Source organism: Dreissena polymorpha, chromosome 4, assembly GCF_020536995.1.
Source record: "Dreissena polymorpha isolate Duluth1 chromosome 4, UMN_Dpol_1.0, whole genome shotgun sequence".
Classification (NCBI taxonomy): domain Eukaryota; kingdom Metazoa; phylum Mollusca; class Bivalvia; order Myida; family Dreissenidae; genus Dreissena; species Dreissena polymorpha.
In genome coordinates this window covers 14,466,990-14,755,347 of record NC_068358.1, presented here as the reverse complement: position 1 = coordinate 14,755,347, position 288,358 = coordinate 14,466,990, and the positions used below count along the sequence as shown (strand labels likewise).

At 35.7% G+C, this 288,358-nt stretch overlaps 4 protein-coding genes across 19 annotated transcripts in view; 2 read left to right on the top strand and 2 right to left on the bottom strand.

Moving 5' to 3' along the window:
• The window catches only part of LOC127877695 (uncharacterized), a 10,915-nt gene extending 9,604 nt beyond the window's left edge, over positions 1–1,311 (top strand). For both annotated transcript variants that reach the window (XM_052423813.1, XM_052423814.1), the window contains exons 9-10: positions 542–613; positions 783–1,311. In XM_052423813.1, the coding sequence (XP_052279773.1) occupies positions 542–613; positions 783–1,124 (414 nt within the window). In that variant the 3' untranslated portion in view covers positions 1,125–1,311. The remainder of the gene's footprint in view (positions 1–541; positions 614–782) is intronic.
• Positions 1,312–6,291: 4,980 nt separating this feature from the next.
• Positions 6,292–11,490, top strand: LOC127879096 (uncharacterized). 11 transcript variants are annotated; one of them, XR_008048908.1, is made up of 8 exons: positions 6,315–6,503; positions 7,707–7,752; positions 7,905–8,035; positions 8,194–8,380; positions 8,593–8,785; positions 10,022–10,114; positions 10,234–10,305; positions 10,417–11,490. XR_008048908.1 is itself a non-coding variant. In XM_052425709.1 (8 exons), exons 2-8 carry the CDS (start codon positions 7,717–7,719, stop codon positions 10,771–10,773), a joined length of 1,062 nt encoding a protein of 353 aa, XP_052281669.1. In that variant the 5' UTR covers positions 6,321–6,503; positions 7,707–7,716; the 3' UTR covers positions 10,774–11,490. The 11 variants fall into 11 exon arrangements, 8 of the variants coding, with proteins under 8 accessions (XP_052281668.1, XP_052281669.1, XP_052281671.1 ...); XM_052425709.1 differs by having other exon boundaries at positions 6,321–6,503; positions 8,194–8,373; XM_052425710.1 differs by lacking the exon at positions 6,315–6,503 and adding an exon at positions 6,588–6,770 and having other exon boundaries at positions 8,194–8,373.
• Positions 11,491–52,918: 41,428 nt separating this feature from the next.
• Positions 52,919–63,226, bottom strand: LOC127879498 (uncharacterized). 2 transcript variants are annotated; one of them, XM_052426353.1, is made up of 2 exons: positions 62,156–63,226; positions 52,919–54,461 (listed from the first exon to the last, which is right to left on the bottom strand). In XM_052426353.1, exons 1-2 carry the CDS (start codon positions 63,220–63,222, stop codon positions 53,339–53,341), a joined length of 2,190 nt encoding a protein of 729 aa, XP_052282313.1. In that variant the 5' UTR covers positions 63,223–63,226; the 3' UTR covers positions 52,919–53,338. The 2 variants fall into 2 exon arrangements, with proteins under 2 accessions (XP_052282313.1, XP_052282312.1); XM_052426352.1 differs by lacking the exon at positions 52,919–54,461 and adding an exon at positions 56,794–58,308.
• Positions 63,227–77,259: 14,033 nt separating this feature from the next.
• On the bottom strand, positions 77,260–250,676 carry LOC127877845 (protocadherin Fat 1-like). 4 transcript variants are annotated; one of them, XM_052424130.1, is made up of 38 exons: positions 250,560–250,676; positions 240,401–243,735; positions 216,057–216,368; positions 185,709–185,770; positions 146,975–147,292; positions 146,383–146,599; positions 137,262–137,401; positions 130,568–130,778; positions 129,476–129,751; positions 125,184–126,529; positions 124,697–124,849; positions 123,166–123,349; positions 120,849–121,070; positions 117,810–117,830; positions 111,556–111,674; positions 109,037–109,856; positions 108,405–108,613; positions 107,123–107,267; positions 105,182–106,230; positions 103,893–104,040; positions 103,171–103,404; positions 102,580–102,728; positions 101,018–101,255; positions 99,910–100,124; positions 98,558–98,698; positions 96,823–96,957; positions 95,724–95,738; positions 93,501–94,545; positions 92,707–92,880; positions 92,031–92,188; positions 89,527–89,932; positions 89,045–89,191; positions 88,767–88,943; positions 88,069–88,266; positions 86,639–87,157; positions 85,603–85,743; positions 83,300–83,314; positions 77,260–81,421 (listed from the first exon to the last, which is right to left on the bottom strand). In XM_052424130.1, the coding sequence occupies exons 2-38, from the start codon at positions 243,714–243,716 to the stop codon at positions 80,661–80,663; spliced, it is 14,136 nt and encodes a 4,711-aa protein (XP_052280090.1). In that variant the 5' UTR covers positions 243,717–243,735; positions 250,560–250,676; the 3' UTR covers positions 77,260–80,660. The 4 variants fall into 4 exon arrangements, with proteins under 4 accessions (XP_052280090.1, XP_052280091.1, XP_052280092.1 ...); XM_052424131.1 differs by lacking the exon at positions 83,300–83,314; XM_052424132.1 differs by lacking the exon at positions 95,724–95,738.
• Between the last annotated feature and the right edge of the window lie 37,682 nt (positions 250,677–288,358).

Genomic DNA, 288,358 nt, shown 5'->3' with positions numbered 1-288,358 from the left:
TACCTAAAACATAACTTGATAAGGTCAATTAAATATGGTCGTCATTAATTTTACCGCTTTGTATTAGTGGGCCTTCTCACACTCAAACTCTCCCAGTCAAAGGTCAAATGTCAAAAGTGGCCATTATGAATCATTTCAGATTAAAAATGTCGCTTGAACGTACTCTCCTGATTTATAATCGCTCGCGACATATCACATGCAACACGTGTGTACGTATATAAGTCAAAAGTTATAATTGACAATTGTTTAGTTTGAACTTTATTATTAAAGAAATATATTTTAAAGTGTCGAAACATGTGACATAAGTGCATTTATCGTCTTTTATATACATAGTCAGACGTGTTACTATGGCACTGTTTATTAGAGGTCGTCGCAATATTTCTGTCAATCTTGAACAACAACAGCATGGTTTAGATATGCAAAACATCAATGTAAGACCGTTTTAGCTTATTTGATTGTATTGTGTTCTGGGTGGAATTGTATTCAATCAGCTCCATTTGTGTTACATACATGTTAATTTACAAGCATATTGCACTTGCAGGTGCGCCACAATCTACGAGTTCTTCGAAAGCCACTAGGCCAGAAGCAGAGTACACGTGACTGCGTAGTTAAGGTGACATGTGATTTAAAATATGAACAGTTGAATAGTGTTTTTAATTCTATTTATATCAGCATTACTTTTTATATTATTTGAAGTGAACATGTCTTTGTGTTTCAAAATGGTCGTACACCAAGTATTTAATGTTTTCTCTGATAATCAATAACATTGGTGTGTATTACAGGTTATAGTCGATAGAGTCAAACAAGATGACAGGGTGAAAGATATATTAACCGAGCACACTTTTCCTGACGTCATGATCAAAACAATTGTCGCATTTATAAATGATTTGGCGGACGTTTGCTGGCTGTTGTGTATTGCTAACCCACCTTTAAAACTGAACTTTGATATAAAAGGAGTGGATTTCAAATCTGTCAGCAATCGTTTTGTTGAATTCGCTTCCGCTGGAGACATCACATATTCTGATTGCAAACCTGGTGCAGTCTATCTTGTAGTCTGGCCGTCTGTGGAACATGAGGGCAGCAGTGGGTTTTTAAAGAAAGGCGAAGTCATTGTGTGTAAATAAAAGTGAAACGATGTGACACGATGAACACTAATTTGTTTTAGCTAACATGAGACCATGTTATATCAATTTAACTTTACAACCCGACATTATAAATGCTACTGTTCATATAGTGTACATGCTTTGTAGTCGAAAAGTAGCATGAGTGTTCGTTTTACTTGAATAAAAAATAAATACATTATACAAACTTCATCTCGTTTGTTAGCGATAATGACACTGACATTAGAATGTAATCTTTTATTTAGTTAATTACAGCTTACAAAACGTGTAGTCAGTACATTAAAACTAATTAACTTTTGAAACATGTGATTCACTATCTACTGGTAATATCGAAGCCAAAGGGTAAAAAGCCATTGCGCCCTTATCTGCTTGAGACAGTCCGCTCTGCGTTTGCACTTAAAATTTGTTTCAGCTATTGCTTTTATTTAGTTTACGAATGCCTTTCAACGGTCAATGCAAAGCACATTTTGAGAGCCCCCCAAGTAGCGACAACCTTATACTGTTCCCAGAGTTTATCAATTGCAGGCAAGCATGTCATTTTAGTATTGCAATTAAATTAGACAGCCACATCGGGGACTGTCAAATAAGCGAATTACAACATTTGTATATTAATTAATATTTCCCAGAAACAATACATGTTTAAGGAGAAAAATACATGACTTACATATGTCGCGCCTGACAACAAATAGTAAAAGCAGCACGAGGGGCTAAACATGTACGACCACATTAACCAGCATGTTACTTTGATAACGCTCATAGTATGTTTCGAATCTGTGTGTCACAATCGGAGTCTTGAACAGTATTTATACAAAAACGTTCATGTTTGAACTTGTGTCTCCCGAGACTCTTTTTGCTCCAATAAGTAAAATTGTGTCCAAATGTACAAAATTAACAAAATATGGTATATATGTACATGAATATTACTTATTATCGGCGTGCAATGCCACTTATTTTTGCATGACCATTTCAAGTAGCCATACATTAAATTCAGGTCCAACAAAAAAGTTAATATATAATATGTAAATATATCTATACTGTTTTAACAGCGAATCACATCCCGCAATCTGTTTAATAGTTCAACTTTTTCACAATCACTTTGCGAAATGACAATTATTTTGCTAACTTAATAATTTTTTAGTTTAAAACACAAACTTTCTCGATGTTTGCTGAAAACCCTTAGCTCTTTGCGAATAGATCCATTGGTTCTCTTTCGTGCTCAGTGTTTATCAACGATACACGCGAGAATTACCTACTAGTTGGGTAGGAAACACTTGAAGTATGGCCAGGAATTAAACCAGGGACCTCTAGAATGGTAGACCAGTGTGTTACTACTAGACCACCGCACCACCTATGTTGGGTGATATTTAACGTTATATCGTTTACGACCAATCATTTAAATAATAAAGGTTAAACTCACTCAAGATTGTTATATACGAGTTACAGGTAACCTTTGTAATTAGCTGATGAAAGTATCATACATGAATTTAGAATGTTTTTATAAGATAATCAATGCAATGTATTGTAAAGGGACAGTGTAAGACAAGTGCATGATATTTCCTTACACAAGTCACAGTTAAAAATTTAATCGTTTAAAACTTCAAAATAAAATGTCGTTTATTCCAAGATAAAGCTTAAAAAAGCATTGCGAAAATTTAAGATGTCACTACCCGCGCCAGTTTAGTGACATCGGATGCATATTGCTATATGTACGATAGAAGTGGGTAAATGACTGAAATGCCACTTGTGATATGGCTATCGAGTGTTAGCGGGCAGATTGGTTCAATAATGTTTGTTTATTTATATAAATATAACGATTAGATTGTAAGAACATAAGCACATGCACAATTGAGCTAGCCAGCCCGATGAAATGCTTGAAACTTAAACAATTTAAGTAAACATGAAATGAAATTGCCTATTAACTTCAAATGTGTGTCGAATATTCTTTATCAATGCGTTCATTATGATAGATAGAGAATAATAGGTTGGTGACGTGGATGGAGAATGGTTATCTGGCAAGTCGGAGGAATTTACAACATTCGTTGAAATGTTTCTAACATATCTAGTTTTCGAGTATTTTGTATTTAAATATTTAATATGGGGAAAACCACGCGCGAACAAAAACATTGTGACGTCACGTCATGCAAAGCGCTTAGGTTAGCCTCCATCTTGTTAACCAACACAGAAATCGAGTTAATCGTTATGAATTCAATAAACAAATACGAAATTATGCTGTTTAAATAAACATGTTTAAACAAACAGTACTTAACATGTATTTGGTATTTTTGTTATAGAAAAAAAATATATTTTATTAATAGAAAATAGTAAAGGCATGCGCATGCGCGGAGAGCAACTGACGGATATATGAGGTAACGTGGTCAACTAGCCTAATATCTTTTGGGATATTAGGTTACCTGGTTATCGGGCTGATTTAAAGGCATGTGACAGGATAAAAGGCCGTTCGGTGGTTTTGATTGAATTCGAAACAAACGTGAATAAGAATATGCTATGCGCCCTTTTTAAATTTTCTTAACTAGAAAAAAAGTTTAATCATTTTTACACAAAACAAAAAAGAAGAAACAACTACAAAAAAAGAAACCTGATTAGTTAAACTTCATTTTCGTGTGTAATTTATTATTATTTCTGCCTCATATATAAGTTTCGGCAAGCATTTTCGCAAGTTTAAGCCACGAATATCTTTGCTCATTTACCTTTCGATGGCGGTGACACCTAACTTCATCACTTTAGTGCATTTGTGTCTAAGCTGAGAGTGTATATGAGTACTCTTCCTGTACAGCTATAAATGCAGGGCTAAGTGTAAGTCATGACATGCTACTTGTTTAATAAAGCAATACTTGCTACAAACTGTTCCAAGGCGGAAAATGTTGTTTGTTCTGTTATGAAGTGTGCAGTCATTCTGTCACTAGCCTTTTAAAAAAAAATGGCGGATAAAAACAAGAATTTCTCTCGTGATGATGTTCTGGACTTCGAGAAGACCTTTTTTGTTTTTAAAGACATTTACTCTGATCAATCTGTCAAACTACAAAATATCTATTAATCATGTACAATTAACACCGCATTAATAACTTTATCCTCTGCGGACTGTTTAACTATTCGAACGAGTTGCTCATGATTTATTGTAATTGGTGTCTGTTTGGTGTCGTTCGTTTTGTTTCTTGTAGCACCAACAGCTTGCTGCAAACGACATCTCCTAAACTACAAATTTTCATGAAACTACGCAGGAATTATCATTCGCTGATCCTCCTTCAAAGCTCACATCTCCATGGAATATGTAGATACACAGGTCTAAAATTAAATTATATAAGGGCAAACACATCAATGAAACTTTGAAACCGTATGGCTCATTTATTTCATATTTTGTATTTGTTAATGTAAAGTGCTCAATTAAAAAGTTTGTACCAATCATGTTTAATTGTAATTTTAATCGCGACGATTTATGAAGTTGATTTATCACTATTCACAAGATTTTTTTATCTCTTATAATTGGCGCCGTAGCGGCTTAAAATTAGCTGTTTATATCACTTAATCGGGTACCTAATCTTTGCTTCCATATTGTAGTGAAGGTATGGGCTCAGCCAAATCTTTTGTCCTAACACCGGTTTAACACAAATAGGCGAATATACGTAATGTTATATATGCACAATTTATGCCATTTAGATGCAAGGTCTTCTGGGTTGGGCATTATTATGTCGTTGTTTATGTGATTTAAGCTTAAATGTCTACGTGTATATGTTTGCTCGATATATGGTATATGATTTTGGTGGCACACAACTGCAATGTGATAACCATATTAAGTTCGCAGAAATATAACGTGTTCAATACACATATATCGTGTTATTAAGCTATTCTGGCCCAGAACAATGTAAGAGGAGTTTATCCTTGAATCAGGGTGTCAATTGGTCATTCGTGCGGCTTTTCTAGGACATAACTCGAACACTTCAGAGGTATCGACTTCAAACTCTTAAAGGAAATATATTTTATTAAAGGAAGAAGCAGTAAACATATAGAACGATGTACACGAACAACATCTCTTGTTTCCATAAGTGCATATCTATTTCCCCTTGTTAATTGTTAATACTTTAATGTTGTCTACGGTTGAACAGAATCTGGCCACGCGCACCTCGGTTAAGCGTTCGCCTGAGTTAGCCGACCCTTATCTTGATAACATGTTTTTCTATGTAAAGTATATGTCAACGAAACATTTGGATAAAAGTACTCATAACTGATAAAAATTTTAGTATCATTAAAGGGACTGTCAACCACGAATGACGAAAAAAGAAAAGTTCTAAAATACCGTATTGTTTAACAATTATTAGTTTATATTGATAAAAATTTCACGACTGGTATATTACATTACTTGAAAAAAGTTCATATTTTCAGTATATTCGGTAATATTTAAATTTGGCGATGTGAAATCGAAAGTACATCGCAAAAATAGATGACATAACGATATACACACTATAAATAACGCAAGTAGATTGATCATTTTATATATAAAATATAAACAATTCACTACGCATGCACAATTTGCATTCATGTGTTTTCCACGTGGCGGTGATGATCAATCTACTGGCGTTAATTATAGTTAACTGGTAGTTACCTGGAAGACATACCCAGTAAAAAAAAATACCGAATATACTGAAAACTTAACAACTTTTTTCAAGTAATGTAATATACTAGTCGTGATATTTTAATCAAAATAAACTATTGTAAAAATACGATATTTTTTACAACTTTTCTTTTCTTCGTCGTCGTGGTTGACAGTCCCTTTAACAATTTAAGTAAGTTACATACATCGAAAGACCTTACACCCAAATAATTAAACAATATTATTGACGAGTAATGGTTAACGATAGCAGATAATTAACACAAACACTCGTGTTTCGGGTGTTACGGAAGTAATTGAATACTTTTCAATGATATGAACATAAGTTAGATAGTTGATATCCTAGCGTTCCTAATAAATATCAAGTGTGTTATCTACTTATCGTAGGGTATTTCTGTGCGATCACGTCTGATATTTCTTTAGGTTGAAGTTCAAGAACTAGAACATAGTATAAGCGTTCTTTATTTGTAAAATAAATTAATTTTATTTCAATGAAGGCAAAACGATCTCGTTATACATTAAACATGTGTTTTGATATGCATTTAATCATTTGTCCGCAATGTTTTAAACTTCCTATATGCATTCAACAATGAAGTGTTTGAGAGCAGACTGTTTATCGTACTTTGCTTACTAACTGATTGTCGTTCGATAGTTAATGATTAGATGGTTATATTTCGAAATCGAAACTAGCCTTTATATCTAATATGAAATGCGCATTTGGAAAGGCCGACATCCTGACTACGGTGTCAAACACTTTGGTAATGTACATTTCGATTCTTTATTTGAACTTTTAACTACACAATATATATACTTTACGCAATAGTTTATTCAGCATTTCATTATAAAAAATACACGATTAATATATACACAAGCATTAAATTCTACACGCTTTCGGTTCAATAAATACTATCGTGTCAGCAGTATTGTTAAATGGTTATATTTAGAAATCGAAACTAGCCTTTATATCTAATATGAAATGCGCATTTGGAAAGGCCGACATCCTGACTACGGTGTCAAACACTTTGGTAATGTACATTTCGATTCTTTATTTGAACTTTTAACTACACAATATATATACTTTACGCAATAGTTTATTCAGCATTTCATTATAAAAAATACACGATTAATATATATACAAGCATTAAATTCTACACGCTTTCGGTTCAATAAATACTATCGTAGGGAGACATTTGATAATTCGTAAATATTAGTTTTATTTGAGATATACATATGTGTTTTATAAAATTTTCATTGTGATATGCATTTGTGTTTATGAAATTATTATCAAGTTCGTTTACTCTTAATGTTAGACTAAGCGTTGTATTATCAGTTATTATCAATATAAATCAATATAAATAAAAATACAATGCCTCCTCATCATTTCTAAACTGCATCCGAAATTATGCGATGTAGTTTAATAGTTAAATAGTTCTCTAAATGCATTCACATATTAAAAACCCATTAACCACAAAATCAACGAAAATTTCATACAATATTTCGAAAATGTAGTTAACACATACAAAATCAATATTCCTTATAGCAATGGCCAAATTGCCAACGCTAGATGTTGTCTGGTAACATTGTTTTAATAAGATACAAAATACTCTGTGTTTTGCGGATCAATATATTCAACACATGTTCATGTACCAAGTTAGTCTTCATGTGTCGTGTGAAAAAATATCGTTGCGGGAAATTAAAACGGAATATATTGTGCCACAAACCAATAAAAACGAGCATTTTGTATTTCGTTAAATCTATGTAACCATACCACATCAAACGTTGAAGTTTTGGCTATTGCTATAAAAACACTGTTTTGTATGGGTTAACTTTCTTTTACGACATATTTTGCGAAATGTTCGTTGATGTTGAGTATTAATGTTTTTAAATCAGAAATGTCATATTATGCGTTTATGCTAACATCATAATTATAATTTACATTGCAATATGACTTTATATTTCAGAACCAGAATTATGGGGGACTCGTGTCAGCAATGCACACATTTAAGGGTAATTAATCTTAAACGTTATAGTTAAATGTACAATGTTTTTGCACCTTCAAAACATCATGAACGTGTAAAAGGATTTGCATATTTAACTGTTATAGATACATATATAGTCTGCATGGTGTGACATGGTAATGGGAAAGAATACTTTTTCAGACACAACTAAAAGACAGTGAAAGTATTATTGCGCAGGTACTTTCCGAAGTTACCACAAAGACAAATATTATAGATAAACTCGTTTTGGAGAACGAACAGCTAAAACACAATGTACAAGAACTTAACCTAAGGTAATTGCTTTTTGTTTTATACATTTTTCACCAGATTCAAGTTAACGTTTCGCTTTCGTTCTTGAAATGTTCAAATTAATGCTTCTCGCGCTTATATATCCTGCGCATGCAATTCAACCGATTTTGATTTATCTTTCACATATAACATTACTCTACAGATTGAAATCTGTCATAGATGACAAAATGAAAATAAGTGTGTCTTTGGACAACAAAAAAGATGAGCAAGCGAATATCCTTGCGCAGGTATTGGTCGACGTGACCGCAAAGACATGTAAACTAGAAAAGCTCGTTTCAGAGAACGAGCAGATACAACAAACGGTTCAGGAACTAAACCTGAGGTTGTTGGTAATCTTTTAATTTTCACTAGGAACATGTATACTTTTTGCTTTCCTATTTGAAATGATAAAAGCTGGTAACGCTCATCTCTCTTGGGAATGCCATTAGACATGATTGCATGTTATATGATTTTGTTGTAATATAGTATGTACCAACGTCTTAGTTTTATAAACACCTTTTTTGCTTTGAAATTAACTTACACATGTAACTTATCTCTACAGATTGAATTCTGTCATGGCGGATACAATGAATAAAAGTGGGACTTTTGAAAACACAAACGATGAGTACTCAAATACTAAATTAGCTCAAAGGTTTGACTCACACGTTAAACAAATCTGGATTGAAGTTAACGACGAAATTGAAGAAGAATTTAACGAAGTGGACCGTTTGTCAATTCTATCCGAAATGTGCCAGGTGAGATAAACTGCGTTTGACATTGTGATATACAGTAATGTCGTCACACATGGCTGATGGAATCTAAATTCAGTGCCGGTTTTTTTCGGCGTCAGCTGAATACGCCAGCTTTTCACCTGAGCCTGACCTTTGTTAGCGTCCAATAGAACTCAAATAAAACTTCCCGCGGCCAAGTACAGATGAATACACTTCATTGACTGCATTGGCTGATTTGATAATACCACTAGAACATTGGAAACATGTCCGCGTCTTTGTAACACTGTTTTACTGCGTGTTCAGCATGAAACAGTTTTATCTCTAATAAAAAGGCTTTATAGATAGAACAGTTTTACACTCAATCTCGACATCAATACAGTTTGTGCGTACATCTTTTATTTTCAGACGATTTTCAGCGCGAGAACGTTGTGTACTTAAAGGCCATGTTCTCATATTTAGTACTGACTTCCATATTCCTGTCAACATGTTATATGTAAAAGTATAAAGAGCAGTGGAAGCGATGCCTCACTTTAATGTGTTGCATTTCAACCCGCGAGGTATAAGGGGTCAGTTCGCGGTTAGTGTGTTTGAATGTCAGAGTTTATATACAGATCAGACCTTCTGTGCTGTTCGGAGTTCGCGGTCAGTTATATAATAGTTATATAATAAAGACGCTATAGCGTGAACTAGGTGAACCGGAATTTTGTTTACCACCAGAAAGATGTGAAATGAAGATATCCAGCGATATTATTTTATGGCATGTCAATAATAGATTCTTAATGTGTTTTCAACAATACCATGATAAATATTATTTTTAATTAATTAACAAGAATTATTCCATCATATTTACTAATGTATTATTGCAGCATATTGACTAATGTATTAAGTATGAGCGCGATGATTCTCGATACTGTTAATAATCGAATCAAATACACGTAGCAATTCCCGATAAACCACTCAAACAGGTTTGTTCGAAGAACGCGCGTATACATATTTAAAATATGTACGGAGACTTCGCGTGTGGCCGGTTGACTTTGGTTTTCTTTTTTGTATCTATAGGTTTATGACCAGCAATATGTAATAATGTAAAATAAGCCGCGAAAACTCCGCGTAACATCCCGTACTGCGTTTGATGCAGCTAAAAACTGCACAGAAAAAGATATTAGCTATCCTTGATCTCATTCATTTAAATCTTTACCTTCCATAAACTCCAACCACAATCAACGCCGTATATCTTTTTTAAAGATATTTCTTGTTCAGAATGTGTTTACAGCATTTCATACGGAAGTTGACTTTGCTAATCAACGAATCCTCGACAGCATATTCAGCGATGAAAAAACTTTCGATGACAGTGTAAGTATTCATCGTTTGCATATATCCAGACATATTGATATTACGTCAAATATGTGGTGCCACGTGTTGAAAACATGGCCGTGTTAGTAACATAACTTGATTATTTTGATGTTTTACAGCTTTTAAAAGAAGTAAGAAGTGCGAGAAAGTTATATAGCGGTAAAAGTACAACACGAGAAAAGCAAATAGAGGTATATGCACACTTTTTTACCTCAATATATATCTCATGTTATTTTTACAATTTTAGAATTATGATAAAATTAATATGTTTTATAGTAAATGTAACCTTCTTTGTTCATTAGAAAATATTGCAATCCATTCAATGGTCAAAAGAAATCAATAGAATAATATCGGAACGCCCAGAGACCCTAATAAAAACGTTTCTGGCAGAGCTTGCCGATGTGTCATGGCTGATGGTGACGTCGAATCCACCATTGATCCTGAATTTTGACGTCAAAGGGAAAGAATATACTGCTCGCATCAAGGAAAGATTTGTAGAATGTGGGACATCTGAAGCCATTTCGCACTGCAAATGCGAACCTGGGCATGTTTTGTTGGTTGCCTGGCCTAGTGTTGAGTTAGAGAACAACAAAGGTTATCTAACAAAGGGCGAAGTTGTTGTCATGCCAAATGAAATAAACAATAAAATGACGATCTAAAACTTTAAAAATAAACACTCAGTGCCCTGTCTTCCTTCGTATTTAAGATATCATATATTATGTAAAACACGGATTTCGAAAAATTTAAACTAAGTGCAATGTGTTGTGAACTGTAAAATTGAATTCCACGAATTGTAAAATTAAAATGTGAGAATGAATAGCAGAAGGCTTTAAAAAATAAAAACAACACCAGGAATAACTTGGAACCTGGAATAAATAAGCTGTATATCTGCTTTTGTCAAGCACTTTTGTTTAAGAAAATGAGCATAACACTGGCGATGAAAAAGCATAAGTATATTATACATGTATGCAAAGGTATTGTTATCACGTTATCTATACTTGTATATTATAAGATCAACTTATAAAATATAAACTGCTACATGGATACGAAAAGGTTTATAACAATGTACGCTCCACGAAACTGTCATCAGTATTTCACTTAAGAACATATGCAATTTTAAACGCTCCGATTTCGTTGGCTTGGACTCTTTTGAAATTGTGTCTGTTATTGGCATATGTGTTATAGTTATGGGCAATTAGAAATTATTGTTACATTATTGACTTCGAACATGTGTCTGTTTTTTATGAATCTCGTATGTTTGTTTCTGCATATATAAAATTGCACATGTTTTCCTTTTCGGTCACTGTACTTACTTGTTTTTACGAGTGCTTCACTTTTAAATTGCTGAATTATAGTCAATAAAATTTTGTGTCGAATTTAACGTTGTTATATTTCAAAATTACGATGCAACCAATATAGCTTTTTAAGGACGTATGCGGTAAATTAGTTTCAGGCAATCGTATTTGTCTGTACCGGTTATGAAATAAATGTTAGCCTTTTTGGATATTTAAATGATAAACGGGATTTTTATCAAATAAGGAAATAATATAAATCACAAAGTATCAAGAAGCCGAAAGATTAAACCTGTTGTTTTTACTAAACTGAGTCATAAGAATCGACCATCATAACTAAAACCTACCAAATCTTTTTTAATCGCGTGCTGGTAACTACAAGCAAATGACGGGAAAATAGTTTATACATTCCTTTTATTGAAGATGTGCAAGTTTTGTGCACCGGATAGCTTTCCTATGCGCTGAACGACGTTGTATTTAAACACCTGATGATTAAAGCATAACGTCAATATATGCTCGATTATATATAAATTAAAATGAAATAGCGATATACATTTAATGTCATGCCAACCGCAAACTCGCAACACTTATATAATTTTGATTTCTCAAACAACGGCTAAAGATATCAACTACAATGTGGCGTTGTTGTTATATAATACACTACATACAATAAACGGTTATTTAAAATCATTAATCGACTACGCTCTGATACTTCTGCACTATCAATAGATATTTACGAGTGTTATAATTAATTATTAATTTACAATTGATTAAAACATCAATACCCAATAAGACATTTGCAGTCTGATTGATCGATTTTGCAACGTATTTGAACAAATGTTGGTACCCGAACATATGCTCGTGCCCGACTTGGAGCACATTTGTCATACACACATACACTCTGAGAAAACGAGCGTGTTCTCTGCTATCTAAATAATTATGCATTAATATTGTTAAATATGTTCTTTTTATTTTTTGAAAAGTTAAATTACCAAAATATGCAGCAACGTGTATCATACGGGAACTAGATAACGCCCCGATTCGGGAATAGGGATACACCCGCCTTTATAATTCTAGTATATTATCCGTTCTCTATACATTGTATTCTTTTATCTTTAGTTGCACTGCAATTGTGAAGATATAGTTCTGGTGATCTAGTGTTTTCTTCATGTTTTCTTATTTTTATAACCTGCAATTCCTTCTTTGGGTAATTTTTGACGATGCTGTCATACCATGAAAAGATTCTTCACAATGGCGACCTATGTAAAAGACCGAGCCAGTCCGATTGAGAAAGCTCGATTTTTCTAATCAGCATACCTAGCTAATTATCGTTGATAACATTCTCCTAGCAGAGTTGTCGTTCATGCCTCAACATACAACAATGGTCACGCCCATGAAAGAATGTTGACAATCGTGTCAAAACTTTCTTAAAGCAATAATCGGCTTGTTTGGCTATTTAGAAACTGTCATTTAGGATATTTGAGTTTTTTATTCACTAAATCTCCGCTTATGACAACAATGGATGGAATTCGAAGGATATATTCGATGTGAATGAAGGACTTTCTGGATCTTGACAGATTGACACAGCAAAACTGGTATACTGGTATTTTTAGTTATCAATTTAAGCAAAATTTTGCATTATACATTGTATTCGAGCATTTTGCGACTAATTGAATGACTATGATACCCGATATCAACATATCATAGGGGATTTGCAGATCACCAAGCTGGCCTGAAATTCAACATTGATTACACACCCTTTACTTGTTTGTACTCTTTCTTCTTTCTATTTTAGTACTTTATATCATTTTAAAGTTAAATGAACTGTGTCACAGTAAAGAGACATCAAGGCGATTGTGGCCAGTTTGGTTCCAGATCAGCCTGCGATCGCTTTAAAGCTGTTTGCTTAAAAGCGGTTTTCTGAAAATAATGTGGTGTCTCTGTCGGTTAGCTCTTCAGTGGGTTTCGTCTACAATTATCACAACCGCTAGCAAAGATACTACACTAGACTATTCACATGGTCGTCGACCGGAGACCTTGTCAGGATGGCACAAATCCTCCTCGGCAGTACGCACTTCGAGGGAAACACTCGTCCGCTATCGTCGGCTACACGCCACTGATCCTCCTGGGAATACCTACCTCACGCACAGGCTTATCCTCCTGGGCAACACACACAGTCACAGGCTAATACTTACACGTAAGGCTCACATACACAGGCTCATATACACAGGCTAATACATAACGGCTCACACTTATGCACCTGGAAATACTCACCTCAGGAAACACGTCTGTTCACATCCGCGTACCGGGTAGCAAGCGAGCGTGGTCATCTAGAACGCTCCCAGCAGACATCCGCTTCCATCCGATTGGCCGCACGTCTCCACATCATGAAGCATGACCCGACAGCATGCAGCCGGGTGCTAACTCTGCATGGGGGCGTGTCACCAGATGTCACCGGCACAACAATAACAAATACTAGTAGATTTGGATACTGATTGGATTGCGCTTTTCTTGTGACCTGGCTAAAATAATAGAATTGTCATTAATCACATGATTTATTTCGAATATTAATCTTTTTTTTTCTTGTCCCTCGGGATCAATGACTCAAGCACTTTCCTGTTGAGAATTGAATACTGCGTAAGGCGATGCTAGGGGGGCGTGAGAGATGTTGCACCTTCCATTATCGCTCGATTGTTCATTGTCCGCTCGGGTACTACTTACATGTACCCCGGGTACTCTTGAGTATACTTACATGTACCCCGGGTACGGTAAATATACTAAAATGTACCCGGGAAATTTTTCGCTAAATCGGTCGTTGTCGGCTATTTTTTTTATTAATTATATATTCACACTTATGTCAATTTTCTGTAAAATGGCCTCTATATTATCGGAACACATACTCAAAAAGCATGTTGATGCAGTTTTTTTTAAGAGAAATTTGTTTAAGATTATCGGTTGCGCGTTTTACGACATCGGACTTTGGGCGGGAATACAACTCGGGTACAGTCTAATATCGACCGAGTACGATTACGCATATTTACCGTACCCGGGGCACATGAAAGTATACTTAAGAGTACCCGGGGTACATGTAAGTAGTACCCGAGCCGACAATGATCAATCGAGCTCCATTATCTCTCATGAACCGACCCTGATAGACTAAGATAATGTGAATTTTCTCTCACATGATGGTCATCAGTTATATTATATAAAAACTCACAGCAGTAGTAAACAATTGGACAATAATTAATGAACGCATCTTTCATTTGTCTTTTACACATTGATTTTGACATGACCTCGATTTAAATATTTGACTTGACTTTTCCAGCACTCTTGTAACTGAGCTTAAGGTAGCGCACCTCTTATGGGCACATATCCAAATATAATTTAATTATTTTCCTAATCAGCATCATTTCACTGAAATACATGCAAATTTGTAGGTAGGCTTTCCATGCTTTTTGAAAAAATATACCGATTTTTTCAAAACCACCCCCACGCTCGGCTTTTGTCCAGTTTATTTTCACCCCTAGGGTATATAAAAGTTCCATAATTCATTCAAATTTCCAAATATGGGCATGCAGTTGGTGTGTACAGTTGCAGTAAAGGTGTTTAAAGTTTAAACAAGATGAAATAAGTATTCTTTTACAGACATTTATTTTTTACAAATTTTAATCTATGGAATAGCGCCATGAAATGTAAGTGATTTCAGCCAAATAAAAATTGGGTCGGTTAAAAACAAAGTGTCATAAAATTCAAAATAGTATCATTTAAGTTATATTCTAAACTTAGTTTTTATAGAAACACCATATACAGCAAAAATACCAAAAAACTAGACAGATTTACCGTTTACTTTTGAAATAAAAATAAAAATGCAACATGCATCAATCGTATTTTCAGCAGTAAATTAATCAATTTAGCCAAAACCTTTTTTTAATTTTAAAATTGAAGGATGTGCATACAATTCTCAACATATTTAACAATAAACATAGCTTATGTGCTATATTAAATCAAATTACGTTAGAAAACAAATAAAACGCGTCGCAAAAAGTATGCGATGTCGGCAGGATTCGAACCTGCGCGGGAAGATCCCAAAAGTTTTCTAGTCCATCGCCTTAACCCCTCGGCGACGACAACTTCACGTTAGTGCAACCTTACATTAGATATTCATAAGTAAACAGGTAAAAAGGCTCGCTCGATCTTTGAAGAAATCGCGAAATCGTATTTTTCAGATGATAATTGGATCAAAGTCAATATTTATAGTGAAAATAATGTATTTTAAATGAATAAGTTAAACATATATCAAAATTCGAAGTTTGAAAAAAATAAAATGCATCTCTCGGAAATAAGCGATCATTAAAGATCGGCAATGATCGTAAAATAAATCGCGGGCAATCATTAGAGGTTCGCTACCTTAAGTTTAAATGTACCATTGAAGATCACTTAAATCCAGATTTGCTATTATAGAAGTGTGGAAAGTTTTAAGGGTGTGACAAGTAAGCAAAATGGATTATTACCGATCAGCCACAACGGATCTATGACTGTTTTAAAACAAGGAAATTCAGTGCCGGATTTAGATTTCCTTACATAGTTCAATGAAAACTAATTTCAGCCTGGTAACAGTTAACGTTAATGTTACCAATGTGTCAGACCAGGGCCTTGATGTTGAAATTGTAGGTCATGCATGGTCAAGTCTTCATGAAATCAGGACATTTTTTTTATTTTAAGTCCTTAATTGACCTGGCTATAGTTCTCTGATTATTATAAGCTCAATCAGTATATTTATATCATTATTTATGCTTTGTGTATTGTAAACATATACACAATCATGCAGTTACATGATAGCAATAAATAATAACAAAGCCACCCATACTATAAATGTCATTGACAAAGCCTATGGTAAAATTTTGAACAAATTGAGTGTAATCGCCCTCTCGTGCCAGCAAAAACAACACGTTGACAGTTTGTCATTTTTGATAGTTCTACTTTCACTTTCATTTTGTGATATCAAACTATAAACAATTATGTGGCCGAGAAAAATATCGCCATTGCTTATTTAATATATTTTCTGTACATTTAAAAAAAACTTACATCAATACACGATTTTCTTCGTTAATTCAAACATTCCTGACAGGCTACCGCTTTGTTTACATATTTCGCTTACATTTTGAAGCGCGTAGGTAGGACCGCATTACCGCTTCCGAAATGTGTATTCATACCATGGCCTTCGAGGTACTTATCCGATGTTTGACGGAAAGGGACGAAAATGTGCGATTGTGGGTCAAGTTCCCCACCACTCTGGACCCAGCCGGCTTTTTATTACATAAAGTAGCCTCTGGTATAACGTAGGCGCCATTTTGTTTTCGGACTTCTTTCTTGCAAAAGAGCCGCACCCATGGACAATTGTCAATTGAAGGAAAACAAAGTGCAAATCAAATGCTTAGGATAGCGACACTTAAAGTATGCGGTGCAGTTAGGCTATAGATTGTCTCGATTTTAGACCAAAATTATGAACTCTCGTGGTCGTGGAAATTGGAGAGGAACAAGGAAAATTCGGATATCTAAGTTCTGTAGTAGCGGCACCCTGTTGTAGCTATAAAGTTTTAACTTCTTCCCATGCTTCGAGTTGTCGTCAGCAGTATTTCTATGAAGCTAACAATACATATTTGTGTTTCATATCTATAGTGCTTAAGACATAAAACATAATCATCTCCGAAGTAAAGTTTCTTGGAGCAAGTTTGTGGTAAGCATTTATCCAACATTTTAAATACTTTTTGTCTACACAGATGCACAATAACTTTTCATTGTCAGTTTTCAAGACTTGCCATTCAACCATCTCAAGTATTATAATTGTCTGGTCAAAAGTACAAGTCTGTGGTCATCATATGTTGTAAAACTAACATATATCATGTGTTTCAACATTATTTTGTTTTTGTTTTAAAAATTCATTAAAATTTCATTTATCAAAAATACCAAACACTCACATTTGAAAATTGTGCAGGCAATTATTTTTTGTTATTTTTTCTCAGCTTCTAAAACAACCCTATGGTCAAGCTTGACGACACAAGAATTGAAATTTAATGTCCCTATCCAACCAGATTGGTTTAACCTGGAAGTAAATTAGTTTAGGTACTGTGATTCAATACATCTCTTAGTCTTATTCATGAAAAAAAGCAAAGAATTTAGGATATTTTTACAGAACTTATTCTTTGGAACCAAATAATGCCCATTCAAAAATCAATATTATGGAAGAAAACAGCTTGTTTTTAGTATAAATATGTAATATTCTCTTAAGTCTAAGAGTAAATTTACAAAAGGTATTTAATTTTATGTTAATTTTGTTATGACATTTGGGTTTTCTTATAACACATTGATCAGCCTCTGTCCACTATTGTTTATTGGAAAATCCAGACAGAATGTATTAGAACCCCAGAATGAAACTCAAAGCATGTAATCAACAGTTCCATGCACCATGACGAGACTTCATTAGTATTGTTAAACTAGGTTGTGAGAGTATTACATCAAAAATATTAAAGAATAATAAAAATAAATAAACCAATAAATATTTGTAATAAAAAAAACAACAACAACTGCATTTCAAATACACAGTCCGTTCTTAGTTCTTTACAAAATTAATATCGCCCTCTTGTAAATTTAAATTGATTGCAATTTTAAGTCACTGTAACTTAAGTGATATACATTTTTAATTAAAAATGTGACTTACATGTAGGTGTTTCCCTGTATCAATAATTTCTTACTGTGACTCATGGTAAAAAAACTAAAGTAATAAAAGCCTTTCAATCTAGGTAAGTGACACGGTAACACAATCATGTTTGACAGATATTATTTACTTGAGTTACTACCACACTTTTTCTTTAAATATTTAATTACGTTGGTTGGTAAAGCAGATTCTTGATTGTCCAGCACTGAGCAGGATTTCTTAATTAATATAGGTCTCACAAGACTAGTACAAAAACAATGTGTTGATGCTGAATCTGTACACATGCAAGAAAACAACAAAAGATACAAGTACTATGTTTATTACTTTAAATAAGAATAATAAGAAATAAGAGTATGCTCCATAGAAAAGTTCGTACATTAAACTCAAATTTAAAATATAACAAACATAATTTATTTGAATTATAATGCTTATCAAGCCTTAACACACTGTGTATGTACATGTATGGACAATGTAGCCATTTCTCATTTGAGTAAACAAACATCATATGTAAAATGAATTGCATAAGAAAAGTATATATGAAATTCATTATTGTATTTACATGTATACAGTACAATAAGCTGATGTTAAGAGGCAAACCATATTTTACATTTTATTGTAATAAAATAAATAAAAAACATGTATTGGGATCTTTGATGAATAGATTAAGTGTTTGCAAATAGTTTTACATTTCTTTTATTGTTGGTGAAGTATATTTTATTCACAAGACTACAGCAACTAGAATTGCTCAAAACACCAGATGTTGGCCAAGGCCATTCCAAATTGATTTGTTGGTCTACGGATTTTTTTTTAAGTTGAAGTGGCGAGCGAAAAAAACGTATTTTTTTGAAAACAGGAAAATTCTCGAGCGAGCGAAGAGCGAATAAAAAAAAACACATTTCGATTGAAATATATTGCATTAACAAGAGGTACAGGTTTTAACAGCTATAGTTTACATTCAAATCAATTCTTTTACAAAGAAAAGAATCTATGTACAAACAAGCAATAATATATCTATGAGTAACATACTTTTCAAATAAAAATGCACTCAAATTACGTTTCAGCACTTAAACTTAAAAATGTAGAACACAAGTCTAAAGCTAGTGTTTTCATATATGGAATAGCATTACTTGTAAGTTTTAATTAAACATCTTTTAATGCAATTAGTAAAATAAAGTTTATATTTTTATATTGAATAACCCTTCCATGAAGATTTTGCGCTGTTATATGAATTTGCAGCCGTTTAAGCTTCCGATATGATTTAATGTCGGAACGATGCTACATCAAATTGACGTTAAACGATATGAGGTCGATGTATGTCGACCTCATATTTATAGGAGTAAGTTGCATATGATATTTGACCACGAAATATACCCATATCAGTGAATTTAGGGACGCATGTCTACCTACTGCTGCTTATATTTGTTTGAAGTTTTAAATAGTGAAAGCTGTGTTGATATAGCACTTGAAGAGGGACAATCATCAAAATGATAATGACAAAAAGTCGGACAAAGGCAATGCATATAATCCAATGTCGCTACCTTATTTTAAAAGGTGCATATCGATGGCCAGTACGGTATTGTATTTTTCTGAAATTAATTTATACATAACAACCAACTTTTTATGTTTCTGAAATACACGGACCTAGCTGTAAAACATGTTCCGTCAACCATGTATTTTAATACTTATAAAACAGTGTCCCTGTTACACTTTTAGAACCAGCCTTTAATGATTTTATGTTTATTTTTTGTTCGCTAAAAATTGTGCTATAGGAAAAATTTGCCAACATATAGGGAAATACCGTCCGTATGCCCATTTAATGAAGAAAATGCATAACAAATCTTACGTCATGTTTCCCGATGTTGTTTCAAATTGAACATGCTTCAGTGGTATCTGCTGATAGTTGCATGTTCGAACGTGAACAAACACATTCAAATAAGTCAAGGAACGAAGCAGATGTGTTTATATCCAGAAGGGTTGGCTGCAGCAACTTTTCACTGCAATTTGTTAAAACGGTCACGACAGCGAAACATGTGCTGCTCACTCAGGAAGCAATTTTTTGTTGTCGTCTCGATCGAATTTTTGAGCGTCTGCAGTTATCGATTAAAAAGGTTACGAAACACTATATTTGGCATTCGTATTCAGCGTCAAAATCGTTTCTACGAGATTGTTTTTTTCACAAATTAATAAAAAAAAACACATGCGCTATGGTTACAGAAGGACACAAAATGAGTGCGAGCGGTAATTTTTTTTTCCTATTTAAAAAATTGGTGCCGCAAATCCGACGACCAACAAATCAATTTGGATTGGCCCTAGATAAAAGAAAAATAATTTGTTATTGTCAATGAAGGGTTATAAATTCTAAACTATTTCTACTACTACCATAATTACTACCATTGTTATTTAGTTTATTTTTATTTTAAAAAATTATAATATATTCAAACAAGTAGATGTACATGTAATCTAACTTAAGGAATTGTTATTTTTATTTAAAGACTGGAATTAACCACTGATAAAGACTGATAAGATATCATTTATTTATATAATACTATCATATCTCATAATAATAATAATAATAATAATAATAATAAAAATAATAATAATAATAATAATAATAATAATAATAATAATAATAATAATAATAATAATAATAATAATAATGATAATAATCATTGAATCATTGAATCGATGTTACATCGTGAATATTACAGCACTGAACATAAAATCTTGTTTCACTTTCAGTATCGCCTATTTGTAAAAACAGCATAGTAATTTTTCATTTCTAAAATTATTTCTAACATTTGTTGCTTTCAAAGACAGATATGTTTTATGATAGTTCAATATATTTATTCAAATAAAATGTTTTACCATAGTTTTTCCATTATTTCGGATGAAGTATTGAGCTACTTCAGTCTGCGTCGTGAATAGCATTATAACGCAGGCGGATCACGCGTTGGGTGTATGAAAGACAAGATGGCGGGCTATTAGGTACGAGTCCACTCTTTACGGAGACTCCGGAGATGGACGAAGTGTTACGATTGGTTTCTCACAGGAACTACTTCCCCGTACCCCCATTTTTTTTCCTTACCAAAAAGTTTTCGTACCCAAGTTTTGTTTTGTACCCAATTTTTTTTTTCATACCCAATTTGTGTTCGTACCCAAATTTTTTTCGTTTCCAAATTTTTGTTCGTACCGAATTTTTTGTGTACCCAAATTTTTTTCGTACCGTAATTTTTTTTCGTACCCCAATTTTTTTGCATATTTTTTCGTACCCAAAATGTGTGTACCCAATTTTTTTTTCGTACTAACATACACAATTGTGGTGATGTAGATAAACTTAAATTGATGCTTTTATATCCATCCTCTTCTAAAGCATCGTCACACCAGTACTGTCAGTACTTTGATTGATATAATATATTTAAGCAAAGGAAACTTGTAAGAAAATAATATGTTATAGGATTGCTGGGAGGTTTTTATTTTTGAAATTAAGAAACTATTTAAGAATTTAGTTACATCAAAACGTATCACTTGTTGATATGCATTTGGTGCTTTATGAAATAACATCAAATGTTAATAATTGTGAATCATACCTATACATGTAGGGTTTATAGGGAAATACGGTATTTTCAACAAAATTTCTCACTGTACTCTTTTGTGCTCAAATGAGTCGTCTATGCTATAAAGTTAGCCCACACGCTGAAATGGTCGCATGTCCATGAGTATATGAGAGCTCCGCTGTACAGGTGCTTACAAACAAAATACTAATTGAGAAATAATTTATTTCATGCTAATAGATAAATTATTGATCATTCTCAGAGAAATAATTCCTGATAATTGTCTCACTATCCTAACAAGGGACTACGTTTTAAAATTCAAATGTTATGAAAAATTATAAAAATAAGTAAATATAAATAAGAGTAAATTTTAAAATACCAACAGTTATCAAGTATGTATAAACACCAAATACTTAATTAGAACATATCAAAATCATATATTGTAATACCTATAAAATAAAATCGCTTTCTGACTTCCTCAGTCGTCGTGATCCAAGGTAATAACCAGAAAATGACTGTAAGGTATTGATAGGTAGTTCATTAAGAATTGTTTAGGTAGGCCAAATAATGATGAAATGGGGCTTCCTATTTTTTTCTTACAAGTTTCCTATCTTGTTACATAAGGAAAACTTCTAGAATAATTATTGGTTGGTAATAAACATGGAGGTCAATATAAATCAAAGTACTGACAGAACTGGTGTGACGATGCTTTTGAAGAGGATGGATATAAAACATCAATTTAAGTCTATCTATATTACCATAATTGTGTATGTTGATACGAACATTTGGGTACGCTAAAAAATTTGGGTACGAAAATTTTGGGTACGAAAAAAAATTTGGTACGAAAAAAATTTGCGTACGAAACATTTTTGGTACGAAAAAAAGTTTAGGGGTACGGGGAAGTAGTACCCGTGGGTAACTTGACCCATTGAGCGAAACTGGGAGGCGGGTCACATTCTTGTTCATTAAGTATTGCAATACCTTCATGATGATTCTCGAAAGTAGGTATGAGCACATAGCCGGACCATGTGAGCTCAATAGTATGAGCACTTGACTATCCGAGTTCGCCCACGAACATATGGATAAGTTAACTAATAGCGAAATGACCTTATACATGTATATGCTGAAATCTAACAATCGAACGAAATATCAAACATGGTATGTACACTTAGGTGGTTGTGTAATTTCTGTTAGAATATCGTATTCAATATGTAAATTTTAAATGATTGTGCCCGCACTTGAGTTTGTTGCCTTGTTTGAGTCTATACGCGCCCAAGCTGCACCCAGTCTGTGTATTTGTGTTTTTCCAAGGTAATGAGTTACCTCCGCGCTGAGGCTGTATAATGTTGGGACCCGAAGTGTGTCCAGCACTCCTACCTAATAAGATTAGATTGACGACAGTTGGGACGAATTTTGAATGATAGCTGCAATTTCCAGCAATTTGTTTTGTACTGAAATACTTTTTAATTTTTTATATGGTCAAATGCTGCGGGGGGGGGGGATGAGATTATCCGGAAAAAAACACCTGTCCGGAATGGTGACCACAAAACAGACAAAATATAACATTGCGCCGGGAGCGGGAATCGAACCGGTGTCGTATAGGTGAAAAAGCGAACGTCCTTACCACTGCGCTAGCGGGACGGACAATTACGCAAAGAAATGTTGTTATATCTATACATATCATAGCAGTGCAGCGTTTACAATTTGCAGGTTCGAAATTGTTCGCATTCTTTAGTTTTGTGATCACGTAAAAAATTAATATTACATGTTTTTATTCGCAATTTATTTACTAAATCGAGAACAAATATCAAACAAAATAGAGAAAATATATAGTTGTTTCATTGGTCCATAAAAATAAAATGGATGTAAAATTACTAATTTTAAATTAACGTTCTGATACACTTATTGAATCTGTTTCCCCAGGATATGCTGTTCTATTAATATTTACCTTTATCAACACGAACGACAACTCTGCTAGGAGAATGTTATCAATGAAAATCAACGAGCAATCTCCTACGCAGTGGCGAATGCCAAGGGAAGTAACTGAAAAATCGAGTTATCTCAATCGGATTGGCTCGGTCTTTTACATAGGACCCCATTGTGAAGATTTTTTTACTGGTTATCAAACCTTAGACGACGCTATTCCAGCATCGTCAAAAAGCAAATAGATATTTTGAGTTTGCCGGCATTTTAAGACATCAAGGTTTTATGCTTTTTACAAACATACTTGTCTGAAACAAGGATATTTAAATCCAAGAAGATGCATGTTATTTGACAGAAATCAAAAGACGGCGATATGATTTTTGTTAACGTGACTAATGGTAAATTCTAAAATTATCGCAAACATAGTTAAAATTTAATTTCCAAAATAACATACGCCGAAATGACTGATCTTTCATAAAACACACAAGTACTTATCTGCTGCAAATATTAAGCGAAATGTGAATCTGTTAAAAGATTTGATGTTATTTACATCCAATCGGGAAAGGGCTATGTCAAATAGAACATGCGTTAATATCTTAGATAATCGGCGCGCAACCAGCCATGTTATTATGTTATATTAATTATCGATCCAAAATGAATTACAGTCAAACCTGAGAACAGCGGTCAGTCAAGGGAAATGGCCAAAGTGACCGTTTTCCACAGGTGATTGCTGTTCTCGGATCACAATTTTAAGATGGTTGGTCAGTTAGTATTTCGTTACCCCATCCAGTCGTTTGCATACAGTTGAAAACACTTTAAAAACACTTTATCAGCGATAAAGATCAATTAACTTTGTCATGCGCTCATACGTTATTCATGCATACGATAATTGCTATTAATGAACATTGTTATTGTTAATTTCACCTGTTTCATGCAATCAAAATTCAAAATCAATAATAATGGTGAGACGATTTCACTTACCAGTCATGGATGCACAAACGCCGATCGTGATCCTTTGTTTCGACCGTTTCTCAACACCCTATTATTTGTTTACTCGCAGCGGGCCGCTTTTATAATATCAAAGGCAATTACCGCTTACCCGCAAAATTGACGGACAAATGATGTGCTGTGTTTTTAATTTTCGCGACTCGAGACGACTGATGCGTGACCGTTGTTTTCAATTTAAACATGAATTTCAGAGTGGAATATAGTGGCCGTTGGCCGTTATGTACAGGTGACCATTATTCTCAAGCGTAATAGAGAGTGATTTTCGTCGGGGGGGGGGGGAATCCAGACTGACCGTTGTCTGCAGGTGGCCGTTATGATCGGGTGGCAGTTAGGTCAGTTTCGACTGTATATTGCATATAACATGTTTTCTTATATCGGATGAAAGTGAAAGTTAATCTTATAACTTTAATAGGCTTATCCGGATCTCCACAACTTTGTGAAAACGCAACTTATATGTACATACGAAGACTAGTGTATTCAAAAGAAAGTGTTTCATATGAGCATTGATGGTACATACGTACTATTGGGGTTACCCAAAGGCTAGCCTGTTCCTGACTTTGTCAATTACTTAATTTGTTAAGCTCATTAATGTAAGGATGGCACCTTCTTATTTAATGTATTGGTGGGTAATAGAAACGACTGTCAGGTTTGTTTATCGGATTCCACCTAACAATAACAATATATTGTAACTGAAAGTCACGAAATCGAATGGATGTTCCAAAGTTATTGGTAATGACTATAAGAATTTTAGGCGTTACAAAACCGTGTTCAAGCGATCAAAAAACCGTTGCCCGCCTTTAATAGAACACAATTAATTAATTACATTGTACACTCCCATCTCAATACACTCGTCGTTTAAAGATCCAACGTAGTTTAAAACCGATTTTTTTTCTATAACAGAATACTATGCAGTTTTGTATTTACAAGGGCTTAGATCGATGCCCCGACTTTATTTACGAAATCAATTATACATTTACATATTGTGTTACCGCGACCCTTTGGTGTCCTATAAAACGCTTTATAGACACGCAAAGACGAACACAGACACGCACGACGACTCGAAAGAAGACGGTCCGATACAGTCTGTATGTATATTAGTAAGACCAGTTGTAGCCCCAATAAATTGCGTTTTAAATGCAGGTAAGATATTCATTAAAATCCGATATGGCGCTGGAATGTTGATTTCTGAAGCGTAACTATACATCAAGATGCTGGATTTTTTTCAAGCAAAGGGTACCTGACGACATACGCTGGTCAACCAGGTAATTGCAATTCATATGTGGAGGAAGTGAAAGAACCACGAGGTACCAGTACTTAAACTGAACGCATCTTAAGTATGCTAAGAGAGAAGCATTGAAGTCTGTTTGATATTTTCATGGAATACAAACATTTGGACCAAGTTCTTGTTTTCGTGAAAAGCAATTTTAAACGTTACTATATATTAATTTCAGCAGTATGCAATTTAGTATTGTAATTGAATTGTTTAATACATTGCTTGTTTGGTTGATTACATGTTCTCAAGTGGCAGAAATATAAACATACTGTTTTCGGACTGCGATATAACTCGTCATTATTTTAATTATCAGAACTAGTTTTGGTGGATTTAACAAAAAAGTCAGGTTTATAATTTAAATTGCTTGCTGTGTAAAAAATGAATAGTAAAATGGTTCCTTAACTTTGTTCAATCTTGTTTCATCGATAAATGCACAGTCTTACAGTTACCTCAAAACTCGTTGGGCATGTCATATTCGTATGATATTTAAAACATCTGGTGTTTTTGGCATTAGATAGATAGATAGATTTATTTCGGCATAGGAAGCATATACACAGTTCACAACATAACATAGAATAAAATAATAAGCAATTATTAAAAACTATATCATGTACAATAAACTGTGACATGCTCACCAAACCAAGGATAACACAAAAAAGAGCAAGCCCTTATTTCCATTGTGGTCCTTATTATTGGTGGCATGACAAAAAGAGGCAGACCTTAAACATAACTATGTTGACCTTAAACATAACTATGTTCATAGTAAAATAATTATTTAATGAAATAAAAAATATATATCACCGTTCAAAATAGATCAAACTAATTATCACAGTAGTGCTCAGAAAATATCACAGGAGCTTGAAACTAAGATCAATTGATAATGTTATCAGTTATTGCAACACATAGATATTTTGACAGTTGTAATTTGATGAAATGAGGTATCATGAATTATCTAAATTAAATATATTGCTAAAATGTATGTTATGAAGTATGAACTAATAATTATTAAAAATAAAAACCTAAGCCGAAGTTAATATTTGCTTATTAAAAAGTGAAAAGATACACATATATAAAAGTTTAAAAATTATTCATTAAATGACTTTTAATGGCAACCTTAAAGCCTTTTAACCTGTTGACCTCTGTGAGTGACTCAGGAAAAGAGTTGCAGAGTTTAATGCTATTAAAAGAAAAAGATTTGGAACCATGACATTTGACCTTGGGTAAACAATACCCACCCTTTTTACTAAGCCTAGTGCTGTAATTATGCATAGAATCTTGGGAAACAAAGTGTTCACTCATGTAATCTGGAGAAAGGCCATTTCTTATTTTGAAGACATGACATAACATTATTTGATTCACTCATGTGAACTGGTAACCAGTTAAGGGACTTAAAGTGAGATTGGTCAATATGAGCTCTTAAATCAAGGTCAAGAACAAACCTAATTAACTTATTTTGACAGGTTTGTAACTTATTTCTTAAAGTCTAAGTTATACTATTATACCAAACAGAACAAGCATAATCATAATGACACTGAATCAGTGACATTACAAGAAGTTTCTTCGTATGCAAAGTAAAGAAATCTTTCTTGCGATAAAGGAATTTTAACCTAGAATGGCCTTTTTCAAAAGAGACTCAGCCATTGAGCAGAAAGAAAGGTTTTGGTCAAGGGTAATTCCAAGATACTTAACGGATGATGTAGAAGCAATGGGTGTACCATTACAAGATATATCAATGCTAGATTGTGACCTAAGTTTTTGCTTGGACCCAAACACAATTGACTCAGTTTTACCTCAGTGCAATGACAACTTATTGTCGATCAACCATTGGCTAACCAAGTTCATATCATCTGTTAGTGCCTTTTCAACATCAAGTACACTTTTACCAGAAACAAGGATTCCAGAATCATCAGCATATAATAACAATTTATTTTTAACCACAGCTAACATGTCATTCACGTAAATTAGAAAAAGAAGGGTGTCCAAGGATTGAGCCTTGGGGTACACCACAGGTTATACTGGCCTTAAAAGAAAAAGTAACGGAAACATCAACAAGCTGGTTTCTATCAGACAAGTATGATTTGAACCAGTTTAAAACGCCATCACTAAGACCGGATGCTCGAAGTTTCATGAGAAGTATTGAATGGTCGACTGTATCAAACGCCTTCTGTAAATCTAACATAACCATGCCAACAATATTACCTTAACATTTTCATACCTGATAAAATCTGTTAGGTGAATTAAACAAGTATCAGTGGGGAAGCCACTTCTAAAACCTGACTGAAATGTATACAATAATATATTATCTTTAAAATAAGATTCAACCTGATCATAAACTACCTTTTCAAGGATTTTTGAAATAACATTTAAAATGGACACAGGCCGGTAATTACCTACAGACAATTTGTCATCCTTTTTATAGAGGGGAACAACTCTTGCCGTCTTAAGATCATCGGGGACTTGACCTTGTATGAGGGACAAATTAATGATGTGAGTTAAAGGACTAACAATAACAGAGGACCCGTCTTTGACAAACCGCGAAGGTATGCCATCTAAGCCAGTAGCTTTCTTTGTACCAAGTGAAGTTAAATATTTAAGAACCCTACTCTCAGTTACAATGGAAAAAGAATATCTATTAGCATAAACACCCTTATTTGTATTGCACACATTCGTATTTAAATAACATTAAAATGAGAATTTACTCGATTAATTTTGCCTCATCTGAAATTGTGTAAATTGTAAAAAAACTTAACATACAGTTAAGTATGTTTTAATTACGAAACAGGCTGTCAAGAAACCCCGTAAAATATTGAGGCTTTATACATTTATTTCCCTTCCTTAAAGATGTTGCAATCACTTTGCGAATTGATAACGTAGCTGTATAAGTCCGATTTAAAGTTCCCTTTATTTTGTCTATGCCTCAACTCCGCAACAACCATGTATTATCTGTTTCGGTTTTTGCACACGTGTGTCGGTCTGTACGTACTAAAATTTGTCCTTATTGTTACTTCCCATTCCGCTGCAGGCTTTCGGCATACCTTATCACGAAAACAGAACGTGTCTGCTCCATGACATGAGCAGGCAAAGTAAAGTAAGAACCAAATGTGAAACGGCGGTGGTCGCGATAAAGTACTACAATGCTACTTTAAGGTCAAGTTTAAGATAAACAACTGTGTTTTGTTTTTATGCTGCCCTTAAGGATTGGAAAAATGACATTGTTTATATATAAACCGATTTTAGACGGCCTCTTGAACTAAGGAACACATCGCTACAATCAATGTCATACTTTGGATCAATTGAAATGAACACCCTCAATTTAATACTTATAGGTCACTTCACTTCACTTGTAAAGAGGATTGTGTGGATATTTCCCTCACAATTAACAAGCTCACGGTTTTGGCTACATTACTTTACATGTAATAAACATCTTAAAGCACAAAATGTTTTGTTTTGAAACAAAGTAGATACACGTATACTTTAACATGGAAATAATGTTTTTAATATTGTTTGCAAATTGAATAATGCATTGATGTTATCATTTATGTGTTATGATACTGTGGCACATTTATAATTATTAGGCGAACAATTTACAATTATTAAGCGAACTCAATTTATTCAATCAGAAGAAAAATTGAGGTATCAGACTTACGGATATAGATTCATTCCTGAATGCAATCAAATGCAGTTGGGTTAAAAGATATTTGGATAATACCAATACGAGTAAATGGAAATTGTTCTACCAGAAAATTCTCAAAACATATGGTGACTCCTTACTTTTTTAATGTAATATCGACAATAATATCCTAGATGAAATTGCAACCAAAAACATATTTCTTTCGAATGTTCTATCAGCATGGTGTGAATTTACTCATAATTTTGAAACCAAAATAAACAGTAAAATCATTCTATGGAACAATAAAGACATAACTACTAACAATAAAACGTTTTTCTATAAACATTGGTTCGAACGAAACATAAAATATGTAGATCAATTGAATGACTACAGAATAAACGACTTCTATACTTTTGATAACGTATGCTACATATTCGGAATACCAACAAGTAATTTCCTGATGTACTACACATTGATCAAAAGTATACCCATGCATATTAAAGCTGTTACCAATATAAATAACACACCATGTATTCAACAAACATTCGCAGAAAAAATTATTGCAAAAAAAAATAAAACGTACAAAATATTTTACACACTTCAAATTAAAAACCCTGCCGAAATCTCAAAGCTCAAACTAAATGGCAAAACCTTCTTGGAGAAACAGAATGTATTTGGAAACAAATATATGTCATGCCATATAAATCAACTACTGATAACACACTGAGAAATTTTCAATATAAATACATCCAGAGAATCATAGCTACAAATAAATATCTTTTTTAGTGCAACCTATCCAACACAAATCTATGTGATATGTGTAGTGAACATTGAACATTGAAACAATAGAGCACTTTTTCTGGGAGTGTAAACATATTCAATCTCTATGGAATCAGTTGACAACCTTTCTAGAGAAACAACAATTAAATGTTAAACTATCTCTCTTCGGCATCAGTTTAGGGGTAAATACCTTCAAAATACAAGAGGTTAATAACGATGTGAACTACATAATTATATTAATGAAATATTTTATATTAAGCATGAAATATAGAAAACAATTACCTACAATGAACTGTTTTATCAATTATTTAAAACTGAAGATCCAAATTGAAAAAGAAATAGCCCTAAACAATGATACACTTCATATATTTGAACAAAAATGGAAACACATTAACTTTCATAAACAAGTCCAGTATGCTCTCTACCCTCTTTAGGCAACTCATCCTTATTCACAACTATTCTGTTGTTTTTTTTCCTTTCTTTTTTTCTTTTTTATAAACCCTTCTTTTTTATCTAAAGGAAATCACAAAGTCAAAAAATTATATATATTAGCATATCTTGTATAACATGTCTGAAAATTATTGCTGCTACAAAGTATCACTTTGTTTTATGATCATATACATGTATCCTTCCTTAGTCCTCTTCGCGCCTATTGGCGCATAAGGCCTCCACCAAAGCTCGCCAATGTACCCGGTCCTTTTCCCATGTCCGCACCTGGCCCCAGCTCCAATTTTCCTTTTCAACTGGCCGGCGCCATGTCTCTTTTGGTCGACCTCTGTTTCTACGTCCAATTGGTTTCCATCGCATTGCAGCCTTAGGAATGGCTGTTTCCTTCATCCTTCGAACATGACCAATCCAGCGCCATCTTTTGCGCTTGATCTGTGATGAAATTGGGGTTGTACCTGATTTGCGGTGGAGTTCTGTATTGGATATAGTGTTTGGCCAGAAGATTTGGAGAATCCGCCTGAGACACCTTCTTTGAAAGACATCAAGCTTGAGGCAAATAAGCTTTGTGACTTTTCAGGTTTCTGAACCATACAGCAAGACCGAAAGTACGTTAGTCTTGAAAATCCTGATCTTGGTGGTACAATTTAGCTTGGAGGACTTTCAGATGTTCTGTAATGCCGCATAAGCACCTCTGGCTTTGGATAATCTGTAATTGACATCTTCTTCTGAATTTCCGTCACTTCTGATTTTACTCCCAATATACAAAAACTCATCTACTTCTTCAATAGCGCTATTGTTGATGGTAACTGGTTGCTCTGTTTTGGCGTTTATTCTCATCACTTTTGTTTTGTTTACGTTGATATTGAGGCCGATCTGCTTCCCAAGAGAATCTAGCTTGTCCGTCTTTGTTTGAATGTCTTGGTAGCGTTGGGCGAGAAGCACGATGTCGTCAGCGAAATCAAGGTCTTCCAGTGTTTCTGTGAACGTCCAATGGAATCCCTTGACTGCATCCTTAGTGGTTTCCTTCATCAGCCAGTCGATGCACAACGAAAATAGTAGAGGGGACATTACAAACCCCTGCTTCACGCCTGTCCTTATCTCAAGGTTCTCTGTGAGAGTTGTTTCGCAGATTACTTTAGCACTGAATTCTGAATAAAGCATTTTGATGACAGAGATTATCTTGCCTGGGATTCCATAATGGGCTAAAATCCTCCATAATGCTGGCCTGTTCACGCTGTCGAATGCTTTCTGGAAGTCAATAAAATTCGCATAGACGGTTGCGTCCCATTCGTGAATTTGCTCTATGATTTGTCTAAGTGTGAAAATCTGATCTGAATATGACTAACCCTTCCTGAAACCGGCTTGGTTTTTCCGCAGCAGTTTATCTACACTAGCTGAAATTCTGTCAAGCACAATTCTGCTAAAAAAGATCTTACTGGTCATTGACAGCAGCATTATACCTCTCCAATTGTTGAAGTCTGTAAGGTCACCCTTTTTCGGCAATTTAACTATTAGTCCCACCTTTCAATCCTCATGTGCTGTTTCTGAGATCCATACTTTCCGTAGTATACTAGCAAGTACTGTAGGAGTTATCTGTTCCTCCGCTTTAAGCATCTCTGCTTGTACCCTGTCTATACCTGGGGCTTTTCCACTCTTTAACTTCTTGATGGCCTGTCTGATCACTTGTATAGTTGGTGGCTCTGTATTGATGTCAAGTGGGATTTCTGCAGGAGCAATAACTGCTTCAGTGGATGGATCCGCACTGTTGAGTACTCTCTCAAAGTGTTCTTTCCAACAACTCAGTTTTTCTACGTCAGTGGAAACAATTTCCCCTTGCAAATTCTTCACTGGAACTTCTGTAGAAGTTAATCATCTTGTCAGTATCTGTGTGATCCTATACAGAGTGCCCATATCTTGCCGTGCAGCTGCATTTTTGGCTTCAGTTGCCAGATTGTCAATGAATTTCCTCTTGTCTGCTTTAGCATGTCTTTTAACGTCTCTGTCCAAGGTTGCATACTTGTCTTTCAACTGCTGTTTTATCCGCTCCGACTTTGTCTGCAACAACTTCTTCTTCACCTCCTTCCGTTCGTCAATCTTACTCCATGTCTGCTGGGATATCCATTGTTCTTTCTTCCTTCGTACTGAGCCAAGAATCTTCAGTCCAGCTTCAAGAATCTCCTGGTTGAATGAACTAACATCCATTTCCTGCTGGTCATTAAACAGCCTAAACCTGTTCTTCAGCTCAATCTGGAAATTTCTCTTGACCATTGGATCTTTGAGTTTTCCTACATCAAGGCGTGGATTCCTTTGCTTTCCTTTTCTTTAGACTCTTCTCAACTTTAACTTCAACTTGGCTATGACGAGTGTATGGTCACTGCCAACATCTGCTCCCGTCATCGCTCTTACATCTTGCAAACTGCCCCTCCATCTCCTGTCGATGATGATATGGTCAATCTGGTTATCGGTTTGTCCATCTGGTGATTTCCATGTTACCTTATGGATGTTCTTGTGTGGAAAAATTGTGCCCCCAATGACCATGTTATTTTCTTCGCATAGCTCTATCAATCTCTCACCATTGTCATTCCTTATTCCGCGTCCCTGTGTGCCCATTGTGGATTTCACACCTGTATTGTCCTGTTCGACTTTTGCATTCAAATCTCCTAAGACAAGAAGGCAATCATGTTTTGGTGTTGATTCAATGACTTCATGTAATTGGTCGTAGAAGGCGTCTTTTCTGTATCTTCCGCAACCTCTGTCGGTGCATAGCAAACTACAATTGTGAGTTTAGCGTATGCAGAGTTGAATCTTGCTGACATGAGTCTTTCGTTGATAGGCTTCCACTCTATCAGGCTTTTGTGTAATTCTTTGTCCATAATCAGTGCTACTCCTTGATCATGCTGGTCATCTGATCTTCCGGAGAAGGCTATGGTTTGTCCTGATGCATGCTGTCCCTTTCCAGTGCCTGTTCATCTCGCCTCACTTACTCCTAACAAGCTGATTCCATAACTCTCCATCTCCTTCACCACTTGGGCTAGCTTTCCGGTCTGGTAGAGTGTCCTTACATTCCAGCAGCCCACCCGCCATGATGACTTTGGTCCAAGGATATCTGATATCTGGTGATCAGCCGTCCTAGGTTCAGTTTCCTGGCGTGTTTGCATCCTTGGTCCGGTATTGTTGTTTTCTTTGGTGTTGGTTTCTGTAGCGTGTTGGTTTTTAATGTGGCTGGGGTGCTGGCCCTGCGCACAACCCTCCTCTTTTCTCATCCGGGCTTGGAACCGGCCGTGGCGGAGTTATAAACATGTATACATTGTATGTATTATATTGAATAAAAAAGAAAAAAAATACTTAAAAAATCTGCTTGTTTTGGGCGCAAGAAAAACAAACGCGTTTTTGGTAACAATCATCTAAAGAAAGCACTACCCAATCCTTTATATGACAATGTCATGACATTGACATTGTACAGGGCTTTCTACAGCAGCTGGAGTGATGGTAAATGTAACAAGAGTTCTTATAACAGCATATATCCATGTTGGACATCTTCAAATTATTTTCCTTCAACTGAAAATAACCTTGCCCTAAAAGTGCAGTCAAGTGCAATATACAATTATTTGTGTTTTTATTGATGTATTTTGTTGGGAATATAAACTATTATGAGCTTCCATAATGTGGTGATTTCATTCGTTCTAATGCGCTTTGTGTTATCATCATCGCATTAAAAAACAATCCATACCTTTAGACGACAAGTCGGTTATGGATTTGCTTGCCACAACTTCGCTATCAAAGCGAAATTGTAAATGCCGCATGTAATAAATTTGATACAGACAGGTCAATTCTTATAATGTAACAGTGTAGAAACCTTGCTAACGAGCTGATAGGACTATGTTGGTATTGAATTTCGGTAAATATTTATCGTTTTGTATTGTGCTGTATAGACTTTCATTTTTGTTTTCATCAGCATGAGTCATCATTTAGTCATAATGAAACTGGTTATGTTTGTTCAGACATACCACATTGATCTTAACGTTTGTGCATTCCAACCTTATGATTATTAATACGATACGCACGGAAAAGCTTACGTTTTGGAACAAATCACAAGGAGCATATATGCTAATGAATTTAACCGTTTAATGAGTCACATGACATGAAAATATGAACATGTTAGCTGTTGGAAGATCCGTGCGAAATTTCAAAGTGGACCCTCGAATTATAGTTGCTACTTTCACATAAAACAGAACTGAACACATTTTGCTGGTAGTAACACAATTTGATCTATTGCATCCACAATGATGGGTATAGATCAATGCATTACCATAACATCAAGTCATTTTCAACATTTTCAAGATTTGATATAATTTTGAGTATTCCGCGAGAATATAGAGAGAATATGACACAAGAATAGCCATGCTCGTAACAAACTCAAACCGATAGCGTTTAACTTTGTTTTTCTTCTTTTATTTAAAAGTTTGTTAGCTTAACGGCCTTTCCTAGTGTTATTGCTCACACTCTCTGCGGACATTTATTTAAACCCAGGTCCGGATTATCCATGTGGGTCTTGTGGCATAAATATTTTAGACAATAACCCTACCATATTATGTGACACCTGTGATACCTGGTTCCACATACACTGTGAATCCATCAGCTTTAATACTTAAACAATTAACTGTCAATCAGTCGTAAACAAGAAAATAGATCTCCAAACTCTCATTCACTCAGAAAACCCAGACATAGTATTTGGCACCATTTTTTGCCTGTTTTACCTTCAAACATACCGATAGTGAAATATTTCCCACTAATCTAGGTTACACCCCTTTTAGACAAGACAGGTAAACCGGGTGGAGGCGTCTTCATCCTGGTAAAAAATTTCGTTGCTGTCTCGGAAATGAAAACACTAAATTCTAACTGTGAAATAATTTGGTTATAAATCGAAATATTTGGTACCCAGCCTCTTTATATTGCGTCATACTACAGGCCACACGAACATGATCAAGACAGTTTAAATGAACTACGGAAATAATTGAAATGGCCAACAAACTAAAAGGTAAAATCTGGTTAACTGGTTATTTTAATTTCCCAAAACTATCCTGGGATACTGAAGACACTCTATCCATTAAACCTGGATGTCCTCACCCTAAATTATATGATGAATTTTTATCCATTATAAATGACTTCTCCCTCCAACAAATGGTTAGCTTACCAACTAGGTTAAACAATACACTGAATCTTTTTTTCACTTCAAACCCCACCTTGGTTAATAATGTTAATACAATAGCTGGTATATCCGATCACGACTAAATCAAATTACCGTAAAGCGTCAAACCCAGACTAAACATTCAAAACCCCGTTTAGTCTGCATCTACAAAAAAAATCAGATTGGGTCCAATTCCAACAATTCATTGACTCAAGGTCCCCCTCTCTCCTCAAAGGTTACGGAACTAATTCAGTGGAGGACTTATGGTCAGAATTTAAGAACTAATCCATGAAGGAATGAACCTCTTCATCCCAACTAAAAGAATTGGTTTAAAGCCCACCTTACCCTGGATCACCCAAAGCATTAAACGTCAAATCAGAAAAAGAGATAGCTTATTTCAAAACCTTAAAAAGAAGACCACTCCCAAACTAAGAAAACAGTTTAAAGAACTCAGGAGCCAGGTCAAAACAAATATCAAAAAGGCATGTGATGACTACATAGAATATGTCCTTGAATCCGAAACTGGTCAATCCGATTCTGGTTGTCATCATTAAGGTAAAAAATTTGCCCGCAAGAAACTCTTCTCTTCAACAAAAAATGCCAAACAGGATTCACAAGGCTTTTCCCCTTTATTAGAAAACAACAGACTGCAAGGACAAAGCTAACACATTAAATCGTCAATTCCAATCGGTCTTCATCCCAATGTCTCCAATAAGGTTATGTCAACTGTGCAAAATGAAAGTCCAATCCCTAATATATACCCCCAGGAACTTAAATGCACAAATCAATCCATGCCCAAGGTTACCGTCTCAGTAAAGGGTGTCCAGAAGTTACTAATTTCTCTTAAAATTGATAAAGCCTGTGGCCTCGATAATATTAAACCTATTGTCCTGAAAAACCTCTCTGTCCAGATTGCCCCTCTGATCTCTAAAATATTCCAAAAATCCCTTGATACAGGTACCATCCATTAGACTAGTCAAAAGCTAATGTTACCACATTCTTTAAAAAAGAGAGATAAGAGCAAACCTGCCAATTATAGACCTATCTTCCTTACCTGCGTCCTTGTAAATTACTTGAGCATATAGATATAGTAGCATCCAACATCACAAAACATTTCCAGGTCAATAACATTCTACATGTATATGATTTACAGCACGGGTTTAGGGCATGTGAAACTCAGCTACTTGCACTTATAGAAGATCTATCAAGAAACCTCATCCAAGGCCACCAAACTGACTTAGTCCTCTGAGATTTCCCCAAAGCCTTTGACAAGGTTAACCATCTAAAAATCCTATATAAACTACATCAGCATGGGGCACAAGGCAATACACTGCAATGGGTTAAATCCTTCTTGATAGGTCGTAGCCAGTCCGTCCTAGTAGATGGGGAAACATCAGATGAGGTCCCCGTAACATCGGGAGTTTCACATGGCTCAGTCCTAGGTACCCTCTTGTTTGTATTATACATAAATGACCTGCCTGAAAATATTGTTTCACAGGTGAGGTTATTCGCCGATGACACTGCTGTTTACATCACCGTCAACAATACCTCCCAAGAAAGGATCTTGCAGCAAGACCTTGACAGGTTACAACTATGGGAAGCCCAACGGGACATGGAGTTTAATCCCTCTAGGTGTACAGTATTAAATATCACAAAGTCTAAACGCCCCGTTAGGTCCACATATTAACTCCATGGCCAAGTCCTAGAAATTGTAAGTGATGCAACGTACCTAGGCGTCACTATTTCCTCAGACCTTAACTGGAACAAACATGTCAACCAAGGCTAGCCGGACCCTTAACTTCCTTAAACGTAACATCCCCTCAAAAAAATTAAAGCGTAAGGGAATTCGCTTATAAAACCCTGGTCAGACCTAAGCTTGAATATGCAAATTCTGTATGGTGTCCCTTAACCCAACAGAACATCCAAAAAGTGGAAATGGTCCAGCGCAGTGCTGCACGATGGGCACAATAGACTTTTCTTCATACAGCAGTGTCTTCAAAATGTTAGGTAATTTAGGTTGGCGCTCCCTTGAGAATAGGAGGTCTGACTCCTAATGTTTTACAATGTTGTGCACGGGCTGGTTGCATTTCCCTTACCCCACTACATTCAACATTCACTCAAATCTTCCAGACACTCACACCCACTCTCATACAGACAGATCCAAACCCTTTGTAATTACTTTAAATTATCCTTTTTTCAGCTACCATTATTCTTTGGAACTCACTGCCATTTGAGCTTGTGCAGGTCCCTACCCTGGGTCAATTCAAACAGGGGATGACCACCTTATCCCACCATGTTTAAACTGAACATATTGTTTTTATCTCTTTTAACTGTATATTCAATTTCTTTAATTAACACTATCAACTTTTATTTCATGTCTCACAAATACTGTACAGTATTACATTTAGTCTCCTATACATTTCTTCCTGTAATTTCTTGCACTGACAGTGACAGCGCACCTGCACATAATACTCGAGAGAGGGTGTTGCAGTATAAATAGATAGATAGATCTGAAAAAGCAAGTCTTACAGACAAGATGCAAGAAGATGAGAAGTGATCGAGTTAGCGACGAAGTTAAAGAACGTGTATAAAAATGGTGGACTGGACCAAATAGCTCTAGACCAACAGGTAACAAAGCTAAATAGATAGCGTATGGATGCTGCAAGATGAGAAGATATCAGAACCGGAAAAAGAGATATTATAGTAATGAAAAAAAATGAATAATCATCATAATGTAAATAATAATAATGGTAAATAAATGTTATAATGATAAAAATAACGAAGTCCTTTCAAGCTAAGTTATAAATCGTCGTATGGCATTTATGTACCTTTGAAATTCGTTAATAATGAATGTGTTGATTTCATTATTTAATGAGGGCTTACCAAAAAATAGCAGTTCACAATTAAGGGGATGATATGATTGAAGCGCAATAAAAAAGCTATTCGCTGCAAACGGTAAGCAGGAGAACAAAAATAAGTAGTGTTAAACATGTTCAATCTCATTATCCGCATGTTCATAAAGGAGTGTTTGCTGAATTATCATTAAATAGGTCTGAGTTTAAGTTGCTGCAATTATTTCTTAAACGGGCATGTCAATTGATGCGTTTCTATCTTCCGTATAAAAGTACGGAGATTGTCGTCGCATAAATTAAATAATTGTTTCAGTGAAATTTAAATTTTGAAATGGTGTCAATGTTTCGGATATCAATGTGTGAGGAAATCCATAGATTTATAGAAGATGGCAAAAATGATCGTATTAACTAAAGTTATTCTTGATACAATAATATAGTCTAAATTAGAGTATTCAAGAATTTCTTTAATTTTGAGTCAAACGTGGTTTTAACAACCTCTATCTACAGCATTATTCTTATAGAACATTTTGTGAATTGCATAATCACCAGTGTAAGCTTGCAAACATTCAAACACTGAACGCATTTTGCTTGGTTCTAAGTATATTCTTTATTCGTTAGTCTAAGAATGGGTTGGTGATTACGGGCCACTATCTAGTTTCTCTCAGGATTTTAGGGACAACACTTTTGACATGGTGGTTTTGACCGTATTATTTAAAATATTTTAAAGCATCGAACGAATCATAAACGTATTTCGGATTGTGTGTTTTTGATTCATAATTGTTAACTTCGATAGGAATAAAATAATTTGCTACGGCAGAATTACGATTTCGTCAATCGAATTTTGGGTCAGAGTGGTAGACATTCGATACAAACGCTTTCAAAAAATAGTGTGGTTTAAAATACATTTCTATAATGGGGATGGAAAAACAGAAAATGGATTTCGATAAATAGATGGAAGAACAGAAAATGGATGTGTATATTGTTTATTGTTAAAAGCAAAGGATTAAAGTTGTCATTAAGGTAAATAAAATTCAGTTTTTGTTTTGCTGCTGCTGTATTTTATTTTATTGTTTTTTACTAAGAAAAATATCACATTCTTGAGTCTTTTTTTATTTCTTCTCATATTTTCAATAGGAAAGTATTAAAAGAAACAGTTAAAAGTGGAACTATTTTTTACGTGACACAATCGCTAGTTATTCGGTCGTCTGTAATGTTGTGTACATGACGGAGGCTCGACAAGAATAATTTTATTGTTATGTCAATTTACCATTTGTCTTTTATAAAATGTGTCAACGGCATGAAGCAGGATAAATTGAATTTATCGCTAAAGCTCGTCCTATTTTCTTTTTCTAAGCCTCACCGGATGAACTTTCTCCATCTCGGCACTAACCATGTATGCTCTATATATTTAATTGAGATATGTTCTTGAAAGTTTGTAATTAACTCTACGCATATCTCCGAGGATTTTCGACGCGGTTGACAGAATATTATGTATGTGTAAGTTCCATTTGCCATCACTGTTTAAAGTCAGGCCAAAGTGTTTGTGATTATCAACAAAAGATACGGATACATTACCAAACATTTATTGAGGAAAGGCAATTTTCTCTTGTATTGTAAAAACAATTGCTTCAGCTTTCTGGGGATTAAAATAGACCATCCGTTCCTTGGTCCAACTAGCAAAGGTCGTGGTTCAAAATACCCTCGAGATCAACTAATGTAGAAGAAGTACATGATAATGAAATATCATCAGCAAACAGATGTGTAATACTAACAAGATTTTCAACAATATCATTAACATAGTTCAATTAAACCAACGATCCTAATACTGAGCACTGAGTGACATCGGCATTTACATCTAATGACTGAGACTTTGCTGAACCGGCAGATACGTTTTGTGTACGGCAATACAAGTAACTTTCGATCAATTGTAGTATATTTCCTTTTACGACATTTAGTGTTACTTTGAATAAAAGATAGTGATACCAAACTCGATCGAAGGCCTTTGATATATAACAAACTATAATACAATAAAGTTTCTTGCCGTCAATGGAAAGATCTATTTACTCAAAAAGATCAAATAGTTGATATACTGTTTAATGCCCTCTTAAGAATCCGGATTGTTTGCAATAACTGAAGTTATTTGCTATAAAATGATTATATAAATGTGTATATACTATACGTTCAATGAGTTTTCCTAAACAGCTTAAAAGAGAGATTGGGGGATAGCTTTAAGGTATGTTTTGGTCACCCTTTTTTAATAAGGGCATCACAATTGCATTTCAAAATAGTGAATGAAAAGTGCATTCGTGAAACGACTTATTAAGCAATAAACATATTTGTCTTGAAATAGACTCGCATGTACGCTTCACAACAAGATGACTGATTAAGTCTTCACCAAAAGCTTTGCTGGTTATTAAAATTTGGATTATGTTCATCATTTATGTTTCAATAATAGACACATTTTGTAAACTGACAGATGCAAAGTGAGAAGGAACAGGTAGCAATCCCGAGGATGTGTCAAAAGTTGAACTAGAGACAAAATAATTGTTTAAGCACATTGCTTGCTTTTTCTTCATCAGGCGTATGAAAAGTTACCTTTCCAATTTCAAAAGGAGTCTGCTGTCCAAGGCCAATGGACATGTAAAGTGTGAAGTCAATCGGTCATTCGTTGAAGAGTTATTGATCGGAAAAGAATTTCACACTTATTGTGACTGTGACCTTGACCTTTGAACTAGTGAACCCAATTTCAATAGAGTCATCTACTGTCCAAGGCCATTGCACATGGGAAATATCAAGCCAATCGGTCATTTCGTTGACAAATTATTGATCGGAAACGATTTTCACACTTATTTTGACAGTGACCTTGACCTATGACTAAGTGATCCCGATTTCAATAGTGATAATCTAATGTCCAAGGCCAATGCACATGTGAAGTATCAAGCAAATCGGTCAATTCGTTGACGAGTTATTGATTTGAAACGATTTTCACTATTATTGTGACATTTACCTTTGATTTGAAACCCTAATTTCAGTAGGGGGTCATCTACTGTCCATGGCCAATGCACATGTGAATTATCAAGCTTATCAGTTAAAATCGTTGACGAGTTATTGATCGGACACGAACTGGTCAACTGACAGACCGAACGACCGACCGACCGACCGACATCCAGCAAAACAATATACCTCCTCTTCTGTGAAGAGGGCATCAAAGTACTTGTTCGGATTAAATGTGTGTCAAAACGTACGTGACTCAAATATACTCATAGCTTTGTCAATTTAAGTAGTCAACTTACAAACATAAGTCCTGGAAACATTATGCGTATAAACCGTTTGATAAAATACGTCACTTCAAAAAAGTGAAATATGCATTGGCGACACCTCTTGCCCTTAGCGGTATCTCATTGGCTTTGGCTCCATTTGCCATCTCTTTTGGAGGCATGTAAAAATATATATTAGATCGGCAAGGAACCTGTGAATGCAATAACTTTTCCATGTTTAAAGCTATCGTTTGATGTAGTTAGATATGTAATTGCATCCGAATCTGCTCTTCACAAACGCCGAAGACAACGTGTTTTTTGTAACTCCGCCATGCCACATCTTATAAAGTTCCTCACGTTTAAATGTGATTTATGTTTCTATATATTTGTGGATAAATAAATCTTCGCTGCATCGCATTACATCGTTCAATTATTAAAATAATGCGATATATATATATATATATAAAACGCATATAAAACCTACTCACCATGTAGAATTGTCCACGAATTGTGATAACATTCGGTCATTAGCGCCACAACGGGAGTAAGTAGCCAATGCTCATTTGTTAATGCAGCTCAAAAAAGATGTGGCACCCGTTATTAACGGCCGTGTTCCTTTGATGATGAAACCTCAGAGCCATTTGCAACCAAATGTGTTCGACAACGCTGATGTGTTATTGTCGCAATCTTGTTTTGCAGAAGTATTTCAATATTGCCGACGTTTACCACGTCTGCATAAACAGTTGACCTTCAACGTCGAGACTGAAATCCTTTCATTACGATTATAACGATGCTGTTTAATGATGAAATAGCACTGGGGTCATAATAAAATAAAGAAGACATGCAAAAACTGTTAGGTGAGGTTTCTTATTTTTCGGAACCATATTCAATGACACTGCTAAATTTATTATTTCGTGGAAAATTAAGTAGGAAATAATTTCATAGCGTAACAGGTGATATTTGCAAACACGGATGTGTTTTGGGATAACATAGATCTGTGTTGAAAATGTATCCCCAGTTCCGATCCTATTTGTAGCCGTCCGTGACTTTGTTAAAGAGTAAATGCAAGACAGCCGCATTATCAATCATAAAAGAATATATTTAATACACAGCGTCTCCCAAATATGAAATTGAAAGAGAACACAATAAAACACGCTTGCCATGGTTGTACACAAAAAGAACGGGGTTCCGAAAAGCTACGTGAATCCAACCTGTCAAATCTAAAACGTGAAACAAGTGTTTCTTGGTGACAACTTTTTATCTTTTTGACCCATTTTTTATCCGGTTACGGTATTGAATAATGTCCTACTTAATTTTCCACGAAACAATTCATTACGCAGTGTCATTGAATATGGTTCCGAAACTTAACAAATGACACAGTCTAATGTAAACCACAGAAAGTCATTCTCTTGAAAAAAAAATGAACATAACGTCAAACACGCTCCATTTTGTTTTATCCCATTTTTATACCGACATTGACGGAATAACACCATATGGAATAAACTAGCCTGTCTCCCATTTTGTTGAATATACCTGTCGCGTGCACGGACTACTTTTTATTCAACCACTGAATGATTTTTCATAGGAAATCTCAGAGACGTAGATAACATCTACGTCTCTGGAAATCTATAGAGTTGAGAAAACGTTGGCTTTAAAATTATAAATACGACCTACAACCTTTAGATCTAGTCAAGGGACTTAATTTTTCGTCATCCGTAAAATGAATCAGCTGATTCAAGGCTCGCGCTCCCGGCGTTCTAAGCCTCGCAACATCAACTTCTCTGTATTCAACGCTAACCTAATATTCTCTATGTATAATAAGGCTACCCTTTGTATGCATTCATAACACAGTTGGGCATTGCCAATTGCCATTTTAACATAATAGATATTATGCAATACCATTTGTGTTTTTATAATACAATCATATATCTGATCATATGTTTGTTACGCATTTACACAAGGATGCTTAACAATATGGCCATCTCTCAACAGAAGACGCGAAGTTGCGTTTCAGATTGGAGTGCTATTTGAGTACCACAAATTATGTCTAGGTTTGATCAGACCACTTAATTGCCAGGTTTAATTCATAACCTTGAAGTACCATTGCTTGCAGCATCTTCGCGTCGCCCTTTTGTATACCGTCTAGTAATGTGTGGTATCGTACCATATTGACTAAATAAATATGTACATCTTTTCAATCCATTATAAACGGCACTTATATACACAGTACAACAATAAAAAGCTATTAGTTATGCTCGATTGGTCATTGTCGGCTCGGGTACTACTTACATGTACCCCGGGTACTCTTAAGTATACTTACATGTACCCCGGGTACGGTAAATATACTAAAACGTACCCGGGAAATTTAACGCTAAATTGGTCTTTATCGGTTATTTTTTTTAATTAATTATATTTTCGTTTAAATCAATTTTCTGTAAAATGGCCTCTATTTTACCGAAACTCATACTCAAAAAGCATGTTGATGCATTTTTTTTATTAGAAGTTTGTTTTAGATAATCATTCATATATATAGTGAGAAATTTAGTGCTTTTCGGTCTTCACATGAAGTGCATTCGGTCGGTATATTGCCGATATTTATCCAATTTTGGGCATTAATACCTCATAATAAACACAGGGTAGTATAAATATGCATGAAATATAACCATTTATAACTAATTTAAACCGTTTACACACAATAGGAACGCAAATATTCATATATATAGCGAGAAATTGAGTGCTTTTCGGTCTTCACATGAAGTGCTTTTCGGTCGGTATATTGCCGATATTTATCCAATTTTGGGCATTAATAGCTCATAATAAACACAAGGTAGTATAAATATGCATGAAATATAACCATTTATAACTAATTTAAACCGTTTACACACAATAGAAACGCAAATATTCATATATATAGCGAGAAATTGAGTGCTTTTCGGTCTTCACATTTAGTGCTTTTCGGTCGGTATATTGCCGATATTTATCCAATTTTGGGCATTAATACCTCATAATAAACACAAGGTTGTATAAATATGCATAAAATATAACAATTTATAACTAATTTAAACCGTTTACACACAATAGGAACGCAAATATTATATATATAGCGAGAAATTGAGTGCTTTTCGGTCTTCACATAAAGTCGGTATATTGCCGATATTTATCCAATTTTGGGCATAAATACCTCATAATAAACACAAGGTAGTATAAATATGCTTGAAATATAACCATTTATAACTAATTTAAACCGTTTACACACAATAGGAACGCAAATATTCATATATATATAGCGAGAAATTGAGTGCTTTTCGGTCTTCACATTTAGTGCTTTTCGGTCGGTATATTGCCGATATTTACCATTTTGGGCACAATGTAGTATAGACATACACTCATTTAACCATTTATAACTAATTAAACCCGTTAACACACACTAGAAACGATATATTGCACATATAAAGAGAGAAATTGAGTGCTTTTCGGTGCTATTCGGTGATTGTATGGACCGTACCATGCGATGTTCTTGTTGCTTGTATAATTAATGGATGTTGATTGTGGATCCCGTATATGAATCGTTTTCAAGGTCGTAGTCGTCAATACTGACTAACTGTTTAGCAAGGGTATTCAGGTTCTCTTATTGTGACCCACACTCCTTGCAAGCATAAGAAAACTCACAGTTTCTGTCTGCATATATCTTCTTCAGTATAATGTGACGCCCGTGATGCGTCATTATTAACTAGAGCTTTGTCTCAGACGTGACGTATACCCCCATGTGCCACATTGACACAGACTATTTTGCATGCTGTCTTCTCAAAACAAGAGAATCTAATTTATGGCGATTATTAAGAATTATTATGCCATTATTAATATTGACCATTTTGACCTTTGAACTCATGAATTCTTTCGCATGACACGCTGTCCAATGACTGTGAACAAAATAAATGTACAGAGTCATTTTAAAATCTGACAATGAATGACATAGTTATGGCCCGGACAAGCTCTTTTATGGCCATTTTTTACTTTTGAGCTCCAAGTGTGACCTTGACCTTGAAGATATCGATGTAATTCTTTCGCATGACACATTGTCCAATGATTGTGAACAAATGTACCAAGTAATTTTAAAATCTCACAATGAATTACATAGTTGTGGCTCGGACAAGATCATTTATGGCCATTTTGACCTTTGAACTCACAGTGTGACCTTACCTTGGAGATATCAACGTAATTCTTTTGCGCGACACACCGTCCAATGATGGTGAACAAATGTGCCAAATGATATTAAAATCTCACAATGAATGACATAGTTATGGCCCAGACAAGCTCATTTATGGCCATTTTCGACCTTTGAACTCGAAGTGTGACCTTGGAGATATCGACGTAATTCTTTCGCACGACACGCCAGCCAATGATGGTGAATAAATGTGCCAAATGATTTTAAAATCTCACACTGAACAACATAGTTATGGCCCGGGCAAGCTCATTTATGGTCATTTTTGACATTTGAACTTAAAGTGTGACCTTAAACTTGGAGATATCAACGTAATTCTTTCGCGCGACACACCGTATAATGATGGTGAACAAATGCGCCAAATGATTTTAAAATCTCACAATGAATGACATAGTTATTGCCCGGACAAGCTCATTTATGGCCATTTTTGATCTTTGAACTCAAAGTGTGACCTTGACCTTGGAGATATTGGCGTAATTCTTTTGCGCGATACACCGTCCAATGATGGTAAACAAATTTGCCAAATGATTTTAAAATCTCACAATAAATGATAGATAAAGTTATGGCCCGGACAAGCATTTGACCTTTCAACTCCAAGTGTAACCTTGACCTTGTAGATATAGACGTTCTTTTTTCCCACGACACACCTTCCCATGATGGTAAACAAATGTAACTACCAAGTTATTTTAAAATCTAACAATAAATGACATAGTTATAATCTAGACAAACTTTCGGTTTAAAAACACTAAGTGACCCCGTGACCCAGTTTTTGACCCGGCATGACCCATATTCAAACTTGACCTATACATCATTTGAAGGGCATTACCAACTCTTTGGTACTTAAATTATTTTATTTTTTTTAAATTGCTATATTAAGTATTATAGTATATAAGGTACACCTGTACTTGACTGTTTGTTTGTTTACCTTAACTTCTATTAAAATTGTTTCTTTGCTTATATAGCAAATGAGGTACTTTTGTACTATTTTTCTCTGCTTCATTCCCTATATATTTAGTATTATAGGTAAGATTAAGGCATCTTGCGTTGTTTTTTTTCCTGCATCTTAGTATGACTTGGTATTTCTTTAACCAATTCCATTTTACTGGATTATTTCAGTTTAAAAACATCATATTGTCTTAAATTTTTATGCATCATTTTCCATTTGTAATTTCCATTTACCGTGCACTCCCTCTGGTCTAGGGGACACAACCATCAAAAACTCACCTCCACAATTACCTCCCTTGTACCCTTCCCAGTAGTACTACCCCTGCTGGCTCGCCCCACCCACACCAGCCTACACTACCAAACTCTCCCTCTTTAACCCCCCCAGGGTGGCATCATGTATTTTACCTATTAATAAATGCTTGCAGATTTGTACATAATGTACATAATTTACTTTTATATAGAAACATCTTTGTCTTGTTTAATTTTTAACTGTAAATTACATTGATTTACCTTATAATTCTTACGTGGCCCTATAAAGGTAACCGTTTTTTGGCGACAAGTAAGTAATTAACTGTAATATACTAATATTACTATTGACTTTCTTTTAAATATTGTCTTAACGCCACTCTGGGGGGACGTTTCTTCTTCATAGCCCAATACTCCTTAAGTTCCATACAGACAGGCTCTTATGTTAGAGCATTACGGCTATATTCCCTGTCTGCAAGTGTTCAACATTGTGCCACATTGACGAATACACGCCAACTACAATACAGAATATAATTTGGAACCAAATTACAATTAACAAATTCAATTTTTTGTTATATTTCTATATAATTGCATGTTTACATGCAAATCCCCCTTTTCCTATTAGAGCTATTAAATCAGGCTTTTCTTTCCCTATTAATTAATGTTTGTTAATCTTTATATCTTCCCATCGCTAAGAGTTCTTTGTACAACATATAACTCTAACAACAAATTCCAACTATTCAAAGATTTAATACATAGTGGCAATGTTAAACCACTTTGTGATCTGTAAAATCCTAAAATATTAATAATTTTTGCTTATTTCCAACACATTACACTTCCGTGTATTTCTTTTCTTTCATAGAAACAAAAAATTAAAGTAATCCTATATTGATTTTAAACATTTAAAAACACAGATAACACAGTCTAAGGACTCCAACAAACCCATTGCAATATATACTGAACAGTGGGTCTAGTAATGATGATGCCACATACAACAGTATGTGTTTTTCATCATCTTTACTTATAACAAGAAATATCTTTAAAAAAGATATACGGCGTTGATTGTGATCGATGTTTATGAACGATCAGAAGTTATCTCTATGAGATAAAAAGTAGCGGATGCCTTTTTTCTGCACAGTTCTTAGCTACATCACAAGCAAATCAATTACGGGGTGTTGCGCCAGATTTCTTGGCTTATTTTGCATATGTGATATTATTACTCAGATATCTATATTTACAGAATAGAAAAACACAAGAAACATGAAAATAAACGAGTGCATATAGGTCAGCCGGGAATACTCGAATCTTATTTAATTGCATAATTATAGTATAGTGAATTATTGTGCTCATGCTTAATAAACTGGTCTATATGGATAAATATTTCTAATTAATTTTATCAAAATTGGTCCTTATCATGCTAATGTTGAAAACATATTAAAAATCGATGATTGACATACCACAATAATATCGCCGAATATCTTTATTTAGTATCTTTCTGATCAAAACAGACTTCAAGTGCACTAAGTTTACGAGACGGCGTTTATATAAAGATTTCTGCAACTGACCGCAAACTGACCTTGATACCTTGCGGATTGGAATGCAATGCATTAAAGTTAGGTAACTATTCTGCTGCTGAAACGACGGCTTGTTTACGCCAACTGTACACGACAAAGGCAACAGCTGTGCCTAAAATATTGATATATCGATGATTTACTCCATCAGACAAAAATAGCATAGATTCCAATTTTTTCCTTCAATGAAAAGATCGCAACCCCTTCTGCGATCTCCGGTGATGAACTGTATATAAACTCTGACTTTCACACACTGGCCGCGAATTGACCCGAAACCTCGCGGGTTGAAATGCAATGCAAGTAAGTACTAAATATGAGAATATAGCCTTTAGTATAAACGCTTTTGCGCTGGTAATTCTCTGAAAATAAAAGGTGAACGCACAAACTGTATTTATGTCGAAAATTGATTGTAAAACTTTCTATCTATTGAGCCTTTTCATTAGAGATAAAATTGTTTCATGCAGTAAAACAGTGTTACAAAGACGCGGATATGTTTCCAATGTTCTGGTGTTATACTCAAATCAGCCAATGGAATAAATGAAGTGTATTCATTCGTACCTAGCCGCGGGAAATTTTATTTGAATATTATTGGACACTTACAAAGGTCAGGTCAGGGTGAAAAGCTGGCGTAATACAGCTTACGCCGAAAAATTGGGCTATTCTCCTCCTCTCTCTTTTCAACACAAACAACATACATATAATAATAATAATAATAATAATAATAGCAATGATATTAATATAACATCTTCATAGTAGTTTAATAACAGATACCAATCATATTAGATTCAAATAGATTCAAGAAGTAATTGATGTAATTATTCCTTATTGTGTCATACATTTCCTAATGAAATTCTGCTTTGTCTGACTATTGGGGTTATTTACCCTCGGGACTTCGGTTAAAAACCATTGCCCGAGCACACTGCTTAACATAGAACTCTGCATAAAAAGCCGAAAACGGCCATAAAATGGACAGCCCGATTTAACTGGGCTGTACCATTGGTATAAATATAAAACTTTGCAGTGTTGGTGCGGTGCCTTAATAAAAATCTATTGGTTTAAAAATATATAACCTTTATATGAAGCGTTAAAAAGACGCAGTGCTATACAGTGAATAGGCCTATCGCGGTTAAAAAGCGGCGTTTTAATTGGTTGATGCGTTTATATAACGATGGCGCTGATTGGCCGAAATTTCTTATTAAGGATTGCCAGTAGGTCAATCCGTTTTAAAATAGATTTTCCAACGGCTGACTTTGTACTTTTAATAAAAAGTAAACAATGATGGTTGATATGCAAAAATATAAATGAAAGAACAAGAATGAGTTAATACAAAAAAGATTACTATGTTTTTGTTACATTACTGTACTTATTATTAATTTATATCATTCATATGATGTTGTTATTGTATGTTATTCTTTGTATTGTTTTTTAAGGAGGAGAGAGAGAAAGAATAGCCCAATTTTTTTAAGTAAAGATGGTGAAAACACACATACTGTTGTATGTGGCAGCATCATTACCAGACCCACTGTTCAGTATATACTGCAATGGGTTTGTTGGAGTCTTTAGACTTTGTGATCTGTGGTTTAAAAATTTGAATCCAAATAGGACTATTTAATATATTAATTATAAAAAAAGGAATACACAGATGTGTATTATGTTTGTGTAACAATATAATAATATTTGAGGGTTTTCCAGATCACAAAGTGGTTGAACATTGCCACAATAAACTGACTATTGGGGTTATTTACCCTCGGGACTTCGGTTAAAAACCATTGCCCGAGCACACTGCTTAACATAGAACTCTGCATAAAAAGCCGAAAACGGCCATAAAATGGACAGCCCGATTTTACTGGGCTGTACCATTGGTATAAATATAAAACTTTGCAGTGTTGGTGCGGTGCCTTAATAAAAATCTATTGGTTTAAAAATATATAACCTTTATATAAAGCGTTAAAAAGACGCAGTGCTATACAGTGAATAGGCCTAACGCGGTTAAAAAAGCGGCGTTTTAATTGGTTGATGCGTTTATACAACGATGGCGCTGATTGGCCGAAATTTCTTATTAAGGATTGCCAGTAGGTCAATCCGTTTTTAAAATAGATTTTCCCACGGCTGACTTTGTACTTTTAAAAAAGTAAACAATAATGGTTTATATGCAAAAATATAAATGAAAGAAAAAGATTGAGTTAATCCAAAAGAACATGAAGTTGTTTTTTAGTATACTGTACTTATTATTAATTTATATCATTCATATGATGTTGTTATTGTATGTTATTCTTTGTATTGTTTTTTAAGGAGGAGAGAGAGAAAGAATAGCCCAATTTTTATAAGTAAAGATGGTGAAAACACACATACTGTTGTATGTGGCAGCATCATTACCAGACCCACTGTTCAGTATATACTGCAATGGGTTTGTTGGAGTCTTTAGACTTTGTGATCTGTGGTTTAAAAATTGAATCCAAATAGGACTATTTTAATATATTAATTATAGAAAAAGGAATACACAGATGTGTAATATGTTTGTGTAACAAAATAATAATATTTGAGGGTTTTCCAGATCACAAAGTGGTTGAACATTGCCACAATATGTTTACATGCATAGTCAAGTACCATTTTTATGTGTATGTTTAAAGTTTAAGCTAAACGCCAAACAACAAGATCTAATCATAAGAGAGATATGTTTATATCTAAGAACATTTATTAATAGAGATGACAGAGCCTGATTTAACAGCTCTCAAATGTAGAGTGAAGTTGCATGTGCAAATGCAATTATATGAGAAGGAAAGGAAAAAAAAGAAAAAAAGACAATATATGATATCACATAGAGTGTGTAACTCTCAATTATATATTAATATTGCAATTGAGTATTGAGTTGATAAAAAATTAATGAGTACAAGTTTATGTATGTGGCTCAATGTTGAACACTTGCAGACAGGGAATATAGCCGTAATGCTCCAACATAAGACCCTGTCTGTATGGAACTTAAAGAGGATTGGGCTATGGGAAAGAGAGATCCCCCCAGAGTGGCATTAAAACAATATTTAAAAGTGGGTTTAGTAATAAACCCTTATATGTTAAGGGCAATAACTTACGTGTCTCCAAACGGTCACCTTCATAGGGCCACATAAAAATTAAGGGTAAGACAATGTACTTTACAGTTAAAAATAAGACAGACAGCTAAATTTGTACAAGATGTACATTATTTACAATATGTACAGGACTATATGCATATATATATTTAAAATACATGTTGCCACCCTGGAGGGTTGAAAGAAGGAGAGATTTTATGGAAGTGTAGGCCGATGTGGGTGGGGGAAAAGAAGAGCCAGCAGGGGTGGTGTCACTCAGTTGTACTAAGGTAATTGTGATGATGAAGTCTACAATGGTTGTTTCCCCTGGACCAGAGGGAGTGCACGGTAAATGAAAAATAGTTTGTATACTATTGAAGGAAAATTGATAATGGTAAGATGTAAAATGGTAAAAAGACCAAATATTACCTAGATACGTTAAGATAAACCCTAAAAGCTCTAATCTATCCAATATTATTAGTATACTGATGATAACATTGGAGGAAATAATACTAAAGTACCTTATATGGTATCCAAAATGACAATTAGACAGTAAAACCGAGGCAATTTGCTATATAAAATAGCAATTTAATATAAAAATTAGGATATTTGCTATTAAAGTAGCAATTTTAACATGAGTTAATGCAATAATAATAAAATTAAGGCAATTTGCTATATAAAATAACAGTTTTCACAAAAATAAGGAAATTGCTACACAAGATAGCAGTTATAATAATCCTTAATGTACTCCAAGGTACAAGATTAGTACTTTCAACAAGGTCGACAATACTTTGTCCTAGATAGGGCTAAATAGGTGTTTATAATGGTATAAGGCCCTGCACTGTGCACTCCAGTCCGACATGGTTCTTCGAGTTTGAAGGGGAAAGGGTGGGGTGTCAAAGAGGAAGGGAGGGGGTGCAATGCAGCCAACAATCCCAGGTTACTGGACAGCCTCGTCCTTTCTTGTAGTAAGAAATGCCATAAAATATGATTATATTAAAAGACTGAAAAATGTAAATGGAGGACTAACGTCATGCTCTCATAAAAAATGAATTAAAATAAAGAAGACCAGGTCAATGCCATTGGCCTGATTTAGAAAGGGCGGGGTAGAACAATAAACCCATTAAAAACTAAAATAAAGGTTGTGTAAAAGCGACACAAATCCAACACAATTATTTGATTACATCAGGTTTGTGCAGAGATTACACATTTTTAAAAGAAAACAGTCACAAGACTGTATAATTAGGTGGGTGTTGGCTGCTCTCCCTCCCCCAATGACCTAGATTTTGTCAGTTATCTGACAATCTAGTAAGTATTTGGCGAGGGCAGAGAAGACCGGGCCCCTAGCTGCTCCCTTGGGGTCTAGCACGTTGGTAAGGTTAAAAACTAGTCCATGGGAGTGCAATGCAGCTTCGAGGTGGTCCCTCTGCGCCTTATGGTTAGGACAGTGTAGCAGCATGTGGGGCGCAGTGAGAGGTTCCTGACACCTAGGACATGCAGGGTCTATACCGAGGACATACTTTCCTGCGCCACCGGGTAATAGGGTGGTTCCCATCCTCAGGCGCGTGATGGCTCTGTCAAGCACAATGCTTGCTGAGTATCTGTCAGGCGGCCTGAGGGTTTTCGCAGGTCTAGTAAAAGTATGTCGACGGGAAGACAAATTGTCGGTCCGGAGATTCCACTCGCCCAAAACAAATTTCTTTGTCAGGGAGTAGATCTCAGAAGGTGCCAGGGGTTCCCCAACATCTACGGCCCCCCTCAAGAGGCCCTCTTTGGCCCCCCTGTCGGCCTGTTCATTCCCACTGATGTTGACATGTGCTGGACACCATACTAATGTGACCTTTAAAGATTTATCTAGGCACTGTTGATGAAGTTCCAAAATGCTAGCTAAAATATCAGGCCTAGATCTGCTATTTCTGTTTTTTATGGACTCAAGAGATGACATTGAGTCTGATAAAATAGCAGTTTTAGTAGGTTTATTGACCAATATCCAGCACAGAGAGAATTTAATTGCCAAAAGTTCTGCTGTAAAAATAGAGAGATTGTTGCTGAGCCTGTGCGTTTTACTAATGTTTTTTGAAGGGATTACAAAAGAGTTGGCTACCAAACCAGAGTTAGGGCATTTGGAGCCGTCAGTGTAGATTTTTAGATGCTCAGCATACATATTATCTATAAGAAAGAGAGCTTCTGACTTGATGAGTTGTGGCAAGTCAGTTTTCGTTATTTTATTAGAGAGTGATAGGTCAACATCAATGGGTCCAAGCGTCCAGGGGGGGGCCTTGGAGGGCCTCAGGTCTGCTACATGTACCTTGTCGAGACCGGCATCCTCAACCAGGGTCCTAATACTCGCACCAAAAGGTAGGGCGACATGCTTACGCTTAAGTATTTTCCCCTTGACGAAGGTGCCAGTCCCGACAAGTTTGTTTACGGGGTTTGAACCATGCCGAGAATTAACCCTGGCCCAGAAATTGAGGGACTGTTGTTTTCTACGCAAGCTACAACCTGACTGACTATTGGGGTTATTTACCCTCGGGACTTCGGTTAAAAACCATTGCCCGAGCACACTGCTTAACATAGAACTCTGCATAAAAAGCCGAAAACGGCCATAAAATGGACAGCCCGATTTTACTGGGCTGTACCATTGGTATAAATATAAAACTTTGCAGTGTTGGTGCGGTGCCTTAATAAAAATCTATTGGTTTAAAAATATATAACCTTTATATAAAGCGTTAAAAAGACGCAGTGCTATACAGTGAATAGGCCTAACGCGGTTTAAAAAGCGGCGTTTTAATTGGTTGATGCGTTTATACAACGATGGCGCTGATTGGCCGAAATTTCTTATTAAGGATTGCCAGTAGGTCAATCCGTTTTTAAAATAGATTTTCCCACGGCTGACTTTGTACTTTTAAAAAAGTAAACAATAATGGTTTATATGCAAAAATATAAATGAAAGAAAAAGATTGAGTTAATCCAAAAGAACATGAAGTTGTTTTTTAGTATACTGTACTTATTATTAATTTATATCATTCATATGATGTTGTTATTGTATGTTATTCTTTGTATTGTTTTTTAAGGAGGAGAGAGAGAAAGAATAGCCCAATTTTTATAAGTAAAGATGGTGAAAACACACATACTGTTGTATGTGGCAGCATCATTACCAGACCCACTGTTCAGTATATACTGCAATGGGTTTGTTGGAGTCTTTAGACTTTGTGATCTGTGGTTTAAAAATTGAATCCAAATAGGACTATTTTAATATATTAATTATAGAAAAAGGAATACACAGATGTGTAATATGTTTGTGTAACAAAATAATAATATTTGAGGGTTTTCCAGATCACAAAGTGGTTGAACATTGCCACAATATGTTTACATGCATAGTCAAGTACCATTTTTATGTGTATGTTTAAAGTTTAAGCTAAACGCCAAACAACAAGATCTAATCATAAGAGAGATATGTTTATATCTAAGAACATTTATTAATAGAGATGACAGAGCCTGATTTAACAGCTCTCAAATGTAGAGTGAAGTTGCATGTGCAAATGCAATTATATGAGAAGGAAAGGAAAAAAAAGAAAAAAAGACAATATATGATATCACATAGAGTGTGTAACTCTCAATTATATATTAATATTGCAATTGAGTATTGAGTTGATAAAAAATTAATGAGTACAAGTTTATGTATGTGGCTCAATGTTGAACACTTGCAGACAGGGAATATAGCCGTAATGCTCCAACATAAGACCCTGTCTGTATGGAACTTAAAGAGGATTGGGCTATGGGAAAGAGAGATCCCCCCAGAGTGGCATTAAAACAATATTTAAAAGTGGGTTTAGTAATAAACCCTTATATGTTAAGGGCAATAACTTACGTGTCTCCAAACGGTCACCTTCATAGGGCCACATAAAAATTAAGGGTAAGACAATGTACTTTACAGTTAAAAATAAGACAGACAGCTAAATTTGTACAAGATGTACATTATTTACAATATGTACAGGACTATATGCATATATATATTTAAAATACATGTTGCCACCCTGGAGGGTTGAAAGAAGGAGAGATTTTATGGAAGTGTAGGCCGATGTGGGTGGGGGAAAAGAAGAGCCAGCAGGGGTGGTGTCACTCAGTTGTACTAAGGTAATTGTGATGATGAAGTCTACAATGGTTGTTTCCCCTGGACCAGAGGGAGTGCACGGTAAATGAAAAATAGTTTGTATACTATTGAAGGAAAATTGATAATGGTAAGATGTAAAATGGTAAAAAGACCAAATATTACCTAGATACGTTAAGATAAACCCTAAAAGCTCTAATCTATCCAATATTATTAGTATACTGATGATAACATTGGAGGAAATAATACTAAAGTACCTTATATGGTATCCAAAATGACAATTAGACAGTAAAACCGAGGCAATTTGCTATATAAAATAGCAATTTAATATAAAAATTAGGATATTTGCTATTAAAGTAGCAATTTTAACATGAGTTAATGCAATAATAATAAAATTAAGGCAATTTGCTATATAAAATAACAGTTTTCACAAAAATAAGGAAATTGCTACACAAGATAGCAGTTATAATAATCCTTAATGTACTCCAAGGTACAAGATTAGTACTTTCAACAAGGTCGACAATACTTTGTCCTAGATAGGGCTAAATAGGTGTTTATAATGGTATAAGGCCCTGCACTGTGCACTCCAGTCCGACATGGTTCTTCGAGTTTGAAGGGGAAAGGGTGGGGTGTCAAAGAGGAAGGGAGGGGGTGCAATGCAGCCAACAATCCCAGGTTACTGGACAGCCTCGTCCTTTCTTGTAGTAAGAAATGCCATAAAATATGATTATATTAAAAGACTGAAAAATGTAAATGGAGGACTAACGTCATGCTCTCATAAAAAATGAATTAAAATAAAGAAGACCAGGTCAATGCCATTGGCCTGATTTAGAAAGGGCGGGGTAGAACAATAAACCCATTAAAAACTAAAATAAAGGTTGTGTAAAAGCGACACAAATCCAACACAATTATTTGATTACATCAGGTTTGTGCAGAGATTACACATTTTTAAAAGAAAACAGTCACAAGACTGTATAATTAGGTGGGTGTTGGCTGCTCTCCCTCCCCCAATGACCTAGATTTTGTCAGTTATCTGACAATCTAGTAAGTATTTGGCGAGGGCAGAGAAGACCGGGCCCCTAGCTGCTCCCTTGGGGTCTAGCACGTTGGTAAGGTTAAAAACTAGTCCATGGGAGTGCAATGCAGCTTCGAGGTGGTCCCTCTGCGCCTTATGGTTAGGACAGTGTAGCAGCATGTGGGGCGCAGTGAGAGGTTCCTGACACCTAGGACATGCAGGGTCTATACCGAGGACATACTTTCCTGCGCCACCGGGTAATAGGGTGGTTCCCATCCTCAGGCGCGTGATGGCTCTGTCAAGCACAATGCTTGCTGAGTATCTGTCAGGCGGCCTGAGGGTTTTCGCAGGTCTAGTAAAAGTATGTCGACGGGAAGACAAATTGTCGGTCCGGAGATTCCACTCGCCCAAAACAAATTTCTTTGTCAGGGAGTAGATCTCAGAAGGTGCCAGGGGTTCCCCAACATCTACGGCCCCCCTCAAGAGGCCCTCTTTGGCCCCCCTGTCGGCCTGTTCATTCCCACTGATGTTGACATGTGCTGGACACCATACTAATGTGACCTTTAAAGATTTATCTAGGCACTGTTGATGAAGTTCCAAAATGCTAGCTAAAATATCAGGCCTAGATCTGCTATTTCTGTTTTTTATGGACTCAAGAGATGACATTGAGTCTGATAAAATAGCAGTTTTAGTAGGTTTATTGACCAATATCCAGCACAGAGAGAATTTAATTGCCAAAAGTTCTGCTGTAAAAATAGAGAGATTGTTGCTGAGCCTGTGCGTTTTACTAATGTTTTTTGAAGGGATTACAAAAGAGTTGGCTACCAAACCAGAGTTAGGGCATTTGGAGCCGTCAGTGTAGATTTTTAGATGCTCAGCATACATATTATCTATAAGAAAGAGAGCTTCTGACTTGATGAGTTGTGGCAAGTCAGTTTTCGTTATTTTATTAGAGAGTGATAGGTCAACATCAATGGGTCCAAGCGTCCAGGGGGGGGCCTTGGAGGGCCTCAGGTCTGCTACATGTACCTTGTCGAGACCGGCATCCTCAACCAGGGTCCTAATACTCGCACCAAAAGGTAGGGCGACATGCTTACGCTTAAGTATTTTCCCCTTGACGAAGGTGCCAGTCCCGACAAGTTTGTTTACGGGGTTTGAACCATGCCGAGAATTAACCCTGGCCCAGAAATTGAGGGACTGTTGTTTTCTACGCAAGCTACAACCTGACTGACTATTGGGGTTATTTACCCTCGGGACTTCGGTTAAAAACCATTGCCCGAGCACACTGCTTAACATAGAACTCTGCATAAAAAGCCGAAAACGGCCATAAAATGGACAGCCCGATTTTACTGGGCTGTACCATTGGTATAAATATAAAACTTTGCAGTGTTGGTGCGGTGCCTTAATAAAAATCTATTGGTTTAAAAATATATAACCTTTATATAAAGCGTTAAAAAGACGCAGTGCTATACAGTGAATAGGCCTAACGCGGTTTAAAAAGCGGCGTTTTAATTGGTTGATGCGTTTATACAACGATGGCGCTGATTGGCCGAAATTTCTTATTAAGGATTGCCAGTAGGTCAATCCGTTTTTAAAATAGATTTTCCCACGGCTGACTTTGTACTTTTAAAAAAGTAAACAATAATGGTTTATATGCAAAAATATAAATGAAAGAAAAAGATTGAGTTAATCCAAAAGAACATGAAGTTGTTTTTTAGTATACTGTACTTATTATTAATTTATATCATTCATATGATGTTGTTATTGTATGTTATTCTTTGTATTGTTTTTTAAGGAGGAGAGAGAGAAAGAATAGCCCAATTTTTATAAGTAAAGATGGTGAAAACACACATACTGTTGTATGTGGCAGCATCATTACCAGACCCACTGTTCAGTATATACTGCAATGGGTTTGTTGGAGTCTTTAGACTTTGTGATCTGTGGTTTAAAAATTGAATCCAAATAGGACTATTTTAATATATTAATTATAGAAAAAGGAATACACAGATGTGTAATATGTTTGTGTAACAAAATAATAATATTTGAGGGTTTTCCAGATCACAAAGTGGTTGAACATTGCCACAATATGTTTACATGCATAGTCAAGTACCATTTTTATGTGTATGTTTAAAGTTTAAGCTAAACGCCAAACAACAAGATCTAATCATAAGAGAGATATGTTTATATCTAAGAACATTTATTAATAGAGATGACAGAGCCTGATTTAACAGCTCTCAAATGTAGAGTGAAGTTGCATGTGCAAATGCAATTATATGAGAAGGAAAGGAAAAAAAAGAAAAAAAGACAATATATGATATCACATAGAGTGTGTAACTCTCAATTATATATTAATATTGCAATTGAGTATTGAGTTGATAAAAAATTAATGAGTACAAGTTTATGTATGTGGCTCAATGTTGAACACTTGCAGACAGGGAATATAGCCGTAATGCTCCAACATAAGACCCTGTCTGTATGGAACTTAAAGAGGATTGGGCTATGGGAAAGAGAGATCCCCCCAGAGTGGCATTAAAACAATATTTAAAAGTGGGTTTAGTAATAAACCCTTATATGTTAAGGGCAATAACTTACGTGTCTCCAAACGGTCACCTTCATAGGGCCACATAAAAATTAAGGGTAAGACAATGTACTTTACAGTTAAAAATAAGACAGACAGCTAAATTTGTACAAGATGTACATTATTTACAATATGTACAGGACTATATGCATATATATATTTAAAATACATGTTGCCACCCTGGAGGGTTGAAAGAAGGAGAGATTTTATGGAAGTGTAGGCCGATGTGGGTGGGGGAAAAGAAGAGCCAGCAGGGGTGGTGTCACTCAGTTGTACTAAGGTAATTGTGATGATGAAGTCTACAATGGTTGTTTCCCCTGGACCAGAGGGAGTGCACGGTAAATGAAAAATAGTTTGTATACTATTGAAGGAAAATTGATAATGGTAAGATGTAAAATGGTAAAAAGACCAAATATTACCTAGATACGTTAAGATAAACCCTAAAAGCTCTAATCTATCCAATATTATTAGTATACTGATGATAACATTGGAGGAAATAATACTAAAGTACCTTATATGGTATCCAAAATGACAATTAGACAGTAAAACCGAGGCAATTTGCTATATAAAATAGCAATTTAATATAAAAATTAGGATATTTGCTATTAAAGTAGCAATTTTAACATGAGTTAATGCAATAATAATAAAATTAAGGCAATTTGCTATATAAAATAACAGTTTTCACAAAAATAAGGAAATTGCTACACAAGATAGCAGTTATAATAATCCTTAATGTACTCCAAGGTACAAGATTAGTACTTTCAACAAGGTCGACAATACTTTGTCCTAGATAGGGCTAAATAGGTGTTTATAATGGTATAAGGCCCTGCACCGTGCACTCCAGTCCGACATGGTTCTTCGAGTTTGAAGGGGAAAGGGTGGGGTGTCAAAGAGGAAGGGAGGGGGTGCAATGCAGCCAACAATCCCAGGTTACTGGACAGCCTCGTCCTTTCTTGTAGTAAGAAATGCCATAAAATATGATTATATTAAAAGACTGAAAAATGTAAATGGAGGACTAACGTCATGCTCTAATAAAAAATGAATTAAAATAAAGAAGACCAGGTCAATGCCATTGGCCTGATTTAGAAAGGGCGGGGTAGAACAATAAACCCATTAAAAACTAAAATAAAGGTTGTGTAAAAGCGACACAAATCCAACACAATTATTTGATTACATCAGGTTTGTACAGAGATTACACATTTTTAAAAGAAAACAGTCACAAGACTGTATAATTAGGTGGGTGTTGGCTGCTCTCCCTCCCCCAATGACCTAGATTTTGTCAGTTATCTGACAATCTAGTAAGTATTTGGCGAGGGCAGAGAAGACCGGGCCCCTAGCTGCTCCCTTGGGGTCTAGCACGTTGGTAAGGTTAAAAACTAGTCCATGGGAGTGCAATGCAGCTTCGAGGTGGTCCCTCTGCGCCTTATGGTTAGGACAGTGTAGCAGCATGTGGGGCGCAGTGAGAGGTTCCTGACACCTAGGACATGCAGGGTCTATACCGAGGACATACTTTCCTGCGCCACCGGGTAATAGGGTGGTTCCCATCCTCAGGCGCGTGATGGCTCTGTCAAGCACAATGCTTGCTGAGTATCTGTCAGGCGGCCTGAGGGTTTTCGCAGGTCTAGTAAAAGTATGTCGACGGGAAGACAAATTGTCGGTCCGGAGATTCCACTCGCCCAAAACAAATTTCTTTGTCAGGGAGTAGATCTCAGAAGGTGCCAGGGGTTCCCCAACATCTACGGCCCCCCTCAAGAGGCCCTCTTTGGCCCCCCTGTCGGCCTGTTCATTCCCACTGATGTTGACATGTGCTGGACACCATACTAATGTGACCTTTAAAGATTTATCTAGGCACTGTTGATGAAGTTCCAAAATGCTAGCTAAAATATCAGGCCTAGATCTGCTATTTCTGTTTTTTATGGACTCAAGAGATGACATTGAGTCTGATAAAATAGCAGTTTTAGTAGGTTTATTGACCAATATCCAGCACAGAAAGAATTTAATTGCCAAAAGTTCTGCTGTAAAAATAGAGAGATTGTTGCTGAGCCTGTGCGTTTTACTAATGTTTTTTGAAGGGATTACAAAAGAGTTGGCTACCAAACCAGAGTTAGGGCATTTGGAGCCGTCAGTGTAGATTTTTAGATGCTCAGCATACATATTATCTATAAGAAAGAGAGCTTCTGACTTGATGAGTTGTGGCAAGTCAGTTTTCGTTATTTTATTAGAGAGTGATAGGTCAACATCAATGGGTCCAAGCGTCCAGGGGGGGGCCTTGGAGGGCCTCAGGTCTGCTACATGTACCTTGTCGAGACCGGCATCCTCAACCAGGGTCCTAATACTCGCACAAAAAGGTAGGGCGACATGCTTACGCTTAAGTATTTTCCCCTTGACGAAGGTGCCAGTCCCGACAAGTTTGTTTACGGGGTTTGAACCATGCCGAGACTTAACCCTGGCCCAGAAATTGAGGGACTGTTGTTTTCTACGCAAGTCAAGAGGTAACACACCGGCCTCCTCCTCTAGCAGTGCACCCGGTGTACAGTTTAGGGCTCTCAGAGCTATCCTTAGGGCCTTGTGTTGAATGGCATCAACCATTTTTAGGGCGTTTGGCTTAGCACATGCATAGATTTGGGCTCCATAATCTAGCTTTGGACGTATAAGGGACTTGTAGAGTGTTAAGAGGCTATTTTTATCTGATCCGAAACCTGTGCCTCTTAACATTCTCATTAAATTTAGGTCCCTTTCGCACCTTTCTGCCAAATATTTAAAGTGGTGAGTAAAAGTTAACTGTTTATCTAGGTACATACCTAGAAATTTCACCACTTTTTCAAAGATAATTTTGGTGCCGCCTAAATTTAAGTCCAAAGAGTGCTGAAATTGTTCGCCAAATAGTACTCCTACTGTTTTGGTTGGAGAAATTTTGAATCCCCATTTAATTGCCCATTTCCATATGGAGTCTAAGCCTGCTTGAGCCCTCTTTTGCAGGCGTAACATGTTAGACCCCTTTAACCAAGTGCCTGAGTCATCGGCAAACTGGGAGATAACCATTCCTGAGTCTTTTACGGCATCAGGTAGACCGTTTACGATGAGGGAGAACAGAGTTGGGGATATTACGGACCCCTGAGGGGTTCCGCGATCAGTTATGGCTACCTCTGATAACTCCCCATCGACCCTGACCTGGATTTTACGGCCCTCTAGGAATGCTCTGAGGTAGTGGAAACAGTATCCAGTGATTCCATAGTCAGCTAGCTTTTTTAGTATGCCGAAGGTCCATGTTAAATCAAAGGCAGCCTGAAGGTCCAAAAAAATTGCTAATACTGATTGCCCTTGATTTTTTGCAGAAAGAATATCATGTTGTAATCTAGCTAGCTGATCAAGAGTAGATCGCCCCTTCCTAAAGCCAGACTGGAAGGGGTTTAGTATGTTATTTGATTCCAATAAGTGTTCTAATCTATTTTTGACCATTATTTCTAGTAGTTTACCTGCATGTGATGTTAGACTTATTGGTCGATATGAGTTTGGATCATTTTTGTCTTTACCAGGTTTAGGAATTGGAATCACTGTGGCCTGCTTCCACTCGGGTGGTATCCTGCCTGTCCTATACACCTGATTGAATAGGTTAAGCCAGATTTTTAGAGTTATGGCTGGCATATTTTTAAACATTAAATATGCTATTTTGTCAGGCCCCGTGGCGGTGTTGCTCCTGCTGTTAATGGCACTTAATAATTCTGTAATAGTGAAAGGTAAATTGAGAGGCGTGCTATTATCCCCAGGCTCATTTAAAATATTTCGGTGCTCAGTCTCAAACCGCTTTTGATAATTCAGAGTTTCAACGGGAAGGTTTGAGTCACTGGAGACAGATTGGAAATGTCGTACCAAAAATTGAGCCTTGTCCCTTGGGGTTGTGGCAATTTCGCCTTTGTATTTAAGTAGTGGTACAGGAGTGAATGAATTTCCTTTAATTCTGTGAATTTTTTGCCAAAAATCCCTAGTATTTTTCTTATTAATGATAGCTGAATCACAGAATTCTTTCCAATTTTGAGTTTTTGCGTCCAAAATAACCCGCTTTGCCTGATTTTCGAGGGACCTATAATTAAGAAGATTATGCTCAGCGGGGTTCTTTTTAAGGATTTTTAAAGCATTTTTACGATCCTGTACCGCATTGGAGCACGCCTCATTCCACCACGGGACCCTATTTCTGGCTTTGACCTTGCCGGAGGAGACCGGTATGCTACATTCCGCTATGGACAGTATCCTGCTGGTTAAGTTAATACAAAACAGATTTGGATCCTGGGAGTGAACATCTGCAAGGGAGAGATCTGAGCAGAGGTCCCTAAACTGAGCCCAATTAGCTTTATCCAATAAAAACTTTTGCTCCCCTGAGCATTGGGCCTCAGTTCCCTGTGCAATATAGTTGAGCAGGGTAACCTGTTGTGGGAGGTGATCAGATCCCATGGTATCTTTAACAGTTGCCCATGCAGACGCACTTGCGATCCTGGCATTAACAGCAGTAAGGTCAATGTGGGAGTTTAAACCAGTGGGGTTAAGCCTGGTTGGAGAACCGTCATTGAGCAGTATAAGATCTTGCTCGTCCAACCATTCTATTACCGCCCGACCTTCTGCATCTGAATTTATGGAACCCCAAGCAGGGTGATGTGCATTAAAGTCGCCTGTGAATATTACATCAAAGGGTCCTTTAATGGTCCTTAATTCCTTAAAGAGGCCGTTCAGAGTTTCAAGATCACATCCTCTTGAATATAAGTTGACCAGGATAAGAGGCCGGTTCTTGTCAATAACCAATTTAATTGCTAATGCCTCAATAGCAGTGCTACCATCAGATTTAAATTGGTTGTTCACTCCCAGGTGTTCATAATAAATTGTATTTTTAACATATATGGCAAGACCACCAGCAATATTTTGGTTTGAAGTAACATAATTCTTAAATTCGCAATTATACCCTGGTATTTGCTTTACAGAAATATTTGAAAATTTAGTTTCCTGTAAACATATAATATGGGTATTAGGGTTGCAGTCAATAAAATATTTTAATTCAGTAAATTTGTTGGCGGAAAGACCACCAACATTGAATGATATTATTTGCAGGTTACTGTCCATAGTGGTGCGAAATTAACTTGCGTTTAATCTGATTAATTGAGTGGTGAGGAGATTTAACTCCTAGTTTGTGGCCTGCACAGGCCCCTTTGAGTTTCGCGGGGGTCCTGGCAAGCCGAACGTGTTTCTTATTTGCAGGGCGGGTACCGCTGGCCGGGGGGGGGCATCCTGGATCTGCTACTACTATTGGAGGATCCCCAGTTCCAGAATGGATTTTATAAGTTAAAATTTTATCAGGGGGGATAACCTTTGTTATTGATTCTCTGCAATTTTTGAATCGAGAATCAATTTTATTATAGATGTAAGATATAACTCGACTCCCAGTGGGCCTTTTCTGGTCCTTTATTATCTCAGCAACCAGATCCGCCAGCTCGCTGAGATATATTTTCCTATAGGTGGGACCTGTTGCTGGCGGACCCTTGATTTTAATAAATGAGTCCCCAGCAAACGAGTTGCGTCTGCTGGTGTTGTCGGAAGGGGAGCTCATTGGGGATGTCTGGGAGTCGACCATTCTGGGACGGTTAGGGGGGACACTAACTCGGGGTTCCTCCTCTATTTCACAGATACCAGAGATAGAAAGGTTCTCCAATATACTGGAGTGCACTGACACCAGAGAGTCTCTCCCCGTGATATCAAACATAGAGTCGTCCGACAGTGTAGGACCACTACAGGTGGTGTCGCTAGCACCGTCGGTCAACGTGGTGGACGGGGAGGACCCCCTGGTAGCCACAGGAGGGCGTCTCTGAGTGGGTGGATCCCCCTGGATAGGCGATACAGGGGGGGTGGTGCATAAATCTGGTGTGTGTTTGGTTACCGGTTCCACAATAGTAACCTTAAGGGGGGATTTCCTATTTAAAGGTTGAGGAGGGGTACTCTTACCCACTAGCCCCTCAACTAAAGGACATGACCTCTCGGTTTGGGGCGTGATAATACCGGCAGAGGCATGTTTGGTTGATGACTTGGAACCGGTTGTGTTGATTGTGTTACGGGCGCCCACGCTGTGGCTCGCAGTGTCAGGCATAAATAGCCTGCTCTCCGCCTCGGACCAGGTGACCCCATAAAAATGAGCGAAGGTGGCTAAGGAGACAGCCTTCTTATAGGAGGGGCACCCCTGGTAGGAAGCAGAGTGCGGGCCGCCACAGTTGGCGCACCAACGTGTTTTGTTGGTGCACCTTCTCTGGCAAGTAGTTCCGGCGCAGCGGCAACAGGTAGTGATGCTGGAGCATTTACCCCTGCTGGCTATGTGTCCAAAACCCTGGCAGTTAAAACACCGGGCAGGTTGGACCGGGCAGGGACGAATGTCAAGGGCAATATTCGTGCCCTTCACAAGTATTTTATTAGGGACTGGGATAGATGTAAGAAAAGTTATTTTGACCAGTCTCGGAAAGCCAGGGGGCGCAGGGCGATAGGGGTTAACCCTTTCCAAGTTAGTTATAGAGAGTTCGGAAAGGGGAATCGCAGGGCTAAATATAAGATTTCCTTGAAGTTCCATGAGTTCCTGACTTTCCGGGATCCCTGCTATGAAACCTGAAACTGACCTCATGTTTGAAGGTGATAAGGCCCGGACTGCGACGCTGCCAAGGTGGAAAGTCCCCCTAGAGAGTAGGGTGGCAAGCGCCTGAGCGGACTTGAGTTGCAGTAAAATGCAACCGGACGCAAGAGGCACAGTCCGCTCAACGAGTCCAGGGAGCTCCTTAGCCAAACACGAGGCCAGTTGAAATATAGTGAGAAAAGACATAATGGGGCCTACGCTTCCAACTGACTGAAGGAGGCACTTAAAGGGCATGATGTTGTGAGTAAGATGATGGGAATCTAACCCTGAAAGTGCCTCCCCTAGTAAAGGGGCCAGGTTCTTGCTCTGCCCCTTGGATGTTTTGTTGTGAGTGGACATTGTAGGAATTGAATGAGAAAAAGAAATCGACAAGGTATAATGAAAGAATAATCACTACAAACGCAATCCTGTGACAATCAACCAATATATATAAATATATATAAATTTAATCTAATTGCCGTTAATAACCTGACAGTATAACATAAATAACACGCACCGCACCGGTAAATAACCCAAAAAGTTTATATAAATCAATAATAATGCTATGTTAAGTCATTTGGTAGTTGCTGTATACTGTAATATAAAAACCAAGAAAAAAGTTTCCGAAAACCAAATGACGTCCGAAATAGTGCTATTAAAGAATTTACGAAAAAGAAAAAAAATTAGTCATGGACGGGCAAGGAATCAATAGCGGTAGTAGTGTGGATCTGGAATTCTCTGTTCTTGCAGGGCCTCTCTGTTTTCCTGTAACTTTGGCGGTTAATTTCAGAAGCTTTTATAAATTCTTTATTGACAAACAGCCAACATGGCGGCCGGAAACACGAATGAACACAATAAACTATTGGGGTTATTTACCCTCGGGACTTCGGTTAAAAACCATTGCCCGAGCACACTGCTTAACATAGAACTCTGCATAAAAAGCCGAAAACGGCCATAAAATGGACAGCCCGATTTTACTGGGCTGTACCATTGGTATAAATATAAAACTTTGCAGTGTTGGTGCGGTGCCTTAATAAAAATCTATTGGTTTAAAAATATATAACCTTTATATAAAGCGTTAAAAAGACGCAGTGCTATACAGTGAATAGGCCTAACGCGGTTAAAAAAGCGGCGTTTTAATTGGTTGATGCGTTTATACAACGATGGCGCTGATTGGCCGAAATTTCTTATTAAGGATTGCCAGTAGGTCAATCCGTTTTTAAAATAGATTTTCCCACGGCTAACTTTGTACTTTTAAAAAAGTAAACAATAATGGTTTATATGCAAAAATATAAGTGAAAGAAAAAGATTGAGTTAATCCAAAAGAACATGAAGTTGTTTTTTAGTATACTGTACTTATTATTAATTTATATCATTCATATGATGTTGTTATTGTATGTTATTCTTTGTATTGTTTTTTAAGGAGGAGAGAGAGAAAGAATAGCCCAATTTTTATAAGTAAAGATGGTGAAAACACACATACTGTTGTATGTGGCAGCATCATTACCAGACCCACTGTTCAGTATATACTGCAATGGGTTTGTTGGAGTCTTTAGACTTTGTGATCTGTGGTTTAAAAATTGAATCCAAATAGGACTATTTTAATATATTAATTATAGAAAAAGGAATACACAGATGTGTAATATGTTTGTGTAACAAAATAATAATATTTGAGGGTTTTCCAGATCACAAAGTGGTTGAACATTGCCACAATATGTTTACATGCATAGCCAAGTACCATTTTTATGTGTATGTTTAAAGTTTAAGCTAAGCGCCAAACAACAAGATCTAATCATAAGAGAGATATGTTTATATCTAAGAACATTTATTAATAGAGATGACAGAGCCTGATTTAACAGCTCTCAAATGTAGAGTGAAGTTGCATGTGCAAATGCAATTATATGAGAAGGAAAGGAAAAAAAAAAAAAAAAAAGAAAAAAAAGACAATATATGATATCACATAGAGTGTGTAACTCTCAATTATATATTAATATTGCAATTTAGTATTGAGTTGATAAAAAATTAATGAGTACAAGTTTATGTATGTGGCTCAATGTTGAACACTTGCAGACAGGGAATATAGCCGTAATGCTCCAACATAAGACCCTGTCTGTATGGAACTTAAAGAGGATTGGGCTATGGGAAAGAGAGATCCCCCCAGAGTGGCATTAAAACAATATTTAAAAGTGGGTTTAGTAATAAACCCTTATATGTTAAGGGCAATAACTTACGTGTCTCCAAACGGTCACCTTCATAGGGCCACATAAAAATTAAGGGTAAGACAATGTACTTTACAGTTAAAAATAAGACAGACAGCTAAATTTGTACAAGATGTACATTATTTACAATATGTACAGGACTATATGCATATATATATTTAAAATACATGTTGCCACCCTGGAGGGTTGAAAGAAGGAGAGATTTTATGGAAGTGTAGGCCGATGTGGGTGGGGGAAAAGAAGAGCCAGCAGGGGTGGTGTCACTCAGTTGTACTAAGGTAATTGTGATGATGAAGTCTACAATGGTTGTTTCCCCTGGACCAGGGGGAGTGCACGGTAAATGAAAAATAGTTTGTATACTATTGAAGGAAAATTGATAATGGTAAGATGTAAAATGGTAAAAAGACCAAATATTACCTAGATACGTTAAGATAAACCCTAAAAGCTCTAATCTATCCAATATTATTAGTATACTGATGATAACATTGGAGGAAATAATACTAAAGTACCTTATATGGTATCCAAAATGACAATTAGACAGTAAAACCGAGGCAATTTGCTATATAAAATAGCAATTTAATATAAAAATTAGGATATTTGCTATTAAAGTAGCAATTTTAACATGAGTTAATGCAATAATAATAAAATTAAGGCAATTTGCTATATAAAATAGCAGTTTTCACAAAAATAAGGAAATTGCTACACAAGATAGCAGACACAATAAACTTCTGCTTTGTTTACATTTTAGAGTGCAAAAGAGCAGACGCCATACAATATGATTGGTTGTCTCTTTCACGTCCGTGCAAAGAGCAGAGGCCATGTCAAGGTCATTCTTTGTGTGAATTTTACACCTCAAAACGGATTGACCTACTTGCGTTTGCGCGGACTTGAAAGAGATGACCAATCAGAGCCAGACTTTTAAATACTGTAAACCAATGAAAACGCCGCTTTCTAACAGCTTTAGGCAAGACATTGTACATTAAGTTTATCGAGTACTGCGTTTTTAACGCTTATTGAATAGAAAAGTACAGATATTTTTTAACCAATAGATTTTTATTGAAGCACGGCATCAACACTGCAATGTATTGTTGTATTATAAATGGTACAGCCCAGAAAAATCGGGCTGACCATATTTTAGCCGTTTTCGGCTTTTTTAACGAGTTTTAAGTTAAGCAGTGTGCTCTGGCAATGGTTTCTAACCGAAGTCCCGAGAGTAAACAACCCATAAGTCAGTCAGTCTATACATCATCTAGATACAACTTGTGACCAAGTTTGGTGAAAATCAGATGAAATTTCGGGACAGACAGACCGACCGACAAAGTTACTCTTATACATGTATAGCCCCCATTACCAATGGTAAAGGGGGGGGTCCATACAATAACCAAAAAGCACCGAAAAGCACCGAAAAGCACCGAAAAGCACTCAATTTCTCTCTATATATATATGCAATATATCGTTTTTAGTGTATGTTAACGAGTTTAATTAGTAAGAAATGGTTATATGATTGTATGTTTATACTACATTGTGCCCAAAATGGTAAATATCGGCAATTACCGACCGAAAAGCACTTCATGTGGAAACCGAAAAGCACTCAATTTCTCGCTATATATATGAATATTTGCGTTTCTATTGTTATTCTATGTTAACTATAAGGGCCGATTTTAATGGATTGAAAAGATGTACATATTTATTTAGTCAATAATGACTTCATTAAATAAAAAGTTTAAATATTAAGCTCATTACTATTTTTGGTGGCCACCGAAAAGCACTCCCGCGACAGCACAGAATCACCGAAAAGCACTCAATTTCTCTATATATAAACGAAACTAAGCTATAAGTGCCGTTTATAATGGATTGAAAAGATGTACATATTTATTTAGTCAATAATGACTTCGTTAAATTTTGATTTAAGTTTAAAGATAAAGCACAAGCACTCAATTTCTCTCTATATTTAATATAATCAATGATGACTTCGTTAAATATTGATTTAAGTTTGAAAATAAAGCACTATATATATTTGAGGCGCGGTCTGAGAAAAGTGGGCTTAATGCATGTGCTTAAAGTGTCGTCACTGATTAGCCTGTGCAGTCCGCACTGCTAATCAGGGACGACACTTTTCGCCCAAACGTGATTTTCGGTGAGGAGTGACTTCCTTGAAACTAAAAATACCATAAAAGCGGAAAGTGTCGTCCCTGATTAGCCTGTGCGGACTGCGTAGGCTAATCTGGGATGACATTTTACGAACATGCATTAAGCTCCTTTTTCTTCCCAGAACACGACTCATATATACACGAGGTAGTTTGCCAACATAATGAATATGTTGCCCAGCTCTTGCCACGTGGAGGCCACCTCTTGTAAGAGCCAAATATCGAGCGTTACTAACAGTAAAATACCCAACAGCGGTATAATGTTATAGATTTATTTTTGCATTAACATTAATTCAAAACATTTTTAGTTCAAAATGTTATTCACGTTAAATAAATACATCAGTTCTTCTGTTCATTTGCATCAAATTAAAGGTTAAAGTCCGATTGTTTTTAAAAAACTGCTATTTTATGAATATATCAAGCATGTACACTTAACAATAATGATGTTTTAAAATTTTGTGACGTGCGCGGCCCATTGAACGTTGAGATAAGCAATGTTGCGAATTAAATTACACATAATTAAATACTTATTTATTGTAGGATACCGATTACACGGAGCTTGATTACGCTGCGAACTAGAACTCTGCCGCAATGTATCTCCAATGAAAGATGTAACATTAATTCAAGCACGTATACTTAACAAAAAAAAGATATTTCTTTATTTCCGTTATCAGTTTAAAAATGATGGTATTAAGGTGTTACTAAACAGTAAAATACCCAACAGCGATCGGGATTAATGCACTTGGCCGCTATACGAAAAATTTTATACAACTATTCTGGGCAAATTTCACTTTCACTATATACATCAGTTATTTTTATCAACCAAATTCCTGTTGTGTGCTACTGTTTCTTATCAGAATTATATATATTACAATACACCATCAGATCCGAATGAATACACCATTTATCCCAAGCAGGTAAATAACAATTACTATAATAAAACAGTGGAAGTCTACACGGTGTATTAGCCACCTGCTGTGGTGATCTTATCAGTTCAATACACAGGAACATGGCTACTGTACTGGAATTGGATTTACAGCCAAAATAACTGTTTTCATTTCAGTCTACACTGTGTATTAGCAACCTGCTGTGGTGATCTTATCATCTCAATACACAGGAACATGGCTACTGTATTGGAAATATCGGATTTACAGCCAAAATAACTTTCATTTATTGCTGAAGTGGTGTGCACTAACAATTGATCCACCTCACCGTTGCACTTTTTTAAATACATTAATTAATTTACTGAGTCGGCGCTGCGCTAATAAAGTGTGATGGTGGAAATTAAGAAATAAGATATATTTTCGCATGAAAACTGAAAACTGGTACACATGATACATGGATAAAATATATATAAGACACATTTGAATCTTTCATTTCTCCAAAAATTAGCACGTAGTCACATATATATAAGATAGATTAAATACCATAAAACAACATGTGAATTTAAAGAAATACATTTATTACTGGCACTAGCTATTCTAAAAGTCGGCCGTCAACATAAGTTCAAAGAAGGAACCACAATTAAATACGATCCATTTTCGAATGATACTGATTGTATAGCAAGTAGTCACATATTAATTCTAGCTTGCATTAGTTAAAATAATTTTGTTAATTAAGTTCAAATTAATCTGTTATTTAGAGATTAAAAGGGTTTAAAGACGGCGCTAATAAAGTGTGATTGTGCCCGTGCCTTTGAACGTTGAGTTAAGCGCGAGGTGCGAATGCAATTACACATAATTAACGAGAGCGCCGATGGCGTTAAAAGCATAGGTGCAAGATACAGGGAAGAATGGCGTCACGTGGTATAATGTAGTTCGATATCGCCATCCGCAAAATTTCTCAAATCAATAATTTCAAACAATTACCGACTATTTAAATAGATAATCTTTTCATTTACATCAGTGTTTGAAACGCTTATGAAAAATAATTACCCAAGCCTTTCAAAATTTAAGCACGGACAGATCTGTATCGATTCTTTTCTCTGTTCTTTTCACAAATGAAAATAGACGCTACCCTATTCGTCTGCGTCAAGAATTTGTCGTAAAACTTGTGGTAAGCGTTAGATGCAGACGTGCACAACAGATTGAGTTCTGAATACAGATTTCTGAATGCAGATTTTTATAGAAACTCCTCACAGCAGTTACTTCCCTTGCTTCGCCCGGTCAGTAACTTCTAGTATAAGGGAGGCCACTGCGTAGGAGATTGAGATTTATAGTGCAGATAGAATTGTTTTACGAACGAAATTTGTTTTAGGTTATAAGAAGATTTTTTGACATAAAACGGTCTTAGAAAAATTCACTAAAAACGGTGTCAGCAATATTCTTGGAAGAAAACGTAAGAAAAACGTTTCCAAAAAAAATTTGTAAGAATGACCATATACTAAATTAAATAGATATTTCGTCTGATTTTTGATCAGGTAAGGCTTCATAAAGGGCAACCGATGGATGTGGATTTTCGAAATGTGGTATATACCATAAGCATAGGTGCGTAAACGCACCTATGCTAAAAACAGATACTATTGTTCCAGCACGTTGAGTGAATACTTTATAAGCGAGAGGTGTGAATTAAATCTTACAAACTGATATTATTATGTCAGCTTGAATTGTGCTGACATCTTTAACTCAACAGTATCAACTAATATAAATAAGAACAACACAATCTAACTGGCAGAATATTTTTCTACAATGGCTAAAGTAGTATTGTTCGGCGATAGTTACATCAAACGTCTATGTTGCTTTTGCGACGAGAGAAAAGGGCTACACGTGCTTTATAATGTAAAATGGTACGGCCAAGGCGGTTTGAGAACAGACAGAATGAACACAGATCTGTACGGCAAGATGTTAAAGGAAAAAGGGGACATCGTCATCGTTGCTGTCGGCGGTAATGACATTACCTCTACATCACAACCGAAAGAGATAGTGAGAAGAATCACCGAAATCGTGAATGACATATCACGAAATGGATGTGAGCACGTGTACATCACAGAAATACTGACACGTGGAAATTTCTCAAAATGTCCGGGCTTGCAGAAATTAGTCTTCGACAGACAGAGAATCAAAATAAACAAGTGCTTAGCCAAAATATTTAAGAACAATTTACTAAAATTTCCTGATATTAAATTCCCTGCCGACTATGCCAAAGATCTGGTTCATTTGGAGAGCCGTACCCCGGGAAACAACGGCACACTTGGTTCTTCCTGCATTTCTGCGAGAAAAGGGGGTCATAACCCGGCAACCATGTGCGTTTTTGGGGTCCCATATTGACACGTTGTTTTTATTGCATTAATTGGGGGAGGATTGTCATACGAGAAGCATTGCTGACACGTTTTTTTGCAATATTAATTCAGGTAGGTAAGGGAGGGGAAATATACGTGACACGTTGACACGTTGTTTTTTCTGCACTCATTTGGGGAGCTATTGAATTTCAAGTGTACATGTTGATTTTTTTGTATCTTCAATAATCCATTGTTATTGATTTAACGCACACGCCCCTTTTTAAATTTGTGTTTGAGCTGTTAATTAATAGTCATAATAAAATGCGAGTTAAGTTACCAGCGTACACTAGATACTCGCGCAATGAATGGTTTTAATGGAACGATTAAAATCGCTATTATTAATACAAAGCACATTAACTAAAAGTCATGCTGCAATTTCTATTCAAGAGTTTCACGTCAATTAGAAATACTTAAAACATATACTTCAATTTACGTATAAGATGATAAACACCATGAAATGCTTTTCGGTTGGTACATTGCCGATATATTTATAACTTGCTTCCTGTTTTTTATAAAAAATATATATTATATTCGATTTTTAACATCAATGTCTCAGTCCTCTAAACCGAAAAGATCCGTAACATAAAATAGTGTCTTTGTGTCGTATGAACGAATCTGCACTAAAACTAAGATTAGATTCACATCGTACATCGAATAAATAATTGAGCACATGTAAATCAACAAAACTGTACATTAATTCACACGAGCCGCACTGTTCGGACATGAATGAAAGGCGCCGATCATAACACAACTTCTCATCATTATCTGGAATATAATTAATTGAAGGTGCGAAAATCTATTTCCAAACTGCTTTGTGCTGATTAAAGAAGCGTACCGGCCGTTCGTTCACAATTTGTTAATGATGATTTCAGACATTAAAATTAAGTTTTAATATGAACAGACTTTGACTAAATAAATATGTACATCTTTTCAATCCATTAAAATCGGCCCTTATAGTTAACTTGCATGTATATATAGAGAACTTGAGTGCTTTTCGGTGATTCTCTGCTGTCGCGGGAGTGCTTTTCGGTCGGTATATTGCCGATATTTAACCAATTTTGGGCATTAATACCTCATAATAAACACAAGGTAGTATAAATATGCATGCAATATACCATTAATAACTAATTTAAACCGTTTACACATAATGGGAACGCAAATATTATATATATATAGCGAGAAATTGAGTGCTTTTCGGTCTTCACATGAAGTGCTTTTCGATCGGTATATTGCCGATATTTATCCAATTTCGGGCATTAATACCTCGTTATAAACACAAGGTAGTATAAATATGCATGAAATATAACCATTTATAACTAATTCAATCCGTTTACACCCAATAGAAACGCAAATATTCACATATATAGCGAGAAATTGAGTGCTTTTCGGTCTTCACATGAAGTGCTTTTCGGTCGGTATATTGCCGATATTTATCCAATTTCGGGCATTAATACCTCGTTATAAACACAATGTAGTATAAATATGCATGCAATATACCATTTATAACTAATTTAAACCGTTTACACATAATAGGAACGCAAATATTATATATATATAGCGAGAAATTGAGTGCTTTTCGGTCTTCACATGAAGTGCTTTTCGGTCAGTATATTGCCGATATTTATCCAATTTCGGGCATTAATACCTCGTTATAAACCCAAGGTAGTATAAATGTGCATGAAATATAACCATTTATAACTAATTCAATCCGTTTACACCCAATAGAAACGCAAATATTCATATATATAGCGAGAAATTGAGTGCTTTTCGGTCTTCACATGAAGTGCTTTTCGGTCGGTATATTGCCGATATTTATCCAATTTTGGGGCTTAATACCTCATAATAAACCCAAGGTAGTATAAATATGCATGAAATATAACCATTTATAACTAATTCAATCCGTTTACACACAATAGAAACGCAAATATTCACATATATAGCGAGAAATTGAGTGCTTTTCGGTCTTCACATGAAGTGCTTTTCGGTCGGTATATTGCCGATATTTATCCAATTTTGGGGCTTAAATACCTCATAATAAACCCAAGGTAGTATAAATATGCATGAAATATAACCATTTATAACTAATTTAATCCGTTTACACACAATAGAAACGCAAATATTCATATATATAGCGAGAAATTGAGTGCTTTTCGGTTTCCACATGAAGTGCTTTTCGGTCGGTAATTGCCGATATTTACCATTTTGGGCACAATGTAGTATAAACATACAATCATATCACCATTTCTTACTAATTAAACTCGTTAACATACACTAAAAACGATATATTGCATATATATATAGAGAAATTGAGTGCTTTTCGGTGCTTTTCGGTTATTGTATGGACCGGTAAAGGGGGTATAAAAAGCATCGATATAATGGTACTGAACTGATTTTTGTCTAGATTTTCTGGTGGTTCAATTGTGTAGGCGGACTTTGTCTGCAGAATTGCATCAGTTAAATATCAGCAATATTGAAATACTTATTTCCAACAAGTTTGGGGCAAGAACACATCAGTGTTGTCGGACACATTTGGTCACTTCTTGTCATAGCGAAAGGAGGCTGTGATGTTGAAAGCCTATGATATAATTCCTGGGTGATGTAGATGAAAACAAAGGTTGGCGCTACTTTCCGCTGCATTGTCTTTAGGTCTATTTTACACGAAACAGCGCTGTACCTGTTTTAGCTATACTAACCTCATTGTGACTCTGGATACATGCGGTTGCTTCAGGACCTCTCAAGCAAATACTTGATACATTGTCTAAAAAATTGACAGCGGCCACCTTTGTTCTTTTAATGTTTGTTTTGTCTATGTATTGCGAATATTCTACCCTTACAATTTAATAAGGGATGCATATGATACACTCTTGTATTTTGCTCTCCTATGATCCGTCTGTTGCAATATAGAACCATACGCCCCGTCTGTTGCAATATAGAACCAAATGCCTTTGCTATAAGTATTGTCGTTTTATATCAAAAATTGGAAGGGGCCTGGTGAAAAAGCACTCAACATTAAACTTATCAGCTGCGACCAATGAATACGTGTTGTAAATATTTCAACACATCTCAACGCCCCCTTTTGGTTAAGCTCTGATGTAAAATTTACTCAAATAAAGGATAAAAAAAGGATAGGAATGTTCTAAATAGCGGGGTTAAACTGTGTGTACGTTACAGGGTTTGCCAATAGAATGGATTTAAGCGAAGAACAAACACATAATGTATCTTTTTTTAAATTTTGTTTTGCATCAAAACATTTTAAGTTTTATATTTTTAAACGATATTCTCAACAACATAATTATGTTTTCCCCATTGCAACTGCACTTAGAGGACAAGTAAAAATATAATTCACGCATGTTTATTTCAAACTAAACATTAACAAATGAAGCGAAAACACTCCTTACACTTGCTTTACTATTAATGACAATATTGAAATATTTTTTTATTTTATGAGAACTATTATAGTTATAGTAATAGAGATAAATGCTATGATTGCAATATGGAAAACACAATTGGTGAATAATTAACAAAACAACATGTCAGAACATGTACAAACTATAATTAAAACTACAAATGCAAAATTGTAACAATAACTTATTCATTATATCAGATCTTCAAAACTATTACTGAATGAAACTACCCAATTTACAAATTGAATAATTATTGTGAACTCAAGTGTTTTACATGGACACCTCATAAAATAATTCTTATAATCCACATGTGTTTAGCTATAACTTAAAAACCTTGCTTTCTGATGAGTTATAAATCAAATGGTGCAACAACACAATTATGAACAGAAAGTTTAAAATATCAACATCTAAAATTCTTTAAGTCGCAAATAAAAATACTAGTATAATTGTTTTACAATTCTTTATAATGAATTGTATTTACATTTATAAAATATATACAATAATTTATTAAATGTATCTATTGTCACATAGAGAAGGAAAATGTATTGCTCAATAAGCACAGACTATCACAACCAATTGAAAGTCTTTGTTTTGGGTCTGAATACATTAGATCTGATCTGATACATAAGATAGATACATGTACAAATATTTGAAAAAAAAAGGATAATAGTGCAGACAAAATTGCAGGAACAACAATTTTCAATGAAGAAAATTTCATTTTTCAAATGAAATTTGGAATTCAACAGAATGGAAAATAAACAGAATTATTAGGGTAATATTTAATCATAATGATTCCTTCCATCAATAACCAATTGGTAATATGCTGCATTTGTAAAAACGTCCTGCAAGGTATATTTCAAACTAAACAATAAAAACATACATCTGAAAAATGCCAACAGATATGTCCGTACAGCCATACACATAATGTCAACATCAATAAGACAATGTATTGGAAGCACTTTTGTTTCACAACATCACAAATGTGTAATCTGAGGTCAGAGCGTTTGTGAAAATCAAGAACAGAAACTTTAATCTAGAGGTTACAGTTTACTGCCAATATTAATCATCACACTAACATCTATCTTACAAGAAGAGGCATTCACATTGAGCTGTATTGAAAGACTTCTGTTTTCTGTCAGACAAGTTCTCATCAATCCTCAACCCATGTGATCCGAATCTAAAATTCATTTAAACTTGTCATGAAGTGTATTTCAAAAGCTTCATTATGGCATGTGAAAGAGGAACAGGCTATAAGTTACCAATATGCAAGTCAGGTTAACATTATTATAAATTACAAAATACACCAACACCTCAAGGTCTGCAATAGCCAGATTCATTGTTTTGTTAGGCCCAGGGATAAAAACTTAACAGACATATAAGCAGTAGTTGATCAGATGTTTTTGGAAAGTGAGCAATACGTTGTTAATTCAAAATGTCAAAAACTATTTTCCCCTATTAAACTGGTATTAATGCATTGGTCCAATATCGTGATCATTCTAGATGATGACTTCATGTGCATGTCATGAAGCAAGTAAAAAGGTTATCAAATATATTTTACTGTAAATCAGAAGGGCCAGTGTCTGAGTCGTACAATTACATGTAGGGGAGGGCAAAATATGATGGTGATGCAATATGACCTAGTTTATTCAGGTCTGCTTGCCTTTTTTATTATCCATATGGCATACTGGTAAAAATGGACTGAACATGTGAACATGTAATGTAGTCAGGACCCATACTCAGGGCTCGACACTAATGGTGGTCCGTTGACCCAGGGTCAGTAAAAAATAGGGAGGACCAGTGAAACTAGAAATTTGATTGATCCGTCGGACCAGTTAAAAATCCTGGCCAGCTTATTGTGAAATACTGGTGGAAAGCCGTTTTCATCAATAAAACAACTTTATATGTTCATAATAAACCGATAATTTCATCATTATATTATGGGCCGACTCGAGACCGGGAAAAAAAAAGGGACATATTTGAAATTCCAATTTTTCTAGATGCCCGGATGACAAAAACCCGTTGTCGGATCAAAAAATCGATTTGCGTTTCGCAAATGTTTCCGGACTTTGCTGCGATTGATACACAACTTCACATAACATTCGAAACGTTCGGATCGAGAAATGAACAAAATGGTATTGATTATTTTGAAAAAGCAGCAATAATCAGCATTTTATCGATCTTAGTACCATCAGAATATACTTTATTTACCGTGCGAATTCACACTGGAGAGCGCCGAATAATGTTTTGATATTGCCGGAGAGTAACATGCGTATTTTCAAGATTACAAGTTTTCGCGATGAGGAATATCATTCCGGGGTTGGTTGAACCTCCGCCTGAAAAACCTAAAACTAATGAAGAGAAGCTTGAAATTTAGGTACAATAACATAGATATTGTCTGACCACTTGAAATCTTGGAGGACCAGTAATTTCTGAAAGCTGGTGGTCCTTTGGGTCAGTAGGTAAAAAAAGTTAATGTCAAGCCCTGATACTGGTAGAAATGGACTTAATATGTGAACATGTAAGGTAGTCAGGACACAGGATAGTTCTGACTGTCAAAGGAAATCACAACATGACTGTATTAGGCACAACTTCATACAGGATCATGTTGATCCATGGTTGATTGACTGTAACCAGGTTATAACAACACTTAACATCAACAAAAATGACAAAAAAGGCAACAATACAAAAATACATATAAAACATGCTAAAACAAGTCATATATTACAAAAAGTACTATTTTAAAATTTTCAATGAATAAATGAAAGTGATTTTGTAGATGAATATATGATAAAATATGGCTATACTGGTCACAATAAAAAGCACCACATGACGAAAACTGCAATGAACATCACATTTGAAAAAGCTAAGCCCTAATACTTATAAGTATAATTCAAGCCCTTACATTCATGTCAACACTTCCATTTTGTATTGAGTTGGTCAAAGTATTCAGATAAACTTATTAAAATAAAGGTGTACATAATTTATAAAGTTACTAATACAGTTTAGCAATCACTCTATATTCTACATTACTATGCAAGCTATGAACCAGGAAATCGCTGCAATGATATGCATAGCAGATGAAAAGTTTGTCAAAAAGCGAGCATTGTTATAATTTGTTCCCAAGAATTAATATTCATCGTGACTATCACCCAAAATCTATGAAAATATAATTGATTATCCTGTCATATAAAAAAGAAGTCCAACATCATTGTTCTAAACTTCTGTTATCTGCTTGTCAGTCTGAAGGGGCGTGTTTTCATCATCGCTGATGTTTGCCTCACTGTCTTCTAGCTCACATAGACCAGAGATTTCAGACATATCATCCACAACCTCACCATGGTTGTAATCACCATCATTTAAGTCACTGTCCGTCGTGAAAGCAGCTGACAGCCGACAATGATCAAACTCGCTGTCGGTCGTGATCATGGACAAGCGGTTGATATTGTTCTGGTTTACAGGGAAGCCGTAGTGTAACACAGAATCGTTGTCATCTTCTGAGCTGGTAGTGTGGCTGGAGTCACTTGCAGTGCCGTCAAGACCATTCACAGCGTAGGCTGGCGGGGGAGGCCAGATTTCCTGGCGCGGACCTTCCTCTGCGCTGTGAGTGCTCGTGAAACTCGAGTTCAGGGGCAGGTAATAGTTTGGGTGGATGTGAACGTTAATATTCCTACTCTCATACCCCTCCAATAGTCGACTCTGCTCAGCTAAAAGTTCCTCATAGTTTGGTAGATCAATATCAGGGATATTTTCTGTATCAGTCTCTGCGAATTCTGAATCACCGACATATTCTGACTCAATGAATTCTCCATCAGTCATGTAGTGGCCGCTGTTCCTCGCAACATAAACGTTGGTGTTGGATTCGTTGCTATGTGGGCTTCCTGACCCAGGAGAATCCGGGCACTCGCCTGCAGGCAGCTCGCTGATGTTGGGGAGAGACTTCTCCGGGGCCCAGTCGGAAGTGTCCCAGTGATAGCCTGGAAATACCCAGAAATAAGGAGGTAAGTATGCATTGTGTAGCTTATAATTATCATTGACAGTGGGTTACTTAATCAAACTTACTACCTGGACAATGAGACATTGATAGTTTTTAAATTTACTTAAATTGACATAAAGCTAGCTTTCAAATATATTTATGTGATCATAAAGCCTTTTTGAATGTGCACAAACAAAACAGGGTAATAAGAATATACATGTAGATAATACTTCAAGTGAGTAATGTTTGCCAATATTAAGTTTAACAATGTACGGTCAATAAGCGCATGTTATACCATTACTAATTCATATCAAGTAGAGAGACAGGAACTACCAATTTTAATCTCAAATATATTGTTGTTTATTCATACACAGTATTTTTGAAAATTATAAAGTACTAAACATTATTTTACTGACAGAATTATTTCCACGGATTTATTAAAAAAGCTTCTTGTTGAATTCATTGTAATGTATAAGATGCTTGATAATATTCACGACAATACAAATCTGAATTAACAAATGAATTTCGTGCCATATCTTTTCATACTAACACATTATGATGATGATGCATATCAAACAGATTTCATAAGAATTGTATGTATTGTGTAATAATCAATACAAAATAAGCCTCAATATCATCCCCGCAGGTGTTTATACAGTCATGTAATTTAAATTATCATGAAACTAAATAAATGTGTCAAATATCACGCAACAAAGATAAAGATAATAATTTTTCAGATATGCAATAAAGTAATATTAACATGTACAAAGAATACTATAGTGCAGTATTTTACTACAGTAATTTTATAAGAATATTAGGAATAATGAAACTCTAAAAAATGTATCAGGAGATAAATTGTTTTAATCATCTGCTTGTCTTGTAATTAATAACAAGAGAAAATTGAGGAATTGCGAAATCTTAAAAATACATGATTCCTGTACACTCATACAATGATTTAAAACTACCATTATTATATGAATTAATGATATGTCATATACAAGATATATCAGTTTGTAATATAAATTATATAATGTACAATCTTGATTACATATACAATCTATATAGTTTTATAGTTAAGCAAATATCAATATATCAGTGCTCATACAAAAAAAGCTTAGTTTTTTAAAATCCATCTTTTAAGTTTGCTGTATATTTCTAAAACATGGGATATAAACTGGGTACTTGTACTTTAAAAAAGTATCTATCTAAAAGACCTTAACTAATAACATCAAGGATGTATACATAAAATGGAAAGGGCAGCATGCATAATCCAATTAGTTTCATTTTGGGAAAACTGGGCTAAATGCATGTGCATAAAGTGTGCACTAGCTAATCAATGACAACACTTAGCGCTTTTATGGAACTTTTAGTTTTCAGGATGTACCTTCTGAACAAAACTCCAGTTTAGGCAGGAAGTGTATTCCCCTAAAAGCCTGTGAGTAGTACACAGGCTTATCTGGGACAACATTTAATGGCCATGCATTAAGCTCAGTATTCCCACAACAAGGCTCCAATGTTTCTATAAAGGCACAAACCTTGCCTCATTTGGGGTAAACTGGACCATATGCATGTGACGTAAGTGTCGCTAGTTCCCAAAGTGTAATCTGGGATGGCACTCATATATGACCAGTTTTCCCACAACAAGGCTCCAATGTGCCTCTAAAGACAAAGATCTTGCTATAAGAAGCATACCAACATAATAACAACTAAATACCACATCATAAGAGCGCATCAAAACTTTGAAACCAACTACCAGGCCAAAGAATCATGAACATAAACAAAATTAGTCTAGGGGAGATAACAAGCAACTGCAACTAAAAATAACTGAATCATCAAAACACAACCCAAACAGTCCTCTGCAATAACTATCCATTCCTACCATTTTTTGCGGACTCTAGAAATAAAACAAACATAGGAAAGTAAGGCAAAGCATGTAAATCATAATTCAACTAAACTTAAAACATGGTTTGTATTTTCTTCTCTGACCGAATGGTTTAAATTTCTTGGAAATATCATTTTAATGGTTGATCACATTGTCCTTATTATAAGGAAACTGTACTTAAATACTGTTCTACACATTTTAATGTACTCAGCAGCATGTAATTTATAGTTGATTGCCTCTGTTAATTTGCTTGAGATCAGTCTTAAAAATGCAGCTTAAGTGTTTAATATGCGTTAAATCAAGGTTTTCTGTCAATCGTGTTTTGAAACGAGCTCTACAAGTATCACAGGAGTAGAAACAAACCAGATTTTAACTTCTCACATGTAACAGCCTATAACTGGTCAAGCTTGCCATACAACTTGTGAACATATAGGCCACACAGCATGGCAACACCATATAAGATGTACAATTATAATGATAAGCATTATGTTGTTATTTCAGTGGTAATGTCAGTGCATGTAAACTTACAGAACCCCTGAGAGCAAGGGGACTACTCCACTATTATTTTAAATGAACAGGCCTCGCTATAGGAAAATGAGGCTTAATGCATTTGTGTAAAGTATTGTCCCAGATAACAAATCATGGATGATACTTTTAGCCTTTCTGAATGTTCACTACTAAGAGACTTTCTTTAAACAAAAAATAAAAGCGGAAATTGTTGATTAGCCTGTATAAACATTTAATACACATGCATTAAGCCCTGTTTTCCTTGAGCACGGCTCATGTTTGTGCTTGTTACAGAATGATAAGTTGAACACGCAATATGCCAGTCTGGCATGCAATTTGTGTCAAGGTCAGAGCAGATATTGAAAAAGTACCAGGACTATGTTTAGATACATTTAGAGCTCTTTGGTTACAGAGTATGACAGTTAATGTATTGTGTTAACATGATTGAACATGCTGCTGATTTCTTCACCTTTATTCCGTTTCTTTCTACAGGCTGCATTAAAAATCAGTACAAGGTATTTAATATTCTGTTAAAACTAAAAACAGATGCTGATTACATTAAACAATTCATTTTACATTAAGCTAACTCAAAGATAAACTTGTAAAACACTATGTTAAAAATATACTTTCAATTTTATTTTTTTAAATTTGTAAGTCCCATTATGGAATTACATGCTATTCATTCTAGAACATTCAATTTGAAGTTGGCCTGAATATAGGACATGTAAAGCAGACAGCTTTATCACAAGTACTGAATGAAAACTGCTATATCTGCAATACATTTCCATTTACGTTATTGTTATTGGCCGGAACATTCCGATTTAAAGCAACTGTCTAAGACTGCAGAAATTCTGGATAACTTATGGTGAGTTAATTTTGGTCACTGTACTATCACAAAAGCAGACGGTCATGCAAATTGCATGGCAGCCAAGGGTCACTCTGTAAACTCACCAACTACGCGAATATCTCAGTTTTGTGTGTCCGAGCACATACTTTCTGTTAGAAATATTTCTGTGGGGCCAAAAGATACCACTCTACCTCTAGCATGTCCTAATTATAAGCCAAAGAAAAATCTGTATTTTCTTCTACAAAGCACTCATAGCACAGGTTGAAGTTGCAAAAAAATTAAACGAACTGTTCAGCTCAAATTGTTAAGACAATTTATTTCAAAACCTGGAAGTAATATTTAAATTGTATGATCGATTAAATTAAGATATTAACTTAACTGTTTCGAAATTAACACTTTTAATAAAAATAGATAAATCCACAAAGAGTTATTTGAACTGCTTAAGTTCAATGTATAAATATTTTAGCAACTGAAACCTCTAAGCTTAAATGTTGGAAATTCCTTCTTTTGTGCTTTTCCCCCAACAATACACATTTCATTGGTGTGCATACGTAATTAAGTCTACATTGATCAAGTTATAAAATAATAGCACTTATAAATTGTATTATAATGGATTCTTGGCAAATTAAGGTAAAATATAGGAATTTCATTTACTAAAAACGTTTAAAATGTGCAAAATTTGAGTTGATACATTTGATGTATAAGAATTACTATTTTGATTGTGACCACAGCAAGGAACTGAGATAATCATTTTGTTTCCTGGGTAGAACCAGAACTTGCTTTATGAGAGAAGTCCCCTGGTAGGAATTATATTCTTCCTATAAAAAGCGTGGACCAATTCACTCACAGGTCCCTAAGCAAAGCTTGATGAAAATTACCCATATTTATTCCCCTTTATTCTTTGAGATCTTTAAAGCGTCTTAAGAAGTTAACCACATATCAGTACCTTGTTGGTCGTCCTCGGACTCTGATATCGGCAGACTGCTCACCGAAGTGTTGTCATGCACGTGACCTTGAAGATGGTTCATTGGCTGAACTGTCCCCACTGGCATCTTCTTCAGCATCTTGTCTGAATTCTTCTCTGCAACTAACAGGATTACAAGACTTGTTGAGTACTATTTCGTTAGCTATTTACATTTTCAGATTGCATTAAACAAACTAGGCAAATATAAAAATCAGTCTCTTAGCCAACATGGGAATTATCTACTTGAGGTTTGCAGCATAAGGTGCCTTTCTTTGTGATTTCGTTATGTTGTTTGTTATATGTTAATTAACTGCCATGCACTGTAGTTAACATTTTTTGCCTATTATATAGCTTATACTTAGAGCTTAGTATATGGCTTATACTGGGATCAAAGTAAAGATCAAAGTAAAATGAACAAAATTAAATATAACAGAGTATTTTTAACAAGAAAATAAATTTGATAAAACAGACTTAAATTATAACAAGAAAATTCGTTGAATTGATATCCCCCGCCATTATACTTCTGGACACAAAAGTTTTCTGGACGGATGGACAACGCCATTGTGCATCATCCTCTTATCTATATATATATAATCATACCAAATTTCAATGAAATCTGTCAAAGCACTTCCAAGACATGGCTCCCGACACCCAAAAAAGAGTTTTATCAAGATACAAAGGGCCATAACTCAGTTATTATCCGATGGTGTACAATGTCATTTGGTGTGCATCATCCTCTTATCCATGTATATACTCATACCAAGTTTCAATGAAATCAGACAAAGCACTTCCAAGATATGGCTCCGGACACAAAAGTGCCGGACGGACGGACGGAAAGACGGACAACGCCAAAACAATATCCCTCCGCCTATGGCGGGGGATAAAAATATGTTGCTATGTATAATTGTCACCAAGTTTAGTTTTAACTAAACTGTTTTATTAACATTTCTTTATACATCTTCTTTTGAGTGTACAAGTTCTGCACTTTATTTCCCTGTGTTTTTTCTAGATTGCATACCTGACATATAATTCTGCAGGATGTTCTGACACGCCCTCTCCCAGGGTTCCTTCTGCACTGAGTCCGAGTCACTTGCCGACAAAGGGGCAGGCAATGTGGGCTGAACACTTGCCACGCTACGTACTGGACCAAACGTCTGAAAGTCCACATTGTAGGGCGGGATATTCCGAGGATTCTCAAGGTCGTCTGCTGCACTGCCATAGTTACAGTTCCTCAACTGGTCAAAGTTGTTCAGTGTGTGGATGGAGTCACGAGCGCTCGGTGTATAGGAAGCAGGTCTGTTAGGAACAGGTGGTGGCATCGGTGATGGAGGAGTTTTTCGCCGATTGTTAACATTTTCAACAAGGTTCTCGGCTTTGTATTTGTGCTTGTCATCTTTCAATAGATTCAGGTAGACGTCTGGAGTGTCATGCGCTACACCTCCCGTGCTGTTTTGGCGGTGTCGTCGCTTTCTTCGCTGCCACATCACACGTGCAAACACTAATATGAGGACTATGATTATTAGCCCACAGATGACACCTGCAATGACAATCAATGATTGTGATGGGAAAATATTAATATAATTCATCAAATAGTTAATATCCAATATGTATTCTATTATGCAAAATTGTACATTTGGCTGTAAAGAAAAGCACACAATTCAATTTGATTTTACCATATATTTGTACACAATAATACGAAATAATGTGCTGTTGAGAACATCATAGTGACCCATATTTACATGCATGATTGTTTAATTAACTGACTGGAACAAGTTCTGACAAGCTATTTTATAGTCGATTTTGACCTTTGAGCCTGTAAATGTAACCTTGACCTTTGAAGCAGAAAAACAAGAATTTCACAGGACACACCCTTTCCAAATGGTAGTCAAGTTATTTGCAAATTGCCAGCTGCATGACAAAGTTAAAGTCAGTACAATCTGTTTAAAATAACAGAGGAAAACATGGATTAATACGGTACAGGAACAGTAAATTCCTTTTCATATGGTTTTGATTTGTGTAACCCTTTAAGGAGAAATTCCATTACCCCTTTTCTTGGTTCAAGTGATAAATAACTCGAGTGAAGTTCACAATAGTAAGTTTGTAAAGTAAATTTGCATCTCAAAATGAGACAATCAGCTGCAAAGGAGAAATTACACTTCAGTGACTACAAGACCAACTATTCGGTGCACATTACATACCAACTATAATGTAGATTTCAACTATTCTGTGCCCATTACATTTCAACTATAATGCAGATTACATACAAATTATAATGTAGATTATATACAAACTGTAATGTAGATTACATACCAACTATAATGTAGATTACATACCAACTATAATGTAGATTACATACCAACTATAATGTAGATTACATACCAACTATAATGTAGATTACATACCAACTGTAATGTAGATTACATACCAACTATAATGTAGATTACATACCAACTATAATGTAGATCTCATCGGACATGATTCCCGCAGCGTTGGACGTGACCACGGGCAGGACTACATCCTGGCACTTGTCACCCTGGTATGAGAGCGTGCAGTTACAAGTGTACAAAGTTCCCTCCTGCAGGCATATCCCATCATTCTCACACGGGTTAGACAAACACACGTCCTGTAAGGTCTCACAGCGTGGGCCTGTAACACAAGCATAGTAAAACAGAGACTTTGAATGGGGCATAATCACAATGTGCCCAATCAGAATAACATAAAAATACTCAATCAATTATTTATCCAATAAAATGCATGCTCAAAATTCTTCAAAATGATAACATTAAAATATCATTTTAATAAGTTTAACACAAGTTTATGTTCAGTTGCTTCAAATGGTATGACAATACAAGCAATCGTGGTCAAAATAAAACTTGGTCCCAAACGTGAATAATTTGTTTTGTCAGCAATGTTGAAAGGCAAATAGCTAAAAACATGAGTGGATTACTGGGAATGTATAAAAGTGTCTTATGCACAAATACATAGTGATGACAAATTTTAAGTTTCAATTTAGTCACTTAAGAAGAAAAGAAGAAATTCATTCCAAAACCTTTTTGAGAGAACATGACATCTTGACCGAAAGAGTGAGTCCTTTCTCAACCTTCCCTTCAGAATTATAACAACATGTCACAACTCTGGCTACCCACCACTATATCCAGGCAGGCAGCGGCAGGTGTAGGAAGTAGGTCCCTCGATGCAGGTGCCCCCATGCAGACACGGCAGGGAACGACAGTACTTGCCATACTCACACCGTCTCCCCAGGTAACCAGGCTGACATGTGCAGATGAAGTCATTGGGGACACCCTTCAAATTCTGGCAAACACCTGGAATTATCAGAACAATTTGATAAAACTCAATTCTGGAAACAAATCTTTCAAACTTTACCAGCAATATAAAACAAATCATCATTTCAATTCCTGTGTACCGTTGTTGAGACAGGGCATCTTGAGGCAAGGTTCCTTGTCAATCTCACAGCGCTGGCCTGAGAAGCGGTCTCCACACCGACAGATGTACGAGGTACCCGCTGACTCACACTTGCCACCGTTCATACACGGAAAACTGCTGCAGACATCTGCAGGAAAGACACAAATAGGGAACATGTGCATATATATATTTTTTATTTCATGATTACTGGGTAAATAAGAATGATTCCTATATTGTTGTGGTTATTATATATGAAAAATTACAAATCTCTGTATATGGTTATTTTACAAGAATAATTTAATAATTTGAAACTCTTCCTAGATAAAAGCTTTATTTTGTCACACAAAAATATGTTGCACTAAACACTTATTTGATTAAAGTCCAATGCCTTAAAATGACTTTTTTACTCTTTAAACTCTTTAATATCTGTAATTCATACAATACTTAACGCAGCCTCATATTATACAATTCCATGCCACTTACTGTCCCCAAGCAGAGCAAACTCAGAATCCCTACAGGAGAACTCCACTTGTTCAAATTGCTGAGAAAGCGCAACGGCGTTGCTACCGGAAACAGGCAGACGAACGTTATGAATCCGAATATCTTCGATGCAGCCCCGGAAACCTTTGCGTACATCAATATACCCATTGGAGTAGGTCTCGACCTCCGCACCAAAGTACACATCGCTATTGTCCAGATTCAAGACATCATTCTTGCCAGGGGCGGTTGTAATGGCTGAGTACTGTCCATCGAGGAACACTTCCGCTGAGTTGCCATAGCGCTCCACCATGATGGTGTGCCACTTGCCGTCACTGATGTGGTTCGGCAGAAGTACGAGCCCCTCACCGCTGCCACAGTCAAACCGGTACTGGACCATGCCATTCTTCAGCTGGGAACATACAACAAAATCAGGTAACAAGAGGGCCATGATGGCCCTGTATTGCTCCACTGTATTTTTATGCGAAAAAAGCGTGCAATGCCCATGGGTTGAAATGTACTACGGTGTTAACTAAACAGACTAAAAAGCCCGGGAATTGTCGCACAGGTCCTTTGCTTATAAGGTAGGTACATTTATCTCTCCAAAAGATTTTGTCGTTCTTTCTATTTCTATTTCACATATTTTTAGATGCTGAAGATCAAATCTACGCATGTTCTACAAGATTAATGAAAGTTCCTTCATTCAATCATGAATCTTTTTCCAAAATTCCAAAAAGTGTTTGTAGGTTTCAAAGTTTCTGTTATTAATATAGTTCATGACATATGCAAAATACCCTGTGGCCATGTTTTGTGACGAATCAAAGTTTCTTGAACATCTTTTTAATGGGAGCCTTCAAGGGATAAATTTGGCCCCAGGGGCATAATTTGAACAAACTTGGTAGAGAACTATAAGATGTCACTACATACCAAATTTGGTAACCCTAGGCCCAATGGTTATGGACAGGAATATTTTTGAAGTTTGCACAAAAGAGGCTTTATATAAGCATATGTTCAGTTTTGTGACCCCCGGGGCAGGGTAAAATTTGTGCCCAGGAGAATAATTTGAACAAATTTGGTAGAGGACTATTAGATGTCACTTCATACCAAATTTAGTAGCCCTAGGCTCTATAATTATGAACAAGAAGATTTTAAAAGTTTGCACAAAATAGGCCTTATTTAAGCATATGTTCATTTTTGTGACCCCCAGGGGCAGGGTCAAATTTGACCCCAGGGGCATAATTTGAAAAAACTTGGTAGAGAACTTTAAGATTTTAATACATACAAAATTTGGTAGAAATAGGCCCAATGGTTATGGACAAGTTGATTTTTAAAGTTAGCCCAAAATAGGCCCAATATAAGCATATGTTCAATTTTGTGACCCCTGGGGAACAGTCACATTTGATCCCAGGGGCTTAATTTGAACAAACTTGGTAGAGGACTATAAGATGTCACTACATACCAAATTTGGTAGCCCTATGCCATACGGTTATGGACAAAAAGATTTTTAAAGTTTGCACAAAATAGGCCTTATTTTAGCATATGTTCATTTTTGTGACCCCCGGGGCAGGGTCAAATTTTACCCCAAGGGCATAATTTGAACAAACTAAGTAGAGAACTATTAGATGTCACCACATACCGAATTTGGTAGCCCTAGGCCCTACGGTTATGGACAAGAAGATTTTAAAGTTTGCACAAAATAGGATTTATATAAGCATATGTTCATTTTTGTGACCCCCGGGGCAGGGTCAAATGTGACCCCAGGGGCATAATTTGAACAAACAAAGTAGAGAACTATTAAATGTCACTACATATCAAATTTGGTAGCACTAGGCCCAATGGTTATGGACAGAAAGATTTTTAAAGTTTGCACAAAATAGGCTTTATATAAGCATATGTTCAATTTATTGAGTTTATTTATTTGACCCCAGGGGCATAATTTGAACAAATTTGAAAGAGGTTCACCCCAGGAACATTTGTGAGAAGTTTTATCAGAATTGGACTTGTAGTTTAGGAGAAGAAGATGTTTAAAGAAAAAGTTAATGCACGCACGCACGACGGACACAGGACCATGACATAAGCCCCGCTGGCCTCTGGACAGTGGAGCTAAAAATTGAGCCTTATTTTGCGAAAACTAGGCTCAATGCTTGTGCATTAAGTGTAGTCCCAAATTAGCCTGTTCAGTGTGGCTAATCAAGGCCACCACTTTTGGTTTTTATATTAAATTTTTGTTAAAGACAGTCTCTTGCCTGGAAAGTGGCATCCCTGATTATCCTGTGCGGACTTCACAGGCAAATCTGGGACGAGAGTTTAAGCACATGCATTAAGCCCAGTTTTTTTTGGAGAGATGCTCAAATCATGCACATTATAATCTAAAATTCGCAACACTTTTAAAGAAGTCTTCAAGTTGTCATTCACGATTGCACTTTGGTAATAAAGGAAGTTAATTTATTGAATCTTTAGTCAGATTTCTCACACATCCATGGATTATAATAAGCTAATTGCACATGTACCTCGAGAATGCTGTAGTCAACACGTCCCTTGGCAAACATGAGGCAGGAGGTCTCTTTGATTGTCTTGATTCTCAAAGAGAGGCTGAGTCGCTCCTCAATCTTGTTGTGCAGCGTCCACTTGGCGTAGCTAGAACCCGTGAAGGTGATAGGAGAGTCTCCTGAAACAGAAACACAACATTATACAAGGGATATGGTCAAAACACGGACACAACATAATACAAGGAAGATAGTCAGTGTCAAGTTTTTACTTATGCAGAACTTAAGCCTTTATTTTCTTGTGGCTTACAGAACCCAACATTGGTCCAAAATGTTAAAAAGGCAAATAACTCAAGAATGTGTGGATCACGTATTACTTGAAGTAAAAAAAAAACGTGTTGTGCTCATCTAAACCTTGTGGTGATGAAATATTTTAAGTTTTGATTGAATCGCTTGAAAATTTGGAGGTAGTTTTCTCCCCAAAAATATGCTGAAATAATTTGCTGAAAATAAAAACATACTCAAATATACCTGTCTGTTTTTTAATAATGCTTTTTCCTCCCATGCACTTTTCACACAAAATACAATTACTTGGCTATATAAGATGCACCCTTGTAACAGCTGGTATTGTAAAACTCACCTTTTTTACACTTGATGTTATTACATTCACAGTTGTTAAAGTTAATTGTATCACACTAACCTTTGTTACAGTTGATGTTATCACACTTGTTATCGAGGTCCTTTTCACAATGTCGCCCGGTCTGACCCGGCGGGCACATACACTGGTACCCTCGCTCCACATCCGGGACACACACCTTGTACTCGGGACATGGCGCCTCTGAGCAGCTACGTGGGTTGGGCAGGCAGTTGTCACCTGGAATGGACAATAGAGGTTTATGAATGTGATTGCCTTTGTTTCTTATTTGGTGATCTGAGATGAATAATCTTGTTGATCGGTGAATGGGGCCAAAGTCATTTGAAATATGAAATTAAGAGCCTAAGTACAAAAAAAAATTTAATTACATTTTAGTCTTAAAAATCTGAAATGTTTGTATGAAGGTTGAATTACCCAAGTTGTTAATTGAATTTGAAAACATGATAAATATATGTATTTCAAACAAAAGATAAGTAAAGTGTGCAGTGAATTGTTTAAATCATATCTGAAAGTTTTTGATGCCTTCTTTCAACCAATCATTAACCCTTTTCGGCTCAGAAGCAAAGTGAAAATGTACCCAGCATAAACCAGAAAAGTCCGCGAGTAACTAAAAGTCTGTTCTGGTTTTATGCTGTTTGCTGCTCATCTGTAACTTAAACTTGAAAATGAAGGCTTTAAATATTGAATCTAGCAAGAAAAGTCTTCTATTTTTTGTGATTTTCCAAAGGAATACAATTGCGTCAAACTGCTTATCTGCGTGGTAAAGCGCTAAAATACTCATTGCAATTGGTAACGTTAGTCAACCAATGACTAGATGCTTATTGCACTTGTTAACCTACCTACGTTGCCGTTGGGGCACTGACACTCGTATGTGTACTTGTGCTTGGCAGATACAAAGCTCCCCCCATCCAGGAACACCGGCACCAGACTGTCCTTGTCAAACTCCACAAGTCCCACACATTCCCCGTCCTTACACAGATCCTTGCTGCAAGTATCAGAAAATACACTCACAACCTTCACGCCCAAAGTAGTCTCGATTTCGTCTTCCATTTTCATGACCTTCCGTTTCAGTCTGTCTCTCGGTAGATACTCACTTCCCTTGTAAACAGCAAACAACACATCTAGGTTCTTATCGCCAGTGTTACGACGTTTTCTTGCTGACTTGTTGATGGAGCTCTGGGAGTTCTGAATACTGATTATCATGACGTCAGTTATTCTTACATTCAGGTCATCCTTCACCACTCGGATAAAGTCGGCCTTGTGGATTTTCACAAACTCTCGAGGTTCCATATTATCAAACTGTATGGTGACAGCATTCTCTATCATTTGCTCGGTGATTGTGGTAACATCTACGTTAACAATACCAAATGTGGTGTACTTCCCATCTGTGACACTAACATTGACGCTGTATCTACCAGAGTCCAAACCAGCAAACGCAATCACGCGCCCATCTTTCTTGTCGATATCAAACATGTTACGATGCACAGAAGATACCGTATAAGAGAGAGTATCAAACTTGTCCCCATCCACAGCTTTCAGTGTACCAATCACACCTCCTGGGAATTCATCTAGATATGAGCTAATGGACACATCCAGATTAGAAACCACAGGGGCTTGGGTGCTTTCTTCAATAACCTCCACATCGACGTTCACGTCAGAAAACATGGCAGGGGTGCCGCGGTCAAATACCCGCACCTTAAGGTGATATATGGCAGTGATCTTGCGGTTCAACTCGCCAGCAATACACAGATTTCCCTCCGCATCGACCTTGAATTTCTCATCCTTGTGACCTATGAGGTCAAAGGTGAAGGGCGCACCGTTGGGGTCGAGGTCATCATCTGTGACCTCAAATTTCAGGATGCATGTGGTAAGCTTCCTGTCCTCCTAGAAAATTAAAATACATTCAAGAATATCTTCAAAGATCTGATTGCATGTTATCACTTCAGATCATTTCAGAATTGATCATACAAAATTGTGAAAATTCAGTTAAACTAAAGGATATCACAATTTTAAAAAGCAATACTTGGATAATTCAACACTTGTGGAAAATATGAACATTATTATTACAATGTCATTGTTTAGGTGTGTGGTTTTTGTACCTTTATTAACTAACAAATTTAATAAGCTAATGCAGCGAGAGTAAAAATGAAACATGCAAAAAAACTATCATAATAAACCATGTTCTATTTTACAGTAACATACACATCAAAAGCAATATTAATGCTTCAGCCAAACAACAGATAGACACTTTAGAAAACACAAAACGCATGACAGTTCAGCTTCAAAAATTCAAGCTTGAACACAAAGAATATACTGATTTCAAATAAAACTGCTTGTTGTGTAACAGTTTTATATAAATGATCCTTTATTAAATTAGGTTTCATGCAATAAATACAAGACAAGTGGTTGGCTTTTTAAATGATCCATTCAAAAAATATCTAATTTCATATAAATTTAAAGAAATACAAACACCCTTTATTATGCACTTTTGTAAAATCAGCTTTATACAAAAAAATAGTGAGAACAAAACTTGTCAAATATTTTTATTAAATTAAACTGTCATTATAAATTATTATTATTTTTAATTTCATTATGTTTAGTCAACATTTCTAGTGATAATTAGGCCAGTTACAAGCATTTAAGAGTTATTTTTTCTTTGATATGTTTTTAAGCTGCAATATCATTCCATAAATTAATTTCGAACTAAACTCATCAAAAACTTCCACTCTTTTTCACTTTACTCAATTATTTTCAACATAATTTTTGAATGAACAAAAAGCTTATGTGTACAAAAAGTTATACATGTTATATCAGGTCAAGATGTGTACAGCATCTAAAGAAGAAAAGTTGATAACCCATATAATTTTGCACTGATAAAATTAGATCTAATTTAAAGGTGCAAATGTAAAAAAAATATATCATACAATTCCATGCTAAGTCAAAAGCAAAATAATTGTAAATCATACTTGGTTTTATTAAAGTATTTGCATACAACATCATGCTTGTCAAGATTGTTATAAATTTAAAATATAAAATGAAGTTCATTCCATTCAGTTACTTACAGGAACATCGTTCATCTAGGATGACAAAAAAAGTAGTTTTTAATCAATAACTTAAAACAAACTAATATCATCTTAAAAAATTGCTGTTTAAACAAAGATTTATAATATGTATAAAAAATTTATAACACAAAAAGTTTGAACAACAATTTGTTACTAAAAAAGACATAAAACAGGTTTACCTATAACTTTATTTATAATTTCTTTTCTTCTTACTTGCAATTTAATTTGTAACATTATCATTCATTGCTAAACAAAAGACTAACTCTTTTTCATTTTTAGCATAGGTGCGTTTACGCACCTATGCTTATGGTATATACCACATTTCAAAAATCCACATCGCTCGGTTACCCACTATGAAGCCTTACCTGATCAAAAATCAGACGAAAATATCTATTAAATTTAGTATATGGTCATTCTTACAAAACAAATTTGGAAACGTTTTTCTAACGTTTTCTTCCAAGAATATTGCTGACACCGTTTTTAGTGAATTTTTCTAAGACCGTTTTATGTCAAAAAATCTTCTTATAACCTAAAACAAATTTCGTTCGTAAAACAATTCTATCTGCACTATAAATCTCAATCTCCTACGCAGTGGCCTCCCTTATACTAGAAGTTACTGACCGGGCGAAGCAAGGGAAGTAACTGCTTTGAGGAGTTTCTATAAAAATCTGCATTCAGAAATCTGTATTCAGAACTCAATCTGTTGTGCACGTCTGCATCTAACGCTTACCACAAGTTTTACGACAAATTCTTGACGCAGACGAATAGGGTAGCGTCTATTTTCATTTGTGAAAAGATACAGATCTGTCCGTGCTTAAATTTTGAAAGGCTTGGGTAATTATTTTTCATAAGCGTTTCAAACACTGATGTAAATGGAAAGATTATCTATTTAAATAGTCGGTAATTGTTTGAAATTATTGATTTGAGAAATTCGCGGATGGCGATATCGAACTACATTATACCACGTGACGCCATTCTTCCCTGTATCTTGCACCTATGCTTTTAACGCCATCGGCGCTCTCGTTCTTTTATAGTGGTGTTGTTTGCAAATCTCTACACTTCTCAAGAATAGAAGGCCTGCCCAATATAGACTGCTTACCTGCACAAGCAAGGTATAATTCTCTTGGGAGAAAGTCGGTGCACAGTCATTGGCATCTAGAATCACCATGGTGACCAATGTGTCCGTGCTCATGTGGTAGTTGGTTGCACGAACTTGCAGCGTGTACATGTCAACCTGGCAAGGATAGACATTATTTTACAAATATTTGAGCTGTGCTATGTGTGTTAAGAGTCATCGCAGGTTAATCAGTGCAGTACATTCATTGCAGGACATTTTTGTGTTTAAAGGAAGTCTCTTCTAAACAAAAATCCTGTTTAGGCCGAAAGTGTCGTCCCTGATAAGCCTGCGCTGACTGTACAGCCTACTCTGAGAGGCAATCTTTAGCACCTACATAAAGCCCCATATTTCAAAAGCGCGGCTCATATTAATTTTATTTAACATTCCATCAGAAATAAAGAATCAAACAAGGGCTGTTTGTAAAACATGCATGCCCCATATGGGCTGTCAGTTGTAGTGGCAGCCATTGTGTGAATACGTTTTTTGTCACTGTAACCTTGACTTTTGACCTAGTGACCTGAAAATCAATAGGGGTCATCTGCCAGTCATGATCAATGTACTGTACCTATTTAGTGTCATGATCTTTGGCCTAAATATTCTTGAGTTATCATCAGGAAACCATTTAACTGTTGTGAGTCACTGTGACCTTGACCTTTGACTTAGTGACCTGAAAATTAATAGGGGTCATCTGACACTCATGATCAATGTACCTATGAAGTTTCATGATCCTAGGCCTTAGCATTCTTGAATTATTATCCGGAAACCATTTTACTATTTTGAGTCACTGTGACATTGACCTTTGACATAGTGACCTGAAAATCAATAGGGGTCATCTGCCAGTCATTATCAATGTACCTATGAAGTTATGTGATCCTAGGCGTAAGCATTCTTGCGTTATCATCAGGAAACCATTTTACTATTTCTAGTCACTGTGACCTTGACCTTTGACCTAGTGACCTGAAAATTAATAGGGGTCATCTGACAGTTATGATCAATGTACCTATGAAGTTTCATGATCCTAGACGTAAGCATTCTTGAATTTTTATCCGGAAACGATTCTACTATTTCGAGTCACTGTGACCTTTACCTTTGACCTAGTGACCTGAAAATCAATAGGGGTAACCTGCCAGTCATTAAAAATGTACCTATGAAGTTTCATGATCCTAGACGTAAGCATTCCTGAGTTATCATCTGGAAACCATTTTACTATTTCAAGTCACTGTGACCTTGACCTTTGACCTAGTGACCTGAAAATCAATAGGGGTCATCTGCCAGTCATGATCAATGTACCTATGAAGTTTCATGATCCTAGGCCTTAGCATTCTGGAGTTATCAGGAAACCATTTTACTATTTAGAGCCACTGTGACCTTGACCTTTGACCTAGTGACCTGAAAATCAATAGGGGTCATCTGCCAGTCATGATCAATGTGCCTATGAAGTTTCATGATCCTAGGCCTAAGCGTTTTTGAGTTATCATCTGGAAACCATCTGGTTGACGGACGGACCGACGGACGGACCGACCGACGGACCTACCGACGGACCGACCGACATATGCAAAACAATATACCCCCTCTTCTTCGAAGGGGGGCATAATAAAGGTACCAGGAAAGTAAAAACCCTTACAAAATTGAGAAGCAGAAGTCAGGCTTAAAAGGAATAAGAGTATTTTTTTCCTTTTATAGTTTCACATAAAATCCAGGTGAACAAGATACATACATCTTCCCTGTCAAGGCGGTTCCTCACAATGAGGTATCCCTCAGTCCGGTGCACATCAAACATGTGCAGGCTGTCCCCAGCAATGATGCTGTAGTTGACAACCTTGTTGGCTGGGTCACTGTCAAGGTCAGCTGTGGATAGCTGTGGAAAACATAAATTGTGTAGTGTATGTAATTGTGTGTAGGTTGTTCAATGATTAAGTCCAAAACAACTTTGGTTCTCTTTGAAGTAATAATAATTTTCTTTGTGAAAAAATAGTGATGCTTGCAAATTTTCAGTTTGAATTTCAAAAATTAAATCCTCTGGTATGCAAATTGTAATGTACACTTGTTAATTAAAACTAGCTCTAGATCACAAACACATGTTCAATATGATTTCCACAATCTAGCCCCACACACCTGTAAAAGTCTAGCCCCGCCCACCTGTAGAAATCTAGCCCATCCCACCCATAGAAGTCTAGTCCCTCCAACTTTAAGAAGTCAAGCCCCTCCCACCTGTAGAAGTCTAGCCCCTACCACCTTTAAAGTCTAGCCCCTCATACCTGTAAAAGTCTAGCCCCTCCGACCTGTAGAAATCTTGCCCCCACACCTGTAGAAGTCTATCCCCTACCACCTGTAGAAGTCTAGCCCTCACACCTCTAGAAGTCTAGCACCTCCCACCTGTATAAATATAGCCTCTTGCACATGTAGAAGTCTAGCCCCTCCCATCTGTAGAAGTCAAGCCACTCCTACCTGTAGAAGGCTAGCCTCTCCCACATGTAGAAGTCTTGCCCCCTGCACCTGTAGAAGTCAAGCCCCTCCCACCTGTATAAGTCTAGCCTCTCCCACCTGTTGAAGTTTTGCCCCTCGCACCTGTAGAAGTCTAGCACCTCCCACCTGTATAAGTCTAGCCATCCCATCTGCAGAAATCTAGCACCCACACCTGAAGAAGTCAAGCCCCTACCACCTGTAGAAGACTAGCCCCTCACATCTCTAGAAGTCAAGCCCCTCCCACCTGTATAAGTCAAGCCCCTACCACCTGTAGAAGACTAGCCCCTCACATCTCTAGAAGTCAAGCCCCTCCCACCTGTATAAGTCTAGCCCCTTCCACATGTAGAAGTCCAGCCCCTCCCTTCTGGAGAATTCAAGCCCCTCCCACCTGTAGAAGTCAAGCCCCTCCCACCTGTAGAAGTCTAGCCTCTCCCACCTGTAGAAATCTTGCCCCCTGCACCTGTAGAAGTCTAGCCACTTCCACCTGTAGAAGTCTAGCCCATCCCACCTGTAGAAGTCTAGCCCCTCCCACCTGTAGAAGTCTAGCCCCTCCCACCTGAAGAAGTCTAACCCTCCCATCTGTAGAAGTCTAGCCCCTCTCACCTGTAAAACGCGAGTCCCGATAGCTGCATCCTCCCGGACCTGCCCTGTGTAGTGTTTCTGCATGAACACAGGGGCATTGTCATTAACATCGGTCACGTTGATCTGCACGTAGGCCGTGTTGCTGAGTGGAATGTCGCCATGGTCCTGGGCCCGAATTGTGAGCACATAGCCAGGGACGGACTCATGGTCCAGGTATCCAGCGGTACGGATCACGCCTGTAAAGTTTTAGAAAAATATAGTTGTTTTAATGCTTCCTCATCAAATATTGAAAGATAATCTGGAATTAACTACTTACACAATGTCTTGGATTCCCGTTGTTAAATATGAAACCTGAATAGAATAAAATAAATTGAAAAAATGTTTTCAGTGTGGTAACATAATCATCCATGGAAATGGTGAATATTGAGAGTATTTGTTTTTTGCTCTTTTACATTACAATCTGTTTGTTTGTGGATATGGTTGCCATCTGGTTATCAGTTTCTGGGTTTGATCCACATTCTAAAAAGTTTCCAACAACTCATAAGACCCCAAGTACTGGTTCTTAACGGAAACTGACTCGAGAATGTCTCAAATAGCTTATGTTTAATCACAATCCAGCTAAACAAATGAATAGGTTCTAACAAATGACTGGAAAACAGATAAGCCTAGCCCTGGGAAAAAGGGGTTAACCCTTTCAGTGCGGGAACCGAATTTAAAAGGCCTTTGCAAACAGTTTAGATCCAGATGAGACGCCACAGAACGTGGCGTCTCATCAGGATCCAAACTGTTTGCTATTCTGATAGTATTCTTTGAAAAAAAATCGAAGAAAATGCTAATTTTAGAAATTCAGCAGAAGACATTTTAGCAGACGACAAATTTCCCAGCATGCAAAGGGTTAAATGAATATGCATAATGTGACCTCCCAGATTAGCCTGAGCAGACTTATTAGGGAAGATACTTTCCGCCTTCGTGGTATGTTTTGTTTAAAGGAAGTCATAAGCAAACATCCAGTATAAGCGTAAAGTTTTGTTCATGATAAGCCTGAGTGGACTGCACAGGCTAATCTGGGAGGACACTTAATGCACATGCATTAAGCCCTGATTTTCTAAAGTGAGGCTCAGAAACCAACCTGTGTCAGGCTCCACTGTGAACTTATCCTTGTCGTTTCCTGCCTGTATGAAGTAGGCAATCTTGGCATTGAGACCAATGTCTCTACTCGTGGCTCGTACCGTGGTCACGTACTGACCGATGACCGCGTCCTCAGGCACAGATGACCAGTACGTGGTCTGCTCAAACTCAGGTGGATTATCGTTGATGTCGGTCACTGTGATGTCTATGTCCATCTCACTTGTAAGTTGAGGGGTGCCCTACAAATACAGAAACAGGGTCTCACAACACTACTTTGCTGTGTATAGAAAACCAGGCTAGTCTATAACTTCATAGATTGTGATCATTATTGATAATTAGTTATGGTATAACTATTAAAAAGCTATAAATTGCATAAGAAAATTGCATGAGAAAATACTTAATTATGAGCATCTTAAATTAAACTGAATTAAACGCATTTCTGATTTTTTTTTCTTCTTTACAATGTATTAGAAAAACACCACTATAAATAAATACCAATCTGCAACCTAAATCAGTGATGACTTGTCAGTGGCCCTGACCTGTAAGGTGTAGGCGGGCATTCTCTCTTACTGGACATACCTTATCAGTGGCCCTGACCCTTAAGGGGTATGCAGGCATTCTGTCTCACTGGAATACCTTGTCATTGGCCCTGACCCGTAAGGTGTATGCAGGCATTCTCCCTCACTGGACATACCTTGTCACAGCAGCTCTGACCCATAAGGTGTATGCAGGCATTCTCTCTCACTGGACATACCTTGTCAGCGGCTCTGACCCATAAGGTGTATGCAGGCATTCTCTCTCACTGGACATACCTTGTCAGTGGCCCTGACCCATAAGGTGTATGCAGGCATTCTCTCTCACTGGACATACCTTGTCAGCGGCTCTGACCCATAAGGTGTATGCAGGCATTCTCTCTCACTGGAATACCTTGTCAGTGGCCCTGACCTGTAAGGTGAATGCAGGCAATCTCTCTAGCTGAACTTACCTTTTCAGAAGCCTTGACCCGTAAGGTGAAAGCAGGCATTCTCTCTCATTGGGCATACCTTGTCAGTGGCCCTGACAGCTAAGGTGTATGCAAGCATTCTCACTCAGTGGGCATACCTTGTCAGTGGCCCTGACTTGTAAGGTGTATGCGGGCATTCTCTCGTACTGGACATACCTTGTCAGTGGCCCTGACCTGTAAGGTGTATGCAGGCATTCTCTCTCACTGGACATACCTTGTCAGTGGCCCTGACCTGTAAGGTGTATGCGGGCATACTCTCACTGGACATACCTTGTCAGCGGCCCTGACCCGTAAGATGTATGCGGGCATTTTCTCTCACTGGACGTACATTGACATTGGCCCTGACCCGTAAGGTGTATGCGTGCATTCTCTCTTACTGGACATACCTTGTCAGTGGCCCTGACCCTTAAGGTGTATGCGGGCATTCTCTCTCAGTGGACATACCTTGTCAGTGGCCCTGACCCGTAAGTTGTATGCGAGCATTCTCTCTCCTTTGACTAGCATTGTCCGCGGCCCTGACCAGTAAGGTGTATGCAGTCATTCTCTCTCACTGGACATACCTTGTCAGTTGCCCTGACCCGTAAGGTGTATCCGGGCATTCTCTCTCGGTCAAGAGGCTTGGACAGCTGGATCAGTCCACTCTTGGAGTCCATCTTGAAAGTCTCGCCAGGGTTGGATATCAATGAGTACACTATCTGGCGGTAGTTACCTAAACATACATAATAACAATAACACAATCCATTACACTGGCATTAATTTATGATTTGATAAATATATATTTTAAGTTCAACTTAAAAGAAAAATGTTGAATGTTCATCACAACACATTTTAATTCATCTTTACAACCTTACAACTTTCTTTAAAACCATTGAGAAACTGTATTTAAAAGTTTTTAACTTTACTATTTGACAGTAACTTTTAATAAAAAAAAAATCCCATTTGCAAGCTTGATATATACAAAGTGTAATCAAGTTAGATAAAGCTTGATATATACAAAGTGTAATCAAGTTAGATAAGTCAATGCAAAACAAAGTTATTGACCCCAAGCCACCTATTTAATGTCCCCCAGCATTCATACCCTTATCTAATAAACAGGATTTCAAATTAGTTAAAACCTGGTTAAACAACAATGTTTAGCTATGAGGTCCTACCAAGATCAGCATCCGAAGCTGATACACGATACACAAGGGTGTTGACTGGTGCTCCCTCACTGATACTGACTGGCTGTTCTAGGGTCTCAAACACTGGGCTGTTGTCGTTGACATCGCGTATCATCAGGTGTACCTCCATGACACAGAACTTGCCCCCGATGTCCACCGCCCTCACCTCCATGTAATAGCGGTCCACTCGCTCTCGGTCTAAAGACACGGCTGCTGTCAGGATACCTGTAAGGGAGATCACTATGATCGTGTGCAAGGGAGACAATTCTAATGTATTAGCTGTGTTCTGGAAAAACTGGGCTTAATGCATGTAAGTAAAGTGTCGTCCCAGATGGACATTATCTGATTCACAGTATTTTTCGTTTAAGTCCCTTCTTAGCTTAAATATCTTTAAGGCTGAAAGTGTCGCTCATGATTACCTTGTGCGGACTGCACAGGCTTATCTGTGACGACACTTAAGGCAAGTGCATTAAGCCCAGTTTTCTATAATGCACCTCACATTAATTCTTCACCAGAAGTGTTTTAATATAATTAACAACAAACTGTTGAATTCTTATTTGAAACTTCAATTATCATCTGCAATACTTTCATATTGTTAGAATGTTTTCTCTTTGATTTGTTGCATTATTTGAAAATACTGTAAACAAAAAAATCTTCAACTTCATTACTTTATAATTCTTTAATATATCAGAGAAACACTTTGAATTTCCTACCAGAGTTAGGTTCCATGTAGAAATCCTTGGCGCCGTCTCCTGTAAGTTCGTATCTCAAGGAACCGTATTCATCTGCGTCCGTGGCCTTGAGGCTTGCAATGACCCAGCTTGGGGTCACATCTTCACTGACCACAGCTGTGTACACGGGCTGAATTGGGCAACAAAGTGGGGCATAAGAGTGGGCAACAAAGTGGGACGTATTAGAGTGGGCAACAAAGTGGGAATTATTAGAGTGGGAAACAATGTGGGGGACATATTAGAGTGGGCAACATTTCGGACATATTAGATTGGGCAACAAAGTGGGGCGTATAAGAGTGGGCAACAAAGTGGGACATATGAGAGTGGGCAACAAAGTGGGCCATATTAGAGCAGGCAACAATATGGGGGGGACTACTAGAGTGGGCAACAAAATCGGCCATATTAGAAAGGGCAACAAATTGGGCCATATAAGAGTGGACTTCATAGTGGGACGTATTATAGTGGGCAACAAAGTGGGAGGTAATAACACTTTCCTGCCAAAAAGCAAAGTGGAAATGGCTTTATGCAACCAGCATATAACCAGAACAGCCTGTGAGTAATTCGCAATCTATTCAGGTTTAATGCTGTTTTCTGCTCATCAGTACCTTAGGGTTAGAAATGAATCTTTTACAATTTGAATCCAGTAAGAAAGGTTTTTAATTAAATTTGATTTTCTAAGGGACTACAAATGCCCCAAAGTGTGTATCTTGGCAGTAAAGAGATAATCTGTTTCAAGTACTCAACTAAACAGTAGGTAAAAATAACGGCCACATATCACAATGATGTACATTATTTGCATGTTGACAAGTTTTACTGGCACTTATTTTTCAATGACTAAATATTACATGGATGATTGTCCTTTATATTTGTACCATATAAATTAGAGGAGTCACCAGTTTTTCACTGCAGTCAGAATAACAATGATTAAATTTGGAATACAATAAGATTTCACTCTAAACTCAATTACAAAAATATAAATATTGGTTTGAGAAAAAAGAAGCAATTCTCAAGGTTTTTACAAGTGGTAAAGTACCTTTTTTTTACATTTAATATGCAATTTTTATTCATATAACTTGCAAATACATAATGATAGTCTAAATACTGTTTGAATAAAATGTTACTACATGTAGACACTCTTTGGCTTATGATATTTATCAATACAAAGACAGACATGTGTTTGTTAGCAAACTTTATGCCTAAACCATTTTGTTATGAATACTTACCTTAGAAATTTCAGCTACAACTTGAAACTAAAATATTTCAGAACTGACCTTGCTGCATACTGGGGCGTTGTCATTAGCGTCAAGAATGTCAATGGTTAGTGTTGCTGTGGTAACAAAGGCACCATCAGTGACAGCAACAGTCAGCTTGTACCTGGGCGCCTGCTCTCTGTCAAGCACACGATTCACGTAAACATCTCCATTCTTATGAATCTTGAATTTCCCTTCTGGGTCACCCTCTGTGATGTAATACTGAGGGTCAGAGGTCAAATCCTTGTCAACCGTTGTCAAGGTCATAAGAATGGTCCCTTCAAATGCGTCCTCATTCACTGCAGCCTGGTAGAGGGTGCGCGTGAACTCAGGAGGGTTGTCGTTATGATCCATGACCTTTACCTGTACGACCGTGAAGTTCTGAAGGGCGCGGGGACCTTCATTATCCTTCACCCAGACGGTTAGGTTATACAGGTCCTGTGCCTCACGGTCCAAGGGGGATAACAGACTTATCATCCCTGTGCTGGAATCGATGCTGAATTTCTGGGAATATTTTCTTACATCGTCTCCGAAAGAGTAGACAAATTTTGAAGACCTGTCTAAATCACGTGCCACAACCTGCATCAGTTCTGTTCCAGCGTCCGTGTTTTCTGGTAAAGTGACCGTGTAGGGGAACGACTCGAAGTATGGGTAGTTGTCATTAATGTCCATCAAGCGAATGTAGACAATGGCTTGTGTCACCAGAGGGGGGTTGCTGAGTGTCTGAGCCTGCACGGTCAGAGTGTACACACTTATGGTCTCCATGTCTACAGAAGACGTCACGTGAATCCTTCCCTGACTGTCGATGCTGAATCTCGCTGGAGAGTTACTGCCCTTTGTGTATCCCGGCACTATTATGTACTCTAAGGGTGAGGAGCTCAGGGCTCTAACTGTGGCGACGACTGCAGAGACTGGTTCATTTTCCAGCATGAAGAAGGAGTAGGCAGGCTGGGAGAATACCGGCTGAGCGCTGTCGTTGTTTGTGACCCAGATATTGACCGGGACATCATTCTTCATAGGGGTCAGCCCCTTGTCACTGGCTTGAATGAAGAACTGGAAATACTCATTCACTGAAATGAAACCAAATGTAATTGTAACTAGTAATTGTTATTGTAACATGTTATTTAGTGCATTTTGCAGAACAAAAATCTTGTACACATTTATTATGAACGTATCAGTACTTTCTACAGAAAATAATAACAAGAAACCATCAGAGACGGGTGATGCTCCCCAAGTGTTTTTTTGTCACAATATTGCACTATATATTCAGATAAAAGGAAACGTCTTGAGGGCACAGTAGTTGGGGGGACAAGAATTTTTTTATAGAAAATTTCAAAGGGCCATTACTCTGTGTAAAATCATCCGACCAGAACAGGCTGATAATATGCACATCTCCTCTTGGTAGTGAAGCCTCCAATAAAGTTTCATTGGATTCGGGTCATTAATTGCTGAGAAATAGCCGGACAAGAATTGCACTATTTGTACAGTTAATGGAAAATTTCAAAGGGCCATAACTCTGCGAAAAATCATCCGACCAGAACCGGCTGATAATATGCACATCTCCTCTTGATAGTGAAGCTTCCCATAAAGTTTAATTGAATTCCGGTCATTAGTTGCTGAGAAATAGCCCGGACAAAAATTGTGCACGGACGGACACACGGACGGACTGACAAAGCGGCGACTATATGCTCCCCCCAAAAAAATTTGGGGTAGCATTAAAAGTGAATGTATAATATCAGTATCGAAAAAAATGAAAACAAAACATATTTTGGGATTCGAGAGCGAAATCATTCCCTCAATGCTGAAAAATTATATAAAGTATGAAAATAGTAATCGAAAATACACAAACATTTTATGTCTTCAATATATTTATTGCATCTTAAAAATATATAACAAGTCATTACAATACCAATATTGAAGATTAAATAGTTAATTCATTTTTCTATAAATAAATGAACATACCAGAGTCCTTGAGACTGGCTGCAAGAGTTATCGTCCCTGAGTTTGGATCAAGACGGAATGTCTGGGTCACACGCTTGGAAGTTCCTGGGGAGAAGCTGTACTCAATCGCTCCGTTCCTGTCTATATCTGGATCCTCAGCAAGAATCTGATTGGTTGAAATAAAACATTCATGTCTGGACCTACTTTTCAACAAAACATTGCATATTTATCTTGACTGTGTATTATGAAGAGTATTTTGAGTCCATTTCCTAGGTAAAAAATGCTCAATTGTATAGAAGACAAGGGTTAACTGAGAAAATTGTGAGGTCATTTCATTGTAATAGCTAGAAAAATAGCTCTTGAAAGACTGAGCATTACTGAGACATTATGGATTCTATTCCCTTTGAAGGAAACCTCCATTGCGTTAAAAAACAGAGGATTATATTACTGGGACAACAGTTTGAGTTGATTTCATAGGTTGAACTGGCATTATTTGGTAAAGATCATTAAAGAAGGGATTATTATCAACATCCAGGTGCAAATGTAACATTTTCTTCATCTCAAGTTATTTTGAAATACAACAGATGTGTTTGTCAGAAACACTTTGCTCCCTACTGCGCCGCTTTGATTTATTTTTATTTTTTTATCATTTGGCAGGTACAGATCACTTTTACAAGGGAAGTAATATTTGTAAAGGGATATAATAAAAAAAGATTACTTCCCTTGTAAAAATGATCTGTACCCGCCAAATGATAAATTAAATTATCTCCCTTTAAAGCTTGTTACTTCCATCGGATTTTTTTTTACCTTTGACCTTGAAGGATGACATTGACCTTTCATCACTCAAAATGTGCAGCTCCATGAGATACACATGGATGCCAAATATCAAGTTGCTATCTTCAATAATGTACAAGTTATGGCCAAGTATGGATGGAAGGACTGACTGACAGACAGATGGACTGACGGATAGTTCAACTGCTATATGCCATCCTACCGGGGGCATAAAAAAGGATTGCTTGAAGGAACTGCTCATTTAAATAACTGATTTTATTATTAAAGAGCAAAAATGGGTTTAATAAAATATGCAGCCAGCGCAGCTCCAGACCAGCCTGCGCAGCCTTTCAGTCTGGTCAGGATCTACCCAGTCATGCAAGATTGTGTGGTCTCATAACTGGAAACAAATCTGATATGACTCCACAAATGCGCAGGCTGGTCTGGAGCTTTGCTTGACCCATATGCCATTAGACCCATTTTCCATTGAAACAACTCAATGATTATTGGAATGTGAACCGATGGAACTTGCCTGTAGAACAGTGTAGTTCAGAGGCAGCCCCTCCAGAGTGGTGACCTTGTATTCCTGGGCAAGGAACAACGGCACATTGTCATTCTGGTCGGACACAGAGATGTGCACGGTCGTAAATGTCATACGGCCCCCATTGTCTGTGACGGCTACTGGGACAGAGTACACCGACCTTTGTTCACGATCGAGCACTTGCATCGAGTACATCTCACCTGAAACAACATTGTCAGCCTTCACAGATTGGTTGTGAGCTAGTAACTTTTTTTTTAATATTTCTAAATGAATCCTTTAGATAACCCTATTTTGTTGAATTATTTCATACTTGTAATTTTTTTCTAGATGGACAAAAAAACATAATAAAATGTTTTTCCAATATAATTGGTCTTTCAAAAATAAATAAATAAATAAATGAGTGTATGTTTGTTGTTTTAGAATTTTGACATCTTACCGCCATCAGTCAAGTTGGGTATTCACTTTCTTAGTTGTCAAACTAAGTATTAAGAACACGGTTAGTATTTGGTACATAACATCCCTCTCTACATTAATATTACATGATATTTCAAAAGAATGCATGAATTTAAATATTGCCAATAAAAAAACATAAGAATAAAATGCAATTCAACATGTGCCCTTACCAGTATCAGCGTCCATACGGAAGTACTGCTGCATTTCCTCGCTGGGTATGGAGTAAGTTATCATCCCATATGTCCCATCATCTTCATCTGTGGCCTTGACCTGAGTGACTAACATCCCCTCCCCGTAGTTCTCGGGAAACTCTGCTACATACATCTGGCGGTCAAACCTTGGGGCATGCTTGTTGCTATTCTGTACCTTGATATTCACGCGGGCAAAAGTCGAGAACACACCATCGGAAACAGAAATATTCAGATTGTATGCAAGGTGAAGTTTTGGAACCCTGTGCAGAGAAAGAAGTATGATCCCTTTTACTTCATCCATTTCAAATGTCTGATCATCATTTCCTGCTATTATAGCATAACGTAGTGCCCCTATGCTGCAGGAGTCCGGATCAGTTGCCGAAACCTTGGTGACCAGCTGACCTCTGGTGACCTGGTCAGTGATCATGCAGTGGTAGAATGGCTGGTCAAACACTGGTGGGTTGTCATTGAGGTCATCAATCTTCACAACAACCGCAGTCGTCCCTGACAATGCTGGAACCCCACTATCAGCAGCCTCGACTAAAAGCTGATATTCTGACTGTTGCTCTCGGTCCAAGAACCGCTTGGAAAATATCCTCCCAGTTTCTGGGTCAATTGAGAAATAGTCCAGCGCGTTACCCGAGCCCTGAGGGAGTAATGTGTAGTGGATAAGGCCGTTGTTTTTTGGTTCTGGATCAAAGGCTGTCACTGTGGTGACCAAGGCGCCAATTCTGGCAGATTCAGATACGCCGACTTTGTATAGATGCTCCGAAAAACTTGGGGAAATGTTGTTTACATCCTGCAATAGTGAAATAAGAGATGATAATATCGGCAAAATGTTTAATTTATACTGAGGATGTTAAAACAATATGACACTTTTGATACATGTGCCAACAGATCTATAGGAACACCACTTCACTTGATCTTATTACATTTATTATACAAACCTAATTTTAATGTAGGTATGTCTGTTAATTTAAAAGTATCTTACATGTACTTACACATCAAAAAGGAACCAATTTCCAATTTAAACAGATTGTGTAGGACGATCTGGCACTTTATCTTAGTGGGAAAAGTCATCAACAACAATTGTACAACAACTTTCCAACAAAAAAAAGCAAAATATCTAATTGGAGTATTTCAAAAAATTATTCCTCCCCACACAATATAGCATACCTGTACAGTGACCATAAGCATGATCATAGCATACTTGAACAGTGACCATAAGTACAGTCAATATTGTATTAAGAGACCACTCAAGGGAGTAATCAAAAGTGGTCTCTAAATTAAATGGTCTTTATATAAAAAAGGCCATTCTGGAAGAATGCTTAAACTCAAGTTTAATCTATATGAAGGATAATCTCTTTTGTCAACAATGATTTTAACTTTTATAATAAAATGAATATTAACACAATACATAAACAATATTTTACGTATAATGTGTTTTATTTTTTCACTTATTTAAAATTATCATTTATTATAAATGAATTGTGTGTATATATTTATTTGCAAAAACAACATAGACAAGGAAATATTTTTCGCGTTTTTTTTCACCTGACACATAATTTTCCACGTTCAAAGCACCTCGGCTTTACACTTAAGAATGTTCTAAATTTGAGTATTACCGACTCCAAACTCATCTGCGTTTTTACGTGCACTTTTACTCTTTGACAATTCCAAAACCCGAATTTTCTCGTTCAACGTTAACACTTTTCGTTTTGACATTTTAATTTCTGCATGTACGCTTAAGGAAATCTGACTCGATTATGATACATAATGAGCTGAAAAATTAAAACACGACAATTGAAAACAAACAAACAGACCTGATTTATTAAGTAAATAACAATGTGATTGGCTAACAAATATCTACTAATTAGCATAATTACAAATTGTACAGATTTCGACAGATGTTGCCGATTAATTGTTTATTTTCCGCACTTCTCAGGAAATGTTTGTCGCGAACAGTGCATGGTTTCTGCACCTGTTATCTAGACTCGAGAAAAATCGGCGTTGTCTCTTAACGTTCTACATAGTAAACTATTTAAGCTGTAGACTGTGCGTTTACGTTCCTCTATTATTCAACTCAAAAAATTGATACGCAGTCTACAACAATACTGGTCAGAACCGGTCAACGAGACAAAGCATAATCATAATGGTTTGTGTGAAAACAAAGCAGAGGTGTAACATTACATCTTATCGGCTTAGATAAACAATTAACACGGATTTGTCCTTGAAAGATCAATGGATTAACCACTTTTACCTCCTAGTGGTCGCTTAATTCAAGATTCGGACATCAAAATACACAAAAATCAGCGGTCGCTGGTCGCGTAAGACAAAAGTCGCTTTATACAATATCATTATATAGTGAAAAAGCTCCGTGGGATTTCAAAATGGTCGCATAAGACAAAGGTCGCTTAATACAAGTGGTCGCATCCACAAGATTGACTGTATAGTCATAGCATACCTGAACAGTGACCGTAAGTATGGTCATAGCATACCTGAACAGTGACCATAAGCATGGCTGTAGCGGTCAGTCCAGACATGACCTCTATGGCCTGGACAGTCAGATTGTAGCTGGACGTTGACATGGTTACCTCCCCCTGAACCTTTACCACACCTGCAAAAAAGCAAACGGTCTCAAAGTGACCATGTCATGAGAATGAGTGGGAACACCTGGGCATGCTATTTTAGCTCTTGATCTGAGATAAATTCTATGTAAATACAAATATCAGGAGATGATGATGCATTTCAGTGGTACTTTAAAAGATTAGTGTGAAAGTTTCTGTCTGATATAAAAGTATTTCCCTAGGTGTAAACTCTCAGCCTTCAAAATACTGAAGAATAATGCATCGCTTAGTTACTTATAAATACATGGTAGCCACTGTAATAATATATAAAATTGTGATTAAATTTGTCCAGCCCCTACATTATATCTTGCCAATATTTATTCTTATTTGACACTAACTTACTGAATAAGCAGTATCAACCCTCAATTTCATTTTTCAAAGAATGTTTTCAGCAATTTCAAAACATTATTAGTGAGATTACTTATTGAGCTTTAGGGTTATTAGTAACTATATTGTACATTTCAAATGAAGTATAATCTATCTACTGAAAACTATATAGCAAGTTAGAAACCACTATAATACATTGAATAATTATTTAATTTCTACATCATAGTAAACTCATTATTTTGAAGATTAAAGTTCATACCTTTCTATTAGTAAATGGATCATTCAAATTAAGTTGATTTAGCTAAATGGTTATCAAATCCACTCATAAATCATCAATTACGCTTTTTTGAGCTATTATATACCAGTACATGTATTCCCTAAAGATTCTTGTCTATTCTATAATAATGATATTTACAGTGTTATATGTATATATTCTACTTGGGTATATATTTGCTAAAGTCATAGAAATATTGATCAGAAGCAAACCACATAGTTGATCTAGCTGCATTTTAAAAACTAGAGAAGAAGAATAAATTACTAAATCTTATTAGTTTTATATTTACCAGTCCTACATAGTAAATAGTAGAATTATAGTGAGCTGTCAATTTAATAATATGAGCTGCGTCATGCAAAAATAAAATGGATCTTAAGCCATTTACGCATAGCTTCTCAAATGTGTGCAAAAGGTTTCAAGATCTCATTATGGGCAGGGCACTTCTGACCAGACCGAGCTAAAGTGCATGCTGGTCTAGAAATATGCTGGCGGCTGATGTTAAAACAACCATTTTCAAATGACCCAGCTCATATAAGGAAGAGTGAAGGCATTTACAAGGTATCCCCCGCAACATATGCTTTGTTTGAGGATGGGTGCAAATTGGACGGATGAACATAATGATAGATGGACGGAAAGAGGACAATAACACAAAACTAAATGAAATCCGCCAAAGCACTTCCAAGATATGGCTCCGGACACAAAAGTGCCGGACGGACAGACGGACGGACGGACAACACCAAAACAATATCCCCCCGCCTCTGGCGCGGGAATATATTCATACCAAGTTTCAAAGAAATCCGCCAAAGCGCTTCCAAGATATGGCTCCGGACACAAAAATGCCTATAGTAAAAAGCATTTGTTCAAGATACAAAGGGCCATAAGTCTGTTTTTAACAGATGGTGTACAATGATATTTTGCGTGCATCATCCTCTTATGCATATATATACTCATACCAAGTTTAAATGAAATCCGCCAAAGCACTTCCAAGATATGGCTCCGGACACAAAAGTGCCTATAGTAAAAAGCATTTTTTCAAGATACAAAGGGCCATAAGTCTGTTTTTAACAGATTGGTGTACAATGCCATTTGGCGTGCATCATCCTCTTATGCATATATATACTCATACCAAGTTTCAATGAAATCCGCCAAAGAACTTCCAAGATATGGCTCCGGACACTAAAAAGCATTTTTTCAAGATACAAAGGGCCATAAGTCTGTTTTTAACAGATGGTGTACAATGCCATTTGGCGTGCATCATCCTCTTATGCATATACATACTCATACCAAGTTTAAATGAAATCCACCAAAGAACTTCCAAGATATGGCTCTGGACACAAAAGTGCCGGACGGACAGCCGGACGGACGGACAACGCCAAAACAATATCCCTCCGCCTCTGGCGGGGGATAATAAAGGATCCTTGTTCAATGTGGGTGGCACACAGTGTGATATATTCAACATACTGGGTAGTTCACTATTAGAGATGTTACAGAACAAACTATTTAAGTTAATGAAGACATTAATTAAATAAACATTAATTGTCTGGAACACAAGAATGCTTGTATCAAATGTTATTTGCACTTAGCAGATTTTTTTCAAACTATAACTATCATATCTGAAACAAGAGATGTGTTTGTCAGAAACACAATGCCCCTACTGCTCCGCTTTGATGTAAAAAAATAAATTATATCCCTTAAAAAAATATTACTTTCCTTGTGAATATGATCTGTACCTGCCAAATGATAAATAGAAATGTTCTCCCTTTAAAGCTTGTTGCTTCCCTTGGATATTTTTTTTTACCTTTGACCTTGAAGGATGACCCTGATATTTCACCACTCAAAATGTGCAGCTCTATGAGATACACATGCATGCCAAATATCTTCAATATTGCAAAAGTTATGGCCAATGTTAAAGTTGTCGGACGAACGCACAGACGGACTGACGGACAGTTCAACTGCTATATGCCAGCCTGCCGGGGGCATAAAAAAGTAAACAAGACAGAAATACCATCATATGAAAAAAAGTGGAAACAGTAGTCCTGTAAGTAAAGATCAAAGAAAGGGAAATGGAACCCAAGATACCAGAGAAAAGATCAAAACAAGATGTTAGTAAAAGTAAAATAGCTGTGAAACCCAAATAAAACTCAATAAATAACATCTTTGAAACATGAAAAGAAACTTGTTTTAATGCAGGCCAGATACAAAAGTGAAATTAAAATAACATCACAATAAGTAAACATGGAACTTCATGCTATTTGTAGACAAGTGTCCAGCACCGTGCCTATGGAAGGCATGACTCGTGCCCTTACCCATGGATGGCACTTACCCATGACCATTACCCATGGCCCTTACCCCTTACCCATGGCCCTTACCCATATTCCTTTAACATGCTTGTTGAGTCATTTAAATAAAACCACAATCAACTTTTGCTTGTCAAGTATTTTAATAAGCCCTTTGCAAAATTTACTTCAAAAGTGATATTCAATGTAGACATTACACAGTTGCATTTTAGAAAAACTGTTTTTATCTAATGTACACATAAATTGCCAGTGAACAAGAATGGCATGTATATAATCATCACTTAACAATATTGGGCTTTGCCTTGTTATGACTTAACACCATTGGGCTGTGACTAGTCATTGGGCTATGACTTGTTATTTGGCTATGACTTGTCATTGGGCTGTGACTAGTCATTGGGCTGTGACTTGTCATTGTGCTGTGCCTTGTCATTGTGTTGTGACTTGTCATTATGCTGTGACTAGTCATTGGGCTGTGACTTGTCATTGTGCTGTGCCTTGTCATTGTGTTGTGACTTGTCATTGGGCTGTGACTAGTCATTGGGCTGTGACTAGTCATTGGGCTGTGACCTGTCATTGGGCTGTGACTTGTCATTGGGCTGTGACTTGTCAATGGGCTGTGACTAGTCATTGGGCTGTGACTAGTCATTGGTCTGTGACTTGTCATTGGTCTGTGACTTGTCATTGGGCTGTGACTTGTCATTGGACTGTGACTAGTCATTTGGCTATGACTTGTCATTGGGCTGTGACTTGTCATTGTGTTATTCTCACAGTAGTCATACTTGGATGTTTTTTTATTTGCAGTCAAATTTTGTGACTTTGAATGAAAGTCATGACACACAAAATTCAAAAGTGAAATGAGAACTCATAAAAATAATTATGCACAGCCTATTCCAGTCACCAAAAACATGACAGTGCAACATTTAGAACAATTTCCCTTAGATAATACTGCCTGTACTAAAACATTAAGTACTGTTTTGACAGATATCAAAGTTAAAAGCTCGAAAAGTTTGACACTTACATAAGCCACATCTATGCCTGTGATAGCACATCAACGTTTTTATCATACTTAAAACAAAAGCAACAAGGGACAAAATTGTCACAAAACCAGGTTTTCATTGTGAAAAAAAAATCTGATAAAGGGAGAAAACTCAAACTGAACTTTTGAAATGACCAAAAAAAATTAACCCCCTTTGTAAGTTTTTTTTTTTTTTTTAAATCTATATTTAGTCGTGGCGACCTTGACATTGGAGATATTGACGTGATTCTTTCGTGGGACACACCGTCCCATGATGGTGAACAAATGTGCCAAATGATTTTAAAATCTCACAATGAATGACATAGTTATGGCCAGGACAAGCTCATTTATGGCCATTTTTGACCTTTGAACTCAAAGTGTGACCTTGACCTTGGAGATATCGACGTAATTATTTCGCGCGACACACCGTCCAATGATGGTGAACAAATGTGCCAAATGATTTTAAAATCTGACGATGAACGACATAGTTATGGCTCGGACAAGCTCATTTATGGCCATTTTTGACCTTTGAACTCAAAGTGTGACCTTGACCTTGGAGATATCGACGTAATTATTTCGCGCGACACACCGTCCAATGATGGTGAACAAATGTGCCAAATGATTTTAAAATCTGACAATGAACGACATAGTTATGGCCCGGACAAGCTTATTCCGCCAGCCCGCCAGCCCGCCAGCCAGCCAGCCCGCCAGCCAGCCAGCCAGCCCGCCCGCATTCGCTAATCTAATAACCATTTTTTTCCTTCGGAAAACCTGGTTAATAAACCATTCAATTTATTAATAAAACAATAACTGTCATTACCTGGCCATCAACCATTCATTAAGCATGCTTTGTCAACAAGATGATTTGACAATTAAATGTAAGAGGATTGCTTAATTGCTCCAGCAGTAACGTTTTACTTCTGTTAATTGAATCCGTCTTATTTTGCCATAAGAAACAATTTAACACAATTCTAAAGTAAACTTTAAGTGCAAATGCTCTTAATTCTAAATATAATTCAGTAGTTACTTTGAACAAATGTATCATTTAATTTCCACTAATAAATGCAATAAAAACAAGTTTTATTTTGTTATATTTTTTTCATTTTCCTACCAATTGTGCTGCTAATTTGTTGTCACTTCAATTGTTATAATGCTCCATTAATAACCCAAACCCTTCCTCATGCAATGGTGTCTGTCATTATTGTTTCTAGCACCAGGCAAGCCAACCATGACAACTGAACCCTCTGTTCACACACAACCACAGCGAATATATGGGGACAGGGTCAGTAGGACGGCAGATGACCTTCACCTGAGTAACACTGTAGGACATTGTAAAAAAACATGTTCCTATGGCACCTGATTGATTTTGTAATTTTTTTTATTAAATTTAAACAAGAGGTCGAAAGTCCCTAGGCTGCTCACCTGAGACCCAAAGAACTGAACCATTTTGATCAGTTTTTGCAATGGTTCTTTAACCATTTTAGAACTCTGGAGAGTTATCATTTGAGAAAATATTCTGAGCAAGTTTTATGATGTTTGTGCAAACAATGTGACCTCTAGAGAGTTACCAAGCTTTTGAGCAAATTTTACCCAGTGACATGGTTTTTGATACCATATAAGATACCATATAATTTCACCACACACCCTTAAATTTAAAAAGCAACAACATAAAACTAGTTTATTTTTATGAAATGAAATTATTTTCAAATCTATAGAAAACCCCCAGAGTTTTAACATTTTTTTCATCAATAAAGATTCACAGCTGATAAAAGAGTATTTACTTCAATATATTTTCTTCCCTAGATTCTTCCTATATACCTGTAAAGGTTATACAATGCAATACAAACAGAAAAGCAGTATCAAAAAATGCAGATTTTATGCGCAGATGCAGAAGGTACATGGATTAACTTCGAGGTTTATATGTTAGAGTTATTGCATGACACCATGCATAAACTGCACCAAGTATCTGGATTATAAGATTTATTTATTGTTTGAGCAACCACTAAACTTTATGTTAACCAATCCCATTAAATATGAAACAACATCAGTAGCAATAAACAGTGCTTGTTAAAATCTTCCTCAAATTTGTTAATGAATCAGGTCTTTAGCTTTTAAACCTTTCAGTTTTTACATCGACTTCTGACAATTACGCAATGTCCTACATTGTTAAGGTGAGGTCAACAAGCAGCGAGATTTCTTGTAAAATACTCACAGGGGCTTTGGACATCCATAGCTTTTTAAAAAAGACCGCAAAAATAATGGGATGCAACATTTAAGGGGTATCGACAGTGAATTCACAAACAAATACTTGTAACTAGAGTCAAAATAAAGAAAAAATAATGTTTGTATTGATGTGGTTTTTTTTACTAAATATTACAATTGCTGATCTTAATAAAATGTAAATGGCACTGCCTTACTAATTTCATTTTGACTCTTTTTTACAAGGTGTAAACATTCGCAAAAAATTATGAAAGACAGTAATACATCAGCAAAATAATTTTTATAAATTTGAAAATATATTTACAATACAAAGTTACTTAAAATAGCACAGTGCCATAAAATTGCTTTAACAAGAGCACCGCCTTGCGGGTGCAGACCGCTCATCTATTTTTCTTTTTAAAGGTGAAGGAACCTATCTCAATTTCAATCACAAAGGAAGGAGGGGTGGAGTGGAGGGGGGTGTATAGTGTGGGGTTGTGGTCATTTATTACAATTTCTTCCATAAATGCAAAAAAATGCTGCTTTTTTTTTTGGGGGGGAGGGGGGAATTCTTGGGTGGGATGGTTGGACAGTATTTCAAAAATAAAATAATACAAAAAAATAATTGTGTTTTTTAACCATGTTTTAAGAAAAATATATAAAAAATTTGGGGGGGGGTTGGGGTGGGGGGTATAGTGTTGGGTGTGGTGGTCATTTATTAGATGATCTTTAAGAAAGAAAAAAAAATATTTTTTGGGGGGGTGGGGGATTCGGGGTGGAGGGGGGGCTTGGGGGATGGTTTGGGTGGAGTCTATTGTGGTATGTCAGGTAAGAGTTGTTTTGTCAAAGTATCAATCAAATTTAATCATCAATAAAGAAGTTATGGCAATTTTAGCAAAATTTAATAATTTGACCTTGACCTTGAGAATCAAGGTCATTCAAAGGTCAAGGTAAACTTCAACTTGCCAGGTACAGTACCCTCATGATAGCATGAAAGTATTTGAAGTTTGAAAGCAATAGCCTTGATACTTTAGAAGTAAAGTGGATCGAAACACAAAATTTAACCATATATTCAAAGTTACTAAGTCAAAAAAGGGCCATAATTCCGTAAAAATGACAACCAGAGTTATGCAACTTGTCCTCTACTGTCCCCTTATGATAGTTTGCGAGTGTTCCAAGTATGAAAGCAATATCTATGATACTTTAGGGGTAAAGTGGACCAAACACAAAACTTAACAAAATTTTCAATTTTCTTAGTATAAAGGGCCCATAATTCCATCCAAATGCCAGTCAGAGTTACAAAACTTTGCCTGCACAGTCCCCTTATGATAGTTAGTAAATGTTGCAAGTATGAAAGCAATAACTTTGATACTTTAGAAATAAAGTGGACCTAAACACAAAACTTAACCAAATTTTCAATTTTCTAAGTATAAAAAGGGCACATAATTCTGTCAAAATGCCAGTCAGAGTTACATAACTTTGCCTGCACAGTCCCCTTATGATAGTTAGTAAGTGTTGCAAGTATGAAAGCAATAGCTTTGATACTTAAGGAATAAAATGGACCTAAACACAAAACTTAACCAAAATTTTCAATTTTCTAAGTATAAAAAGGGCACATAATTCTGTCGAAATGCCAGTCAGAGTTACATAACTTTGCCTGCACAGTCCCCTTATGATAGTTAGTAAGTGTTGCAAGTATGAAATCAATAGCTTTGATACTTAAGGAATAAAATGGACCTAAACACAAAACTTAACCAAAATTTTCAATTTATTTAGTATAAAAAGGGCACATAATTCTGTAAAAATGCACACCAGAGTTATCTTTGCCTGCCCAGTCCCCTCATGATAGTTAGTCAGTGTACCAAGTTTGAATGCAATAGCATTGATACTCTATGAGAAAAGTGGACTTAAACGCAAAACTTAACCAGACGCTGACGCAGACGCCGATGCTAAGGTGATGACAATAGCTCATAATTTTTTTTCAAAAAATAGATGAGCTAAAAAGACAAAAAAACACACATACAGAGTCAATCACTCATATACAAACAAGAGCACCGCATAACAGGTGCCACGCTCAGCTACGGGTGCTGTTTTGATTAAATGAAAGCTTGTCAGATTTTTTTTTTAAGGTCACAGTGACCTTGACCTTTGACCTAGTGACCCAAAAATGGGTGTGGCATGTAGAACTCATCAAGGTGCATCTACATATGAAGTTTCAAAGTTGTTGGTGGAAGCAATTTGATTTTAGAGCCAATGTTCAAAACCTTAACAAAATGCTAAGGTTTTAGCACGACGCGGACATAGGACGACACAACAGCTGGCTATGACAATACCTCGGGTTTTCTCGGAAAACGCCGAGCTCATAAAATCACATTTTCCATTTCTTCACTGACAAATATTTATGTTTAGAATTCAAATTATTATTAAACTAATAACTCTTCAAACAAATTTTGTGTTTCAAAAGAATAGCATGATGCTGTATCAATAGTCAAAGTATATTAAAATATGATGCTTCATATGTATATTAAAAAATATATATATCATATCATAGGTATAATGAAATACTTTACATGAAATGCCTTGCAGTACATTTGTCAGCAAGTCAAAGCATAAAATCAAATAAACTGCAATTACATTTGTATAAAAAAACCATCCACCATAAAATTTCACACTTTCATCACATCATTTGCATTCGCTTATAAAAATATCGTCACACCAAGGCACAAATACGATACACATTTACATATAGACATGTTTACTCCACACAAAAAACACCATGTTCACAAAACGCAATAAACAACAGACAAAATAAATGTTACTTATTGGCAACAATATAAAACAGTCACATCAATGTATATATCATCTTTACATTTAAATGTATTGTTATTTCTTATACCTTTTTCAAAATTGACATTTTTCAAATTTGTCCAATCCAAAATTCACCAAATTGTATACGGACATAGTTATGCAATTACAAACTAGTTTTATCAGCAAAACTGAAATGCCCATTAAACATTAAACACATAATTTCCATCCAAATAACAACACTTACCGATATTATAATCAACGTTGAAATCTCCATAAGTATCACCATCACTGATCGTGTAAATGAGCTTCTGACCACTCGGACTGTTGGCAGAAAGACTCGCTACAGAGGATCCGATTGGGAAGTACTCCGGAATGGAGGCACGGTAGACTGTGTGCTCAAACACAGGAAAGATGTCACTGATAATGGACACCTGCACAGATGTCTCCGCAGTCCTGGCTGGCAACCCTACAACAGTGGGCGGATGTTGTGATAATGAGAATAGGAATTTATGTGGACAAAACAACAGACTAATCCAACCCTGCAACATTGGGTGGAGGTTGTGATTATGAGAATAGGAATTTATGTGGACAAAACAACAGACTAATACTACCCTGCAACATTGGGCGGATGTTGTGATTATGAGAATAGGAATTTATGTGGACAAAACAACAGACTAATCCTACCTGCAACAGTTGGCAGATGTTGTGATAATGAGAATAGGAATTATGTGGACAAAACATCAGACTAATCCTACCCTGCAACATTGGGTGGAGGTTGTGATTATGAGAATAGGAATTTATGTGGACAAAACAACAGACTAATCCTACCCTGCAACAGTTGGCAGATGTTGTGATAATGAGAATAGGAATTAATGTGGACAAAACATCAGACTAATCCTACCCTGCAACATTGAGTGGAGGTTGTGATAATGAGAATAGGAATTAATGTGGACAAAACAACAGACTAATACTACCCTGCAACATTGAGTGGAGGTTGTGATAATGAGAATAGGAATGAATGTGGACAAAACAACAGACTAATCCTACCCTGCAACATTGGGTGGAGGTTGTGATTATGAGAATAGGAATTTATGTGGACAAAACAACAGACTAATCCTACACTGCAACATTGGGCGGATGTTGTGATAATAAGGGCTGCAACAATATACCGGTATATCGGTATATATCGCAATACGCAATCCGCATATTGTATTGCGATATGATTTTCATCATACCGGTACCAAAATTTTACAAACATTCATTCACATTTCGTCCAGAAAAGCCATCCGAAATAATGATAAAAAGGTAAACAAAACAAAGCAGTGTAAATTATTTTTTACGTAAAAAAAGCATTCTAAAAAGTGTATTATACAGAGTAGCATTGTTACATGGGAGCATTCATTCGATGCTTTTGAACAGATTATCGTTGAATTAATTGCGCACAGCTGTAAATGTTTCGTTCGATTCTGATTTGAGCATTATTTGTAATCCGAATTTCGGAAACACGCTTCCAAATTTGAATGCTAACGCGACAATAAAAAATTATAGCGTCAAATAAAAAGTGCTTTATCCTTTGTCTCAATAAAAAGCGCGCGAAAATTATACAGACATGTAGAACGTCGCATGGAAAGTATGGGTGTATTTTGTGTTGTATAAAAACGGGAACATCACGTCAGCTGAATTACACGTGTTCAGTGGGGAAAACGCCCCGGATGGACGTGATTTCATCACATCTTTAAATAGTAACAATTGCAAAAATGTATTTGATACTTAAGAAAATTTGCAAATGTTTGTGTTTCTTATTATTCTAGAGCACATTTATAGTAAATATTTACCAGAATTTGCTTTAAAATTGGAATTTATGGGATTATTGGGTAATTGGCAAGTTATAATTTTGGTACAAGTTAGCAATATATTGCGATATATTGCAATACGGGTTTTTGAACTGACAATATATTGCAATACGGTTTTTGGCGTATTGTTGCAGCACTAGTGATAATGAGAATAGGAATTAATGTGGACAAAACAACAGACTAATCCTACCCTGCAACATTGGGCGGATGTTGTGATAATGAGAATAGGAATTTATGTGGACAAAACAACAGACTAATCCTACCCTGCAACATTGGGCGAAGGTTGTGATTATGAGAGTAGGAATTAATGTGGACAAAACAACAGACTAATACTACACTGCAACATTGGGCGGATGTTGTGATTATGAGAATAGGAATTTATGTGGACAAAACAACAGACTAATACTACACTGCAACATTGGGCGGATGTTGTGATTATGAGAAAAAGAATTTATGTGGACAAAACAACAGACTAATACTACCCTGCAACATTGGGCGGAGGTTGTGATTATGAGAAAAGGAATTTATGTGGACAAAACAACAGACTAATCCTACACTGCAACATTGGGCGGAGGTTGTAATTACGAGAATAGGAATTCATGTGGACAAAACAAAAGACCAATTCACGGAAGATAGTAACGATTCCTTTAATAACTCTCTCTCTTTTGCTGGATGTTACTATTTAAAGCTCAAACCCAGCAATCTTACCTCCATCTCGTGCTGTGACTGCCAGTGTTATTCTCTGCCCAACATCAGTCTCCCTCAAAGGCTTGAACAGAGTTATCTTCCCTGAGTCAGGATCGATGGCAAACCGGCTGTCAATGTCACCTTGACCTTTCCAGCTGAACGTGACACGGCCAAACTTGTTGGCATCGTGATCAATGGCCGTAACCTAGCATAATAACATCTCAATGTAGCTGGAACTAGTAACGTTTTTTTTTTTATGCATTATAGTTAAAAGTTATCAAACCAACAATAAAATCTGCTACTGCTACCTACATCATGATCTCAGGTTTTTGTAAAATAAAATAATACAATATATTGCTAAAAATTGTCATATCACAATATTCAAAATACTGGAAATATCTTGAACATAATCTTAATATATTTTCATTTTTTACTTAGATAACCAAGACAGCATGAAAGAAATTACTACAGGTCTCCATTATTTAATCAACTGCAAGCTGCTACATATATCCAATATTTAATCAACTGCAAGCTGCTACATATCTCCAATATTTTATCAACTGCAAGCTGTGGGATGTCTCCTATATTTCATCAACTGCAAGCAGCTACATATCTCCAATATTTCATCAACTGTAAGCTGTGAGATATCTCCAATATTTCATCAACTGCAAGCTGCTACATATCTCCTATATTTCATCAACTGCAAGCTCCTACATCAACTGCAAGCTGCTACATGTCTCTAATATTTCATTAAATGCAAGCCGCTACATATCGTCTTTATTTCATCAACTGCAAGCTGCTACATAAACTGCAAGCTGCTACATGTCTCCAATATTTCATCAACTGAAAGCCGCTACATATCTCCTACATTTAATCAACTGCAAGCTGCTACATCAACTGCAAGTTGCTATATGTCTCCAATATTTCATCAACTGCAAGCTGCTACATATTTCCTATATTTCATCACCTGCAATCTTCTACATATATCCTATATTTCATAAACTGCAAGCTGCAACATATCTCCTATATTTCATCAACTGCCAGCTGCTACATATCTCCTGTATTTCATCAACTGTCAGCAGCTACATATCTCCTATATTTCATTAACTGCAAGCAGCTACATATCTACTATATTTCATCAACTGCAAGCAGCTACATATCTCCTATATTGCATCAACTGCAAGCTGCTACAAGCAGCTACATATCTCCAATATTTCATCACCTGCAAGCATCTACATATCTCCTATATATCATCAACTGCAAGCTTCAACATATCTCCTATATTCATCAACTGCAAGCTGCTACATTACTTCTATATTTCATCAGCTGCAAGCTGCTACATATCTCCAATATTTCATCAACTGCCAGCTGCTACATATCTCCTATATTTCATCAACTGCAGGCTGCTACATATCTCCAATATTTAATCAACTGCAAGCTGCTACATATCTCCTATATTTCATCAACTGCAAGCTGCTACATAACTCCTATATTTCATAAACTGCAGGCTGCTACATAACTCCTATATTTCATCAACTACATAACTCCTTACCTGTTTGATGACATGCCCAAGGGGGGAGGTATGTACTAACACAGCGTGGTATGGCTGGTTGGTGAACATGGGGTTGTTGTCGTTCTCATCTTCCACTGTTACCATGATGACCATGTGTGCACGCTCCGTACCGCTTGTACTTTCCCGTCTCACCTACATCACATCAAAGACATGTCTCATACCGCAGGGTTGTCAATATCAACATAAAACATGTCATTGGGCTGAGGTTGTGAATGTTTGGTGGATAATAATCTGCAAGCACTGATTTGTCATAGTATTTTCTAAGCTATTTAATGACAAATGTTACCGTAGAGGTACTGTTTGAAAGAGGTACTGTAGAAAATCAGTAAATCAGGTTGTTTCTCCAAAATATTCAAGTATGTTATACATTTAATGAATAAACAATTAGAAAACTAAGTAAAGGTGTGATTGAAAGTACTAAAAAATATAATGCTTTAAAATTTTCTGTTGGACAAAAACATCCTACCTCAACAACGAGATTATACATATTGATCTCCTCTCTATCAAATGAGACCCCGGTTGTTGTAAGCACGCCAGAAGTCCTGCCCATCTCAAACTTCCCCTGACCGTTGAGCAGACTGAAAGTGTACTGTTGGTTCAGAGCTCTATCTGCAACCTGCACCACCGTCAAGGTTTCCTCCAAGGGGCTGTTCTCATGAACACTGGCTACGTAGACTTCTTGTGTAAAGTGGAATGGGCGCTGGACAGGTTTTGTTATACTGACGTTCAATAACGCTCGTGATCGAAATACCCCGTCATAAACTTCAATGGTTAAAGTGTAGGCGTCGCCAATATCTACCTCATTGTCGATGTACACTGCTCCAGAGAATTTACTGATCCTGAAGTGTTTCTCCGAGTTTCCCTTCACAATGGAGTACTGCAACTTCAAATTGATCCCTGTGTCTTCATCTGTTGCTACAGCTTGTGTGACAATAACATCTTTGTACGTTGGTAACAGAACCTCTGCTTTGTAGGACTGAGCACTGAACTGTGGGGGTGTATCATTGACATCATTTATATAAACAGTGACCTTGGCAGGGGAGCGTGATCGTAGCTGGGGTTTACCCATGTCCCATACTTCCACTGTCATTTCTATTTTACTGATTACTTCATGATCAATCTCTGCAGCTGTCCTTAAGGCACCAGTGTTAGGATCGATAGTGATGAACTTCTTGGCAAAGTCGTCTCTGATTTCATACATTAAAATTGCATTAAGGCTTGAATCTTTGTCTTTCGCTTTTACAACCAATGGTTCAGCCTTTCCATCAAGAACTACGCTGCCAACTTTAGCACCCTCTGTTATATTACCAACATATTCCGTATGTACAAATTCTGGGGCATTGTCATTTGCATCAATTATATGCACAAAGAGGTAAGCTACGGCATAAGAATGGATGACACTTGTACCTCTGATTGTCAAATTAAATCCACGATCCATTTCATAATCAACTATTTTCTTTGTAAATACGACACCTGAATTGGGATTTATTGCAAAAACACCTTTTTCATTGCCAGCTATAATTGTGTAGATGACGCTTGATCGACAATCTGCCATCATCGTGAAAACGTTTGTGAACACTGGCTGATTCTCGAGCAACTCTGTCATGTATTCTTGTTTATCAAACCTCGGTGGGGCATTATCAGACATGGTGACCATGATAGAAACTGTTGCTGTAGTACTTAGTGGTGTGTCACCCTGGTCAGTTGCCATGACAACCAAGGTGAACTCTGACTTCTCCATATTTTTAAGTTCCTTAGCAACGGTGACTGTCCCCAAAAGTGGGTCAATGTCAAAAGTTCCACCAACATTACCTGAAATGATACAAAACAAGGGCTGTTTGTAAAACATGCATGCCCCCCATATGGGCTGTCAGTTGTACTGGCAGCCATTGTGTGAATACGACTTTTGTCACTGTGACCTTGACCTTTGACCTAGTGACCTGAAAATCAATAGGGGTCATCTGCAAGTCACGATCAATGTACCTATGAAGTGTCATGATCCTAGGCATATGCGTTCTTGAGTTATCATCCGAAAATCATTTTACTATTTCGGGTCACCGTGACCTTTGACCTAGTGACCTCAAAAATCAATAGGGGTCATCTGCGGGTCATGATCAATCTACCCATGAAGTTTCATGACCCTAGGCGTATGCGTTCTTGAGTTATCATCCAGAAACCATTTTACTATTTCGGGTCACCATGACCTTGACCTTTGACTTAGTGACCTCAAAATCAATAGGGGTCATCTGCGAGTCATGATCAATCTACCCATGAAGTTTCATGATCCTAGGCCCAAGCATTCTTGAGTTATCGTCTGACAACCACCTGGTGGACGGACGGACGGACCGACCGACCCACATGAGCAAAGCAATATACCCCCTCTTCTTCAAAGGGGGGCATAATAATTGAAATTAAATATAAATGTTTCACTTAAATGTTATCACAAATGACATCAATCTCTTCATTTAAACAATTAACATTTATGCATTTGCAAGGTGTAAAAAAGATTATATAGACCTTATCTCTTTTTGGGGAAAATATTGTATAAAAAATACTATTAAAAACGTAAACATGTTACTTTGCAGAAAAATGAATAAAATAAAGATGAAACATGAAATATCAACCACATGTTGGAAATGGCTCTTGATATGTGTGTATTGCTTGTGTTTAACATTATATATCAATTGTGACAGGCAATTATATAAAATGACATTTAAATGACATTGAAATCTAGCTACTGAGTCTGACACTGTTAGTTTGCACAGACAAAATTTGAGTGTTGAAAACAATGAATGCTCTTTGTTGTATTTCATTTTCAACATTTAGAGCTGTTTATCAAACTTTGGCTTGCAATTTTTCTTCAGACAACATTTCCAGAAAGTTTTCTGAAGATTCAAACATCTGAATTCAATCTTTACAGTCAATGTCAGAGGGTGAAACTAATGAAACCCCTTCATATTTTCATATCAGATACCTCAGTACCATGCTAAGCATTCGAAACAACAGAAGGCGATCAATTATGCAATCTGTTAAATTACTGTGTAAGGTGATACATATATTGTCCCAATATATTAATCTTGCTCTTGAAAAACAAGGCTTATTGCATGTGCGTAAAGTGTCGTCCAGGATTAGCCAATGCAGTCTGCACAGGATAATCAGGGAAAACACTTTACGGTTTAGTGTATTTTTTGTTAAAAGGTATTCTCTTCCAGTTTCAGCAGAAAGTCCCGTCCCTGTGTGGACTGCTTTAAACACTGATTTTCCAGGGCTAGGGTTTTACATATCATCCACAGCAGGCAAATTGTCTCCACCACAAAATTAACTTTCCCCGCCCACTACAGGCCTGAAGGCCATTTAGTTTACAAACAAAAGCTGTAAATCATACACACATGTTAGGCATGCCTGATGAAGCAAAATGAAACTAATACACTGGTTGTAAATATAAAATGGTCTGTATTATTATGTTTTATGATTGGTAATAATGTATGTGTTATTTTAATAATCAGTAATAATTATGAGTAAAAAATGACCACAAATGCAATATATGATATTGAGATGCTTTTGAACAAAAATCATGTTTATTTACATGAAAACTGACACTTACATAAATATATTTAAATATATTTAGAATATATTTCTCAATATTTAATTGTGCTTATTACTTTGTATCTGTCCACAAACAATTCATGATCAAGATCAAGTTACTTTATGATTCTGTAAGTTTACCAAAAGTAGGATTATATTAAGATTATATTAATTTATAATAATTTTAAGAACATTTATTTTGTCAGTTTTCATTCATCCATTTAAAACGCCTGTATTGATGACTGTTACGTTTATACAACAGCTATTTGCCAATAATTATTCTTTGAACTTCAAATAAATTATCATGTAGATAATATATCAAGACAATTAACTGACATAAAAAATGTATAATTATCAATCAAGAGGTTCACAAGTATTGAAAGGTTTCAAATTAATTTGTAAAAGAGAGGTTATTATTGTTCATAAGTATTCACAGAGATATGCATCAATATTAGCTAAATGCACTAAACATTGAGATCTATCTGCCTTTTACAGTAAGGTATCATTTTTCAAAGGTTTCAGTTGTAAGAAACATATCTACTGCCTATCTCTTTGATTGCGTAATACCTTAACGAAGGGTTGACAAGTACAAAGCGCAAATTAATTCATCATCTGTTAACAATAGCTGATTGTGTTCAAAGATACAAGTGCACTTATAACATGTGTGCATGGTTCATTCACAAGTTGTCTTTACAAGGCAATCAAAACATTAATAAACTTATTGTAGGAATACAAATGGATCTAACTACAGTTATCTTCCAAGTCCAATGGGGGTATAGACATGTTTGGCTTGGTCTTAACAGACATTAAGTTATCTTTTATTTTTAGATGTACTGGGTGATAACCAATCATTTTGTTTTGCCTTTTTCAGTTTTAGTCTTAATTAATTATGCCTGTGAAGACTGTTTTGTGGTTTCTTTTTATGCTTTTTATGTACTATTTTGCCACAGTATAAATAAAAACTACAATTGGTTAATAAGCCTTCAAAGGCTCACGGGTTTTGATTAACTTGTATAAGGCCTCAAAATGCCGTGAATTCAGCCTTTTGCAATGTTTTCATAGATCAGTAATATTATGATTATTATCTTATTATTAACAACAATCTTTAATAATCTTGTTATTAAATTTGATAGCAAACCAGAATAGATTTCTTAAACCACACTTAATACATACCAGAGACAATTGAATACGTGACTTCAGCGTTATGTCCCTTGTCTTGGTCGATGGCCAGGACCTGTATAACCGAGGTACCAATGGCCGCTGTCTCAAACACGCGACCTCTGAAAAGCCCTGTGAGGAACTGTGGTGCATGGTCGTTATGGTCGACCACGTTGATGGTGACGCGTGTGAAGTTCTGGTTTGGGTTCATGCCTTGATCATTGACCATCACTGTGAGATTGTGCTGCATTGCAACCTCTCGGTCGAGCGGGTTACGAACAACTACTGCACCTGGATAAGGTAACAAGATTGTGTGACATTTGTGTTTATGGATACACTTGGTATTTATTTGCATTTATGGAATGTAAGAATTGTTAATTCATGAAATGACCTTCAAATGTTGTTCAAAGCTTTAAATATTAATGTGACAAAAAAATCTCAGTGCATTACACGTCAAAGAAACTCATAAACTTCTTTGAGCTAAATTCTGATGAAAGTGAAAGGAATCTGTTAATTGTTCTAATAAGCATAACTTAAAGACCGTACATGCCATAATAAAAGCGGCTGAGGATCTTACATGTTTCAAAGGAGAGAGATTGTATTAGTTGTCAAAATATTGCCTTTCTTGTATAAATATTGGTGTCCACAAAATATAATTTTTATGTTTAGCTCATTCCAAAACCAAAACCTTCGAAGATAATGGTGCACATGTACATTCAATAAGTGATTGAGTAACTTGAAGACAAAGAAGGCATAAACAAGTCGTGGAAGTTTCATTACAATTAAGGAGCCATTTATTTTAGGGAATATACGGTGCTAAATACATATGAGCCTCTGGGAGGAGGGGGTTTAATATATGGGCAGAAAGTATGAGCCTCTGGGAGGAGGGGGTTTAATATATGGGCAGAAAGTGTCGACAGTGTGCACAGGCTAATCAGGGATGACACATTCAGCCTTAACTGGATTTTTGCTAAGAAGAGACTTCCTTTAAATGCAAAATACCATAAAAGCAAAAACAATCTGATGAACCTAAGCTGACTGCACATGGGGGTAACACTTTGCGCACATGCATTTAACCCCTTTTTCCAAAATTTGAGAAACCCCTACCAGTTTCAGCCCCAACAGCAAACAGCTGCAGACTGGTTTTGGAGTTGCAGCACTCAGGCAGGGAGTAGATTAGCCTGTTGTTGTCTGCGTCCGTGGCAACGACCTTGAGCAAGGTTGCGCCGACCTCAGTGCTCTCTGGAAAGCTGCCCTCGTAGTGCAGTGCAGAGAACTGGGGCGTGTTGTCGTTCACATCTAAAACCTCAATGTGTACCTGAAATACAAGTAGACAATTAATTGATTGATTTCAAAGTACCTAAAATGTATGTGGTTGCAATAGACCAGATACATTAAAAAACACAGATTGATTTGCCTTTCGGTTAGTCTCAGGCTACATGTCCAAGGACTTGAAGCTAATTGACTGGTTTATGTAACCATATGCTTCTATTTAGCACTAAAATATCAGCCGATAAGCTGTCACGTAAACTGAATCTTCCATTACAAGCAGCACATTGTCAATTGTACAAATTACATTTGAGCCGTGCTCAGTGAAAAGGGGGTTTAATGCATGTGCATAAAGTGTTGTCGCGGGTTAACAGCATGTTCAGTCAATCAGGGACGACACTTTCCGCCTAAACTGGATTTTTGCTAAGAAGAGACTTTCTTTAAACAGAAAATAAAAACATAAAAGCAGAAAATGTCTTCCCTGATTAGCCTGTGCACTGGCTTATCTTGAATTACAGTTGACGCACATGCATTAAACCCCTTTTTTCACAGAGCATGGTAAATTTATTGTATTTTTTGACAAAATTATCAAAAGTCTGCAAACACAATGAACACTGTATATGTGAATTGGGAATAAGACATCAATTTGGGAATAAATTGTGTTTTATCAAAAGTGCATAATATGCAGTTTTATATGTTGCATTTATCTAGTTTTACAAATTATAATTAAAACATATACTTGCATATATAATAGCATCATTTAAATTGATTTTACTTCAAAACTGGATTTTTTTATTAAACAAAAAATCCTCATGAAATGAAACTGTGTCCATGCAGCGCACTTTAAATGATACAAATTCAATCACTGTTAATGAAAAAGTCATGGAAAATTTCTTATTAAGCTTAAATTATAGATAATGTATTACAAAACTATATGTAGATCATAAAATGAATAGTTTTGTTTGAGAAAATCACCAAAATGATGTCCATTCCCAGTTTGATGTCTTATTCCCAATTCACATAATACAGTGTTCAATGTTATTTCATTTGACACAGCCTCTAAAAGCAGAACACAAGTGATGAGCAGAACATTTATGCATCTAAAAGCGTGGAATATGTCAGATATGCAAGTAAAATAGTTAATGACTGAATCTGACTGAGCCCTGTCAGGTTTTTAAAGATAAGAGACACAACTTTATCAAGTAAGTGCCTGCAGAAGTAATATATGCACAATAAATGACAGAACTTTCTGAGGAAAGCCTGTCTAGCCTTTCAACATTATCAACACCATGTTGAGAATTTATCATGCAAAGTTCATCAAACATCAATTTCATGCACAATTATCTCTTATTTCCCTTTGGATCCATAAAACAGAATCATTCTGAATGAACAGGGCAAAAATGGTGTAAAGATTCATTAAAATGCAAATGTTGCCTTGTTCTTGAACCAATCCTGTACAATTCACTCATTGCTGCAGAAAAGATTTGTTTCTGTGAAAACTTCTGATAATGTAAGCCCTGAAAATTTGGAAAACTTGTGTTATAGTAAAATTCATGACAGAATAATAAATGAAGATCCCCTCAAATGTTTTGCTGGTCAATCATTTTATCATACAATGGACAGACTATAGATAGGAATGTTGTAAAAACAGGCCAAGGGTCAGCTAAGGTGAAGCTGGTATCATAAGCCATTTTAACAAGCCTGAAGACTTAATCTTTATTCTTGTCAACAACAAAATAACAGCCCAGTATTGTTATCTTTTATAGATTAGAATTTAAACACCTGTATAAAAACACAAGTTTAATCAAAGAAAATTGTGGAGTGATTTACCAATTAGCTGGTGTGTATAAAAAGTGCAACAGGTGGTTTCCCTAAACATACCTGCAATAATGTCTCTCTGAAAACAAAGAGAGCACTTTGTATATGTATCAAACAATATTAATGCCTTAAATTGTCCCATCTTGATTTTGTTTTGATGCTATGTTTTTACATTTAGAACTGTCACAAGCTGGTTTAACTTGTTCTGGCAACTGAGAATTTATGCTTATTATACAGTTGCGGTACAATCTGCAATCTATTAACAAAGTTTTGAAACCAAGACTGTTCAGAAATATATTTAATAAGCAACACTGTCACAAGACTTCTAGTGATAATTATTGCTGATACTTTTTTGTTGCATTTGTTTATAACATAGTTTATATGTGATTTATTTATTTAGCTTCTGTCCACATATTTTTCTCTGATTTTTTTTATCTAAATTAGAAACTCTTTACTCAGACTCATATGATAAACCTTGATATATATTTTGTTTATATAATTTATTTGGTAATCTTTATTAGGGGATCTTACTTTTGATGACATTAAGTTGATGAAATCATTGTAAGAGATATCCGTGCATAATTATCATTAATCTCTCTTGCAGAATATATATATTATTTTAGTGGGTTTATTGATCTTAGTTCAGATATGTTTTATTATTCCCATTGATGTTTTTGATTGTAATCTGTTGGGATTATTTGGCTATTTGATTCCAGAGAAACATTTTACATAACATTACTAATGCAAAACTACACTGGAATGTCTCAAAGTACACCAACACTACATCAGAAGTACATTTAAAAGTACAAAGTCCAACTAAATTAATTTCTCATGCATCCAATGTGCTAGCTTCCACAAGGAATCCCAAACATGTGCATGCGTGCAATTGTGTACCCTTGCTACGCATCAGGTTATGTTGGTTGCAGCACAGTATTCCGAAAGACCTTTACAATAAAATCTACACTTTAATAAATCTGTCTTTCCTGACACCTATTTCTAAATGCGCAACCAACCATCCCAAATAATGCAGACCAGCAGCTGTGCAATATGACAAGCTATATCATGAGTGCAACCACACATTGCATTGTTTTTCATTTCTGCCAAATATCTGAGGTTCCATTATTCCTATTATATTCTACAGAATGATTTTTTCTCGAAAAAAAGTAATTTACTATGACTTAAGGAAGAGATTTATTTAACACAGCATGGCATAATGTAAATCATTCACCATCAGAATATAATTATGTATTTTCTTATAAATCTGCTAATTTAATCAAGTTGTTAATTCAATTTTCCGGCAGATGTTTCCCATATTAGATCACCAATTACTTTGTCTGGTTGTTTATTATTAAATTTATTTGATGTTCTTTGTCTTCCCTGTTTGTGTATGTTTTGGTGGGAGGGGGAGAGGGGATTTAAATCATGAATTATATATTTTATTATTAAGGTGAAGAAGATGGACCTGTTATCAGATTTTTATGATTTTTATGCAAACCAGAACATTAAATACTCAACACTAGTCTTGATCATTCTTAAGAAGACAACTCAACCCACAAACAAACTATAAAAAAAAATGTTTGCCTTTCCTGTTCATTGTGTAAGTCTATCAATACAACATAAAGCTTCATTAGGCATCTAAAGTTTACATTAAAATCTTAAATGCCCACATTTCTGGTGTATATTTGCATATGTACTAGACCTGCAATATCATTTACAACTCAACTGAAATAAATAACCAATCTGGCATCCTAATTCTTCAAATCAACATCATTGAAGATATCGCAAATCTTCGAAAAATAATCTAAATATGCCAATTTCCGGTGTTTATTTGCAGATACTTTAGCCTATTCAAATATCATTTACACTTAAATACAACAATCAGCCAGAATTTAAATCAAATATCAACACCCATTGAAGTGCTATAAATTATGTTATGGCAAAATCAGACCTCTTCAAACCGATTTTATTATTTCTACTTTCAATATAAGAGCATTATAACCAATTCCAAATATATGATATATACTGTATAAGGAAGTCAACAGGCTGCGGTTTAAAAGAAATTGGGCCTATAATGCAAGTGTTTGATATCCAAACAAATGTACAACTCATTAAAAACATTCAAAGAGGTCATTAATGAAACCATTATCTTTATTTACAATTGCAATGTTGATAATAAACAATTCTACAATAAACCACTTTAAAGTAAATACTGGACAAGATTCTTAATAATATGATTGTGACAGAATTGTACAAAATATCCCTGAAAATGTCATATCAAGATATTGTTGGTTATTGACTGATATTATTTATAAATCTGACAAAATCAGCTCTGACCGATCGGAAATAGATGACAAACACAATTTGCTGTTATAGACACAAATCAACTTGATAACTGCAAGGAAACAAGAGCACCGCCTTGCGGGTGCAGACCGCTCATCTATTTTCTTTTTAAAGGTGAAGGGACTCTCAATTTCAATCACAAAGGAGGGAGGGGTGGAGTGAAGAGGGGTGTATAGTGTGGGGGTGTGGACATTTATTACATTATCTTCCAAAAATGTGGAAAAAAAATGCAAAAAAAAAAAAAAAAAAAAAAATATGGGGGTGGAGGAGGGGGCACAGGAGATGGTATGGGTGGAGTCTATTGTGGTATGTCAGGTAAGAGTAGTTTTGTCAAAGTATCAATCAAATCTTATCATAAATAAAGATGTTATGGCAATTTTAGCAAAATTTAATAATTTGACCTTGAGAGTCAAGGTCATTCAAAGGTCAGGGTAAAATTCAACTTGCCAGGTACAGTAACCTCATGATAGCATGAAAGTATTTGAAGTTTGAAAGCAATAACCTTGATACTTTAAAAGTAAAGTGGATCAAAACACAAAATTTAACCATATATTCAAAGTTACTAAGTCAAAAAGGGCCATAATTCCGTCAAAATGACAACCAGAGTTATGCAACTTGTCCTTTTACTGTACCCTTATGATAGTTTGCGAGTGTTCCAAGTATGAAAGCAATATCTATGATACTTTAGGGGTAAAATGGACCAAAACACAAAACTTAACCAAATTTTCAATTTTCTAAGTATAAAGGGCCCATAATTCCGTCCAAATGCCAGTCAGAGTTACATAACTTTGCCTGCACAGTCCCCTTATGATAGTTAATAAGTGTTGCAAGTATGAAAGCAATAGCTTTGATACTGTAGGAATAAAGTGGACCTAAACACAAAACTTAACCGAATTTTCAATTTTCTAAATATAAAAAGGGCACATAATTCTGTCGAAATGCCAGTCAGAGTTAGATAACTTTGCCTGCACAGTCCCCTTATGATAGTTAGTAAGTTTTGCAAGTATGAAAGCAATAGCTTTGATACTTAAGGAATAAAATGGACCTAAACACAAAACTTAACCAAAATTTTCAATTTTCTAAGTATAAAAAGGGCGCATAATTCTGTCAAAATGCAAGCCAGAGTTATCTAACTTTACCTGCCCAGTCCCCTCATGATAGTAAGTAAGTGTACCAAGTTTGAATGCAATAGCATTGATACTTTCTGAGAAAAGTGGACCTAAACGCAAAACTTAACCGGATGCCGATGCCAACGCCGACGCCAACACCGACGCCAAGATGATGACAATACCTCATAATTTTTTTTCCAAAAAAAAATGAGCTAAAAATTACATCTTTCAATACATTCAGTAATTTGAAGGTAATATTTTGGGTCTGCTTACTGGCATAAATTTAATGCAAGTAACTGAATTATTGAATAATTTTGTTCATTGTTTTTTCTTACTTTATGTTTGTTACATATTTATTACATAGGTACTTATAAAGCTCACAAAAACAAGGATAGTTCCCAAAATAATTTGAGACAATTCATAAATGTGATGAATGATTTCTTGTAAAAATAGGCCCTCTGATTATGCAAACTGCGATGTTATTAATTGATTCCTCACAAGCACTTTATACATCCATGAGGGGTTATGAGACACTTGCTGGTTTCTTACAAAATAAAAGCTATAAATCTTTGTATCATGGGGACAAATGATAGCGAAAATTACAATTTAATAGTTATTTATGTTTCTACATGGTGTCATCTAGTTTTAAGTATTGATTTGCAGCCTGTTTTTGTAGAACAATCAGTTAAAGGGCATTCCAGGGCAAACTTCCAGTTTGTATGTCGGCAGATATAGTGGTTTGTAGCCTTGTTAAATGATGCACACATTAGATGCAATCTAAAAATCCATTACAGAAGCTTAGCGTGTGCGGAATTATGTAAAATATCTTCATTATCATCTTAAACTATTGATATATTACATTTTTATAAGAGCATGCAAATGTAAAACAAAGTGTGTTGATGCTCTTTAAGATAATGTTTAAACAAATATAAGTGGATTACATGTTCAAGCTAAAAAGCATTAACCTGGTTTCTTGTTCTGCTTAATACTTTTTTCCAATGTAGATCAGGTAGATCAGAAAGGCAAAGACATTCAGCAAAATATGTTCTTATGTGCATAATAAACTATATTTCACAACAATGCTGTCTTACTGTACAGTAAATTGAGTTAGAATTCTTACAGTACAGTAAATTGAGTCAGAATTCTTACAGTACAGTAAATTGAGTCAGAATTCTTACTATTCATTTAATTGAGTCAGAATTCTTACTGTTCAGTAAATTAAGTCTGAATTTTAACCGTACAGTAAATTAAGTGTGAATTCTTACCGTACAGTTGTCGTTGTGCACTCCATCTGTGACCTGCAGGGTAAGGTTGTATGCTTTCTTATTCTCCCAGTCCAGGGGCCGAGCCACCATGAGAATTCCTTCGGTCTTACCGATGTAGAACTGATGGTCAGGGTCTCCATCTAAAAAAGGAAAAAGGACTCATTTATAAGCATCGTCAAATATACTAACATTCAGCCAATGAACCAGAGCTGCTGAGAAACTCAGCAGCTTTTGGCTTTAAACTTGATAAACTTAGCGCGGTAGCAACAGAACATAACAATTTTACAAAAGGAATGGGTTTGGTCATTATAATAAATTAATTGCATACAACAATCCCTACATTAAAATTCAGCCACATAAAATTTAAAGAGGATTCAAACAAACGAACGGACAAGTACCATTCTAAATATCACCCACTTCATAGGGGCAAATTCATAAATTGCAATGGAATGTGTGTCATGTTTTAAAAATATTAAATTAAAACAATGTTTGCAGGGGCATTCTGTGCATAATTATCTTTGAAAATAATTATTGTATTCAAAAGACACACACCCATAAACATTTTCCTCAATGAAATTGTTTGACCTCAAGTAGACAAAACAACTAGTTGAATTCATTGATAAATATGCAATTGAAATTGCTGCAAACACCTGTTAAGGGTTGAACAAACAGGACCTTGAGGTTGGTGACTCATTGTGAATAAAACACAACACAGGAAATTGAAGTTATCTTTTAACACTGAGTCACATTTGCAACTTCTATGTCAACAGTCAGCAGATGAGAAGCCCAAATGTGCAGAATAAACAGTTTCTTAACTCTTTGCTGGATCAGCACATAAAAAGCATATTGTTTACTTAGTGAGGTACTGAACTGAAACCACATGTTTGTTGATTTTTTTTTGTAACAGTGACATTGACCATATGATGACCCAACTGATGCCACCAAACCATACAATGTAAGAGTGACATCCTTATTCATACTAAAGTTAATGAGCTAAATGTTGTTCTATTTGAAGCTAATATTGAACTTACATTTGACTAAACACGTCCTAAATAAAATCCCGAGCTAGATCTCCATGCTTGAAGATGTTTTCTGTTGTTGTTGTTTTTAAGTAAAGGTGACCTTCACCTTGGCCTGCCTGACCCCAAACGCAATCTCAAGTTAATTCCTTATATAACCAACCTCACACAAAATTTGAGTGAAATATCTCCATTGAAAATCAAGTAATTGTGATGAAATTGTTTTTCAATATTTAAAGTCACAATGACCTTGACCTTGACAAACATGGCAACAATGCAATCCAGTCTACAAGCTTGCTATATCCTTAGCTTCATTTAGATTGGCCCATGCAAATAAAAGTTATCGACCACAATCCACCTGTTTGACGCTGCCGAATAACAAGGATGTTCAAATTTTAATCAGGGGTGTTATTTTTAACAAATAAAAGGGGGGGGGGGGAACACACTTTACCCTTGAATAGAACATTCCCAAAATGTAATACATCTTGCAAATGAACAAAATATGTCAAATACCTATATTTATCAAAATATGCATGAATATTACAATTATCTTTCAAGAAAATGGAATTCATGAAATATGGAACAATGGCTACGCTTTATTATTTAAATTTACCCCATTGGTGAAAAAAGGGAACCATGTGACATTTAATTACTATGTCACACAGTACCTTTTTGCACCAAGGGGGGCAATTTCATACAATTGCAATGCCCCTGTCCTTTCATCAACAATTAAAATCATCAATTAGTCTAGACAAGGACAGTCAAAAATCTTGTTACTGTTTCAACATTCCAACATTGTTGTTACATTAAGACACTTGTCAAGGAAATATATTTTGATGCAATAAAAGTTTTTTCAAAGATTGCAAACTTCAGCACAAACAGAAACTTCACCACAAGGCCAAATTTGATATATGTGAAAGATTCTATAATTATCTTCCCTGCTCTGTCTCTTTAATCTATTTCTATTATATAGGAGTTTTTGTTCTCTATTTGCTGATAAAACACACAATGAGAAGTGTCATTCGATTAACATGGACACCAATTCTCTGTAAATATGAGATTGTGTGCCATCTCCAATGACAGATAATGTCCCAGACCGGAAGATTAATATGTCTTCATTATGACAGTATCAAATATTAAACAACATGACGATTGTCTAGACTGCAACCTCTATAAACAAACCAGTTACACAATTGCAAAGTAATTTTTATATGAAATGAGCAATTTGGTAGTTCTCTTGGTTATCTTTTCAAAGGTATGGAATTGATTTAACAAAATAAATAAACTTCAATATATTTTTGAATAAAAGTTTCAAACAATACTGTGTACCATTTAGATGGAGATGCATTGATTGTGTAGGAACTTAAAAATATCATGTGTTACAGTTATGCAGATATATGGACCTTCATCAGTGATTTAATATTCACGTATGTGCTGATGCCAAAATTCCTTTTTATTTATGAAGATACAGGATGTCAAAATGTAGAGTTAAAATTCAATTGGTATTCTTAAAACTATCAAATCAAAAAACTATATGTCAGCATAAAGAATGACAGTTCTTTTCAGCCATCTGAACACTGATCATCTTCATAAATTATTACTAGAAAACGTTGATTTAAATTTACATTTTTCATTAATAATAACTTCCACACAAAAAATAACATCAGTCAGTTACAGATTGTTTCGGCATGTTGACTAACCAAACGGTCATCATCATGGTACAGTGCCAGAACCACGTGTAAAAAACTGCCATCTGCACTTGCAGAAGTGACACATGCTCCCAAATCCAATATTCAGATGTTGCCATAATTGGTTTTGTTTCCCAAGCTCATCATTTCCATTATTTCACCATCAAGTGTATGCATGTGCGAGCTATGTTCTATTGAAGCTTGTAAATATATATTTTTATAGATGTGTTCACATCTCAGATAACATCTAAACCTAAAAACCCAGCAACATTTAAAAGGACACATCTGCTCATATTTGCAAAGCATTCTATTATACAAATAAAATACCTCAGCTGATGTTTACATTGAGAATTTAGTGTGTGTACATTTTAATTAGAGTGCAACAGGACTCTATTTGCCTTGGATTGCAGTTTACATAGAAACTGGCTTAGATACAAGGATGACTGCTAATAATCCACAAACAAAAGTGATTTTAGCAGGGTTATTTTGATATTGTTTTTAAATAAATTTGTATTGATGAGTAACTCTGTAAACAGTTACTGGTGGTCCATTTGAAGTGCCTAAAAGACCAAAATTAGAGGCAAGTTCACTGAAAATCCTGTAAACATACAGGCGATATGGTGTAGACAGAAAATGGCAGCTTAAACCTTTGACCTTCGATGTTCAACCTTGACCTTCTGCTGGCATGACTGCCTCACACCTTTGCATATTGTATGGATGCCCTTATCATTTGAGGCAAGTTTCATTAAAATCCATCAACAGGTATGAGAGATTTGGAGCTGACATAAAAGTGTTGACGGACAGATTAACTGACTGACAGAGAAACAATGGAATTACTATAAAGTTTTACTATTTTTTCATACAAGGCGCTTTTGGATAAAGCTACCTTGCATAATCAATTACAAAATTGGTTGTTAAGGAAGCAATAATATTGCCTTCTTATGATAGTGTACATGTGGAAACATTTTTGTCAGTTTGAGTTCCCTTTCAAAACACAGGGATCAGTAAGGTGCAGGGGCTTTTGTAATAATAATGGGTGGGGAATGATAGTGGGTGGGGAATGACAACAGGTGTTTCAGCTCTGTCTACAGTTCATGTATTCTTGGAGGAAACAACTGACAGTCATTGGTACTAGAAATGCACAGAAATGTTAACAGTTTGCTTCCTTAAGGAAAGTTTCTCATACAATTTATTTTTAGAAGCAGTCATAAGCATGAAAATATGTTTTAGTGTTTAAATCTGCATATAAAATGCAAGACTATCAGAAAATTAAAACTTTTATTTTAATCTTTTGAAAGATAATAATGGCATTACAAATTGCAGTTTCTATTTTCAGCTTTCATTTAAAGACATGTTCAAAGATTATTGGTTTGGATAGTGAAGGTTTTATGAGGCTAGTGCATTCTCAGATAACTGATGTTAAAATTCTGATTAGTTTAAGAACAGGAAAAATGATAGAAGGAAATTCATGGAAAAGTGGTAATACTCATTCCTATGAAGAAAAATGAAAATTCAAAATTACTATCTTGTAGTTGATGTCCTTTAAATAAAAGATATATGATCGTTTGCTTTGATGTTATTTTCATACCCACACAATAATAGAGCAAGAGAACAAATCTCATTCAAGACGATGTTCAACATCTTTTATCCCATTTTCACAGCGACATTGACGGTATAACACGTTGCGGGATATACTTGCTTGTATTCAACACTGTGGAATATACCTGTCGCGTGCACGGACTACTTTTTAAATGACGTCATGCGATATGCGCTAAAATTAGGTCGATATTGTTTGGTTCATTGATCGAATTTTAAGGTCACCCATTAGAAGAAAATGTGCACATTTTGCAGAAAAACATATATCTGACATATTCACCAAAAGAAATGTTGAAATAAAATATGAAATTACACGATTTTTGTTTTGTTATTTTTTTATTTATAACAAAGTCGACAAAACTTAAGCTTCAAAATTATACGACCTTCAACCTTTAAAACTAGTCATATGACATAATTTTTCGCCATCCGTATAATGAATCAGCTGATTGATGGCGTCATAAAATGGCATACTTGTTGCGTCATTTTCCTCATTTTTTTGACGATTTATTATAAACGCGACTTATTTCACATTTTTTCTACATGTACTGTATGTCGACATATCTGAATTGTCAATTGATCACATTTTCCTTATTTCGTGTAATGTGCATTGCTTATAACCAAAGCATATACTTTTGACATTTAACTTAAATATTAAGAATGTACAACAAGCCATACACATATCGCACAGTTCATGAATAATCTGCTATGTTTGCTTTCCTATTTAATTCACGTTAGGCATAGAGCTGTGTAAAGTATAAGATGGTAAAAATAGCACCACACTGGAATTGGGAACGTCCCATTTTGTACACGGGTATTTTCTACTTATTTATCTGTTGTGTACTGGAATGTTTTCCATTCTTTGTGTATTTATATATTAAATTATTTTCTCGTACAATAAGGGCATTTACCATAGATAAATAAAACATTGTGCAAGTTTAAACATAATTATGTTTGTATGCAGAAATCTGCAAATGCAACCGAGTTTACCAACGGCTATTATTAGATAAACTGCTCCGGTTCATTTGAACAGCAGTAATGTAGAGTACATGACGTAGCGTGTGACGAAGAAGAAAGTTTATCGCGTTCATAAACTCATTTGAATAAAGTGATAGAATGGCATAAGGGTCTTTATTTAACTATGCTAAAATAATTATTAAAGACCCTAGATGCAAAATCGTCAATTATTGAGTTAAATGGATTATTAGATGGATTTTAAAGGATAATTAAAGGTAAGATACTAGTTCTTACGTGTTTTGATTTTTGTTTCAATGTTTGTACTTTTGTCGTTCCCTGTTCTCGGGGAAATGATTTTAACATGGGCGCCATTGATGCATCGGATCACACACGGCATACCCATAACATTTTATAAAAAACACGTTCTGCGCGTCCTTAAATTCGTCCGAAGTCGGAAAACGTATTGCCCTGTATATTTTGTCAAATAAAGTGTCAGTCGCTGCAATTGTCTGTTTACTCGTCAAAATTGTCAAGGTCTTCGATAGCTAAAGAAACTTCAGCGTACAGTTTATTTAGTATTGAAAGACCTGTACAAAGTCGCGCCAGTCAAAAATCATAAAAAGCGACATAAAGTTATGGTAGCCAGAACTAGGTCGTCGATGGTGTACATGTATGTTAACTCGACAGCATTTTGTCAGGAGCAATCGCCGCCATATTGGATTTGATCATTTTCTTTCGAAAATAAAATGAATTATAGTAAAGTAAAATCTTCTTTTCGCGGTCGTAATGTGTTAAAATTCGCATACTGCGTAAAATTGAATGTAGGCATATGGTGATATTTTTTACTTGTTTTACAGTTTGTGTGTGAATTTTTTAAAGACTATTTTGCGTACCAGAACAAATACATGTATATCACTACGCATGGTTACATTTGTTAGATTTTAAGCGCTTTTATGACTGAATTAAAATTATTGTTAAGGTTATTAGATCTATTTATGTTAAATGTCACGTTGAAAAAATCAAATGGGATAAATAGAATACTAGGATTAGCGTTGAATACAGAGAAGTTTATGTTGCTCGGCTCGAACACCGAAAGCGCTCGCCAAGGCTCGCGCTTCCGGCGTTCTAAGCCTCGCAACATAAACTTCTCTGTATTCAACGCTAACCTAGTATTCTCTATATACTAATGATGATTACTTGGGTTAATGAACCTTCATAATTATGTTCTTCAAATTCTCTTTGAAATAACTGGCACAACTGTCTCACAGGGACACTAGAGACACATAAACATGGCACCTAAACATTACATAGGGCTTATTAACCCTGATTGGATAGTTAAGATATGTTGGATATCTGAATGAGATACCACTTACTGTGAAACCATTATTAATCGTCAGGCATTAATTTTCGTGTATTCCGTCAGTTGACCGATTGACGAATTCAAGATCCTAACAAACAATTATGGCCCATATTAGAACAAATTATAAAGACTGAATTACCAAAGGCATGAGGCCCTAAAATCCAACGTAATCCACGCATACATACAGCGTCTGTTTCGTAATCAAGATTAATCCGGTTTTGACACAAAAGGGTGTAGATTACACAGTGTATTTAACTGGCACGTGACATTGCTCTAAAACGCGAGTGCAGTTCAGCTGTATCGACTGCGTTGACTTCCTTTAGGTATAAAAGTAATAATTCGCGCTAATTGTTAACAGCTTTATTACCCATTGTGTGTTTTGTGTTTTTCTGTGTTCTTGCAAATTATACAGCCTCCACGCAGCGGATCCGGATCAAAGACAATAAACGAAATTAAAAACTGATGATTTGTGATCAACACTTGACTTATATACATTTTCCGCATTGATTACAAATTTATACAGAACATATTGATTTGTGTTTGGTTGTTTGCGTTTAACTACAATACAGATGTAAAAATAGCTTGTGCTTCGTTTATGGGCTATCAATATTTTAATTATTGACAGCCTTTACGACACATTTTTCAAACCAGTGTTACTTGTAGCAATTGAAAACGTAGCAGATAAAGAGAAATTAGCAATCATGACGATTAGTTCCATCCAAACATAGGGTATTTTTTTACAAAAATTCACTTATATTTTCAGGAAATCCCCAGAAAGCACGTTTTTCGAATGACTGAGTATGACGCAATAAAACATTGCTTTGTATCCTATTGCATTCAATCTAATTTAAACTCATTCATCCATTGGTTGTTACAATTAAATCTGAACTGTGCCCTATGAAACCCCTGTCCCATAATGCACTTTTAATTTTACACTTTAGAAAATTATTGTACTTAAAGTGATCAAATATTTACGATGCAAAACTCTTTGAACTTTATTGAAATTGACCAAATAGTTTGCTTAAACTAATTTTAACAAATAATCTTCTTATCTTCTCTTATTTGCGCTGATTAAGGTAAGATTGTTATTAGTTTGGCGATGATAATAAATGAATACCACCAATTGGCAATTGGCTTCATAATGTTTCGAACACTCATTAACTTTTATTCAGCTAATAATGATACACTAATGGGGGCCAATTACTGATAACAAAAGACTAGTATATTGACATGTGACAAACAGGCCCCACCTCATGCAAGTGACTCTCATGTGTCCTCCCTCTTTCCCTACTACGATTTATCGCAACCGCGATATATTTCAGACAAACAAATCGGATATTGACTGAAGCATTTTTTTTTAAAGTCAGGAATCGGCGAATTTAAGTGCTGACGAAAACGTCATTTTTATAAAAATGACGAAATTTCGTACTGGCGAAAATAAATGGTTTCACAGTATATAAGAAGATTCTCTGATTCTATGGCACCAGATTGCTTGTGAAGTTGGGAGCAGTGGTCTAATGGTAGGATGTTGGCTTAGGGATCGAGAGGTCCCGGGTTTGAATCCCGCCCTGACCGCTGGAATTTCCTTGAGCATGAAATTTATCCCACAACTGCTCCTCTCCACCCAGGTGTATAAATGGGTACCTAGCTGTGAGGGAAATAAGCCAATGTGCCGTGGCTGCATACTGCACCAAGATGTAAACGGACGACTTATGACCCAGTGATCAGGGAAAAACTGTAAAGCGCCTTTGAACGCACATCTCGAGCATGAAAAGGGCGCTATATAAATGTGGTATAATAATAATAATAATAATAAAGTTAGGGAGAGGCAAAGAAGACCCTCCAAAGAAAGATTTATTACAACAGTATGTCAAGAGCTGGAGATATTAGTAAAAGCCCCAGGAGAGCAACTATTGTAATAATAATAATAATAATAATAATAATAAAGTTAGGGAGAGGCAAAGAAGACCCTCCAAAGAAAGATTTATTACAATAGTGTGTCAAGTCAAGACATGGAGATACTGGAAATACACAGGAGAGCAACAGTATGTCAAGAGCTGGAGATCTTAGTAAGCCACAGGAAAGTAACTCTTATTGAAACTTGTGTGCTTTTGTTTCATCAATTATTAGTGGTATAATCTTATGTCACTGTGTTAAGTATTCACCAATAACAGAGAAACAACTTATATTAGATCATCACAAACTTTTTTCTCTTTTTTTTCAGGGGCGGACATAGAAGGGTTGGGTGACAAATGGGATAATTTAAACAGTATCCCTTTGAGTATGTACACAGTAAAACTTACATGTTTTAAGGAGTTTAACTCCCATCAATCTCAGAATTGACAACTTGAACATAAATATTGAGGGATGTCAGAATTTGAACAATGAATTGTGATGTTCTTTTGCTCAGAATCCTTCCAATATCCTGTGCATCTTTCTTCCTTATTCAATAATCGTTTTACAATATACTACATAAGCTTTCTCCAAGAAGACATTCCACTCACCAACAATGGAGTAGAAGAGTTCATCCCGGTCCAGATCCTGGGCCTGTATCAGGTCAATTAGATGGCCGACCCGGTCGTTCTCCATCACACGCTTCATGAGATACGGCACTAAAAACTTGGGCGGGTTTGGAGACTTCTTCAGTTGCTCCACTACCTCAATACGCACCTTCACAGTGGAGCGTTTGGGCTCACTGGGACTCTTGTCTGAGGCTCGTACCTGGGGAACACACACATGCAGTTAGTAGCACCATCAAAGTAATACTATCTCATGCTTACAAAGAGATGACAACATATTTTGAAGTTGTAAATGGTTTAACTTAGTCTGTAAGCAGCTTTCTTGTGGATATTTATGGGATTTGTATTGAGAACCATATGTCTGCAGGAAACTATCTGCATTTTATAGAAACTGAAGGGAATATTGTTTCCTGTTATAGCTTTTGATAACATATGTGGGTTCTTCAAGAAAGCAAACAGCAACCATCTGGATGTAGTAACATATCAAAACCTGTAAAACATTGGCCATTATTTATCACTATGTACTCATAATTGAAACCTGTATAACATTTACAAGTATTAATCACTATGTACTCACAACAAAGTGATGGACATCCCCGAATGTAAGATCATCAGTGGCGTAGATGACCCCTGACTCCGAGTCAATGGTGAAGATGTCAGAATCATCCTTTGCTCTTCGGATCTCAAACTCAATTTCCCCATTGAGTCCCTCGTCGTCATCCCAAGCCAGGATCTGGAAGACAACAATGTCATTGCCATGGTGAAGAGTTTCGGGCACCTGCAGACGGTAGAGACGCTGGTTGAAGGTTGGCTTGTTGTCATTGTTGTCCTCAACCGTGACGAAAACTCGAGTCTCGTACTTTAGAGGTGGCTCTCCTTGGTCAGTAACAGTCACCTGGAAATACAAAAATACCGTATTTAAAGCGTTTATCAATTCCAGGCTTATATATATATACAATAATTAATTTTCAGATTATAATTCATCTGGTTATGCCTGAGAAGTGTGTGAATTTCATAAAAAAACAGGAACACAGAATCAAAGTGTATTCTGGGTAAAATCGCTACTTGACAGGTATTCAAGTTACCAGATAAATATCAAACAATAAACACTCCAATATCATTACTTAATGTACTGAAAACAACTTTTTTCATGACCTGATAAAGTTCTATTTTTCCAAAATGACAACATATGTCATGAAATTGCGTCAAATCAATTCAGCCACATGATAAAAATAAAAATTTCGCTTTCAGACATTTTCCACCAGTAAAAAACTGCACCATTTACTATAAATTCAAACACTGTCTAAAACTGATAGGCCTACAATTAAAATTAATTCACCAGCTACCAACAACAGCCCCCTTGTGTTTGCACCATTTCCAAAACCCTATGTGTCCATCTTTTATTGTCAATTTTTTTTGCAAAATTAGTTTTGATGCCCACATGCTTCTGTTGAAAGCTCATTAGATCCCGTCCATTAACAATTCACAAATTAGCAGAATCTACAGAAAGGTAGACTTCAAAGACAGCACATGAGGATGCTCCACAGGGTAAAAAAACAAACTTGTGCTGATTTTTTGTAAATTCACCAAGAAAGAGTGAGGTTCTTATATTTTTTATAATTAAATTCAAAATATTTTTTTAATATGATGGTTTTGATGAGATTGCATCACAATAAAGAATTGCTAATGAATTGTTTTGCTTCAATGAATATACAATTAAACAGTAGAACATTCTGGCGCTTTTACTCAGCCGCCTCCTGTGTAATAAAGAATTTATTTGGCCCAATAAGGCCACGACTTTTTTTTTTATTGGTTTACAAAAATTATTTTGAAAATGGTCCATCGGGCGGTCGAAATAAAAAAAAAAAAAAAAACATCATTGGAAAAATAAGTTAATACTAATAACATCAGAACAAAGACATCATATCTTTTATAACCTTAACACAGAGACGAAAAATCAAATTATGCAATGAAATGAAACACATCTATATCTTCAAATGAAATGAGTCACCTAAAAGCACCTTTTGTAACATCAGGCAATTTTAAACACTCCATTAAATGACATGCGTTCTTCTCCCATTAAAACGAAAAACTGCGCTTCATTTCCGTAATTCGATGCGCACCATTACGCAATGCGATGCCCGTTGCATAAATCTTGTATAAGATAAACTACTCATACACAAAGTATGTGTTTGCTCTTATTCGACTTATGACATCGTCCATGAAAAAAAATCGAGGTAGATCGATCCCCTCGTCGTCGCGGTAATGTTTGTTAAAGTTGTTGTTGTCATGAAAACTCGTTGATTTACAACGCAAAACGTCTTATTTGAACTGACGCGAATTAATACAATCATATTTGTCAACTTGGCTTTTGCTTTATTTTGATAATTTAATCCAAAGTTTAATGTTAGCAAGTGTTTTTACTGGAATTGTAAACAAGGAGCCAGTTAAAGTCTTTCGAAAATGTGCAGTCTGTGTGAATTGACAGTTTGACGTCATCAAAGGAAAGCCGCTTGCTGTCTGAAGCAATAAAGCGACAAATTTCGCGCCGACAAAATTGGCTTCCTTTGTCTAGCAATCAACATGCCGAACCAATCGTGCGTTTGTTTCTCAATTGCAATCCTCCAATTTAATAATAGCACGTGCATAGCTCCGCCTTCGAATCTTTTGCAGAGAACAGAGGCGGAGTTTAACGGTTAATTGAGCTAGTATTTTACGCAAGTTGAGTTCCGATTTGCCGAAATTACTCGGCCCTAAGCATTAAAACGACAAATACAATTAGCAGTGATTTTCCGAGATATACCGATTTGTTCCGATTTCCAAACTTTCTGTACAGTTCTTATAAACTATGGCGGACGTGTTTACAAAATTCCTAAACACATATATCGTAAATAATGGCAGTGTTTTATTGGATTATTTATACTAATTATCAAATTGCAAGGTAATACTTTTTCATCTACTATAATATCGGGTTTGTTTAATATAATAAACATGTTAAACAATATAGTTGCGTCACAGACTCGGAAATAAATTTTGATGCGGTCGACATTTTACTGACGCTGATTTTCCTATTGTCTGTAATTAAATAAATTTTGAGAAGTGCCCATAAAAGGACTGGTACATACTGTGTCACATTGAAAAATATCCCGATCTCTGTAATATATGTGAACCAATCGTTGATTGTACTTACTTGATTTTATTCGCAACCGTTCTCAAACCGGATCGTTTTTTTTCTCGTTTCGCTCGTTTTTCAGTGCGGTCGGGAATAAAATATATAAAAAAAGACGATTTTCCGATTTTATTTTTTTTCCCATTTTCCAAAAATTAGGGTCGGCGGTTTTGTAAACCAAGAAATATAAAAGTCGTGGCCTAATAGTGGCCAAAACATATTAAGCAATAATAGCCATTTTTTACATGTCAAATTATTATCATGCAAGTAAATTTCACAGAAAGAAATGTATTCATGCCTTATCATGCTATTCTTTTTCATATATTATGTATATCATTACTTTTTTGAAATAAATAGAAGCCAGAAATATTTTGTACAATTTTCTTATTTGAAGCCATGTTGTCATGACTTATCATGAGAAATAAACAAGAGCACCGCATAACGGGTGCCACGCTCGGCTACAGGTGCAGTTTTGAATAAATGAAAGCTTGTCAGATTTGTTTGTTTTGAGGTCACAGTGACCTTGACCTTTGACCTAGTGACCCAAAAATGGGTGTGGCATGTAGAACTCATCAAGATGCCATTTTCCCATGTCGACAGCCATTTAAAATTGAACACCTTCAATGAAATTTAGTTTCAATAACAGCAACTATCAATAACACAAAGGCAATAACAAGAAACAATATATATGCAACCAATGGCTAGCAAAGTAGTTTTGAAGGAGAGTGACAAGCTATAGTAAATATGAAAGTGATTTGTTTCGTTGATTTTGTAAGACTGTGATGTTGGTGGTTTGCATTGAAATAAAGTTCTAAACTATGATCCCCAATGCGGTTATCAATATATTATCCAAATTCATAAATCACAAAGTATTTGTTTTACCAATGATACAAACTCAACAGTGTTTTCTTGTCAGAGACACCTATGTTTAATTGAACAACGCAATTTCAACAAAATTTTACAAGAAGTTCCTAAACCCTTGAAACTAGCCTTTAAAAAGTGGCTGGTTTTAAAGTTTCTACCAACAATGTGTTGTTTTTTTTAATATGGAAGAAAATCTTTGCTTTTAGCCAGCTTCTTGCAAGTCAATAATAATAAGGAATCGCATTAGCACCTCCAAATACTATGATATTGCATCAAAATCCCATCAAGTTGTGAAGGCGTGCTTGTAATATAAAATCCACCAACCATCAAACAAATCTTCCCAAGACAAAAATGCAATTTGCAAACAGATTACCAACTATTTTCAGATCATTTGCAATTAGTTTTTAGTAATATTGCAAGTTTGGTGTCTGAACTAAATTGATATCCTAGCCACTAGTGAGGAACTATCTCTCTCAAAAAGGCTCTATTTTTTATGACAATTTTTTTTTTTTACAACATGTTGAAATTTTCAACAAACTGATATAAGAACAAAACTGTGCACCAGTATGGCCTGAGTTCAGATGTCAGTCAATTTTTTCAAGTTTTTCAAGTTTTTATTTTCTTAATAGCATAAACATGCTCACTTCAAACACCCACACTTCTGAAATGCTCATTTCTACATGATGTGAAGCACAGGCTAATCAGGGATGACACTTTCCGCCTAAATTGGATTTTTGCTAAGAAAAGACTTCATTTAAACACAAAATGTCATAAAAGCGTAAAGTGTTGTCCCTGATTAGCCTGTGCAGATTGCACAGGCTAATCTTGGATGTTACTTTATGCACATGCATTATGCCCAGTTTTCTCAGAACGCAACTCAAATGTATAACACAACATCACATATCAGTTTCTACAGCACCCTTGGGGCACCACACAAGATTGAATGTTTCTGTACAGTTAAAACAGATCAATTCCCCATTAATGTAGCAGAACAACTTTCTAGACATAACTGTCACTCCCAAATCAAATTTTCACACCATTTGTGGGGAACCTTAGAAGCAATTTTCAGAGGAAAGAAAACTGTTGATGCTTTAATCATCTTCTTAAGAGTGTCATTTCTGCAATTATTCCCTTTCTTGGTTCTCAAACTGTGGTTCTAGGGAATACACACACAAAACATGAGCTGTGATTATTGCTCAGGAAAACATTGGTGTTCTTTTTTTTTCAAATAAACTCGCTTCTAGATGATAGGCTTTAACGCTGTTACAAAACAGAAGAACTTAAAAAAATGAGAAAGTAGTGATAACAAGAAATATCTTTAAAAAAAGATATACTGCGTTGATTGTTGTTGGAGTTTGTGAAAGGTAAAGAGTTCAATAAATGAGATCAAGAATAGCGAATATCTTTTTCTGTGCAGTTCTTAGCTGCATCACACACAGTACGGGATGTTACGCGGAGTTTTCGCGGCTTATTTTACATTATTACGTATTGCTGGTCATAAACCTATAGATACGAAACAGAAAACCAAAAGAAGAATGGAAGTGAAATTTTAACATACGAGTCAACCGGCCACACGCTAAGTATTCGTACATATTTTAAATATTTATATGCGCGTTCTTCGAACAAACCCGTTTTAGTGGTTTGTCGGGCATTGCTATTTGATTTGATTATTAATAGTATTGAGAATCATCGAGCTCATGCTTAATACATTAGTTAATATAGTGGAATAATTCTTGTTAAATTGATTAAAAATAATAGTTATCACGGTATTGTTGAAAACACATTAAGAATCTATTATTGACATACAATAGATTTCACTTAATTGAATATCGGATAATCAAATAATTCGGTTATTGAATAGAAATTGAAAAAAACAAACCATTTGCATCTCTTCCCGTTGAAAAAACTCCTCATATTCTGATAGCAAATATGGCATATTTCGGTTAATTGAATAGCCAATTTTCTATTGCACACTATAATCCACACAATAATCCAGCAAAGAATGTCACAAATCTCCAAGGATACGCATCGTATCGACGATTTTGACAGACACGCTCAATCGACTGCCTTTGTTTTCATTTCACACTATGCATGTATGCAGCGTCTGTCAAGTGTCACGTGACTAACAGGTGTAGTATGCGAGCAAGTACAATGCAAACACTGGAGTCTCTGGTGTGCAGTCAGGTGCAAACTTTCGTATGCAAACTGTCGAGTAACACACTTCAACCGTTTGTTGTCGCTTAAAAAACAATTAAAGAGTGTGTTGCTGATTAGAAACAAACTGTTGGCGTGTCTTGCTCGACAGTTTGCAATAGGTGATGGAATGTTACACTCTATTCTCAGTTCGTGTTTATAAACCTACACAACTGCGTCACAGTAAATCATATCTAAACATGTTGTCGAACAATCGCAAACACGCACATTTGTCAAAACATCGCAGTCTTAACACTGCTGATCATGTTTTCAAAATTACCAAAATTAAATCCAGTATTTACCAGATTTTCCGGTAAATCAGTACACAGTACATAATCCGTTTCAATACTAAACTACTGGAAAGAGCGTAACGTCAAAGATACAGCATTCTCCTCGCTACAAAGTTTTCCTTTGACAGTGTATAATACACCCACGCTAATTTTCGCGAGCTTTTTACCAGGACAATACATGAGCAATAGATGTTGCTAGCGTAAGCGTTGGGTAAGCAATAAAATGAAAATGGGAAAAATCATTACACGCACCGTATGGCGTGACATTGTACATTGCTGCATAGTTTTCGCTACCTTTTTGTTAGCGGCAAAGGAAATACATGCGGACGTTTTATTTAAAGCTAGAAAGTGTGTTTTGGATTACAAAATTTGTATTCTCATTTGGGAATTCAACAAAACATTTATATTATATTTATAATGGATTCAATATTTAATTCCAATATTTATTTTTTTTAACGCTTTATGTGTCGAAACGATGTTTTGATTATGTATGAAAAGCACAATTTCCAGGAGGATTACACCCGGTTACTGATAACATTGGAAATATAATGGATTCCGTATAATTGAATACTCCGGATAATTGAATATTTGGAAGTGACAAATGGGCTATTCCATTAAGCGAAATCTACTGTACCATAATAATATCGCTCAATATCTTCATTTAACATCTTTCTGGTCTAAAGAAAATTCCAGTTCACCTAGTTAACGGATAGCGTCTATATTATATAACAATTCTTTCACTGGCCGCGAACTCAGGTCAGCACATAAGCGTATTCGAAGACGCAGCTATGACCTGTAAATAAACCACACACTAACCGCAAACTGACCCGTGATACCTCGTGGGTTAAGATGCAATGCATTAACCCTTTCCTTGACAGGTACGCGTTTCTACAACCCTATCGATTCGCTGTCAAATACGCATATCTACGCCTGTATCGATTCCCTGTTATCTACGCATTTCTACTTCCCTATCTATTACCTGATATATACGCGTTTTTACGCGGCACAATTTAATTTGCTATTTAAATGCTTAAAATGACGTTTTAAGTGTAACAGAAATGCATATACACCTGCGTTCATCATTTTTCTAAACTGTCGAGTAAACATCCGGTAATGTTGCTATCTAAAGTTCTGATACAATTGTCGACCAATCAAGACGAGGGTTTACCATTTGACATGCGTAAATCACGTTCCGGGATGTGCGCGCTTCGGGCATTTTGTAATGTCCTAAAATAGCTGCTATTCTCGAACCGTATTTAATTTTGACATTTTCCGAAAACGTATTAATAACTCGTTAAAAATGTCGCAAAAATAAACACGTTCCATAGAGATATATTATGATTTAGGTGTAAATCGATTTCATTCTTATTGTTGTTCGATTCCATTATATCGTAAATGTTTGTTTCCGAGATCATAAACGAGAATTACATCGATATGTTAAATGGCATGTACACTCAAATGTTTTTATGTTAAATGGCATGTACACTCAAATGTTTTTACAAACGACACGTGCTTATCTAAAGTTTGTGTTTCGTAATACACAGGATATTGGATTATCGGTGCTTGATTGGGCAATACAACAAAGACGCAGTCGGCAGTCTTCAATATGCCTTTGAACTGACCAACATAATAATTAATAGCGCACGTGCTAATCTAACATTTAGGGATAAGAAACACGGGTTCTAGACACTTTGAATAAACATGTTTATGGACGCAGCAGTAGTCTTCAGATGACGTTGGCGCGCGTGCCATGTTACCTCGGCGTTTTGTAATTTGGTACACGAATACACGGGTTTGTCGGCGACTTCTGGGTTATAAAGTTATATGTCGGCGATCAGATTATAAACTGGAGTATTTGATAATAAAGTAGCCGCTTAAAATTTGAATTTTGCAAATAAATACACGAACTGAAGACTTATTGAAGACGCCGACATTGCCGGATTTCGATCGGTAATAAAATGCAAAATGCAAATTAATTATATGAATATTCATGGCACATTATGCAACATCCAATTAAATTGTTACCGGTATCTATAAATGTTTATAAATCATTTGATGAATAAATGTAATAGAAATACCAAGTATTGTACGAATTTTATAAGAAATAATACAATTGATTTTGAAAATGCATGAAGTTGTTTGAGAAACTCTATGTTTTTCTATAGCTATTTATAAGAATTTACATGAATTTTGAGGCTTGCAGAATGAATTTATAAAATAAAAAAATATTCAAGAAAGAAGAATTGTAGTTTGGAAAGTAAGAAAAAAAAAAAATATTCCAAAATATAATTATTTGTATTTGATTCAACACACCAACTTCACGAAGTTTCTATATGAGCTGGAAAGAGATTTGCATTTAAACCCAGTAAAATACACAACGGTCAACTTTACATGACTATAACTGATTAATAAAATAATGTAGAAACATAAGTTTACACCACAGGAAAGGAAATCTTATAAGCTAAAACTTTCATATCGAGTGTTTTTCAATAATATTTCAACTTTTATGAGAAAATCAGGTTTAAAGGCAATGACGGTTGCGTTTCCAAAGAGGTAGATTTGCATTGAAACGCAGTAAAACACACAACTGTCAACTTTGCATGACTATAACTGACCAATTGATTAAGGTAGAAACATACAGTTTACACCACAGGAAAGGAAATTTTATTAGCTTAAACTTTCATATTGTGTATTTTTCAATAATATTTCCATTTATATGAGAATATCAGGTTCAAAAGCAATGAGGGTCATAAAACAGCGTTTTTCCAATAATGCCTGTACAGATGGGGTACTGATATTGATAAGATGGCTATCAGCCACTGGTCAGCAAGCAGCTAGGTCTTGTGGTAACTGGAGAGGCTTATATTGGCTAAATGGCTGTCAAGGAAAGGGTTAGAGTGAGGCCACGCTTCCACTGCTCTTTATACTTTTACATGTTATCATGTTGACAGGAATATGGAAGTAAGAAATAAATATGAGAACATAGCCTTTAAGTATAAAAGCTGTGTGAATACGTTTTTTGTCACTGTGACCTTGACCTTTGACCTAGTGACCTGAAAATCAATAGGGGTCATCTGCGAGTCATGATCAATGTACCTTAGAAGTGTAATGATCCTAGGCAAAAGCTTTCTTGAGTTATCATCCGAAAATTTTACTATTTCGGGTCACTGTGACCTTGACCTTTGACCTTGTGACCTCAAAATCAATAGGGGTCATCTGCGAGTCATGATCAATCTACCTATTAAGTTTCATGATCCTAGGCATATGCGTTCTTGAGTTATCATCCGAAAACCGTTTTACTATTTCGGGTCACCGTGACCTTGATCTTTGACCTTGTGACCTCAAAATCTATAGGGGTCATTTGCGAGTCATGATCAATCTACCCATGAAGTATCATGATCCTAGGCGTATGCATTCTTGAGTTATCATCCGAAAACCATTTTACTATTTCAGGTCACTGTGACCTTGACCTTTGACCTTGTGGCCTCAAAATCAATAGGGGTCATCTGCGAGTCATTATCAATCTACCCATGAAGTTTCATGATCCTAGGCATATGAATTCTTGAGTTATCATCCGAAAACCATTTTACTATTTCGGGTCACTGTGACCTTGACCTTTGACCTAGTGACCTCAAAATCAATAGGGGTCATCTGTGAGTCATGATCAATCTACCCATGAAGTTTCATGATCCTAGGTGTATGCGTTCTTGAGTTATCATCCAGAAACCATTTTACTATTTCGGGTCACCGTGACCTTGACCTTTGACCTAGTGACCTCAAAATCAATAGGGGTCATCTGCGAGTCATGATCAATGTACCTATGAAGTTTTATGATCCTAGCCCCAAGTGTTCTTGAGTTATCATCCGGAAACCACCTGGTGGACGGACCGACATACCGACCGACCGACCGCCCGACCAACTGACCAACCGACCGACCGACATGAGCAAAGCAATATACCCCCTCTTCTTCGAAGGGGGGCATAATAAAAGGTGCACGCACAAACTGTATTGATGTCGAGATTGAGTGTAAAACTGTTCTATCTATTAAGCCTTTTCATTAGAGATAAAAATGTTTCATGCTGAACACGCAGTAAAACAGTGTTACAAAGATGCGGACATGTTTCCAATGTTCTGGTGGAATGCTCAAATCAGCCTTTGGAATAAATGAAGTCTATTCATTCTGAACTAGCCGCGAGAAGTTTTATTTGAATTTTATTGGACAGTTACAAAGGTCAGGTAAGGTGAAAAGCTGGCGTATACAGCTTCGCCGAAAAACACAGAGCTGTTTTCAGCTGAGCTCCGATGGACTGTCAAATTACTCATGAGTTTTATTAATAAACTTTGTCATGCACAAAATGTGTTTATTACTCATTTGTGTTGTTCCTGTTGTTGTTTTTATATAGATTTTTATGTGATCTTCAGAATTGGTCTACACAAGAACATTGATATAGTAAACATGATAAATGATCATCCCTTCAAGTAAGATGAAGCTGTCATCTGAACTTGACACTGTATGACTAGATTTCTATATATGGTCAGCAGCAGCCACTTTCAGGTCACTCCAACCTGACTGACTGACCAGAGGTCATTAAGGAACACATATGCAAGTCAGTGGCTTTGTCCATGGAGGTGAATAGTTCAGAGACATGGACACGCAAATGACATTGAGAAATGAACAGAATGTTAACACAGGCTTTTCCTAACAAGGAGCGTTAACACTGAGTGCATCCATGCATGGACTGAAGGACATTACAAACATGACGTTTAGCCTTCATGTATGAAAACTCAGACATCAACTAAAACATGATAACGAATACATGTCTGCTTGATATAATTGAAATAAAATTTTGAAGCTAACTTGACATGTCTTATAACACAAATCAAGAATGAACATTTCAGAAGAACAAGAAATAACAATCACTATTTCCTGTCATTAAATGTTTCAAGTGATAATTTTCCAATTACACAACACAAACCAGTATGAATGCAACATGTATTTCTAAGGCATATATAAGATGTTATTACTTTTGAATCAATTTCATATCAAACAATATTAATTTTGTATTTTATATGATTTATATTTAAGGCTACAACTGCTGAATATAAATAATCTTGACAAGCATAAAGATGTTAAGAAAACTGTAGAATTGAGCATTCAAAGAAAACAATCCCACAAAGTAACTTTACTTAAATAGCCTGCAAATTTTCCAGCAATTAATTTTCATCACTGCAGAAAAACTTCTGCCAATAATTAGTCAAGTTAATTATCTGCAGCGATAATAATTATCTTTGTAGTAGCTCTAATTGATAAACGTTTGCGATGTTGCAATTAAAGCACTTGTATTAAGATTTATGAAACATTCAATGCACTTAGAAGCAGCAAAGTAGTTTTGGCCAATTAAATTTGATGCAGTTGCCTATTTGCACATAAATCAAATCCAATTTTTATGTCTATAAAATTGTTTTAACACAAACATCATGAAAATAACATTTCATTGTGTCAAAGAAAATACGAAAAAAGGTCTTATGTAACAGACAGCCAGCTTTCGCACAGTCTGCTCAGGAATTTCGCTTTTTGCTATAAAGTCACACAAGGTTTCATGGTCTCATTAGAAAAAAGGGTAGCCCCTGATAAGGATGTGCAGAAGACCCATTTTCACATGAAGCAGGTAATATTACAGTGCACATTTTATGTCATCATAATTATGGAACACATATTAATGTTTTCTCAAAGGCAGAAAAACAAGTCGTATATTATAAGCAGATGCATGTTAAACATCCTTTAGTCTTAATAAGCGCTTAATTATTATAAACGGAAAACTAGAAACAAGAGCTGTGTTTGTGAAACACAATGCCCCCTACTGCGCCACTTTGAAGGATGACCTTGCACTTTCACCACTCAAAATGTGCAGCCCATGAGATACACATGCATGCCAAATATCAAGTTGCTATCTTTAATATTGCAAAAGTTATGACCAAGGTTAAAGTTTTGGGACAGACACACACATTAAATGAAAACAGGGAAATGGTTAAGGTAAAACCAGTTGCCAATGACAAAACAATTGGCATTAAATGTTATTTGTCTTAATTCTTAAGCCCAATTTTTATTTATTTTTCCACATTCAAAACATTCTGCAGCATTCATCATATTGGAGAAAAAAAGTTATATTGGAGAAAAAAAGTTATGTCCCAAAAACACCAAAAGATTATGTAGAGCAAAGTCGGGTAATTTAGAGTCCTGATGTGTCGAAAATGTAACCCTCCAAGTGCCCAAACTTAATGAAAAACACCATTTTGACTGGTTGATATTTGCTAATGAACGTTATTATCGTTGCTGGCATAACTAAAAACTTCAAGCGATTTAACTAATTTCGACAGTTAGCGGCTAATTTCGACACTTGTCTTTGTATTAATTTTCAACAACTGTTTTTATCAGTTATTTACATTGCATCTCTCAATTAATAGCATTTCACGATCTCTTTAATGCCCAGCGATCAGGAGAGAGTGTCTCAATAAGTCGTAGGGCTTTCCATGCAATGGAGCTTAAATAAATAGGATTATACTAAACTAGTGTTAATTGCAAATCAGAGATTCATAAATTAATTGCAATTAGAGTTCGTATTGTGCTCCAACTTGACTCAATATACAGTACAGACACCGTGTACTTAAACAAATGCCACTCGCCGCGATGTTCATCTCACTGTAAGCTTACCAATATGAACCCCGCGATGGGTGTTCAGATCAAATGTCGCAAGGGCCGTTTGCCATAGACGAACACCGCGAATCACCGCGGACCCATAATATCTACCCCAGTATTCATCGTGTTCGCTAAAAATAAGTGAACATAAACGTATTGAATTGATCCCTTTCATTTAAAAGTGATAATGAATAAATAAAGTCTATTTTATGTACATGCTGGTCGAAAGGATGCGATAAGTATTTTAAATATATTGGCGACAATAAAACGCCCCCAATTCATATGTGTCAACTGTATCTATACATGCAACTTCTCCCATCTTTATCCAATACTCGATAATCCCATATACGCCCGATTTCCGTTTTTAAAGCAAATTATGTGAGGGTAATATAGACGATAAGAGTGCTCAAGAATGTCATAAACATAAACGTTCCCAATTTTCGAAAGTATCAAATGAATTTCGGCATATGATTCTATTTAAAGATTAGATGAAATAAGCGCCCAAAAAAGACAGTTGTATTCCAACATGCGAAAATCTCCTTACACGGTTTGCATGCGCCGGGTACAGCTATTTTCGGCATGCAACTTCTAGATGAAATAAATGAATTTCCTTGTCCTGATAAAAAGTGCGCGAAAATTGGCGTGGGTGTATTTATTTGTAAATAAAAATTTCGTAGCGGGTACAACATTGAGATCAATTGATTTCCATTAAAAGTTTCGTTGTGAATTTCAGCTATAGTTGAAATATCTCGTGAAATATTTGGCATTGCCATTAAGAGTTAATAGTATTGATCATCTAAATGCTTTATTTACGTTTCCGACGTTATGTACTGTACAAATTTAAGTGCATACATGTGCACATACATATAATATCTACATGTAGTACACATGTATATGATTTTCTTTTGTACATGTACATTTAAAACGTGTGAATGACCCTCGCAGACAGGTGTTTACGGCGGTTGCGCAGCATCCGCGATGATCACATGTGATCCAATTAACAATATAATTAAGTAAAAAAAATACAATTTCATTAATCAATAACCTTCACAATCTTTAAATAGCTCTAATTTTATATAATCTGCTTGAAAAAATATAGAGAGAGCTAACTATAATATTCAATAAGCTGCGTCAACCATTTAAAGATTAACTCTATTTAACGAATCTATCTTTCCATATCCCCTGGGAATGCTTAAAAACATTTGGAGTGTCGGAATTACCCACCATCGTATAAAATCGGAGGATAATTTCGACACCCCACAAATCATAGTTTAAAAAATGCTTGGCACCATTCAAACACAAATACAATGTCAAGTGAAACAAATTTTATACTAGAACTTGTACAAATACCAGAAATACAGCGAAATCCTGAAGGGACGTAATTATGTAACCTCCCTTAGCGAAGCTCATAACGCTATAAAAAAGTAATACAATGTACGTATTTTAAATGACTCACTTACATGCAAACAGCGAGACGTTTGATAGAGAGATGTTATCTGGTGACGTCACAACACTACGTAACATTTTACAATGAAATCATACGGGATGATGATGATTTTAAGACAAGTCTGATAAATATTGTCGAAAGTGTCGAAATTAGACGACTGTCAGAATTACCCGACATTGCGCTATGGCCTTTTTGGAATGAGATTACATAAGGTGCTAAAAAGGCAGGAAGTATAATTCATGATGTGAATCTTAAGTCTGTAAAGATGTATTAATACCTCATGAGAAAAGTGTGTGGCAATTAGTTGTACATTGAATTTGGTTCTTTTTAAACATACAAACATGATAAAGTTGTACAGGCTAATAATGAAAAGTATGTCAAAACCATTTTAGATTTGATCTACATAAATTGAAAATGAAAACCCTACCAAGTGTTTGTGTATCCTATTAAGGTAGCGCACCTCTAATGATTTCCCGCGATTTCTTCGAAGGTTGAAGAGCCTACTATTAGGTGCCGTAGCCTAGTGGTTAAGGCGATAGACTAGAAATCTTTTGGGATATTCCCGCGCAGGTTCGAATCCTGCCGACGACGTATACTTTTTTGCGACGCGTTTTATTTATTTTCTAACGTAATTTGATTTAATATGGCATATAAGCTATATTTATTGTTAAATATGTTGCAATTTTTAGGCACATTCTTCAATTATTAAAATTAAAACAACGTTATGGCGAAGTTGGGTGATTTACTGTTGAAAATACGAACCATGCATGTTGCATTTTTATTTTTATTTAAAAAAGTAAACGGTAAATCTGTCTATTTCTTGGTATTTTTGCTGTATATAGTGTTCCTATAAAAACTAAGTTTAAAATATGACTTAAATGATACTATTTTGAATTATGACACTTTGTTTTTAACTGACCCAATTTTTACTTGGCTGAAATCACTTACATTTCATGGCGCTCTTCCATAGATAAAAATTTGTAAAAAATAAATGTCTGTAAAAGAATACTTATTTCATCTTGTTTAAACTTTAAACACCTTTACAGCATCTGTACACACCAACTGCATGCACATATTTGGAAATTTGAATGAATTATGGAACTTTTATATACCCCAGGGGTGAAAATAAACTGGACAAAAGCCGAGCGTGGGGGTGGTTTTGACAAAATCGGTATATATTTTTAAAAAGCATGGAAAGCCTACCTACAAATTTGCATGTAGTTCAGTGAAATGATGCTGATTAAGAAAATAATTACTTAGATTATATTTGGATATGTGCCCATTAGAGGTGCGCTACCTTAATAAAGTAGTAAGTAAATTTTAAAGACCTAAAAACAAAAAATAATTACATGCCTTGAAAGATTAATTAACCCTGGCTTGAACATACCAGGTACATCAAAACGCCCAAGATACATCAAAGCATCTCATATAAGACACAACCAAGATATGTCAACACCTGCTGGCCCACAGCAAGATTTCAATAATGATTTTCAAGCAGAAGAATGTGAAAACACAAGAATCAAAATTGTGATTCATGAAGTTTTTGAGTCAAAACAACCGACACTCATCAACCCATGCAGCAATGATTACATCTACACAAGCAAGGTGCCAATCATTATTGCAAATTAATTCCAAGCCAAGATTGTGGGATACAGAGAGAAGTAGCTCTGCAATAAGCCATTGGACACACATTAGTTGCCCTTTTGAATACTAAACTGGAAAACTGACATTTTCTTGGAAGATTTGACTGATGGAAATAATCTGGTGGCCATTTGTCCCTAACCACTCGTGAAAGCCTTTTAGTAACTGGCTTAGCATTGTCAGACAAGAAGATGGCAATTTTTTGCATTTTTTAGAAGACAAATTATAGAGAGATATTAGAAGCTTAAAAAAATAGCATTAAGGGGCTAAAACTTATCATTGGGAAATAATTTCTTTAAGATTTGGGTACTTTTTGTAAAGATACAGATAATAAATTAAATAATTATATTTTTTCACAGATTTTTTTATTTACACCACATGATATGTCAAAAAGGAGTATAAAAAACGTCTACACAGTACAACTTTCGTTCAAGTTTTCACATACATATTTAGGGACTGTAATAATTATGTTGATGGAATTGCTTTAAAAACATATAATGGCACATATTTCTGTATTTTTGTTCCAATACAATGAAACTCATTAGACCAACCAAAACAATCCTTGGAGTTTAGTATTCTAATGAAACATTACAATGCCAGAAACATGTGGTACAACACATGTGACTCTCTGAGCTGGTAATACCAACCCTATTAAAGAAACATAAACTTCCAAATTGCGCTCATGATGAAGCCATATACACAGAATTTTGGCTAGCTTCAATCATGGGTGCAATTTTATAGTGGCATCATTATTTTCGATATGGGTGAAAATTGCACTTTTATGGCCTATAATTAGAGGCCTAAGTTTAGAGTCATTTTTTCCGTGACAATTATGATTTTACAAAATCTTCCATGTTCATGTGAGATATACAAATTTAGGGTTTGACTGTTAAACTAATGTTGAGATGTGACAGTTTTTCACTCATCTCTATCAATGGGTGCATATTCATGTCCTTGTTTTGACAGATTTATGCCTGGTCCGCAACATTTAAACTTATTAAATATAATCAGTATGAAAACTATGACCCAATGCCTTGCACATTTAATACCTTTTTCATGTGTTAACCTTCTCCCCCCCCCCCCCCCCCCCCCCCCCCTCCGACATGACTACAAGAATAACCACAGCGCACTTGCTCAAGCAAGATGACATGTACCTCAGTCAACAAAGAACATGCTAAATGGGTATGAACAGGATGTAAACAGGCATTTATCACTTATTCCCTGAAAAACATGTAAAATATTCCCTAAATATGAAGCAGGTTACAATCCACTCATTCCATGCAGCCAACTGCCAACAGCTGTTATCACCTGTAGGGTGTAGGACTTAATCAAACTCAGGGCAGGGTGGCTTTATTTACAAATATAAACCTGCCTAAAACTACATCATTCCTCAGATACATATTGAATGGCACATAAAACAACTCTTAAGATATAATTTGATACAAAATTTAATGAGATTCTGACAATTACCTTCTTTTTTTAAAGTTTTCAAATCAAATATATCAACCAGTTGGTTATTTTTGGTGTAGATTATTATATGTGTTTATATTACCACATATTACATATTGTTATATAAAAATTAACGAATTGACGTCACAAGCAGGGCTTTATTGGTATCGGTACAAAATTGGTTCCAAAGACAGCCTTATCAAATGTCGATAAATAAAATTAGCCACAAATCAATGAAAAAATAAAAAATAATAATTAAACATAACACACAATGGGGATATTTAAAATATAGATTGGAACTGAAACTGTACTGTGGATTAGATTGAAGACACTATTTCAGCATTTACAAGAGTCAAAAAACAAAATTTTACCAGATATTGCCAAGCAATATGGTCCTCTACCGGCTCCACCAATGTCAGAAATTCCACCATTGTCAGATTTTTTTATTTTTTTTATATTTGTTACCATAGCAACCAGAATTTGACGTAGGAACAAAATGAAATGATGTGCATAATGTTCATTTTAAAGTTATCGCAGGATACAGAAAACCACCATTTTCAGAAGAATTTCTAGTCTATTTGGTGCCATAGCAATCATAATTTTTGACGTAGGAACAAAATGAAATGACTTGCATAATGTCCATATTGCCATCTAGCCATGTTTCAAGTTTCATGAAAAAATATTAAGAACTTTTAAAGTTATCACAGGATCCAGAAAAGTGTGATTGACTGACAGACTGACAGACGCACAGAGCGCAAACCATAAGTCCCCTCTGGTGAAACCGGTAGGGGACAATAAATGACATGCATACCTATGGCGCCAGGGCCGTTGTACTGCTTAGGCCGATTTTAGATGTCCGGCCCAGTTTATCGCAATTTGTTGTGAAATTAAATTTTATTTTTGCTTAAATATTGGCAATTAATTATTCAAACTCTATACATCATCATTATACTTATGATTTAGCACTTTTCCCCTATTTTGACAATTCAAGGACATGAATGTCTTAATTTAATGCAAGTACTTGTTTCCCAAAATGGTCAGAAAAATGCCTTGGTATAGCATGCATGCAACTTGAAGCTAGTGATTGTTTGGATTTCTTCTATCACTATTGCTATCCAGCAGTTTCTGGCATAATTTGGAGCAAGTGTTTGCAACATTACTGACTATAAACCCTTCCACTACAACAGTACACATGCCATTATACCTGACAGCTGAGACCACTTTCTGAAATTACCAAATAAAAGCCAGAGCGAGAGAGATCAGTAAATGTTTCAGAACAAGGTCTGGGAGACAATATGGACATGAAGCTTTGTATTTGTACCCTCATTTGCAGTTGTAACACTTTACAGAAAGGCTTACATACCCAGGAAAACTACTATTAAAGTGTCTGAAAATAAGCTTTCAAAAGAAAATAAAGACGATAATATAAATCGTATCAACTGTCATCTTTGGTCACTTTTACTCCGTGGCCCACATTTGAATCAATAAAAATCTAAACCAAAACCAACTTGGTTCTATGATCATCCCATTAACTGGTAAATGGCTGCAACCTGTGTGAGCTGAGATGGTAATTTTCACTCACCTTCAATATGGTAATAATGAAGAGGACATTTGGTTACCTAACTAACCCTCAATATGGTAATAATGAAGAGGACATTAGGTTACCTAACTAACTGGCTTGGTGACAGTTTTAGTGTTGCTCCCACAGGTACATAGGTGAAGATGCTAATCTATTAAATGGTGATCCATTACACAAACAGATATTTACTTTGACATAAAACATAGTCAACTGGTAATGGCCAAAACAGTGTATTGCACTCTGTTGACCTTATGGTTAATTATTTTCATTAAAAAAAGTAATTTGGCTGCTGTTGGAAAAAAGTATTGACCAACAGGTCATGGCAGTTTTATGTGATTATGAAAGATTTATGGCCATTGGTTATTTTTCTAATACAATGTAAGTGCATAAAGTCAGTATCTGGCATGGTACAAATGAGAGGGTCATTAGGGCCCAGAAATGTTAGGACAACAATATGATATGGTTGTCATTTATCCACATGTCATTGTCCATCAGTCTCAGCCATGGTCTGAAGTAAGTCAGCCAGTGCAGAATATTACTTTAATAAACAAACACATCATCCATGTAACTAAACACTGACTGTAGAATATTAACTATATCAACATAGACATCCCCCCCCCAAATAGTTTAGCATAGTCTGCAGAATATTTACTAGATAAATAAAGACATTCAAGACAACATTCCAAACTAGCTAAACAGAAATGCAAGTACAGATATCATAGTCTCTCAAAAGTGTAAACAGAAGTAAAATTCTAATCTAATTTAAAGGCTTAATCTTTTAAACTGGAGTTACTGCAATGGGACTTTTTTCAGGCTATAATGTTGGTCATACTGTGGCTTGTTTTCAGATTACCCAAATTTACAAGAGCTTGTCACAGTAGTGCCAAATTCCCGCTGAAATGTGTTTGCATGTATGACAACATTTGTTTTAGAGAGTAGAATAATATTTGTAAAAACAAATAAAGGGAGATAATTCATTATGCTCCAGACAAAAAATTACTTTGAAATTAAATAAAGGGATATAATTCAAACACTAAGATAGATAGAGTTATGGTTCTTAGTCACTGCACTTCTCCTACTTGCCATCTGTTTAAGTTTGAAGTTTCAAGTAAATCCCTTTAGTAGATTTAGAGTTATGTTCCGGACAAAAATGTACTTTAAAATTATATAAAAGGCGAGATAATTCAAAAACTAAGGTAGATAGTTATGGGTTTTGGTCACTGCACTTCTCCTACTTGCCATATGTTTATATTTCAAGTTTTAAGTAAATCCCTTTAGTAGATTTAAAGTTATGCTCCGGACAAAATTTACTTTAAAGTTATATAACAGGGGAGATAATTCAAAAACTAAAGTAGATAGAGTAATGGTTCTAAGTCACTGCACTTCTCCCACTTGCCATCTGTTTATATTTCAATTTTCAAGTAAATCCCTTCAGTAGATTTAGAGTTATGCTCCAAACAAAAATTTACTTAAAAATTATATAAAAGGGGAGATAATTCAAAAACTAAGGTAGATAGAGGTGTGGTTCTTGGTCACTGCACTTCTCCTAGTTGCCATCTGTTTATATTTCAAGTTTCAAGTTAATCCCTTCAGTAGATTTAGAGTTATGCTCCGGACAAAAATTTACTTTAAAATTATATAAAAGGGGTGATAATTCAAAAACTAAGGTAGATAGAGTTGTGGTTCTTGGTCATTGCACTTCTCCTAGTTGCCATCTGTTTATATTTCAAGTTTCAATTTAATCCCTTTAGTATATTTAGAGTTATGCTCCGGACAAAAATTTACTTTTAAGTTATATAAAAGGGGAGATAATTCAAAAACTAAGGTAGAAAGAGTTATGGTTCTTGGTCACTGCACTTCTCCTAGTTGCCATCTGTTTATATTCCAAGTTTAAAGTAAATCCATTGAATAGATTTGGAGTTATGCTCCGGACAAAGTTTCAGCCGGACGGACAGACGGACAGGATCAATTACTATATCCCCTCCGAATTTTTTTTCGGCGGGGATAATAAAGTCATACAAGACAACATTCCATAATAGCTGAACAGAAATGCAAGTACAGATTTGATAGTCTCTCAAAAGTGTAAAAAGAAGTGTTAGTCTAATCTAGGTTAAATTGAAGACTTAATCTTTTAAACTGGAGTTACCGCAATGTGTTTTTTTTTCAGGCTATAATATTGGTCATACTGAGACTTGTTTTCAGATTAACCAAGTTATATAAGGTGTTTTTTTTTAATGAGTCCATATGGCGGTGCCTGAATAAAAAGTAATATAGAAAACACTGAGGCTTATTTCTGATCAACTTCAATAGAATAAGGTTTGCTTTCTGATTATCTGGGATAAAATGAAGTTTGCTATTTGATTCTTATGATTATGCTGAGGCTTTATTTCAATGGAACTCATTTCCAGACTATGTGGGTAACACTGAGGCGTGTGTCCATTCTTTTATGTTAAAAAGCATATTGTAATTACATCAAAACTTTATTCATTTGCTATTATTTGGATTTTTTCTTAATTTAGAGTAACATGAGATAAACTGAAATGCTGATCCTTATTTTTGTAATATCAAAAAATAAAAGGTTCAACATGCACGCTCATAAGTTACGCACACATATAATACAGTTATGTTGCCTAAATCTACATAAAGTTTGAAATTTAACAAAAGACATTGGTTCAGCTACCACAAATACAGCATTAAGTATTTCTATTTGGCATAAGAACACTTAAAAAAACACTATTATTTGAATATTTTGTTATTACTTGTATTCAAGTATTTCTTGTGCAACTGAAAAGGATATTTTTACAAACTGCTTTTCCTGAATAACAAAAAATGGAAAGTGAGACAAGCCAATATTTTGAGATTTGTAAAAACACTGAATAATATTTTGGAGGACTAAGAAACAAAGACTTGCAGGCAAGTTAGTTTCAGCTCAATAATTAAGAAAAGCTAAGTTAATGTTGCTTTATATTTGGCAAACAAGTGGATTTGGCACACAGGTCAGTTGAATCAACACAGGTTCACATCGTTTACTTCATCTCAGTTAGTCCCCAGGGTGAAAGAAGGGCTTTGGTCATGTGGACTAACATGCTTCATTCACTGGGCTTGAATAACATTATAAATGCTTTCTGTCACCATCTCTGTATCAGAAGGCAAATAACACACAATTAACAGCAACCTGTCACAATCAATTTAACAGGGTCACAAAAGCAATGAATAGACAGGTCTTTCACTAACCAGTTTATCAAATGTCAAGCAAGAAACACTGAAAATGACAACCCCTAACGAGTGACCCCCTTATTATACAGTACAGCTAACGCGGCACAAACATAATCCGCGGCTACGCCACGGCCAGATTATTAGTACGCGGCGGCCGAATCGTGTGTTCACGCGGCGTATCGCCGTGGCACTCGGCATCGATCCGCGCAACGATGCCGAATCTGTGTTAACCTCGCGTACTTTCGCGGAGTAAATCCGCCGCATACGTACGCGGCGGATCGAGTGAAAAGATATCCACATACATGTACATACATGTATGTGTAGCGTAGAATTAATTACGCGCAACTGTTAATGTTTCGTTCGAATATCATTATTAAATTTGTAATCCGAAACACACTTCCGAATTTTAATGCTAACACGACCTTTGACAAATTCTAGCGTCAAATAAACAGTGCTAAAATATCCTTTGTTTCATAAAAAGCGCGCGAAAATTATGCACACATGTAGAACGTCGTTTGGAAAGTTTGGGTGTATTTTGTGTTGTATAAATACATGAACATCACGTCAGGCGTAAATCGCGTGTTCAGTGGAAAAAACCCGCCCCGATTAGACGTTATTTCATCATCTCTATAAATAGTAACAAATGCCAAAATGTATTTGATACTTAAGGAAATAACGAGAATGTTTGTGTATCGTAAATATTTACCAGCATTTGCTTTTAAACTGGAATATACGGGATTATCGGGTAAGAGTAGCGATATTAACTGTATAATATGAACAAAATAAAACGTGTTTATATACGCATATTCAAACAATAGTTATAATAAGCTGATAATTAACAAAACAACAAATACGTCGTCACCGTCTTGATTATTGATGTGGCTTCAAACTGCTAATTTTCTCAGCTTAAATTTAATAGCAAAATCAACACGCAATTAATTTATAAATCCACCATATGCTGGAGCCTTGACCACTTGTATGTGCGAAAACCTTACGTGACCTTGTTTATGTGTGAAATACATACACTACGGGCGAGAAACAAACTTAATTGGCCAGACACATTAACTATGCTTACATGTATATGCTAATACAATCCGCGCACAATAAATTTATTATGATTTTAATTATTATTATAATTGTTCTTTCAAAATTTGATAACTGCATGTAACTAATAATTATAAAAAGATTTTTTATTTCATGATGCGCATCGACTCGGCATCATGTCGCGGATAGCGGCATGCCTCGGCGGACAGATGGGAAGTTTCGCTGCGAAATGCAACTTGCCGCCGCATACTGACGCGGCTTCAACGACTGACGCGGCATCGACTCGTTTCGCCTCGCCGCCGCGGATCGCGAAATACGTTTGTTCCGCTTTGGCTGTACTGTAGGATATCAAATGAAAATAAATATCAAATTGGTCAAACATGATGTCCACAAATCATTTGACTTCAGACTGACCATTAATCCCCTAATAACCATGTAAATGAGCTTACAAAGCTTCTTCTTGCAGATTAAGTTCCCCAGGACAAGGAATTAAAATCAATGTGTGCAATGCCTCTACATGACCCATTTGGCCACTGAATTAAATGACCTTATTAGTACTGACTGCTGTTTTTAAAACAGGCTGTAAGCAATACAAGCAAAATCAATGGAAAACATAAACTCACAACAGATGACAAATTCTTGAACATTTGAGAAATGAAAACACATTCTTGACATTAGTTAATTTGCATATTGCAGTATAGACTAACACATAAGACAACAAACGAGCCCCTTGCTGAAAAAAACAACAAAAACAAGAAACGGTTGTCCACACAACACGTGCTTGAATACAGACACATCTACTGAATATTCTGCAGAAGACAAAAATACAAAGAGTCATAATTCAGCCAAAACTGGTCTAAGTCAACATTCTTTTATTTATTATCATCTAAACACAAAGGTTTATCATTTGTGAAAGTTGGCGCAAGATTCAACCTGAAAGCTAAGAGGAGTTTTACAATTGTGGGACATTATTTATATATTTCATTATGAAACTGAGGAGCTGCGCCATGAGCGCATGATACGCCCGTCGTTCGCCAATGAAGTAGTAAGGTAATAAATAACCCTTTGAATCATTTTTTTACTTCAGTTTATTTGTATTTGAATACATGGTTTATTTTATAAGTACATGAGCATGGAGCGCCTTCTCCTTGACATTCATACCATATCTTTTTTTGAGTATATGTATGCATTTCTTTAGAGGATATGGAGTTGAAGTAAACCTGTTATAGATATTTTGACCAATAATAAAAGAGAAATGTAGATGGGTAAGTGGTAGTGTACAATCGGAATAGAATAAAGCTCACCTTGTTCAATTTTTCAGGGATACTAAAAAAAAAAAAAAAAAAATCCATCGAAGGATATTTGAGCTACAGTAGGACATTCAATGAAATCACGAAATTTTGACGAACAAAGTCCCATAACTCTGGAACGACAATTCAGAATTCCGTCAAAAACGAAAGGGGATCAGGGTTTATCAATATTAAGATTGTGTTAAAATTTGAAGAAAATCTGTCAAAGGATATTTGACGTAGCGTACGACATTAACAGACGGACGGCTACGGTAGGACATTCAATGAAATCACGAAATTTTGACGAACAAAGTCCCATAACTCTGGAACGACAATTCAGAATTCCGTCAAAAACGAAAGGGGATCAGGGTTTATCAATATTAAGATTGTGTTGAAATTTGAAAAAAATCCATCGAAGGATATTTGAGCTACAGTAGGACATTCAATGAAATCACGAAATTTTGACGAACAAAGTCCCATAACTCTGGAACGACAATTCAGAATTCCGTCAAAAACGAAAGGGGATCAGGGTTTATCAATATTAAGATTGTGTTAAAATTTGAAGAAAATCTGTCAAAGGATATTTGACGTAGCGTACGACATTAACAGACGGACGGACGGACGGGCGTATAAAAACAGACAAAGGGCCGTAATTCTGCCAAAAAAAATTGAAGCTAAAAATTGCTTTCTTAACCATCATCTAGACATAAGGACTTTATAATTGTATACATTTGAAATAAGATGAGCTTCAGTTATATCATTTTATATAATAGAAAAACATAACCATCATTCTGCAGAAAAATTGTCACAACCCAAATTTGGTTCTTTAAGATGATCTACCCATTAAGGTCATTCATCTGTGATAGTTTGAGCGAGATGTAGCAAAAGAGAATTTCAAAATACAGTCTTTAGGACTTGTGTATGTATGCACATAGCCATCATTACATACTGCTATTAGTGCAAAGCTTAATGCCTCACACTCCATGGGGGCATTAAAACCACAAGAATAAGAACCCGTCATCTATATTTCAGACACACAATCTCCAAAACAGATTTTAGTTCACATTTTCAGCAACCAAAACTGAGCAGTCAGATATAGATCTGACGGCTAATATGCACCATTTCTTTGTTAAGTTTCAATTTACACTCAACACAGTGTTCAAATGTCAACTTTGACTAAACAATGCCTTATTTGTCAAAATGTAATCAAGTTCATCACTCCAGTAATAAAAAAGGACTTCTATTCAGTGAAATACAATTTATGACGGATGCAAATGAATGACAAATATTGAAGTCAACAAAGATTGTTTAACACCGGTTGATATCAAGGCTGTTTATTCAATGAAGGGGGCCTGATAAATATTACATGCACCCAGTATGCACTCAATAATTCTACCACTTGAGTGATTGCTTGTGTCTCCATATTAATGGTCTGTTTTAAATAATCTTGATTTAATAAAATACGTCAGCAATTTTAATATTAGAGTCTTTGATAATTACTGTACTTAGGAATGTGACCAAATTTTGAACTCAAGGAGAATTAGGAAAATGTAATAACAGTTATAATTATGGTTTAATGTATATATATATGAGATGCCGTGTCCAGAAAAATGGATAATGCCCCCAGTGGAAGCCTTATAAGTTGTGATTTGTGGCACCATATGAATTCCCTAATTAGGCCTTTAGTGACTTTATAGTCTAAAAGTCTGCACAAATGTGCAGGCTGGTCTGAAGATATCCTTGCCAAACATGGCATTAGACCCATTTTAGCAAAATGCAGCTCATATGTTTTTTGTAAAATAACAAAGGATGAGTCACCGGTTGTCCTTTCATCACAAATGTATTAAGGGAAAATTAGCTCAGTCGGGAAAACACTACCCAGCCAATAAAGCATTTATTATTTCCCTAGCTATGAAACAATATTTCATCTCCTCACTGGAGGTCTGAGATATGAATACAATATTAGAAATGAAACTCTGCTGTGTATTGCAGCAATAAAGTCATACAAATATATGTGATATAATGACAGATATGCCATTTAACCTTTCAAGGTACAAATTAATATTATAAGCAGAGTAAATATTGAATGTCCCTAATGACCATGTAATCAAATTGTATCAATCAATTCTGATGGTTGTTTAATGACAAAAACTCTTACAGTCAGCGAAAATCCGTTAATTATTTCAATGATTTTTTTGTTATTGTTAACAAGCCTGGCAATCAATATGAGCGAGTCTTTGGGAAAACAGGGCTTAATTAATGTGTGTAAAGTATCGTCACAGATAAGTCTAAGTAGCACAGGATAAGTATGATTGACACTTTCAAAAGAGACCACTATAACAAATAAGTATCGTTGAAAACGATGGATGCTCCCCTTATCGCTAACCTTGAGAAAATCTATTATTTGCCATGACCTTGACCCCAGTGACCTCAAACCTCATCAAAAGGTAGAGGTCCATGCAAGGTACCTACATGCCAAATATGTAAGAGATCGGTCAAATATTGAAGGCGCTATGAGAAACTGTAATCAAAGTGTGACATTGAGAAAATCTATTATTAGCCTTGGTGACCTTGACCCCAGTGACCTCCAACCTCATCAAAAGGTAGAGGTCCATGCAAGGTTACCTACATGCAAAATATGTAAGAGATCGGTCAAATATTGAAGACACTATGAGAAACTGTAACCAAAGTGTGACCTTGAGAAAATCTATTATTAGCCTCAGTGACCTTGAACCCGGTGACCTCGAACCTCATCAAAAGGTAGAGGTCTATGCAAGGTACCTACATGCCAAATATGTAAGAGATCGGTCAAATATTGAGGCGCTATGAGAAACTGTAACAAGTGTGACCTTGAGAAAATCTATTATTAGCCTTGGTGACCTTGACCCCAGTGACCTCAAACCTCATCAAAAGGTAGAGGTCCATGCAAGGTACCTACATGCCAAATATGTAAGAGATCCGTAAAATAAAATATTGAAGGTGCTAAGAGAAACTGTAACAAAAGTGTGACAGAAGTAAGGAAGACAGGAAGGAAAAACTGGCAACTATATACTCAGGGTAACAAGTTGGAGCAGATGTGACTTAATTTACAGAGTTCAACAGTCGAGAATCCATTATGATACAGTGACAGATTTATGACATGGACTCTGTGAAACAGTCAACATGCAGACCTCTGACATCAGTAACCCCTCTGACACCAGTAACCCCTCTGACATCAGTAACCCCTCTGACACCAGTAACCCCTCTGACATCAGTAACCCCTCTGACATCAGGAACCCCACTGACATCAGTAACCCCTCTGACATCAGTTACTCCACTGACATCAGTAACCCCTCTGACATCAGTAACCCCACTGACATCAGTAACCCGACTGACACCAGTAACCCCTCTGACATCAGTAACCCCTCTGACATCAGTAACACCTCTGACATCAGTAACTCCACTGACATCAGTAACCAGACTGACATCAGTAACCCAACTGACATCAGTAACCCAACTGACATCAGTAACCCCTCTGACATCAGTAACCCCTCTGACATCAGTAACCCGACTGACATCAGTAACCCGACTGACATCAGCAAGCATACCATTAGCCAATGGCTGCACAAATATTGAAATGGCTCAGTGAATTGTAATAATGGGTTTACACTGAAATAATTATATACAGCTTGACAACACTGGATAAAACGGATAAAGAGTTGTGTTTTGTAAGGTCAATCTGAAAATAGAAAACATGTAAACACTTGAAAAAGTTCGGCTGCTGTTTTGTTTTGGTTTTCTTTTTGGAGTAAATATTTATAACACTAATATTTGCTGAATTTATGATAATAAAAAGTTGTAAAAAAAATAATACTGTCAATTTGAAACAACTGCATTATTCCATCACTTAAAGCAGTACTTCTTCTTACCAGGTAATTATGTTACCAAGTGTCTTATGTTTATAGGAGCTAGTGATTTCAGATATGCAAAATATTAACCCACAGGTTAATACCTTGAAAACAGCTGGATCAGGAATTTCCTTCATCTGTCTTTACAACATACACCCTGACCCAGGGATCATAATTTTTCGGTTTTGTCGGTCCTAGACCGATTGGGGTCATGAAAGACCGATTGAAATTCCCAAACAGTCGGTCCGATTCTGTTCCCTAAAATTCCCATGCCATGAAATCGATTACACAGTGAACATGCTAACACACCCTAATTACATTCTTATCTCGATTAGGTGTGATAAACCATTCGCTGCAGTCTCTAAACCGGTCTGGACCAGTTTATTGCACGTCAGCCGACTAGTATCAGAGTATGCCCAGCAGCGAAGATTCGCGCGGTTGTGTATTAGTCATGCGTGAATAACCCCGTGTCAATATCAATCGATAATTTCAATAGCTTATACCTTGCACACTAATCGGTCCGTAATGTGTACTCGTCCACGATAAAATCGTTGACAGTTACTTCGGAGATGAAAACCTTGATGTTATCCTCGTGATACAGTAAACTTTCATATAAACAACGAAGAAAATCAGATGTTCTGCAATAATTGTGGGCGGACCTTATACACTGAAAGCATGCGCTGCAACTAAACAAAACATGCCGATACATTTTCCACCAGCGTAATAATCCGGCAATAAATGAATGAAAGTCGCGGATCTGATCGACAGAACAGCCGAAAGTTATTTTTATGGGCGGAACGTCACATAAAATAGTACACAAGAAAAATAATATACATTGTATAAATTTTTAGTAAAAATCATGTTAGAATCGAAAAAATTTGTGTACTTTATTGTTTGTTGTTGAATAACCCACGACCGGAAGTTAAGATGCGTGGTTTCAAATCACTCGTGCTTCGCACTCGTGATTTAATCCCTACGCATCTTAACTATCGGCCGTGGGTTAATCGACAATAAACTATAACGTACACCAACCTACGCACAGACATTTATTCGGTTCAGTGCATGTTTGTAAGCTATCATCGAGTCGAAAACAATTTAAAACATCGGTATAGACTAACACAGATTTATAATATTGACAACGATGAAAAAAGTCAGAAAAAATAGCAGACGAAACAACAAAGAAATAGCAAATGATAAAACCAATTGAGAAAATTCATATGTTCTGTTTTTAAAAAAGTGCCTAAGGCAATTAAACTTGTACATTTATTATACCACCTTCATGAATGGCAAAATCAATAGTATATATTTTAACGTAATTTGTCATGATTTCGGATGAAAATTTTCTGACACTTTTAAATCCAGACCGATTGATGTTGCAGGAAAATATGATCCCTGCCCTGACCTTACAGGTTTCTTACAACATACACATTGACCTTAGAGGTTTCTTACATACACCCTGACCTTCCAGGTTTCTTACAACATACACCCTGACCTTACAGGTTTCTTACAACATACACCCTGACCTTATAGGTTTCTTACAACATACACCCTGACCTTACAGGTTTCTTACAACATACACCCTGAACTTACAGGTTTCTTACAACAGTAACAGTCTGACCTTACAGGTTTCTTACAATATACACTCTTACCTTACAGGTTTCTTACAACATACACCCTGACCTTACAGGTTTCTTACAACATACACCCTGAACTTACAGGTTTCTTAAAACATAAACCCTGACCTTCCAGGTTTCTTACAACATACCTCTGACCTTCCAGGTTTCTTACAACATACACCCTGACCTTACAGGTTTCTTACAACATACACCCTGACCTTCCAGGTTTCTTACAGCATACACCCTGACCTAACAGGTTTCTTAACTGCTTGCAGACAGTTAACAAACATAAACAATTAATTGAATAGCACTGACCTCAAGAAGTACAAATGCAATAAGCAGAGAACAACAGTCTTAAAATATGGAAATAAACACAGGTAACAATAAAGTGATTGTAATACATTACAACAACAATTTTCTTCCAAAAAGAACAAAGAGGCATTACTTGTCAATATTTAACAACAATATTAGTTCAACAACAAAGAATCTAATTTCCTAAAAGTAAATCATTATTCTTGTTAACTACAATATTTTTTCAACAACAAAGAATCTAATTTTGTGACAGCAATTACTTAAATCTTGACTGTGGAGACAACATGTATGTTTATCTTAAAATTAATAAGTACAAAAAGTTCACAAAACAATAGCAGTTCTTTACGTTTATATGTTTGATACTTTTATCCACAAACTAGGGCTTTGTCATTTAATCCAAATCTGAACAACATTGTAAGCTGCAGTCATATGATTTGATATACTGTATGAGTCTGTTTTATATTCACATAACTTGCAATGATGGCAACAAGACCAACACAATTGTTTATGGTTCTGATATAACTGCTTACAAGTTGGACAATAAAACTAGGAGTAAGTGTAATTAATCCAATACTAAAATATAAATCTCAGAAAATCTTGTTTAAAACAGTTGCTGTTGTTTCATTGCCTGTCAAGACTTTTATTACTAGACAGGTTAGTAAATAATGGTGTCAAAATTTAAAACTGGGCGCGGTGGGGTCATGATATGGGTGGAAAAGAATTAGGTTTATAAGGACTCCTACATCAAATGTTTGTACTGTTTATAAGGACTCTTACATCATGTGTTTGTACTCTGCAACACCAGATATAAATATTGAGAATCTCTTGATCCATTAGGTTTTGTCTTATTTCTCTCATTCTTATCTTATGTGCGCCATCAGAAGATTCTGCAATAAATTACATATTACACATGCCTTGGAAACAATTTGCTCATCATAACATCATTGCAGCTTTCTATAAAATGCCACACATTTCCCATGCAAATGGTTTATATCTTGCTCTTTTTGAACATATGGTTAAATACAGTCTGAGAAAACTTAAAATATTGCTGATTCAAAAAGTATTGCATGTAAAAGTTTAATAGACTATGCCTTCATATCAATCCCAATTTTAAAGTGTTACAGCAGCAGCAATCACAGTAATATATCAGCAGCAGATGCGAGCAGTAATTATAGTATTAGCTTATAATGTCTCATGCAGGACCCATATTTCACCATGTCTGGACCCTTTGCATGAGATTCAAGACTGTTCATGCACAAAAATGTTGGAAACATGGTTTGACAATTATCGTTTTTGCAGGTACATTTTTTCTCTATTATGAAATGAAGCAATTCAAAACCTTTAACATACCAGCTTTATTTTGATAGATCTTTCTGTGTTTTTGGTTACATTAAATATTAATGCAGTTTTAACTTTAAACACAATTCAATATACTTGTAATAAATAATTACAATGCGAATTAAATAGCAAATACAGCCAATTTACATAATGATTATCCCCATACCTGTTCAAGCATATCAGTAAGGTAGTAAAACAGATTTCTCATTTTTAACTATTTAATAAAAAACACATAATCTTTGTGCACGCACTCACATTTTAGTTCTGAAACATTAAATTTCTTGTGTACATCTTCCCAAACTTCCTTTGATCTTCATACAATTCAATAAATCACATTTCTCAATATCATGCTTACATTACAAAACATGTTGCCTATTCATGGACTGATTTACACTATTTATGGAAATGTAAACATTGCCTGCTAATATTCAGAAAAGACAATTTATCACAAACAGTTATATAATCATGCCACAGAGACAATACAGAAAATCAATCCATTACATGTTCAAAATGCTTAGAACAAAACAGCTTTTGTTTTGGATGCAGAATACCATTGCAATAGGAATTATGCAAAGAAAGAACAGAATGGATTGGTTAACCCTTCTCCACTTAGATGCGTATTTTTTACGCATTTGTATTACCTTAGAAAGTTAAATTTAACTAAAGACCTTTCTTACTAGATTGAAGTGTAAAGGCATCAGAACCAACCTGTAGGTACCGATGAACAGCAAACAGCATAAACCTGAACAGACTGAAAGTTACTCCCAGTCTGTTTTGGTTTTATACTGTTTGCACATAGCCATTTTCACTTTGCGAGAGGTATTATGCTGTTTGCACATAGCCATTCTCACTTTGCGAGAGGTTTTATGCTGTTTGCACATAGCCATTTTCACTTTGTGAGTGGTATTATGCTGTTTGCACATAGCCATTTTCACTTTGTGAGTGGTTTTATGCTGTTTTCACTTTGCGAGTGGTAAAGGGTTAACATAGGACCTGAAAAAGACTTCCAAGAAATGTAACATGGTGCTGATCATGACTTGTTGACCTGCAGTTTACCTATTTGATTTCAGCATGTCATTTTCAAGGACTTTTTCCACAGTCTATGGTAGAAAGCATGTTCATATATTTTACTATGACCACATCACAGGGAACAGCAACCAACATCAGAAGCACATCCCAGGGTGTGAACACTGACATTTTTATAGCCATCTGAGACACCTGTGAAGCTAATGCTGCTAAAGAATCCCACACTTCACATAGTTCTCCAGCAAATTGTTCAGGTAATTTCTCAGTTCCAAGAGTCCTAGCTATACATCAAGGTGCTACAGCTTGTTTCACTGGTAATTGTGGCAGACTATAGTCAGGCAAGGAAACTTAACTTGGCGGAAAATATGGCGGAATTTTAAGAATTACAATGTGTCCATTTCATATTTATATTGAAGCTATAAAAAATTTATAATGTAAAAAAAAAAGTTTACTAGGACACAGGTTCATTTACACTTAGATCAGACCATGTCTAATGTGCTCCCTACATTTTATGTCAATTTAAAAAGACAAACATAATAACCTAATTTCAATGGTTGCCTCAGCATTCCATTAAAGCTGATGAAAAAAGACAAATACAAATTTTAATTTCATTATGAGATGTATCTTGACAAACAATATCATGACTGTCAATTATAAATTTCTAGTACACAATTGTTATTGCTGCCATGCTTGTTTGAGGTACAGTAACTACGTCTATAGTGCCAACAGGCCATAGGGCCAACGTTAATTAAGAACAACAGTACTGTGCATTTATGGTAATAATGTTACCAAATATAATTGAAATTCTCTTGACAAAATGGCAGTTCCCTTGAGTTAGAGACTCATAAAGCCAGCCAAAGTGCATTTAACGACTAATAAAAGGAACAGACTTTGTCAGGAAATGACTAAACGCAAGGACATAAAAGCTTTGGAAATATAATTGCTGTTGATGTATAAAGAGTTTTCTCCTATATGTCTGAGTCACCTTAACTAGTACTGTCCAAAGACAAGCGGACCGACCAACAGACAGACAGACCAACCGACGGACAGACGGGCGGGCTGGCGGGCAGTCTGGCCAGCCGGCCAGCCAGCCTAGCTGGAGCAGCCAGCCTGCTGGGGAAGCCAGCCTGGCTGGAGCAGCCAGCCTGCTGGGGAAGCCAGCCTGGCTGGGGCAGCCAGCCAGCCAGCCAGCCATTGAATACATAAGTAATTGCTTATATATTGTATTTGTATTTAATATGTTAAGTTGCTATTTTTAATGCAGTGCCTTCCAACAGATAATAAAGGTGTAATCTAGAAGAAATTGAAACATAGAAAAACACATATTTAAGCAGATACTAGTGCTCAATTGAGATTCTGCAAACATTTGACACTTTCGATAGTGCAAGTCTATATTTAATTGCTGATCATAGAAACTTACAAAAATGAAAGCCCAAACCATGCTTTGAGGATTAAAAACTCATTTGCCTTATTGATCATGATGCACATTCATCATTATTAAAGTCCACATTTACAGGCCAATAAATACACCTTTAAGGTTAATATTCACACATTAACATATTGATAATGGGCCTTACATGTTATGGATCAACAGGCAAGATCGACTTTTGATAATCAAAAGCAATATATTAATAAAACTGGACTTAAATAAAGCCTAGAAGTATAAAAAAAAGTCCGCCAAAATGATTGATATTAGCACAATGGATCATAAGTCTATACTTTCATATAACCGATGTACAAACATACATACATTATAACATACCCCGGTATATCAGCTATTGTATCTGATATTCCAGGTATTATGGAGATGCATAAATGTCATGTTAAATTCCACAGTTTTAAAATGGATATTAATTCACACTTTTAAAATGAAAGAACAAAAACTGGAGGAAAAAATCCCTACAGTGCCTTGGCAACAAAATCAAAAAAAAAAGAACATGACTTGTGATAATTTTAAGTACTGGCTGCATAACTTTAGTAACACCATGTCAATTAATTCCAAGATGTGATTAACAAAGAACTCCATGCGCAAAATAATCTATCAAGGTCAAATAGGTCTTCAATAATATTTGTAGAAGTCAATGATGCTTTCGGGATACTATTGCTGTCACGACCTAGCGTTTATATTGAAACATTAGACCATTTTTTCAATTTAGGCTTGGGACTTTTTTCTCAATGGTTTACACATTAGTGATGTTATATTCAATATTCTGCTAATTGTATCTTACTTTGCAGTGTTTTAGTCTACTTTAGTTGTACCCTCAGTCTCAGTCTACAAAAGTCTCCTTCAAACTATCTCACACATTAAAACATTACAATGTTTCATCTGAACATCACAACTCTTTAGAAACATAGCCCTAAAAAAGGCTACCTCCCTAAAAAACAGATGTCTCCACATTCCACCAAACTAAACATTTGCAGGTTCCATTAATAAATAAGCATGCTCCGAACATTTCCTGCATTTACTGCAACCCCCTTCCCCATTTGATTCTTGCTTCAACACAATTTCTGTGCAGGGCTCACGTGCAACATGTGTTAATTGGGTATCACAGACATGTGGGAGGATTAGCTGTTATTGCTACAGCCTCTTTGATACTTTCAAACATTGGCATGGCATCAAATAACTGTACAATACCGAAGAATATCTCAAATACCCAACAGTCTTTGCCATCAATAGAATGAAGAAAAAAATAATCGAAGATAAAATAACAACATTATTCTTGTTTGAATTACCCGCTTTTATCTGTATTTGTGAAAGCTAAAATGTATTTCTGTGGTAACATTTATTGAATAGTTTAACCCTTTGCATGCTGGGTAATTTGTCTTCTGCTAAAATGTCGTCTGCTGAATTTCTAAAATAAGCATTTTCTTCATTTTTTTTCAAAGAATACTATCAGAATAGCAAACAGTTTGGATCCAGATGAGACGCCACGTTCTGTTTGCAAAGGCTTTTAAAATTCAGCTCCATGAAATGAAAACCTTTCTAAGCACAAAGTGTAGTCCCTGATAAGTCTGATAAGTCTGTGCAGACTGCACAGGCTAATCTGGGACTTTACTTACATGCATTAAGCTCAGTATTCTCAGAAGACAAAGTCCTGTTCACGACAGTTAAATCTATACTTGGCACTGTTTCAAGACAAATTGTTGGGCTATAATGAGCTTCAAGTCAATCAGAGAAAACAATATGTGTCTGAAAGGAACATAATGATTTCATTCATATCAGACACTATCAGACTGATCTTTTATGTAACATTTAAAATGTCTAACATTAAAAAGAAATCTCATTTTATTGTGAAAAGAATGTAACTATATGCGGAAAACTCTATATTTATTTATAAATAATTAGCAATTACTTTTAATTGTTTCATAATAATGCCTGACTTTGAATTATCGTGCTGTTTAAACAGTAAAGTGTTGTTTTTTACACATGCCTCACCAATTAAATATGGAAGCCAATGTTTGACAACAATCATATGACATGTTTCATTCAAACAACTTTTTGTCTTGTTTGTTTTTCCAACATTTCTATACATTCAAATATTTTTCATCTTCAGCACCTGTTGCAAAACCTTGTTAATGTGTCTACCAGTATATGCTTTCTGTCATGGATATCAGGCACTCAGGACACTTTTTTTAATTGGCTAATTATATCAGTTGGATGGTTGACACTTCATTATCTTATAGGTTTAAAATATGGGTTTTGCATTTAGTCTATTGCCAATTGTTAAATAAGGCAGCAATTTTATATAATTATCTTTGAACGTTCTCGTTAATAAGAATTACTTACGCAATGGTGATACAGTAAAGCGTGCTCCATGTTAAACGATTTTATAATTAACCTCACACCCGCTACAAGTTATAATTTATTTAATGTATCACACAAAATGCTTAGGTCCACAGTTTTCCTTCAAACAGCTCTATTTTTGGTTAATAATGATCGCTCATGTTGTTTGTTAAAAAATCAGTAAAACTTTTATTTCTTATGAAAAAGATAATTATTGTCAATCCTCTAGATTTAGTGAGAATAATGTTCCTTCTTTCAGTAATCTTCATATTCTTTAGATCAGTTTTGATTGGAAGATTGAGAAACAACAATCAATTATCGGACTTACCCATTGCTCCCATTTTTAAACAAGAGGGCCAAGATGGCCCTAGTTCGCTCACCTGAGAGGAGTCGGTTCATTCAATCTTTACCAAATGTCAAACTTGACCTAGATATTGTCCAGACAAACATCCTGGTCAAGTTTCATCATTATTTCATCTGCGAATCATGATCAATGTACCTATGAAGTTCCATGATCCTAGGCGTAAGCATTCTTGAGTTATCATCCGGAAAGTTGAGTCACCGTGACCTTGACAGCCATTGTGTGAATACATTTTTTGGCACTGTGACCTTGACCTTTGACCTAGTGACCTGATAATCAATAGGGATCATCTGCGAGTCATGATAAATATACCTATAAAGTTTCATGAACCTAGGCATAAGCGTTCCTGAGTTATCATCCAGAAACCATTTTACTATTTCAGGTCACCGTGACCTTGACCTTTGACCTAGTGACCTGAAAATCAATAGAGGTCATCTGCGAGTCATGATCATTGTACCTATGAAGTTTCATGATCCTAGGTGTAAGCATTCTTGAGTTATCATCCGGAAACCATTTTTCTAAGTTGAGTCACCGTGACATTGACAGCCATTGTGTGAATACATTTTTTGGCACTTTGACCTTGACCTTTGACCTAGTGACCTGATAATCAATAGGGATCATCTGCGAGTCATGATAAATATACCTATGAAGTTTCATGAACCTAGGCATAAGCGTTCTTGAGTTATCATCCAGAAACCATTTTACTATTTCAGGTCACAGTGACCTTGACCTTTGACCTAGTTACCTGAAAATCAAGAGGGGTCATCTGCGAGTCATGATCAATGTATCTATGAAGTTTCATGATCCTAGGCATAAGCGTTCTTGAGTTATCATCCGGAAACCATTTTAATATTTCGGGTCATCGTGACCTTGACCTTTGACTTAGTGACCTGAAAATCAATAGGAGTCATGATCAATGTACCTATGAAGTTTCATGATCCTTGGCATAAGCCCTCTTGAGTTATCATCCAGAAACCATCTGGTGGACGGACAGACCGATATGAGCAAAACAATATACCCCCTCTTCTTCGAAAGGGGGGGGGGGCATAATGAGAAAACTGCCCCCCTCCCAGCAGCCATGTTATTCAACAGACCGGAACCATTTTTGAACTCAACTCTCGTATCAAGGAAACAAGTGTTCTGAGCAAATTTAATGAAAATTGGGCCAAAAATGTGACTTCTTCTGTGTTCACATGTTTTCACTATATACATATAGAGAAAAATGCCCCCCCCCCCCACTGGCGGCCATGTTTTTTCACCGATCCCGACCATTTTCAAACTCGTCCGAGATATCAATAAAAGAAATGTTTTGACCAGCTTTCATGATGATTGAGCAAAAATTGTGACTTCTAGAGTGTTTACAAGGTTTCTCTATAGCCAAATTGGGAAAACTGCCACTATATACATATAGAGAAAAATGCCCCACCCACTGGCGGCCATGTTTTTTCACCGATCTCGACCATTTTCGAACTAGTCCGAGACATCAATTGAACCAATATTTTGACCAATTTGCATGATGATTGGGCAAAAATTGTGACTTCTAGAGTGTTTACAAGGTTTCTCTATAGCCGAATAAGGAAAACTGCCCCGCCTACTGGCGGCCATGTTTTTCAACGGATCGGAACCACTTTTGAACTCAACTAAGATATCATTAAGACAAACATTTTGAAAAAGTAACATAAAGATTGGGTATGAAATGTGACTTCTACAGTGTTTACAAGGTTGTTGTTTTTTTTACCTAGTTTTTGACCTGGCACAACCCAGTTTCAAACTCGGCCGAGATTTCATTGGGACAAAGCTTCTAACCAAGTTTCATGAAGATGGGATAAGAAATGTGGCCTATAAAGTGTTTACGAGCAAATGTTAACGGACGGACAGACGGACGGACATACAACGGACAAAGACCGGTCACAAAAGCTCACCATAGCAATCAGATGAGCTAAAAATGTACATGAATCTCTCAAATGACCCCTTAGTAGGTCAATCTGATATGCGGAAATTGGTGGATGCCAAGAAAAAACACCATTGTATTATTAGTAAAGAAGATTTTAAAAAGTTAACATACAATGCGTCAACAACACCCATGGTGGAAGCCTCATGCAAACTTACCTCCAACTGATGAACCGCCCTGGTTTCCCTGTCAAAAGGCTTGCCACTGGCACGGATCACACCTTCAAATAGACAACAACTAAATATAACAAGCAGTTCAAGACAGACTTCATTTATAAATCATGTGCATTATTGAATATACGTCACTGCTAATTTTTCTACTGAACCCATTAAAATAAGCATGCTCCTAGAGGTTGCATTTTCAAAAACAAATTGTGTTGCCAAAAAAATGTCAAAAACTTAAAAATATACTAGACTCTATTCTGTAAAATTGAACAAAACAATTGTATTTGGCTGCATACTGCTTTTATTTGACCACAGTAGATAGCACAAATGGTCATCAACAGTAAAATGACCAGTGACCTCAGATGACTTTTTGTGCAAGGTCAATCAGGTACAAGTCCATCAGCCAACTAGAAAAACTTATTCAAGCATGTGAAGTCATGCCCAAGGGAAATCTGAACAAGTCAAATACAAAAATGTTAGTTTCTGCTAACCCAAACAAACTTGATTTTTTGTGTCAACCCTCATTTTTTTCATTTTCAAGTTTGACTTTTCGTGAATTTTTTATTAATTCACTAACATGACTATTCAGTTTGCAATAATTTTGCTGCATAAAATCCTCTTTGCTCAATTGAATTTACACTCACTCAAATTACAGAATGTTATAAATAGATTTGGAAGATTTTTACACACCATAACATATTCTTACTAAATCACGTTACATTAAAAAGTTAATGAAAAGTGATGCCAAGCTACTTAATGTTTTGGGAAAATTAGTGGAAACACATTTTGTTTGGCCTTCAACTATTTGAGGCCTACAGTGAACACAAAAAACATAAAAATCTTGTACTTAAGGTATAAAGCCTTGTAGATGTGAACTCCTGTTGTTAAAGCTTTCAGCCATGTTCATATTGTTGTAATGGGCACATTAACAAGTGGTCAACAACATTCAATGTCAACACTGGTTTAAATAGGTGGTATTGGTAAGTGTTGTCTATTCAGCGATGTCAGCATTTAATACAGATGCATTGAGGAAAAGAACATTAAAGTTCATGTTGCTTTTATGAATTACCACCTATTATTAGCCTGTATTTTAGTAAAGCAAAACCATTATGCAGAATTAGTAGGCTATCCTAACTGCACACTTTGATAACGGTGAACTGCAATATGGCATTACATATTGGTGACTTCAATCATCTTATTGTTAAAAATCACAATGTTACCATTAGTTTCTATGTTTTGATCTAGAACTGAGTTGACCCTTTATGAGTTGATATGTCAAAGGAGGTAAATAATCTAGTCAAAGGCATATTCAAAGGGTGTTCCATTTCTGCTAAATGAACACTTCTTGTAAACAAGAAAATTGTGTTTGTCAGAATCACAATGCCCCCTATTGCGCCGCTTTGAAATAAAATTTCAATATATCATTTGGCAGGTTTAGAAATTATCTCCCTTTTAAAGCTTATTACTTGCATTGCATTTTTTTACTTTTGACCTTGAAGAATGACCTTGACCTTTCACCACTCAAAATGTGCAGCTTCATGAGATACACATGCATGCCAAATATCAAGTTGCTAACTTGCAAAAAATATGGCCAATGTTAACGTTTTCAGACGGACACACAGACAGACAGACAGACCGACTGACAGTTCAACTGATATATGCCATGCTACCGGGGGCATAAAAAGTTGCTTCCATGATCGGATAAAATGGACTTTTCAATGACAATAAAAGGGCTTCTGACTACTGCCACAACTTTGAGGCCCAAGGTTTGTAATCCTTCAGCCATTTGCATACCAAAACATTACACGCCATTGTGATCCTATGTGCACAAAGAAACATCATCTTTAATTTTGCACAAACACTCAAAACAAACACAAATCATTGACAGATTTCTAGCTGCATCATGACCCTTGCCCTAATATCAGTCAAGACCAGAATAGTTGGTGATTGATTGAAAATCAAATCGGATTTCTCATCCTGATGGCAATGCATTCAAGCCCAACTGGACACTAGTGTGCAATTTGGTCTTGTAATTGGAAAGAAAATGGGTCTGCAAGAAATACACAAGTGCAAGGATTAACATTGCTTGATCAGTCAACAAGAATGACACTGGGCAACAAACGTGTATTGATTACCTTCCACACAATGACCGCCAGGGTCACACCGGAGTCACTTGCATGCAAAAATGGTCAGATTGACAATAAAGATACTGCAGAGCTTTAAAACGTAGCTGTATAGCATGTGCTTTTGGGTTCATTACTTTAACCTTTTACGATGAACTCTTGCGTGCTGGTATGCGAGCAAATCTATCCGATACAAGATGATCATTCTTTAATGTGGTACATCGCAAGGCATTGTATTAACTAGGGGATTAAAATGTCTGTCAGGAAAGCCCTATCTTTACTTACGGTATCCATTTAGTAAATAAAGTTGTAAAACAGGTGAAATGTCAGGCTGAGGGTAAAAGATCTACATTACATAGAAATAAAATCAGTAATACAGAGATTTATTTCACAGGAAGTGCATCATGTATTTAAATAAATGTGGCAGGATGCAAGATATCAGTAATAAAAATAAAATAGAACAGAAATTGTTGAAACACTGCTAAATTGTTACATTCTACCTGAATAATTAATATGGTTCTTGCCATAATCTATGTACATCACTTCTTCCCACTTAATCTACAAAAACAAAAAGACAAATTCTCAGTTGCCAATGATGTTAAGGATACAATATGTTTGTTTATTGACTTAGGAGAGTTAGCAAACACATTATTTCACATGATTTGTTTCACACTTTGCCTTGATGCAATTATTACCAGATCAAAGGATTTTTGTCATAAAACATCACATATTTTCTCATTTACATAATTCTGATATGTATTAACAAACAATTTTGAGTAGAAGTTTTACAGACAATTATTTTTGTTACCTCTTCAGCTATCATTGAATTTTAATTTCGTTAAGTTAATTAGTGTGTGCAACGTTAATCTGAAATAACTTCGCATACCGAGAAGTAGAGAGCATGTCATCTTAGTAAGCTTCATTAACAATTCATTTAGTTTTCATATTTTGGTTTTTATGCTCATTTTATATTCTTATAACAGAGAGCGTCTTCCACTTTTATTCCTCATTAATGTTAACAGTTATTTCAAAGCAGGAACACTACTTAATGTGACCTACAGGTTATAATTTGTGGCAAACTAGCAATTACCTCTATTTTATACAGCAATCATCATTATCATTAAATATCTGCAGTCTGGTGAGAAGCTGTCTGCTAGAAAGTCATGCAAGGTTTGGTTGTCACATTAACAGGCAGGGAAGTTCCTGAGCAGACTGCGCTATGTCGCTGGCAGCGGTCTAGACTCATTTTGGCTTGTAACGTCTTAAATTTACTTAGGAATGAGTTAACGGGTACAGAGCAGTGAAATCATTACAATTATGTTTTGGTAACAGTTTTATCCATTACATGGGTAAGAAGAAGGAGGTGGTCATCATATTTCTGTAATTATTTCTTTTCATATTACAAGACAATTTTTGGTTATTTCCATTATAACATTACATTTAATAAATTTGTTATGTATTCAGGTAACTTTAATGCATACATATATAAATTACCCTTTAAACCAAGTTATTCCATTCGCAAAAATTATTATCATGCTTTATTTACCAGTATGTTTCTTGAATTGAATGAAACACAAACATACTGAAAGTGTGACTGCGTAATCGGTGCCAAGTGCTTGTTTACACCAAAATGGCTTCAGTAGAACATATCAGCCTTACATTCAACACAGGAACAACACAATGAAATGAACAATCCAGTTAAATAAAATTAATATATTCTAATCAATAACAGCATATTTTATATCAAAGTCTCCTAGAAATTAAGAAGTTGAATTAAAGATGATATTGCAAGTTTATAAGTTTGTTTTGTGTGTTTTTTTCTTATGTCACTGTACTGTTCAACAAACAAAAAAACCTGTCGTGCAGGGGGCAAATTAATGTTTGCTCTGCAATTTAAAACAAACATTGGTGACACAGTTTCCTTTCATAACCCACACAAAGCAATTCTTTATCTGCAATGATTAACATAGGCCCCATTCAGAATATAACATCAACTAGGAATAGAAAGAAAATATGACTTTTTAATAGATGTTGCACATAAAAGAAGGTTGACACTTGTAGGATGTGTATTTCTTTTTTTGAAATAAAGTAATTGCTCCAGGCTAAAGAAAAATATCTGCCAACAAGTCAAATTAATAGTGGCAATTAAACCATCATAGCTATACATAAAATAAACCTTAATACATGCGAATGTAGACTAACTGTAAAAATTGTAAGAGTATATTGTTTCATACAGTCAGTATGTCGCGCCAGCTTGCAGACACGAAATTAAAAGCCTCTCACATTTATAAAAAGGAGCTTGGAAGTAAACTTAAATTACATTCATGATATCAAATCTGGCAAGATGTTTGAATAAGAAACGCTAACATCTCAGTTAAAAACAAGAGCACCGCATAACAGGTGCCACGCTTGGCTACGGGTGCAGTTTTGAATAAATGAAAGCTTGTCAGAATTAAAAAAAAATTTTTTTATAAAGGTCACAGTGACCTTGATCTTTGACCTAGTGACCCAAAAATGGGTGTGGCGTGTAGAACTCATCAAGGTGCATCTACATATGAAGTTTCAAAGTTGTAGGTTGAAGCAATTTGATTTTAGAGCCAATGTTCAAAACCTTAACAAAAAGATAAGGTTTTAGCACGACGCGAACGGCGGACGTTGGACGACGAGTTGGCTATGACAATACCTCAGGTTTTCTCCGAAAATGCAGAGCTAAAATAAATCAAATTATCATGCATGCAATCTTGAAGCATCACCCCTCAAGACCAGAATAATTATATTTAGTGATTCTTGTATCTTGTTAAATTTTGTCTGAGTTGTGCAAAGCAAACACAAAATTGACTTAATCCCTTCAATTAAAAAAGACACCATTCATCTGTCAAAATTTAAAGACATTAATAAAAGTAAATTTTGACAGGCCCTTATCTAATCTCTAAGTAACACCTTAATTTCTTGGAGCCATGTGAAGCACTCCTTAAATGGTCATTTTCAAACAAACAGCTGCCTGATAAGCCATGTTTACAACAGTAGCAATATGGACACAGGTGGCTCATGAATACAGGACCTCTTTCACTATCATCACAAAACTTGTTTGCATTACCAAACAGAACAGCTAGTTTAAGGTTTGAGTTTTTACTTTTCAGTTATAATTGGTAGAGAGTCTTTATCATTATTTTAAAACTAAAAGTATTATAAATGATGATGATGTTGATTTTTCAACAGCATGCTGATGCATATAGTGATGATACTGATGATGACTACAATTGAATTTAATAATAAAGCAAATCTTTAAACAAGAGTTCCGCGGTCGGAGATGACCGCATTGAAGCCGGATTTTTTATTTAAATGACAGGAAAGTACCTTTCGTGTTTTTGTCAATGCAATACTTAAATTACTGAAATATTGTTCAAAGGTCAAAATGAAATGTAAGTACTTTTCAAGGCATGAGCAAACCTTGTGTTATGTTTTGAATGCATGCATATACATGAACAACAATAACATTTAAGGTCACAAATATGAACTTGAATTGACAATTAGGAAAGTTTGATCTCAATTTTTTTATTTTTTAACATTTTTACATTCAAGGTCACGGTGACCTTGACCTTAAAATGACCAGTGGTCATCTACTAGTTCTGGCCAACCTTCATATCAAGTTTGAAGACTCTAGGTCTAAGCATACCAAAGTATTAACAACTTTAACATATTTACATCCAAGGTCACAGTGACCTCGACCTTCAAATGAATGACCTTGAAATGACCAGTGGTCATCTAAGTGTGCTTGCAAACCTTTACGTCAAGTTTGAGATTCTAGGTCCAAGCATACCAAAGTTATAACAATTTTAACATTTTAACATTGAAGGTCACAGTGACCTTGACCTTCAAATGAATGACATTGAAATGAGCAGTGGTGATCTTCTAGTACTGGCCAACCTTTATGTCAAGTTTGAAGACTCTAGGTACAAGCATACCAAAGTTATAACATGGAATAAGAACTTTAACATTTTTACCTACCAAAGTTATAAGAACTTTAACATTTTTGCATTCAAGGTCACAGTGACCTTGACCTTAGAATGAATGATCTTGAAATGACCAGTGGTCATCTAAGTGTGCTTGCAAACCTTCATGTCAAGTTTGAAGACTCTATGTCCAAGCATACCAAAGTTATAACAATTTTAACATTTTAACATTTAAGGTCACAGTGACCTTGACCTTCAAATGAATGACATTGAAATGACCAGTGGTCATCTTCTAGTACTGGCCAATCTTTATTTCAAGTTTGAAGACTCTAGGTACAAGCATACCAAAGTTATAACATGAAATAAGAACTTTAACATTTTTACATTCAAGGTCACAGTGACCTTGACCTTCAAATGAATGACCTTGAAATGTCCAGTGGTTACTTACTAGTTCTGGCCAACCTTCATGTCAAGTTTCAAGACTCTAGGTCCAAGCATACCAAAGTTATAACAACTTTAACATTTTTACATTCAAGGTCACAGTGACCTTGACCTTCAAATGAATGACCTTGAAATGTCCAGTGGTTACTTACTAGTTCTGGCCAACCTTCATGTCAAGTTTCAAGACTCTAGGTCCAAGCATACCAAAGTTATAACAACTTTAACATTTTTATATTAAAGGTCACAGTGACCTTCACCTTCAAATGAATGACCTTGAAATGACCAGTGGTCATCTGTTAATCCTGGCCAACCTTCATGTCAAGTTTGAAGACTCTAGGTCCAAGCATACCAAAGTTATACCATGAAATAAGAACTTTAACATTTTTACATTCAAGGTCACAGTGACCTTGACCTTCAAATGAATGACCTTGAAATGACCAGTGGTTACTAACTAGTTATGGCCAACCTTCATGTCAAGTTTCAAGACTCTAGGTCCAAGCATACCAAAGTTATAACAACTTTAACATTTTTTATATTGAAGGTCACAGTGACCTTGACCTTCAAATGAATGACCTTGAAATGACCAGTGGTCATCTGTTAATCCTGGCCAACCTTCATGTCAAGTTTGAAGACTCTAGGTCCAAGCATACCAAAGTTATACCATGAAATAAGAACTTTAACATTTTCGAGCACGCCGCCCGCCCGCCCGCCCCCCCGCCCCCCCCCCCCCCCCGCCCGCCCGACAACATGAATCTATAAGCCGAGATTTTTTCGAAAAAAATCCGGCTAAAAAAATCATATCCATAACTTAAATGACAGCAAGACTTTACAAAATACTTAACGGCAAACAACACCATACATTGTCTTACTGTGCACATGTGTGGTCTGAACATAAACTCTCCAATAGAGAAGATCTAATCATGTTTCACAATTTATTTCTTGACCTCTCAGTCTATAATTGGATCAGTAGATTTCAAATCACATCTCAACACCTCTCAATCAGGTATGTCAGTCTTCAAAGCGATCCAGGCTGGCAACTAACCCGTGACTAACGCAGCTACCTTTATAATGTTTGTTGTGCCCAGCATAATGCAATTTGCATTAAAGAAGCACTATAAGTAATGTGCAACATGTTGCCAATTTAAAACTAATCATTCGTGAAAATGCAATGGGTTCAATAACATTCTTTCGTTTCTTTTTTCAAATGGTTATTTGAAATTATAACAATATTGTTGATTGTAACTAGTTCAGATACCTTGAGTTGTGTATTTATGTTTTATTTTTTTGTGGGAGGGAATATTATAAATTCAAATTTCATGTAAAACGGAACTTAGCAATAAAGAGCTTGCAAAATAATAAAAAAATATTTATTTGCTGCTTTAAAAATTCTGCCCACCATAACATAATAATCAAATCTACTGCAGAAATGTGTTATGCTTCTATAATTTCTTTTATCATATATAACAGTGTGAATATGAACCCAATGTGTACTCATCATGCACGCAAAAATATTGCAAATATATTCCATTTGTCTACAAATTACCTTAAGTTTACTAACATAACAAGGAATTTCTTTGATGATGAAAGCAATTTATTATTACATGCCCTGCAAATAATTCCCGATGAAAAACTAATGCAAGATGCACATGCCACTAAAAATTTGGGGCACAGTTCGAAACTTTGATGGGATTTCCAGGATTGAGGTCTTGATAAACCGGCATAATTGATCCTGTTTTCTCACTTCCAAGCATTATGCATGAATGGAAACATATATCATTTTTATGTCAATATATGTAAATGATATATACCTGACGATCTGGTTCTAGCTCAATAGTTCATTTCAAGAAAGAGAAAAGTTAAATGGGCAAATCATGTCAAAATGAAACTGATTTTATTTGGAATGTTCAAGTTTATTCATCTAGAGCAGGGATCATATTTTTTTCGGTTTTGTCGGTCCTAGACCGATTGAGGTCTTGAATGACCGATTGAAAATCCCAAACAGTCGGTCTGATTCTGTTTGCTAAAATTCCCATGTCATGAAATCGATTACACAGTGCACACCCTTATAACGTTCTTATCTCGGTTAGGTGTGATAAACCATACCCTGCAGTCTCTAAACCGGTCAGGACCAGATTATCGCACGTCAGCCGACTAGTATCAGAGTATGGCCCCAAGCAGCGAAGATTCGCGCGGCTGTGTATTAGTCACTCGTGAATAACCCCGTGTCAATATCAATTTAGATAATTTCACTGGCTTATACCTAGCATAATCGGTTCGTAATGTGTACTTGTCAATCGTTGACAGTTACTTCGGAGATACAAACCTCGATGTTATCCTCGTGGAAATTGTGCATTTCATGCTTGATACAGTAAACTGTCATATAAACAAAGAAGAAATTCGGATATCCTGCAATAATTGTGGGCGGACCTTATACACTGAAAGCACGCGCTGTAATTAAACAAAATATGCCGATACATTTTCCACCAGTGTAATAATTCGGCCATAAATAAATAAAAGTCGCGGATTTGATCGACAGAACAGCCGAAAGTTATTTTTATGGGCGGAACTTCACATAAAATAGTACACAAGAAAAATAATATACATTGCATAAATCATTAGTAAAAATTGTGTTAGAATCAAAATAATTCGTGTTTTTTATTATTTTGTTGAATAACCCACGACCGAAAGTTTAGATGCGTGGTTTCAAATCATTTAATCCCTACGCATCTTAACTATCGGCTGTGGGTTATTCGACTACAAACTATAACGTACATGAATTATTTCTTAACTATTTGGTTTTGTTATTGTCAGTAACAAACCTACGCACAGACATTTGTTGGGTTCAATGCATGTTTGTAAGCTATTATCGAGTTGATAACAATTTAAAACATCGGTATAGATTTACACAGACTAATAACAGTCAGATAAAACAACACACGAAACAGCAAAGTCAATGAAATAGCAAATGATAAAACAAATTGAGAAAACTCGTATGTTCCGTTTAAAAATAATGCCTAAGGGAACTTTTACATTTATTATACTATCTTCATGAATAGCATGAATAGCAAAATCAATGGTATATATTTTAACGTAATTTGTCATGATTTCGGATATAAATTTTCGGACACTTTTTCTCCATTAAAATCCGGACCGATTGATGTTGCGGGAAAATATGATCCCTGATCTAGAGATACACAAATTCAAATCCTACATGACTACTCTTTCACATTCAAACTACATGTATGCACCCTGTATCTCATTATGATCTGGGTTGTTTTTTTGTAATATCAGGCTAAACTCACAAAAATGAGTAATTCTGAGAATTACCGGGCATGTGGCAATATATAGAAATTATCTTATATCATGAGACTTTAACTTCATTGTAAAAACACAAAATATGTCTTTAAAGATATTTATATAAAAAATACGCACAAGTCTTTCATCACTTCAAACTAAACATACAGTGTAAGTTCCAAAGACAACACATGGAAGCCATATTTTGATTTTTTTAATAGATTTATGTGGGTGTAAGTACTTCAAACTAAGTGCAGAGTAATCTGAAACTGATCCAATCTTCTGGTTGTATGTAACCTACAGTCAATCACTCCTGACAGCACCATTGTCTTTCATCCTCGATCTCTTGTGATCAATAATCAACTGAGAGATACCAGTATCTTGATTTTTTGACACTCCAAATCGTCAAATATTACTTGGTCTATATTATTAACAATGGCTTTAAAACATAACTTGGAGGTTTTGTGACTGTTTAGTTTAAACATTAAATTTACCTCAATTGCATCAAAAACCTTATGCTGCTTGGAAATGCTATCCAGTCTGTTTCCTGGGACTAGAACCAGTGCTGTGTCTATGGGGACGATCGTAAGAACCCTTCCTCAGAGGGATGGAGCCTATGATTTTCCTGTCACTATGCGGACACCATATCCACCACGCCATGGCGACCTTTATACTGCTTACGTGACAGAATCAGGGTTTTGTGCCGAAAAATAAATGTCAGGAAAATCAGCAACTTGCGGAGTTGAACAGAACAAAAAAGGGAATTTTTTTATTTAAAATAGTCTGGGACTAAAAAAAAATGGAACAAATAATAATGAAGAATTAACAATCTGAGAGCTGCTAAACGACAATTTAAAGATTGTAAAAAAACTGTCATTATGAAACAATTATTTTTATCACAATGATTTCATTCAGTTTTATGATAAATAAATGTGAACCAATCTGAATAATTAAGCCAAATTGCACTGGGATTTAAACCAAGCTATTGTTCTTCAAAAAATTGGTCTTTTATTGGTAAAGGAATGAGCTTGTTAACAAAAATCCAGTTGCTGACATCATTGTCCCATATAAGCATGTGTAGACTGCACAGGCTAATCTCAGACAATACTTTAACCCTTTGCATGCTGGGAAATTTGTCGTCTGCTAAAATGTTGTCTGCTGAATTTTTATCCCCACGCTTTTTGAAAAAAAGGTGGGGATATTGTGGTTATCTCCGCCGTCCGTCCGTCCGTCCGTCTGTCCGTCCGTCCGTCTGTCTGTCCGTCCTGGCCACTATCTCCTCCTACACTAAAAGCACTAGAACCTTGAAACTTACACACATGGTAGCTATGAGCATATGTGCGACCCTGCACTATTTGGAATTTTGATCTGACCCCTGGGTCAAAAGTTATAGCGGTTGGGGTGGGGCCGCGTCAGAAATTATCACTCATTTTTTTAGGTTATTTTACATTTACTTCTTTATTTCTACACCGATTTACTTCAAATTGATACTGGACCTCTCTTATGACAATACGGTTAATCTCAACCATGCATGGCCCCATTCCCAACCCTGGGGCGCCCCGCCCACATAGGCCACACCCACCAAAAATTTCCATTTACTATAATTTTTTCATTTCTACACGGATTCACTTCAAATTGATACTGAACTTTTGTTATGACATTAGGGTCAATCTCAACTATGCATGGCCCCAATCCCAACCCTGGGGCGCCCGCCCACATAGGCCACACCCACCAAAAAATTCCATTTACTATAACAAATTTTTAGGTTATTTTACATTAACTTCTTCATTTCTACACTGATTCACTTCAAATTGATACTGAACCTCTCTTATGACAAAACGGTCAAACTCAACTATGCATGGCCCCGTTGCCAACCCTGGGGCGCCACGCCCACATAGACCACACCCGCCCAAAATTGCCTTTTACTATAATTTCTTCATTAATACACTGATTCACTTCAAATTGATACTGAACCTCTCTTATGACAATACGGTCAATCTCAACTATGCATGGCCCTATTACCAACCCTGGGGCACCCCGCCCACATAGGCCACACCCTCCCAAAATTGCCTTTTACTATAACTTCTTTATTTTTACACCCATTCACTTCTAATTGATACTGAACTTCTCTTATGACAATTCAGTCAATCTCAACTATGCATGGCCCCATGATCAACCCTGGGGCGCCCTTGGGTCAAACATGCGGCGTGGGGATACGCGTCGGCCTCTGCCGCGCCATTTCTAGTTAAAATTAGCATTTTCTTCGATTTTTTTCAAAGAATACTATCAGAATAGCAAACAGTTTGGATCCTGATGAGACCCCACGTTCTGTTGCGTCTCATGGATCCAAACTGTTTGCAAAGGCCTTTAAAACTCGGTTCCAGCACTGAAAGGGTTAAGCACATGCATAAAGCCCCTTTTTCCACAGCGTGTCTCATTATACAAACAGTTGAGGCTTTATGGAAAACTATTCTGTGGTTTCAATACACTTGACATTGAAAATTAAAACTCTGTTATCAATAAAACAACTGATGAATAATCGTACATTTCCATTAATGCGTACAATTTATTTAATGTTTTCATCCACCTACGTTAACAATTGGAAAACATCAAAATGCCTTAAGGATAAGGAAAAAAACGCATATCAGTGAAAACCTTTGCCTATTATCTATTTTATATTGTTGGCACAATTGAGCACTAATCACTCTACCTGGTTGTTATTGGTGATAATTACATGCATGGAATCAAGTGGCATTGAACCGTAACTTGATAAGTTTGGCCTATAGCCTTTTTATGCCAATAAAATCTAAAGAGGCACTCGTCTTACCTCCAGACCACCTATAAACATGTTTTGAACTTAAATGGTGTCAATTTCTCAAAACCACCACTCTTAAAGAGTAAGCATGTCCTTAAAAATAAAAAAAAGTAATATTAAAAACCTATTATGATCAACAAGAGCACCACATAACGGGTTCCAACGCTGTGCTTTTTGAATAAATGAAAGCTTGTCAGAATTATTTTTTTTTAGAGGTCACAGTAACCTTTTCCTTTGACCTAGTGACCCAAAAATGGGTGTGGCATGTAGAACTCATCAAAGTGCATCTACATAAGAAGTTTGAAAGTTGTAGGTTGAAGCACTTTGATTTTGGAGCAAAATGTCATAGTTTTTGCACGACGCCCGGCGGACGGCGGACTACGAGTTGGCTACGACAATACCTCGGGTTTTCTCCGAAATCAGCAGAGCTAAAAATCAACAATAAGAGCCATAAAAAAGACTGACCTTGGAAAACCCATACATACACCGCCATCTTGGATTCAATGTAAAAAAAATAAACAAATAAATAGCAACAGTGAATAAAACTGTGATTCTGTCAATTGGTAAGCCTGAAAGAAACATGGATCTGCCAGATAATGAAAGATTATATGAAGATTGCTAGAGGGGATACATCATCAAAGGCAGTTAATGATATAGCACTGTTGAGCACTTGAAAAAATATCTATCATCTGAAACATCAGCAGAGAGTACAGGGGGCCACTTGTGTAAAACACAGCATTCTTCAAGACAGAAGTTTTCACACAGGAAGTTAACCCTTTGCATGCTGGGAAATTTGTCGTCTGCTAAAATGTCGTCTGCTGAATTTGTAAAATAAGCATTTTCTTTATTTTTTTTCAAAGAATACAATCAGAATAGCAAACAGTTTGGATCCAGATGAGACGCCACGTTCTGTGGCGTCTCATCTGGATCCAAACTGTTTGCAAAGGCCTTTAAAATTCGGTTCCCGCACTGAAAGGGTTAAACACAATTTATTCTTACATTACCTAAACATGCACCTTTGAACATTGATTACCAAACTGAATTTACCTAATTGTTGAATCTTGTCAAACAGATATTTATCGGGGCAAATTTTTGTTTGTTAAGTCCCAAAAATAGGAAGAGCAAGCAGGCAGAAACAAACATGGTTCAAAGTGACAGCTAGCAACCAGTTTATCCGTCAAGGTCACCGTAGTTAACTAGTCTTCAACATTTTTTATTCCACTGTGTTTGTGCTCATGATGTAAACTTCCTAATATTCTTTCTAAATAATTGCCCATTCATTTAATAAGAATACATACCAGAAGTTATACAAGAAAAAAATGCACCAGGTTTAGATTTCAAACACATAGCGGGAGCAGTATTGGGGTGCTATAACTAAACCTGCTGTAATTTGAGGGTACAGATCTTCCTTATTACCAGGGCTGATCAGTCCCATGCGGCTTTACTTCCACATGGAATAAGGCAGCTGCAAGTAGTATTGTATATAATTGTAAAAATGATTGTTTTCTCAGACTCCATTATCTATCTTACAAATAGATGCTCTCTATAGCAGCTTCACCATTTGTTATCAATGAAAAATGAATTTATGCAGTGTTTTTTTTAAGAGAATTAAATGAGAACAGATTTTGCGATTTCAGATTGTTCTACATATACATCCAGATTCAATGAGATGGCTAAACACGTTCATGGTTTATTACACATGAGATCTACTACTTTTAACATTCAGTACACTAATGTGGATTTTTTAATGTGCTTAGTTAAAACTGAAGAAGTTTGCATCACACAGACATAAAGCATAAATTATGGTAATTTTTCAAAGATTTGGAATATGATTTTCTAAATCAAAATATTGTTACACATAATAAATCATAAATATATGACAACATTTGCCTTTCTATAAATAAACCCAGTTTATACCATTAGGCAAATATGATAAATCACCATCCTGGCAACAATACTTTGTAACAACTTACTGACAAAGCTATATAAAGTCTAAGTCATATGAGCAAACACAAAAACCATTTTGATGTCAGATGTCCCTATTGAATATCTATTGTTGGATCATGCATATTACTAGACCACCCAACTCTCATGACGCACATAGGAAAAAATATATATATATGAGCTGAGCTCTGTGAAAAGGGGGTTTAATGCATGTGCGTAAAGTGTCGTCCCAGATTAGCCTGTGCAGTCCACACTGGGACTACACTTTCCGCCTAAACTGGACTTTTGCTCCAAAGAGACTTTCTTAAATGGAAAAATATCATAAAAGCGGAAAGTGTCGTCCCTGATAAGCCTATGACAGGCTAATCTAGGATGACACTTTACCCACATACATTATGACATGCTAATCAAGGATGACACTTTATCCACAAACATTAAACCTATGACAGGCTAATATAGGATGACACTTTACCCACATACATTAAACCCCTATGACAGGCTAATATAGGATGACACTTTACCCACATACATTAAACTTATGACAGGCTAATCTAGGATGACACTTTACCCACATACATTAAACTTATGACAGGCTAATATAGGATGACACTTTACCCACATACATTAAACCCCTATGACAGGCTAATATAGGATGACACTTTACCCACATACATTAAACCTATGACAGGCTAATCTAGGATAACACTTTACCCACATACATTAAACCTATGACAGGCTAATATAGGATGACACTTTACCCACATACATTAAACTTATGACAGGCTAATATAGGATGACACTTTACCCACATACATTAAACTTATGACAGGCTAATCTAGGATGACACTTTACCCACATACATTAAACCCCTATGACAGGCTAATATAGGATGACACTTTATCCACATACATTAAACATTTGACAGGCTAATATAGGATGACACTTTACCCACATACATTAAACCCCTATGACAGGCTAATATAGGATGACACTTTACCCACATACATTAAACTTATGACAGGCTAATATAGGATGACACTTTACCCACATACATTAAACCTATGACAGGCTAATATAGGATGACACTTTACCCACATACATTAAACCCCTATGACAGGCTAATCTAGGATGACAGTTTACCCACATACATTAAACCCCTATGACAGGCTAATATAGGATGACACTTTACCCACATACATTAAACTTATGACAGGCTAATCTAGGATGACACTTTACCCACATACATTAAACCTATGACAGGCTAATATAGGATGACACTTTACCCACATACATTAAACTTATGACAGGCTAATATAGGATGACACTTTATCCACATACATTAAACCTATGACAGGCTAATCTATGATGACACTTTACCCACATACATTAAACCCCTATGACAGGCTAATCTATGATGACACTTTACCCACATACATTAAACCTATGACAGGCTAATCTATGATGACACTTTACCCACATACATTAAACCCCTATGACAGGCTAATCTAGGATGACAGTTTACCCACATACATTAAACTTATGACAGGCTAATCTATGATGACACTTTATCCACATACATTAAACCTATAACAGGCTAATCTAGGATGACACTTTACCCACATACATTAAACCCCTATGACAGGCTAATCTAGGATGACACTTTATCCACATACATTAAACCCCTATGACAGGCTAATATAGGATGACAGTTTACCCACATACATTAAACTTATGACAGGCTAATATAGGATGACAGTTTACCCACATACATTAAACTTATGACAGGCTAATATAGGATGACACTTTACCCACATACATTAAACCCCTATGACAGGCTAATATAGGATGACACTTTATCCACATACATTAAACCTATGACAGGCTAATCTAGGATGACACTTTACCCACATACATTAAACCTATGACAGGCTAATCTAGGATGACACTTTACCCACATACATTAAACCCCTATGACAGGCTAATCTAGGATGACAGTTTACCCACATACATTAAACCCCTATGACAGGCTAATATAGGATGACACTTTACCCACATACATTAAACTTATGACAGGCTAATCTAGGATAACACTTTACCCACATACATTAAACCTATGACAGGCTAATCTATGATAACACTTTACCCACATACATTAAACCTATGACAGGCTAATCTATGATGACACTTTACCCACATACATTAAACCTATGACAGGCTAATCTATGATGACACTTTACCCACATACATTAAACCCCTATGACAGGCTAATCTAGGATGACAGTTTACCCACATACATTAAACCTATGACAGGCTAATCTAGGATGACACTTTACCCACATACATTAAACTTATGACAGGCTAATCTATGATGACACTTTACCCACATACATTAAACCTATGACAGGCTAATCTAGGATAACACTTAACCCACATACATTAAACCTATGACAGGCTAATATAGGATGACACTTTACCCACATACATTAAACCCCTATGACAGGCTAATATAGGATGACACTTTACCCACATACATTAAACCCCTATGACAGGCTAATATAGGATGACACTTTACCCACATACATTAAACTTATGACAGGCTAATCTATGATGACACTTTACCCACATACATTAAACTTATGACAGGCTAATATAGGATGACACTTTACCCACATACATTAAACCCCTATGACAGGCTAATATAGGATGACACTTTACCCACATACATTAAACTTATGACAGGCTAATCTATGATGACACTTTACCCACATACATTAAACTTATGACAGGCTAATATAGGATGACACTTTACCCACATACATTAAACTTATGACAGGCTAATCTATGATGACAGTTTACCCACATACATTAAACCTATGACAGGCTAATCTAGGATAACACTTTACCCACATACATTAAACTTATGACAGGCTAATATAGGATGACACTTTATCCACATACATTAAACCTATGACAGGCTAATATAGGATGACACTTTACCCACATACATTAAACCCCTATGACAGGCTAATATAGGATGACACTTTACCCACATACATTAAACCCCTATGACAGGCTAATATAGGATGACAGTTTACCCACATACATTAAACTTATGACAGGCTAATCTATGATGACACTTTACCCACATACATTAAACCTATGACAGGCTAATATAGGATGACACTTTACCCACATACATTAAACCCCTATGACAGGCAAATCTAGGATGACACTTTACCCACATACATTAAACCTATGACAGGCTAATATAGGATAACACTTTACCCACATACATTAAACTTATGACAGGCTAATATAGGATGACACTTTATCCACATACATTAAACCTATGACAGGCTAATCTAGGATAACACTTTACCCACATACATTAAACTTATGACAGGCTAATATAGGATGACACTTTATCCACATACATTAAACCTATGACAGGCTAATCTAGGATGACACTTTACCCACATACATTAAACCCCTATGACAGGCTAATATAGGATGACAGTTTACCCACATACATTAAACTTATGACAGGCTAATATAGGATGACAGTTTACCCACATACATTAAACCCCTATGACAGGCTAATCTAGGATGACACTTTACCCACATACATTAAACTTATGACAGGCTAATCTAGGATGACACTTTACCCACATACATTAAACTTATGACAGGCTAATCTAGGATGACACTTTACCCACATACATTAAACTTATGACAGGCTAATCTAGGATGACACTTTACCCACATACATTAAACTTATGACAGGCTAATCTAGGATGACACTTTACCCACATACATTAAACCCCTATGACAGGCTAATCTATGATGACACTTTACCCACATACATTAAACCCCTATCACAGGCTAATATAGGATGACACTTTATCCACATACATTAAACCCCTATGACAGGCTAATCTAGGATGACAGTTTACCCACATACATTAAACTTATGACAGGCTAATATAGGATGACACTTTACCCACATACATTAAACCCCTATGACAGGCTAATATAGGATGACAGTTTACCCACATACATTAAACTTATGACAGGCTAATATAGGATGACACTTTACCCACATACATTAAACCCCTATGACAGGCTAATCTAGGATAACACTTTACCCACATACATTAAACCTATGACAGGCTAATATAGGATAACACTTTACCCACATACATTAAACCCCTATGACAGGCTAATCTATGATGACACTTTACCCACATACATTAAACATTTGACAGGCTAATATAGGATGACACTTTACCCACATACATTAAACCCCTATGACAGGCTAATATAGGATGACAGTTTACCCACATACATTAAACCCCTATGACAGGCTAATATAGGATGACAGTTTACCCACATACATTAAACTTATGACAGGCTAATCTAGGATGACACTTTACCCACATACATTAAACCCCTATGACAGGCTAATCTATGATGACACTTTACCCACATACATTAAACTTATGACAGGCTAATCTAGGATGACACTTTACCCACATACATTAAACCCCTATGACAGGCTAATATAGGATGACACTTTATCCACATACATTAAACTTATGACAGGCTAATCTAGGATGACACTTTACCCACATACATTAAACTTATGACAGGCTAATCTATGATGACACTTTACCCACATACATTAAACCTATGACAGGCTAATCTAGGATAACACTTTACCCACATACATTAAACCCCTATGACAGGCTAATATAGGATGACAGTTTACCCACATACATTAAACCCCTATGACAGGCTAATATAGGATGACAGTTTACCCACATACATTAAACTTATGACAGGCTAATATAGGATGACAGTTTACCCACATACATTAAACCTATGACAGGCTAATCTAGGATGACACTTTATCCACATACATTAAACTTATGACAGGCTAATCTATGATAACACTTTACCCACATACATTAAACCCCTATGACAGGCTAATCTATGATGACACTTTACCCACATACATTAAACCTATGACAGGCTAATCTAGGATGACACTTTACCCACATACATTAAACCCCTATGACAGGCTAATCTATGATGACACTTTACCCACATACATTAAACCTATGACAGGCTAATCTAGGATAACACTTTACCCACATACATTAAACTTATGACAGGCTAATATAGGATGACACTTTATCCACATACATTAAACCTATGACAGGCTAATCTAGGATGACACTTTACCCACATACATTAAACCCCTATGACAGGCTAATATAGGATGACACTTTACCCACATACATTAAACCTATGACAGGCTAATCTAGGATGACACTTTACCCACATACATTAAACTTATGACAGGCTAATCTAGGATGACACTTTACCCACATACATTAAACCCCTATGACAGGCTAATCTATGATGACACTTTACCCACATACATTAAACCCCTATGACAGGCTAATATAGGATAACACTTTACCCACATACATTAAACTTATGACAGGCTAATATAGGATGACACTTTATCCACATACATTAAACCTATGACAGGCTAATCTAGGATGACACTTTACCCACATACATTAAACCCCTATGACAGGCTAATATAGGATGACACTTTATCCACATACATTAAACTTATGACAGGCTAATATAGGATGACACTTTATCCACATACATTAAACCTATGACAGGCTAATCTAGGATGACACTTTACCCACATACATTAAACCCCTATGACAGGCTAATATAGGATGACACTTTATCCACATACATTAAACTTATGACAGGCTAATATAGGATGACACTTTATCCACATACATTAAACCTATGACAGGCTAATCTAGGATGACACTTTATCCACATACATTAAACCCCTATGACAGGCTAATATAGGATGACACTTTACCCACATACATTAAACCCCTATGACAGGCTAATATAGGATGACACTTTATCCACATACATTAAACCTATGACAGGCTAATCTAGGATGACACTTTACCCACATACATTTTAAACCCCTTTTTCACAGAACGAGGCTATCATATTAACTTATATGCAAAGAAACCGATATAAAACCTTCAACACTATGAATATTCAATAGCTTCAATGGCAGACAGTGAGAATGTCTTTATACCCATGTACATTTTCAACAAATCCTTCATTAATTATGTTCACAACTTTCAAATGCATCAATGTTTGGTCAGCGATATATAATCAGGCATATAATATCATTGGCAGAGTTTGACCCGTGTTCTTGGGTCATTTACTTCATTATTTAATCCTAAAATTTACTTACAGTAAATTCACTCTTTCATTCATTAAAAATAAATACAATTTTAGCTTTCTTAAATAATTCATATGAAACTTGCAACTTGCTCTTTCTACATTGTGAATGAGTCACATAAGTGCAAGCCACGCCTTTTCCTGTTTCATTCTGTCTGTCTGCCAACACAGGTGCAGTTTATTTGAAAATTAATGACAAACTGAAATTTGGAGGAAAATTGTCATGCATTTCTCTCTCTGCACCTATCTGTTAAAATCACAGTAAACATTTGGGATGTCAAGCACAGTTTACATGAAATTTAAAAAAACAACATGCATTTCAATTGATTGGTTGTATTTATTTCGTGTAATTAATTAAAAAAACAACGGATTATTATGTATCCAAGAAAAGACCTTTTATTATGTACCAATATAAGTGATATAATACTGGTGATATTTATACAAGCCTAAGGACATTGAGAAGTTAGTAAATGTAGGAAACTAAGAGTCCATAATGCAAATACAATTATTTGAAGACAAACAAAGCTGATTTTTTTTTGCAATGCTTGTTTATTTTTGGGTGAGTCAGGGTCAAGGTTTAAGCCCCAGGGTATCACCATCACAAACCATTGGTCATCATCATAGATGTTACTGGAAGTCTTATATGGACAGTCTCATGTTTATCCCTGCCTTCTTATTGCCAGGTACATTCAAATGGAATCATTGCTGGCCTAAAGACAGTGTACACGAGGTTGGCAGAGCTCTAAAAGTTTGCAAAATGCTAAATAGTTTTACCCACTTGTGTTATGACATTAAACAATAATCTTGAAAAAACAAGACTATTGCCAAGCAATAAAAGTCCCCTACCGGCTCCACCATTGTCAGAAATTCCACTATTGTCAGAATATTTTTTTTATTTGTTGCCATAGCAACCAGAATTTTTGAAGTAGGTACAAAATGAAATGACGTGCATAATGTCCATATTGCCATCTATCCATGTTCCAAGTTTCATGAAAAAATATTAAGAACTTTTAAAGTTATCACAGGATCCAGAAAACCACAATTTTCAGCAGTATTTCTAGTCTATTTGTTGCCATAGCAACCAGAATTTTTGACATAGGAACAAAATGAAATGACATGCATAATGTCCATTTTGCCATCTATCCATATTTCAAGTTTCATGAAAAAATATGAAGAACTTTTTAAGTTATCGCAGGATCCAGAAAAGTGTGACGGACAGACTGACAGACAGACAGATAGACCGACAGACTGACAGACGGAGCGCAAACCATAAGTCCCCTCGAGTGAAACCGGTAGGGGACTAATAATACATTCAAAAACAATCAACAATGTCCAGTGCATTATTTTTGTATTTTGTAACAAAACGTTTATGTTTAATTTGTTTCTGTCGCAAAACATGGAAATATTAATAACAAGAGATTGGCAAGCAATATGGTCCCCTACCGACTCCACCATTGTCAGAAATTCCACCATAATCAGATTTTTTTATTTTGTATTTGTTGCCATAGCAACCAGAATTTTTTATGTAGGAACAAAATGAAATGACGTGCATAATGTCCATATTGCCATCTATCCATGTTTCAAGTTTCATGAAAAAATATAAAGAACTTTTAAAGTTATCGCAGGATCCAGAAAACCACCATTTTCAGCATTTTTAGTCTATTTGTTGCCATAACAACCAGAATTTTTAACGTAGGATCAAAATCAAATGACATGCATAATGTCCATATTGCCATCTATCCATGTTTCAAGTTTCATAAAAAAATATTAAGAACTTGTAAAGTTATCGAAGATCCAGAAAAGTGTGACGGACAGACTGACAGACAGACTGACGACAGACTGACGGAGCACAAACCATAAGTCCCCACCGTTGAAACCCCTAGGGGACAACTAGCTTTTTATTGAGATAGTCACAAAATACCTATTTATTTATTAAATACCATTGCTGTACATTTTTGTCAACTTATGTTAATGTCATTGTTTGTAAAACTGATCTTCATGACCTTTCAATATTTGAATAGAAGAGATTGAGCCTGGTTTACAAGTTGACTTACAAGATTAATACTTGATTAAACAAAAGTTAGGATACATTTTAAGTTTGGATATGCTGTACAACATACAAGCAAAGCAAAATGTTGACTATAAAATTGTACATAATTATTTACCCAATTAAATTAGTTCTAAAACTCTTAATAGGTAACTGTCTAATATAATTCATTAATTTAATGTACATAGTGTTTGGTCCAAAAATACATTATTTACACTGTTCACACTGAATTTATACAGGCATTTATTACACTTTGCACTAAATATATCAAATCTACATCTTGTGCATTTCAAATCCTGTCTAGGAATGTTCAGCAGTTTTGCAATCAACTATTGATTTGCAAACAGTATTTAAATAGTACAAAATATCTTATATCCTAAAAATTCTGAACAAATATGGAAAGTGTAGTACAATTAAATGCAGAATTATTATTGCCAAAACCTCAAAGGATACTTATTTAGCATGGTTGTAGACTACCGGTACCTGCTTGTTGAAAGCAATAATCAACATTGTGTGTCAGGCATCGTGCAAAACAAAATCATCATTGAATCTGTTGAAATCATTATCCCAGGGCTTTCATAGAGAAAACAGTCAGAAAGTCAATTCATTCAAACAGTTTTCTTTGAATGTGACAGTTATCTGCTAATGGGCTCATTATCATTTATCTTTGAAGTACAATTGAATTGACAATGTACATAATTGAGGCATGTCATAAAAACCCAGTCAATATTTTTTACTCCAAAAATTGATTAAAATTACAGTATCTACTTAAGAGGTTGTCCATGAAAAAAAAGAAATCTATCCCAGCGGCGTAGCGGTAATGGTTGCAGTTGTTGTTGTTACAGTAGTAGAGAAATCTTGTTGATTTACAAAACAAAACGTTGTCTTTTAACAAACAAGAATTAATATAATCACTGTTTTTAACTTCACTCTTGTTTTTAATTTAATAATTTAATCAAATGATTGCAAGTGTGTTTTCTTTTCAACTGAAATAGTAAACAAACAGTCAATAGCATAAAAAAAAAGTATAGCGAAAATTTTCCATGTGTGAATTGACAGTTTGACATCATTAGAGACAAGAGGACCTGAAAGGCCCAAAGTCGCCCACCTGAGATAAAAAGAAATGACCTGTTCTTTGCAGCCAAAGATATCAATGGAACAAATGTTCTAACCAAGTATCATGAAGAATGAACAACAAATGGCCCCTTGGCGGCCATGTTTTTTTAACAGACCTGAACCATTTTTTAACTCTTCCACGATATGTCTAAATTTCATGAAGATTGGGAAAAAAATGTGTCTTCTAGACTGTTCACATGTTGTCACTATATTATAAAGAAAACTGCCCCACTCCCTGGCGGCCATGTTTTTTCACTGATCATGACCATTTTTAAACTCGTCCGAGACATCCACATAACTAATGTTTTCACAAAATTTCATGATGATTAGGCAAAACATGTGACTTCTAGAGTGTTCACAAGCTTTTTTACTATATAAATATAAGGAAAAAGACCCCCCCTGGCGGCCATGTTTTATTTACCGATCCAAACCATTATCGAACAAAACTGTCCTATCCAGGTGTGGTAGTGCGGTCTCCTACGCTTACGCAAATGAACCGGTCACAGGACGGTAACAAGTTATGTAACTTTGTGAGCAATTATGTTATGCGGAAATATTTTTTTGACGAACTCTTATTTCCGGTCAGGATGACTCTACTGACTGGTTGTAATTCAATTAACTAAAGGCGTTCAGTCAGGGACGCCTAAATACACTCAAAGAATTTATGTATAAGTGAAAACCAAGGCAGCTTTAACAAAAATAACTAATTTTTATTCCAAGAACTCGGAAAATGAAGAACAATGACAGAAAATTAATTAAGAATAGGTACAAGCCATGTCTAAAGAATCTAAGTATCGTTACAAAAATGAACAACATACAGCAAATACCTTAATGAATGTAAAAAGAAGTTCAAAATCTGTCAAAAAACTGATATAAATAGAAGTTACTGTTAGTCTAGAAAGTGCTTTAAAAATCTAGTTTACAAAATAGGTCTAATTTAATCTAAAGAACAATATTTATGGAGATTAGGAAACTTCAATGAATCGAATGTGAAAAAAAGAAAAATTTACTAGAGTTATTGAAATAGAATAGAGTCTTTCTAATTTCCTTGGCGAAATGTTGTTCATGATTTCATGAACACTTCAAGCCAATCAGGAATTGTTCATGAACCGTTCTCAAAAAGTTCCTGATCTTGGTTCATGAACTTTTGGACATGAACTGTTCTTAAGACACATTCATGAACAGTTTATGAATTTTTGTTGAACACTTCAAAGTTCATGAACAGTTCTTCATCTAACCATAAATACTTAGTAATGAACATTTCATGAACAATTATTTCTGATGACTTTTCTGAGACAGACTTTGAGGATCCATCATGAATAATTCATGAATTCCTTTGTGCTAGATGTTTCATAAATATTTTTGAAAGTAATATTGAAATGTCTAGCATACTAATCTTGTAGATTTGTGAAACCTGTGAAGTTAGTATGAATATGCATAGTATTTTCACCACTGTTAGTAAGAGTTCTTGACCTGTTCTAGAGAATTTTAAGAACATTTGTACAAGAACTGATCAAGAACTGCCTTCAGGAACAGTTCAATAACTTTTTAAGGACCTTTCCTGTTCTTGAATTATTCTTAAACTATTCTTGAACACTTTAAGAACTTTTTTGAACAACATGTTTCCTTCTGATGCTCTTAAGTGCTAATACAAAACTTGTTTCTTCTTACCCTGACCTGTTTGTTGAGTAACCTTTGCATAAATTGACAAATTCTTGTTCATGAATAGTTCATGAACACTTCATGCCACCTCAGTTCATGAACTCTTTAAGAACTATGGTTCATGAACTATTCACTGACAGTCCGTGAACAGAAAATGAGCCATTGAAAAATAGAAGAAAAATGTTCATGAACTGTTCATGAACAGCAAAACCCTGAAGAATTTTTCAAGAATTGTGTTGTTCATGAACTGTTCAAGAACACTTCATACCATTGGTGTTCATGAATAGTTCATGAACATTTCATGCCATAATGGTTCAAGAATAGTTCATGAACACTTCATGCCATAAGGGTTCAAGAATAGTTCATGAACACTTCATGCCATTAGGTTTCAAGAATATTTCATGAACACTTCATGAAATTAGTGTTCATGAACTAAAATTTCAAGAACATTTCACAGACATGGCTCATTTTCTGTTCACTGACTATTCGTGAACAATTCATGAACTCAGTTCCAACAGTTCACGAATTATTTGTGAACTGCAGAACAACATTTCGCAGGGGTTAGAAAATGCCAAATAGAAATAATTTAAATAATAAGAATTAAATTTAGAAAATAATGCCAAAATGTCTTGATGCTGGTGTTAAAAATAATTTAGAGTTTAATTATTTAAAAATTCCAACCTTTTTCAAGAGCTGTTAACTTTTCATTTAATTGCACTCGATTTTTAGGGTCAATTTTTACGATTTTGACGGGAGTTTTTTTGCACAAGGTTCGAATTGGGACATTTGATTCTGATAAGGAAAAAAACCTATTAATTTCGGATTGGGAATTGGCGGAAAAGGCCTGATCGACCGTCTACCATGCACATTTTGCGTGACACTTCTAGTTTGAAATGTAACTGAATTAAAACAAATTTTCACAACAACAAAAACTTTGCATGAACACAAAAAACGCAAGCAATCTGAGGAACAAAAACTCACCATGTGATGAAAAGAACGTCAAAATATTTGACTGCTTTTTGACCGATTCCAATTTGCGCTTTTCATTGTTGTTGCTGTTGTTGTTGTAAAGCGTTAAGGGAGATAATCAAGCGACGTCTTTGCTTAATAGCAAAAGGAGCAAAATTACCAAAAAGACACGCAAATTTCGAAAAGTCAATTGCCGATTTTCCGAATCTGAGCTATTTTCAACCGGCCAAAATCTGATTTCAAACGGCTGATTTGGCCAGCGGCTGGCTCTTATTGAGAACCCTGCATTAACAAAATGGCAAATTTTTGAACCGATTTATACTTCCCCAAGTATGAGCGGGTAGACGTATTACTGAGTTTTTACACACCGTAATATGAGAATAAGAGACACATAATCCCATAAACTCTTTTATATATAGCAAGTCACATTTGCCAGTCAGAAGGATGATAGAAGTGTTTGATAGCACCTGTTTGTTCTCAACAACAGTTAACAATATATGAGCTGCATTACACTGGATCTTGTGTCATATGCCAAAAGGTTAGCTCCGGCCCAGTCTGCTTATGTGCATGGCTGTTCTGTCTGTCCAGTATTAATCACTATTAAAAAAAGAATAAACAAACAATTTTCATGTTTCTATTGATCAAATGGCTTGGCACCATTATTGTCCCATTTGTTTATGTCAATGTAAGGCTATCAGACATGGCTATATAGCAATTGTTTGAATATCTATTAAATAATTTAGCCTGTAAAGCACACGCCAAACACTGGGATCCATCTATACAGATAATGTGACTTATGCACAGAGCTGTTAAGTCCCTTTCAACAAATGTTAATGTATCTAGCCGTCCCCCCAAAAAGGTCACTTCTGTCGCTACTGATAACATCCTCGGTGAACCAAATATGCCCCTAAATAGCAGCTAACCTATGCCAGGCTATTATTGAAATACTGAGCATTTTAATTGCCGCTGTATCTTTATAGAGTTCTGTTGTGATACAAATACTAAATAAGCTGAAGATTTTAGATGACCTCGATCCCCACCATGGGAGCGTTCTTTAGATCTTCACCAAAGACACCAAGTACTGGTTCTAGGCCCAGGAAACAGACTCAAGAGCGTTTATATAATCCTTAGGCTTTCGATCCAATCGAGCTAAAATAAATAGGTTTAAACTAAAGATAGTCATTCCTTTTTAACATCTAAACTAAGATTACAAATGAACAACTTCTATTATCATCCTACTAACTATACTCCTTGGGATAGCAATATGCAATACAGAGATAATTATATGTCACAGGAATGAAGAAGATGTAAACAATCTCCCTAATGATGATTAAGTAATTTTTGACATACCTCATGCTAAAGAAACTACCCAAATTAATGGTACCAAATTCTGCTGTCATTCCTAAACATGTATACATGGCAATTTCACCCCAAGAAATATTGACACAAAAACATGCTATCCATGACTTATAATTACTAAACCTTAATATGGAGGTAAAGCAAATTCTTGAAGACAAAGAAAATTACTGTACTTGCATGCTTGGGAACAACAAACAGCTCTCTAGTTGCCAATTAAGCCTGCCAAATGACCTTTAGGGGCTGTAACAGTCCAACTCTGATGGTATCTTGCCCACACCCAGAGCTGACCAAAGGAACCTAACAAGTTGGCCAGCTTTACACAGGCCCCTGAATATCCTTCTGCAAATCCAGTAGAATTTACATCGCATTGGAAACATGGACAACATTCACAGAGGGCAGTAACCCAGGATGTTATAAGTCCCCCAGGGGGAACAGCAGGGTGCTTGAAGGTTAATGATGTGAAGGAATTTTAATAAGAGATCAGTCCACTGCCTGTGCTTGTTAGAAGCTTCAACAGAAATGGCAAAGTTTTATGATTTCTGAAGATCTGATACCTCCGAAACAGATCAATCTTTCCTTCATCTTCTGTTTTATTGCCACTATACCATCAATATCACAGTGCTCTCAACTGCCCTCAGATTCAGACAGAATTATCAAAGAGATGCAGTCAATATTTGTTCCTAAGTATCAGTACAAATCATATCAATGTCAACTTGATAGGATAATAAGAGACTGGCCTTAATGCACTTGTGTAGTGTTGTTCCAGATAAGCCTGTGCAGTCCACACAGGCTAGTCAGGGAAAACACTTTCAGCATTTATGGAGTTTTTCATTTTAAGGTAGTTTCTTATAAAAACAAGAAACCGTCAGAGAAGGGTGATGCTCCCCAAAGGTTTTTGTTGTCACAATATTGCACTATATATTCAGATAAAAGGAAACGTCTTGAGGGGCATAACTTTTGACAAAATAATACAATGGATGATTTAGCAACTTAAAAATTTCAAAGGGCCATAACTCTCTAAATAAATCATCTAACCAGAACCCACTAATAACATGCTCATCTCCTCATGGTAGTTAGGCTTCCCATAAAGCTTCATTGTATTCCAGTCAGTAATTGGGGAGTAATAGCCCGCACAAGAATTGCACTATATGTACAGTTTATAGAAAATTTCAAAGGGCCATAACTCTGTGAAAAATCATCCCACCATAACAGGCTGATAATATGCACATCTCTTGTTGGTAGTGAAGCTTCCCATAAAGTTTCATTGAATGCCCGTAATAAGTTGCAGAGAAATAACTCGGACAAAAATTGCACTATATGTACAATGGAAAATTTTAAAGGGCCATAACTCTGTGAAAAATCATCCGATGAGAACCGGCTGATAATATACACATCTCCTGTTGGTAGTGAAGCTTCCCATAAAGTTTCATTGAATTCCCGTAATAAGTTGCTGAGAAATAGCTCGGACAAGAATTGCACAATATGTACGATGGAAAATGTCAAAGGGCCATAACTCTGTGAAAAATCATCCAACCAGAACCGGCTGATAATAGGCACATCTCCTCTTAGTAGTGCAGCTTCCCATAAAGTTTCATTGAATTCCGGTCATTAGTTGCTGAGAAATAGCCCGGACAAGAATTGCACTAAATGTACAGTTAACAAAAAATTTCAAAGGGCCATAACTATGTGAAAAATCATCCCACCAGAGCCGGCTGATAATATGCACATCTCCTCTTGGTAGTGAAGCTTCCCATAAAGTTTAATTGAATTCCGGTCATTAATTGCTGAGAAATAGCCCGGACAAGAATTGCACTATATGTACAGTTAATGGAAAATTTCAAATGGCCATAACTCTGTGAAAAATCATCCCACCAGAACCCGCTGATAATATGCACATCTCCTCTTGGTAGTGAAGCTTTCCATAAAGTTTCATTGAATTCAGGTCATTAGTTGCTGAGAAATATCCCGGACAAGAATTGTGCACGGACGGACACACGTACGGACGGACGGACAGACGAAGCGGCGACTATATGCTCCCTCCAAATTTTTGGGGGAGCATAAAAAAACAACATCAGTCTAGGTGGAAAGTGTTGTCTCAGACAAGCCTGTGTGGACTGCACAGGCTAATCTGGGACAACACTTTACAAACATGCATTAAGCCCCAATTTCCCAGAGCGCCACTCAAAATAAGACCAACAACTTCTTGAGTGATGGAAGAATATTTCCATATCAAGCCTTGCCATTGGACCACAAGATCCCTATTTTTGAAAGCAAGCAATCATGCAGAAAAAATAGTATAAACATTTTTACCAAAAACTAACATACCAGTTTCTGGATCAATTTGGAAGAACTCCAGAGGGTCGAATCGTGTGATTGTGTACTTCAGACTCTGATTCAGATTCCTATCAAGATCGAATGCCTGTATCTGGGTCACGAAACCGTTGTTAGCGTTCTCGACCACCGTCCCGTAGTAGACTGGTTCAAAAGTCAGCGGTATATGGTCATTGACATCAGTGACCTCGATGTAGACCTCAAGTCTTGAGTGTAGCGGGACCAGTCCATGGTCCTGGGCATACACTGTCAGCCAGTAGTGTGTAGCCGTCTCACGGTCGAGAACCTGACTTGTGCAAATCGTGCCTACAGAAGATACAATATATTTATTCATAATCGCAGAGATAGAAACTAACTTTACAGTAGGTTGATTAGACAGGCAACTTATTATTATCTTAAGTTTATGGGTTGCCCTGGCAAAGAATAAGGAGCCCAGAACCAAGTTCCAGTGTTCTCCATAAAAATTTGAGTAGCCAGTCATATTTTCAAGGTGGCCAGTGACTAAGAACTAAAATGGGCATTTTTGAGCTGTTTTGAATTGATATTTTTCGGTGAAGTATCCGGCACAATAATTGCTTGTAACATGTGAAATCACAGGCTGCCGGTGCATCCGTAGAACACTGAAGTTCCTGTGATAATTATCTAATACTTACTTTTAAGAAAACTAAATCAGACAACAATTACACTAAAACATGGCTGACATGCTGTTGTATGAGCAATGTTGGATCTTCATTCTTTTAAAAATAGAGGGCTAAACTGTAAGGTTATTGGTGCAAGCCCTTCTGGAATGCTAGTTGTCAAGTCGGAATACCATTTTTTTTTTAATTGAGTTGACCATTAGCCTTTTAATAATATCTACTCACCCTGTGCGAATGAGCAACCACTAATTCCTATCAAAAAATTTAGACTGAGCCCATGTTCCAAAGTTTTGTTTACTAAATGCATATATCAATTTTTTGTCTTGAATGTCTTGATTTAACAGGGAGGTATATGTTTGGGATATTTTGAATGGAGAGATTACCTATTTGTTTTAACACTGTGTATTTTAGCCTCTGCATATCATGCTTGCAAAAGAAGAAATCAATGTAAATCATATCTGACATATTTTCAAGTTTCATTAATTTGCATACATCAAAATTGGATGTATTTTGGGCTATTTTTAATGGAGAGGATACTGATTTGTTTTAACACTGTGTGCTCCATTATAATGCCTACATAATGTATACATAATTGCAATGTTCGCAAGTTTCAGTTACTTACTTAGATAACCATAATTGAAATAATAATTTGATTAAAATTTAGTTTTTTCCTAAAAGCAATGACACACATAAACACATTTCCTGCAGTGTTTCTTCAAACACTGATGCATTCTGTGCTCTCTCAGACAAATCAATAGTTTCTCATTCCCCAGCATTGGTTTTCCTAATTTGAAAAATTGTAAAACTGTACAATTTGAGACCAAAATGTAAGCAAACACTGATGAGGGACATAAATGTGACAAACTCATTGGGGAGAAAAATTTAAGATTAACCACAACTGAAATATACCCACAAGAGAGTGGGGCATAATAACATGTCAGCTGATACAATGTATAAGATCCTAATGCAATAAATAGTGCTCAAACTAGAAGATCTGCATAACGAAAAGGTGCAACAGAGAAGGAAGATGTTTTACCACAAACTAAAGTCAAATCAAGACAGCTTGTTGCTAACATCCTGATTTTAGTGAGGTGGGGGGAGTTAAGATTGCGCAAACAAAAACAGTTTTCTCAGAAGCAATTCACATATATTATTTGATTACATTGCCTTGAGCCTCAGGATGAATTTACACAAAAACCGTTTATGATTTAATGAGCCTACAAAATACACAGCAATTTACCACCTTGGCAGGCATCATGGTGAAACATGAGATTATGTGGATTTTAACCTCAATGGATGCTCCAACAATAGTGGAAATGCGACACCTACAAATTACAGGCCAGTGAAAATTGGTAATAATTGCTTTCAATATTTCCTATGTCACTGCTAGCAAGACATATGGGACTGTTCAACAAAAAAAATGTGTTTTCATGTTTCAGCTGGATGAAAGTTAATGACACAGCTTTTTGTTGATGAATGGCAAGTTGATAACGGCTTTCAACAAGTAAATAACTCCACAGAAAATCACATAATAAGCATCATATTCCCTAAAGCATTTTTTATTATCTACTTATAGAAAACATTCATTAACAACAAAACGGCAAAGACATTATAATCAATTATAATTTATTTTACTAAATACAAACATGCCCTTACAGCCATGATCATTGAAAAACTACCATCAAGCTGTGGGCAATTTTTGTAGGCTCTAAGAATATTCACAGCTAATTTTACAATAAGTTAGGCTGATCACAATGCATATCTGCATATCTAATGGTCATATGTACCGTTGCCAGCAACACTTTCCGTTGCCAGCATTACACTTTCCAGGTGTAAGTAAGCGGAAGATTTTCTTATTAAGTATTGAATGCAATTGCTGTATTGTTTGATGTTCATTTAATGTTTTACAGGTTTTTCTTTTTCAAAGGAATACTCACTCAATTAAGTGTCTATTTTAAGTTTTGCTGAAGTAATTATTATTGAGCTTTTGAATTGCACATATTTTTAATAAATTTGTTAACAAATAAATTTCAATGCCAACAGTACAGGAAGAAAATAAAGTAATAACCTAAAGATAAACAAAGAGGACTAAATAACCTTGAACATCCAGACATAGTTTCGAAGACAGACACATTTACAACTTTCAAAATTGCGTCACATTATTAAAAAAAAGTGCTCCTAACAGGGATGTGTATGAATAATGAAAGGACCAAAATTTACTTATTGGCAGACAACATCCCATTATTTATTCAGACTTTTTAGAAAATGCATAAGCAGCATCTATACTTGGAATTATACAAACAGACATTAAATATTGTTCCTTACTGAACAATAGCAAGTTGCTCAGACTGTCTTGTCCAAATGTCGCCAAAAACATTATCTTGATGCCCTATGAAGTTACACAAATCATTAATCAAGCAAAAAAGTCAACTTTTATCCAACGGCTTTTCTTATCAAAATCATTGCAATAAATGTCACATCAACACTAACCGCATGGCTTACAGCCAAACTAACCTATTCAAATGGAAAAATGATACAAGTTTGATATTTGTTGTTAATGAAACAGAACCGCTCAAGTGCCTATTTAACTCTTTCAAAACTTCAAATCATATATCATTTTTTAAGCACTAAAATGATTATGCAACTATAGTTTTGATATAATATGTATTTCTTAAAAACATTTTGCAACAAAATAAGACTTTTAAATCTTATTATGTATTAACATATAATGGGGCAAATAGCCCAGAATGCTTTAATGATACACCATAAATCAATTGCTTCCAAAGAAATAAATTGTTTATGATAATTGATGATTCACCTGTATCAAGTTTGATGCTGAAATAATTTATCGCATTGAAATTCACTTGCAAGCAGAGTTGATATGAGCAATTTTATTTGTGAACACAATCAACAAGACACCTGTTAATGTTTGCGAATCACTTTGCAAGCAGATGTTCTAAATAAATTCTTATCATGATTGTGCAAGAATAAATTTTTGCTGCATTAGTGCTCAAATTTGAAAATGTTCGAAAACTAGAAAAACAAAGATCCAAGCTAAAAATTACCAGGACATAGTGCTAAGAAAATTCTTAAACCATGTCTTTAAAAAAACAAAGTAGCCATCTGAAATTCTAATACCTATGATAATTTTTTTTATAATGTCCAACATTTCTCAAGGTCAGTTACCATTGATGTTGAATTGTGTTTTTGTAATTATATTTTGTACATTTCTAAGCTTCCAATACTGATAACTGTGATTCAATTGGAGTAGTACTTGGCTTGCCAAAACCGGAAAGCATTTTGTTTTCATTAAACCATAAAAGTGGATATGTTGATTGAAGACTCAAGTTTTGTGCTTTTAATATGAGGTATCCTATCCATGATATTACTGTAATCTTGCAACTTCTTTTTTATTGAAAACCAAACACACTTGAAGGACCTTTTTAATATGAAGAGCTTAAGGTACAAAAAATGGCAGTGCATTAGAAATAAAATGATTGCTTTTAGAAACTATTTAGAATGTATAAGTGTCAACTGACGCATATATTTTAATGTCAAGATGGAAACACAAGATAGCATAATATTTTGCTGGTAGTACCTGTATATGGTCACAATCAGAATCAAGAAGAAAGTTTTCAAAAATTCAAAAAGCAATCTTGATTTGTATATTGTGTAACCAAGGTGGACACATTAAGGATGAAATAAGGCCAGCACATAAAGGCAGAATTTAATTTACAACAGAATATAAGCATGTCTTATTTTACAGTACACTAAGTATTAATAATTCATCTCAATTAACCTTCATTAGTTTTTTCTTTTAAAAAGCTTCAAAAACTGATAGTTATCAGCATTGAAATCCACTACAGAGCAAATGTGAATGAAAGCAAAGAAGTGCAGTTATGTCTAGCCATTTTGACAATGGAAGGCTTTCAAACACTTGAACAGTGTAAACAAAATGACTCACAACACAATCTGTATTTTGTATGTTATACGGGAAGTCCCAAATCCAAAATGCCTGTATTCAGATATTAAATAAACATAGGCTGGTTTAAACGTTGAGATTAAAATCGCAATTAGCAAAACAAATCGCAATTAGCAAAGCAAATAATAAGATAAAGGGTTGTGCTATATACTTAATTTTTTCTCCGTAAGTTTCGATGTTTTAAATATTTAAAACTTTAAAACACTAAAACCGCTTTCTTATCTTTCAAAAAACTAACAGGCCAACTGGAAGAACCTAAACAAACTCCAAATCTGCTTTAACACCTGTGTTATTTAAGAACTAAATCAAGTTTTGTCAATAAAACACACACAAAGAAGGGGCTGTTTTCACCCAATCAGTTTCAAGATTTTAAATGGAGAGCGACTTAAAATTTAAAGTACACAAAAATAACCCTGTACGCCCACAATGCCTTTACACCAAGATGAACCAGGATTTTGAGCTGTTGTGGTTTCCAGTTATGTACCGGTATGTAAATTCACTCAAAATAAAATAAATTTAAGTACCAATATTTTGACCATAAACAGTGTTACTTACTGTGCGTTTCCAGTGAAACAATTGTCCCGTATCATGCTAAAATGGGTCTTATGCCATGTGCAACCAAACAATCAGGCAAAACATAAATAGCTTTTAATTTCATGTTCAATTCATATTTGAATTCATTTTAATTACACTAACATTTATTATAAGCACCCTCTAGGTTGGCAGTAAGGAAAAAAAATTAGAGGCCAAATCTAGGGGGGTCGGGGGGCATGCTTCCCCCTGAAAATTTTTGGATCCAAGATCGTCTGTGGTGCGTTTTGGGGCTATTTCCTGAGCAATATTAAGACTATTTTTTTCTGAAATTTGCCCTTTTTTTGCATGAAGTTTTTTTATCTTCGCTGGTGAGCCACTTGCTGACATTTTGCAGCCGATTTCTGTTGTTTACATAGACACCGGTGGCGTCGTGATAATGATACTTTAACACTGTTAAAAAGTTTTCGGTACATGTGGTATTTAGGTTAGAAACCACTAAAACAGCCCGCCCGTCTCCCGCCTGTCTCGGTAGTAATTATACGACATTTTATGAAATCCACACATTACTTTTTTCATGTTTTTGTTTTTGAATAAATGCGTGAGAAATTACTAAGTCAGCGTGAGATCTTCATTGCATGCAAAAAAAACATGACAGGTATGATTTCATAACTGACTTGGGCTAGCATCCAATGTCGCTTATTGGAGATATGCATGGTTGCATCTAAAAGAAAGCATGGACAGGGGTTCTGGCCCCTCTCACTTTCATGGTTAGGTAAGACATTTCCGTTTCTGCATTCGCGTCTGCACTATTTGAGACATCCTCCGATAGCAAACCTAACATTTGGTCATTTCCTAAGCTTACATTATTCTGTCCGCTTTCTTTTCTAAAGAATCGGGTAAATTTCTGTTGTTTTGACTTTCCTTTTTCGTTCGAAGCATCCATTTTTCCTGGAATCTTCAACTCACTTTCTAGCGACCGTAAAGGGAAGTTACTTTTATCTACTTTTTTAGCCAATCAAAATTGCTGTTTCTTGGGATATTAGTTTATAGTGGATGTCAATAATGTCAATAATGCCATAACTCCGCCCATCTTATTAAATGACAATTCCGTACTGGTCGATTCCATAACGTTGAATTGTAACATCTATAGGCCATTACACAGCACGCTTCAGTCATTCAGTTATCACATAAATCGCTGAGTAACCAAAATGTTCGAAAAAGTCTGGTCGCAGTGAAAAGCGTGCAATGGGAAAGCGTGACAAATTAAGACATTAGTCATGTGGATTATCGACCTAGGCGGTCGTCATTATCCCCTGGGGCCTTTCTGGTAAGGATGTTATCTGTGACATCTTCCATGGAAAATCATTGGTTGGTTAAATGCATGAATCAACTCACTTAATTTTGTGGTAACACTAAGTCTTATGTAATTTATTCTAGCATCAATGCATGTAATACTGTATGTTACTGTTTATATTTGTCAATATCCAATAAAAACGAGAAAATTGGCAGATAAACAGACATAGCAAAAGATCATCAGCACGTCACACATTCATGACGACGCTGTAACCCTCTGATTGGACATATTCACAATATTACTTGTGATGTAACCAGCAAAGGGGCAAAGGAGAACTTTCTGTCCTGCAGTCCACTTTGGGGGACAATCTGGCAAGATTTTTGGGAAAGATCATAGTTTTTTTACTATTTGGAAAAAAACACTTGGGGAGGGGTGAAATTGTTGCAAAAAAAATCACTAATCGCTGACAACACATCAGATATACCCTGAGAGTATTCTTGAGTTTTTGCTTGTGTAGAAACCTTGGATTTATATTAAGGTCACTTTTGAAAGCTGGCATTGACTTTGTATTCACAACACACTAGACCAAACTGTTACAAAACTGCAACAACAATAGGCACTGATTTACTCAAACTTTGCTAAATCTGTCAAAACTATGAATACATAAATGCATAATGTGCATCTTTGTAACAGATATTACATCATTCAGAACAAACATTTTCTTAATAAAACAGAAAACCTATTCAAGGAGACAAATCAGGTGTGCAAAGCATAAGTAACAAATTGTGCAAAGTTATGCAATGTTTGACAATACAGCCATTGTATTGCCTGACCACCTATAGGGCAGACCTGTCAAAACGCACACCAAGCTAATTGGCTGTAAATAAAGTAATAATTACAATGATGATGTTAAGGCAACACTTTGTGGCAACAGGTAGCACATTTACACAATGTACTGATCACAGTGGCTGATAATAGACAGTGTCTGCAATTCTGGTCCTCCTTGCAATAGAAGGATCAATAAGTCATAAACGCGCCAGTTTGATGTACGTCATGACAAAAAGCAAAGAGTGGAAAATAGTGTCATTTTTAAGATTTCTGTAGTTAATATGCACATTTGTTTTAATTCGTTCAAATTGATCAAGAAAAAATCAATATGATCATGATGTCCAGACAGCTTTATAATAATTTTAATAAGGACCATGCAAAATTAAGATTGTCAGGTTTTGCCTTTCTTTTGGGACAAAACTGGTAAACATCTCAACTAATGGGAAATGTTCATTTGTAACATTATTATTTTTGAGTCCATGCAGATGGTGTACTACATATTAATAATTAACCCAACACCTTTGTTTGGAATTGTGCGAGTGTACTAAAAAACTTTTACTGTGAACAATATTTCCATGTTCCATATAGATTTTCAGGCCAACGTTTTACACAGATCATTACATAAGTCTGATAATGAATAAATTCCAATGTTCTTTATGTCAAACATCAATCAAAATTATCATATAAATATGCAGGTTTAAAAGTCAGTGAATGTGGCTTAATTGGCAAATATATTTGACAACTGAAGCAAACAAAATGGACATGAAATCAATCAACAACGTTGGGGGTAAAACAAATCCATTGACTTTCAGAGACCAGGTTGATTGACATCCTTATTTGGCAATAGAACTTGTTCATGCGGTAAAAAAGCTAGACCTTTAACTTAGCACTTGACATTATGTAGGTCATTCAGAAAATTACAAGTTCATATGCTAGAGATGTATACACCTGAACAGGAACAATTCTTTATTCCTAAGTTTGTGGGTGACAGGTTATACCCTACTGTGTTTGAAAGGACATAACCTTCAAATGAGCTGTGAGTAATTTGACACGGCTGTATTTCATAATGTTTTATCTCAAATCTTTCACAGCTGGTAACTTAATCTTTACTTTAAAGTCCGCATACAAAATTCATATTAAGAATAAATTAGCAATGAATCATCATAGAAGTTCAATCTACACTTTCGCTGAGTTTTCATCCATTCCCAATGGCAAAGAAAGTTGTTTTCCAAAATACAGTCCAAATTCCAAATGGATCTTTTTACTTTTTAATGCTGTGTAATTTAGATAAAAAGTCTAGTAGAAACAAATTGTTTTTAAGTTGTAACTGATGTTACTGATATTTTTAAGTTTTAAATTTACTGGTTTATATAAGCTATACATGTATATCACCATAACTTCAAAATGTATACATCAAACTTAACAAATATGTTGTTTCTTAATTTAGAGAAAGTGGCGCTAATTTTTACTTCAGAAGTACACATGTATTGGTCATATTTCAAAACTGATGAGACTAATTAATATTAATATGCAGGTTTTTTCTCAGCATTTTGGGAAGATAGCCCATGGCTTTGAAATTGAGAATTTTATCAGCATTTTCAAGAAATGGGAAAATAAATTGGGATTTAAAAGTACATGAAAGAGTTCAACATCTTTTATCACAAACACCATCATGATCAACAGTTTTCCACATAATAAACTCACACAAAGTCTTCAGTCACAAACTTATTTCCCTAGTTTCAACATGTTGAATATCAGTCAGCACTTCAAGTTATTCAAATGCCATGTGGACTAAATTGCATATACATGTATAGCAAATAAAGCGTCTGACCAAAATATTTAAAACTCTCATGTTATTGTTTAGTTTCAGTTTCTATCACGATGCGTAGTAAAAATGTCTAGGCAAAGTCGAAAGACGTCCGCAATTGTTGCGCCTAAATATCAGTCGATCGCAAACTTTTCCCAAACAAGTAGGCAAGAGCCAATATTTACAGAATAATTCATGTTATAGATTTTGTTAGAAACTGTGTTTTTGGACATACAAAAACATGACGGAAAGTATGTGACTGAAAAAATCTGTCAAAAGTGGAAAAGTAAGAAATTGTTGACGTTGGGCCAACATTTTTAAATAAATTGATTTACGGGACCGCCGACCGTATTTTATGTCAAAATGAAATAAAAATAAAAGTATCTATCTGCAATTTTATTTTCATAAATTCCGCCGACAGTGTTTAAGTGGCGCGTGAAAAAATAAAACTGTCGACGACAACAATCAAATTCGCACGCGTTTATCGCATCCGCTTTTGTTTTACTATCGGCAAATTTCATTGGCTGTTTAAAATAGAATAAACCAATCGTTTTCCTGTTTAGGTTAAGGTTTCATTTGCGCATGCAAAATGGCGTGCTCGAAAGTTCGGGATGACGTCAATAATAATGAAAAGCGTCCGCGGCATTATTTCAAAATAGATATTATCGAAAATGACAAGATTAAGTCAAACATTAAGGATATTGAATTATCCATGTCGGTGGCCGATGTTGTGACCGAGATGTTTGGTGACGAGGACGAGATAGTGCTCGTGAAAAAAGCGTTTGTGGCAAATCGGACGCAGACTGATAAAACAATCACGTTCGGTGTCTTGAAGGATTTCGGGTTCGTCTTTTTTTCGTGCATTTTGCTCCTACAATTAATAATTAAATTAATGCAGTATGTCTATGGGTTTGCATTTTGCAAAATATTTCTTAACACCTGTCACTAGTCTTTTAATAATACGCTGGTCATTACAGAATTATATAATGACTTTGTCGGTGAGTCTTTTAGCAAAAAAAACAACAACTAATTCAGTGATGACATTGACAACAGTCAAAAAGATGGATGATGGACTACAGTCAAATTCATTGCTTTTATGAAATTGTATTCATAAACATATATATATTTCATTAATAGTTGCAAAGCTGTCTCTATATAGGTTCAGAGGGTTGCTGCTGCTACACATGTTGACAAGAAAGAATCGTACGTGTTTGATGTCCTGATGAAGGCATCATGCAGCTATACAAGTTTTCCGGAAGAACGGTATTAAATGTGTTTACTTTATATATCTATTTTTATATATCCGTATTTACCAAAGATAAATTAAGCAGAAGTTTGAAATATAATTTGCAAAAACTTGATCATTGGCCAGTGCCCCAGATAATTATTTCGGAAATAGGGTTTTCACCCACTGATTATGAAAAATAGGGTGATTTCATTCTTGGAATAGGGTGAAATGAGTTATAAGATGCATACAGTAAAACCATCGCTGCTTTACTTCTGTTGAAGCTGCACACAATTGTATTGATTCAATAAAACTGTAAACTAATATAATTAACTTTAATAAACTGATGTTTCATAACATCTTTAATCCTTGAAACTGTCAATAAAGTTTAAACTTAAAAAAAATCGATAACACGAATGATTCGGCACTTATTGGCTCTTGCTTTCTTGGTTCGAAAAAGTTAGCGATCGACTGATATTATGGCGCAACAATTGCTGACATCTTTCTCTTAGACATTTTTATTACGCATCGTATTAGAAACTGAAAGTACAGACACTTAACAAATACATGCACAATGAACGACGGATTAAGTCAGATTGAAAACGCATGTATGTCGTCGTAAATAATTTGGTCAGCCGCTTTATCTAACTATGAAATCTAGTCCGCAGAGCGTTTGAATAGCTTTGACTGTTTTATTGCTCCGTCATCCAGGCGCTTGCTGAATAAAAGCGTCGCCGCGTAACAAAAATAATCACAAAAAATACCGAAAATGAGCAAAGTATTTTCGATCAAAGCTATTGTATTGTACGCATCAAATAAGACGAATGTGCGTAAAAGGCAAATCTGGTGCGTTTTCAATACGCATGATATTGTATTTCTTTGCGTTTTTAAACATTTTAATAGGGTGAAAGACGCAGATACGCAGCTTATCTGGGGCACTGCTTGGCATATATTTCAGGTTAAACGGTGGTATTTGACGACGTCTGTTTTTATTGTGGCGATTCAGAGGTACTAGACACTGATGAAGTGAAAAGGTTCAAAGAAGACTTCGGGTAGTAAGACCAATCTGCAAAGCTTGCAAAGAAATTAAACCCATAAAAACTAGAAATGCAAAGAAAGTGAAGAAACAAAAAAAGAAGTGACCGTTCTGTTCCTTCAAAAGTGACCGTGCAGTGTTCCAATCAATGGGAAATAACAATATGGTGTTTTAGTTTTCACTTGTTCATCTGGGATATATTAACAGTTAAAGTTAAGTAAAAAAACATACATTATGGTGTTCTAGTGCTCAGTGTGCCTCTGGGATTGATTGCTTGTCTAGTCAGAAACATACAAATGGTGTTATAGTTCAGGGCTTTTTTTCCTTCTTTGCGATTGGCCGTGGACGGACATTTCACAATTTTGACACGGCCAATTCACAAACCTGACATGGCCGTGAATATTTACAAAAACGGCCGTTTTAAATCGTGAAAAACGGACTTTATGTGCTCAAAACTGTCAAAAACGGCCATTTCGGAACAGAAATATAAGTTTCATAACCTCGTTTTTAATTCCGAATTCGCGAAAAACTGTCAACTCGCGTTACCGATGTTTGTTTGTTTTAATCGATTTTAAAGTGTTGTGTAACCGTTGAAACCGGCGTAAATAGTAAAAGCTCTGCCCAGCAACGTCACTATAAAAAATGGCGACGCCGAACGCTCTCTACTACACGAAGAAAATTAAAAAAAAAACGCAAAATAATCCCGATTTATTTAAATTTGGGATAACAGTAAAGAAACAAAAGCTTTCTACAGAAGGGTAAGATTTGAAACATGCACATTGATAACATTATAAGGAAAGTCATTTGATAAAAGTGAAAGTATCTGCCGCGGCTTAGGTATTGATGGAAGCTAGTCAAAACGGCCCCTAGTCAAAACGTCCCCTAGTATTGATGACCGAGACTTGTTATTCGTATCTGTTTACGATTGGAAATCTTGGTTAAAGTACATGTACTAATGTGGTTTTTTCATATATATTTTTTTCATTTAAATGCATATTCATGACACATATTCATGATTCAAACTTTGTATGTAGTCTATTTATGCTTTGTGAAAAAATGTGAAAAATAAAATAACTTGTTTACATTTCTTACAAAAGTACTGTTTTTCAATGTATACCTTATGTTTCAGATCAAATGACAACCTCCCAGGGAGATCATCATACACTGGCGAGGGTCAGGCTCACAGAACATGAAAATTATCATGAAGAAGGAATTTTCCTCTTCAGATTTTGAGAGAATTATTGACATTTTCAAGAGTAAAAAGAACAGAGTTCTAAAGCTGTAAAGTCCAGAAAATGTCTGAGTTATGTGCCCTTGAAATGTTCTATGTTTATAAATGTTATTCCTGTGGTAAAGAATTGTTGGGACCAGGTATTTTAGTTGCATTTGGTACATGAATAATTTTTTGCAAATCAGATATATGTATATGTGTTGTTATTGTATCAAATACAGTATTCATAGAAGGAAAATATGCCTTTATTGCATTATTTAAGGAAATTTTGATAATATTCAAGTGTTTAACATGCTTTAGCTATGCTAATGCATTGAACTTTGAATTTCACAATTTAAAGAAGTTCGCGACTCGTTTTTTCACAATTTTAAGAAGTTCGCGACTCAATTTTTCACAATTTTGAAAAGTTCGCGACTCAATTTTTCACAATTTTGACAAGTTCGCGACTCATTTTTTCACAAAGTGAGGGGCCAGGGCCGCTTCACAAAGTCAGGAAAAAAAGCCCTGTAGTTTATACTGTTTTATTGTTTAGCATTCCTCCGGAATATAACAGTCTAACTGTCTAGTCAGAAACATACATATGGTGTTATACTGTTTTATTGTTTAGCATTCCTCCAGAATATAACAGTCTTACTGTCTAGTCAGAAACATACATAATAATGGTGTTATACTTTTATTGTTTAGCATTCCTCCGGAATATAACAGTCTAACTGTCTAGTCAAAAACATACATAATTATGGTGTTCAACTGTTGTGTTTATGTATATGACATTTTAGGTTCTAGTCAATTTGACAGTTTAAAGTTGGCTTGTGTTGGACTCTTTTTTTCATGAATATTACTAGTATTAAACATAGATTTCTACTTATTAAGAAAGGTTTTTGAAGCAGGATATTAAACAATAAATAAAAAAAGTGCTAGATTACACTTTATTTGATATAAAATAAACACTGAGCGATTTCTTTTAATAATGTTTTATTATACAATTTGTTATTCAATAGCAGACAATGAAGCCATTCCACAAGAATTAAGATTAAAAAGAAATGTTCTTGAAAAATGCATTAATAACACTATTTCTATTGCTTCTAGTGACTAACTGTTTTTATTAATAAGATATATATAACAAAAGTAACGTAAAAAGTTGGTTTATAAAAATAAAAAAAAATCGACAAGTTTTTAATTTTATTTTTATTTTTTTTGTCGACTGTGTGATTTTTGTTCTTTTATTTTTATTTTTATTTCGACCCCCCGACCCTATTTTTCTAAAACAAATCCCGTAAATCAATTTATTTAAGAATGTTGGCCTTGATAGGACAGTATAAAGATTGAAATGTGCATACTGCCTAAAGTTGCCATGATTGAGTTAACAATTTCTAGATTGAAGATGTCAGTTAACATCAGTTTTTTAAAGTTATATTATTGACAGTTTCAAGATGTCAGTTAACATCAGTTCATTAAAGTTAATCAAGACAGTTAACAGTTTTATTGAATAAATACAAGTGTGCTGCTTCAAAAGAAGTAAAGCAGCAATGATTTTTGAGGTATGAATTTCTATAACTTATTTCAAGACTGAAATCACCCTATTTTTCAAAATAAATGGGTGAGTACCCTATTTCCCAAATAATTATCTGGGGCACTGCAATATCAATATGATTTTATTATGAAAAAATATTGCACAAATTTTATTGGTAAGGTAAGGACCCACATTACATGTTCCATATGTTCACTGTCACTTGACAAGTAGATTTCTAATTTTAAAGATGCCTTTTTAAAAAAGCGCAATTACCAATGACTAGGCAAATTGTTACAACATAAATCTCCATTAAAAATAAATTTAAATAAATGAATTTATCTCTGCATTTAATACTTGATATGTAAGAAAACCTTTTTTCTGTATGAATGTGAAAATATGGTTTATGTCAAATTTAAAACATATATATATTACTTTTGGTCATTAGAATACATAAAAACAATTATTTCCTTTTAAAAGTCACTGTTAAGACTTGGATTTTCATGTTTCATGTATACCAGCTACTGCACATAATTGGTAATAATGGCCCAGTCTTATCATAAACACAATGACAATAGTTTACTTGTGACATTGAAAGATCCACACAAGGCCATCAATACAGCAGATCACTTCTGAGATCTTTGTAAATTTCACACAAAAAACTTTTCACAGCAACCTTCAATACATAAAATTTAGTTCATATTTCATTGTTTGCCAATGAGATGGTATCTAAGGTACCTATTACTGTATTTACTGAAATACTTAGTTTCACAAGGGCACTATTTCTTTATACAGCCCTAACAACAAAACCCAAAATACAAATCTAAATTTTAAAATGTTTAATTTCTTTGGTTCATTTATTTAAATGTATTGTCAGTTACCTGTGAATAGGAAATTAGGAAGTATGTTAGACACATTAGCAAGTCCACATCAGAAACGTTTGAGGTGTAACAAAAGTCAACTTATTGATTTATTGCAAGATGTCCACTATCTCCAGTAAGTGTGTATTGCAAGGAACCTGATTGGTGACAGATTATGTCACAGAACCTGATTGGTGACAGATTATGTCACAGAACCTGATTGGTGACAGATTATGTCTCAGGATTGATTGGTGACAGATAATGTCACAGGACCTGATTGATGACAGATTATGTCACGGGACCTGATTGGTGACAGATTATGTCACATGACCTGATTGGTGACAGATTATGTCACAGGACCTGATTGGTGACAGATAATGTCACAGGACCTGATTGGTGACATATTATGTCACAGGACCTGATTAACCTGGACCAGATTATGTCACAGGACCTGATTGGCGACAGATTATGTCACAGGACCTGATTGGTGACAGATTATGTCACAGGACCTGATTGGTGACAGATTATGTCACATGACCTGATTGGTGACAGATTATGTCACAGGACCTGATAGACGACAGATCATGTCACAGGACCTGATTGGTGACAGATTATGTCACAGGACCTGATTGGTGACAGATTATGTCGCAGGACCTGATTGGTGACAGATTATGTCACATGACCTGATTGGTGACAGATTATGTCACAGGACCTGAATGGTGACAAAGTATGTCACAGGACCTGATTGGTGACATATTATGTCACAGGACCTGAATGGTGACAGATTATGTCACTGCCGTAAATATAAACATGCCTCAATTTAATTATTTATAACATTTATTTAAACCAGATAACAATTGCCATTCATGACAGATTTAATTCAATTGACTTAGTACATGAAAAGTACAACAAGTTTACATCACATTAATTATTTAATTAAGGACATCAAAGAACTGATTTTTTATTCAATTTTACTTTTTTTTATTATTAAATTATTTTGCTTAAAGTGATATTATGGGCATTTTTCACTGTTGAATTGAGCTGAAAAGAATTAAAAGGTCAAAAGAGTAACTTAAAATGTGGTTACTGACCAATTATCTGCAATTTATCTTGCTACCAGTTGTTTATAAAAAATATATATATATTATATTCGATATTTTACATGACTCACCCAGTCCTCTAAGCTGAAATGATCCATAAAACAAAATAGTGTCTTTGTGTCGTATGAACGAATCTGCACTAAAACTTAATTTAGATTCATCAAATCATTTCTGTCGTCAGTTGTCAAAACGAAAGTACGGTTGATATTTAATGCATAAATGCATTATTTATCTCTTTCCGGGATATTGTTATAGTATGTTGATGCTGCATTAACAAATGTAAGTGTATATGAAGTGAAGACACCAAAAATGAACAACGGTTGCGATAGACACCTATAAACTGTTAGATGCCCATAATATCACTTTAAAATACAACAAAAGATTAAAAAAATTATTTTTCCTTATTATGGTGTTTGTGTGCTTTTTTCACTACCGAGAGTAATCATATCTTCAATGAAAATGCTTCGGTAGAAAAAAAGTGCATGTTATCAGTGCCCCAGATAAGATGCGTATCTGCGTCTTTCACCCTATTAAGATGTTTAAAAACGCAAAGAAATACAATATAATGCGTATTGAAAACGCAACCAATTTGACTTTTACGCAAATTCGTCAAATTTAATGCGTACCATACAATAGCTTTGATCGAAAATGCTTTGCTCATTTTCTGTATTTTCTCTTTGGAATTGCTAGCGTAATGCGGCGACGGTTTCATTCAGCAAGCGCCTAAATGATGGAGCAGGACAACAGTCAAAGTTATTCAAATGCTCTGCAGACTAAATTTCATAGTTAAATAAAGCATCTGACCAAATTATTTACGACAACATTTGTGCGTTTTCAATCTGACTTAATTCGTTGCTCATTGTGCATGTATTTGTAAAGCGTCTGTACTTTTAGTTTCTATTGCGATGCAAAATAAAAATGTCTAAGAAAGGTAGAAAGACGTCGGCGATTGTTGCGCCAAAATATCAGTCAATATGTATGACAGTTACAAAGATGTCAGTTAACATCAGTTTTTTTAAGTTTAAAGTATATATTATAGACAGCTTCAAGGATTAAAGATGTTACGAAACATCAGTATATTAAAGTTAATTATGATAGTTGACAGTTTTATTGAATAAATGCAAGTGTGCAGCCTCACCAGAAGTAAAGTAGCAATGATTTTAAGGTATGCATCTTTATAACTCATTTTACCCTATTTCAAGAATGAAATCACCCTATTTTTCAATATCAGTGGGTGAAAACCCTATTTAACAAATAATTATCTGGAGCACTGTGTTATATACAGATGATATGTTTTATTACTATTTTATTCACATGATTAGGGAAGCCTTTCAGTGAGCTCATCAATTTGCACTCTCAACCCAAATGATTCATTAGACCATGGTTTGCTGCACAATTAGAGAATGCAAATCAAGATTTCACGCTTCATTGACCTCATATTAATGAATGAATTGGACTCCAGATTATCATAAATGAAGTGGACTCCAGATTAATGATAAAGCAGCAAACCATATGAAGGCAAAACACAATCACTGGTGTCAAATCTTTAGTACCCCATACTGCCTGTCTACCTTTGACCCAGATCTGATGGCTGATAAGACTAAATAGGCTTTTAAAACTACAACAGTAGTCATTATCTTGATCTTCATCAAATCAAGTATAGTTTATGGCAGCATTATTTACAAAATTGTGCTATTGAATGGCATTAAGAAATAATAGAAATCAGTGTTACAGGGATTAGAATGTTTATCTGTTAGAACCAGGTGTATTTAGAAAATGTGTTTGATAGTTATCAGTTGTTTTCAACTGTCAACAAGATTGGAAACAATAGTCTTAAATTATGATATCCAAACCTAATAAGGAAATTGTTCTTCATATAAATAAAAAGTTGAGGCATATTCCAAGGACTTTGAAGGCAATAACCTGCCAAAAAGAAAAGAAACACTATAGCCCAGTCTTAGTTGGACAGATACTGAACACATAAAAACATGTAAATTAAGAATGGACAGAAAAGCTCTGAATAACTCAAAGTGGTAGTGTACAATCATGAAAAGAGCAAACATGTTTCCACTAATAATAAATGTAAGACAGATATTGCAATTCTCAAATTACCAAAAATTCTAAATGAAGCATAAATTTGTGTTGAAAAAATGCATTATTCAGCTGTTATTTTATTGATTTCCTAAATAAACTTGCATCAAGTTGCAATCTAAACTTTTGAACATGAAGCCCGTGTTAAATCATGCAAATTGCACAATAGCTTCAAATGTGACCTTCTTTTTGGAGAGGTAAAAATACAGCTATTCTATATCAAGTGTTCCAGTTTAAAGATTTCAAACACAAGTATGTAGAGGTTACTGACAGGTCTTACAAGGAGAGTACTGTACGACACAACAAAAAGAACATGCAATACCAACTCGTATCTTATGTTATGTTAAGTAGTAGTCACCAACAGACAAAACATAACTCGTATCTTATGTTATGTAAAGTAGTTGTCAACAACAGACAAAACATAAAAGTTAGTGAAGTCTCTTGAAAACTTTACAATTACTAGTAAATGAAGTTGTGTGTTGGAAAGAAAGAAAAACATGTACAAAGTACATAAAGAAAAAAACAACAACTTCCAGTTTGAAAGATCAACCAAGAATGTGTACACTGTTATAATTAACAGATGAAAAAAACATAGAGAGCAAAAGTAGGTACATATATTATATATCACAAAGTACATAATAAGGAAAACAAACAATATCGTTCAGTGTGAAAAGACAAAAAAGAATGTGTACATTGTAATAACATACGAGAAAGGCAGAGAGAAGCAATAATAGTTGCATATAATTATAGTATATAATATATACGTCCTACATTTTATTTGAATAGCGGTACACTTTAAATAGTATTTGTAAACAGTGCTTTAAGCTACAACAATCATCAAACTTAAATTCTAAGTTGTGAGAACATTGCATTAAACTGTTCCCACTCACAGTCAAAGGAGTCTAACTTATTTTGTGAAATTGATATTTTTCTCAAGTTATCATACTTATACTTAGTGTATATCTTTGCTCCTGTTATGCTTGGAATGCAGCTTTATTCATTTTACACTTATACAAGTATAACTTAATAAACAGAATAACATTATTTAAGGCTTTAGCAGAATTACTTGAATATCCAAGTAGAAAGATGGTCATGTTAATGAAAGGGAAAGATTGTTCTGGTAACATTTCATCAATAATTGCTTTAGAAATCTGACACTCGCAGAATAGAATGGATCAACAGTAATTTTAATTTTAGTCAAAAGACTATTTGTTCCCATATCCTGTGAATTAACCTATATTGGAACCACTGAACCTTTACATCACTAGTTATTAAAAAGGGTAGCTGAAATAAATATTGCCATTCTTTTTCGGCGTAAGCTGTATTAAGCCAGCTTTTCACCCTGACTTAACCTTTGTAAGGGTCCAATAATATTCAAATAAAATTTCCCGCGGCTAGGTACGAATGAATACACTTCATTTATTCCATTGGCTGATTTGAGTATAACACCAGAACATTGGAAACATATCCGCGTCTTTGTAACAATGTTTTACTGCATGAAACAATTTTATCTCTAATGAAAAGGCACAATAGATAGAACAGTTTTACAATCAATTTTCGACATAAATACAGTTTGTGCGTTCACCTTTTATTTTCAGAGAATTACCAGCGCAAAAGCATTTATACTAAAGGCTATATTCTCATATTTAGTACTTACTTGCATTGCATTTCAACCCGCGAGGTTTCGGGTCAATTCGCGGCCAGTGTGTGAAAGTCAGAGTTTATATACAGTTCATCACCGGAGTTCGCAGAAGGGGTTGCGCTCTTTTCATTGAAGGAAAAAATTGGAATCTATGCTATTTTTGTCTGATGGAGTAAATTGTTCGTTTAGTCGCTTTGTCGATATATCAATATTTTAGGCATAGCTGTTGCCTTGGTCGTGTACAGTTGGCGTAAACAAGCCGTCGTTTCAGCAGCAGAATTGTTACCTAACTTTAATGCATTGCATTCCAATCCACAAGGCATCAAGGTCAGATTGCGGTCAGTTGCAGAAATCTTTATACAAACGCCGTCTCGTAAACTTTGTGCACTTGAAGTCTGTTTTGATCAGAAAGATACTAAATAAAGATATTCGGCGATATTATTGTGGTATGTCAATCATCGATTTTTAATATGTTTTCAGCATTTGCATGATAAGGACCAATTTTGATAAAATTAATTAGAAATATTTATCCATTTAGACCAGTTTATTAAGCATGAGCACAATAATTCACTATACTATAATTATGCAATTAAATAAGATCCGAGTATTGCCGGCTGACCTATATGCACTCGTTAATTTTCATGTTTCTTGTGTTTTTCTATTCTGTAAATATAGATATCGGAGTAATAATATCACATAAAGCAAAATAAGCCACGAAATCTGGCGCAACACCCCGTAATTGATTTGCTTGTGATGTAGCTAAGAACTGCGCAGAAAAAAGGCATCGGCTACTTTTTATCTCATAGAGATAACTTTTGATCGTTCATAAACATCGACCACAATCAACGCCGTATATCTTTTTTAAAGATATTTCTTGTTCATTAATAATAGTATTGAGTTTTGTACACCATTTTGCTTTAACTGGTGGTTGTTCATTATTTTTATTTAGAATGGTGTACAGTCTTTTTGCACCGGGTTCGTTTTTCAGTACAAGTTGAAATAATGGGGGCAAAATGGGTTTAATAATTTGCTGGGTAGAGCAAGATAAACAATATTTTTTCACAAATTTATCAATTGCTCTTGTCACTCCTGCGTAGTGAATGAAATTTATGTTCAAATTGTACATTCTATTTATTTCACCAAGAGAGATAAAGGTCCCATTTTTGAATATACATGTATCACCTATACAATGAATTCCAGCCTCAAACCAAGATTTAAAGAAAAAACTTTTATTTCCTATCAATATATTTGGATTATAAAAAAGTGGATAATACAAGAAATCTTCTGTGTTTACTTCTAATTTACCACAATAAGTGAGAAGCTTTTTAAAACATCTACCCAAAAAGGGTTAGAAATTCTGTTAGACATATTTAAAGTATAATGATAGTTGCAATTAAATAGTTTATATGTATCAAAATAGTTTTGAAATTTCTATCCTATTTCCCTTGAAGGATTGAATTTTTTGAAGCCATGTTAGTTTCAATGCTGGAATATAAGCATCCAAATTTATCATTTAATTTTTTAATCCTCCTTCATTATATTCCTTTACTATTGTTGAAAACTTAATTTTACTATGCCCGTCCCAAATAAAGTTCATAATAGAAGATTTTATTGAATTTAAAATAGTATCATGTGGGTTAGGCAATGATATGATGATTAAGTGTTTTTACATTACAATTTTTCCGATTGGTGTTAAAATTCCAGGGCTTTTCATCCTTATATAACAGAGGCCGATATTCGGCTCCTTCCCAATTCTAAAAAGCCTTATTTTTTCCCAACTCTGGCTGAAAGACTTCCCAAAAAAAACGATTGAAATTCCCCTGAAAATCAAAAAAATAAACACAGCGGATAGTGTTTTGTAGCCAAGTTACTATTCGGTATAGTTTTACTGGTCTTGTAGATGATTGTAATTTCATTGAAAGCTTCCACGAGCGATAAACAAAGATGAAGGTTTATTTTGCGTAATTGTTGTCTGGTATCGATTTTTTCGCTACCAGTTCAGTTCAGGTATTTCCCCACTACCGCTAAGCCGAATTTTAATTGTATTTGTGTACCAGTCTAGAACAGAATATTGCGTAGTACGGGTTTTATTGTCGGTTTTTGCACGAGGGCTGCAAGGGAGGTCACCAGTGTCATCGCTGAATTTTCAGTTTGAAAATGTCACATAATGGTAAATATTACCTAAAATCAGTTAAGAACTGCTGTTACCTGTTGAAAAGTTTATCTGTTTGAAAATATAGCTGGCCAATCTTTGAAAAGAACATTTCCAGGTCATTAATTCATAACAAAAATAAAGTTCAAACCATTATTGTGACTGTTTAAAATTGATTAAATGATTTACCTGTGATGAAATGCTTTAAAAGTTTTTTTCCCAAAATGGCCATTTATCGCGCTTAAATTTCCCAATTTGCAAGGCTAGGGCTTCTTCCCAATTTCCAGATGAAAGGCCCTGAATTCTTCTTTTCCAGTTTTTCAGGATATTTTCCATTTTGACAATTTTTTCATCATAATTGATTTTAAAGCGGGTATATACGATTTGTATATGTGCTGAATTGTAAAATATTGATTCAAATATGTTATAATAACACACAATATGCAAGAAAAATGATACATTTAAGACGAATTTCATAAAATACAGCAAATACAAATTAGCCGATTGTGACGAAGATAATTCGTAATTATTTTCCTACAACAACCGATGCATTCGTCTTTTTAGTAAGTGTTCATGTGTCGTATGAATCGATATCGCTGCAGGAATTTCAAATGAACCGTTAAACTAAATTTAGATTCACATCGTACATGCATGATATACATGCTGGCGAATTCGGCTGTACAGCCTTTTTCGATTTCAGAATTAAATATCTGGCTTATTTAGCATTTTTCGACACATGTTCTTCTTAACTTTTATTTTAGTTTATATTGAAATATATATATAATGAGTTTTTTACACATTTTTTATAAATTCATAAATATTTGACAAAATCGTATATACCCGCTTTAACCATTTTTGATAGGTCAACATGGAAATTTATTCCTAACATTTTAAAGCTGTGTTGCATCCAATTTAGTTTCCATTTTGTTTTTATGGTGTAACAACTGTATTTGTTTTTTTTCCAATCCATACAACATTTGTTTTATCAAAATTTACATTAAGACCTGATATATTTGAAAAATCCTGTATAGCAGTAAGAGTTTCATTTAATGATTGTTCAGTACCGTCTAATAAAATTGTAGCATCATCCGCAAATTGGGACAATTTATGTTCAATTCCATGTATTGTTATACCTTTTATATTTTTGTTATCTCTCAATACAAGTGACAAAACTTCTGCGCAGAGGATGAAAATATAACATGAGAGAGGATCTCCTTGTCTGCAGCCCCTTTCAATAGGGAAATAGTTAGATAAGTAGCCGCACTGAGAAACAGCTGATTTAGAGTCTTTATATAGAACATGGAACCAACGCTTTATGTCTGGACCACAATTAAAAAGAGATAGTGTATTTTGTACGAAAGACCATGACAAAGAATCGAACGCCTTTCCAAAGTCTATTAGGAGAAGTAAACTCGGGATCTCATTTTCTTCGGTATAATGCATAATGTCCTAAATTAACCTTGTATTTTCCCCTATGTATCATTCTCCCTTTAATGAAACCAGTCTGGTCTTTATGAATTAACTTATCCATGAATAGTTTAAATCTGTTAGCTATTGTTGTTGTTTTTGTTTTTTATCGAGTGCACCAGGATTGTCTCCCATATGGCCATCGCCCCCAGAAAGACGTGTTAGTTGGTTACGGGGGATAGTGCAAGATACAGGAGACACCCCGTTCCAGAGGTGACCCTGGGTCTTTTAGTGCCCGGTGTATAGCACCTAGTACACTGCACCTCGGTTTAACGTCTCATGCGAAAGACGAGTTAGTAGGTTAGGTGCAGCGGGGGATCGAACCAGCGATCTCTGGATTGTGAAGCCAGTGTGTTACCACTAGACCACAGATCCGCTACTGTTAGCTATTACTCCAGAGGCAATTTTATAAACAGTATTTAAAAGAGTAATTGGGCACCAATTCTGTATAAACAGCTTAGATTTATCACCTTTTGGAATACAGGTGATGATACCTTGTGTTTGTGTAATAGATAAACTTCCACAATTGAAAGCTTCATTTAAGGATCTGACAACAAAAGTACCAATTCTTTTCCAAAACATTTTATACAAATCTGCATTGAAGCCAGAACTGTCAGGGCTTTTATTATTTGACATATTTTTTAACAATTATTACTGTACAATTATTAATTTCTGTTTGCAAAAGCTCTATTGTAACAAAACAACTTTTTGTAAATATTTAGTTTAAAAAGAAAGATCATCAAACAACATGACATTAATAAATACGTCCTCAACTAATGCACAGCAGAATTCAGAAAGTATTGAATTCAGTTGTCAATCAGTTAAGAACCTATTTTGAAGTTTTCAAGTTACAGAAAGAAACTCATGAGTGAGCTTACTGTACATGCATATATTCTTACAAGAGTAAGATATGAGAAAAATTGATTTCAATTTGAACAACTTACCGTTTGAATCAATTGTAAACCTTCCAAGCCCCGATCCATCTCTGATGGAATATGTCACACCGTCTCCATCGGGGTCATACGCTTTAACAAACATCACAGTCACCCCAATTGGTTCATTCTCACTTACATATCCAATAGCGAAAAATGATTCAAACACAGGAGCTAGGAAATTCTCGTTTACATCCGAGACTTCGATGTTGATAAAACACACAGACACTAGGGGCGGTATGCCTCCATCTTGCGCCCTTACACTGATATTATGCACTTGGTGACTTTCGTAATCCAAGCCTTTGATAATTCTAATCACTCCAGTTTCCGAATCAATCTCAAAGAAATCTTCCCCATACACAAGATGGTATGACACTTCGCCAAATTTTCCCTCGTCCGTATCAGCTGCTGTAACCACGGTAACAACTGATCCTACAGGGTGGTCCTCTCGTATTCTGACACTATACGAGTTTGGTGTAAACTCAGGCACTACATCGTTGACATCGGTCAGTTCAACAAGCACCGTTGCAGTGGAGCTGAGACTCACCAGCTTCTCCCCTCTGTCAGAGGCTCGAACAAGCACTTGGTAAACTGGATACTTTTCACGATCAAGAGGCTTGTTAACTTTAATAATTCCATTTGACGGATTGATTGAGAAATGATCTGTATTAGAGACTATAGTGTACACAATTTCTGCATTTTTACCAAGATCTTTATCAGTGGCTGAGACTTGAGCTACTGTCGAGTTCACATTAATGCTTTCGGAAATTGTCACTGTATACAAGTCTTGATTGAATTTCGGGGCATTGTCATTTTCATCTAGCACCTTTATGTCAACTGATATGTTGCTAAGCAATTGTGGGGAGCCAAGATCAGACACTTCCAGAAGCAGGCGATATTCGTCTCTAAATTCTCTGTCCAATGGGGACATAACCTTCAAAGTCCCTGTGAACATATCAATCTTAAAATAGCCTTCGACATCACCACTGCGTATGACGTAAACTAATTTGCCATTATAACCAGCATCTTGATCAACAGCTTGAAAGCGGGCAACCATTGAATCTACTGCTACTCCTTCTGAGAGATCTAGATTCTTTGGCACAGAGTTGTTAAATTTTGGCGCAGTGTTCACTGCGTCTGGTAGCGTTGTTTTTGCAATACCAAAATCTGTAGGTTCGTTATTAGTGTGGGAAAGTGCAACAAGATTCTGAAGTCGTTGATAAATATCTGTGCGCTGGCAGACAATGTTCACATGTTTACCAGAGAGTCTTTGATCAGCAGGATCATCTGTGATATTAATCTGAATATCAACAGGATCAGAGTCATGGAGCCCATCTTTGGCTACAATTCGCAAACGCTGACTGGTCTCTTTGATAACTCCCAGTGGGCAATTTAGTGTCAAACGAGCTGTCCCGTTATTAATGGCAAAACAAGTGTTCTCGTTTCCAGCTTCAATATGGTACTGCAGAATGTCATTGACGTCAAAGTCTATTGCAGGAACTACCTGCACTTCTGTCCCCACTGGAGTCTTTCTATGAATAACACCAGTGCAATTACCTGTCTCAAACTGAGGCTTGTTGTCGTTTGTGTCCTGGAGATTTACAGTGAAAATCATTTCATTTTCCCGTGAAAATGGTAGCCCCCAATCTGATATTCGAATATTCAACTTGTACGAGTGACGCATTGTTTCATAATCCAAAATGCTGGATGTCCGAATAATGCCTGTAAAGGGCTCTATTTCAAATGGAACATTTTTGGCATTGATTATTGAAAAGCTTATTTTACCATTTTCATTTTGATCAAGGTCTGTGGCACCAATTTTGAAAATACTTGATCCAATCGGTAAATTTTCCTGGATATAAATTTCAGAAACATTGTCTGTGATATGAAATTGTGGGGCATTATCATTGTTGTCAACAATTGTTATATTCACAATACATGTATCACTGGATCTGAGATTCCTTTGCACAGCGTTATAGACCACAATTTTCAACTGCAAATTTCTCAGTTTTTCAGCATCCAAGATTGCTGAGGTAGACACTAGGCCTGATATGTGATTGACTTTAAATAAATTAAACGTATTCCCGCCAACAATTTCATACCTTATGTCAAATTTTCGGTTAGACTCTGCTTGCACATACGTAATTGGCGTGTTAATGGGTGCTATTTCTTCCACATGAACACTTATAGCTGACACTGTAAATTTTGGTATGACATTTGAATCATAAACACTGATATAAAATGTTTCATTTCTGTCCAAAGCAGGAGCACCATTATCGATAGCTTGAACTGTCAGGTTGAAACCACGATTCGGTGTCTCAACCTGCGCCGATGGCCTCAAAACGACCCTATATTCGCCTTCCTGGCCCCCTTTCTGTAGACTGATAAGCTCTTTAGCAGAGCTCTGTACCAGTTGTACTGTTTTAACCTTCCCATTTTCCCCGATATCCCGATCTAGCACCTTGACGATAGCAAGCACTACCTCACCTTGACTGGGCTCTATTACAGTTGGTAGTTTTTTAACGTTTATGTCTGGGGGGAAATAATTTACCGGCCTCACTTGCACCAACAGAGTTGAGGGCCTTTTGCGAGTACTCTGTGTTGATGTTGGACCACGATCCTGTGCTAAGATTTGTAAAGTATATTCCTTTTTAAGGAAATAGTTGAGTGGCCTTGTTAAAGTGACGACCCCACTGGTTGGGTGAATGGCAAACACGTTTGTTTTATCTACAAAGCTGTAGTAAATTTCTCGATTGATCCCTTGATCTCCGTCATATGCGGACACCTGGGCAATGCTTTGATGAAGCTGGGTGTCTTCAGGCACAGATACTTCATAGCTAGTCTGATCAAATAATGGCTGAAGATCGTTTAAATCAGATATATAAACTATCACATTTGTGGTTGTTTCAAACGTAACTCCATTACTTTCCGCCACTGCTTTCACTTTAAAGTGATATTCTGACTTGAATTCACGATTAAGTTTACCATAGCTTCCGGAATGTGTACGTATAAGGAGGAAAGAGAAATCCCCAACTAACCGGTCTTCAACTTTAAAGAGATCTTCAGTTGTATCCAGCAGCTGGTATGTTATGGTCACTGGTAAGTTCTCAGGTATAAATATCCCCATTTTTGATGTCGGAATGGCAAACGTTTTCCCGTGAGAATTTTCTGGCACCAAGACATTGTAAACGTTCTGTGTGAAACGCAGGTCATAAAGTCCCGCCCCCTCTGTTGTCAAGGTGACTGTTGCTAGGCACAATGCAGTGACCCAGACAAGACACTTGGTAACACTTGAGGTTGACTGCACAGCCATTGTGCCCCACTTCATGCCTCAAAGTGTGCATAGCCTGGAATATAAAACAAACATATTAAATTTGTTGGGATGATTACATGTTTATCCAGTGTCATTTGTAATGCCTAAGGATGGTTGAGGCTATTGCAATCTGCAATTGCAGATCTTATACTGAAAATTAACAATTTTTACCATGTGTTGGTTATTGTATTATGTTTGCTTCAGCAAAATACAAGATTAATTTTACCTTGTAGCCCTGTTGTCTCATATGGATAAATGCTTTATTAAACAACCACAGAATGTTCATTAAATTTGGTATGTAACATTTATACCAAAAGGCACTTATATCTCTCACACAAATTCTTCTTCCATAAAATGCTGATCAAATTCATAACGTAACTATTTGGTGCATTTCCTTCAATTATGCCCTTATTCAACTTTCATCAAACAAAAATTACATCCTCAAATAATCAACAACTCCTTTACATTAAATGAAGCTTGCATTATCATAGTAACAAAATGAGCACAAGCCTTTTGCACTTGTCTGTGATTTCTCAAAACCTGCAAATACAAATCCCCATGCTTTCTAGCAATCAGACTGTTGAACTGATTCCATTTTCTATAAGGCTGGTGGGTGAGGAAAACAAGATATGAACAGCAACTCTCGAAACAATGGCAGGGCTCGTCCGTGAGGGCGACGTGGGCGACATCTTCGCCCGGCACATAATAATGTCGCCCTTAAATTACATGAAGGAGAAGTTGACTTCGCCTTCTTTTTTTACAGCAACGTTTTTCTCTCTCAACTTTTTCTTATAAAAATTCTCTATTTTCACATATTATAAAGTCACCGATGACGCTTGTTATGTTATCACTTTATTATCACAGCAAAAGATCGACTGCTGTGAAAGCTTATCCAGGCAACTAGCATACATGGGCATCCACTCCAAACAATAACGGTTTAGATCAAAAGATCATAGCGAGTGTCATTTCGCCGACAGTTTGGATAGTTCTCTGTTTTGCAAGCCCAATTAGTACACGCCTTGCAGGAGGAGTTAAGCGGTACATTTACATCGATAGTTACCAATGAGAACGCGCGCATTGTACATACATATGCAGTAGTTTACCTGAGCGATGAAATGACGTCGTTATAGACATGTATTTACGCTCAAAAAAGTTTACACGCGCAACACATTCCCAACAGTAAATATGAATACGATTTATTCTAGTATGTTCTACTGTTTACTTGTTTCGTGTTTCAAAACTCTTAAACACTAATTATCCAGTCGATGTGCAATTTATTTTGTAAGACATTAATTCATTACTATATAAACAAAAACTTACAACCCACCCGTGCAAACTGTAGTGCTAATTTCCATAATTTTATCTACCGTATCCATACGTAAACGACTTTATTTTATATACCGCAACCTCTTTGCGCGTGCTGTACGTTGTCTTATGATTACGTGATAATTGATTGACCATTCGTTAATTACATGTTTTTGGCAGTCAGAAAAATTATGAAAGAAAAACACAATTGATCAAAGGTCTGTTAATTACGTAGATCCACTACTGTAAAAGTCCAGCGAGTTTTGACAGTTTGTTAATCCACCGCTAATTATGAAAAACACCCATCTTATATAAACTGGAATCACAGTTCATTTTTATACTAACAAGTCCTAATACTACACAATAGACATTGAGAAAACACATTTCCTCGATTAGATATAAATTATCAGAGTAGAATAAAATTGCTACGTCATGACTCATGACCTTCGACATTGCACATGGCAGATGAATTGTAACATTCAACCCGCGTTCAATTCAAAGCTGGCGATTCAAATTACAAGTAATGGTGATTCAATAATGGAGAAAGCATTAACTGGATTAAACAAACATGTACGTGTAATAAGGTTTGTTAAACCAATAACAACAAGGACAATTTGGATTATTAAATGAAACAGGTAAGGCATTCTCAAGAGTACATATTTCGGATATGTATACAATTCGGATAAACAGTAATAGATATACTATATGTCCCATGCATTAAGATTGTGTTTTGTTAAGACTCGTTTTTACCACAATTTGGTAATTTCATGACGCGAATAATTCCCAATGGCATTGGTACCGGACCTGTTCCTAATTGGGTGAAAAAAATCACTGACTAATTATCATGTATCGATACATTATGATGTAAATAGGGTTTGGATTGTCATTGCATTATTAAAGTACTGTTTATTTTTATGATGCACATGGAAATCACAAGTTTTATTTGTATGAATTGATTTTTGTGACTTAATATGACTTTTGTAAGGATTTATTGAATTTGAAAATAGTATTTGTTTGTCATTGATGATGATACTAAGGCTGTAATGAGGGGTATAAAACAAGCAAAGATTTTATTAAACGCCGAACAGAAATCACTTCTCCTTCTAGTAGCCTCACTTCTCCCTAATTTCAGCTCAGGGAGAAGTCACTTCTCCCTCAAGTTTGAACCTAGGCTGAGCCCTGAATGGGGAATATCAGTTTCTTATCTTGCAATAGTGAGGGAACATTCACATACTATCTGTGAAACACTTAGCAAGGAAATGTCTTTTAAAGTGGGTTTTATTTTGTGGTATCTTGATATGCAAAAAAATATGTCTGTGGCAATTGTTCACTGTACTTTAGCCAGGACCCAGGATTATTTATGTTGTTGGTTCTAATTTACATGCATTTAACTGCACCCCCCTTTCCCACCAAAAAAATGTCTCCCTTGAGGCAGATAATCTGGGATGACACTTTATGCACAAGCATTATGCCCAGTTTTCTCAGAACGCAGCTCATTTATCAAGTACTATCTATGATTGCCATGATTTTCTATCTTTACAAACTTTGATCTTGATAAAACACAGACTGCTGTGTGTGAGCATATCATCATAATGATAATGCATGCCTTTTAAATAATAAAATCAATAATATTGCAGGGCTTTTTCCCTTCTAAGAGAATGGACATTTTTTTAAACACATGTGAAAAGTTCGCGACTCAAATTTTCACAATTTTAAAAAGCACCCACTCATTTTTTCATAACAGGTTGCAACTCATTTTAATGATTTTTTTTAATTGTGAAAAAACCTGTATTGACCTATATTGAACAGCAGTATTAAGCCATGTTGACATTATAATATTCTGTGTTATTTTTAAAATATGCTGGTTAAATGAGGTACTATTCTTATAACTAAAATATTACAATCTTTAAGAAAAACTGATATTTAATCCACTATGATCTTCACAAAATTCATTTAAACACAGCAAACAGCCTGTACAATCACCAGGACATCAAAACCACTGAACATTATTAACAACAGATAAAAGACACCTGTAAAATAGTACCCAAGATAATTGGATCCAATAAACCAATAATACCAACATTGAGCACATAGGTGATGACAGCAGGGCACATTATTTCTCTTATCTGTTTGTAGTCACTGTAGATCACTGTACCATAATGTTATGTAATGGCCCATAATTTGTTTGGGCTCTGAAGGGACTGTTTGATGATAACCATTGCCCTTAAACTGTCTGGCTAAATAAAGATTGCATAACTTTGCAGCATATAAATGTCTAGGTGCAACACTGATAATTATTATTTAAGTATGGTGTTGAAATGGAAGCTAGTTGTTCTGGCATACAGTGAACAGAGAAATTTTTGGTCTCTGTTTTGCTTGCATGCACTGACCAGGCTTTTCTTCTTGACTTGGTGAAAAAGCCTGACCTTCCGTTTGGGGGAAACATAATTGACAAAACTGATAACGGAAAACAAATTTAACAAAGTTAAGTTAAAATTTCGGGAAAATTGCATTATTTACAAGAAATTCTCTTAAGGCCTGTTCTAAAGAAGGAAAAAAACTGACTGTAATATAAATTACAATGTGAAATATACAGCCTGACCTTATATCTGAGGGAAAAAAAATTGACAAAACTGCTTACTGGGAAGAAATTTCCCAAAGTTAAGTAACTTAAATTTGGGCAAAATTGCATCATTTAAAAGAAATTCTCTTAAGGGAAAGGGCCTTTCACTTGAGACACGGGTTGCTAAAGATGGAAAAAAGCTGACTGATATAACTTACAATATATCAAAATGATGTGCTTAAGTATTTTGACCCCTGAAAATGTAATTTGACCGCTGAAAATTTAAAGCATAGGATCCTTTTACTCCTGGTTTTCAAAATCTATTGAAATCCCTGTTGAAGTGTGGTAGATTATTCTTATACTTTGATTTTGGATGCATAATACCATAAAAATAGAAAATATGCAGAGAAAAACAAAGCAAAATGTCACATTACAATTTTAAAACCTTAATTTTAATTTAACTTACATTTCTTGCACGCATTACAGCTGACTGCACAAACCATGTCCATTTTACTTCATTTGCATTATGCATCATTCCCTTTTTACCTCAGACACATATTAAAAAGAGGAATGATGATGAGAGTTATCTATCATTATGGCAAGCGAAGTGCACATTATTGTCTTAAACCTCGGTTGAACAGTTAACTATATAGTTAAAAGACTTTGAACCCGGGTTCAAAGTGCCGTTTGCACATTAATTCCTTAAACCCGGGTTCAAGACTTTGAACCGCGGTTCAAAGTGTGCTTTGAACCGCGCTTCAAAATGTGTCTAAAGTAGATACAAATCTGTTATCTGAGACAACCAATCAGCGGAGCTTAGCCACAATTAGAAGGTAAATGCCGCGACTTCATTGGTCATCTCTTAACTATACGGTTAAGAGATTTTGAACTGAGGTTCAAAGTCTTAAACAGTGGTTAAGAGTCGCAGAATGCACATTTATTATTAAACAGTTAATTATATAGTTTAGAAACTTTGAAACTGAGTTCAAAGTGCGGTTTGCACATTAATTCCTTATTGGTCCTCTCCTAACTATACGGGTAAGAGACTTTGAACTGCGGTCCAAAGTCTTAAACTGCGGTTCAAAGTCATAAACTGGGTTTAAGACGGGCGGAATGCACATTAATTGTTTAACAGTGAATATTATAGGGTTAAGAGACTTTAAACCCGAGTTCAAAGAGCCGTTTGCACATTTATTCCTTAAACCCGAGTTCAAGAGTTTGAACCGCGGTTCAAAGTGTGTCTCAAATAGATACAAATCTCTTATCTTTATAATTCAGAGACAACCAATCCGCGGAGCTTAAACCACAATTAGAAGGCAAATGTCACGAGTTCATTGGTCGTTTCTTATCTATAGAGTTAAGCAACTTTGAACCGCGGTTCAAAGTCTTGAACCCGTGTTTAAGGAATTAATGTGCAAACGGCACTTTGAACCCGGGTTCAAAGTCTCTTAACTATATAGTTAACTGTTAAACCGTGGTTTAAGACAATAATGTGCACTTCGCTTGCCATAGTTATCAGCTAAAGAAAATGTATGTATGTCCTTTGTCAAGTTTAAAATATGGCAGATTTCTTATCATGTAACTTGCAAGAATATAGCATTTTGTTGTGACTTGAAAAATAAATTATATTTGAACTATAACTTATATGCACTTATTTTAAATTAATATTTAGCATTAAACAAAGCATTGTTTCAAGGTCATTGTTGACAGGGACATTAAACAAGCCCATTTATAAATGCCAGTGAACATTAAACACAGGTTTAACGTGTACTTCAGACCACAAACAATGATAGACACATGGGCTGGACTCCTGAGTTACCTTGGCATGCCCTTCATTTATCCATGTGAAATCACTTCACAAAGAAAATTACATAAAATGTTATTTTACCTAAATTTACATGAATGATAAGGTGATGGAAGCATTTAGCAGATATGTTCGGGGCATTTATGTCCATTTTTAAATGTTATTAATACTAATAATGGTGTTTTTCTTTTAATTTTAATTTTTTTTTAACTATGACAACTGCATTATTTTGTATGATTGATATCAACAAATGTATGTTGATAATGAGTCAATAAATAAAGAACCAAGTAAATAAATAATTATAATGCTTTGAAACTAAAATAAGTTGACAAAACAATTAGAAACAAACACATCAAAGCAGAATTTTGACCTGCTGAATGAAGCAGAACAAAGTGAATTGAAGATTAAATTATTTTATCCTATCATTATTCTTAGTCATAAGTGTAATTTTGCATGTATGAACATCTTGCATACACATTTTTTAATGTATGACAATTGTCTTCTAAATTGTCATTTCTCGGCTCTCTGAAAAAGTCCATTTGATTGGGCTTTTGATCAAACATGTATTTACAATTAAAGCTACTGCTATTTAACAGTTAAATAAGGTCTTTACTGTCGCTTGCCTCTATTGTGCATTATTTTAGTTGGTTTGTATAAGTAGGTGTCAATGAAATTAATGTCACCTATCAGGTGTGATTGACACACTTGTTTAATGACACCCCCTGGTTAGTAATTAAGATCATTAAAACCACCAAATCAGTAAATTACATAACGGTTACTTAAATTTTCCCATACAATAAATGTATGCTGACATTCAGTTTTATTTTTATTTAGGTATTTAGACACAGTTTAAGTGAACCTCTTTTATGCCGAATATAAGTCTGTTAATGTTGATTGAAATGGACGTTATGAAATAAAGCGGTTGTGTGTTTGTTAGACTGTACAAGTTTATTGCGTAAATGTCAGAATTATAAAAAAAAATAAAGGTAGATCTAAAACATTATTTTAACTGTATTACTCGAAAATGTTAGCTAGCATGAAATTAAAATTTTCAAATATGACCTAGATTAAGTTTACATGAATGGCTTTCTTTCGAAACCCGTATGAACTCACTAATTGACACAGGTGACAAATATATTAATGGACTCGGCAAAATATATATTCACAATATATAACAACTCCTTACCAAGCACTAGAGCACATCCATAAGTATTCCTCATTGTTTAAACTTTCCGCGAACTAATAACGGTAACCTTCCATTTCCACCGCACTCTCAAACATGAATGGAAGTCTTCAATATCCAATGTGTACACCGCAGCCGAATAACTCCCGAGTACGACACAAAGTAGTTCTCAAATAAACATCATTGAATAACATCAGTACAGTCTAAAAACCTCAATTATGTCGGAATAAATATACGAAATTTATAAGCATATAGAAATAATTGACTTCTCTAGAATTTATTCCTGTATACATATTCAATAAACCGAAAGTAGATATTGATAACCGCAATGGGCGGAGCTTATGTCTCAGGTGTAAACACAGGTGACAATGGTTACAAAACACTAATTGTGTATAAACTATTTTCGGTCAACGACGAGTTTTATTGGCAGTATCATAATTAAAGGGGCCTTTTCACAGATTTTGGCATGTTTTGAAGTTTTTCATAAAATGCTTTATATTGATAAATGTGAACATTGGATCTAAAAAGCTCCAGTAAAAAATCAAGAATAAAATATAAAAAAGGAAAAAAAGTAGCCCGCAGCAGGGCTCGAGCCAGTGACCCCCGGAGTCCTGGAGTAAAAACCAATTAGACCGCTCGGCCAGCCTGCCAAGTATGTATTAATGACGTATTTTATACTTCATATAAGCAATCTTCGTAGTTTCACAAAATTAAACGAGAACAACAGAACTCTCCAAATTATTCAATCGTTTCGCGTTGCAACGCGTTATAATTTTCAGGTTTTTAAATCGTCAAAAGATGCCTATAATGGCTATATTAGACCATGGTAAATGTTCAGTATGACTGTTTCCTCACAAATATCATAACTAAAACGAAAATTTGCGAATCTGAAACAACTTTTTTCAATTTTGTCAATTTACCAAAACGTGAAAAGATCCCTTTAAATACATATAAACATTATTTTTGCAGTCAATGTAAAATATTTCTTTGTATAAAAAAATATAACACTATCAACTGAACAACTTTATTATTTATTCTTCAATAATTAATATTCTTTGGAGTTCCTCAGTTGAAACCAAACCTAATGTATGCTCAAAATTTTAATATAAAATGAATATCTTCAATATACGTTAAGTTTCGCTTAACCCCATTTATTAATTTATAAATAATATTATATAATCGCTACAACTAAATACAACTGGAAGTTACAAACAATTAACATTAGTGTTAATGATTTTCATGAGTTTTGTTCCGACCAAATATGAAAAGCGAAAAATATTCGTTAAAGTAACTTAAAGTATAATATCTCAACAACAACAAAATTAAACAGAAGTCAAGCCGTGGGACGACGATCCCCAACCAAGTATGTTCTCATGTGGCGGATATTGGGACGTCTAGATATTGGGGCTACCTGTGGGATAAAACATTCGTGCATGGACAAGTAAACGGCTGCGGACATACGAGCGATATTCAAACCAGAATGTTTCGGGATAAAATGTTAGCACTATAATCCTGAACGAAAATGAACCATATGTACCATGTAAGGAACACCATTTAATCACAGAGTGCTCTATTACATCTTTCTCCGTGCAAAAGAGCAATGAAGATCACTTGCTATCTGTTCTCACTGGAGAGTTTCTTTAAAAATACAAATTTGAAGGGCGCGGTCTGTTTTAATAATTTAAGACAAATGGCAATTACTGCTTAAATAAACTTGTTTATCGCCAAAGCTTTACAACATGCACTGACGCATTTGTTTTTCCACGAAAATCGCACGCTACATGTAGAATTTGCGCACATAACCTTATATATCTAATTTTAAACAAAGGGAAATAATTCTTATAAAAAATGTTATACAATAAAACCTGGACAATATTTCGCTGTAGCACTTGGAGAATTGTTTTCTGTATAGCTCTGTATAGTTTTGACGAATATAACATGCACAATGTAGGAGGATTCGCGCATAAATGAGTGTGGCTTATGCTTGCGATAATTGGCTAAATTATTTAGCTCGAGGTTTCTTTGAGTGTTTTGGTAAAGTAACGCTCGATTGGTCGTTGTCGGCTCGGGTACTTCTTAGATGTACCCCGGGTACATTTCAGTATACTTACATGTACCCCGGGTACGGTAAATATACTAACACGTACCCGACCGATATTAGACTGTACCCGAGTTTAATTCCCACCCTAAATCCGATGTCGTAAAACACGCTACCGATTACCGTCATTACGAAACAAACTTCTATTTAAAAAAACTTCATCAACATGCTTTTTGAATATGAGTTTCGATCATATAGAGGCAATTAAATAGTAAATTGACATAAATATAAACATGATTTTTAAAGCCGACAACGACTGATTCAGCGTTAAAATTCCCGGGTACGTTTAAGTGTATTTACCTTACCCGGGGTACATGTAAGTATACTTAAGTGTACCCGGGGTACATGTGAGTAGTTCCCGAGCCGACAATGACCAATCGAGCTAAAGTAAATGCTAAAGTTTTCGAACAAGGGCGAGTACTTTAATTATGCACACACAGTTTGTTTCCTTACATATTTCGTGCTGCTTATTTTGTTTATGATAATAAAATTAGCTACGAGAGGGACACACATATCATGACATAAATGGGAAAAAATAAAGAAATTGCAAATGGTCAATAGAGTCAGTTTTGTATGAAATAGTTAAACGCCAACTTATCTGCTGACAATAGTCTAACAAGTATTGTGCTAGTAGGCTTACCGGAGACACCGCTTTAACCCTTTGCATGCTGGGAAATTTATCGTCTGCCAAAATGTCGTCTGCTTAATTTCTAAAATTAGCACTATCTTAGAATTTTTCGAAGAATACTATCAGAATAGCAAGCAGTTTGGATCCTGATGAGACGCCACGTTCTGTGGCGTCTCATCTGGATTCAAACTGTTTGAAAAGGCCTTCAAAATTCGGTTCCAGCACTGGAAAAGTTAAGTCAAAATGTCCAGCCTATTACATGATAACATTTATTTAATGCTGACTGCATGTATTCCTCTCCCTTTATAAAGGGTAGGGTGCTCCCAAAATATGAAAGTATCATGATATTGTTCTCTAACCCTCCACTACATGATGCTAGTTAGAGCAATGTTGTAAAAAAAATAGCACAAAAATAACAACACTAAGGACTTGTTCAACGCTTTGTAAGTTTTAAATACAAGCTGCATTGAATATATACGCATATGCTGATAGAAGCCATCAGTCGATGTTGCATATTGTAATGTTGCGGAAATGTTTCTGGATATATTGTCCTCCATTTCTACTGAAGTTCTAAATCTGAAAGTCAGCAATTTATTATTTTTTTCCGTTATCAAGTAACGTTTGAATAAAGTTGGTTCTTTAAACATACCATTTACAGAGCTAAAATTCTATGTACCAATCCGGAGAACAAAGTATACATGTATAAGTACAAGCATCACAGAGGCTATAGCTTATACAAATCACATGCTTATATTTAAACAATTTTTTTTTATTATCATATCATTTGTTATTAGAAATAACTAGGTGGTTCTTGTTTAATGACAAAATGTATCTCAAATCAGCACATGCTCAGAGACTCCACGTTCATTTTTCACAACAGCTTGTGGTTATGTAATAAGTCTGTTAAAACAATTCCGCTGGATTTCAAAACCGGCCAAGTCCCGGAGTTCATATCGTTTTGTAGACTTCAATTGCAAAATTTCTTTTCTCCGGAGTTCATATGTTATATGCGGAATAAAATTGCACCAATACTGTTAAAATAGTGTCCGTATCAATTGCTAAATAAGTCTTTATCTATCATGAAACATGTAGTCATCTACAAAGATTGTCCAAAGTCTGCTGAAGAAAGAACCATTATTGAATCACATACTTTTAAACCATCGTTAGAAACTGCACACACCATAGGTTTCATATTCGGTATGTACCATAGCTGTCTTCTACAAGGATTAATAAATATTGCCCCAGTTAAGGGGTTGTCATGCCATGAGGGTGAAATAGTTTCAATATATGACAAGTGATCTTTTAAAATCTCGTCTGAAACCGCATTGCACTTTCATATGTTGTATGATGCACACTGTATAGCGGTCCTCCACAATGGCTGCACTTTTATTTTGAAGACACTTAAAAGCCCATTAACACTCAAGATCAAACAATATTTCATATTATATTTCGAAAAATAAAGTTAACACAAAATGGCAATAGCCAAAATTTCAACGCTAGATGTGGTCTGGTAACATAGATGTAACAAAATACAAATGCTCTTTTTTATGGGACAATATATTCAACACATGTTCATGTACCATATAAGTGTTCGTTTGTCGTATATACATATATCGTTTCAGGATACTAAAATGGAACAGGCAGATTGCGCATGGACGTGTTTGCAGTAAATTTCAGAACATATACCGTACCACGTTTATGCGACTCAATGTAAATACTTCATGTATTTTTTATACCCGATATTAATGTACAATGTTCATTGAATTGATGTAATAGTATGCACATATCAACTTTTCTTGTTCTTGTTCGTGTACATGTTTGTTCGCCCAGCGGCTAGTCTTATCTCTGTAGAGAATTGTTCGCTGCTGTTCTTTAAAATCATTCATTACATTTAACCGTCTGTTTGCCCTCCACGTAAATGTGATATTTGTATGCTGGCTACGAACGCCTGCTTCAAGACAAAAACTACCTTCAACTCTATTAGTAATACTGCGATGGTTCAGTACATATGACTAAAACATAAATGTCAATATACCGTACGTTACATATTGCACGATAAGCTCCATCCTCTAGTTCAAATTAACAACTTTATTATATGATTCCGTGATGAGTTACGCGACTTCTTATTGATCCCGTTTTGTGGAATACAGAGTCAGTAAATTAATACTGGGAAATGCGAAACTAACTTTAATGAAGTCAATGGAAAGCGAGAATTCTGCTCTATTCGGCCCAATAGTGTTTTATTCCAGGCAACTGACCAGTATCATATACCAGACATGACGACAACATAAAACATAAACATTAATTTCAACATTGGTAACCACCATCTTGGTGCTGTCCATGAAAGGCAGTGAAGGTTAGAAACAGTGTAAATATATGCCAAACCTCATACTTAACTCAGCAATGCAATCACAAAAACATGTGTTCCTTTGGCAACATAGATATAACTGTATTTTAAAAAGTTATACATAGAATAAAGTTTAACAATACCGTTGCGTTTAGGATTTCCCTTTTATCGGCATTGGTCGTTATAATGCTATATTGCTTTCAAAGAGGTACTGATTCGCTTAGAAGCACATACTTAAAGAAGGGCATAACAATAAGAACACTACGAACATCACCCACAGATGTTGTATAACAGCACAAAACAAAGCGATGCACCTGGTATGCACTTTGATTCTGCAGTGCATACATATATATGAAGGAAAGTGGGAGGTTTCATAAGATTTACGACTTCTTTGTATCTGCAATAGTTATCTTATCTTGTTTGCTTAACAACTCATTATTTTCGTTGACCTTGATCTTTCCCAGGAAGTTAAATCAGCGTCCGGGCTCCAGTACTGTAAATAATCGTTTAATCTTTGTTTTAACAACTGTTTTATCTGATTCGTAAGAACCTGATCCTTGATTTCTTTCACAAAACTGCTGTCGCGCGACACAATCTGTGATAAATCAGAAGCCACAGGATTTACTCAAACCTGCATTTGTTATTCAACGCATGACGGCAATTTATGACGAGCCATGCTAACAGCAGAAACGAATCTCATTTATAAAGAAATCGAGTGGTCAACCAAAGATATAACGTGGCATATAGGGCAAATTAGTTCACATGTTGTTCGTGAAAACGGACGCTGTAAAGCGGCTCTTCGGGGAGTCATAAACAGCGGAATAAACCCAGACGATGCTTGTTGAAACGTAATAAAAGCCATTATTTCTTGATGTATTGGGCAGTAGAATTCTTACAAATGTCATCCAAGAGTGGCGTGTAGTAATTTCCATTTACGAAAATCTTATGGGAGTAAATGCTTAAGCTTTAAAACAAAGAACGATCCTTTTGGAAGTGTTCAATGCCAGCACACATTCATCTGGAGAAGGGGCGCATGCTTGAAGGCTTGCCCTTTCGGCGAAATGTACAAAACATCTATGAATCGAATAGAAGACATTGGTAGACTTCAGTAAGGTAATTTAAATGCAATTTGATTTTTTAAATAAAATAATATTTCGGTCAAACTACTCGGAAGCGAAAGAACAAAACAAAACTTTACACTAATGCCTGATTGGCGTAAGGTTGATCCAGTGGCTAATCAAATATGTGGATATGGTCCAGGTTTATTCGGTGTTATTCCTTATTTTATTGTATTTATTGAACCTTTTCGCGACCGACATTTTCAATGAATGAACGTGTTTGCTCGATAAGCTGTTTATTCTCTGTTAAAATACTGCACAACACAAATGTTTTGATTTATGATGTAATCAAGCCGTAGATGATATAACAAGAGCGCAAACATTGACACATAGCAAACAAAATAAGGTAAAACAGAACAGTGCAGACTGAGCTGTTGTATATTCAAATCGAGTTATATACATACTCTTAAAGTAATGTCACGTTTCACAATAAAAACTGTCATTTGCGTTCAAACAAAACGCTCCAGTGTATATAATAAAATCATGCAGACCATTAAAACAACATTTCATTTTCACTGTTCAATTTGTAGCCTAAATCTCTATCTAGCAAATACAGTTGTTATATTGTATTTTTATTATACTGTTGTCGGCATCATGGGGGATGTAAATGCATCCAAAACCTAATATAAAAACCATATAAAACATCCAAATGTACATAACTTGAGATCAACATTAATCACAAACCTGTCATAAAGTATGAATTAAGTTGCATGAAGATATGCATGTCTTTCTTACGAAATATTTTATTCCAATTCATATTACGATATTAATTCAATTTGTTTTTGACACGATAAAAGCACAAAGAGCCTGTATTCACCAACCATTTGCTATACTTACAAAATGGGAATACGGGATACTCATACAATGGAAGTGTTGGGGTGTAGTTTAATGTTTGTTTAACTTAACATGCACCACCTCCTTTTTATGTCCCCTAGTCTATACTGGGGAACATCATGTTTTTGCCTTGTCTGTTTGTTGGTTTGCGTCAAACTTTAACATTGGCCATAACTTTTGCAATATTGAAGATAGCAACTTGATATTTGGCATGCATATGTATCTCATGGAGCTGCTCATTTTGAGTGGTGAAAGGTCACGGTCAAGGTCATCATTCAAGGCCAAAGGTCAAATATATCGGGGACATAGTGTTTCACAAACACATCTTGTTATTTTTTCGAAAAAATCTAGATGGATATACGCATCAATAGAGACATGTATTTATCCTTTGCACACATGTAACGTATTAGAACGTACACGTTTTTTCTCTCCTCAAAACCGGGGCGATTTTTACAGTGAACGACTACAACGTTATAGAAAGCATACACATTTCGTTGTTTCAAAACCTCGACCCTTAATAGGCGTAGGAACCCTGAAACATTTTTTTCTTAAAAAAATACAATTATCAATGTTTGTAAATGAACTGAAACTTAATCAAAGACAAAAATTAAAATAAGACCGCGACGTTCGAATGTTCAATATACTGTCTGTTGACAATATACTTGTCAAATAAAGTTTCGACCATTTATGGTTATTATTGAGAGTTAAAATCAATAAATATTTAAATGCTCAAAATTCATCTTAAAAACAACAACAAATGAGTGGTATTTTGAAAACAATGATTTTCTGTCATGTTTGTGGTATAAACTTAAGAAAGTTCTGCATTTCGAATGTTTATATGACAACGTTTTGGCAAAAAGATCAAATCATACAACGGATCATGTGTAATATTGTTTATTGATCTGTATTCATTTTTTTCAAAAATACGTTTTTATACGTTACAGGGTTTATTTGCTATTGACAAAAGTTCGTAAAAATACGTTACAGTTCTTCTCTTTTGTCTACATCTACTATATACTAGTATTAGCATGCACTTCATTTTTCAGTTGTATAAAAGCGTAAAAATACGGTAGAAACCGCTATCGGGCATCCCTTTCTAAAACAAATTATAACGTATTTTAGCTGATAACTGTTTGACGATAAATAACTATGACGGGTAAAAACGTATTTTAGGCCCGATTTTCGTTGAGAACCGTAAAATGTATTTCAAAAATCGCGAAAATCCGTTACAGTATTGAAAATTGTGAAAAACGTGCACGTTTAACAACGTTGTAGGTGTTACCTTTAAAAAAAGCCCCGGTTTTGAGAAGAGAACAATTGTATGCGTTTCAATACGCTACAGCGTTTCGCTGCAAAAATCGACCAGGTGCTTAAAGGATATGCAAACTCTTAAGGATGGGTTCTATGTATATTCATTATTCAAAACTTTCATAAATGGGTAGGTGAATACGGGCGGGCAATGATTTGTTCAGAAAAGCGGCTCTTGTGTCATTCCTTTTTATTTCTGAGAAATTGATTAAGAATAGAATCAATGCAGCTTTGTCGGACCGTATTTGGTACAAAAACGAATATGGTACAAGTTTGTACCATATTCGGCCGAATATGGTACAACTGTCTAATTGTACCATATACGTATCTGCAGTTTTGGGGTAAAATGCCTGACCGAATATGGTACAAACTTGTACCATATTCGGATGAAAAATGTACCACATTCGTTCCGAATATGATACACACTCATCATCGTAATCATCATCATCATCATCATTGTTATCTCATCATCATCATCATCATCATCATCATCGTTATCTCATCATCATCATCATCATCATCATCATCATCATCATCACATCAATTATCAACACCCCAATGATCATCATCGTTGTTATCTTTACCAACACCACCATCATCATCACCATCAAAACCAACATCATCATATCCATTATCATGATCGTAATGGTGATCACAAAAGTTTTTTTTGTGATGATAATGACAGCGATGTTTTCGGTCGATAATGAGGATGTTGTGATGATGATGACGACGATGAGAATATCATCATCATCATCGGCCAATAAACATCGCCATCATCATCATCACAAATATTTTGTTATCATCATCATCATTAACATCATCGTCGGCCGATAAACATCGCCGTCATCATCATCTAAAACTTATCATCATCATTATAACCATCATCATCGTCCGATAAACATCGCTGTCATCATCATCCCAAAACGTTTGTTATCATCATCATCATCATCATCATTATCATCATCATCATCATCATCACCACAATCATCAAACCCCAATCATCATAACCACTGTCATCATCATCACCACCACCATCATCATCACAATTTTTTTACCATCATCATCATCACAAATGTTTTGTCATCATCATCATCACATATTCATTTTACATTTTGTATTTTATAATTTGTTTCATTCAAGAGATTCAACAAACTTGTACTTTTTTCATTTATTGGTATACTGACAGGATTTTTCAAAGTAATATTGAAGAACATAGAACAGCATTTAAATTTTAATCCAACTGTAGCATTTTGACAAGACATAATATACATATATACATTCATTTTAGTAGCAGCCAAAATATCCCAAATGTGCTTCGTAAAAAGTTACCAGTAAATGAGCAAATGACAACAAATTTCCGGTAGAAGAACATAATCATCAATCACAAAAATAACATAACAGGTTTCCAAACACCGATATACATGTATATTTCACCTGTAATGTCTGTACATGACATCTATGATATCATACCAACCGATTCCACTAACACGCAAACGCAGCCATGCGTTTGCCCATTTTGGCCCCTTGATGATTTCTTTTATTGCCGAAATAAGACCGCTGTTTCTGCCCGCTCTTGTTAATAGGAAACGAACGCTAACAGGATTTCTGTTACTAGTATCTAGTCCAATATCCGGCCGAATGTAAATTCTAGGTGTTTGCAAACTCATTGACCTTATTAAATCTCTAAAGGGTTTGCCGACCTTCGCCAACACAAACTGGATTGACGGGTTTGATTGTATGCAGAACTTAAAAATTTCAACTTGAATGTGAAGTGGTAACATCAGAAATGGAAAAGTCGTTCGCTTCTGTGCCCTCCTATTGTTTATCATATCTTGAAGCTCTTTCAGGGCTGAACACACAGAGACGTCACCGTTGTCGCCAGAGTCACCGTTGTCGCCGGAGTCACCGTTGTCGCCAGACGCAGCGTTGTCGCCGGAGTCACCGTTGTCGCCGGAGTCACCGTTGTCGCTGGAGTCACCGTTGTCGCCGGAGTCACCGTTGTCGCCGGAGTCACCGTTGTCGCCAGACGCAGCGTTGTCGCCAGATGCAGTGTTGTCGCCAGACGCAGCGTTGTCGCCGGAGTCACCGTTGTCGCCAGACGCAGCGTTGTCGCCGGAGTCACCGTTGTCGCCGGAGTCACCGTTGTCGCTGGAGTCACCGTTGTCGCCGGAGTCACCGTTGTCGCAAGAGTCACCGTTGTCGCCAGACGCAGCGTTGTCGCCAGATGCAGTGTTGTCGCCAGACGCAGCGGTGTCGCCGGAGTCACCGTTGTCGCCAGAGTCACCGTTGTCGCCAGACGCAGCGTTGTCGCCTGACGCAGCGTTGTCGCCAGACGCAGCGCTGTCGCCAGAGTCACCGTTGTCATACGACTGTTCTAAGCGTGATATTATGTCCTTGTACACGCGTTGATTGATACGGATACTAACGTAATGCATGCCAAATCCTTCTGGGAAATACCCCAATGCAATTGTTCCAACATCACCATCGAACTTTCCATCTGTTGACACAATTGATGAGTGTTCTAGTCCTCGGGTAGAAACTACCAGGCACTGCAAATTATATTCTCTCATAAGTGCAATGAGCGTGAGGTTGTCGCCGTATGTCCCATTCTTAGACATATTCTTAACGTATTCATCAAATGTTTCATCATAGACAAAAGTTTCATAGAAATATCTGTTTTCTACAATGTGATGGACTGCTTCCTTACGTAAAGCATCTACGTCTTTGTATATACCAATTTTACCAAGTTGATGCGATATAGCAGCAAATTGACAATTTCCATCCGGATTTGGGTCCATGGCAATATTCACCCCATCCAACAACTGCAGATTTTCATGGTGTGTTAAAACATGATAGTACTTAGTTCTGTGATTTTGTTTCTCTGAGCGGTTCTGTTTTAATGAATGTTTTTTAATTTTTCGTTGTTTCTCTAACGCAACAGTTAGGCTAGTCATGTTTTCGACCCCAACCGATTTGCTTACGAATCCAAGTTCGGGTTTGTTCGGTACTTGAAATGACACGATATAAACACCATTTCGTTTTACTTTTTCTACCTTGCCTTCGATAACATATCTTTTGGTTGGCACCCTGGATTTTCGAAAGGGATAGCGAATTAATACTGTCTCTCCTACTTTGTACTTGCTTGGGGAAGTTGCGTTTTTCAACAGCGACCTGTAAGCCTTTTTATTTGCTCGCCGTATGGTTTTCTTTATTTCACGAGAACTATGACGTTCTTTGGTAAAAACATGACTTCTTCCGTAGTAGGCTTCAAAGGGCGTGAGACCCCCAAGAACTCGTTTGAAACTTGTGTTTATGGCATAGGCTAAATCTTGAAGCCCTTCGACCCAGTTAAATCCACGTTTACTTTTTGTTGCAAATAGAATCTTGGCCTTTATAACACTGTTTGACCTTTCACACTTGCCCTGTGATTGAGGATGATACGGCCTACTATTGATCATTTTGATGTTGTACTTGTTCAACAAAAGTTTCATACTAGGGCCTTTAAATTCCAGTCCGTTGTCACATTGGATGATGTCAGGGGCAAGGTTAACCATCAACACGTCCTCTAATGCCTTTGCAACTTCACGCGAACTCTTCGTTTTCAGGGGTTTTGGCATAACGTACCTAGAATAAACGTCCACGACTTGTAGAATATAACTGTATGTGGACCCCTTGTAGCTAACACTTTGATTTTTCATGTAAATTATGTCAATCTGCCATCTTTTGCCTGGTTCCTCTTCTGTAATTGTCTTTGGCTTTGGCTTGTTTGTAAATCTCGGATACTTCTCATGGTTATACTTGCTATTGTACAGTATTTCAAGGATAGCTTGTTCCGAGAACCCCGTGTAATTTACTTTCAGTTTGTTGTAAATAACCCTTGCTCCACATCCTTTGTTTTCCATGAACATCTTCTCAACAAATCTAGGAAGATCTTCTTTCACAAGGACTTGCTTTCCGCCACATAATAAAGAACCCCGGTCACAAAGCTCGAAGTCCTTACGTTTTCTAATCATGGCCAAACAATTATTCTCTTCAGGTGTCCGTTTCTTCACAGGGACATCGAACGATCCGTTTAAACATCTGACAATAATGTCGTACTTCGACCTGGGCAAGCACCCTAATTGCTTCCTTTTTCTCCTAATTGCTTCCTTCATCTGAAATAATATAATAAGTTATTATACATTTATACTTCATTAGTTAATAGAGCTTGTATTTAACACCGCGTGTCGAAAACGAATGTCTCACGACATGAGCTGAGCTAAAATCACTCGTCTGATAGCTCCGCTAAAATTTACAATCCGAACTTCCGGCCAATATGCGCAATGAAAGTAGCAAGTACTTCATGTAAAGTTTCATTGAAATCCAACCGAATTCAAATTCAGGGGAAAAATAGCGGGCAAACTTATGGCGGTCAACGGACAAACGGTCTGTAGAAACCAATGCTACGTGGATGGAAGGGATATAAAGAAGGGGCCCTGGGGGCCTAGGTCGCTCACCAGAAGTCACGACTAGGCAGGGTTCGAAGGTCAAAGACCTATAAACTCCATAAAATTTAAAATGTTCAAATCTACAGATTACAGAAGCTCGATCTGATTTTGGTGGAAAATACACTTTCGAAAAAATGACTGTAGCTTAAATATTTTAGCAGTTTAGGAGTTACGCACCCGGAAGGAATGCCACGGACAATTGGATAGACGGACGGACAACTGCAAATGCACTCTGAGGGGGGGGGGGGTCATAAAACATAAAAATCAATGCATGTTAAAACATCAATGCATATTAAGACAACTGAAAATTAAAATTATGTACAGTACTTACTGTCAAGAATTCTTTTGAAGTTTGAAGAAAGTTTGGATTTCAATTCTTTCTAGTCGAAAATCACAACTTTTCTTGCCGACCGCCAAGTCAAATATGGTTACTGACTTCTGAGTAAGACTCGTGTGCAAAATTCCCGCCTTTTTAAAGCGGCACGTTATCAAAGAAAAAATCGGAAACTTCAAAGCTTTGTCGGCTTCTCAGCAATATGACGTCGGAACGACAAATCAACTTTACAAAGTAATGTTTAGGAATACAGTCACACCTGTCTAAAGCAGCCAGTCAAACATCCTTATTTTTGGAGAGATATATTCATTTAAAAGAGCTCAAAATCTCTTAAATCGGATTTTGGTGAAAATACACTTTCGAAAAAAAAAGTTTTAAAAATTTGTATATTGTTATTAATGATCTCCACGAAAGTATCTGGCCCGCCCGGGAATCGAACCCAGGCCGCCTACGTGCCAATCTGACGCGCAACCGACTGAGCTAGCCGGCGAAACAATTACACAACCAGCAAAATCCATGTAAAGTGTGGTTAGGTTAGCTGTTTCTGTTACTGCTAGTTACGACGACGACGACGACGACGACGACGACGACGATGATGCTGCTGATGATGATGATGATGATGATGATGATGATACTTTTGTCACTTCCAATATTAGGTTAATACAATGTATTTGAGTTTGAAAAAAAGTTTACACATCGGCAGACTATTTCATTTATTAAGAAATACATAATTTATGTACCATATACGTAGGCCATTTTCATTTTTATGAGTTTCTTTGGTATGTACCAAATACGTTTTGGCGAGCATAGAAAAACTTATTCCAACCGAATATGGTACAATGTTTGTACCATAATCGGTCGAAAATTGTACCATCTTCGGTCCGAGTATAGTACATTTGTACCATATTCGGCCGAATATGGTACAAATGTACCATATTCGTTTTTGTACCAAATACGGTCCGACAGTGCATATTTGGTATATACCTTTGGTTTTGGCCACAAACACCAAAGTCATATTTAAATAAATGTAACCAATGTAACATCACAATGCACACTCTATAGATAACTAAATTTATTATTTCTTTCGGTTAGTTTTACACCAACATTTGCCTATACCTTTCTATAATCGTAGTTTGACATCTTTTCATTTACGGATAAATAATCTGAAATCAATAAATAATAATATTCAATAATGATTGTATTATACCACAACAATAAAGATAAATTGAAACATGAGACTTAAACATGTGCCCTCCACGTACTGGAAAGCAAGACAATCGATCCCGGTGAACCTTTTTTTGGTGCAAGCATGTCATCATTTTCATGATAAAATTTTGGACATGTAAATTTGATAAATAGAAGATAATCGTAAATAAATTAAGCTCACGATGGCTTGTTATAGCTTATCATCTAAAACCACGTGCAGAAGTTAGCGGTGCCACGAATTTCAGTTACACGGAATATATATACGGTGCTTAAAATCAGTGTTGCGCGGTGAATCGATTTTTATGTAAGTGATGCATGTTTTCATCAAAATTAGGCCTTTAACAGATATTGAAACAAACAGCTTCGTATGGCATGTTCTTTTTATATATACAATGATTTAAGTCTGTCACATCAGATCTGACACATCGAAAATCATCGGATTATTACATTTTTCTCACAAGTACGAATGGTGTCGAGCGCGACACGACTTTTTGTAGACACTAGTTCAAAGTCATGCTAAATATAAAACGACTGGTAAACTTTTAAATAGACGACATATTGGTTCAGAAATTCGGTGGATTGCTTCGCAAGTGGCAATCATTGTTCAGTGTCTTATAATAAAACATTTTGTCACCCACTTACCGGATTTGTCTTTGTCCGCAATGTTACTTTTCGTCAAAAGGATACGGTGCACTTGTCAGAAGTATAAAATTTCGGCGGTGAGCGGAAAGGTTGTGGTATTCGCCCTATCATCGTGAATATTGTGTCATACATGTGCATTTGGTACCTCGTAAAACAGGGAAAATTGCTTTATCTGTGTTCGTACTGCACTTGTATAATAACGAACAACCAAGAACGGTAAACGGGACCAAACAATCCGTTTCATGTTTTAATCATTGGTTTTTGTTATTTGAAAAATGAAACGAAATATGATCAGGGAAATACATTTCGTGCTTTGTTTTAAATTTTGTACAACGAAAAACGATAAAAAGAAGTTAATTTTGTTTTCGTATATAGTTTTTGTTTCGATGATACGAAAATAGGAATATGAACTAATATGCGTTGATTTTGATGTTTCGTTGTGTCGAATACAAAACGGACAACGAAAAGACGATATACACGAACCTTGATAACAATTACATTTGTTACAGGTCAGCACTTTAATACATTTAAGCATACATGTATTTAAAATTTGAATAAACGGGAATATTAACATTTAATAAAAATGTTTTGGAACCTAAAATGTATTATGGTACTCAACGACGTTCAAATGTTTTATAACAGCGCTTAGATTTTCCAATATCTATTAATATGATCACAGAAAGCAATTATCACATGTTCATTATTTGCTTAAGAAATAAACTTCAGAAATAAGGTATACATATTTACAGGTGTATTAAAAAACCTGTTAAAAAGCAGCCATTCCCAAAATATTCCATACGATTATGTGACCTAGTTTTATGCGAGGTAACCGACGTTTAAACAAATGCCAATAATTTACTTTAGTTTCAACCGATAAATAGACAACTAACAACATATATAAAATCGGTTAAAATCAAAGTGATGAAGAGACGCAAGTTATTTGCATAGACGGGTTTTATCGCGTAGAAAGTGCATCGTCTGAGCAACGAAAATGCCCACATGCGCCTCTTAAACTATTCCAAATGAATACTGTCTAGCGAATATGGGTTATTATACCACCGTGTAAGTTATGGAGGGGTGGAGGAAAAATATCGGATTGCCGTTCTGTTCAATATGTCCGTATGTCCGCCTGTATGTCTTCGAACACACTATTATAAATCTAAACACATAGCAAAAATAGATTTAAAACGCAAATAAGTATTTGATCTTTTAAATTGGATTTTGCTCCCTTTTTTAGTCGCTATTTGCCGCACGTGAAAATGATTTACAAAACACTTGTCTTTCAGAAAAAATGTAACCGTAGTTCATTTCGGCATTCATCAGATATTAAAAAGACAAACACATAATACCAGATAACAGATACTGGATGCGGTCCCTGTTTATTATCCCTTTATATAAACGGCGATTATTAAAAAATTAAAGTAGATAGAGTTATGGTTCTTGATCTCTGCACTTCTCCTAGTTGCCATCCCTATATATTTTAAGTTTAAAGTAAATCCATTGAATATATTTGGAGTTATGCCCTGGACAAAACTTTAAACGGAAGGACAGACAGACGGACGGATGGACGGACGGAGACTATTACTATATCCCCTTCCGAAATTTTGGCAGGGATAATAAACAGGGACCGCATCCAGTATCCGAATATATCCGGATATCCATATTCTGTGCAAGTAATCTACAAGAGGCTTGGATGAACATTATTATGAACATCCAAAACCGCGTGAATAAGTGATTTAGCTCTGTTCACAATATAATAAACAGTTAAACTAATTCAAATGTTTTTTTTTATAAAAAAAAATCATTTATAAGAAATATTTCAAATCGTGAACTACGGAATTTTGTTTAAAAAAACTTCGTAAGACTGAAACAAACTCAAACAAGCTACTGTATATACGTTCTATACACAGTTGATTCATTCAGTATCTTTTTTCACTCTGATGAACTATGCAAATTTTTAATTGATAAAAATGATCGCATCAAATAAGTCATTATTGAATGTATACCTTAGCAGGGTTAGTACCAAGCCGGCTGACGACATAAATATTTATTGACCAATTGAAGTAACTCTATTGGACAGAGCACACGTTTTCACATTGTTGCACCCGTAAATTGACGTAAATTGAAGTTCAGTAGCCAATTAGTGTAAATTATCGGGAAGAAATGACCATAAAACAAAACACGGATTCGCAAGTGGGCAATGCGGTTACTAGGGCATTAGCCCAAATTAAAAGGGTACTGTCACTGCATCCGCTGAGCAAACAACACGTTTACGGATTAATGTCAGTCTTTCAACGATTTCAAGTAAACAGATTGTTGTCGGAATATACTAAAATAAATGAACATGCAGTTCAAAACAATAGGAGTTATATCGTTTAATAAATTATTCGGATCCTCTTTTACCACCCGGATAGTTGACTAATGATCAGATACTGGTATTCTTTGTTACCACCTCGGACTTAGTTAATTTATATTTTGAATGCAAAGAAAACGAATGGAATATATTTTCTATACGCTTGATACATGTATAATGGGGGTATTGCTTGAACGACTCTAGACAGCATATGCATAGTTTATATAGAGGCTTAAAGCCACACACCTTGAAATGAAAGTAAATTGAAGCATAAATAAGAAATAGAGGATATTTGTTGGATTCGGTGGATTATCGATTTTAATTCACGAGTGATCATAGAAAATAATATTTTCACGAGTCATGATCTTTGAAATTTTCGGACACGAACAAATAATTATCTTTAAATAACCGAATACTTATAGTAATTACGGTATATCGATTAATTTGACCATGTTGACCAACAGCATCCAGAGTCGAGACAAGTCATGCAGTCAAACAACTGCAATATTTAAATTTCAAAGGCAATGTTGGTAAAACATCACTGCATCTCTTTGGTAACTTTCCAGTACCATGTAGAGCCTGAGGCTGTTGACAAATCAACAAGATTGTGGCCCGTGAGAATGTTCATTTAAAAGAGTCGGAATGAAAAATGTGTCGCCATATTGAATCCTGGCTTTTTACGTTTTTGTAGCGAGAGTTGAATTTCCTTTGTTTCTTCTGCGCCATTTTTTTAAGTGAGACGCATTGTTATATAAACCACCATACTGGTCGAAAATTAAACCAAACCTTATGGACTTTAATTACTTGAGTTATGTGACAGGAATGCACACACTCAAATACAAAATAAATGAGGCATCCGCCTGCACCAAGTATAATTTTAATATGAATTGCACCACGGTATCTGTGATATTTTGACCTTTTAAATGGTTGGATATAAATTGGCTAAGGTTTACCTTTATAAAATAGAAACATCAACAATCACATAAACAAGGTATTGTTTTCATAAAATGGTATTCAAGTTAAATATCGTATTAACAATTAAATTGCAAAAACCATTAACCCTTTAACAGCTTATGTTTTTAGTAATTACTGAACATAATGCTTAAATAACATCAAAGGCGACATAAATATGGGTAATAAACCACGTGACCATGTAAGTACGGTAGACAACCACAATGACGGCAGAGTGCGCCCTTTAATGGCATTTTTGCGTGAAAACACATATAAACGCTAATTAAGTCTGACTTGCACAATAGGCGCGTGCTCTAACCAAACATACAATGTTGTCCAATTTGTAGTTTATACACTTGGAGACATTTCTAACGCATCACTTAATCATATCAATATAGCTCCCGTATTTTTGATCGGATTGTGTTGAAATTTGGACCAAAAATAATTCAACACATATCTGATAACTCCTGAAAATTTAAATTAAATTGAAAAAAAAAACGAAAAGTAAAACTCAACAAATTAAAAACGTCACTTCAAAAGTCAAATTCGCAGACTCGTTCAACGTAAAATAATAACAATGTGAAAATAAAACGCATAAACTTACACGTCTTAATAACTGACCGGCTTGCAACATGCCGATTGAGCAATTTCGCTCGTGAATATTCATACGAGCCATAATAATTTTCTTAAATTAATGTTATGTTGTTCTTGTGTAAAAATTTACCTAGAATTATGAAATTAAAATTAAATTGGAATAAAATGTATATCGCCTTTTACTACACTTGGTGATTTTTCTAACGCAACACTTTTGAAACTTACATATCTCAGTAATGAGTAAATATTTTTATTTAAAATTGCACTTGTGATCATTTGACTACAGTATGTGCTAGCTAACAATAAAATCATTAATCCGTGACGATCGGACGCTTTAGCAAGTGGGAAAGGTAGCCTGTAAAATGTAAAGTGCGCGATTGCGCTCATGAATATTCATACGAGCTATATTGTTTTGTAAATTAATTTTATGTTTTCCCTATGTAAGAACCCACCTAAAATAATTAAATTGAAATAAAACTAGAATTAAATCGCGTTTCAACATTTTCACGTGCAAAAATATAGAACCACACATACCCCACGTGCTGAAGCGTCCAATCGTCACGGATAAATGATTATATCGTGAGCTTGCATAGAAAGTAGTCAAATGATCGTATGTAAAATTTTAAATCAATATCTTTACTCGTAAGTGAGATATTCAAGATTGAAAAGTGATGCGTTAGAAGTGTCTCCACGTGTATAGCGAATTTTAATACAAATTGCATAGTATTCTCATATATTGAATGAAGAGTAGGTTTCTTACAGTGACCTACCGATAATGTAGGGTAATTTGCAATTTTAATCAAACGACTGAAAACTCACATCCAATATTTGTAAGGAAAAATTGTTAATATAGAGATATTGCAATAGATCATAATAATTTGTAACAAATAAAAATAAATTTAACTAGAGCTTTGTCACAGACGTGAGGTATACCCCAACGTGCCGCATTGGCACAGACTATTTTGCATGCTGTCTTCACAAAACAAAAGAATCTAAATGGCGATTTTTAAGAATTATTATGCCATTATTATTTATGGCCATTTTGACCTTTGAAATATTGAATTCTTTCGCATGACACGCCTTCCAATGACTGTGAACAAAATTAATGTACAGAGTCATTTTAAAATCTCACAATTAATGACATATTTATTGCCCGGACAATCTCATTTATGGTCATTTTTCACGTTTAAGTTCCAGTTGTGACCTTGACCTTGAGGATATCGACATAATTCTTTCACATGACACATTGTCCAATGATTGTGAACAAATGTACCGCGTAATTTTAAAATCTCACAATGAATGACATAGTTATAATGGCCAGGACAAGATCATTTACAGCCATTTGACCTTTGAACTCACAGTGTAACCTTGACCTTGGAGATATCGACGTAATTCTTTCGCGTGACACGCCGTCCAATAATGGTGAACAAATGTGCAAAATGATTTCAAAATCAAACAATTAATGACATAGTTATGGCCTGGACAAGCTCATTTATGGCCTTTTTTGACCTTTGAACTCAAAGTATGACCTTGACCTTGGTGATATCGACGTAATTCCTTCGGGCGACACACCAGCCAATGATGGTGAACAAATGTGCCAAATGATTGTAAAATCTCACAATGAACAACATAGTTATTGCCCGGACAAGCTCATTTTTAGCCATTCTTTATCTTTGAACTCAAAGTGTGCCCTTGACCTTGGAGATATCGACGTAATTCTTTCGCGCGACACACCGTCCAATGATGGTGAACAAATTGGCCATATGATTTTAAAATCTCACAATAAATGATAAAGTTATGGCCGGACAAGCATTTGACCTTTGAACTCCAAGTGTGACCTTGACCTTGGAGATATTGCCGTACTTTTTTTCACACGACACTCCGTCCCATGATGGTGAACAAATGTACCAAGTTATTTTAAAATCTAACGTTAAATGACATAGTTATGGTCCGGACAAACTTTCGGTTAAAAACACACTAAGTGACCCTGTGACCTAGTTTTTGACCCGGCATGACCCATATTCAAACTTGACCTATACATCATCTACATGCAACTTGTGACCAAGTTTGGTGAAGATCGGATGAAATTTCGGGACAGACCGACAGACCGATCGACTAACCGACCGACCGACCGACAAAGTGACTCCTATATAGCCTCCATTACCAATGCTAATGGGGGTATAAATATACAGTCACTGGTGCTTTATGTGGTTAAAATAGTAAAATGTACACACAATCTATGATAAAACGAACAATAAGTGATATATTGACCCATTAAATCACTTTAAAACGCAGAAATGATTATATTCAGTCACTTATTTGTTTTTAAAAAGTAATTATCTGAATGTTTTTAATGTACTTAATTACGTTTTAAACGCCATAGTTATGTTTTTAAATACACTAAAATAACATGTGCACGTTAAGCAACACACACTATTTCTTGATTGCTTTGCTTTTATTTTAAAGTGATGAAGTTAATTAATTTTCAAAGTATGTGTGTTGCGGGTCAACAACGGCGCGGTTTAACTTTGAAAAATGATTAAATGTTACTAAGAACTATACTTTTGAGCATTCTTTTCCAGCAAGAATCCTCATCATGTGCACGTAGTGCTTAAGCACAGGGAGAATCACGGTGCCTAAACCACGTGACATTTTCGGATCTGTGTTGGGAGAATAAAGCGCGACCCAGTCAACCGCGTGTTTGAACGGTACTGTCCAGCTAGGTTGACAGAACATAGACAAAGAATGAATCTGTCTCTATTGGCATTGCCAGTTCAGCAGACCTGGATTAATCAACGTATTTTATTACAATATATGAAAAGGAAATGTTTATGCGCTGTCTTATTACTGTACATACTAGTACTTGTATACATAATGTTTGTTCGCTAAAGAATAAACTTATTCAACGCAAAGGCTATTTTCCACTTCGAAACTCCCAAACCCCATTGTTAATGCAATGTGGTGTAACCCATTTCTACCCAGTCTATTGCATCACTTGGACTCGTCCACTATGTAAAAGCGCATGTTTTTCCTAGATCGGCCTTTCATGTGCTGGTCGATCATCCGAGTAAGTCACTAATTTATGCATTTTTAAATTTTCCACTCTCCCTCCCACTCAATCACTTATTGTAACGCGATGCTTGCCAGAGTTTGGTACATTTCAGTGTTAGTGCATTCGGCGACCCCCCTTGGAAGCCTACATCGTCATGGCTGGGACTTCCCATCGTTTGGACCACAGTCAGTCGGTCAGGTCCACAAACGGGATGCTGCGCAATAAGATGTTCTAGTGTTGGAGAACAAAGAACTGTTTATTGGCACTGTTTGAGTACACTGTTTTAGTGAACACACCTCCCGCTTGGCACAAGGATTGTCATTTTGAACTGTTATTTCCCGCCGTCTATTGACGTAGCCTAAAGGCACACTGTGTTTATACACCTCACAACGGCCTGGCTCCATCTTAAGCGCGTGGAATAACTCTTCTCACACTACTAAAAGATTGAACAAGCTAAAACATAATAAATCATGAATAACGCGACTAACGCTACCAAATGATTGAAAAATGTAAAACAAACCGACCTCAAAGTCCATCGCAAATCTTTGGACAACTGGTTAATCTCGCCCCAGACTTTAAATGTGGCGAAATATAGTGACATTTCTTGTTCTTCACATCATAACCAAGAGTAGGGGCATCTGCCTCAATGATTATTTGTGTGGCAATATGGCATGTACAGACTGCAGTTTACTAAACGCCTTGCGGACGACGTGGACAGTGCCGTTGGACTGCTGAAGTCTTGTCAGCTGTTTGGTGGTGGCGAGCTCTATAGTCCTTTGTTAGCTTAAAAAGTACATTTGTTCAATTTTAAGTATTTAGAGTAATGCTTCTCATGGGCACGTTTGTGGATGAGCTTCATACTAAAAAAGAGGTAAAAGAGGTATTATCCCTTACTCTCATAGTATCGCTCCTCCTCATAGTATCGTGCTTTTAACGAAAAACCTTCCAGAAGTGCTGGACATTTTATTTTCAATTTTAAGAAGTTGTTATTTATCTGAAAGTTATCAATTTCTATTACGACGATCATTCTCATGATTTCCGGTGTTGTTTGGAAAGTTGGATGTTTATTCCAGGGTGATGATCGATTTTTAATTACGTAACACACACTTGTGTGTTAGTTTGTTTATGGATTAGTAGTAGCTTTATCAAATGTTATATATGCCGCTTATTTTTGAATAAAATGCAAAACTATTTTATGAACAACATGAGCAAGAGTTTCGTTTTTTTCATTCAATGACTTTTTTAGAACAAGCACATGCGCATAGTAACAAATGTAAGCAACCAATCAGAAGGGCCGATACTATGAGACAATTTTACGTGAAACAACATACTACAGTAAGCTAAGTGTAGCGAGTTTTGTCCTAACATTGCCGATTCAAATGCTGTTTTCGTTGTTATGTCCAAGAATACATATTTAACTATGGAGTAAATTGTTATTGTTTACATTCGGGATTTTCCGCGCATGCGCACTGATTGATTGTTAAAAGCACTGTTTACAATAACGTTAAACCTGTATATAAAGCGCCCTGTTTAGTCAATAAATTAATAATAAAATGGAAATAAACATTGAAACTCTTAAAAAATAGTGCAAATATATCATATTTAGTACCAAATAAATGTATATGCACAAATAAAATTTCTTCTTCATAAACATACGAAGTAGTTATAAACATTGGGTAAAAGTGATCGGAAGATTAAATACCCAGTGGGGGTAACTTCCTATATACGGGTATATAGGGGTGTGCCGAAAATATGGGGTGTGTTTTTCGACTAAAATTTCCGATATGGGTATGGGTTTGAGCATCTAAGTATAGATATGGGTATTGAAATCAGAAATTTGCTTGTATATAAATGCATATAGATTTGAATGTATCAGTATAAAAATGGGTATGATAAATTTCATTCTTGTATATAAATGGGTATAAAAAGTTATATAAAGTTGTATGATACATATATGCAATTTACAAATAAGCATATAATAGCAAATTCAATAAGTGTACTGTATTGATATGATAGAGATTAAAATTCTAGTATGAATGGTGTCCACTTTATCAAATTCTAGTATTGAAATAGGTCCAGTTTATAATAATTATTGTATTGAATAGGTCCTCTTTCTCAATGGTGTCGTATACAAATGGGTCTGCTTTTTCAAAAATATTGTATCAAAATGGGTCTACTTTATCAGAGTTACGGTATAAAAATGGGTCACATTCGGAAGTCTCAGCGGGACACCCCTACCCTAAAAACTGTGAAGTTACCCACCCGGGCTAAATGCTGACAATTCCACAAAACAATAAATTAGCCATATTCTTTCTAATAATAAGACTTCAATAAATTATATGTTAACACTTATAAAACATATATTAATTTTATTGTTATTATAAGTGGTGTGGATAGTGTTTATTTTCATCAGCGATCGATAGTGTCAGAGGTGCATTTAATCAATTATAAAACGCCCTTAAAAGCGGAATACATTACTATTTCTAAAGAGTGTGGTAATTTTATTTTACATTGAATGAATTTTCGTTTCGTTTACATTGAATGACAATATAAATAAAATTTAACATACAAACGGAAAACCCTGCATATTAATTATGCAAATTGAACTGTCTTTGCATGTATATTTAAATCTCTTTATTAGTAAAAAGGAATGATAAAAACCTAGCATTGTATGATAAATGCATATATTTTATTTATTTAAGGGAAGTATTTTTTACCCTATTGTGATTGCTCGTGTTCATGATGGTGTTTCTTACTCTGCAGTAATGTACAATCTGTACGTGTGTACAATCTTTACACGTAATAGCGGAGTTTACTTTTGCCGGTACCCGTAAAATACCTTAATTGCGTAGCAGTACAATTGCACAATATTTAAAATGTGTAATTATTAAACATTATATTATTAATTTAAACTGGCTAATATATATATTATACTAATTCTGGTTAATCCATTTCCGACAAATGTCTTCAATTTTGTTAATGTTAAAATATTTCATTGGAGCAACTGATCAGTATTTTTAGCTTTAAAATTTGGCTTAAATGATTGCTCAATATGCCAAGAGATGACATGGAGGTATCGTAACTTATGTTGACGGACCAGAAACTCGTCTGCAATATGTAGTTTTTGCAGGAACCCAAGTATAGGTCCCTGGGTTTATGACACCATATTTTCTTTGTAATTGTCTGGACAGTATCCGTTCATAACGAGATAATCGGTTTGTGATGACAAAGGTGCAATTAAACACCGGGATATAATGCTGCAACAAAGAACGTCAAAAGTAGTGTGAACAATTAAATAAAACAATTATATTAATATATTTATTCTTCATTAAAGTATCTTCCAATATAATACAAATTTTACAGTGTTCAATGTAAATTAAAAGCATAATCATAATATTGGTCATTCAATGTATGAATTATAAGGGACATTTTACTATACAAATCATTTTTACATCATAAAAGTTAGATTACCACCCTTAACCTTATCTAAACAAGAGGGCCAAGATGGCCCTAGTTCGCTCACCTGAGAGGAGTAGGTTCATTCAATCTTTACCAAATGTCAAACTTGACCTAGATATTGTCCAGACAAACATCCTGGTCAAGTTTCATCATTATTTCATCTGCGAGTCATGATCAATGTACCTATGAAGTTTCATGATCCTAGGCATAAGCATTCCTGAGTTATCATCCGGAAACCATTTTTCTAAGTTGAGTAACCGTGACCTTGACAGCTATTGTGTGAATACGTTTTTTGGCACTGTGACATTGACCTTAGACCTAGTGACCTGATAAACAATAAGGGTCATCTGCGAGTCATGATCAATATACCTATAAAGTTTCATGAACCTAGGCATAAGCATTCTTGAGTTATCATCCGGAAACCATTTTTCTAAGTTGAGTAACCGTGACCTTGACAGCCATTGTGTGAATACGTTTTTTAGCACTGTGAAATTGACCTTAGACCTAGTGACCTGATAATCAATAGGGGTCATCTGCGAGTCATGATCAATATACCTATAAAGTTTCATGAACCTAGGCATACGCGTTCTTGAGGGAATACGCAAAAAACTGCAGATTTAGTGCAATCAAATCAATTACCAGTTTACTCGGAAGTTGTGAGATTATAGTGGCACTAAATGAAGGCAAAACTGTTGTTCTCGAATCGAATCGAATCGAATCATCATCATCAGCATCATCATCATCATCATCATCATCATCATCATCATCATCATCATCATCATCATCATCATCATCATCATCATCATCATCATCATCATCATCATCATCATCATCATCATCATCATCATCATCATCATCATCATCATCATCATCATCATCATCATCATCAACATCATCATCATGATCATCATCATCATCATCATCATCATCATCATCATCATCATCATCATCATCATCATCATCATCATCATCATCATCATCATCATCATCATCATCATCATCATCATCATCATCATCACCATCATCATCATCATCATCATCATCATCATCATCATCATCATCATCATCATCATCATCATCATCGTCGTCGTCATCGTTGTCGTCGTCATCAGCATCATCATCACCACAATCATCATAAACAGCAGCAGTAAAAGCAGCAGCAACAGCATATTTAACATCAGCACTAGCAGAAGCAATTGAAGCATAACTATAATTTTCATCATCTTAATTTTTTGATGATGATGACTGTTAGCATAAAAGTGAGCAATGGTAAAAAAAAGGCAAACAAAAAAGACGACCTCCCTGCCTTAACATGTTTGCGATGTCAATGGAAGCAAATGCCATTTTCATTCTTTAAATCAATAATAAAGAGAATGATCGACGATAGCAAACACAGAAAAAAACACTTTTATATTAAGTTTACAAATAAGTATAGACAGCGGCATAACGCGGCCATATGCATTGTTACTTGAAATTAAATACATTTATTCTGAAAGTAGGGGTAAGGGGTCGCTAGGACCACTCTGTTCTTAGAAAAAGCCATGTTGTTCAGGGGCAGAGCCCTTCTGCAGTTCACAAAATATAGATTTCATAACATACAAAACACCTTATTATAAGGTCGATGTTTTCTTTCAATATTTATCTCTTTATTTCTTGAAACATTTTCTATATCACGACGCTTAATAAAAAAATAATTGTGAAACCAAAAATATATTTTATAGCAAATGCATGAATGAATCTGCCTTTTAAGAGATGTGTTCGAAAGATTAAACTTATTTTTTATTTCTTTGCAGCGAAGCGTACTCGCTCCCATCAGCGGTTGAATATTTAAAATGACGTTTGAGTTGCGAGAGAATTGTTTTAAATGTCAAATGATTTCTTCATAGACGTAAAAAAATGGAAGTGCAAGACCACTTATTGACAACCGACAAAAAACAACACTCAAACAATTAATTGTATACAGTCGTTTAAATTAACAGTCCACATATGTCAGATATTGCATACTTATTAAGTTATCCGCATTTCTAATATGATAAATTTCGGAGTGTTTTTTGTGTGTAATAACATCAACAACAACAAAAATATGATCATCCGCGGTCGATATACGACCCAATAAACAACACAAAGTAAGTATTTGTTCTAAGAATTAATTTTGAGCGAAATAAATACACAAATTGTTTTGATTGGCAATAATTAGCATGGGTATGTTAAATGGCTTACTCATGGAATTCATATTTAGTACAAATGCCCTTATAGCAGTCTGTTTGAGGTACAGACTGTTTCATGTCTTAAAAATCCACGAAAAGCGTACACCATAAGTATGCTTTCGTTGAAAGCGATACAATTCTTTAATTATTTAAGATTTTGTTTAAGAACCTTCAACCATTACACTCCGCTAATATTGCTCTGATCAGATATCTGACTAGTCCGGAATTTCAACTTTTCAGTTATTCCCTTTATCATTGAAGTATGAACAATTATTTTTTGACCTAACCTGTCTCTGAACACCGATTGTGCCACAAAAATTATCAGCGGTTCGATGGAAACAATTCGAGCGTCAAAGCGAAATAATTGATTACTTGTTCAATGTATTCGCTGGCGAACGCAAAGCGCAAAATAGCAAATACGTATTTGTCCATATTAATTCAACATGTCTGCCAAACAAATTAAATGCATTCAATTTTACCAATAATGTCCTCTTATAACAATCATATTTTACCAAGTGTATACCCAGAATATGTGTCAATGTTTACTTTAAAATGTCACTCGTGGATGACAAACAAAGGGCAGAGTATATACCTTTGAGCTATGCCGTTTTGTAAGCTGTAATAACTGCAAGCCTATCCAAAACAATCGTGTAAAACAACGTTAGCCGGCCGACAAACCAAAGATAGTATTTTCATTCTTTAGCCCATTAAATGCTATCACAATCATTTTTAAAGATCATTTATATTTTTAACTCTGTCGTTTGTGTGCATTTCATGGTTTGAAATGTTTTTACACCAACAAACAACTGTCAATAAATGTGTTATATATTAAAACCAATCGAGCGAAATGTCATAGTAAAAAACAAAACAAAACAGAATACTGTAGATCGAAAATTAAATATTCATTTAAAACACTAACCGTACAACATAATACTCTCATTTGGTTTGATTCACCATTTCAATGAAAGTATATGTCTCTGTCGTAAAAAAAATGTAAGCTTAATTAAATGGACTAGAACAAGAGCTCTTTTGCGAACATAAAACGAGTGCTGGGCAAACTGGACAAAACAGGTGAAATAAATGCATTAAGCTATTTTAATTTCCTTTCTTCAATCCTGAGGTGCGGAAAATCATACGCACCTTTTAGTATTTCGTTTTGGCTTTTTAACATATATCAACCCTTACATTCTCTGGAATGTCACGTTAATATTCCGAGCAGTCCATGCGTGGTTGCGTTAAGTTATAGAACAGCGCCTCCTTGTGTGGTAGCATTAAATTATTTAACACCGCTTTAAAGAAGTATTGGACGTTTTACAGCATTGCCTAACAATTTTTTTACAATTTGTTATCAGTTTTCACAGTTTTTAACCATAAAAGCAAGACGCAATTTTAAAAGGACCTGTGTTATTATTTACTTAATTGGATAAACATAGAATATGTCATGCTATATGATAGATAAATAAAGTCTTTATCTTCCTCTATGGATTTATTAATCGTCTAAAGGATGGAATAACTTTTCCATAATGACAACATTATAAAACAAGTTCAATTACATAAATCACACAAATTTAAAAGTTATACAGAAATCAGACAATGTAACAAATTACAAGAATCCTCTTCTCCCCAAGCTTTAATGTTTGCATGGTATGCTGTAAAACTAATTGACTAGATTTAAATGTGAAAGATGGAAAAGGATGTCCACACAGATCTGGAAGTAGACAAGCCATACATATTAATAGTTAGTAATCTCCCTTCATAGGGGTAAGGTTTTGAGGGTACGTGAAAAAATGATTCCTGAAAATTAATATGTGTAACAATTATCCTGATTATAAAAAATAAAAAAAACAGATGTCTCTCGAATGATCATGATGATTTTGATTTCAACACATCTCTATAAGGTCCCATCATGCGAACTGGAAACAATCAACAAATGATAACTATGGGGCATTAAACAGTTTATAAGTCAACACACACAGCTATTTCAACCATCGGTGAAATGAGACTTTCGGCCGGGCCGCCTAAGTGGTAACAGTTCTTTTTCTCCTGGGGTATTGTGTGGTAGCAACCTAGCAAACGCTCGTGGTATCTTTGTCCCTCCAGTGTCCCTGTTCGTGGGAGTAGACGGTTCGGGTTGTACATCCTCGGTTGGTGGGGGTGTATCAGTCTCGGCAGCTGGATCCAGGGTTGGTTGTGGTGGAGGCAGAGCTAGTTCCTGTGTAGCATTAGGAATTGCTTCCTCAATAGCAGTAGGTGCTGGTAACAACTGAGGGTGTTTTGCATGTTCATGAGTTAAAGGTGTTGATTTGCGACGCTGTGACTCAACTGCTTTCACGAGGGGATCTGTTGCATAACTGAAGAACGGGGAGAACTTTCTCAAGTGCTGTCCGTTACGTAGGGTGACCCTATCCGTTCCATCAACTCTGACCACGTATTGATGGAATTGCCGCACCTCAATCACTACACCTGTGCGTTCCCATCACCTGGGCTGGTTTCCAACAAGATTTTGAATAAACACATGGTCTCCAATATGCAGTGGGGGTAATCACCTAGTATGTTCTGACCACTTTTCATGGTCCCTGGAGTGGCGCTTCGCAAAAGCCCTCTCACGATGCGACAGTAACTCCTTCCATGTGGTTGATAACGTCCCATCAGTATTGGAATTGGATCACGAATGGGTCGGCCAAACAAAATGAGCGCTGGTGATGCCTTTGTTTCTGGATCAATCGAGTTTCTGTAGACCAGTAAAGCTCGCTGGAATTTATCAGTGTCTAAAGACCCTGTCGCCGATGTGTTATCCATAAGCATTCGTTAAACAGTCTTTACAGCAAGTTTTGCCCTAGAATTGGCATGTGGATTCGCAACTTAGCAAAGCCTGTGTCTGACACCCCAGTTCCGTAGAAACGCTCGTGTCTTACCAGCAGTGAACTGTGGTCCACCATCTGATGTCAACTCTGCCGGAATACCAAAGGTAACAAATGTCTCCCGAAGACATTTAACTAGTCCCTCTGCATCAGACTCAGACTTGTACACAATGGGCCAGTAAGAGTATCTGTCCACGACCACAACATAGTCAGTATTGTTGTAAGTGAAATTGTCAGCACAAATCTGTTGGAACGGGAACTCAGGTGGCTCAATTTCAACTGGGGGCTGCATGGGGTTTGATTTGGCTATTTTGTGGCAGTATAAGCATTGGTCTCTAATCCTTGCAATGTCAACAGTGATGTCTAGCAGGTATAACGAGTCAAAGGCCCTCGCCTGCATTGCACTGATGCCTTGGTGTGCGGCATGAAGTGCGTGAAGTACAGATTCATAGAGTACAGCTGGAATCACAATGCGATGACCCACAAGTATCACGCCATCCACTACACACATACTGGCTGATAAACGATGGTATGCTCTTTATTCTGGTGGCAAATATTTGATATGTTCTGGGAATCCCTGTGCTATGCATTGAACGAGGTTTCGGAGATTCGGGTCGGACGCTGTAGCCTCACGAAGCATGCCCCATGTAACCACTGTACATACAGAATGGGGAGTACTGGACGCTGCTGCCAATGTGGATCCATCATCATCATCATCCGATTGTTGGTAAAGACTAGTAAGTACCTCATGGATTGAAATATGCTCATCAGCAAGTGAATGAAGTTCCGCCGGGTCTCAGGGAATTTGGAGGCGTTCCGGATTGCCTGTTGGATAGCATGATGCTGCATCAGGACCGAGTTTCTTCTTGCCTGGAACATGGACCACCGTAAATCTGTATCCAAGTGTCTTCTCCTTGAGGTTAAGTAAGCGTCTTTTGGCAATATCAGTGAGTGAACGATCATTCAGGATCTGCAAGAGTGGCTTATGATCTGTGACTATGATAAGGTTTTTGCATCCAAGCACATAATATCGTGTTTGATGAAGAGCATACACGACAGCTAAAGCCTCACCCTCAATGGCAGCGTACCTACTATCTGCTGGATGAGTGAATCTTCTCCGCACAAGACAAACTTTCCAACCTTCAGGACAACATGCAGGGGTTCTGGAAGTTCAATGCTAGTATTTTTGCATCATGAGGAAGCCAACCCCATCAACCGACCAATCGGTGGAAAGACACGTCAATCGAGCAGGGTCAAATAAGCGGACACCATCCCTCATTTCTTGTATGATGGCTTCTTTGGACTGGTTGAATTGGCTGGTGAGTTCATCTGTCCACTCGAATTTTGTAGACGGTTTGAGCAGAGTGCGGAATGGCTTCATTTGCTTTGTTCTGGCAAAAGCATAGGCACCCTGGTTAATAAGTCCAAACCATGCCCATGCCCAAGTGATGTATGTAGGGATCGGGAAGTTACGAACAGCATCAGTAAACTTGGCACTGGGTCGGATATTGGTAGGTGTAATCGTTAAGCCTGCAAAATCGACAGTGTCTTGCGCGAATTGAAACTTGTAAGGGTTCAGTGTGATTCCATTTCTCGCACACATGTCAAGCCACTGGCATGTTTGGAAAAAAGCAGCCTTGACAGAGTATCATCAACGCATTTAACTTTGTTGTCAAAGTTGGTGATGATGACATCAAATCGCTGATTATATGCGTCACCGCTTGCTAGAAATCCCTGAGGAGCTACTTTGTAGCGATACCAACCCCACGGCGTGATGAAGGTGGTAAAGTGCCGATCCTCCTAACGGATAGGCACGGAATGGTAACCGTTCCATGCATCTGTCACAGTTTTCTTAGTGTTCTGTGGGACTTTGTCGGCCAGATGAAATGGGCTTGGCACGTGGTGTGTTTGGCGGACGGAACAACGGTTGAGAGGTTGCAGGTCTACCGTTCTTCTGGGGCTGCCGTCAGCTTTACTTGTGACCACCATCCTTGAACACCAAGTTGTGGGTGTGCTAGGACTCACTCGTTCGAGAACACCAATGCGGACATCTCTCTCAAGGTCAGCATGCACCTTTTCTTGCTCTGTTGGCAGCGGTGGGGCTGTTTTGCCGTCTTGGGCAGGAGCATAATACATAATCTGGGACGTGAGTGGAAGCAGTAATCTCAGAAGAATTAACATTACAGATAGGAAATTATTGATGGACCATTCCCAGTGAAGCAAGAACTTCTCGGCAAAGAAAAGCCTTATTCATTGTTTCTGAAACATAGCAAAGTAACCTAGTGGATTTGGGGGGGGGGGTGACATTGCATTAGTGGTTTTAACGTTAATATCCATAGCTCCAATCACACCTAGATTTTCTTTGATGGCTCCACGCATGGTTAGTTTGACTGCAAGAAGATCTTGCTTTGTGATTCCCATGTGATTGACATACTGTAATGGCATTATCGAACTTTTGCACCATGTTTCGGCTACCATAGCCATGTTCACAGATTTCAGTTTCGAGGTGTCATTCATTGGGTACCCAAACAATGTGTGGTCCTGAGGAACTGGTGTGACTGTTACTGTAAGTATTTGATGTGGCTTTGAAGGCCGTGCAATCCATCGGCCCTCGAACACATGGTGCTGAATACTATGTAATGTTTGTATGTCATATGATAGGCTTTCATCAGACACAGTACATAACTGATCATACACATAACCCACGTCGTTAACTATCTTAACTCTGTTTGAGTTTGAATTTTCATGTGGTCTACTGTTTTGATACTTATTGTTCCTATTCTTGGGACAGTTCCTTGAGGATGAGTCACGGTGACCCCAAGTACTACAATTGACACACTTGCTGCAACATGCCGTGAGATGTTCTTTAACCGCACATTTAACACATGTGAATGTCCACGCCTCAGTGTTTAGTTCTTGTCTTACGCTCATTTCTGTGGCCATGTGATGGGCCGCCACATACCCAACATCTCTTAGCAGGTTGTTCATTTGGCACCAACGGTTGTGAATTACCTACTGCACAAAGCGTATCACCAACAGCACTTTTTGGCACTTTGCCATGCTCCTTTGTGCGATGAATGAAACAGTCTCGTCCAGGTTCCTATCAGTCTTCGAGTCCCCGAGGAGATCAGACAGAATTTCCGGGTCAGCGATGCCCCTGATCAAATTGTCTTTTATAATCTCTTTACTGTAATCAAAGACATGCGCACACCCTGGCTCTTTACAGTTGGCCTTGTATTGACATAAGGCCGCCTGACCACTTAACGAAGCGAGATATGTTCGAATTCCAGTTGCAGGGGACTGGACCATGCGATTCATCTTCAGTCTATGTACGAGCGTGCTGTCTTCTTTAACAGCTAGTCTGTTCATAGCATTGAGAAGATCGTTCTCTGGCATTTTCGAAACATCACCCTGAATATCTCTCATTAAGTCTGTTCTAAGGTCACTATCACAACAATAAAACAAGGCTGTCGGTATCATGGCGTTGGTGATCGCCATGCCCACTTTGTACATGTTCCATTGCCTTTGGAAAGCAGACCACTGATCAGGGTCACATCCTGTACCAATGTTCGGCGATTCTAACTTTAGCTTGGTGGGTGGTACCGTAGTTGGAGCTGGGTGGGCATTCTTCTCATGGATCTTGGGGACGGCAGTTAAAGCAGCAGCAAATCCTGCCTCCAGGTCCTGTGATTCCCATTCGCAACCGTCATCTTGGCAAGTCAGTTTCACCATTGTCAAATGCTAGTAGGATGATTACTGTTAGTAGGATGATTACAACAATCTTTTTGTGGACATAAATAAAGTCTTTATCTTCCTCTATGGATTTATTTATCGTCTAAATGATGTCCACAAAGATCTGGAAGTAGACAAGACATACATATTAATACTTAGTTAATAGAGAGCATAAACCCTCATTTGGTGCATTTTAAAACGGCAAGTAAAATTAAAATGGAGTCAATACGCAATACATCCAATTAAGACCAGTATTCAGTAACCATACGATACGGTAAGTAAATAATTAAGCACTTGGTATTCATTATAAACACAAGGAATTGAGTGACCTCCTTTGATATGTAATGTCGAATTAGACAAAATAATGTTTACTTAACTCACCCGTTGTAAATACTAGCGTAATTATGTATATGGCAAATAAATACAAACGACCATTTCACAATTGAAAAACATTTTGACCGATCCATCCGAAGTTTTGAAATACAAGAAAGAAAATCACTAGAAGCATGTCTGCCTCCTTTGATAACCATATATTGACAACGACTTGTGATGCGCACAATTGGGAGAGTGGCGTACGTACGAAGCCGATTGCAACTGGATGGTCCGCAATCTTGGATAGTTATTGTAGGAAGAGTTGTGCTAAATCTTTTTGATATTTTATGTCAAAAATATTCTTGGTATATGATTTGGTAAATATTATAAAAAATAAAGAAGCATATTGTGACATGAGGAAATGGCAATTGGAATGCAAGTATTCAATTGACCTTATTAGCAACTAAACTGCCAATATTTTGCCTTCTGATTAGCAAAACTACTAACAATGAATGCATTGCCAAATCAAAGAATACATATTTACACAATTAGTCATATAATGACAAGGCTTGCACTGCAATATGCTACACTTTTCAAGAGGAACACATACGCAACTTTGGCTAAATATCTGTTTTAAAGTTTGATTTAGCTAAACCTTTTGTTCAAAATCACCCTTAAAGTGTCCAACATGATAAGTAAGCTGACGTTTAATTGCAACTTTGATTACACACAATTTTGACCCCGGAGAGCCCTATAATTAGTTATTGTTAGTGACATTAAAACATTTTATTCGTTGTATACCTAGGCATCCGCTGATCATGCTTTGCTTGTACGGTTCGACATTTCACACGATTTCGGATTGTCAGAAGTGTCAGTGTCAGAAGACTTAGCGCTCACCAGAACGTCCGTGTTCGAGCCTTTCGATTTAACTAGAGCCGATGTGCAACCGCCTGTTGTGATCGACGAACGGTTAAAAACGTAAAAAAGGTGTAATCGTTTAACTATTTATCAATCACTCGAAAATAGTGATGCTATTTAATAGTGAATAATACTGTTATACGTTAAATGCTTAACATTATAAATGCTATGCCCGTGTTAAACTGTTCGTTTCAGTGATCTTCCAGAGCCAGCTGTATCGAACAGTGTACTAACTGTTCCCGAAACTATAGAGTGATAATGATGATGGTTATGATAATAATGATGTTATGATGATGATAATTATGATGAATATTATTATGATGATGATGATGATGAATAAGATGTTATGATGAGAATTATTACGATGATGATTATTATGATGATGATGAATATGATGTAATGATGATGATGATGGTTATTAATTTATTATTATGCTGACGATTATTATGAAGCTGACGATTATTATGATGCTGACGATTATTATGATGATGATTATGGTGTAATGATGATGATAATTATGATGAATATTATTATGATGATGATGATGATGATGAATATGATGAAATGATGAGGATTATTATGATGAGGATTATTATGATGATGATTATTATTATGATGATTATTATGATGATGATTATTATAATGATGATGACGATTATTATGATGATGATTATTGTGTAATGATGCTGATAATTATAATGATGATGATTATCATGATGATGATTATTATGATGATGATGATGTTATTATGCTGATGATGATTATGCTGTAATGATCATGATGATGATGATTATTATTATTATGACGATTATGATGATGATGATGATGATGATTATTATTATTATGATGATGATTATTATGATGCTGACGATTATTATTATGATAATGATGATTATGGTGTAATGATGCTGGTAATTATAATGATGATGATTATTATGATGATGATTATTATGATGATGATGATGTTATTATGCTGATGATGATTATGCTGTAATGATAATGATGATGATGATTATTATTATTATGACGATTATGATTCTGACGATTATTATGATGATGATGATGATTATGATGATGAATGATGATTATTATGATGATGATTATGATGATGATAAAATTGAACTTATAAATAAAATGAACAATTTATGTGCAGTAAATACGATACTGTATTGTATTGTTAAGACGTGTGTATTCCTTATTATCACTTTAAAGTTATCCAAATATATGTAATAGAAATAAATTTATAGTTTGTTTTATTTTCAAAGCCGTCTCTGACTCTTGTATCTAGTCTATAATAACGCCTCATTTCGACGACGACATACCTGAAGCAAAAGACAAGAAAATCTTTTTTCAAATGGAATAATCTTCAATAAAGATAATATAATACTGTAACTAACAATATTCCATAGATTTAAAGAGTATCGACCAACATATTTTCAACGATTTATTCAAATTAGAAAAGGGGCCAAAAAAAGCCTGGTACTTGGGCCGAATGAGCTAAATCAGGGCCGAATGAGCCTGAAAAAACGGGGCCGAAAGAGCTTGGGGCCGAAAGAGCCGACAACCATATCAACAACAATTAACAACAACGCCATGAATCATTTATAATATGTAAATGTTTTAAAACTATGTATACATGAATTCATATATTTATCAGCTCAAGTTGTAAATTACGACGTCATTTATTAATTAATCAAAGATTATAAAAAATCACAGTTTTAACTATATAAATCTAGTTGTATATAGATCTAGAATCTATGCTGTTATTGGATACAAATACTAATGCTGCTGCTGTATTAAAGTAAATTCGATAAATGAACGAATAACTGCATAAAATAAAAATCATTAAAGAACTACTTGAATAGTATAAAAAAATATATAAAATTACTAAATACACAATAGCGCTGAACTTCGTTAATATTTTCATTGGCTATAATATTCGCAGGAACAATGAAATCTTCCTTAGGAATAATTCAAATTCATAGGAAGATAAGCGCGCGTGAAATGTGACGCGTATTTTGATTGGTTGTTATTTTTAGCAGAACCCTGATTGTCTATAACATTTGTAGGAACAATTAAATCTTCCTAAGGAAGAATTCGAAATTCACAGGAAGAATAAAGATGATGCGGCTAAAAGGGTAATAAGTCACGAATTCATCCTTAGGAAGATTTAAATCTTCCTTAGGAAGATTTAATTGTTAAATTGTTTAAATTTGACATTTAAATCTTCCTTAGGAAGATTTATATCTTCTATTGGAAGAATTTGTGACTTTAGATCCTCATGGTACGTCATAAACATGTTGACAGGAATATGTAAAGTACTAAATATGAGAACATAGCCTTTAAGTATAAACGCTTTTG

Excerpts from the sequence above, each read along its gene's own strand:
- LOC127879096 (XM_052425708.1), top strand. The coding sequence starts at position 6,450 with ATGAAATGCGCATTTGGAAAGGCCGACATCCTGACTACGGTGTCAAAC. Across the intron at positions 6,504-7,904 it reads CTACGGTGTCAAACACTTTG|ACACAACTAAAAGACAGTGA; the intron begins GTAATGTACATT and ends ATACTTTTTCAG. Across the intron at positions 8,036-8,193 it reads GTACAAGAACTTAACCTAAG|ATTGAAATCTGTCATAGATG; the intron begins GTAATTGCTTTT and ends ATTACTCTACAG.
- LOC127879498 (XM_052426353.1), bottom strand. The coding sequence starts at position 63,222 with ATGGTCAAAAATAGATTAGAACACTTATTGGAATCAAATAACATACTA. Across the intron at positions 54,462-62,155 it reads AAACTTGTCGGGACTGGCAC|CTTCGTCAAGGGGAAAATAC; the intron begins CTTCGTCAAGGG and ends CGGGACTGGCAC.
- LOC127877845 (XM_052424130.1), bottom strand. The coding sequence starts at position 243,716 with ATGAAGTGGGGCACAATGGCTGTGCAGTCAACCTCAAGTGTTACCAAG. Across the intron at positions 123,350-124,696 it reads TTGGGCATGTCATCAAACAG|GTTACGGCCATTGATCACGA; the intron begins GTAAGGAGTTAT and ends TTATTATGCTAG. Across the intron at positions 89,933-92,030 it reads TTGACTACAGCATTCTCGAG|CTGAAGAATGGCATGGTCCA; the intron begins GTACATGTGCAA and ends GTATGTTCCCAG.